Raw genomic sequence first — 288,358 nt, 5'->3', positions numbered from 1 at the left:
CACTACTGACATTTTGGGCTAGGTAATTCTTCGTTATAGGAACTGTGGTGTGCATGGTAAGATTTTTAGCAGCATCCATGGCCTCTATGCACTAGAGACCCCCAGCATCACTCCTCTGCCAGCCAGCTATGGCAACTAAAAATGCCCCCAGGTATTGCCAATGTCCCCTGAGGAGGAAAATTACCCCCTAGGTGAGAAGCTCTGACATAGACCCTGAGCTTCATGCTCACTGTCCTCCAGGCCAGACACAGATAATCCCCAGCTCTTCTCCTCTCCAGGACCCCCAACCAAGCGATGTCTTCTTTCAATGAGGCTAGGCTTTGACGATTTCTTCCTTATTTGCCTGACAAGTGCTGGTGTCTTGAATGCTCCCACTCCTCAATCAATCATTTCCCTCTGACCTTGGGATGACCTCACTCTTTTCCTGTTTCAGCCCATGAATTTCTGGATCAACAAAAATAGTGTACTCCCCCCAAATTTGCAACATTTATTCAATAAATTTTCAATATTATATATTCTGCACTGATGACATTAACATATGCTAGTGATTTTAAGGTTTAACGGTTAAAATTATTCTCAGTTGCTAGAGATAGCAGCTTACCTAAATAAGGCAGAAGTTTATCTCACATAGGAGTCCAGATCAGGGACTTTGCTGGTGGGCCAGTGGTTAAGACTCTGCCTGCCAGTGCAGGGGACACAGGTTCCAGCTCTGGTCTGGGAAGATTCTGCATGCCTCAGGGCAGCTAAACCCGTGCACCATAACTACTGAGCCTGTGCTCTAGAGCCCGTGAACCACAACTAAGAAGCCCCAAGGGCCCTAGAGCCCATGCTTTGCAACAAGGGAAGCAACTACATTGAGAAGCCTGTGCACTGCAACTACGGAATAGCCCCCACTCACTGCAACTAGACAAAGTCCGCATGTAGCAACAAAAACCCAGCACAGCCTAAATTAATTAATAAATTTAAAATTCCAGATCAAAGCAGGCCAGATGGCATGTGATTTTTGCTCCATGAAGTTGCTCTGCCAGGCCTGGCCTCACTTCTTAGATTATTTTATGGTCAAAGCTGCTCCCCTCATGGTTAGCTGCTTTCCCTCTAGCTATCAGATCCACCATCCAGCCAGCAGGATGAAGAGGAGAGTGGGAAAGAAAGTTAAATTAAGGAAGGTTCCTGGAGACTGTTAATACTTATGCTTGCCTATCATTTGTTTGAACTTGGTTACCAGGCCATACCTACTGTTAAGGTAGCCGGAGGAAATGTGGTCTGTATTCTGAGTGACCATGTAACCCACTTAAAAACTGGGGAGTGTAGTGCCATGAATGTTGAAGGACATCTGGAAGCCTGTGCTGCGTGGAAGATTCAAGAACCTTTGAAACACAGGCACACCCTCAGGATGCTTCAGTCTAGAAGTGGAATTGGTTGTATACACAATGACCCCCAGTCTAACTTGACTAAAATAACTTTTTGCCTAAAGGGAAAGATATGATTACAATATTGATAAAATTATAAGGAATGTAAACTAAATATTAATTAGCCAATTGTGGATAAGGACACATGTTTGTATTTATGCAACTGTGACCTTCTATAAATGCTTGGATCCTGAAATTTTATTCTACAACACTTTTGAGTTTAGTTTTTGGAAACACTTGCATCTTAGGAAGTGAATACAGGAAACTTAATTACCCGTATTTTAAATGTTGGAAATAATAATTATGAGTCACTTGTTAGGCTCCACTTCTGTCATCTAGTAGTGGGTGTCAAATTAACTGCTGTTTTATATTTAGCTATGTACACATTCCCTGAAGGTTTGCAACAGCTGAAATGCGGGAAAGATTTATAGTTTCTATATGGTTACCAAATCTTTGTTAAAGACTATCCCAAACTGGTAATTTGTTTCTTGGTACAAATTGGCCTGTCATCCTCCAGCGCCAAAAGTCATTATTATCAAACAGCGTTGGAACTAGTGCAGCTCTTACTCTTTGTTTCCATATCTTTATGGCTTTTTTCCCTAGAGAACTCTATTACAGAACAGTGCTGTTCTGATGGCCAGTAGGGGGTGTTGGCCCCGTCTCCAGCCTTGCCACATAATATAGAGTCAACATAAGGGAGAAAAGTTCAGTTCTGAACTCGCAGTAGGAAGCAGGCAGTCTAAATATAGATCAGCAGATCAGCTTTGACTTTCTTTAGGAAACTTACATGGAGCAGAGTCAAGAGAACATTGACCTCATTTCACTATTTTGTTAAAAGAAGAGTTTGTTGTCCTCTAATTCTGATCCAAGTTCCTATCATTGCTCATTTCTAGAATTGTTTGGGTATAGCATATTAGAGGCAGAAGAAAGTGAGGTGGTCTTGAGACCTGATCCCTGGGTAAGACAGAGGAGGTAGCCAGTTCCATGGAATACAGCAACTGGTAAAGCAGTGTTTTTCTAAAGTTTGGGGGCCTTGAGATGAGGCGCTGGGGTGAGGAAGGCCTGAAAGTGGTAGTGGCAGCTAGACAGCAAAAGTCAGGCTTTCCTTACTCATATCAGACAACATCTCTTCAGTCACCCCACACAGCTGACTAGCGATCACCTTCAATAGTATCTGTTTCCAACAGGAAGAATGATGGAGTCTTGCCATATCTTTGCATGGATGTGTGTTATACCCACAAGTCCAGTTCTGTGAGGGAAAAACATGCATACAGTGCCCAGCACCGTGCCTGGCATGTGGTAGCATGTGCTTGAGAAATGAGATCCATTGTTACTGCTATTATCCAAGTGACACTAGAAGGTGCACTGCAAAGCCCCTTCTTCCCACCCTTAGAAAAGTGCACTTGTTATTATCTGGGACCTGAGGCTGTCTCTCTCACCTTCTTGCAATACTTGTTGGCAGGCTCACTTTAACCAGTCATCTTACTGCTCCCTTCTCACCCTCAAATGCCTACTTTTTCTTCAAGGCCCAAGATGAACGCCAGCTTTTCTCTGTACTACACTGCATCACATTCCTGCATATTAATAGATATCCACTTCCTCCTACAGGTGCCTACAGAGCCTCATTTATACATGTAATATAGCTCTTATCAGGCTATAGTTTAAATATGTGGCACCACCTCCAGTGGCAGAAACCTTCTCCAGGATAAGGATGGCTTTTTCATCTCTGCATTTTAAATTATTAAAACATTGCCTGACTGGATAAATTGTATACTCACTCAATGGGATATTATTCATAGATAAAAAGAAACAAGCTATCAAGCCACAGAAACACATGGAGGCATTGCAAATGAATATTGCCAAGTGAACTAAGCCAGTCTGAAATGATTACACACTGTGTGACTCCAATTATATAACATTCTGGGGAAGGCAAGACTGTAGAGACAATAAAAACAGTGGTTTCCAGAGTTTCAGGGTGGAGGGACGGAGAGGTGAAGCACAGGTGACATTTAGGGAGGCAAAATTATTCTGTATAATATGTAATACTTTAATCATGGGTACATGACAGTCTAAAATTATCAAAACCTATAAAACTGTACAACACAAAGAGTGAACCTTAATGTGTTGAGATTAAAATCATTTAGGAGGTCAGAAAATTCCAGAAAGGAAAGCATATCATGTGTGATAGGAGAATCTACATTTTTAAAAAATAGATGAAACATCACTGAAGAATGTAGGAGGGAAAGGTGATGAACTTAAGCAAAATTGAGAACAAGTGGAATCTGTAGGACTGAAGGCAAAAGAAATTGCATAGAACTCTAGTTGATACAGTTGATTCACTTGGGGGTATGTGTTAGCAGTTCTGATACTGCTACATGTGTATACTGGGACTAAACGTAACTGAGTGAATGGGCAGCAGCTGCAGCTCTTTGTTGACGTGAGAACTTATAGACAAGCAAGCGGAGGGGGGCTAAAATGATCCATGTCATGATGGACTGAGTTGGAGACATCAGAGATATCAGGAAAAACTCATGTTGAGCTTAATACAGATACATATGGTTACAAATAGAAATATCAATAGATGTGTATGTATATGCTGCAGCTAAGTTGCTTCAGTCGTGTCCGACTCTGTGCGACGCCATAGACAGCAGACCACCAGGCTCCCCCATCCCTGGGATTCTCTAGGCAAGAACACTGGAGTGGGTTGCCATTTCCTTCTCCAATGCATGAAAGGGAAAAGTGAAAGTGAAGTCACTCAGTCGTCTCCGACTCTTAGCGACCCTATGGACTGCAGCCTACCAGGCTCCTCGGTCCATGGGATTTTCCAGGCAAGAGTACTGGAGTGGGTTGCCATTGCCTTCTCCGTGTACGTATATACTGATTGTATAAAACATATATTTCTCTGATCTGTTTACTGGTCCTAAAAGAAATGACACCACCTAACACAAATACATGTGGCATTCAGATCTTGGTTTCTACTATTATTTATTCTCCAGCGAAAGGAACTAGGGCTTTTTGGAGAAATGATTCTAGGAGTAGGCCATGAAATATTCAAGATAAGCCTGGAGCATGTTGAAATGACAGAAGTGAACAGAAAGTAAGGATGAGATTTCTTTCTTTCTTTTTTTTAGGGTATGATATCTTTAAAAATCATATTGATGCAGATATGACAAAGGGCAGAAAAGCCAACTGAAAGAGTTCCCAATGGCCAAAGTTGAAACAATTTGGAAAAAAAAAAACAAAATTAAAATTGGATAATAACCCAAAGCATAAAATAATTATCTATGAGTTAATACAGGTATAAATTATTGAATAAACTAATAAACAGAGAAGAGACAAATTACCTATACTGAAGAATTTCAAATACTTTACAAGGATGCTTTGTTCTCAAGGAGAGGGAGCATACATCCCTACTCCCTAGGTGTGGGCTGCATGTAGTAACTAAAGAGAATGGAAAGAGAGGAAACAGAATAACTGCACTGCGGAGAAACCTACAAAAGCTTACTGTGGGCAAAAACTACATCAGTCAGGTGATAAAGGTCAACATCAACAGTCATAAATCACGATAAAGGACTGGACTTCCCTGGTGGTCCAGTGGTTATACATCTGTCTTGCAATTCAGGGGACAAGGGCTTGATCCCTGCTCAGGGAACTAAGATCCCACAAGCTTCGGGACTAATCCTGTACACCACAACCAGAGAGCCCGAGTGCTTGATGAAAATGGCACCTTGCGTCTGACCTTTCTCCCCAACTCCCATAAACCCAATGTAATCTAATCATGGGAAAAACATCAAATCCCAACTGAAGTACATTCCACAAAATACCTGACCCCTTAAAACTGTCAAGGTCATCAAAAAAAGGAAATTCTGAAAAACTGTCACAGTCAAGGGGAGCCTGTGGAGATATAAAATCTAAATGGAATTTGGTATCCTGGATGGAATCCTAGAATAGCAAAAGAACAGTAGGTAGATACTCAGAGAATATGAATTAACTGTGAACTTCAGTTAAGAATAAAGTATCAATATTGGTATATAGATTGTAACAAATGTACCATACTAATGTAAGATGGTAATAATAAGAAAAACTCTGTGTGGGTATATGGTAATTCTATGTACTGTCTTCTCAACTTTTCTGTATATATAAAACTTCTAAAAAATAAATCACACCTGAACAAAGATACACAGTTGTTCCGATGTTTCACATTATATGTCATCAGAGAAATGCAAAGGAAAACAATAGATACAACTACACACCTATTAGAATGGCCAAAATTCAGAATACTGTCAATAACAAATGTTAGCAAGGATGTGGAAGAGGAACTTCTCCTTCCTTGCTAGTGGGAATGCAAAAGGGAAGACAGTGTGATGGCTTCTTACAAATCTAAACATACTCCTCTATGATCCAGCAATCATGGTCCTTATATTTACCCAAAGGAGTTAAAGACATATGTCCACACAGAAACATACACATGGATGGTTATAGCAGCTTTATTCAGAATTGATGCGGAAGCAATCACGATGTCCTTCATAAGGTGGACAGATTAATAAACTGAGGTTCATTCTGACAATGGATATTATTCAGTGCTAAGAGAAAGAGCTATTAAGCCGTGAAAAGACGCGGAACAACCTTAAATTTATATTACCAAGTGAAAGAAGGCAATCTAAAGAGGCTACCTACTGTGGAATTCCAACCATATGATATTCTAGAAAAGGCAAAACTAGGGAGGCCGTAAGAAGATCAGAGGTTGTCAGGGATTTGGGGGGAGGGAGAGATGAATAGGTGGAACACAGAGGATTTTTAGGGCAGTGAAAATACTCTATATGATACCATACTGATGGATATGGGTCATTACACATTTGTCCAAACCCACAGAATGTACACCACCAAGAGTGAACTGTAATGTAAACTATGGACCTTGGGTAATAATGGCATATCAACAGTTTCAATAGTTTTAACAAGTGTTCTATCTGGTGGAGGATGTTGACAGTGGGGGAGGCTATGCATGTTTACTGGTAGGAGGTATATGGGAAAGCTCTGTACATTCCCCTCAATTTTTCTGTGAACCTAGGACTGCTCTAAAAGAGAACTCTTTTTTTCAGGAAGAAAACCAATTTTATTTATTTTTAAAAATTTCTTATTTTGTATTGGGCTATAGCTGATTAGGTCTTCCTACCTGGCACTAGCGGTGAAGAACTTGCCTGCCAATGCAAGTTCGACCCCTGTGTTGGAAGGATCCCCTGGAGGAGGAAATGGCAACCCACCCCTGTATTCTTGCCTGGAGAATCGCATGGACAAAGGATTCTGGCAGACTATAGGGTCCCAAAGAGTTGGACACGACTGAAGTGACTTAACACGTGCTTGCACATAGCTGATTAACAATGTTGTGATAGTTTCAGGTGAACAGTGAAGGGACTCAGGGATATATATACCTGTAGCCATTCTTCCCCAAACTCCCTTCTCTTCCAGGCTGCCATCAAAGAGAACTCTTAATAAAGTCTATTTTTAAAAATTTCCTGACATATAATCATTTATTATTAAAGAAACTTAAGCACAGAAAAGTTAAATAATTTTTACAAGTTTAGAAAAATTATAAATTATTGTCAGTATAACCTAAATATTGGAGAACGCAATGGCACCCCACTCCAGTACTCTTGCCTGGAAAACCCCATGGATGGAGGAGCCTGGTAGGCTACAGTCCATGCGGTCACTAAGAGTCAGACACAACTGAGCGACTTCCCTTTCTCTTTTCACCTTCATGCATTGGAGAAGGAAATGGCAACCCACTCCAGTGTTCTTGCCTGGAGAATCCCAGGGACAGAGGAGCCTGGTGGGCTGCCGTCTATGGGGTCACAGAGTCAGACACGACTGAAGCGACTTAGCAGCAGCAGCAGCAACCTAAATATAAGAATGAACTTTAGGACTACCTTGGTGGTCCAGTGGTTATGACTCTGCTTGCCACTGTGAGGGTCACAGGTTCGATCCCTGGTCTGGGAAGATTCTACGCGTTGAGCCAACTAAGCCCGTGTGCCATAACTACCAAAGCCCGAGTGCTCTAGAGCCTGTGCTCTGCAACACGAGAAGTCACAACAGTGAGAAGCCTGTGTACCCCTACAAGGAGTAGACTCCACTTGCAGCAACTAGAGAAAGTCCATGCACAGCAATGAAGAACTAGCAGAGCCAAAAATAAATAAATAAATAATGTTCCTAAAAGAATCAGTAAATAATAAAATTTTTAAAAGAATTAGATTTGTTGTGATTTTGCTCTAATTTATTTAGCAAATATATATATTATGCTTACTATGTGATAGGAACAATTCTAAATGCTTTAAAAATATTAGCTCAGTTTATTCTTGTAAAAATGTCATAAAGAGGGACTTCCCTTGTAGTCCAGTGGCTAAGACTCCATGCTCCCAATGCAGGGGACCCAGGTTCAATCCCTGGTCAGGGAACTAGATCCCACATGCTGTAACTAAGAGTTCTCGTGCTGCAGCTAAGGATTTCACATGCCACAACGAAGATCTAAGATCCTGGGTGCCACAACTAAGACCCGACGCAGCCAATATATATATATATATATATATATATATATATATATATATATGTATATATGTATATATGTCATGAAGAGGATACTATTATTATTCCCATTTTACAGACAGGGAACTGAGACATGGAATGATTAAACATGACTTACCCAGACTCAAACCGCTAGTAAGTGGCAAGGTTGGCATTTGGACTGAGACAGGCTATCTCTGGAGATTGTGTGTTAGCCGCTACGCTGCCTACTACTGCTAAGTCGCTTCAGTCGTGTCCGACTCTGCGCGACCCCATAGACAGCGGTCCACCAGGCTTCGCCGTCCCTGGGATTCGCCAGGCAAGAACACTGGAGTGGGTTGCCATTTCCTCCTCCAATGCATGAAAGGGAAAAATGAAAGTGAAGAAGCTCAGTCATGTCCGACTCTTAGCGACCCCATGGACTGCAGCCTGCCAGGCTCCTCGGTCCATGGGATTTTTCCAGGCAAGAGTACTGGAGTGGGGTGCCATTGCCTTCTCCGAGCCACTATGCTACGTAGCCTCTATTATTCAAAGAAAACTTTGAAAGTAGTTTTAAATCAGTCTTTCCCATTGCTTTTGGCTTCAAAAGTTGTTGCAGAACTTCAAGTGTGACGGACATACTATTATAGCTGACCACTAGAGGGCGTCAAAACTCTTACAAACCCGCCAAACTATTTTGAAAGGGGTAGAGGAGTTGGTTTTGCCTTTGCTTTGCTTTCAGCCTGTTTTCATTTGCAAATCCAAGAATAAGCAGAAAATCACACAAGTAAAATTAGTACAGAGATGTTTAAGTCTCACAAAGTTTTTCATGTGTCTTTTTTCTTTATTATTCATGTCCTACAAATTTTCCGCATGGTACAATTTAATGCTTCATTATATACTGTTTTATTTTCAAGTCGTTTCATCTGTTTTGTCTAGTGCCCACAACTAAGATGCAAGCTTCTTGTCGATAGGCAACATGACTTATATTGTACTTATTATTTTTAAAAAATTGCATAGTACCTGACGCAGTGTTACGTACAGTTGGCATTCCATATCCTCAGGTTTCACATCTACGGAATCAACCAACCACAGATTGAAAATATTTGGAAAAAAATTCCCTAAAAGCAAAACTTCAATTCACGCAAAGGCAATGATTTTCATATCGTTTACATTGTCTTAGGGCTTTCCGGGTGGCGCTAGCGGTAAGGAATCCGCCTGCCAACGCGGGAGACAACAGGTGCGAATTTGATTCCTAGGTCAGACAGATCCTTGGAGGAGGAAATGTGCAACCGGTTCCAGTATTTTTGCCTGGGAAATCCTACGGACAGGGGAGCCTTGCGGCCCACAGTCCATGGGGTTGCAAAAGAGTGGGACATGATTTAGCGACTAAAGGACAACAAAGATGATTTAAAGTATACAGGAGGATGTGCATAGGTTATAGGCAAATACTACATCATTTTATATAAGTGACTTGATTTTGGTGTCGGTGAATACGAAGGGACAACTATACTTTATAAACACCTGCTAATTGGTTTGGATGCATAAATAGTTTAATTTATATAATAGATGTGTTAGCATAATCAAACTTTAAAATTCAGTAGGGAAGCTGGATATTTACAACAATCCAATAGAGAATCCTTGTAAATTAAGTCAGAAGCACTCTATTTTCATACGCGGTTTGACTTAAAGCAGAAAGCATCTTGGTATCAGTCGTTGAAGATAACCCATTTCTGTATCTTGTGCAAGGTTTAAAACAGGTTAAATCCCTTTCTTCTTGCTGCAGTTGACTGCAACAAACTGGGGGACAAGATAGGTTGGGTGGTCAAATGGCCAAAATGTTGCCCATAGAGGTGATTACTCTGGTCCTGCTCTCCATCACTCATTTATCTGGGCAAATCGCTTAAACTTTATGTCTTAACCCATAAAATAATGACATTGAATGAGACAAGCTCTTCCAAAATCAGCGTTCAATTTCCCAGCTAACGGGGGGAGTAGACAGAAAAGCCTTCAGACACTCCCGCCAGCCAACAATACTTACAGCACCTTATTCTTTACCTTTGTTAGATGCCATTGACATGGGACAGTTTGTAATTATATAGTCATTATTCACAGTGTTTTTAATATTTCCTTGATTCTCCCTGGTCATCTTGGACACTGTATGCCTATAAAGGCAGGTATCATCCTTGTGTTCCAATTTCAAAGGGAAAGGATGTTAATGAACTAGTAGGAGATTTGGCAGTCATTGAACCTAAACTCTCCTCTCTAAAATTAATTTAGAAAAAATGCTCAGATTTTTTTTTCTAATAAATAATTATAAACATTTAGAGAGCATAAGATTATTCAGATATTTCATTTTCCTATCAAGGGACACTATGGTTCACTTACCTTTGAATCTATCATAGGCAAAGAGATTTGAGGGCCATTGGGAGGGGTTTATGAGCTGTAAATCGAGTGCTCTGAGAGCAATTAAGCATTTAAATTAGAGCAGTGTGTAAATTTAACAGCTGGTAAGTGTTGTCAGTCTCAAGCTACAGACCACCTGCTTCACATAATCTGCATACAAACTGAAGAAAATAAATTGAATAGTGGAGAGTAGAATCTGGATTTGGTAATTTGGAGAATAAATTCTGATTACACATACCGCTGGAGTATGTTTAAAATTAATCCAGAAGTACAGCATGTCCTCTGGGAATGTTTGACTGGACAAAGATCTGCTCAGCTATTTAAAATGTGCTTAAATTACAGTTTAATTACTCTCATAGTTAATAGCTTGGGATTGTTTCAAGAGAATCTGACCTTGAAGACTGATGTCTATTTATATTATAATCATTTTTTGGTGTTAAAAAGAATGGTTCTTAATGAAGACCTAGACAGTTCTATTTACACACATGGTATTTATAAAATTTATTGAGACTGGTTCTCACCATCATCCCAGAGTCCTCCCTCAGGACTTGCCAAGGGGAAAGAAAGGGAGTTTCTGAGACATTGGTCTACCTTTCTATCATTGACCAATTTCTCAATTAAATATGTTTTAAATGCTCTGTAATAAAGCATTGTCAACTGTTGAAGAGAAAAACATCATGGGATTTGAATTTATATTTGGTTTAACCTTTATTCACTACTCCTCCTTTTCATGTACAAATCAACTCACCCTAGATGGATGGCTCTCTGAATTTTTTAAGGTGGTAAGTTGGTAATTTCTGGATAAATCAGGAGACATAAATCACAGAAGGAAGCTCTGCTTTTCTAGTAATTGAAAAGGGGACAGTTTTGAAAAGTTTGAGTTGCTGTAGAGTTGCTCTTTAGAGTTGCTGTATTTTTTTGGTTCCTTATCTTTATTTTGGAATAGATGAGTTCCTGAAGCACATGCTCAGTCCTTAGTCCTTCATGCATTCATGAGCTTATTCAACAAATATGCCTCACTACATGCCAGGCACAGTGTCAGAAGTCAAGAATACAAAGGCGAATAAGGCTGTTCCTGGCCCTTTAGGAAACCCCCATATAGGAGAAGACAGAAGTAGGAGAGATAGAAACAGTTATAACCACAACACAATAATATTAATAATATGTCAATAATGAGAGCACTCACTCAATATCAGACACTTTATTAGATGATTTACATAGAATATGTCATTTAATCCTACCATCAACCATAAGAGATAGGGGTATATCTCATTTGCTTATAGAGAGTTATCTTTGCTATTCTCTCACTCTCGTTTGTACATTTAATTCCTCTGCCTGAAACTTTCTACCCGCTTTCATTTATTAATAACAATTCCTGTTTGTCCTTCAGAAAGCCTTCCTTGACCCTGGGAAGTGTCAATGCCCTGCCCAGTGCTCCCTGCATGTATCTCTAGCAGCACACTTGTCTCTCTAAATTTTAATTTACTGTCTGAATCCTCAAGTAGATTGCATTAGGACTGAATTTCTTTCAGGGCGAACACAATTTTGTCATCTTTGTATTCCTGGAACATGGATCAGCATGTTTCATATAATTCATTCTTGTTAAAGCTGCTTGATTGAATGAAACATGGCAGAGTCAGGATTTGAGGCTGTGTCTGCTTAACTCAAAAGCCCTGGCCCCTTTACACTCTGTTAATTTGCTCCCCAATCTCATGAGATAGGTGCAGTTGTAGAGATATATACAAAATATGGGAGCACAGAGGAGAGAAAGTCACAGTGGGGTTCACAGAGAGGGCAATATCTGAGCTGATAATTTGTCAAGTTGAGAAAGCAACAAAAGCATCCCAGCTGGAGAAACAGTTCATATGATGGCATGAGAGAGCAGGGTAAATTTGATTTTGTTTATCAAGAGTGGTGGGTAAATCTGTATTGATAAAGCATAGGCTGAAAGGGGTTGAGTGATAGTAGACAGGACAGGAAAGTGGTCCCTCACACCAGCATGAGAGGGACCTTGTATGCCAGTCTAAGTAAAGACCACCTGGCTACTGATGGTTTTTAGATAGAGCAGGTCCTGGTTGATAAAGGGGCTTCCCTGATGGCTCAGAGGTAAAGAATCTGCTTGCAATTTAAGAGACGCAAGAGACTTGAGTTAGATCCCTGGGTCCGGAAGATCCCCTGGAGGGGGAAATGGCAACCCACTCCAGTATTCATGCCTGGGAAACCCCATGGACAAAGGAGTCTGGCAGGTTGCAGTGCATGGGGTCTCAAAGACTGACGCACACATTTGATAGAAGGAGCTGGAGTCAGAATACTTGGATTCAGGATCTAATTTTGTCCTTCGCTATGTGATCTTAGGGATTTCCATGTCCTCATTCTCCTAACGGAAAATTATAACACCCTATCAACCACCTCACAGAGTTGTTATGAGATTCGATTCAGATGCATAACCAAAGTGCTTTGTAAACTGTAAAGCTAACCTCTACAGATGTTAGTTTTGGTTTTGGCTGCACTGTGTAGCTTGCAGGATCTTGGTTCCTCTGCAGTGAAAGTGTGGAGTCCTAACCACTGGACCACCAGGGAATTCCCTAAATGCTACTTATTATTAATTTAGCATATGTATCTGTTTGTTAGGTCTACCATAATGAATACCACAGACTTTGGAGGCTAGAAGTCTCAGATCAAGGAGCTGGCAGGGTTTACTTCATTCTGAGATCTCTCTCTTGGCTTGTAGATGGCCATCTTCTTCTGTCTTCATAGAGTCTTCTCTCTGTGCATGTCTGTGTCCTAATCTCTTTTCATAAGGACACCAGTCATTTGGACTAGGGCCACCCTAATGACCTCATTTTACCTTATCTTACACTTAACCTCTTTAAAGGCCCTATCTCCAAATGCAATTACATTCTAAGGCACTGGGGGGTTAGGACTTCAACGTCTGAATTTTGCAGGTGACACTATTCAGTCCATAACAGCATATAATAGAAACAAAATGTAATAACTACACAATATCTGCTCGGGTAGTGCCAAATGAAAATTGGAAAACCTAAGTTATTTTCTGAACATACCATTCAGATAAGAAATGGAGTCATGGACCCATTCCCACACCTTCTTCCCTATGATATGGATCCTATGGTCAGACATTGTGTTGAGTGGGATTTCATGCCTGTGGATCAAGCTGCTCATAAGCCCCAGAAAATGGTCCAGGCCGTGGATCTGTGAGCAGGAAAGGGAAACCCACACCTGGAATAGGTATCTATCCTTGTGAAGATGAAACACTGGTTCTTCCATGATAGAAGGGACATTGAACTTGGTTTCTTTGAGGAACAGTTCCATATGAGGACCCCAGTGTTGCTGGACCCATGCTGCTGAAAGTTTGAACATTCAGAGGCAGCAATAGCTAGACTGGCCTTCAGAAGTAGCCTCCCAAGCTGCAGTGCCTCCCTCACTTCCACCCTAGCCAGTCTGTTCAGGTGCCCGTCATGCCTTGACAGTGGCAACGGCTGGCTAACATCAACTAGCTGAGACATTTTGTCGACTTTGTTCAGCACTTCTGTGGTGGATGCTTCTGGCAGGCATTAGTGCTTGATACAAAAATCTTCATACTTAGTGCCTACTTTCTATATCCTTCCACAAGCCTGTGTTCCTGGTCTCTGATCTTCTAGTCCTTTTCTTTCCACACCTCTGACCAGATGCTCAGGCTATTGACCACTGCCAGGAGTCTCCACATATTTGTTCCTCAGGTCATTTCTCCTTCCACATCATGGAAGGCAGTGTTAATTAGCTGATATGTAAATTTTAAAGATGGACATGCCTCTTCCTTGTATTTCTTTGGAATTTACCCTTCTAAAAAGAACACACATTCTGGGATGTTGCTCTAGGCTGTGGATTTTTACAGGGATGGGTCTAGCATTGCCCAGTGCTGCCTGTGAGTGTGTGGGTCTGTCTGTCCAATCTTGTTGCTAAACAACATTCTCTGAACTAGCCTGCCTCAGTAATTAAAGTGATTCTTTGATGTCCAGCTGCCTGACTCTTGCATCTTTCTCAGGATTAGTTCCCAGCTCTGGAAATATTACTGATTATGCAACTGAAACCCCAGTAGAAAGAGCGGTGCTTCCCTATTCTAAAATTTCTCCAGAGAGGCAGGCACTTCCCTGGGCCTGGGGAATTATAGGGATATTTGAGGTTATGGTGGACCTAGGAGCTGAAGCAGCTTGAAAGAACATTATCCCTTGATGGAAAGTTATAGATGATAGTGGGGCCCACATGACACAGAGGCAGGCGCAGTCTTGCCACTTCATCTCCTTGGCACTCTGCAGGGTTTCTTTGTAGAAGGCTGATGTAATGAGACCCAAGGTCAGGGTCCTGCAGCAACCCAAATTCTTTGAACTCATAGATCTTTTGGACTATATCATGGAGACAACTTTGAAAGAATTATAATGAAAATACTTTTTCTAATTCTCTCTTTTTTTGAGATTTTTTTTTACATGGACTATTTTTTTTATATAGCACTTTTTAAAAAAGTTATTTTTAATTGGAGGATAATTGCTGTACAATGTGAATCAGCTGTAAGTATACATATAAGCTGTATATTGTCAACCTGCTTATTTAACTTCTATGCAGAGTACATCATGAGAAACGCTGGGCTGGATGAAGCACAAGCTGTAATTAAGATTGTCAGGAGAATATCAATAACCTCAGATTTGCAGATGACACCACCTTTATGGCAGAAATCGAGAAAGAACTAAAGAGCCTCTTGATGAAAGTGAAAGAGGAAAGTGAAAAAGTTGACTTAAAACTCAACATTCAGAAAACTAAGATCGTGGCATCTGGTCGCATCACTTCATGGCAAATAGACAGTGGAAACAGTGGGAGACTTTATTTTTTTGGACTCCAAAATCTCTGCAGATGGTGACTGCAGCCATGAAATTAAAAGACACTTGCTCCTTGGAAGAAAAGCTATCACCAATCTAGACAGCACGTTAAAAAACAGAGACATATCTTTGCCAACAAAGGTCTGTCTTGTCGAAGCTATGGTTTTTCTAGTAATCATGTATAGATGTGAGCGTTGGACTATAAAGAAAGCTGAGCACTGAAGAACTGATGCTTTTGAACTGTGGTGTTGGAGAAGACTTGGACTCCCTTGGACTTGGACTTGGATGTGCTGCAGTCCATGGGGTCACAAAGAGTCAGACATGACTGAGCAACTGAACTGAACTGAACTGAATATATTGTATGTCAAATATACTTTAATAAAAACTAGAGGAAAAAAAAATACCCTCCCTCTTGAGCCTCCCCACCATCCTAACCCTCTAGGTCATCACAGAGCATGGAGCTGAGCTTCCTGTGTTATACAGCAGGCTCTGTGGACCATTTATAAAGTCTTTATTGAAGTTTTTAAAGTATTGCTTCTGTTTTATGTTTTGGTTTTTTGACTGCAAGGCATGTGGGATCCTAGCTCCCCAACCAGGAATTAAACCCATATCTCCCACATTGGAGGGTGAAGTCTTAACCATTGGACTGTCAGGGAAATCCCTCTAATTCTCTTTCAAAGACTAAATATTTTTATGTGCATTTTTGTTGATCATTACAGTCTTTCTATACATTCAATTCTATACAAATATTAACTTCTTATTGCATTTGTGGTGTTTACTATTTTGTATATTCGTACATATATATTTATAAATGATATGAGAGGGAAAAAAAGCAGTTGAGCTTCTCACATTTCTTACAAGTATTTCTTTAGTGACTACATGACAATATTAACAGCTTTTTCTTTTCAAAACAGTGTTAAAATAGTTTGCCTGAAGCTAGTGGATTATTAGGAACGAACTTCACATATAAATGTGGAATCTAGAGCACTCAATTTCACCTCAAAATGTTTCTTGGGTTTTTTGTGTAAAAAAACAGAATGCATTTGATGTTTATTCTTTTAATTTTCACAGTACCAACAGTTGCCCCTGCATCTGGCATTTTGGTGGCCACACCTGGGTCATCACAAAACTGAAAACAGATGTGTGGGCTCCTAGAAAGCAGAAGTACCTGTCAGATTCAATCAGAGAAGCAATGGGAACATTATAGGGTGAAGCCTGTGTTTAACCACAAGGTGCCAAATTTGATTGGGGTTGACATAAAGAGAAGCCACAGATGAGTAGCTGGGAAAGGAAGAGAGGCAGAAAGAGAAAAGAGATAAAGATAAGACATGGGAAAGCAGATGTGGATCCATCCAGTGTGTGTGTTTTGGGGTTTGGGGTGCTTTGAATGAGCTCAGTACTATTATCATTCATCTCAACTCCCTGCACTGTCCAGCAGTTGGCACCTGTAACATGCACATTTTCACAGAAGGCCAAATAATATGACATTTAAGAGCCTGGGCTTTGGAGTCAGGAAATTTGGTCTCCTGGCCCATTGTTTACCACTGTGTGATCATTAATTAACTAAACAGTGAACAGCTCTGATTTTTTATTTCTTTTTCTGTAAAATGGAGTCAATAAGGGATTCTTCCATATGGAAAGGTGTGGTGATGATTATATGAGGTAATATAGAGTTCGTAACGCAATGTCTGGCACTTAGGGAGTCCTAACAAAAGTTAGCTAGTTTTATTAACCTGGGTCAATAGTACTGAGTTCTGGAAAGACCTAGAGGTGTGTGGACGTCTTTGCTTACTCCCCACTTCACCAAAGCCATACCACTGTTATCTATTTTATATATATGTCTTCTGTGAAGATTAAACTTGAGTGAAGTTTTGCTTTTTAAGGAGGCTTCAAAACCATGATCTAAATCACCAATATAAATCCTGAATTGGCAAGCCCAAGAATGCTGCAGTCTGTGGGGTCACAAAGAGTCAGACACAACTTAGCAACTGAACAACAGCAACAATAAGAACTTACCCAGGACACTTTACTAGAAAGTTCTCTCCAGACTGTTAGGGAATACCCTTTGGCTTACAATGTCCCATCAACTATGAAGACACTTGTAATGCCTTCATCCTGCCTATATGTCAGCATCTTAAACGAGACAATGAAAACTTTTTGCTAACTGACCTGCTTTAATCTGGAAACCTTGCAGCCATAGCATTTCCTCAATCTGTCAGTCTGGTTGATTAAAAAAGAAGCAATATTGTTCCTCTTTGGCTTCACTGTTTCCAGTGCAGCTTCACAGTTCACAGATGATAACTACTGGCAATGATCATTTACAGGTTCTCTGATAAAGCGTTCCCCAGATACAGAGTCCAAAACCATGGGAATTCATTTAAGTCCAATAAAGGGACTGGGAGAGTAGGCATAGGAAAAGCTTTCTATAATTTCATGCCCAGGAACTTTAAATGAGAATGAAGTTTTAAAAATTCCTTTCTGGCATTAGTTATATACTTAGCTTTCTTTAAAAAGTAAACAAAGCTAGATGTATCATCATTTTAAAAAGTTAAGTTGATGCATCTTTTCATGCACTAACTACTCATAACATATTGGGCTGGCCAAGAAATTCATTCAGGGTTTTTTGTAACATTGTATGTTAAAACTCAAGTCAACCCTTTGGCCAGCTCAATAGCAGATGTTCCAGGGTGGTCTCTCTGATTGTTCTATGGCTGAACAATGCTTTGAAAATTAGTCTGGGATTGTATTTCCCATGGCTCCGCCTCCCTTTACCAAAAATGAAGCATATCAACCTGCTGCACAGGGATAAAATTTACACTGGTATCATAAAGTGTTTTTTTTTTAATATCATGAAGTTTTTAAGAGTATATTGTATATCTCTCTGATTGTTCTATGGCTGAACAATGCTTTGAAAATTAGTCTGGGATTGTATTTCCCATGGCTCCGCCTCCCTTTACCAAAAATGAAGCATATCAACCTGCTGCACAAGGATAAAATTTACACTGGTATCATAAAGTGTTTTTTTTTTTTTTAATATCATCAAGTTTTTAAGAGTATATTGTTTTAATAGAAGGGCTATGACACAAGAAGGCAATAAAAGTGTACTTTATAACTTTAAAAGGCAAGGGTCAGGAAAATAAATAAATCATTACATTTGATGATGATGAAAACACTTTTTAAAAAAGGCAGAAATATGTTTTTTGCTGCTATAGAGGATTATAAATCTTAAACAAATAAAATCTTTACTATAAGTAAAGTAGAGTACATTTGGTCAGAGAATAGGATATATTGATAATCAAACACTACATGCACACTATAATGTTCTGGAAAAATTGAATGTAATGTCACCAATTAAAATTTTTGAATTACTACATGGGTTCCAGAGTCATACATTTGTTGTTGTTCAGTCACTCAGTCGTGTCCTATTCTTTGCAACCCCTTGGATTGCAGCACTCAAGGCCTTCACCGGCTCCTGGAGTTTGCTCAAACTCATGTCCATCAAGTCAGTGATGCCATCCAACCATCTCATCTTCTGTCGTCCCCTTCTCCTCTTGCCTTCAATCTTTCCCAATGTCAGGGTCTTTTCCAATGAGTTGGCCCTATACATCAGGTGGCCAGAGTATTAGAGCTTCAGCTTCAGCATTAGTCCTTCCAATGAATATTCAGGATTGATTTCTTTTAAGACTGACTGGTTTGATCTTCTTGCCGTCCAAGGGACTCTCAAGAGTCTCCTCTAGCACCACAGTTCGAAGGCATCATTTCTCTGATGTTCAGCCTTTTTTATTGTCCAGTTCTCACATCCATACATGATTAATGGAAAAGCCATAGCTTTGGCTAGGCGGATCTTTGTAGCCTCTGCTTTTCAATACACTAAGTTTGTCATAGCTTTTCTTCCAAGGAGCAAGTGTCTTCTAATTTCATAGATGCAGTCACCATTCTGCAGTGATTTTGGGGCCCCCAAAAATAAAGTCTGCCACTGTTTCCATTGTTTTTCCATCTATTTGTCATGAAGTGATGGGACCAGATGCCATGATCTCCATGTTTTGAATGCTGAATTTTTAAGCCAGCTTTTTCACCCTCCTCTTTCACTTTCATCAAGAGGCTCTTCAGTTCTTCTTTGCTTTCTGCCATAAGAATGGTGTCACCTACATATCTGAGGTTATTGATATTTCTCCCAGCAATCTTGATTCCAGCTTGTGCTTCATCCAGCCCAGCATTTAGCACGATGTATTCTGCATATAAGTTAAATAAGCAGGGTGACAATATAAAGCCTTGATGTACTCCTTTCCCAATTTTGAACCAGTCCGTTGTTCCATTTCCCAGTATGAAAAGGCAGAGGGTCATACATGAAACCCTGTAATCAATATGTTGTTGTTGTTTAGTTGTTAAGTCGTGTCCAACTCTTTTGCCAACCCATAGACTGTAGCTTGCCACCTCCTCTGCCCATGGAAGTTCCCAAGCAAGAATACTGGAGTGGATTGCCATTTCCTTCTCCAGAGGAGCTTACCAACCCAGGGATGGAACCCGAGTGTTCTGCATTGGCAGGCGAATTCTTTACCACTGAGTCATCAGGGAAGCCCTCATAACCATTATGTAGTACTGGGTTAAAGAGAAGTGTCAGTTAACACTGGTGTTTCTCACTAAGAATAAATGATAGTAAAATTCCTGCATTCAACAGCATCTAGTGGCCCATTGCCTCGGCTTAAAAAGTTTTTTTTTTTAAACTAGATTCTTTCATCTAATTCTACATTCAATAAGGATTTTTGAGCTCATAATATTAGAAGTGTTATGTGCTTTTAGCTACATAAACTGACTATTTCTCTTAAACAATCCACTTAGAAGACCTTTATTTATTAAGGCCATAAATTGTGCTTGTGTGCTCAGTCATGTCCCACTCTTAGTAACACCATGGACTGCAGCCTGTCAGTCTCCTCTGTCCGTGAAATTTTCCAGGCAAGAATGCTAGAGTGGGTTGCCGTTTCCTACTCCAGGGGATCTTACTGACCCTGGGATTGAACTCTTGTTTCCTGCCCTGGCAGGCAGAATCTTCACCACTGTGCCATCTTGGGAAGCCCAAGGCCATAAATTAGTTGCAAGTAAAAAGCTATTAAAAATTATTATTAAGTACCTACAATTTTAATTTTCAAACCACCTTTCTACTCATTTGCTCTGAGGAGGGCTGGGAGGCCGGTAAGCTTTTTCTCAGACCCTTCCTAGCTTATGACCAGATGCATGCCGCAACTAACCACAACCATGCTCCCCACATTATCCAACTGCTCAACCCCTTCCTGTTCCCTCAATCAACCATAGACCCTCTTGGGGTTAAAATCTCTTATACAGGGCATCTGTTCCCTACTTAGACTTATGCTTATATATCCAAGTGGTCATGGCATATATTTTCACTGAACTTTGCTTTGAATCTGAAAGAGTTAAGAAAAATGACTCAATAATTAACTCTTCTAGTTTTTTAGGTCAGGACAGTATAGGATTAAATGCACCAACCAAAAGAGAAAGACTGAGCAAATGAAACATGGGCATGTATGCACTTCCAGTTACCACATCATTCTGCTTGACCCCCCAAATTATATGTAATTATTTTATATTATCTGGGTTTGATCCCTGGGTCAGGAAGATCCCCTGGAGAAGGAAATGGCAACCCACTCCAGTATTCATGCCTAGAAAATCCCATGGACCAAGGAGCCTGGCGGGCTATAGTCCATGGGGTTGCAAAGAGTTGGACACGACTGAGCAACTTCACTTCACTAACCATGTTTCCACTATGTTTGCAATTGTAATTTATTTTTTGTCTGGCTATTGATTGTGAAAATTGATAAACATCTTTTACTATTGTGATTATGTTACTCAGTATATCATATATCATGACTGGTCAATAGAACAGGACAGTATAATGGAGAGATGAAATCATCCAATTAGATTTTAAGAGCCTTCAGAATAAAACATCATTTGCTCAAAGTCACTCAGTTAGAAAAACATTAAACTTAGAAAAATTTATGCCCTCAGATCCATTGATCCAAAACTATATCTAAAATCATTTAGAAATCAAATGTTTTCACTGTGTTGGTTTCATGAGCATGCAACCTATGCAATTCACACAGGATCCTTATTCAAAAGTGCCTGACACTCGGCCTAATGTTCTACTGTTTTCATCTTGAGATTCTTAATAATTAATCTTTGAACTTAAATATTGCAAGTGAAGTCTGATGGGACAATGTGGCCTGTGCAAGAACAGAAGAGATAAAATTGCTGTGGAAATTGCATGTAACTTTTTAGATTTGCCCCATGAATGCAGAATTCTGGTAAAGATTCACAATGCCTGAGTGTTCAGCAAAATTCATAACAAGTTCAAGGTAAGCATGTCATGTCCAAAACTAAGTGGGGTCCTGACAGCCCCTAGAGGCTGTGCTTTCTGTTGAAACCAGAACTTGCTTTCTGATTTCCTAACACAAATGACTGAAAAACAGTCTCATACCCTTTCTTACTTGTGTTGCTTCCCTATATTAACCAACCATTTACACTAAAAATGACGCAGAAGGAAAGGGAAAGATAATGGCATGTAGTTCTTCTCTTTCAGTTCTTCCTTACTCATCAGCAAGCTGAAGATAGTGCTTGTAGGATGTATACGTATCAAGAAGTGAAATAAAAACAGTTGAGTTATTTCTGTGCAGTGTTTCCACTGTTCTGATAAGGACAAAATATATTAATATGTGTGTGTATGAGCTACAATACATGAATTCTGTAATTTTGGTAATTCTGAATGAACCGCATGCTTTTATATTTGCGCTTAAAACTGGCATTGCACAATACAAATAAGAACACTGAAATTCATGGTAATAATTTAAAATTTTACTTTTATCTTAATTTAGAATGACACTAAATATCAAATTAAAAAACGCCATTGAGAGACTTCCTGGGTGGTCCAGCGGTTAAGAATCTGCCTTCTAATGCAGAGGACTTAGGTTTGATCCCTAGTCTGGCAACTAAGATCCCACATGCCACAGGGTAACTAAGCCCATGTGCTGCGACTAAGACCCAATGCCACCAAAAAAAAAACCAGCAAACCCACCTTACAAATCCAGAAACAGACCTCAGAATAAAGAAAAAACTTTATATTTGAGTACCTTTAAAACAAAACAAAACAGCTTTCACTAAGATATAGTTCACAAAAGTGAGCGCTTGCCATTTGTGACAACATGGGTGATTCTGGAGGATATTATAGTAAAGTGAAATAAGACTGAGAAAGATAAAGAGCAACTTTTTGTGACCACATGGACTGGAGCCTGCCAGGCTCCTCTGTTCACGGAATTTTCCAGGCAAGAATACTGGAGTGGATTGCTATTTCCTTCTCCAACTTGGATTATTAACTTGAAATTAATCATAATATTTTAAAATGTGCTTAACATCAAAACATTTCAATACATAGAGTACAGTTAGATCTGGACAGGGACTTCTCTATGGAAGTGTGCTTCAGTTTCTGGGATCAGCATGGTCAATTTCATGAGCATACTGACTCCCTGAGGGCTGTTAAACAGACAGCCTTTTCCCTAAATTAAGCAAGCCAAAGCAGACATGCTGATAAGGACAAGGGAAACCCAGCCTCTGAAGCTGCCAGGTGCCTCTGCCCACTGAAGATAGGAGAGAAGGGATTTGATATTTGGTAAAAGCCAGTATAGTTACTTTATTTGATTTTGTCTTTTTGTTTTGACTAATGTTTGCCATTAAAATAAATCACAGTTGACTGATGAATCATTCAGATGAAAAGAGGGCTAGGACACCAGTCTGAATCAAAAAGTACCTCCATGACTTAAGAGTAGGGAGAAGCCTGAAGGTGCCTTTAATACTCCAGAACTGAATAAACTGGGTAGAGACAGAGGAAGGATAATCTTTAGGACACCCTTGAATAAGATTCCTGGGTTCTCTGCCATATAGAAGTGGGAAGGGAGAAAAATCTTATGAGAAAGAAAAATATAATGCAAACATATGAAACAATCCACATTGGGATTTTGTTTTTACTCTTCCGTGGGTCAGTCAGTCAGTCAGTTCAGTCGCTCAGTCGTGTCCGACTCTTTGCAACCCCATGAATTGCAGCACGCCAGGCCTCCCTGTCCATCACCAACTCCCGGAGTTCACTCAAGCTCACGTCCATTGAGTCAGAGATGACATCCAGCCATCTTATCCTCTGTCGTCCCCTTCTCCTCCTGCCCCCATTCCCTCCCAGCATCAGAGTCTTTTCCAATGAGTCAACTCTTCTCATGAGGTGGCCAAAGTACGGGAGTTTCAGCTTTAGCATCATTCCTTCCAAAGAAATCCCAGGGCTGATCTCCTTCAGAATGGACTGGTTGGATCTCCTTGCAGTCCAAGGGACCCTCAAGAGTCTTCTCCAACACCACGGTTCAAAAGCATCAATTCTTCGGCACTCAGCCTTCTTCACAGTCCGACTCTCACATCCATACATGACCACTGGAAAAACCATAGCCTTGACTAGACGGACCTTAGTCGGCAAAGTAATGTCTCTGCTTTTGAATATGCTATCTAGGTTGGTCATAACTTTTCTTCCAAGCAGTAAGTGTCTTTTAATTTCATGGCTGCAGTCACCATCTGCAGTGATTTTGGAGCCCCCCAAAATAAAGTCTGACACTGTTTCCACTGTTTCCCCATCTATTTGCCATGAAGTGATGGGACCAGATGCCATGATCTTCGTTTTCTGAATGTTGAGCTTTAAGCCAAGTTTTTCACTCTCCTCTTTCACTTTCATCAAGAGGCTTTTTAGTTCTTCTTCACTTTCTGCCATAAGGGTGGTGTCATCTGCATATCTGAGGTTACTGATATTTCTCCCGGCAATCTTGATTCCAGCTTGTGTTTCTTCCAGTCCAGCATTTCTCATGATGTACTCTGCATAGAAGTTAAATAAGCAGGGTGACAATATACAGCCTTGACTTCTATGGGTATATGTAGACTAATTATTTAGCATAGGCAAAAAAGAAAAAAGAAATGCTGTTTTAAAAATGAGAAAAAGGAATGCTATTCACAAAATTGTTGATTCATCACCTATTTATATTGGGAACCTGCTCCATGGTAGAATATATAGGGAAAATACACAGTTCTTTCTTTCAAAGAGCCCAGACTAAAAGGAGGAAACTTTTAGAAATTATTTAGATATAAGTTAATTATTATAAATTATACAGTGAGCAACTGAAACACAGAAATATGAAATATGGAAGGAGCGTTCAATTCTGGCACTAATGGGACTAATATCTAGAACATCTGAATTGGTCTTTGAAGGATGAAGAGGAGCTCACTATGTAAAAAATGTGAAGTTCCTTCTAGCAGGACAGAAGAACCAGAGCTCTGGAGCATATTCTGTTTGGGGAATGTGACTGTACTAATGGGCTAGAGAGCGGGGTGTATATCAGGGAGAGGCAGAAAAGGAAGGTTCTGACCTCAAGCTGGTCACTCCTGTGGAATTAGGAGTATTTTAAGAACAGGAATGATATGATATGATGCATATTTTAGATGGACAAATCTAGGCTTCAAGAGAGGAAGAATCTTTGAAGGGAGAAGAAGAAAATGGAGGCTCAGAGACTGGTTAAGAGACAAAAGGAAGAAATGATGTGTGTGTGGTAGCACTAGCAATGGAAGGGGAAAAAAGAAAAGAAAGATCTACAGAGAATTTCAAGGAAGAATCAAAAAAATTGAGGGACCAGCTGAATGTTTAAGTCAAACGCAAGCTGAAAGCCTACCCAAAAGTCCTCATCCATAAGAAGTTTACAATCAAGTTGAGAATGCAAGACAACTGCATGCACACACACATGTGACCCCCCCACACACACATGTCTACAATTCAGAAACAAACAATAGCCTAAGCAGCAAATGACAAGAGTCATTTGGAATGAATGTGTGAGAAGTATAGTCAATAGTCGCTATGGAAATCAGAGGAGCACAATAGTAGACCATTAGACACAATGTTTATGAGTACAGGCTTTGGAATCAGGCCTTTTTAAAATTTCCATACAACCATTTAGCATAAGGAAAACTTGGGAAAGTTATTTAATCTTTTTAAGCTTCATTTTCCTCATTGGTAAAGTAAGGCATAATCATCACGCGCACAAAGGGTTGATGTGAAAATTAGGTATTGCATGTATAGGGCCTAGCACATGGTATATGATCAGTAAATGATAAAGATCACATTTGTGATGTCTTGGAGATGGTCCAGGAAGATTTCTCCAAGGAGGTGGAATTGTGTAGAACCTAAACTGAATTGTATGGAAAGGGTAGATTTTACGTAGGCAATGAGTGAGCAAGGCAATTGCTACAGTCATAAGAAATGAAATAAGCATTATATGAGTTTCATTCTAAACAAGGCAAAACCACAAACCAGTTCCTTTGTGCTTTTTCTCCATACTCTCATTCTGTACATACAGTGTTTTTAGGTCTGACTCCTTCACTCCTTAAAAGCAAGAAACGTGTCATTTATAACTGTCACTATATTCTCATTACCTAACGTAACGGCTGGTGCACAGTAGGCACTCAAACATGATGTTCAATGAGTGGAGAAATACATAGCTCTCCATGGAGCTGCAAAAGTAACCAGGAATAGATTTTGTGGAACAATGTCACTGATATACATCTTATCTACAGGGTATTTTTTTCTCCTATACCATAGCTATTTTTATTTGAGTCACAATTGGAGGATGGTTTTACAACCTTGGTAGCATAAAGGCAGCAGCTTGCTTCTTTTCTGGCTTAGGATTTTTAAGAATGAAGCACCTTTAAAAGGAAGTTAAAGTCTGTCGGAAAAATATAACTGTACAACTTCCATCACTAGTTATTAATAGATTCTCGAACAAATCTCTAAGCAATTCCTTGTAGTAGCACAATATCCTAAGTTAAAAGCAAGTGCAATCAACCTTCTAACAGTTTCTTTTTATATCTTTTTAAAAACACTTTTTATAAATGAGAAATATTGTTATAATGTATAAGATGATATTTTTCTCTGTAGCCTCACTATTTATCTTGAACACAGTCGATTAAAATTATAGCCTTACTTTTCATGGAAATAACCTTTAAGTTATCCAAAATAAACATTAAAAAAAGCATTATGGATAATGGAGATACATGCTCCCCTCTGTCTCTTCTTAGCACCCTGTAATAATCAAAATAGCAACTTCCTTTTTCCTTTTGTTTCTATTTTTTAAATTATCCAATCAGTTTTCTGTATAGTACATTGAGCTCTCCTCATTATTATTACAGCTACATAGTATTCCATTTATGGATATACCATTGTTTATTTAACCAGTTTTTATAGATCAGTGGTTTTCATCAGGAGAATGGGAAAGATATGTCCCCAGGAGACACATGGCAATGTCTGCAGTCATTTCAGTTTGGAGGGAAGAATGCTACTGGTGTCTAGTGGGTAGAAGGCAGGGATACTGCTAAACATCCTACAGTGCAGAGGACAGTCCCCACAACAAAGAATTTATCTGGTCCAAAAATATCAATTAGTACTGAGGTTGAGAAACCATGATATAGATGGACACTTGGGCTCTTTCCAGTCTTGGCTAGTACAAAATTATTCAACAAACAACTTTGTAAACATCTTGCTTTATATAAATGCAAATATATTTTTAGGATAAACTTCCAGAAGTGAAATTGTTGGGTCAAAGAATAAATGCAGTTGAAATGCCTTCCATGTGCCCTCCATGGGGTCCTGGATTTTATACTCCCAACAGCACTTTATTTATTTCCATAACCTTGTCAGCAAAATGTGTAGTCACCCTTTGCTTTTTAACAGTCTGAAAGGTGAAAGATGTTATTTCAGCTAGTTTTAATTTGCAGTTATGATAGTATCCTTTTATATGTTTAAGAGCCATTTTTTGGTTGTTCATTTATTTTGGCTGTGCTGCACAGCTTGCAGAATCTTAGCTTTCTAACCAGGGACTGAACCCAGGCCCCAGCAGTGAAAATACTGAGTCCTAATCACTGGACTGCTAGAGAATTCCAAGGGTGATTTGAATTTTGTGTTCTGTTGCTTGAGTGTGAGATTCAGACAGTTGTCTATGGGATGGAGTTTTCAGAGGAAGGGACTTGGACAATAACTCCCTCTACACTTCAGAGGTAGCGCTAGTGTTAAAGAACCTGCCTGCCAGTGCAGGAGACATAACAGACGTGGGCTCCATCTCTGGGTTGGGGAAGTTCCCCTGGAGAAGGAAATGGCAACCCACTCCAGTATTCTTGCCTGCGAAATCCCACGGACAGAGGAGCCTGGCGGGCTACAGTCCATGAGGCTGCAAGGAGTTAAACATGACTGAGCACATGCACGTCACACCTTCACAATGTCCTGCAAGAAACCACCACAGATGGAGGGTAGAGCCGGAGACCTTTGCTCTCTCATCTGGGCAAGAGTCTAACTTCTATTTTACTTGATCAAGATGGGACAATCACCAAAGACTGATGACTTAGGACACTTTCAGTTGTTGGGTTATTGCATCTAAAGACCTACTCCTTGATAATAGAATTTCTGGAAAGTCAGTTCCATGAGAATGCAAAATTTCATAAAGATGGTGTCTCCAATGTTTTTGTTCATTAATGTATCTCCAGAATCTAGAATAGTGCTCGGTGAATAGTTGGCTCAATAAATAGTTGCTGGAATGAATGGATACTCTGCAAATTGTATTATAAGGATATTAGAATGGAAAGAAAAGGCTAAGAAAGAGGCCTTACAAAAAAAGAAATTTGTTGATTGGGACTGGGGTGTCAAGGGTAAGGAAGGAGTTAAGAGGACTTAAAGGATTAGCCAGCTGGTGACTTTGGGAATTGCAGCCCCACTGACATGCAGGCCGTTAGAGGAGTTAGTTTGTGGTCATGCTGAGTCAGAGGAAATGATAAGATGTTTGAGTGGAAATACTCAAAAGGCAGAGAAGGGAGAGAGTCAAAGGTATTGATTTGGAAGACATTTGTTAAGAGGGTTGATATTTCAATGGTGCCTGACTTATTTGAAGGACAGAATATTGAAATAAATGTTTTCAAGGAAAACTATTATTTAAAAAACATTTTTGAGAAATAGGTGTACTAAACTAATCAATAAAATAAGCCCATGCTCTTTCAGCTATCCTTCTTTCCTTGTATTTTCAAGTTCTCTCTCTCAAATGGCAACTTTCTCTAATCAATAAATGTGCTCAAATTTCTAAATATCTCTGGTACTAATAATGTTCTCCCTCACTCCTCTGGTGACCTACCTATCTCCTTTTGAAGCCCACAGGGTCTCACCTTTCTAAAGTGATCAAAGGTTTTCCCAGACAAAGAGGAGTTTAGATGCTATTTAACCTTTTAAGCAAAACTGCAAATATTTACAAATGTAGAATAGAATAAAGAATTCCTGTCACCAGATTAAATAATTACCAACTCATGGGCAATGTTGTTCAATCTGTTAGCCCTCTATTGCCCTCATCATTTCATAGGAGCAAATCCCAGGCTTCGTATGGCTTAATCTATAAATATCTCAATGTGTATTTCTAAAAGTTATGGACACTTTTTTGCTGTCCACCTGAAACTATCACAACACTGTTAATCGGCTATGCTGCTGCTAAGTCGCTTCAGTCGTGTCTGACTCTGTGCGACCCCATAGACGGCAGCCCACCAGGCTCCCCCGTCCCTGGGATTCTCCAGGAAAGAACACTGGAGTGGGTTGCCATTTCCTTCTCCAATGCATGAAAGTGAAAAGTGAAAGTGAAGTCGCTCAGTCGTGTCTGACTAGTAGCGACCCCGTGGACTATAGCCTACCAGGCTCCTCCATCCATGGCATTTTCCAGGCAAGAGTACTGGAGTGGGTTGCCATTGCCTTCTCCGTAATCGGCTATACTCAGATACAAAATAAAAAGTTAAAAAAAAAGTTATGGACTGTAAACAATGTAATCACAAAACTGTTGTCATATCTAAAATATGAACAGTTTGTTAATATCATCAAATATCCAATGTTCAAATACCCTTGATTGTCTCACAAGGTTTGTTTTTTACAGTATTCATTTGAATCAGGATACAAATAATGTCCATACATTGTAATTGGTTGTAATGTCTTTTAAATCTTTTTTTTAATCTATAGATTCCCCTGTATGCTGCCCCCCTTAACTTGAAATTTGTTGGAAAAACCATGTTTTTTGTCCTATACTGTTTCCACAGTACAGATATGCTGAATTATCCCCAATGATATTGTTTTAGTATATTTCTCTGTTATTTGTATTTTCTGTAAATTGATAGTTTAGATCTAAACAAGATTTGCTTAGATTTTTGCTAGTTTGGGGGTGCAGGACTACTTCATCTGTAGAATCAGACACTTAACAAAAGGCACACAATGTCTGATTATCTTTTTTTAACGTTAGCTAACATAATTAATCAGAGAAGGCAATGGCACCCCACTCCAATACTCTTGCCTGGAAAACCCCATGGATGGAGGAGCCTGGTAGGCTGCAGTCCATGGGGTCGCTAAGAGTCGGACATGACTGAAGCAACTTATTAGTAGCAGCAGCATAATTAATACATGTATTAATTCAATAGAAGTTGTAAAAAGGAGATATTCTAATTCCATAAGTCCTGCATTTTTAACTAGAATAGTTCTATAATGAGAAATTTTTTCTCATGAACTATTTGGTTATTTGGTAGAGTTCACATAGGAAAGGTAGAATAAAGGTTTGCTTTTTTTTTCCTTTTCTTACTGGTTTTCAAGATACAGTGTTGGTTCCTAGAACCTTCTAAATGTGACTAATTAGTTTCTCCTAATCACTATGAATTCATGGATCTAAATAAGATTTATGTTTTTAAACCCATTGAAATTATTTTCTCTTTTTAATAACTTAATACTCAAGTTATCCTATCTTAGGTCAGTTGCCTTCTGAGTTCTTTGATTTGCCAATGGTTCTTTGATTTGCCTTCTTGCTTTGAGGTATTACAAAATATTCCAACCTTTTGTCTTATATTTTCTGCCCTAGACAGAGTCAGCCATTTCTCCTAGGATCCTTGATTTTATTTTTAGTACAAAATGCTACATACAACCTACAAACTGGGCATCAGGGTTGCTCATTACTTCTGGTTTGTCATTGTTTTTAGACCATTTTTGTGGGCAGAGATAGGAAATGCATACCATATATTTAAAGATAAAAGACACTGCGAGATCATATTGATGTTTTCAGTTTAAATTCAGGTTTTTTCCCCCCGTTATTCTCTTTTGAATTTATATCTCTTTTGTCCCATGGCAAAAATCCAAGTTCTTGATGGTACCAATATTAACTGCTAATTCACTTTATACCACAACACACAGTTATCTCAGGACAGCACCAACACTTCCATCAACAATATGAATACTGCAACTGAAAACAGTTGAACAGTCTTGTTTTTGTTTCCTTTTGTTTTTGCAATTCTTTTTTCCTTAAGGTATATTCCAATAGGAACCTACAGTCAAATTACTGAGTTTTAAAGTCACTTGGAGGACTTCCCTTGTAGTCCAGTGGTTAAGAATCTGCTTGTCAATGCAGGGGACACAGGTTCGATTCCATGGTTAGGAAGATCCTACAAGCCTCGAGGGAGCTTATGCCTGTGTGCTGCAACTACTGAGCCCTTGTTCTAGTGCGTGAGAGCCACAACTATTGAGCCCATGCACCGCAACTACATAAGCTCGAGTAACCTAGAGCCTGTGCTCCACAATAAGAGAACCCACCACAGTGAGAATCCCGTGCATCACAACTAGAGAGTGGCCCACTCTCCTCAACTAGGGAAAGCCCTCTTGCAGCAACAAAGACCAATGCGGCCAATAAATAAATTTTAAAAAGCCATTTGGAATAGTCCCTCTCTGTGTAGTTATGCCACCAGCTGGATACATGGTTAAGTTGAATTAGTTCTTTGCTTTAAATGTTTTTAAATTTAATTTTGTTTTATAACTATATTAAATATTTACATCGTTCCAGGGTCTAAACTAAAAGAAGATGTAATTAAACACATATATTTTCTATCCTTATTCCCTCAAGCCTATCCTTCTTTCTACCATAGGTAACTATTTTTAAAACTGTGTGTTTATCATTCCGCTTAATGATATATATAGGCAAATGTATGTATACATCCAGTTTTCTCTACCTTTGCATAGATAAATGCTAGCATACGAAAACACTTATGCCTACCTTGCTTTTTTCACTTATCCTGATGATCATGCCATTTTGATACATAAAGATGTCTCTCTCTTACAGTTTTATATTTCTATCATGTGTAAATGTGTCACAATTTAGTCAATGTTTCTCTTTTTAATGAACTATTGGGTTTTTCCAGTATTTCAATAATACAAAGAATGTAGTTGTGAATGGTCCCATGCAAACTTTTTTCTTACTTGTGCCAGTAAATGTTTGCGATAGATTCTTGGAAGTAGGATCTCTGGGTAAAATGCACATGTAATTTTGCCAGATACTGCCAAATTTTCTGCCATTAGCAGTTGTCATGTTTTGTACTCTCATAAGCATACAGGAAAGGGTACATGTGCCAAACAGCTTCTCTAAAAGAGTATTGTCAAACTTTGGAATGTTTGCCAATCTTATAGGTGAGAAATGATATTGTAGTACCGATTTGTATAATTTTTCTTATGAATGAGATTGAAATCTTTTCATATAGTTGACAGACAGCATTACTTTTTTGTGATATCTCTAATCCACTTGATATATGAGATTTTGGTCTTTTGTATTTTATAAGCTTTTTATATGCCAGATACAGTAATTTTTTCACTATGATAAATATTGAAAAAATTTTCCCAATTAGGAATTTTTCTATTTTCTTCATTGTAATTTTTAAAATGTTTTTATATGTTTACTTTATTTTGCGGCTATGCTGGATCATTGTTGCTGCATGTGAGGTTTTTTCTAGTTGCAGCAAATGCAGGCTACCCTATAGATGTCATGCTCCGGCTTCTCATTTTGGTGGCTTCTCTTATCAGAGCGGGGTTGTAGGGTGTGTGGGTTTCAGGAGTTGCCACACATGGGCTTAGCAGTTGTGGTTCTTGGGCTCTGGAGCACTGGCTCAATAGTTGTGGTGCAGGGGCTTAATTTCTTCGCTGCATGAGGGATCTTTCTGCAACAGGGTTCAAACCCATGTCTCTTGCATTAGCAGGCAGATTCTTTACCACTGAGCCACCAGGGAAGCCCTTATTGTAATTTTTATCACGTAATTTAAAATTTGTTGTTGTTCAATCACAGTGACTCTCTGTGACCCCCTGGACTATAGCCCACTAGGCTTCTCTGTTCATGAGATTTGCCAGGCAAGAATACTGGAGTGGGTTGCTACCGCCTTCCCCAGGGGATCTCCCTGACCCAGGGATTAAACCAGTGTCTCCTGTATTGGCAGGCAGATTCTTTACCACTGAGCCACCAGAGAAGCCCATTTTGAAATTACTTTGTGAAATATTTATTAATCTTTTTCTTATGTTTCTGAATAGGAAGTTTTCTCTCCTCCCATGAAGAAATTAATTATTTTCCTATTTTTACATTAAAACTGTGATCCCATTAGAATGTCCCTGGTATACCTTGTATATGGTATGAGGGTTGAGTTCAGTTGTGTCTTTTACCATATGATTATCCTCTTCTAGTCTAAATTAATAAATATACATGGCTGATTATCAGTGTAACACCTTCAGTTTCATTCACGTGTGTGTAAATGACCAGAAACTTAAGAGTATGATAAAGTCCTGCTCTTGGAAACAATAAAAACAAAAACTAAGCTATGCTATCCCTCTTTCATGCTTTTTGTGAATATTTGATGTTTCATGTAAGACTATGCTCTCATGCCAAGTGACATACTCATATTGTGGGAACTTCCCTGGTGATCCAGTGGCTGAGACTCTACACTGCCAAGGCAGGCAGCCCAGGTTTATCCCTGGTCAGGGAACTAGATCCCACATGCTACAACTAAGAGATTGGATGCTGCAACTAAATATCCTGTAAGCCACATTTAAGACCCAGTGCAACCAAATAAATAGATAAAAATTTTAAAAAAGAAATACTCATATTGAGTTATCTATGTACCCTTCCCTTGAAAAGTTCTAGAGAAACACTAAGGAAATTATAGTTACCAACTTTACTTTTTCTGGATTATTTGAGATTCAATTTCTTTTGGTAGTATTTAAAAAATTTTTATTACCAGTCTTTCTTCACTTCAATAGACTTTATTAATTCTTTATTCTATAAATTATTTTTATTATATTTTAAATTGAATGCTTGTTAATGACAGCATCAATATTACTCTCACCACTAAATGCCTACAAACACTGAATTGTAGAATTTAATATTTCAGGAATGTTTCAAGAACCAACCCCATCAAAATTTCCACTTAGTTCAAAAGTTATCTTATGAAAGCAGAGTAATAAGTTAGAGTTTTGCCCAAAGACTGATTATCAGGAATTGAAGTACTTGTTATCTTTTATGCTTATAGTACCATATTTGGCAACAGGGCAATGTAAAATGTAGCAATTTATTTTCTACCTCTTGGGATGTCAAAGATTAGTGAAGGAGGTAAGCAAACCATAAAACTAATGACAATATAAATCAGATTGTGTAGGTTTTTTTCTCTTTTTTAAAGCCCCAATTGTGGTTATTGTCGTTGTTCAGTCCCTCAGTTGTGTCTAACTCTTTGCAACCCCATGGACTGCAGCACGCCAGGCTTCCCTGTCCTTTAGCATCTCCCAAAGCTTGCTCAAACTCATGTCCATTGAGTCGGCGATACCATCCAACATGGCTTGCATATATTTGTGGTTATAAGCATTTGCAAAATTAATATAAAGGTTGAGTCAGGAGTGGTTTCACAAAACTAGTAACATTTGTTCTAGGCATTAAAGGACTAATACAATATAAGAAGATGAGATGGAGGGCAAGGGCATTCCAGGCAGGGGGCACAGGATGCAAAAAGGCAGAGAAATAAGTGTAACATAGCACAGATGGAAGTGGGATAGAAAATGGTAGATGTGTAGACAAGAGAGGAACACAGGGAGAGTGGATGTTTTTAGTGGAAGATGGGGGGGAATAAATGATACGTAACAAGTGACAGTTGAATATGGAAGTGGATCAACTGGTTTATGAAATGTAGACTAGAGAATAAAAATGCAAAGGACTGAGGAAGAGGTATCATAGTTATTATTTAAGGGCTAAGCAGAAGAAGAATAATTAACAAACATTTAGTTAGAAAATCCATTGAGAAAGAATTGAGTTTTGAAGACTCACATTATTTTAATTTGCTTATTTCTTTAACTTAAAAATTGCTGGACTTCATTTTTGAGTAATTTTAGGTTTACAGAAAAATTGAGAAGCCAGTACAAAGTTTCCACATTCTCCCTTCCCTAATCCTTCAGTTTCCCCTGTTATGTATTAGAATCTTGCATTGGTGGGGTACATAAGTTAAAATTGATGAACCAGTATCAATACATTATATTTACTAAAGTCCATAGTTTATAATCAGAGAAGGCAATGGCACCCCACTCCAGTACTCTTGCCTGGAAAATCCCATGGACGGAGGAGCCTGGTGGGCTGCAGTCTATGAGGTCGCTAGAGTCAGACATGACTGAGCAACTTCACTTTCACTTTTCACTTTCATGCACTGAGGAAGGAAATGGCAACCCACTCCAGTGTTCTTGCCTGGAGAATCCCAGGGACGGGGAAGCCTGGTGGGCTGCCATTTATGGAGTCGCAGAGTCATACTGAAGCGACTTAGCAGCAGCAGTAGCATAGTTTATAATAAGGTTCAGTCTTTGTGTGTATTACTCTGTGTTTTTTTTTTCAATTTATTTATTTGCATATTTACTTTTTGTGCTGGGTCTTCATTGCTTTGTTCAGCTTCCTCTAGTTGCAGTTGGCAGGGGCTACTCTTTCTTGTGGTGTAGAAGAAATGTGGTGGCTTTCTCAACGTGGTGGCTTCTATTGTTGGGGAACACAGGCTTCAGGTGCTCAGGTTTCAGTAGCTGCAGTGTGTGGACTCTAGGGTGTGGGCTTCAGTAGCTGTGGCGCATGAACTTTAGTTGCTCAAGGCATATGGAATCTTCCCAGACTGGGGATCAAACCTGTGTCCCCTGCATTGACAGGCAGATTCTTATCCACCATACCGGGGATGTCCTCTGTACTCCTTTTTTATTGTATTTTTGATGTTCTTTCTCACTTTAGACATCTATCTTGATAATGAGTTTATTCATCTCTTGCTCTTCCTTATGGTGATATTTTATGTTATATTTTAAAATAAAATTTGAAATTAATATATCTTTTCTTGAGAATGAGAATTACAAATCTGTCTCCTCCGTCTTCACTTCTGGTTTCATGGAGCTATTCATCATGAGTCCTCAGTAGGTATCAGAAAAGGGAATAGTCACAAATATTTCTAATCACACTTCTAGTATTTTCTACTTCCAATTTTTTTTTTCTACTTCCAATTTAAATAAACTATGAGTGTCACTTTTTTTCTTCCTCTGAAAAGAAGTATTTCATACGGAACACAGACACCAAATGTTAATAATGTTTATTTCCATGTAGATTATGAGTAGTTTTTATTTTATGCTTTAAACTTTTCTGTATTTTTCCAGAAATAACATCAATATTTTATAATTGGAAAAATATGTGTTAGAGATAATTATTGGTTCATACAAAAATTTTGTTTGCTTTATTAAAAAAAAATTTTTTTGTGGTAAGAACACTTAACATGAAACCCACTCTAAGATATTTTTGTTTACAATATATTATGTTGACTACAGGTACAATGTGGTACAGTAGAACTGATTCATTTTGTTTAATTGAAAATTTCTGGTCATTCTTTGATTCTTTGAATCTATTTTAGAAACCTCATATTAAGTGTACTCATGGTAATACTTTTCTTTCTGTGACTGACTTATTTCACTTAGCATAATGCTTTCAAGGTTCATTCATGTCGTCAGACATGAGGCAGTTTGTTCCACAGAAGTTTGTGGCAATAGGTTTGCAGGATATAAGAAACATATCTGACACAGATCAAAAAATGTTTTGCTTTTGTGAAAATACAAATGAAAAATCTAATGTTATATTACAATGAAAATACATTATATGTTAACAAAGGAATCTTTTCATGGAAGCCCTTAGAAATAAAAGGAAAATTAAGGCCAAAGCAAAAGTCATGTCATGACTTAAGAGCACTTTACTTCTATAGATACAAAATCTATTAACTTAAACAATGGGACTTCTATCCATAAGAGTATAAAATATTCTGAATGGATAGAAGACTCCAACTGTAAACTGATGGACTTATGTGGTCTAAGAGCAGTTGAGAGTTTCTACCCTTAAGAAAAGAGTTCTCATGTTACAGCAATTGAGGCTGTGAAAAATGTTAGGAACAGATTGTGTTTCACTGTTTTTATGAGTGAAACAGCCTGTATGGTTTGTTGAAGGTGGGTTAATACTGTGGGAATCCTCATTCCATTCACAACCCTGAATATGTACTTATGGTATTTATACATCTAGAGCTTAAGTGTCACCATCTGTACATGGATAATTTTTATCTATGAATTACTGGTTCTTATGTATTGTTTTGACATTATACACTATAATTGACTTAAACAGAAGTAAATACCACAACAGTTGGTGCACCAAAACAAAATTCAGCCCAATAATTTCCATATTATTGTGAAATCTAGTATATTCATCACCCAACTTAGTTTGCTACATAGTCAAAGTAATACCTTGGGAAAGTAAGAATGAAATCTATTTAGACAGTATCATCACTCTTGACAGAAATCCTAAATAAAATCAATCGATACTCTGGAGTTTAAGAAAGCTATATAGACCTAGAATTCCCAAAATTCATCAAGTATGGTTGCTGGATGATATTTATGACCTCCCTTTGCATTTCTATTCTACTCTTTCTTTTTAATCATGGTACAGTATAATTTGTTTAAAATTTTTTCAAGAACTGAAGATTCAAATTAAAAGCAAAACTTCTTGGGATTGTAAACTCAATCTAAAAAATATAAGCATAAGTTATGGGAAATTTTTTATAATTTATAATTTTTTAGACATTTTACTAACAATCAAGACATAATAGGTACCAAACAATCAAATTCCAGCTGCAAAGAACTGTTGGAAAACTCATTTTAAAAGTTTTATAAACAGCTTCTCATAATCATAACACTTTCCACCAGTTAAAAAAAGGAGAGAGGGATATACAAACAGCTCATGCAGCTCAATATCAAAATACAAAAAACCCAATCGAAAAATAGGAGGAAGCTCTAAATAGACATTTCTCCAAAGAAGATACACAGATGGCCAAAAAGTACATTAAAATGATCAACATCAGTAATTATTAGAGAAACGCAAATCAGAATTACAATGAGGTATCACTTCATACCGGTCAGAAGGGCCATCATAAAAAAAAATCTACAAACAATAGATGGATGATGAAGAGGGTGTGGAGAACAGGGAACCCTCATATACTTGGTTGGAGTGTAAGTTTGTGTAGCTATTATGGAGTACATATGGAGGTTCCTTAAAAAATTAAAAATAGAATAACCATGTGACCCAGCAGTCTTACTCCTAGGCAAACACCTGGAGAAAACCATAATTCAAAAAGATATAAGCACCCCAGTGTTCACTGCAACACTGTTTACAATAGCCAGGACATGGAAGCAGGAATGGATAAAGACGATGTGGTACCTATACAATAGAATATTACTCAGCCTTAAAAGAGAGCAAAATAATGCCATTCACAGCAACAAGGATAGACCTAGAGATTGTCATACTGAGTGAAGTTAAGTCAGATGCAGAAAGACAAATATCATATGATATCTCTTACATATTGCATCCAAAAAAAGAGTACAAAAGAACCTACTTACAAAACAGTAGTAGAATCACTGATGTAGAACACAAATTTATGGCTACCAAGGGATAAGGGAGGGGATAATGAAAAAGAGAGATAAGTTGGGAGATTGAAACTGACATATACACAGTACTATATATAAAATAGATAACCAATAAGAACCTACTGTATAGCACAAGGAACTCTACTCAGTACTCTGTAATTCTCTAAATGGGAAAAGAATCTTAAAAAGAGTGGATATGTGTATTTATTGTTGTTGCTTAGTCACTAAATCATGTCTGACTTTTGCGACCCCATGGACTGTAGCCGGCCAGGTTCCTCTGTCCATGGGATTTCTCAAGCAAAAATACTGGAATGGGCTGCCATTTCCTACTCCAGAGGATCTTCTCGACCCAGAGACCAAACCTGCATCTCCTGCTTGTGAGGTGGATTCTTTACTGCTGAGCTACCTGAGGAGCCCCAGATATATGTCTATGTATATGTATAACTGATTCACTTTGTTACACACCTGAAACAAACACAACATTGTAAATCAACTATATTCCAATAAAAATTAAAAAAACAACTTTTCCCCAGTAGTGGAGAGAAAGCAGGTTAGAGTTTGTTTGTAGCTCTTGTTCTCAAAAGGCAAATGCAAGGAGTTCGGTGCCAGAACGAGATGAACATTTGAGGTTTTCTCAGTTTTTATTTTCTGGTCAAGGTGAGGGTCAAGAATTTTGACTTAATAGAATACATCTTCTGTTATCTCTGGAGGGTTTATTTTCCCATGGAGGAGTCTGATCTTTTATGTTGAGAGTTTCTCTTTTTCATCTTCCCCTCTGCCTCCCTGCAATTGTGCTTTAGGATATGCAGCTCCACCTCTTTATAATATGATGAAAGTCATTAAAATATGGTGAAAGTGAAAAAAGGGGTGAGGGAAAGCACATGCATTATATGAGAGGATTATTTTTAGACATAATTGATGTTGTTTATTTACAAGTTGTGTTTATATTTCTAAATATCAGTATAATTGAGTCTGGAGACTTTGGTTGTCTCAACTCCATGTGTGGATATACCTAGTGTGGAGATGCCAAGGATGCTGCTGAACTTCCTATAATGCACAGGACAGCCTCCCACAGCAAAGAATTACCACCTCAAAAAGTCAATAGTGCCGTGGTTGAGAAACACTGCTATCTTTTCTTCACCAAATAGCCAGAGACCTTTTTCAATTATAGTCTTGTCAACACTCAGCTGAAAATCTTTGAAGGTCTTCCTACTGATTTTAGGTTAAGAATGTAAATCTTTTTTTCTGGCCCATAGGGTTCTATGTAGGGTTGCCCCTACCAACCTCTATCTTTAGCCTGTGCACTCACCTCTTTGCTTTCTATGCTCTAGCCACATGGGCCTTCCTTCTGTGCTGTACATACTGTGTCTCACTACAGGACCTTACCCTCCCTCTGTCAGAATGCTCTCCTTCCTAACAACCCCCACCCTGACCCTAATTCTAACAGAAGTACAAGTGTAAGTGTTGGGGGGAGGTGGCAGCTGGGAGAGACCCAGAGTCTCCATATTGACGATTCTGGAGTACTGAGTGAGGCCACTAAATATACCTGTCTGCTCTCCATTCATTATACAGAATCTTTAAAAAAAAAAAAAGGATGATGGGACCAAGTAGGGAGAGGTACAGCTGAACGGAGCAATGAAGTCAGAGCCTGGCTTTGCTGCCCTGAGAGATGCACTGACCACTGAAGGCCCTGGTGTCTCCCAGGTTTCTGGGGCTCCTTGCATGGGAAAATAGTGATCTTGTCAGAAGCAGATTCCTGGGATCTTTGTTAACATTAGCTGGCCTTCCAGCCCTAGGCCTGGCTGCCTAAAGAGGAAGAGTATGACCCTTAACTGGGTTGTTGAGGACTTTACCACAGAGGCGGTGAGAGATGCTCAGTAGAGGCAGTGGCTGTCTGAATCCTCCTGGCTGTAGTAAGCTTGAGTGGCACCTGCTGCTTGGTGCAGTTGGTGGGCATGTTCATGTTCTGAGTCCTGTTTGGTGATAGGGTCCTGATATCTTTAATGTGATCATCAAAACAGCCTGCAAGCAGGGACTTGTCCAGCAATCCAGTGGTTAAGACTGTGCTTCCTCAGCAGAGGACACGGGTTCAATTCCTGGTTAGGGAACTAAGATCCCATGTGTTGTGTAGTGTGGCCAAACAAAAACAAAAACAGCCTGTGACAAAGAGAGAGGTCCGTGTTGTCACATGTGGCTGTGTTTTGTGGCTCCTTTTCAGGAGATATTTTCATTAAAAAAAAGTGGGGGTATGACAGGGCTGGGGAGGGCCAGCCAGCATGCCTAGTGACTCCCCAAACATGTCACTAAAGAAGTCAGACCCCAAACATCAAAAATAATGCAGCAAGTAAAGGGGTGTTGACCAGTTTCTTCAGTAGTCTGTTGAGTAAAAAAAAAAAAACAGGCTGTCCTGGAAATCCTTGGTGCTGGTGGGGTGCAGAGCACAGCCAAGAAGTCAGAACAAAAGACTGTGTTGACAAATATTCAGGAAGAACTGGATAGAATGACTCAAAAGCCAGATTCCATGGTAGCAAACTCTTCAACAGAAAATGAAGCTTAATTCTTCTTAAGAAGTGCATATGTAAAATGACCAAATAACTATGTACAATAATCTTCTCTGAGACCAGAACTTTTCTAAGAAAATAAATAAAAAGGATAAACCCCTGTACTGTAAACAAAAACAAACAAAATCACAAATCTAATTAACTCTTATTAACCCATTTAAAAAATTTTATTTATTTATCTGTTTATTTGGCTGTGCTGTGTCTTAGCTGTGGCACATGGGATCTTTGATCTTTGCTGTGGCATGAGAGATCTTTCTAGTTGTGGCAGGTAAACTCTTAGTTGCAATGTGTGGGATCTAGTTCCCTGACCAGGGATCAAACCCAGGGTACCTGTATTTGGAGTGCTGAATCTTAGCCACTGCACCATCAGGAAGTCCCTCTTATTCATCTTTGAGATCTTAGTTCTAACATCTCTTCCTTAGAGAAGACTTCCCTAGACCTCCAGACTAGGTAAAAAGTTCTCATAGTCCTATGAAACTTTCACTCATAGCAGTGTGTAAGTACATACTAGTGTCAATATTTCAATAATATCTGTCTTCTTATACCCAACATGCCACATTGAAATGCCAAGAAGGTCAATAATCCCAGTTTCTAGTGCAATGGCTGACATATAGTACACATTAGATAATACTTTTAATAATGGACTTCAATTTTTAGAAGTTTTAGGTTTGCAAAAAAAATGAGCAGATAGTACAGAGTTACCCTTTCCGCTGGGCATCCCAGGTGTCACGGTGGTAGAGAATCTGCCTGCCAGTACAGGAGACGTGAGAAGTGTAGGTTCGATCCCTGTGTCAGGAAGATTCCTAGGAGGAGGAATGGCAACCTGTTCCAGAATTCTTGTCTGGAAAATTCCCTGGACAGAGGAGCCTGGTGGGCTACAATCCATGGGGTCACAAAGAGTCAGATATGACTGAGCAACTGAGTGTGCATACACACACACATACGTACACACACACACTCCCTTATCCCAATTTCCCATATTATGTCTTTAGTGTGGTACATTTGTTATAATTAATGAAACAATATTGAACCATTGACTGAAATCCATAGGTGACATTAAGGTTTATTCTTTGTATTGTATAATTCTATGAGTTTTGACAACTCCACAATGTCATGATCCACCATTATAGTATAATACATAGTACTTTCATGACACTAAAGATCCTCTGTGCTCTTCCTATTCATTCCTCTCTCTCTTGCCTCCCTAACCTCTGGCAACTACTGATCTTTTTACTATCTCTATAGTTTTGCCTCTTCCAGAATATCATAGTGTTGAACTCATACTCATAATTTTCAGACTGACTTCTTTCACTTAGCAATATGCATTTGTCCTCCATATCCTTTCTGGCTTCCTAGCTCATTTCTTCTCATCACTGAATAATATTCCATTGTATAGATGCGCCATAGGTTGTTCATTCACCAGTTGAAGGAATGTTGGTTAATTATAGTTTGCAACAAACATCTGTAAACATTCATGTGCAAGTTTTTGTGTGGACATATTTATATTTCTTTGGGTAAATACCTAAGGTTGTGACTCCTAGATCATATGGTAAGACTATATCTAGTTTTGTAAGAAACTGCCAAACTGTCTTCTGAAGTGCCTTTATCATTCTCCAGCAATGAAAAGAGTTCCTGTTGCTCTATATATTCATCAGCATTCAATGTTGAATCTATTCAATACTATCAATTATTTTATCAATACTATTCTGATAGTGGTATCTCATTATTTTAATTCACAATTCCCTACTGCCATATGACACTGAGCATCTTTTCATATGCTTTATTTGTCATCTGTATATTTTCTTTGGTAAGTTGTCTGTTTAGGTGTTTTGCCCATTTTTAATTAGGTTCTTTGTATTTTTTGGATGTGTTTTTTACTGGATATGTGTTTTGCAAATATATTCTCCCAATCCTTAATTTCCTTTTTATTCTCTTAAAGGGTGTCTTTTGCAGAGTGAAACTAATTTTCATAAAGTTAAACTTCTCAATTTTTAAATTCATGGATTATGGTTTTGGTGTCAAACCACATAGATTTTCTCCTATATTATTTTCTTGAAGTTTTATAATTTTGCATTTTACATTTCTGTTACAGTCAAGAGTATTGTTAGACAAATTAAGAAAGGTTAATGGCAACCTAAATGGAAGAGATGAGTTTGTGTGGGAAGAAAGTTACTGGTTTTATAGATTCTGGAGGCATCAGCAAGAAATTAACAGCTAAAACCTGTTGGAAACTGATCCAGAGAACTAAGTTGCCAGTTAAGACATAGTTGAGACAGCCAGTTGATCAGAGAGTAGGATTCAGGGTAGAGCAATGACAAGTAAGTCAGAAGAGACAGAAAGATCTGGCTCACTGATCAGAATTTCAAGGGAGGCAGTCCAGTACCCTGGAGAGCTCCCCAAAGAGCTCCTGTTTTGACAGCCTGGGAGTTTCAAATACTCATAGCTGACTGCATCTACATAGTCTCATGGGTTACAAGACCTGAAACTTATATCACGGCATTGTGTGTGTTTTAAATACACTTTTAGATATTATAAGAGTGGAAAAGTTAGGAAATAGAGAGGAACATAAAGAAGAGAAACAATCTTACTGCAGAGATGATGATTAACTAATAACAATGGTGAAGCAAGATCCACAAATAGACCCTATTTATTCATATTCATGCCTGTTTTCTTTTGTTAGCAACCCTTCAAATACTCCAGTTTAATGTGTACATTTTGTGAAATTAAATTTGAATACCTAAGATTATGTAATTAAATATATTCTGATTCAGTTACTATTTTTGCCAAGCCCTTGTTCCTGTATTAGGAGAGATGGGGAAGAATGCTAGGGAGCAAACTGGATTGGAGTACCAAGGCTTGATTAAGTGTGCACTTTTCCATGTGGTATCAGCCCTCTCCTTTATTGAGCTCCAGATGCACTTCCTGCTGCACACTTGACATCTCATTTTAATATCCCATGGGCACCTTAAACTCAACTTGTTCAAAACTTAATTAGTTTTTCCCTCAAATTATTCCATATCTTTTAGTATCTATCTTTGTTAATTTTAACATCAACACCTTATCCAATCTTCGCAAAAATGAAGATGGGAAAAAGAAAGGGAAGAGGGAAGAGGAAACAAAGAAAAAGTCATCCTCTGTCTTCTCACTCAAGCCACAAACCTCAAAGCTTATCATTAAATCAATTCATTCTTTCACCTGTCTCTTCCAGTGACTGCCAAGTTTTGTTAGTATCTCTTTCTGTCTCTTCTTTCCTCTCTGTTCAGATCTTCAGCCATCACTCACTTATTCAGTTGCAGTGGCCTCTTAATTTGCAGTATTTCCTGCATTGAATCCAATTTCCACACTACTACCAAAGAGATATTTCTAAAGGATCTCTTTATTTAATATCCTCTGATGATCCTCCTATTTCTGTATAGGAGAGTGATGAAACAGATGCAAGAGACTTGGGTTCAATCCCTGGGTGGGGAAGATCCCCTGAAGTAGGAAATGGCAATCCACTCCAACATCCTTGCCTGGAAAATTCCATGGACAGAGGAGCCTGGTGGGCTACAGTCCTTGGGGTTGTAAAGAGTCGGACACAACTGAGCACACACACATACAGACACTCCACCTACAGAGTGTCATACTGAGTGAAGTCAGGCAGAGAAGAAAAATATTGTATGACATCCCGTATATGCGGAATCTAAAAAGAAATGATACAAATGAACTTACTTACAAAACAGAAAGAGACTCACAGAAAATGAACTTACGGCTGCCAGGGGAAAGGGACAGTTAGGAGACACTGGGAAGTTCATGTACACACTGCTATATTTAAAATGGATAACCAACAAGGACTTATAGTATAGCACATGGAACTCTGCTCAATGTTATGTGCCAGCCTGGATGGGAGGGGTTTCTGGGGGAGAATTGATGTATGCATGTATATGGCTGAGTCTCTTTGCTATTTACCTGAAACTACCACAACATTGTTAATTGGCTATACACCAATACAAAATAAAAAATTTAAAGTTTGAAAAAAACAGAAAAAAGTAAAGAGTGGTCTCTGTAGTCAAACAAAATTGGATTCAGGGATTTCCCTGGTGTTTCATTGTGGTGGCCCTGGTTCAATCGCTGGTGTGAGAACTAAGATTCTGCAAATGGTGTAGTGTGGCCACAAGAAAAAAAAAAAGAAAAGAGAATTCGGATCTTCACTTACTATTGTACAACCCCGGACAATTTGCTTATCTTCTCTGTACTTCAGTTGCTTCATCTATAAAATAGGAATTGATAATATCTGCTTCATAGGGTTGTTGAGAATATTAAACAAAATAGCATATGTACTTTTTCACATGTCTTAGCAGAGTGTAAACATTCAATAATTATTATTATTACTATTATTATAATAATGGAAGTTCAAACTCCATTGCATGTTAGTAGATTCAAAATATTTTGATAGCTCAAAATAACAACTTCTCTTTGGGAAAACATCTTATCTCCCAGGCCAATTATCTGCCTCTTGTGATGGCAGCTAATAAGACTCCACTTTTTTGGCTACAGGGATAGGCATTGATCCAATTTATGTTGAATATCTCATCTTTTTGCCTATGACACACCGTTGAGATTGGGCATGTGACCCAAGACTAGTCCAGCAGAATCCTTCCTTGGGATTTTTCTGGCTGGAACTCTAAAGGTGGGGAGTAGGGGTGGGGAAAGGAGGCAGAAGGAGAAAATTCCCTTTTCTTAATTGTTTACTACAGAAAATGTAACCTTCCTAAAAGACCTCTTTCCCACTAAACAGCGAAGGCCAGTTGCAGAAGAAGAAAATGAAACACCATTTAGAGAGGAGAAGAAAGGAGAGAGAGAGATAGCAGAGGTGGGGTGGGGAGATTGAGAGAGATAGTCTGAGAGAGACACTGAGAGAGAGATGGAGGCTCCTTCTATCTTTTTAGTTTCTGTTTCCAGACAATACCAAGGCAAGGGTTTCCACCCTTCCAATTCTGGTTGCAGCTGTGACCCTTGCAATCAAAAAAAGTCTTGACTGATATCACTTGTCATATGAGGTCTCTCACAATAAGACCCAATCATCTTTCAATCTTTCACACGAGGTTTCACTAAATTTGTTCTCATTCCTTTCACACTTCTGTACATTTATATTGTATCTCAATTGCTTATTAATGGCACTACCTCCAGATTCTAAGCCCTCCACCTTTGTAGGTATATATTATCAATGCTTGTACCCTGTCCTGAACACTGTATGGCATAGTTTTTCTATTATTTATTGTTAAATAACCATTTATAATTTTATTTATATAAAGATAGATCTATGGTCCAGATGTATTTCCAGGGATAGGAATATAAAGAATAGTAATGCCTACTTACCCTCGAGAAGCTCGCAGTTGAATCAGGGGAGTCAGACATGTAATAATTGCTGTAAGAGAAAAAAATAAAGTACCTTTACACACACTTTCATTTAATCCAAATGATAAAGCTTTAATGCTGATATTCTTATCCTCCCCATTGAACGTTGTGAGAGTTTAGGTACCTGGCCCAAGATCATTCAGCTAATAAAGTAAAAGGCTAGCCAGTGACTGAGGTCCTTTGTCTTCCAGGGTTCCTGCTTTTGTTCCACCTTTCACATTATGCTTTCTCTCTTACCTTGTCCGCATATTTGGTCACTCAGTGGAAAAATAGCAGAGCAAAGCAGATAAAGACAGATAATTCTTTCTCTCTCTTTCTCTCTTATCCTCTTCCTCCTAGCTTTCAGTGATTTCATTTTCAGAAGCTTGTGTCATAACCAAGGTGTGTCACAAGCATGAATTAGAACCTAGTTCTTATGACTCTTCTTTTGGGGGGCGGGGCAGGATGCTGTGCCATGCAGCATGTATGACCTTAGTTCCTCTAGGAATCCAGTCCATGCCCCCAGCAACAGAAGCATGGAGTCTGAACCACTGGTCTATCTGTGGTTCCCTTATGACTCTGAATTGAGTGATTTGTTTTGACTGCACACACAGTTTTCACTTACCTTAAATTTTGATTGTCAGGACAGCACAAGTATCACTTTAAAGAAGCACAATAAATTCTTCTGGGATTATGGTAGGGGAGTGAATGATTGAAAGTTGGTCAGTTGTGTTTGACTCTTTGCGACCCTATGGACTATACAGTATATGGAATCCTCTAGGCCAGAATATTGGAGTGGGTAGCCTTTCTCTTCTCCAGGGGATCTTCCCAACCCAGGGATCGAACCAAGGTCTCCCACATTGCAGGTGGATTCTTTACCAGCTGAGCCACAAGGGAAGCCCAAGAATACTGGAGTGGGTAGCCTATCCCTTCTCCAGTGGCTCATCCTGACCCAGGAATCGAACTGGGGTCTCCTGCATTGCAGGTGGATTCTTTACCAATTGAGCTATAAGGGTAGGGGAAAGGTAATTTGAAAAGCTTGTGGATGTTGCATGTGCTGTTGGTGAGGGAAAAATATTTAAAGGATCCACACCCATTTTCACAAAGCATGTAATAAAGGGTAAATTTTGAAATGGTAGGCAATAAACTGATAAGGGGCACACTATATTTTAAGATGTATTATGTGAAGGGTCTAAATTTTCTATATATACTGTTACAACAGATAAATGAGTTTAAAAGTAATGTTTATATTATATTCGTTATCGTTTAAGTGTTAGTTGCTCAGTCCTGTCTGACTCTTTGTGATCCCATGGACTATAGCCCATCAGGCTCCTCTGTCCATGGGATTCTCCAGACAAGAATATTGGAGTGAGTTGCCGTGTTTAAGCTTTGGATAAGAAGGAAAGGAATTTTAACAAATCTTTTTTATATGATTATTATGAAAACATTCTTTTTTTATGTATCCAGTATATATAAAGACTTCTTATAACTTAATTAAAGAAGACTAATAGTACAGTTTCAGATCCATTTTGCTTTTCAGACCAGTGAAAGCAAACTCTATAAGGGTACTTTTCTTTGACTTCTCTGGTTATATGCATTTCAATCTCTGCACAATGAACAATGCAAAAGGTCTTCTAGCTTTTCCCCACGAAGAGTAATAGCTAATAATCGACAGTTCTTAAGTTTATACATTCCTTGTGATTTTTCAATTATATATTTTTAGAAAATTTGAGAATTACCTAATATTTTAATTTTTGTATTTTTCATTTTTGGCTTTGAATACAGTAGAGAGCTAAATGCTATTATTGAGTTGTGTTACATATTAAGATATCTGGACTGTTTCAGTCAGAGTAAACTAAAATGTCCTGGGTGGCAAACAATTCCAAATTGCAGTGGCTTCCCTGGTGGCTCAGATGGTAAAGCGTCTACCTGCAATGCGGGAAACCCGGGTTCAATTCCTGGGTCGGGAAGATCCCCTGGAGAAGGAAGGAAATGGCAATCCACTCCAGCACTCTTGCCTGGAAAATCCCGTAGACGGAGGAGCCTGATAGGCTACAGTCCACGGAGTCCCAAAGAGTTGGACACGACCGAGCGACTTCACATCACTTAATATAACAATAGTTTATATCTCTAAATATCTACATGCAAAAAGATGAATACAGCCCTATATCTCACAGTGTGCATAAAAATTAACTCAAATGGATCATAGACTTAAATGTAAGAACTAAACCTATAAAATTTTCAGAAGAAAACATAATAGAAAATCTTTGTGATCTTGGGTCAGGCAAAGAGTTCTTAGAAATAACATCAAAAGCATACGGCATGGAATATTACTCATCCATAAAAAGGAATGCATTTGAGTCAGTTTTAATGAGGTGGATGAATCCAGAGCCTATTATACAGAGTGAGGTAAGTCAGAGAGGGAAAGATAAATATCATATACTATGCATATATATGGAATCCAGAAAGATGGTACTAATGAAATTTTCTGCAGGGCAGCAATAGAGACACAGAGAACAGACTTATGGACATGGGGGCGGGAAGGAGGAAGGAGAAGGTGAGATGTATGGAGAGAATAACATGGAAACTTATATTACCATATGTAAGATAGCCAGTGGGAATTTGCTGTATGATTCAGGGAACTCAAGCAGAGGCTCTGTAACAACCTAAATGGGTGGGATGGAGAGGAAGATGGGAGGGAGTTTCAAGATGGGAGGACATATTTATATCTATGGCTGATTTATGTTGATGTTTGGCAGAAACCAACAAAATTCTGTAAAGCAATTATCCTTCAACTAAAAGAATAAATAAAAATTTTAAAGAAAGCATATGGTATCGAAAAAAGGTACACTGGACTTCATCAAAATTAAGAAACTTTAGTGCTTCAAAAGATACCACTAAGAAAATGAAAAGACAAACCATAGACTGGGAAAAAAATTTGCTAATCATGTATCTGATAAAGGATCTGTATCCAGGATATATATAGACTTCTTATAACTTGAAAAAAGACAAACAATACAGTTAGAAAGTGGGTAAAAGACTTGAATACAAGCTTCACCAAAAAAGATGTAAGAAGGGCTAATACGCACATGAAAAGATGCTCAACATCATCAGCCATTAGGGAAAATCAGATTGAAATCATGAGGAACTACTTCATTCCCACTGGAAGATTAAAATAAAAAAGATAACTAATAACAAATACTGGTTAAGATGTGAAGAAATCAGAACCCTCCCACATACTTTTCCTGCTCACATTTTGGAAAATAGTTTGGCAGTATCTTAAAAGGTTTAATATAAACTGACTATACAATGCAGCAATTCCAGTTGTAGGAATCTATCAAAGAAAAACAAAAACAAGTATCTACACAAGAGTTGTACACAAACATTCATAGCAGATTATTCATAGTAGCCCCAAACTGGTGAATGGATAACAAAATAGAATACATTCATACAGTGGAGTACTATTCAACAATAGAAAGGAAAGAACTAGGGACACATGGTACAATGTGGATGAACCTCAAAAATATTGTGGTGAGTGAAAGAGGTCAGACCAAAAGACTACACATTGTATGAGTCCATTCATATGAAATGGCCAGAAAAGGCAAATCTACAGCAACAGATAACAGATTGCCTGGGGTTAGGAGTCGGAGAAGGCAATGGCACCCCACTCCAGTACTCTTGCCTGGAAAATCCCATGGATGGAGGAACCTGGTGGCTACAGTCCATGGGGTCACAAAGAGTCAGACATGACTGAGCGACTTCGCTTTCACTTTTCACTTTCAGGCAGGGCAGAAGGAAATGGCAACCCACTCCAGTGTTCTTGCCTGGAACAAGAGAATCCCAGGGGTGGCGGAGCCTGGTGGGCTGCCGCCTGATGGGCTGCCGTCTATGGGGTCGCACAGAGTTGAACATGACTGAAGCGACTTAGCAGAAACAGCAGGAGTTGGAACAAGTATTGATTATAAATGGACATAATGACTTTTTTTAGGGTGGTGAAAATCTTCTAAAACTGGATTGTGGTGATGGTTATACAATGTTAGTCTCTCCTGTTTTCATTTAGGGACCCAAAATGAAAGATATTCCATCACAACACAAGCTTCCAGGATCACCACAGCAAGCAGGAGGGGATGTGCAACTGCCTCTTAAAGATTTTCCTAGAGAGTGATTGATTTTCTCTTCCATTTTATAGGTAAAAATGAGTTACATAGCCATACCTAACTCTAGGTAAAATGCAGTTAGTAAAAATGAGCTACACAGCCATACCTAACTCTACCTAAAATGCAATTTTACTCTTTGTCTGGAAGAAAGGAGAACCAGAATTTTTGTGAGCAACCCCTATGACCATCAGAGAAATACATAACAACAAAGAGTACAGTTTACTTGGACTGGAGTTGTTTTGCTTTGTACATCCGAGAGGTTCCACATTTGTTTCTTCTTAAGGTTCTAACCCATGGCACATTGCTTTAGTTCAGTTCAGTCGCTCAGTCGTGTCCGACTCTTTGCGACCCCATGAATCGCAGCACGCCAGGCCTCCCCATCCATCACCAACTCCCGGAGTTCACTCAGATTCACGTCCATTGCTTACTTAGCAGTAATTTCTGAGACCACCGTTACAGAAATTCTGTGCATTTTACTGTGACTCCCTCACTGCCCTCGATTCCCTGAGCACCTGGCTTTCTAAAATGAAACGATTGCACTTTTGTACTCATATGTTTACATAGGGAAAAAGTAAACTTTTTTTTTCCCAAGAAGACAGGCATCGTTGACTTCTCTAATGTATAAACGATCAGAACACTTTTGTGTGGCTAAAGAAGCTAAAAGTTAGACCAGTAAGTGGAAATTACAAGAAGGCAGATTGTACATTTATAAAAGGACGGACTTTCTAATTATTAGCGTTTATGATATCGGCAAGACTGCCTCCGAGGTACTGAACCACTAAAGATGTTGAAGCTGAGACTTGATGACCACTTGAGAGAATTGTTGAGGGGAATTTAGACCAAATGTTCTCTAAAACTGATGTTCTGTGATTAGATTTAGCTGCACAGCACGTATACCTTTTTAAAAATAAGTTAAACTCTATTCAACCAGAAGTGTGAAGGGGATTGAAGACAAATTTATGAGAAAATAGGTTATTATAAAAGTGAAACTTGAAAGGTAGCAGATAGATTGAGGCTGTCTTCTTAGACGGGAAAGCATGGTACTAATTATCCCTGTGAAGTAATGAGACAAAAATTAAAAATTATTTTTAGAGTATTTTGACAGTTATAAACAAAGGTACCATATGTGCCTATTAAGAGGAGTTGGGTTTTATCTAAGTAGAAGTCACAGAGACAAGCCTTCACTCTCTGTCACTTAGAACATCTGCAGCAGAATATTCGTAGGCTAAGGGTCTGCTCTAGCACAAGAAAGTTTTATATTCCCAAAATAAACCACTTAGGACGAAATTATTCTCAGATTTCATCACAATTATTAAAAATCTGCAAAGCAGATAAGCAGAGAAATCTTTCATCGTCAGGGAAAAAAGTGTGAAAATCTTCTCCTGATAGGAAGGAATTTGGAGCTGGACAATAATTGCAGAACAAAATGTGATTCTGACGTCCCGGGCCTCTTCCCCGCTGAATGAAATTCGAACAGGCCTCAGGATGAAGGTAAGAGATTTTCTCCATAGAAAGAAAATTGGCAGGGCAAGACGTAAGGGGTATCGTTCTATTTGTCAGGAACAGAACATGCAACGTGAAAGCTGAACACAAGCTTCCCTCTGTAACAGAAAGAGCCGATGCACCAGAGAACACCGTTCACTATTGTGTTAGCGCCGGCGGCGGAAGGACTTAGTTCACCACAAAGTCAAAGAGTCCTTCTTTGTTCAGGCCTAGCCGCGGACGCAGAGCGCGGTGTTCTTCCGCGCTCGCCCCGCAGTCCCCGCCCCCTCGCGGCTCTGGAGAGCTGCCATTCGGCACCGGAGGCGCTCCGCTCTCCCAGAATGCACCGGCAGTCCGCGGGAAACCAAAATGGCGAAGGGTTGTAGTGAAGTGGGCTGTGTTTGAGGCCGGTGTAAGAACGCTCACTCTACCCCTCCCCAACCCTCGTCCCCAGGACCTCGGTTTGTGCGTGTGTATGTGCGGGGTGCCCGGTGGGGCGGGTGCCTAGTAAGTGCTCGGACTCGCAAGGGAAGCGCCCACGGGGTCGTGATTGGTTGTTTTTTCCTGTATGAAGCGGTTGGCACCACTGAAGTGACCGAATGAGGTGAGAGACCTTGGCCTGGGAACCAGGCTCTTCCGGAGGAGGTGGAGGGGGTGGGGAGGAGGAAGAAAGGAAGCAAAAGGGAAAGATGGAGGCTCAAGGTGGGGGTGGGGGCTGCAGTATGTGTATGGGGGTGCCTTGAAAAGAATGGATGGAAAGGAGTAGTCAGTTGGGTACTGGCGAAAATAGGGTCTAAAGGAGCGAGCAGGGCATTGGGGGAAGTCGGTTGGAGGAACAAGATGAAACGTTGAGACGGGGAAGCTGTGTTTGGAGGGGCAGGAAGGAACCTGGGGGCGGGAGACGGTTGGAGGGGCAGGATGAACCTGGTGATGAGGGGGTGGGGAACCGAGGGGAGGAGCCATTAGGAAATGGGGACTGAGGGAGATGTTGGGGACCAGAGTGAAGGGGTTGTCTGGGACCTTAGAGGGCGCAAAGAGAAGTAGCCGCTTGAAACGGGGTGGGGGGTGAAATTGTATGGAATTGGAGTATGGGGTAGAGTAGAAGGGCAGGATGGAGTGTGAGGTTAAGGGGAACACTAAGTAGAGTCTGAGAGCAAACCCTGCAAACTTAAAGGGAAGAAGTGGAAGAATAATGTGAGATGGGAGAGAGGTACCTTATATTCAGAGCCCACCAAAAATCGGAGGCAATTCTTCTGTTTAATTAAGTCTAACTCTTAATGCCTGCTCGGATGTAGATTTGTATCATTGTATTCACTTTACAACTGAGGTAATTACGGCTTAAGAGATTTTAACTAATTTGCCAAGATTTCTTAACATGTTTTAGTAGTGCCAGAACTCTTAACTGTGTTTTGCAATGTGGCGTCCTTGGTTGTTAGACTTTTTCTTTGGAAGCAACTAGCGGGAACAGATGAGATGGATTTATCGGGGTGATTTGACGAACTGTAAGGGTTCGAGAACAATGGGAAAAGGGGTATGAAATACTGTTCTGTTCTTTAAAACATTTAAGTTTGGTTGAAGATAGAGTCCATTTACTAATTCAAATATATAAACCTAGGTAGGCTTGTGTATAATATAAGAAAGCACCATGTGAGGTCAGTATAGAACTAGAAGTATGTATATAGTTCCTTATTTGACTCCAGATGCTCCGGTAGTAGTAACTTTCTCCTTCACATTGATTCCAGGTGACCCTTCTGTACACCTTGGCTGTAGGTTGGTTTCAGTTTCATGTTTTCATTCTCGAGAATTTCTTTCTTTGGTAGTGGATTGTAAAGACAGTGCATTTAAAAGTATTTAGTGTGGATAAAATAAAGTGTGCATCAATTAATGAGTGACCTTTTCAGTGGTTTGAAATGCTTTAAATAGAATTGATTTGACTAAGCTTCAAGTGCCCAGTAGTTTTAGCAAGGAAAGAGCTGATTTTAAATTTCTGTTATATTCTTGGGCTTCCCTGGGAGCTCAGCTGGTAAAGAATCCGCCTGCAATGCGGTAGCCCCCGGTTCGATCCCTTGATATTTGGAATGTTGTTCACTTTCCAAGCGTTTGTGGTGATAACTTGGGATGGGAATATGAGATGAAGCTTTTTGTGTTTGTTTTTTAAGGTTTCCAAATATAAAAATCTATTTGAATTCACATTTTAAATTTGTTCACCTCCATTTTTTTTAAGTGCTAAAAATATTTTAAAACATTTGAATTAAGAGTGCACCTGTTTCCTGATACTGCACATTCATGTCAGTGGGCATTAACGAAATCTATACCTATCGGGATGAAGCGCTCTCACAGTTTTAGAAGTATAGAAATCATCTGGCTAAACATTATATCTAGGTAAAACAATGTATTTAATTATGCTTTTAATTACGCCTGTTACCTCAGAACTCGAGTAGGAAATTAATTTTATTCTGTGTATTTTGCTATGGGTCATAAACTCTTTGATGTCATGATTATAAATAGACCTTTTCATTAGACCTTTGACTGACAGGATACTTTGCTTTATATTTCAGCATAATCTTTACATCTGACTTTAGGAAACTGGCAGTATAGTGATAATCTAGTTTAACAGACGGGGAAGTTTGCCTCTGAGCAGTTGCCAAGGCCAACATCTGTAGCTTGGTCGTTCTGAAAGTAAAATTTAACTCTAGTTAGTCTAAACTTCCATGAATGGTATTTCTTTGTTGATATATTATGCTTTGTTTTCCCTGTTCTTCAAGATTTGTTTCTTGTAGCACAATACTGTGTGTGTGTGTGTGTGTGTGTGTGTGTGTGTGTGTGTGCAGTTGTTTCAGTCCTGTCTGAATCTTTGCGGCCATATGGACTGGAGCCCGCCAGGCTCCTCTGTCCATGGGATTCTCCAGACAAGAATACTGGAGTGGGTTGCCCTGTTCTCTTCCTGGGGGTCTTCCTGACCCAGGGATCTATCCTGCATCTTGTACATCTTCTGCATTGGCAGGCAGGTTCTTTACCACTAGTGCCACCTGGGAAGCCCAAAATACAGTATAACAACCCGGAACTGGACTATGATGGTTTCTCTGTGGATGTTTTTTAATGTGTTCAAGTAGTGTTCTCTAGTGGAACTTTTCTGCAGTGATGGCAGCTGTCTACATCTGCTGTACCCAGTATGGTAGCCATAGGCCCATGTGGTGTTAAATACTAGAAATGTAACTGGTGAGGCTGATAGTTGAATTTATAATTTAATATACTTCATTTAAACTAAAATTAAAATGGCCATATGTGACTGCTGTATGGGACGGCACAGTATTGCATCCGTTTATTAGGAATTGTCACACCCATTAACCATGGAAACCACACGAACCCGAGGTAAGGAACTATCTTTGAACTGAAGGGATTCACATTCCCTTTGTAACTTTTTAAGGTGAAGTAATCTTCATTTTTGCACACACCATGTCTTCTGTCATATATCTGTTTTCACATAACATTGCAAAAGAATAATGAAGGTAGCAATGTCTCTTGTCTTTTTTAAGATACAAGATTCTTTTTCTTTTGTCAGAAACAACAGAAACGAGTTTTAGGAAAATTAGTTTACTTTGCTATTTAAAATAATTTGTTATTTTTACACATAAACTTTCAAACACATACAAAGTGAACAGAAGTATAATGAGCTTTTCAATGGAAAATTTATACATATTGAAATGCAGACATTAACTCTACACTTCAATAGCTTGAAATATAATGCATGTTTTATACTTATAATGGCAACCCACTCCAGTACTCTTGCCTGGAAAATCCCATGGATGGAGGAGCCTGGTGGGCTGCAGTCCATGAGGTCGCTAACAGTTGGACACAACTGAGCGACTTCACTTTCACTTTTTACTTTCATGCATTGGAGAAGGAAATGGCAACCCACTCCAATGTTCTTGCCTGGAGAATCCCAGGGACAGGGGAGCCTGGTGGGCTGCCGTCTGTGGGGTCGCACAGAGTTGGACACGACTGAAGTGACTTAGTAGTAGTAGTAGTATACATATACCTGGAAGCTTCCCAGGTGGGGTAGCGGTAGAGAACCCGCTTGCTCATGTAGGAGACATAAGAGACATCGGTTCATCCCTGGGTTGGGAAGATTGCCTGGAGGAGGGCATGGCAACAAGAATCCATGGGATTCTTGCCTGGAGAATCCCATGGACAGAGAAACCTGGCGGGCTACAGTCTATAGAGTTGCAGAGTCAGATATGACTGAAGCGTCTTAGCGGGCAGGCACTCAGTCATAAGGGAGAGGCAGCATTTTGGGCTTCTCTGGTGGCTCAGTGGTAAAAAGTCCACCTGCAGTGTAGGAACCTCAGGAGACGCAGGTTCGATACTTGGATTGGAAAGATCCCCTGGAGAAGGAAAAGGCAACCCACTTCATTATTCTTGCCTGGGAAATCCCATGGATAGAGGAGCTTGTGTGGCTATGGTCCACGGGGTTGCAAAGAGTTGGACATAACTGAAATGACTTAGCATGCACGTGTACATAATTCACATACATGTACCCTTAACTTATAAGTCAGTGATTTTTAGTATATTCAGAGTTGTGCAGCCATCACATCATTATCTAATTTCAGAACATTTTCTTTACCCCCAAATGAAAGTCTGTATTCATTAGTAGTCACTCCTTATTCTTCCCTACCCCTACCCTGGACAACCACTAATCTACTTTGTGTGTTTGTATTTTGCCTATCTTGAATGTTTCATACAAGTGGAATCATACATTTTTGAGGCCTTTTGTGTTCGGCTACTTTAACCTATTGTAATGTTTTCAAGGTACATCCATGTTGTAGCACTTGTAGTAAGTACTTCCTTTTTATGGTTAAAATATATTTCATTGTATGGACATACTACAGTTTGTTTATTCATTCATTGGTTCATTGACGTTTTATCCCCACTTTTTGGCTATTAATGAATAATGCTACTGTACACATACATATGCAGGGTTTGTATGGACATTACTTCCATTTCTTTTAGTTACATAGCTATGAGTGGAATTACTGGGTCAGATGATACGTTTGTGTTTAAAGTTTTGAGGAGCTGCCAAACCATTTTCCAAGGGCCCTGGACCCTTATATATCCTCACCAGCAACTACAGGGGTTCCATTTTCTCCATATCCTTGCTTATGCTGCTGCTGCTAAGTCGCTTCAGTCGTGTCTGACTCTGTGACCCCATAGACGGTAGCCAACCAGGCTCCGCCTGGGATTCTCCAGGCAAGAACATTGGAGTGGGTTGCCATTTCCTTTTCCAATGCATGAAAGTGAAAAGTGAAAGTGAAGTCGCTCAGTCGAGTCTGACTCTTAGCGACCCCATGGACTGTAGCCTACCAGGCTCCTCCATCCATGGGATTTTCCAGGCAAGAGTACTGGAGTGGGTTGCCATTGCCTTCTCCAAATCCTTGCTTATACTTGTCTTTTTGATTATAACCATCCTGCTGGGTGTGCAGTGGTATCTCATTGTGGTTTTGATTTGCATTGCCCTGATGGCTAACGCTGTTGCATGTTTTAAACCCTGTAGTTATTTGGGCTGTGGTATATCTTGTTTGAATAACTGCCTATTTAGGTCCTTTGCCTCTTTAAAAAAATTGGATTCTCTTTTTAGTGAGAGTTGTAAGCATTTTTGTGTATTTTGAATCCAAGTCCCTTATCAAATGTATGATGTACAGTTATCTCCTGTGGGTTGTCTTTTCACTTAGTGATGTCCATTGAAACACAGAAGTTTTCGATTTTGAAGATGTTTGATTTATCCTCTTTTTCTCTTTTGCTTGTGTGTTTTTTTTTTGTTTTGTTTTGTTATTATCATTTTTTGGCTGTGGTGCGTCTTCATTGCTGCTGAGGCTTTTCTCTAGATAGGTGTGCCAGTTTCTCATTGTGGTGGCCTCTCTTACGGAGCATAGGCTCTAGGGCTCCTGGGCTTCAGTAGTTGCAGCATATGGGCTAGGTATGTAAGGTTTCTGGCCTCTGGAGTGCTGGCTCAGTAGTTGTGGAGCTTGGGCTTAGTTGCTCCGCAGCATGTGGGATCTTCCTGGATGGGGGATCGAACGCATGCCTCCTGCATTGTATTCTTGACCACTGAGCTATCAGGGAAGTCCCTTGCTTGTGCATTTGATGTCATACCTAAGAAACCATTCCCTAATTCCAGTACAGTTTTGACAAATGGATATAATTATATATATTCTATCATGGTATCATAGAATATTTTTTTCTTCCTAGTAAGCTCACATGTAGCTTTTCTTAGGCTCCTCCATCTCCCTAATTACAGTTCACTTTAATTTATATAATTCACCTAATATAAATACTGGAATCTTGGCAGTATGCATATCTGTTAAAATTTTTGTTTCATAAAACTGTAACTGCTGTCTTAGCTTGAAGAATTCCATTCTGCAAGGAATATTATAGTAGTGGTTTAAGAATCTTAATATTATGTGGTGACAGTCCTAACCAACATTTTAAGGGTGTAACATAAAAGGTTTTTTAATGGCTTGTGAAGTCAGTTCTGTTACTTTGAATGGATAAAACTGAGTAGGGACTTAATGAGTTGTTATTCAGTCACTCAGTCTTTGTGGCCCCTTGAACTCTAGCATGTTTGCTTCCAAATGTTCCCTAAGATGAAGATATAAAAATTAGGGGAACAAGGTAATGTGAGGGATCCTTGTGATGATGGAAATATTAGTATCTTGACTGTATTGATGTTAATATTTTTGCTTGTGATATTATTCTGCAGTTTTCAAAGATGCTACCATTGGATAAGAGTTACACAGAATCTATTATTTCTTACAGCTGTTTATAAAATACAATATCTCAAACTAAAATGTTTGATTAAAAAATAAAAATTAGGGGGACAAAAATGGACCAAATCAGGCATAGCAAGATGAGGTTAAATTTGGTTTGGTTTCAGTTGGTCAGGTTCTAAAAATAGTCAACTTTTGTTTTTCTCTACTCTTACTAGTGACGTTTATATTGCAGATAAAGCTCCCACAATTTTTTTAGGTTGTAGTGGGGGGTTGAGGTGGAAGGACACAGTTGTCTACTGGAAAGTACTGACTGTATACTCAGAAGATTTGGGTTTTTGTTTAATCTACTAACTCTGCAGCAGTTTTAGTTAGTTCCTTTACTTACGAAACAAGGATGTTACCCACATGTGTTATTTACAGGATTGCTGGGAGGGTCAAGAAGGAAAATAAAGGAGAAAGTGCTTTAAAAACTAGATGCAATGTAATTGTTTAGTATTATTTTCCAAAATCCTTTTCCTGAAGAGTTGTATAGAACAAGAGAAGTACCTATGATGAAACCTATACAGTAAAAACACCCTCTGCAACTTTCCTCTCCAGATGACGAGTATGTCAAATAATGAATAATTTATTTTCCCTATTCATAAGTATGACTTCAAACATGTAAGCTAAACTGCCATGTACCCTGTTGAGTATACTATTTTTAGAAGTGTTACTGAACCGAATGTTGAATTTTTAAAAGCCATATTAAAATTTGAAAAATACCAGCTCTTGGTATTTTGGGTTGACCAGTGCTGCTATCCATGGGGTCGCTAAGAGTCGGACTTTCATGCATTGGAGAAGGAAATGGGAACCCACTCCAGTGTTCTTACCTGGAGAATCCCAGGGACGGGGGAGCCTGGTGAGCTGCCGTCTGTAGATGGGGTCGCACAGAGTCGGACACGACTGAAGTGACTTAGCAGTAGCAGCAGCAGTGCTGCTAACTCACCTTAGATAAGCACCCATAGAACTGAAAAACCAAACGAAAACAAAGACCAGTTTCCTAGAACTCACACCCTGGAGATTCTGATTTGAGAAATTTGGTGCAAGCTTTTGTATATTTTTGTGTTTAAAAATTCTTCCTAGTTGATTTTGTTTTGCAGCCAGGGTTAAGAAGTACTGAATTTTGTTCTGGGATCAAGTTTAGGAACTTAGCAGTTCTTATTAAAACATTACTAAGAGCTTACAAAGGGAAGACTAATAATAGACATGTTTTTCATACTTGAAAAATCTTTTAGTACCGTTTACATCATACTCATTTAAAATACTTTAAATAAGAGGTTAATAAAGTAGTTAATGGAACTTTGTAGACTGGGCACTTTGTGAACTGTTAAAGGTTTTGTAAAATTGCATTTAGGTGCTATGAATTAGAGAATTCTCTTTTCAGGGAAACATTTAAACAGAGGCTAGATCATCCACTTATTTAGGGATATTATAAGGAGGGTTTTGGTTTTTTTTTTTTTTTTTTTCCATTAGCTAGGAAGTAAATGACCTGCTAGGAACTTCTTAACTAAAATAAGGTTCTAGCCAGTGGACACTGGCTTTTCTTTAGGTTGATGGGATTTGTCAAAGGGAATTGAATCATTCTTCAAATCAAGTTTTTCCTGAGTGTCCTCTTTTATGTTTTTGTAGGTCTCATAGTATTTTCCACTTTATGTCTAAATCTATCTCTTAGATTTTTCTTTTTCAAAAACAGGCTGCAGGATAGAATCTTTTTCCTTTTTTTTGTTTCAAGAGTTTTTGCTGTTCATTTAGAGAGGAACAAACAAGTGGTCATTTGCAAAGATTAAAATTTAAGAATATTCTTGTATTCACTGGTGCAGTGATTCTCAAAGTTGTTGGTCTCAGGAGCGCTTTACACTCCCTCTGTCCTTTAAAAAATATTTGTTTATTTTTGGCAGTATGGGGTCTTAGTCGAGGCATGGCTCAGGGGCTCTCTAGTTGCAGTGCGAGGGCTTAGTTGCCCTGAGTCATGTGGACTCCTAGCTCCCCAACCGGGGATGGAGCCCGAGTTCCTGCGTGGGAAGGTGGATTCTTGACCATGGAACCACCAGGGAAGTGTCCCCCCCTTTACACTCTTAATTATTGAGAATCACAAAAAGTTTATCAAGAGTCATCTCTTAATGTTTACTGATGATGAATTAAAACTAAGAAAATTTAAAAATGAAAATACTTATGTATATACCCCATTAATCTTAAGAGTGAAATCATCACGTAGCATTTAGCCTCTGGAAAATTCCACGTTACAGTTGTGAGAGAATGAGTGAAAAAGGCAGATATGTCTTAATATTATTTTGAAACTAGCTATTACTTTGTAGACCTTGTAGATCCCTAGGGACCATACCTTGAGACTTTCTACTCCAATCTACTGTTTTCTTTAGGGAGTTAGGGTGGTTTTATGCATTGCATGGTGATTAACATTCCTAACCACCTCTGCTTAGGCAGATTTTTGTCAATTCTTGGAAAAAACTTGAGGCTCTCAAACATGACCTGCTTCAGCTTTGCCTTTCATATTTACCAGCTTAACTGTAGGTGTACCCATCCTCATATCAGAAGAAATGTATCTTTTTTGATTCAAGGTTAGTCTTTCCCTTAAAGATTCAATTTCTCTTACTTGTGTTTTCAGTTATCTTTTGGTATCTTCCTTTCATATTAGAAAAATGGTCAAGACTCTTCATACTTAAAACAGAAAAAGGCATTCACCTTAACGTTGTATCCTCATGCAGATATTTGTAGGCTTCTCTTTTCTATGTAGTCAGGAAAACATACGATCTTTGAAAACATAGTTTCAACTTCAGCTCTCATTTAGTTTTATTATTAGATATTACACATATATATACTTGTAGAAAATTTAAATATGAAAAAACTTTGAAAATTAATCTGTCACTCTGACAGCTACCAAAAATGCTTTTTTAAGTCTCATTGCCTTCAGTTCAGTTCAGTTCAGTCGCTCAGTCGTGTCCGACTCTTTGCGACCCCATGAATTGCAGCACGCCAGGCCTCCTTGTTCATCACCATCTCCCGGAGTTCACTCAGACTCATGTCCATCGAGTCCGTGATGCCATCCAGCCATCTCATCCTCGGTCGTCCCTTTCTCCTCCTGCCCCCAATCCCTCCCAGCATCAGAGTCTTTTCCAGTGAGTCAGCTCTTCTCATGAGGTGGCCAAAGTACTGGAGTTTCAGCTTCAGCATCATTCCCTCCAAAGAAATCCCAGGGTTGATCTCCTTCAGAATGGACTGGTTGGATCTCCTCACAGTCCAAGGGACTCTCAAGAGTCTTCTCCAACACCACAGTTCAAAAGCATCAATTCGTCGGCGCTCAGCCTTCTTCATAGTCCAACTCTCACATCCATACATGACCACAGGGAAAACCATAGCCTTGACTAGATGGACCTTAGTTGGCAAAGTAATGTCTCTGCTTTTGAATATGCTATCTAGGTTGGTCATAACTTTTCTTCCAAGGAGTAAGCATCTTTTTCATGGCTGCAGTAACCATCTACAGTGATTTTGGAGCCCCAAAAAATAAAGTCTGACGCTGTTTCCACTGTTTCCCTGTCTATTTCCCATGAAGTGATGGGACCGGATGCCATGATCTTCGTTTTCTGAATGTTGAGCTTTAAGCCAACTTTTTTGCTCTCCTCTTTCACTTTCATCAAGAGGCTTTTTAGTTCCTCTTCACTTTCTGCCATAAGGGTGGTGTCATCTGCATATCTGAGGTTATTGATATTTCTCCTGGCAATCTCGATTCCAGCTTGTGTTTCTTCCAGTCCAGCGTTTCTCATGATGTACTCTGCATAGAAGTTACATAAGCAGGGTGACAATATACAGCCTTGATGTACACCTTTTCCGATTTGGAACCAGTCTGTTGTTCCATGTCCAGTTCTAACTGTTGCTTCGTGACCTGCATACAGATTTCTCAAGAGTCAGGTCAGGTGGTCTGGTATTCCCATCTCTTCCAGAATTTTCCACAGTTTATTGTGATCCACACAGTCAAAGGCTTTGGCATAGTCAATAAAGCAGAAATATATGTTTTTCTGGAACTCTCTTACTTTTTCCATGATCCTTATTTCTAAGTTTATTTTTCATTTATGCTAAACTTTAAAATTTCCTTTAGTTGGGTAATACATGTAGTTGACTAAGAGTATCAGAGTACAGAAACAGAAGGATTTAAAATCAAAAGCTACAGTCTTCAGGCCTTCTGAGTCCTGTTTTGTGAGGGAATTGCTTTCTTTTTAAGTGTTACATTCCTTTGTTCTGTTGATTATTTCTATAATGCTAAATGATACTTTTTATACTATTTGATTTATTCACTTTAGACATTTTGCTGGATAAAGACATTCCTGTTGCAGTAAAGATTCAGTTCACTTAGGCCCTACATCTCTTTTCTCCTTTCCAGTTTTGGGTTTTTTGTTGGTTAGTTCTTTAAACTTAAACCTTCTTTCATATTCTGTCAGCTTTAGACTTTATTCCTCTACTGTAAGGCAAATTAAAAAGTCCCTTCCTTTGCTTTGATTTCTCTTCCTCCTTCCACTGCTTCATTTTTGTTATCTTTACATTCCTTTTCAGTCTTAATTTTTTTTTTCCTTTTTTGTAATCCAGACTGGTTGCTCTCTAGATTTTTTTCATGGCTGCCATTATGGGGATTCTCTATGTTGCTCTCTTGGGTTGGGTGTTCTATTTCTTGCATTCCATGATTTTTCTTTCTTACAGGATATTTCCTCACTTAACTAGAGCCAAATCCTCAAGTCTTGGTTTAAGATCTTAACATCTATTTTATATACCTTCAGTTTTTCAAATTTAGTTTGGTTGATTGGGATTCTAGTTTGAAAATTATTTTTCTTCACAATTTTGAGGCAATCCATTGTCTTAGAGAATCTAGTGTTTCTCTTAAGTCTAATTCTGATTCTTATTCTTTTGTAAGTAACTTGATTTTTCTCTTTGGAAGTTTATTGTGTCTTCTGTTTTCATTATTATGCAGTTTCATGTGAATTTAGGGTTTTTGAAAATCAGTACCTTGAAAGTCTTATTATTTTGAAGATTTCTGTCGTCTTTCCATCTTGGGAAATTTCCTTTCAGTTCAGTTCAGTTCAGTCTCTCAGTTGTGTTTGACTCTTTGTGACCCCATGGACCGCAGCATGCCAGGCCTCCCTGTCTATCGCCAACTCCCGGAGTTTACCCAAACTCGTGTCCATTGAGTCGATGATGCCATCCAACCATCTCACCCTCTGTTGTCCCCTTCTCCTGCCTTGAATCTTTCCCAGCATCAGGGTCTTTTCAGATTTCCTTTTATTATTATTTAAAAAATAATCCTTCACATCTGTTAGATTGTTTGTTACCAAAAAGACGAATAACAAGTATTGGTGAGGATGTAGAGAAAGGGAATCCTTGTGCACTGTTGGTGGGAATGTAAATTGGTGCAGCCACTACGGAAAACAGTATGAAAGTTCCTCAAAAAATTAAAAACAGAACTACCATATGATCTAGCAATTCCATTTCTGGGTATTTATTTCAAGAAAATGGGAGCAGTAACTGGAAATGGTACACAGTTGACCTAAAAGGACACAGGTTTGAAGTGTGTGGATTCCACCTATTATGTGGATTTTTTTCAATAAAAGAGTACCTGTATTTTCACTTTATAGATCTTTAAATTAAGTAAGTGTTGGGGGAAAGTTTGTTTGATTAGAGATCACAAAATGTGGAATCATATGAGCTAGAATTTGATGGTAATTCTATCCAAGACTATTTCAGCTTACTGACTTTGAGTTATCAGTTCTTTTGTTTTTGAGTCAGAGATAGGAGCACTCAGATTTTTGATTGTGCATTGGTGTGGGGGTTGGTTGGTGCCTCTAACCTCCAACTTGTTCAGCGGTCAACTGTATATACCTCCCACGTTCATTGCAGCATTAAATTTATAATAGCAAAGACTTGGAAACAACCTGAGTGCTTATCAGTAGATGAATGGATAAAGAAAATGAGGTAGGGTTGTATAGGTGTGTGTATAATGAAATATTCAGCCATTAAAAAGAATGAGATCTTGCAGTTTGTGACAACATAATGATTGGATCTTGAGGGCATTATGCTTAGTAAAATGAGTCAGAGAAAGACAGATACTGTATGATCTAAAACAACAATAGCAACCAAAAAACCTAAGCTCATAGATACAGAGAACAGATTGGTGATTGCCAGATTATGGGTGTGGGTTGGACAAAATGGGTGAAGGAGGTCAAAAGGTACAAACTTCCAGTTATAAAATAAAGTTTGGGGATATAATGTACAGCATGGTGACCTATAATTAATATGCTGTATTGCATATTTGAAAGTTGCTAAGAGAGTAGAACTTAAAAGTTCTCATACAAGAAAAAAGATTGTGACTGATGTTAACTAGACTTATGGCTAACTGATGTTAAACTAAACTTTTATTGTCATTTCAAAATATATACAAATATCAAATCATACTGTATACCTGAAACTAGTATAGCATATGTCAGTTGTATCTCAATGAAAGATAAATGTTAAGTAACAAAAATAAATTAAGTGCTGTGGAAATGTATTTCTAGATAGGAAAAGATGTTTCAAACTACTGTTAAAAAGGTTTTTTTTAAAGGCTTATTACAGAGCAGTATATAGAGTAACCTGATTTGGGGGGCGGGGTCGCGGAGCCATGTGGACGTGAGTCTGAGTGAACTCCGGGAGTTGCTGATGGACAGGGAGGCCTGGCTGCGATTCATGGGGTCGCAAAGAGTGGAACACAACTGAGCGACTGACCTGAACTGATGTAATTCTTAAAATTTGTTGACTTTAATTGGAGGATAATTGCTTTATAATATTGTGATGGGTTTTGCTCTATATCGACATGAAAGTAGACCTGGTTTTTAGAGATGATAATACAAATCCACACGAGTCAAAAAAATTTATTTGTCCTATGCATTATCTCTTGATTGATGGCCTCATTTCTTTTATATTGTCCATTTTCTTGATCATTTACCCTACTCCCCACCCTCACTCCCCAATATTCTGGGATATTTTTATTGACTTATTTTTCCTGTTCAATTAAACTTTTTCTTAAATCTTATTTTTAATTTCTAGGAGCTTGTTTGTGGATTCTGATTGTTCCTTTTTTACATCGTCATGTTTTCAGTTTTTGGATGCAACATATTTTAAATTTTTTTCTGTGTGTATTTTTAGACTCTATTTATTTGCTAGCTAGCTGCACTGGGTCTTAGTTGCCACACATGGAATCTTTGATCTTTGTTGCAGCTTGTGGGATCTTTAGTTGTGGCATGCAGACTCTTAGTTGTGGCTACTTTCCTGACTAGGAATCAGTCTGGGGTCCCCTGCATTGGAAGTGCAGAGTCTTAGGCAGTGGACCACCAGGGAAGTCCCTGGACATTGTTTCCCCCCAGCCCCCCGGCCCCCCCCCCCCTTTTTGGCTATTATGAATAATGTTACTGTAAACATACATATGCAGGGTTTGTATGGACACGTGCTTCCATTTCTCTTTTAGGTATGTAGCTATGAGTGGAATTATTGGGTCAGATGATATCTCTGTTTAAAGTTTTGAGGAACTGCCAAACCATTTTCCAAAGGCCCTGCACCCTTTATAGCCTCAGCAGCAACAATGAGGGTTCAGTTTCTCCACATCCTTGCTTGTACTTGTCTGTCTTCTTGACTATAACCATCCTTGTGGGAACTTACCTGTTGGTCCAGTGGTTAAGAATCCTCCTTCCATTGCAGGGGACATGGGTTCAATCCTTGGTCTAGGAATTAAGATCCCACATGTTGTGGGGCAACTAAACCTGCACACCATAACTATAGTCCCCATGTGCTGTGGATACTGAGCCTGTGCTCTGCAGCTGGACAGTCCATGCACCACAACGAGAGAAGCCTGAGCACCACAACTAGAGAGCCTGAGTTCTGCAGCCGCTGAGCCTGCAAGCTCTAGAGCCCTTGCTCTGCAGCTAGAGAAAGTGCACGTGCTGCAGCGAAGACCCAGCACAGCCAAAAAATACAAAATACCAAACCATGCTAGTGGGTGTGCAGTGGTATCTCTTGTGGTTTTGATTTGCATTACCCTGATGGTTGATGTTGTTGAGCATGTTTTAAACCCTATAGTTATTGGCCTGTTTTATACCTTCTTTGAAGAACTGTCTATTTAGGGCCTTTGCCTATTTGAAAAATTGGATTCTTTCTTATTATTTTTTTCACTGAGAGTTGTAAGCATTCTTTGTACATTTTGGGTACAAGTCCCCTATCAGATGTATGATATGTAATTATTTTCTTCTGTGGGTTGTCTTTTCACTTGATGGTGTCCTTTGAAGCACAAAACTTTTGATCAAGTTTAATTTATCCCTTTTTCCTTTTTCACTTGTGCTTTTGATGTCATCTGAGAAACTGTTTTCTAACACAGAGTCACAAAAGATTTACATTCTTTTTTTCTAAGAATAGTTTTAGCTCTTACATTTGATTTATGATCCATTTTGTGTAAATTTTTGCATACAGTGTGAAGTAAGTATCCAGCTTTATTCTTTTTTTTTTAAAATTTTATTATTTGTCAGCTCTGCTGGGTCTTTGTAGCTGTGTGGGCTTTTCTCTAGTTGTGGGAAGCAGAGGCTACTCTACTTGCCATCCACAGGCTTCTTATCACAGTGGCTTCTCTTATTGCTGAGCTTAAGCTCTAGGGATTTGGGCCTCAGTAGTTGTGCACAAGCTCAATAGTTGTGGTGCACAGGCTTAGTTGCTCCGTGGCATATGGGATCTTCCTGAATCAGGGATCAGACTCCTGTTCCCTGCATTGGCACGCGTTTCTTTGTCACTGAGCCACCAGGGAAGCCCCGGCTTTATTCTTTTTACATTTACCAATTCCCTAGAGCCATTTGTTAAAAAAACTCTTCTTTCTCTTCTTTCTGGAATTATTTTGGCAGTGTTTTCAAAGATCAGTTGATCATAAATGTAATGGTTTGTTTCTGGAGTCTTAATTTCATCCCACCCATTTATTTTTGTGTGCTTATGCCTGTATCATAATGTCTTCATTACCATTGTTTTTAAGTTCCGAAATTGGGAAGTCCTTACAGTAGTTTTGTCATTCTTTTTCAAGGTTGCTTGGATATTTGTTCCTTGCTTCATGTGAATTTTAGGATCTGTCAGTTTCTGCAAAAAAAAAGGCAGCTGGGATATTGATAGGTACTGCTTCAAATGTGTAGATCAGTTCGGGAAATATTGCCATCTTAACAGTGTTAACATCTATGAGCTTAAATGAGTTGACTTTCTTTCCATTCATGTAGGTCTTATTTAATTCCTGTCTCTGTTGTTGTGTAGTTGCCATTGTATAAGCTTTCCACTTTTTGGTTAGATTTATTCCATAAATATTTTGTCCTTTATGGTGCTATTGCAAATCAAATTTTTTCTTAATTTCACTTCTGATCGTTCATTGCTAGTTTATAGAAACAGTTGATTTTTGTATGTTAATCTTGTATTCTGCAACCTTGCTGAACTGATTTATTAGTGTTAGTAGTTTGTGTGCGTGTATATGTGTGTGTATTCTGAATCACTACTTGAGTTTTGTAGCATACTTTTCCCTCATAGAATCAATTTTGGTGACATCATGAATATTGATGACATTATTTCTTAAAGCTAATCTATGGAATAATTAAAATAATTATATAAAGGTGTACACACACCCACACCCCCACACCCCCCGAATGGCCTAGTGGTATTTTTCCCTACTTTCTTCAATTTAAGTCTGAATTTGGCAATAAGCAGTTCATGATCTGAGCCACAGTCAGCTCCATGTCTTGTTTTTGCTGACTGTATAGAGCTTCTCTCATCTTTGGCTGCAAAGAAAATAATCAGTCTGATTTTGGTATTAACCATCTGGTGATGTCTGTGTGTTGAGTCGTCTCTTGTGTTGTTGGAAGAGGGTATTTGTTATGACCAGTGCGTTCTTTTGGCAAAACTCTGTTAGCCTTTGCCCTTCTTCATTTTGTACTCCAAGGCCAGACCTGTTATTCCAGGTATCTCTTGCCTTCTGCCTTTTGCATTCCAATCCCCTATGATGAAAAGGACATCTGTTTTTGGTGTTAGTTCTAGAAGGTCTTGTAGGTCTTAATAGAACCGTTCTACTTTAGCTTCTTTGGGATTTGTGGTTGGGCATAGACTTGGATTACTGTGATATTGACTGGTTTACCTTGGAAACAAAGATCATTCTGTCATTTTTGAATTTGCACCCAAGTACTGCATTTAGGACTCTGCTGTTGACTGTGAGGGCTACTTTGTTTCTTCTAAGGGATTCTTGCTAACAGTAGTAGATATAATGGTCATTGGAATTAAATTCACCCATTCCAGTCCATTTTAGTTCACTGATACCAAAATATTGATGTTCAGTCTTGCCATCTCCTGTTTGACCACTCCCAATTCCTGTTTGACCTAACATTCCAGGTTCCGATGCAATATTGTTCTTTACAGCTTTGGCCTTTACTTCCATCACCAGTCACATCCGCTGCTGGGTGTTATTTTTGCTTTGGCTCCGTGTCTTCATTCTTTCTGGAGTTATTTCTCCACTCTTCTTCAGTAGCATATTGGGCACCTCCCGACCTGGGGAGTTCATCTTTCAGTGTCATATCTTTTTGCCTTTTCATACTGTTCATGGGGTTCTCAAGGCAAGAACACTGAAGTGGTTTGCTATTCCCTTCTCCAGTGGACCACGTTTTGTCAGAACTCCCCTCCATGACCTGAAAGTTCTAGGACCCGCAATACGAAAAGTTCTAGGATCCACAACAGATTGCCCAACCTGGGAATCTGGCAAAGGGACTGAAAACCTCCAGGGAATTTGACTTTAAAGTTATTAATAGACATCAAAAAAAGAACTTGAAGCTCTTTGAGGAGTGTCTGGCACAAATACCACTTTACTATTGCTAGGTGAGTTTTTGTTTCTTTTTTAGAATTATAGTTTTATAATATTAAGATGTTTTAAACATAACAGAAACAAAATAAACCAATTTTCAACCACAAGAGAGGTGATAATTTCCTTCCCACAGTTTAAGGTTTCCTTACGGATACTTCAACCTCTCTGTGAGTCCTCAGTGTGAGGACTTTTCTATAGCAGTTCATGAATTGTATTAGAAGAGTGGTTTATGCAGCCCTGGTTAAGTGTTCTTATCTATTACTAAAAATGTATTTATACTGAATTTCAGAGAATTCTCATGTAGTTTTGTGTTCTAACGACATTACCTTTTTTTTCTGTTTTTTTAAAAAGGGATTTGTGAATTTCTTTTATTCTTATTGAAGTGTAGTTGATTTACAGTGTTGTATTTGTTTCAAGTGTACAGCAAAGTGATTGTTACGTATTTTTTTTTCAGGTTCTTTTGCCTTATAGTTACTATCAAATACTGAGTATAGTTCCCTGTAGTTCCCTGTGCTGTACTGTAGGTCCTTGCTGGTTATCTGTTTTTATACATAGTGTGTATCTGTTAGTCCCAACCTCCTCTAATTTATCCCTCTCCCCTCTTTTCCCCCTTGATAACCCACAAGTTTGTTTTCTTGTTCATTTTTATTTTTAAAGATTCCACATAAAGCGATATCTAATATTTATTTTTCTCTATCTGGCTTACTTCACTTAGCAGGATAATCTCTTGGTCCATCCATATTGCTGCAGATGGCATTGTTTCTTTTTTTGTGGCTGAGTTATTTTGCATTTTGGGCTTGTCAGGTGGCTCAGTGGTAAAGAATCTGCCTGTCAGTGCAGGAAACGGGGTTCAATCCCCAGGTCAAGAGAAGGAAATGGAAACCCACTCTAGTATGCTTGCCTGGGAAATCCCATGGACAGAGGACCTGACAGGCTGTTCAGTCCTTGGGGTCACAAAAGAGTTGGACGCGCCTTAGCAGTTAAACAGCATTAGCGTTGTCAGTTTTGTTGTTTTAAATCTGTGGTTACCTGCTATCTATTGTATGCAATATAGCTAATTATTGCATGCAAGATAACTGTTCATCTCATAACTAATATCATGAGGGATATGCACACTGATATTACTAGCTAAATAATAAAATGTCATTGTGGAGACATTCTGTTTTCTATTTGCACAGTTTAGATGACGTGGATATTATGATGAAAAGGCACCGACTATCTTTTAAAAAAAATCCAATATAGTTTTGAAATGTTACACTGTCTCTAAATGTTTGGTATTTCTTTGCCGTTCCAAAAACACTTGATATGTTATATTTAAGTGTTATTTACAATTTTTTAAAAAAGTAATGATCTTTTATTAATAGTTTATAAAAATCTTTATGTGATCACAAAATATACTTGTTGTAAAAGCCTGAACATACGAAAGTGTTCTATAAAACTGATATTTTTTCCTAAATTTGAAGGTTTTAAAGTATATTTTCTGTAATTTCACGAAGAGAGCCAAAGCCACACTCAACTGAAATTGTAAACACCTCTGTCATTGCCTGACCTGTTAGATGGCTAAGCTATTTTTAATTCTAGAGGATATAAGCTGAAACTGAGGTTGGGGTGGAGAATTGCCTCTTCTGCTTTTAGTTTCAGTCTTCAAGTGAGGTGAAATTAAGGCAATTAAAAAGTTTTTGGCTTTTTCTGTAGTAAAATATGTGCATTCATAGGATAGTGATATTTGCTTGATAGGTGGATTTTTTTTTTTTACTTATATATGTGTATTGGTGAATATAAGCTTTGATTAATTTTTTTAAAGAGATAATTATTAAGTACCTGTTGTTTTCTGCCAGACACTATGTAAAGTTTTAGAGAGCAATATATTTCTTTTCACTTGTAATTTGAAATGCAAATTCCATTTGTTAGAAGTTGTTAGGTGATACATTCCTAGAAAATTCTTTGATTCTGTTTTTAATATATGTTTTACACAGTAGATTCAGACTTAATCATCAGTTTATGAAAGAGTAGGTTTGTTAGACTATTAATATTTATGGTTAGTAAATAACCTAGTTTCAACAGTCTCTTCATTCTTTAACCAGTAGCTTATATTAATGGTTAAGTTTGCCCATCCCAAAACATCTTTTGATCTCTGAGGAGCTTAAAAAGTGTAAGCTAAACTCAGCCTGTTTGTAAAGCCCCATGTAATCTGGCATTGGCAACCCACTCCAGTACTCTTGCCTGGAAAATCCTAAGGGCGGAGGAGCCTGGTAGGCTGCAGTCCATGGGGTCGCTAAGAGTTGGGCACGACTGAGTGACTTCACTTTCACTTTTCACTTTCATGCATTGGAGAAGGATATGGCAACCCATTCCAGTGTTCTTGCCTGGAGAATCCCAGGGAAAGAGGAGCCTAGTGGGCTGCCATCTATGGGGTCGCACAGAGTCGGACACGACTGAAGTGACTTAGCAGCAGTAGCAGCAATCTGGCATTTAAGCTCAGTGATCATAGTTGACTTTGGAATGGTTAACTTCAATAAACAGCTTTTATTGCTTATTTTCCCTAACCTACTCTATTAGGTACATCTAATACGTTACTATCTCCTTTTTCTCAGTCGTCTTTTTTTTTTTTAATGCTATTTCTCTCTGTGGGTTATCCTTCCATTTCTGTGGTGACTCTTTTCCTTAGAGGATTGTTTTGATCATCTTTTAAAAGAGTTTTCATAAGATTCCCAGATTGGACTTTCATAAACTTTTCGCTTTTCTTAGTGGGCTGGAGGTAGTGTCCTGACATAAGGTTGTCAGCTTTTTATTTTGGAAAGTAAAAATGTTTAAAAAAACTGCCACTTATCACCATTATTTCGTAAAAGAAGATATAATTCAGCTCCAAGAACGTGAAAAGGATATGCTCTCAAAATACAGAATGGTCTATAATGTGATTAACTTAATTAAAGCTCAATATAATTTTAACTTAATTAAAGCTCAGTATATCCTTGCTTTTCTTACTTTGCTGTAGATTGACCCTGGTCTGTGGACTTAATTACATTTGAGAACTGCTGACTTAAAACAGTAAGATTTTTGAGCTAGTTCAAGGGGAAGGGAGTGTGGGTAGTTCTGTGAAAAAACTGTGAAGTGTATCTTAACATATGAAGGGCTTCAGAATAATCCTTCATGAAAAAGCCCCCTACTTTTTCTTCATATGACTTTTCATAAAGCGGCTGTTAATATTCTGTAGAACTGTTATTCCAGAACTGTTACTTCCTTTGGGAAACACTGCTGTAGATGTTGATGTTACCAAGAGTATTTCTTAACTTTAATAATTTTCTAATATTCATCAAAATATTGCTTGCTGAGAGTATAAAACATCAAATAGTTGTAAAATTAAAAAAATTTTAACAAAAATACAGTTTGTCTGTTCCCGCTACCTTTCTTAGAGGCAACTGTTTTTAACTTTTAGTATTTGTTCTTTTTATTCTTTTCCCCAAAGGTACAGTTTATTAGTTTCAACAGGAGAACAAAAATAAAGTCACAAAGCACACCGGACAGACAGGGTGAGGTAGGTTTTTAAAGTGGATTAGATGGCAGGTTCCTTGCTCTCATCAGGGCACAGGTGTTACAGGTCTCCATTTTTGATGGACGGTTTGAAACAGGATAGACAAATGGTCACATCTGCCTTTGCACAGACAAGTTCAGGAAAACTAGTAAGAGCAGCTAGTTTTAAAGTTCACTAATTATCTGCCAAGGTGGAAGTGTCTAGTTTAACTCAGATTCTTTTCGCACTATATGGTAGACTTTTCGGCAGTGTCGGCTTTCCAGGTGATGCTGGTGGTAGAGAACCTGTCTGCCAGTGCAGGAGACATGGTTTCATCCCTGGGTAGGGAAGATCCCCTGGAATAGGAAATGGCAGCCTGCCCCAGGAGCTACTGAGCACAGACACATCTGCAGTAAAGAGATAAGTTTTTAAATTTTCATCCTAAATTTAACAGTCAACCTCCATGCATTCAAAACTGATAAACAGAGTTTTTTGGTGTGAGGATTATTCAGAAGCTTCATGATGTGAACCTCTTGATGTATTTTCTCCAGATGACTTGAACCTAATCATGTTTTGTCAATTATTTTTATTGCAACCTGTGTTTTGGTGACTCGATGCCCAGCTAGCTTCACCACCAAGAAATTGCCCTTGCCTAGGGTCCGCTTGATGTTGTAGAAACCCACCTGGAAGGGCTTCTGCTGGCCCTGGACCCAAGCCCGTGGGGTCCGTGCCTCACCTCCACTATGGCTCTGGGCATACCAACGGTGGTGGCTGGGACACCTCTCGCCTCATGACGCACCCCCCCACCCCCGGCCCCACCCCCCTCCGCTGCCCGCATGCTGCTTATTAGCTCTCCTGTTTCTTCTTTATATCGCTAAAGAAAACATAGCTGTGTGTTGATTCATCAGTTTGAGACATTTTCTTCCTGTGATGTTAAATGAGAATTTTTTCTCATTTAGTCTCTTCCAACATTCTTTCAGTATGGTTATACAAAAAATTTCAAACTCCATTTTCCTTTGTAGGATTTTATAAAAATAGCTTACATATGAGCCACGTAGAGTATGATGTTACAGAGTAATCATGAGGCTTCGGTGAGTTAATACATGCACAGATATTAGAACAATGTGAGAAATTTGTTAAATATTTTTAGCTTTTATCTCTAGAATTCTTTTCTTATACAACTATATTTCAAAGTTGTCTCACTAAAAATTAAAATTGGCTTAGTTTTCTTTGAACATTGAAATATTCACTCGTCTTGCCACAGTTTGTAAAATGTCTTGAAGTGTACTTTTTGAGATCTGTTGTGTAACTTAATCAATCACGTTTATTTTTCTTGAAATATTCTCCTGGAGCTCTTCTGGAGTTCTGCTCTAATCTGTACTCGTAGCTCTAAAAGATGTCTTGGGGCTTGCCTGCACCATCATTCCTTTGCCTGTCTGCTGTGTTGACTCCCTTGTATCCTATGTCTGCCTTTTATTTGGTTTACTCCCACTCTTTGGTATCTTCTGTAAAGGTCAGAGAAAGTGTGTTTGGGGATAAGTCTTTACAGATTTCATAGGCTTGAAAATGCTCTTGCACTGCCTTCATTCTTTTTTTGGGTTGAAGACAAGAGGCATGTGGGATCTTTGTTCCCCAACCAGGAATTCAGCCCACAGGCCCTGCAGTGGAAGGGCAGAGTCTTAACCACTACGCCACCAGGGAAGTCTGTACCTTCACTCTTGATCGATAATTTGGCTCATTATAAAGTTGATTTTCACCCGATTTATTTTTCACTTAGAATTTTAAATGAGTACTTTCACTGTCTTTTAGTGTTTCATGCTGCTGTAATGATACCCAGGTGGCTCAGTGGTTAAGAATCCAGCTGCCAATGATAGTTTTATTTTTAGTTTTTTAAGAAACCTACATTCTGTTTTCCATAGTAGTTGTATCAGTTTACATTCCCACCAGTAATGCAGGAGGGTTCCCTTTTCTCCATACTCTCTCCAGCATTTATTGTTTGTAGAGTTTTTGATGATGGCCATTCTGACAAGTGTGAGGTAATGTCTCATTGTAGTTTTTATTTGCATTCTGTAATAATGAGTGATGTTGAGTATCTTTTCACATGTTTGTTGGCAGTCTGTATGTCATCTTTGGAAAAACGTTAGGTCTTTCACCCGTTTTTTGCTTGTGTTGTTTGTTTTTTGGTACTGAGCCTGCTTGAGCTGCTTGTGTATTTTGAAAATTGACCCTTTATTATTGCTTCATTTGCATGTATATTCTCCCATTCTGAGTGTTGTCTTTTCGTCTTATTTATGATTTCCTTTGCTGTGTAAAAGCTTTTAAGTTTAATTAGGTCCCATTTGTTTATTTTTATTTTCATTACTCTGAGAAATGGGTCAAAGAGGTTAGCATTTGTCAAATGCTTTTTCTGCATCTGTTGAGGTGATCATGTGGTTTTTATTCTTCATTTTGTTAATGTTGTATATCAGATTGACTGATTCATGAATGTTACACCATCTTTGCATTTCTGGATGATCCCACTCGATTATGGTGTGTGATTGTTTAATATTTTGTTGAATTCAGTTTGCTACTATTTTGTTGAGTATTTTTTTGCATCGGTGCTTATCAGGGATATTGATTTGTGGTTTTCTTTTCTTGTGAATCTTTGGTTTTGGTCTCAGGCTAATGCTGGTCTCATAAAATGAATTTGGAATTGTTCTCTTGCCTTCTATTTTTTGAAGGCATTTGAGATGGATTTGCATTAATTCTTCATCGAATGTTCTGTAGAATTTAGCAATGGAGCCATTTGATTCTGGATTTTTGTTTGTTAGGAGTTTGTTTAAAAATTAATGGTTCCATCTCCACTTCAGTCTGTTCAGATTTTCTCTTCATGATTCATTCTTGGCAGGTTGTATGTTTCTAGGAATTTGTTTTCTTCTGTGTTGTCCTTGTCGGTGTATAATTGTTCATTGTAGTCTCTTATGATTCTTTGTGTTTCTGTTGTATCAGTTGTAACATCTCCACTTTCATTTCTGATCTTATTGATTTCTCTTTTTTCTTGGTAACTAGCTAAAGATTTGTCTATTTTGTTTATCTTTTCCAAGAACCATGTCTTAGGTTTCATCAGTTCAGTTCAGTTCAGTTGCTCAGTCGTGTCCGACTCTTTGCGACCCCATGAATCGCAGCATGCCAGGCCTCCCTGTCCATCACCAACTCCTGGAGTTCACTCAGATTCACGTCCTTCGAGTCAGTGATGCCATCCAGCCATCTCATCCTCTGTTGTCCCCTTCTCCTCCTGCCCCCAATCCCTCACAGCATCAGAGTCTTTTCCGGTGAGTCAACTCTTCACATGAGGTGGCCAAAGTACTGGAGTTTAAGCTTTAGCATCATTCCTTCCAAAGAAATCCCAGGGTTGATCTCCTTCAGAATGGACTGGTTGGATCTCCTTGCAGTCCAAGGGACTCTCAAGAGTCTTCTCCAACACCACAGTTCAAAAGCATCAATTCTTCAGCACTCAGTCTTCTTCACAGTCCAACTCTCACATCCATACATGACTACTGGAAAAACCATAGCCTTGACTAGACAGACCTTAGTTGGCAAAGTAATGTCTCTGCTTTTGAATATGCTGTCTAGGTTGGTCATAACTTTCCTTCCAAGGAGTAACCATCTTTTAATTTCATGGCTGTAATCACCATCTGCAGTGATTTTGGACCCCCAAAAATAAAGTCTGACGCTGTTTCCACTGTTTCCCCATCTATTTCCCATGAAGTGATGGGACCGGATGCCATGATCTTCGTTTTCTGAATGTTGAGCTTTAAGCCAAGTTTTTCACTCTCCTCTTTCACTTTCATCAAGAGGCTCTTTAGTTCCTCTTCACTTTCTGCCATAAGGGTGGTGTCATCTGCATATCTGAGGTTATTGATATTTCTCTTGGCAGTCTTGATTCCAGCTTGTGTTTCTTCCAGTCCAATGTTTCTCATGATGCACTCTGCATAGAAGTTAAATAAGCAGGGTGACAGTATACAGCCTTGACACACTCCTTTTCCGATTTAGAACCAGTCTGTTGTTCCATGTCCAGTTCTCACTGTTGCTTCCTGACCTGCATACAGGTTTCTCAAGAGGCAGGTTAGGTGGTCTGGTATTCCCATCTCTCAGAATTTTCCACAGTTTATTGTGATCCACACAGTCAAAGGCTTTGGCATAGTCAATAAAGCAGAAACAGATGTTTTTCTGGAACTCTCTTGCTTTTTCCATGATCCAGCGGATGTTGGCAGTTTGATATCTATTGTCTTTTTAGTCTCTATTTTATTTATTTCTGCTCTGATCTTTGTTATTTCCTTCTTTCTGCTAACTCTTGCCCTTTTTCTTCTCTTTCTAGTTCCTTGGAGTGTAAAGTTAGGTTGCTTACTATAGATTTTTCTTGTTTCCTGACATAGGCCTGTATTACTGTGGAATTCCTTCTTAGAATTGCTTTTGCTGCATCCCGTATGTTTTGATATGTTCTTTTTCCATCTTCATTTGTCTTAAGATATTTTTTAATATCTCTTTTGATTTTTCTTTGAATTGTTGGTTGTCCAGTAGTATGTTGTTTAATTACGTATTTGTGATTTTTTCGTTTTTTTTTCTTAATATCTATTTGTAGTTTCATACCACTGTAGTGGGAAAAGACTGTAATAAAAGACACAGAAGGGCATTACATAATGGTAAAGGGGTCAATACAACAAGAGGATATAATATTTGTAACTACTTATGCACCCAGATGGGATCCCTTAATGTTTAAACAAATATTAACAGACCCAAGGGAGAAATACACAGCAGTACAGTAATAATAGGGGACTTTAATACTCCCTTTTCATCAGTGGATAGATCATGCTGACAGAACCTCAAAAAGGAAACATTGACCTTAAATGATCCAAGTGGATTTTCACAGATATATACAGAACATTCCATTCAAAAGGAATAGAATATACTTTCTTCTATTCCATCATGTGTTTCATGTGTACATGAAATATTCTCCAAGATACATTATATATTAGGCTACAAAATAAGTCTTAACGTTTTTCTTTTCTATTATAGATATTTTAAAAAGTGACTTATCTAAGTACTGCATTAGCCATATCTGAAAAGTTTTAATATATGATATTTTTATAATTGTTCAACTCAAAATACTTGATAATTTCCATTAAGGTTGCTTCTTTGGCCCGTGGGTTATTTTAGAAGTATATGACTAAGGTTTTAAAATTTTAATTTATATTCTTATTGCTTTTTAGTTTTATACCATTGCAGTCAGAGAACATAAGCCATGTGATTTTTATAGCTTGAAATTTGTTGAGACTTGTTTTATGTCTTAGTATATGGTCAGTGTTTATAAATATTTTGTCTAATAGACATCTGTTCTTTGATGAAGCAGATAATTTAACATGGCTGCTGTTTTCCTCCTAATTTCCCTCGTATTATCCTCCCATTCTCTCAAGTTGAAAACCTGGGAATTATTCTAAATTTCTCGTTTGCTTTTAATACCACATGGAATTAATTCTCGATATCTGTCCAGTATACTTTTAAAATTATTTAATATCATTACTAAAATGAAAACCTTGGAAAGCCTAAAGTATAAAAACTAAGTTACTCAAAGCCCTGCTATACATGACTGTAATTCATGTTGTTATTTTCTTGTTCATAGATTATTGTGGATTTATTACAGTTTCCATCTTTTCTCTCCTTTGATAGCATATATTTATTTGTATGTTTATTTATTCAGCCGGTATTGATAACCTATTATGTGCTAGGTACGGGGTATATGTAGGCTTCCCAAGTGGCTCAGTGGTAAAGAATCCACCTACCAATACAGGAGACACAGGTTCAATCCCTGGGTCAGGAAGATCCTCTGGAGAAGGAAATGGCAACCCACTCCAGTATTCTTGCCTGAAAAATCCCATGGACAGAGGAGCCTGGCAAGTTACTCTCCATGGGGTTGCAAAGAGTCCAACATGACTGAGCACACGCGCGTGCCTTACATGCATTTTTCATTTGGCCAGTGTTATTTTTTGCTACTTTTTCTCTGAAGTTTTGTACCTAGAAAAGTGTGTATTGTTGTGGAACTTTGTGCCTTTGCATATGTTCCCTAGGCTTACAAAGCCCTTTATAAAGTTCATCTGGGAAACTGCTGCTCATGTTTCAGGTTAATCAGCTTAGTGTTGATGAAGTCTTGACTGACCTTGTCTCTTGCTCCTAGATAGATTAGAAATTCTTTCTGAGTGTGTTCATTATAGGAAATGTTTTTTCATGCCCTTTTGTTCCCCCATTTAGTCTGTGGTTCCTTGGTGTTACGTTATATATTTGTTTCTCTTACCACCTAGCATAGTACCTGGGATGTAGCAGATATTTAACAGGTAGAGTCATCATATTTGCCTTAACTTCCATTTGACCTCTTCTTCAAAATTGTTTGGGGAATGGACTGTTTTTGTTGCTTAAATTGTCTGGTTAATTAAAAGTTTATTTGTTCTGAGATACCAGTTTTCAGCTATTAACAGCTTAGGAGACAAAAGTGTATGAGTTAGTTGTTTATAGTAAGGGTGAAATCTGGGACTACACTGGCATTCAAATGGTTAAGACTCTGCTTCCAGTGTAGGAAGTACAGGTTTGATCCTTGGTTGGGGAACTAAGATCTCATGCTGTGCAGTGTGCCTCCCCCCCCAAAGAAAGCCATATACATATTTAATATGTATTATTTTATACATGGTTCACTGTGAATGGGAATTAGGATTCCAAGTCGCCTGGTCTATAATTTGTCATATAACTTATTTGCAGTGTTCCTAATACTTTCTACCCACTGTAATGGTTTCAAAATTTAAACCTGTGCTCTAATTGAGCGTGTTTCTTCTCAGCATTGCCCAGCTGTAGGACTGAGGTATCTGCTGATTCTAAGCCTCTAGTGGTAACCCTGACCAGGTGTTCCAGCAAGGTGACGGTGGAGAGGATAACATCGACAGTTGTGAGAAGTAAGATGTCCATATCTTAAACAGGTGGACACTGCCCACTGACCCACACCCAGTTGTCTAGCTTTTCAGGTAAATAACATGAAGGGGGTTCTGAAGAAAGACCTTCATACTTTGGCTTTTCAACCTAAGTTTTGCCTTCCCAGCTAATAACCCTAAAGCTTATCTCATCACTCTTTAAGTTCTGTATCAGAAGGAAGAATTCACATGCAAATTCTTATAACCTCAGTCTTAAATCGGAGAAGGCAATGGCACCCCACCCCAGTATTCTTGCCTGGAAAATCCCATGGACGGAGGAGCCTCATAGGCTGAAATCCATGGGGTCGCTGAGGGTTGGACATGACTGAGCGACTTCACTTTCGCTTTTCATTATCACGCATTGGAGAAGGAAATGGCAACCCACTCCAGTGTTCTTGCCTGGAGAATCCCAGGGATGGGGGAGCCTGGTTGGCTGCCATCTATGGGGTCGCACAGAGTCGGACACGACTGAAGCGACTTAGCGGCAGCAGCAGCAGCAGTCTTAAATATCAGTGAACAAGGAAAAGTTCACTGAAAGCCTGTTGCATGAAAGGAGAGCCAAGATAAACTGAAGAAATGATTCCTGAATAAGTAGGTAATGGAAAGGGTTTACTGAGAAGTGAGCAAGTACGATGAAAAGAAGAGCCTCCATCTAGACACATCCTTATGAATTTTGAAGATATCAGTGATAAAGGAAGATCCTAAAAACCTCCTGAGGGGAAAAAAGCACTACCTACCAGGGAGGAAAAAGCAGAGTGGCATAACTCTGATTTTCATTGTCAGTGCTAAGTGCTGGATGTAGTTTAGGAGTTCAATCAGACTTCTGAGAGAATTATTTTCAACATAAAACTCTCTAGGACTGAATAGTTTTAGATACATAAAGATTCAGAATATGTACATGCACACATCTTTTTATTGCAAGCCGCTGGTTCAACAAAAGAATATGTGATCCAGAAAATAAAGTGATAAGGGAAGCTTCAAAGATGATGGGGCCTAGAAGATTATTAGTGCAGATTGGTTCAGGAATGAGGAGAATTCTAATAGTAAAACTTATATGTGGGGAAAAAAATTGACAGTCTGACAATTTGAACTAAGGAGACACTAAACTAGTATATTAATAAGCAATTTTAGGAAAAATAAAAAGTGAATAAGAAAGGATATGTAATAAATGTATGCCATTTAGCTGAGTAAAACACTTCATTGATTTCTTGAAAATAGTCCAGTAAGATTTGTAGAGGAAGGGGTTTGGTGATTATTGTTTTTATAATAAATAGTTAAGATCTGAAGTTGATCAATTAAAAAAGAGAAATATAAGCACATTATTTAGAAATATGGTGATACCTCCCAAGAGAAATGGGTGAAAGCATCAGCCTCTGGAGAGTTGGACTGAAATATGGGAAGGGATTGGTGGGGAACTACTGCATTTCATTTTAATCCTTCCTGTAATACTTGATTTTAAAAATGTAATCATTATTTTGTCTTCATTGTTTCTAAAACTAAGCACTTGAGTAGAGCAGCCATAAAGCTGCCTGCTTATGTTGTCTGTCCTCTAGGTCCAACCCTGGTTCCCTTAGATGTTCTACAGTGAAACCATAGCCAGTCAGAAGGCAGCCAACCTCAAACTTCATTTTACTATATTTGCCTCAAAAGAGAATTTCTTCCCTGTTGCTTTAATGCAGGGTGAAGGTTCTGTAGATTGTCTTCTACTTCCCTTATATCTGGGCTCTGCTTTGGCCCTGCTTGACCTCATGAATTTGACTGTATTTTTGTGAAAGGTCCCATCAAAAGTGGCATCATTGTTCGGTTACATTATATTCTTCACTTGTGATTATATCCCAAACACATGGTAGGGAAGGGAAGAAATTGTAGGAAAGAGCCTGGGCAAGATGGCAACTTTTACTCTTTAAGATGAGATGGGATTGATCAGGACCTGAGATGCTTGGGGTTAAGGTAGCAGCAGAATAGGTTTTTTTCCTTCCCTTTCTCCTTTGGCAGTGCTAGTCATTTCTTGCTATTGCATACCCTTTTGAGTTTCTGGATTGAGGTGAGTAAGAGGTGGAATGTGCTCCAGTGGGAGATTGCAGTAGTGAATTGGGACTAGATTTTTCTTCCCTGCTTTCTTTGCTGCCAAGTACTTACGGGTTGAAGGTTAGTGGCAGGGGTACTTGAGACATGGTTGTAGTGAATCTGTCTTGGCTTATTGGGTTTATTATAGAAGAATAAGGAAACCTTAAGCATAATAGAGGGACAGAAGTTCCTATCAGGGAGGTGAGTCATTTGTTTGGCTCTTAGACTGTTTTTAATTAAATTAAGAGTTCCTGCTGATAATTTATTGATTACTGTGTTTCTACTGCATTCTGAGCACTGTGCTGTGTACCTGGGAAGTATTGGTAAACAAAACTGGGACAGTCTTTTCCCCTCTCAGAGAAGGGTTGAGAAGTAAAGACAAATTAGTGCTCCACTGTGCAAGTGGAGCACAGTGTGGAAAGTACAGTGATTGGAGAGCTATATATAGTATAAAAGAAAGCATGTAACCTGAACTTGGTGGCTGGGCTTGAATCAGCCCTAAGAACTTAAGTTTTCATTCCAATCCCAAGGAAGGGCAATGCCAAAGAATGTTCAAACTACTGCACAATTGGACTCATCTCACATGCTAGCCAAGTAATGCTGAAAATTCTCCAAGCCAGTCTTCAACAGTCCATGAACCGTGAACTTCCAGGTGTTCAAGCTGAATTTAGAAAAGGCAGAGGAACCAGAGATCAAATTGGTGACATCCATTGGATCATAGAAAAAGCAAGAGAATTCCAGAAAAACATCAGCTTTATTGATTACATCAAAGCCTTTGACTGTGTAGATCACAACAAACTGTGGAAAATTCTTCAAGAGATGGGAATACCAGACCTGCTTCCTGAGAAATCTGTATGCAGGTCAGGAAGCAACAGTTAGAACTGGACATGGGACAACAGACTGGTTCCAAATTGGGAAAGGAGTATGTCAAGGCTGTATACTGTCACCCTGCTTATTTAACTTATATGCAGAATACATCATGCGAAATGTCAGGCTGGATGAAGCACAAGCTGAAATCAAGATTGCTGGGAGAAACATCAGTAACTTCAGATAGGCAGATGACACTACCCTTATGGCAGAAAGTGAAGAGGAACTGGTGAGCCTCTTGATGAAAATGAAAGAGGAAAGTGAAAAAACTGGCATAAAACTCAACATTGAAAAAAACTAAGATCATGGCATCTCATCCCATCACTTCATGGCACATAGATGGGGAAACAATGGAAATAGTGACAGACTTTCTTTTCTTGGGCTGCAGCATCACTGCAGATGGTGACTGCAGCCATGAAATTAACAGACACTTGGTCCTTGGAAGAACAGCTATGACCAACCTAGACAGCATATTAAAAAGCAGAGACAGCTCGCTTCGGCAGCACATATACTAAAATTGGAACAATACAGAGAAGATTAGCATGGCCCCTGCGCAAGGATGACACACAAATTCGTGAAGTGTTCCATATTTTTTCACAGCAGGATCCTCTATGACCCACCTCCCAGAATACTGGAAATAAAAGCAAAAATAAACAAATGGGATCTGATTAAAATTAAAAGCTTCTGCACAACAAAGGAAAGTACAAGCAAGGTGAAAAGACAGCCTTCTGAATGGGAGAAAATAATAGCAAATGAAGCAACTGACAACTAATCTCAAAAATATACAAGCAACTTATGCAGCTCAACTCCAGAAAAATAAACGACCCAATCAAAAAATGGGCCAAAGAACTAAATAGACATTTCTCCAAAGAAGACATACGGATGGCTAACAAACACATGAAAAGATGCTCAACATCACTCATTATCAGAGAAATGCAAATCAAGACCACAATGAGGTACCATTTCACACCAGTCAGAATGGCTGCGATCCAAAAATCTGCAAGCAATAAATGCTGGAGAGGGTGTGGAGAAAAGGGAACCCTCTTACACTGTTGGTGGGAATGCAAACTAGTACAGCCACTATGGAAAACAGTGTGGAGATTCCTTAAAAAACTGGAAATAGAACTGCCATATGACCCAGCAATCCCACTGCTGGGCATACACACTGAGGAAACCAGAATTGAAAGGGACACATGTACCCCAATGTTCATCGCAGCACTGTTTATAATAGCCAGGACATGGAAACAACCTAGATGTCCATCAGCAGATGAATGGATAAGAAAGCTGTGGTACATATACACAATGGAGTATTACTCAGCCATTAAAAAGAATACATTTGAATCAGTTCTAATGAGATGGATGAAACTGGAGCCGATTATACAGAGTGAAGTAAGCCAGAAAGAAAAACACCAATACAGTATACTAACACATATATATGGAATTTAGAAAGATGGTAATGATAATCCTGTATGCGAGACAGCAAAAGAGACACAGATGTATAGAACGGACTTTTGTACTCTGAGGGAGAGGGAGAGGGTGGGATGATATGGGAGAATGGCACTGAAACATGTATACTATCATGTAAGAAATGAATCGCCAGTCTATGTTTGATACAGGATACAGGATGCTTGGGGCTGGTGCATGGGGATGTTCCAGAGAGATGATATGGGGTGGGAGGTGGAAGGGGGTTTCAGGAATGGGAACTCATGTATACCCGTGGTGGATTCATGTCAATGTATGGCGAAACCAATACAGTATTGTAAAGTAAAATTTAAAAAAAAGCAGAGACATTACTTTGCCTATAAAGGTCCGTTTAGTCAAAGCTATAGTTTTTCCAGTAGTCAAGTATGGATGTGAGAGTTGGACTATAAAGAAAACTGAGTGCTGAAAAATTGATGCTTCTGAGCTGTGGTGTTGGAGAGAACTCTTGAGAGTCCCTTGGACTGCAAGGAGATCCAACCAGTCCATCTTGAAGGAAATCAGTCCTGAATATTCATTGGAAGGACTGATGCTGAAGCTGAAACTCCAAAATTTTGGCTACCTGATGTGAGGAACTGACTCATTTGAAAAGACCCTAATGCTGGGAAAGATTGAAGGCAGGAGGAGAGGGGGATGACAAGAGGATGAGATGCAACTCAATAGGCATGAGTTTAAGTAAGTGCTGGTAGTTGGTGATGCACAAGGAAGCCTGGTGTGCTGCAGTCCACGGGTTTGCAGAGTCGGATGTGACTGAGTGATTGAACTGAACTGAAGAACTAAGAAGAAAGGTCTGTTTGAATCTTTCCTACCAAGATCTTGAGCTTCGAAGATAGGAACCTTGACTGTCTTGTTCACCAGGCCTAGAGTAGGCACTTCAGTTCAGTTCAGTTCAGTCGCTCAGTCGTGTCCAACTCTTTGCGACCCCATGAATCGCAGCACACCAGGCCTCCCTGTTCATCACCATCTCCCGGAGTGCACTCAGACTCACGTTCATCGAGTCCGTGATGCCATCCAGCCATCTCATTCTCGGTCATCCCCTTCTCCTCCTGCCCCCAATCCCTCACAGCATCAGAGTCTTTTCCAATGAGTCAACTCTTCTCATGAGGTGGCCAAAGTACTGGAGTTTCAGCTTTAGCATCATTCCTTCCGAAGAAATCCCAGGGTTGATCTCCTTCAGAATGGACTGGTTGGATCTCCTTGCAGTCCAAGGGACTCTCAAGAGTCTTCTCCAACACCACAGTTCAAAAGCATCAATTCTTCGGTGCTCAGCCTTCTTCACAGTCCAACTCTCACATCCATACATGACCACAGGAAAAACCATAGCCTTGACTAGACGAACCTTAGTCAGCAAAGTAATGTCTCTGCTTTTGAATATACTATCTAGGTTGGTCATAACTTTTCTTCCAAGGAGTAAGCGTCTTTTAATTTCATGGCTGCAGTCACCATCTACAGTGATTTTGGAGCCCCAAAAAATAAAGTCTGACACTGTTTCCACTGTTTCCCTGTCTATTTCCCATGAAGTGATGGGACCGGATACCATGATCTTCGTTTTCTGAGTGTTGAGCTTTAAGCCAACTTTTTTGCTCTCCTCTTTCACTTTCATCAAGAGGATTTTTAGCTCCTCTTCACTTTCTGCCATAAGGGTGGTGTCATCTGCATATCTGAAGTTATTGATATTTCTCCCGGCAATCTTGATTCCAGCTTGTGTTTCTTCCAGTCCAGTGTTTCTCATGATGTACTCTGCATTGAAGTTAAATAAGCAGGGTGACAATATACAGCCTTGACGTACTCCTTTTCCGATTTAGAACCAGTCTATTGTTCCATGTCCAGTACTTATTCAATATTTATTGAAGGAAAAATAATGAACCTGAAAAGACATTGAGTTTCTAATATTTCGTCTACCATTTTTGAGAAATTATACTGTCAAGTGCATAACTCATGTATTTTGTTTTTTTAACTTTATTTTGTTATGGAGTATAGTTGATTGAGGGTTTCCTTAGTGGCTCAGACAGTTAAGAATCTGCCTGTAATGCAGGAGACCTAGGTTGGTTAACAATGTTGTGTTAATTTCATGTGTACAGCAAAGTGATTCAGTTACATATATACAATAATCTTTTTTTTCTTTCTTTTTTTTTTTTTTTTGACAGCGCTGTGCATCATGTGGGATACTAGTTCCTTGATAAGGGCTTGAACTGTGCCCCCTGCTCTAGGAGTATCTTAACCACTGGACTCCCAGGGAAATCCCTCATATATTTTAATATTAGCCTTGTAGTAGTCCGCAGAGATTATTTCAGACAGATGAAATAAGCTGTCTGCGGTGTCACAAGTAATATTCAGATAATTTCCTAGTTAGCTGCAGCATGAATTGGGAAATGGGTTGGGGAGGAAAAAAAAGCCACACTATTTGAATTACGCATCCAGTTCTCAAGTTCTTGAGTCAAGGGTCTTAAGAGTCGAACACTACTGAGCGACTTCACTTTCACTTTTCACATTCATGCATTGGAGAAGGAAATGGCAACCCACTCCAGTGTTCTTGCCTGGAGAATCCCAGGGACAGAGGAGCCTGATGGGCTGCCATCTGTAGGGTCGCAGAGTCGGACACGACTGAAGCGAACAAAGGAGTGGGTAGAATCCTTGGTCTCCCCTTGATTTTTTTTTTTTTTCCCCACTTGATTTCAAGGAAAGAAACTTTTTATCAAGGCAGTTTCTTTCAAGATGGATATCAATACTAGTGATGAAATGCTTCTCTAATAATAATAGCATTATAGGTACAGATATATTCTAGATAGAGTCTTTATGTGTGTGTTGTCAAATAGTAAAATGTGTGTGCGTGCTCATTCATGTCTGACTCTTTTGATGCCATGGACTGAGCCCAGTGGGATCCTCTATCCATGGAATTTTCCAGGCAAGAATACTGGAGCAGATTGTCATTTCCTACTCCAGGGGATCTTCCCGACCCAGGGATTGAACTCATGTCTTTTTCATCTCTTGCCTTGGCAAGTGGATTCTTTACCACTGTGCCAAAGGCAAATAGAAAATAGTGATAGTAGTAATGAATATTTTTGAGATATGATTTGAGTCCTGCTACTCAGTTACCTATAATGTATGTCACTAGTATACAGTGTCATCCCAAGTCTATGGCCAGTATATGTCTAGTTTCCCCAATCCTCAGTCAAATCCCTGCTCTCATTTACCAGTTGTCTTAACATACCCACTGGAATATAATTAATATATTTTAAATATATTCTTATGTATGTATGTGTTCTTATGTATGGTGTTACATGTGCATTTTTAAGTTTGCGTAAGTGATAATTGTGCTATAAATTTTGTTCTGTTTTCATCTGTGCTTTTGCAGAATATTTCCATGTTTTTGAATCTCTTCTTCATTTCCAAGATCAAAACAGTATTCTACATTTTCTGATTAGATTTCATGTTTAGTATTTTACCTTTCATGTCTGGTCCATGTGGAGTTCACCTTTTTTTGTATTGTGAACTAGGGATACAACTTTTTTTCCTTTTAAGTGAAACAGTTTCTATAACACATGTTTAATGAATAATATATCCTGTCTGTATGGATTTGTAGTATCATTTTTATCATTAACAGTTTCCTGTAAATAGATCTGTTTTGGAAATACCTGTTCTGTTGCATTGCTGTTATAGATTCTTACCAGTACAGAACAGTTTTCTCTGGAATATATCACAGTATCTGGTGGGACAAGTCTTCCCCTCTGTTCTTCCTGTTGAAGGTTGATTTAGCAGTTCTATTGGTTTTTTCATTAATTTTCTGAAGTATTTTGCCTCTAAAAATCCTGCTGGGATTTTAATTGGAATTGCATTGAACTTAATATGCTAAAGATTAACTGCCTAATATTGTGAAGTTTAGCCTGCATCAATTCCATGTGGGAGAAGCTGTATTCTCTACACTTTTCACATCCTGTAAAAAGGAAGGTATGGACTGGACGTTTAATGAGTGTTGAGCATTCATTACCCAAGAACAAAGGTAGGGACTACAGAGCTTAAAGAAAGGGTAGGTGGACCAGCTTCTTCTATTTGTTTTGGTTTTCTGTGTAAATTTAACTTAAACATGAGAGTCAACCTAGCATTGATGTAAGATGAGCGATAGAGCTTTGTAGCTATTGACCAGGGTCAGTTGAGCATCCAGAAGTAATATTTCCTGATCAAAAAGTATTTATCAAGGCACTTTTACATGATATGAACTGGGGAAAATATTTCCAACTGTATAATAGCAAAGTATTAGAAATATATAAGGTGCTCTTGAAAATCATTATGGGAAGGATTAACATTTCAGCTTTAAAAACAGGTTGAGAACATCAGCTGGAGTTTCAAGAAAACACAAATTGTTAACAAATTTATGGGGGGAAAAGCTTCTTGGTAATAGAAATGTAAATAGAAACACGCTTGTATGTGTGTGTGTGTTGTCAAATAGCAAAAGAATGATACTCCTTTTCGGAGAAGGTGTGGGCCATCAAGTAACTTCTCTGATCCGGTCAGAGTGTTGATTGGTGCTGTTTTGGAGATTCACTTGACAATAAGTATCACATTAAAATATATACATAATGCGGGTTTTGGGCAAAATGGGGTGTTTAAATGAAATACCCATCACAAGATGATAATTGAAACTGGATGGTGAATATCTGATGGTTCATTGTGCTTGTTTTATTGTTGTTCAGTCACTAAGTTATGTCCAACTGTTTGTGACCCCATGACTGTAGCATGCCAGGCTCCCCTTTCCTCCTCTATCTCCCTGAGTTTGCTCAAACTCATGTCCACTGAGCCAATATTGCTATCTAACCATCTCAGCATCTTTTACCCTCTTCTCTTCCTGCCCTCAATCTTTCCCAGCGTTAATATCTTTTCTAATGAGTTGGCTCTTTGCTTAGGGGCCAAAGTATTGGAGCTTCAGCATCAGTCCTTCCAGTGAATATTCAGGGTTGATATTCTTTAGGATTGACTGGTTTGATCTTCTTGCAGTCCAAGGGACTCTCCAAGAGTCTTTTCCAGCACCACAGTTCAAAAGCATCAATTCTTTGGCGCTCAGCCTTCTTTATGGTCCAGCTCTTATATCCGTACATGACTACTGGAAAAGCCATAGCTTTGACTAGGTGGACCTTTGTCAGCAAAATGATGTCTCTGCTTTTTAATGTGCTTTCTAGGTTTGTCATAGCTTTCCTTCCAAGGAGCAAGCATCTTTTGATTTCATGGCTGCAGTAACCGTCCGCAATGATTTTGGAGCCCAAGATAATAGCATCTGCCACTGTTCCACTTTTTCTGTTTCTGTTTGCCATGAAGTGATGGTACTGGATGCCATGATGTTAGTTTTTAGAATGTTGAATTTCAAGCCAGCTTTTTCAGTCTCCTCTTTCACTCTCATCAAGAGGTTCTTTAGTTTCTCTTCACTTTATGCCATTAGAGTGGTATCGTCTGCATATCTGAGGTTGTTATTTCTCCTGGCAGTCTTTATTCCAGCTTGTGATTCATCCAGCCTGGCATTTTGTATGAGGTATTGTGCATATAAGATAAATAAGCCGAGTGACAAAATAGAGCCTTGTTGCACTCCTTCCCCAATTTTGAACCAATCTGTTGTTCATGTCCATTTCTTTTTTTTTTAATTTTTATTTATTTTTAATGAAAGGATTATTGCTTTATAGAACTTTGTTGGTTTCTGTCAAACCTCAACATGAATCAGCCATAGGTATACATAAATCCCCTCCTTTTTGGACCTCCCTCCCCATCCCATATCTCTAGGTTGATACAGAGCCCCTGTTTGAGTTTCTTGAGTCATACAGCAAATTCCCATTGGCTGTCTATTTTACATATGGTAATGTAAGTTTCCATGTTACTCTTTCCATACATCTCATCCTCTTATCCCCTCTCCCGGTGTCCATAAGTCTATTCTCTGTGTCTGTGTCTCCATTGCTGCGCTGTAAATAAATTCTTCAGTACCATTTTTCTAGATTCTGTATACGTGCGTTAGAATACGATATTTATCTTTCTCTTTCTGACTCACTTCACTCTGTATAATAGGTTCTAGGTTCATCCACTCATCGGAACTGACTCAAATGTGTTCCTTTTTATGGCTGAGTAATATTCCATTGTATATATGTACCACAACTTCTTTATCCATTCATCTGTCGATGGACATCTAGGTTGCTTCCATGTTCTAGCTATTGTAAATAGTGCTGCAGTGAACAGTGGGATACATGTGTCTTTTTCAATTTTGGTTTCCTCAGGGCATATGCCTAGGAATGGGATTGCTGGGTCATATGGTAGTTTTATTCCTAGTTTTTTTAAGGACTCTCCATTTTCCATAATGGCTGTATCAGTTTACATTCCCCCCAACCATGCTGGAGCGTTCCCTTTTCTCCACACCCTCTCCAGCATTTATTGTTTGTAGACTTTTGATGATGGCCATTCTGACCTGTGTGAGGTGATATCTCATTGTTTTGATTTGCATTTCTCTAATAATGAGTGATGTTGAGCATCTTTTCATGTGTTTGTTAGCCATCTGCATGTCTTCTTTGGAGAAATGTCTGTTTAGGTCTTTTTCCCACTTTTTGATTGGGTTATTTGTTTTTCTGTTATTGAGTTGTATGAGCTGCTTGTATATTTTGGAAATTAAACCTTTGTAAGTTGTTTCATTTGGTATTATTTTCTCCCATTCTGAAGGTTGTCATTTCACCTTGCTTATAGTTTTCTTTGCTATGCAAAAGCTTTTTAAGTTTAATCAGGTCCCACTTGTTTACTTTTGTTTTTATTTCCATTACTCTAGGAGGTGGGTCATGGAGATTTTGCTTTGATTCATGTCACCCAGTGTTCTGCCTATGTTTTCCTCTAAGAGTTTTATAGTTTCTAGTCTTACATGTAGGTCTTTAATCCATTTTGAGTTTATCTTTATGTATGGTGTTAAGAAGTGTTCTAATTTCATTTTTTTACATGTAGCTGTCCAGTTTTCCCAGCACCGTTCATTGAAGAGGCTGTCTTTGCCCCATTGTATATTCTTACCTCCTTTGTAAAAAGTAAGGTACCCATAGGTGTATGGGTTTATTTCTGGGCTTTCTATCTTGTTTCATTGGTCTATATTTCTATTTTTCTGCCAGTACCGTACTGTCTTGATGACTGTAGGTTTGTAGTATAGCCTGAAGTCAAGAATCTTGATCCTCCAGCTCCATTCTTCTTTCTCAAGACTGCTTTGGCTATTCGGGGGTCTTTTGTGTTTCCATATGAATTGTGAAATTTCTTTGTTCTAGTTCTGTGAAAAATGCCACTGGTAATTTGATAGGGATCACATTGAATCTGTAGATTGCATTTGGTAGTATAGTCATTTTCACAATACCGATTCTTCCTTACCCAGGAATGTGGAATATCTGTCCATCTGTTTATGTCATTCTTTGATTTCTTTCATCAGTCTTATAATTTTCTATGTAAAGTTCTTTTATCTCCTTAGGTAAGTTTATTCCTAGATATTTTATTCTTTTTGTTGCAGTGGTGAATGGGATTGATTCCTTAATTTCTTCTTCTGATTTTTCATTGGTAGTATATAGAAATGCAAATGATTTCTGTGTATTGATTTTGTATCTGGCTACTTTGCTAAATTCACTGATCAGCTCTAGTAATTTTCTGATACTGTGTTTAGGGTTTTCTATGTACAGTATCATGTCATCTGCAAACAGTGAGAGCTTTCTTCTTTTCTGATCTGGATTCCTTTTATTTCTTTTTCTTCTCTGATTGCTGTAGCTAGGACTTTCCAGAACTATGTTGAGTAATAGTGGTGAAAGTGGACACCCTTGTCTTGTTCCTGATCTTAGGGGGGATGCTTTCAGTTTTTCACCATTGGGAATAATGTTTGCTGTAAGCCTATCATATATGGCCTTTACTATGTTGAGGTTGGTTACTTTTATGCCCATTTTTTTTGAAGAGTTTTAATCATAAATGGTTGCTGGATTTTGTCAAAGGCTTTTTCTGCATCTGTTGAGATGATCATATGATTTTTACCTTTCAGTTTGTTAATATGGTGTATCACACTGATTGATGTGCATATATTGAAGAATCCTTGCATTCCTGCAATATACCCAACGATCATGGTGTATGAGCTTTCTGATGTGTTGCTGAATTCTGTTTGCTAAGATTTTGTTAAGGATTTTTGCATCTATGTTCATCAGTGATATTGGCCTGTAGTTTTCTTTTTTTGTGTTGTCTTGGTCTGGTTTTGGTATCAGGGTGATGGTGGCCTCGTAGAATGAGTTCAGAAGTGTTCCTTCCTCTGCAATATTTTGAAAGAGTTTTAGAAGGATAGGCATTAGCTCTTTTCTAAATGTTTGATAGAATTCTCCTGTGAAGCCATCTGGTCCTGGGCTTTTGTTTTTGGGGAGATTTTTGATCACAGCCTCAATATCAGTGCTTGTAATTGGGTTGTTCATAATTTCTGTTTCTTCCTAGTTCAGTCTTGGAAGATTGAACTTTTCTAAGAATCTGTCCATTTCTTCCAGGTTATCCATTTTATTGCCATATAGTTGTTCATAATAGTCTCTTATAATCCTTTGTATTTCTGCATTGTCTGTTGTAACCTCTCCTTTTTCATTTCTAGTTTTGTTGATTTGATTCTTCTCTTTTTCTCTAGATGAGTCTTGCTAAGGGTTTGTCAATTTTGTTTATCTTTTCAAAGAACCAGTTTTTAGTTTTATTAATCTTTACTAGTATTTCTTTCATTTCTTCTTCATTTATTTCTGCTTGGATCTTTATGATTCTTTCCTTCTGTTAATTTTGGTTTGTTTTTTTGTTGTTCTTCTTTTCCCAGTTTTAGGTGTAAAGTTATTCAATTGTCTATTCGATGTTTTTCTTGTTTCTTGAGGTAGGATTGAATTGCTATAAAATTCCCTCTTAGGACTGCTTTTGCTGCATCCCATAGGTTTTGAGTTGCCCTGTTTTCATGGTCATTTGTTTCTAGAAATTTTTTGATTTCTTCAGTAATCTCTTGGTTATTTAGAAATGTGTTGTTTAATCTCCATGAGTTTGTGTTTCTTAGATTTCTTCTTGTAATTGATATATAGTCTCATAGCTTTGTGGTTGGAGAAGATGCTTGATGCGATTTCAGTTTTCTTAAATTTACTGAGGTTTGAGTTGTGACCCAAGATGTGGTGTAGCCTGGAGAATGTTCCATGTGCACTTGAGAAGAAGGTGTATTCTTCTGCATTTGGATGGAATGTCCTGAAGATAATGAGATCCATGTCATCTAATGTATCATTTAAGACTTGTGTTTTCTTACTAATTTTCTGTTTTGATGGTCTGTCCATTGGTGTGAGTGGGGTGTTAAAGTCTCCTACTATTAGTGTGTTACTGTCAGTTTCTCCTTTTATGTTTGTTAGTGTTTGTCTTATGTATTGAGGTGCTCCTATGTTGGGTGCATAGATATTTACAATTGTTCTGTCCTCCTCTTGGATTGATCCTTTGATCATTATGTAGTGTCCTTCCTTATCTCTCGTAATATTCTTTATTTTAAGGTCTGTTTTGTCTGACATGAGGATTGCTACTCCAGCTTTCTTTTGCTTCTCATTTGTATGGAATATATTTTTCCATCCTCTCGCTTTCAGTCTATATGTGTCTTTAGGTTTCTTGTAGACAGCGTATATACGTGGGTCTTGTTTTTGTATCCATTCAGCCTGTCTGTGTCTTTTGGTTGGAGCTTTTTATCCATTTACATTTAAAGTAATTATTGATACATATGTTCCTGTTGCCCCATGTCCATTTCTTAACTGTTGCCTCTTGACTTGTATACAGGTTTCTCAGGAGACAGGTAAGGTGGTCTGGTACTCCTGTCTCTTAAGAATTTTCTACAGTTATGATCCACACAGTCAAAGGCTTTAGCATAGTCAATGAAACAGAAGCAGATGTTTTTCTGGAACTCCCTTGCTTTTTCATGATCCAGTGGATGTTGGCAATTTGATCTCTGGCTCCTCTGCAGCTTCCAAACCCAGCTTTTACATCTGGAAGTTCTCAGTTTCACATACTGCTGAAGCCTAGCTTGAAGGATTTTCGAGCATTAACTTTCTAGAATGTGATATGAGCACAATTTTATAGTAGTTTGAAAACTCTTTGGCATTGCCCTTTTTTGGGATTGGAATGAAAAGTGACCTTTTCCAGCCCTGTGGCCACTGCTATTTTCCGTATTTGCTGACATAGTGAGTGCAACACTTTAACAGCATTATCTTTTAGGATTCTAAATAGCTCAGCTGGAATTTTATCACTTCCACTAGCTTTGTTCCTAGTGATGCTTCCTAAGGCCCACTTGACTTCACACTTCAGGATGTCTGGCTGTACGTGAGTGATCACACCATCATGGTTATCTGGGTTGTTGAGACTTTTTTGTATAGTTCTTCAGTGTATTCTTGCCACTTCTTAATCTCTTCTTTTTGCATGTATTTATAATGTTTTACAATAAAAGGGGGAAAATGCATATTTTTGATACAGCAGTTCTTTTTGAATTTATGCTATATAGTATTTGGAATGCTTTAAAACTAAAGTGTAAAGGGATGAACTTTGTATTATTACCTGTGATAGTAATACTAAAACATTGGAAAATCCTAAATGTTCCTCAGTTGTGTGGTAGTTGGAAAGGAGCTTAGCAACTGTTGTAAAGATTATCTTACATACTTTTATACTTACACAGATGGACATTACATTGATTTAAGATATATTGTTATGTGAGAAAAATTATAGAGCAGTGTATACAATATTCTAATTTTTGTTATCATATGTATGTAAATTATATTTACATGTAGATTATATACATAAGAAAAATGAGATGAATAGTTTTCTTTTGTGGGAGGAAGTAGCATGGGAAGTTTTTATTTTTATTTTTTTGATTTTATATTTATTTTTTAATACAAAAGACATTTTGTATTGGGGTATAGCCAGTTAACAATGTTGCGATAGTTTCAGATGATCAGTGAAGGGAATTTTATTTTTGAGTGTATATTTTTATATTATTTATTTAACCAGCTCTGTGTTTACCTTTGTAATCAGAAAGGAAGTAATACATTCTAAAATTAGAAAAATGTTTAACTTCTAATAATGGATACATTCTGGACAGGAGGGAAGTAATCAGTGACAGTAACAGGGGAAAAGGGAAGATGTACATTGTTTATCCTAGTTATATTTGAGTTGTGTTCGGTGTTATGGGTCATTTACCCTTTCTTACTTTGTTTTCTCTAAAATTTCTTTGGGAAGAAGAATTTTAAAGTAGGATAGTGCTTTTAGAAAATATCTTTATTAAAGTAGTTTCAGATAATACACGATTTATGTTCTGTGTGTTTGTATTGATAAAATATTGGTGTGCATTTCCCTTAGAATGTAAATTAGAGTCTATTCTTATTCTTAGAGCAAAACTGAGATTATTTTGGCATATATTTTTAGAAAAAAAAAATGTTACTTTACATAGCTTTTTTAAAATTGCGTTTGACCTTTATTAAGTCCATATAACCTTTCTGAGCTTTATGTACCGTACCCTATAACAGAGCAATGAGGCTACAGCTGTCAGAAGAGTAACACACATTTCCTGGTTTTGGTAGAATGTTTGGGTGGGAGAATGGTGGTGTGTGTTGCAGTTAATTTCAGACTAAATGGGGAGATGACTGTAAGAGCAGAGAAGGGAAAAAGGTTATAGTGGAAGTAAGACATAAGGAATCAAGGGCATCTGTTACTGGATTAAGGATTGTTACTATATGATGTGCCAGAAATATTAGTAAAATCAGGGTGGAAACACTAGGAGTGGAAAAAAATTTTTAATGGTTTATTTCTTATGATCTAAGGGCTTATTGTGTAGTAGGAGTAATATAGTGGAGAGTAAGATGGGGACAGACCTTGCCATCAAAGGTTAAAAAGGGAGAGAATTTGGTGAAGCAATGGCAGAGCATACTAGTGTATCTGGAAATGTTTGCAGTTGCAATTTTGTACATATTCCACTCTAGAATTGGAAGGTTCTAGGTCCTTGTAGTCTCCCTGGCATTCTGATGAGGTTATTTCTCACACATAATTAATTATGTTGCTCAGGCTTTAGTTTCTTTAAGGGAAGCAAAGTCTCTCTGTGACCTTTGAATTTATAGCTTTCTAGAAAGTTGCTTGCTAATAGAGTCATTTTCATACTGTGATTTGAAGATTTTGTTTCACTGTCTGGATAGAGAAAACTCTCAGCCTGACATGGGTCTTTCCTGCTGATAAAATTTATTATAGTGACTCATTTTCCATTTTTATTTCTATCACTCATCTTGTCAGGTTTTTAAGTCTTGTAAATCACCTAATTATAGTATTGAAGAGCTTTTTCTTCAGCTGATGCTGACCTGACAACAGTATATGGTGATATATATCTTTAGAGCATGACTCTTAAAATGTGATCCATGGGTTTCTTCAGGTGGTCTGCAAGGTCTTAACTGTTTTCATGATAATACTAATATGTTACTTGCTTTTCCCACTGTATTGACCTTTGTGTGATTATGTAAAAACAGTGTTTGGTCAAACTAGTATATGCCTTAGCATGAAACAAGGCGCCAATGTATACTCGTATTACTTATTTTTGAGCACTCACAGTTAAACAAAAACACTGTACACACGCACAGAAAACCCTATTGCACTTAAGAACATTCTTCTTTAAAATCTTTATTTATTTTTGGGTGTGCTAGGTCTTCGTGGCTGTGTGTGGGCTACTACGGTTGTCATGTACAAGCTTCTCATTGTGGTGGCTTCTCTTGTTGTGAAACATGTACTCTAGGCCTTATGGGTTCAGTAGTTGTGGCAAATGGGATTAGTTGCCCCAAGGCACGTGGAATCTTCCCAGACCAGGGATCGAACCTCTGTCCCCTGCTTTGGTGGGCAGATTCTTAACCACTATACTACCAGAGAACATTCTTGATGAAACATTATTTTCATTTAATATTAATCTTGAGTTTAGATTTTTAATATTATATGTGACAGAATAGGAAATCCATATAAGATATTTGTGCCATTGAGTTGCTGGTTGAACTAGTAACTTTTTCATGAAACATCAGTTTTTACTTGAAATAATGACTTTCTTGGGTTATATGGTAGATACTTTCTTGACATTCTTTTCATTTGTATTTACTCACCATTTTTTATTTTCTTGCTTTGTCCTTATGGGTTGGAGCTACTATATGGTGTCATTACTTAAATACAGTTTTGTTCCCACCATCTTTTGTGCAGTTATTGTCAAATACATTACACTCTTGTATGTCATAGTCCTAACAATACAATTATGTACATATTGTTCCATATGTTTGCTTTAGAGTAAGTATGCATTTATACTGACTTTCATGATTAATTACCTTTCCTAGTGTTCTTTGTTTTTTATTTTGTGTGTGTGTACACATATGTGCATGTTTGAATTTCTACCTTGGTTTACTTAATTTCAACCCTATGAACTTTTTTATTACTTGTAACTCTGCTAGCAACAAATTCTCTTAGTTTTTGTTTATCTGGAAGTATCTTTTTTTCACCTTCATTTTTGAAAGCACAGTTTTGCTGTATATAAAATTCTTGATTGACAGTTTTTTCCTCCCTTTCAGTTCTTTGAATATGCTATTTCACTGCCTTCTGGCCTTCATTGTTTCTGAGGAGAAGTTGGCTTTACTGGGGTTTCTTTGTATGTGAAGAATTATTTTTCTTCCTGCTTTCAAGATTTTCTTTGGGTTTCAACATTTTTACTGTGTTTGGTCTAGATGTAGATCTCTGAATTTATACTGCTTGGAGTTTGTTTAGCTTCTTGGTTACATAGATTAGTGTTTTTTTAGCAAATGTGGAATATCAGTCACTATTCCTTTGGATATTTTTAAAATGTAGTATATCTTTAAAACTGAAACTCTATGCCCTTTATTTATTCATTTAGTTTTTAAATTTTTTATTGGAGGATAATTGTTTTACAGTATTGTGTTGGTTTCTGCCATACATCAACATGAATCAGCCACTGGTATATAGACACTAACTTCTCACACCTCCCTCCTCCACACCCCTGGAACTTAACCATTCTACTTTCTGTTTCTATCAGTTTGACTACTCTAATTACCTCATGTGAGTGGAATTATACATTATTTGTCTTTTTTGTCTCCCTGTTTTTACTTCATCGTAATGTTTTCAGGGTTTATTCATGTTGTGGTTTGTGACAGAATTTCCCAGAATTTGTGTATCCTTAGGTATTGAAAATAGGTATTCCCAATTGGAAACTATTTTTTCTTCCCTACTTACTTCATTTTTACCTAACTTTTATACTGTTTTAGAATGATCACCTACCTAGTTTTACATGTTATTGTACATTTAATTAGTTAAAAGTCTAATTGGGAGGATGAGACCAAACACATATTGCTTGGTTATCTTTATGAAGGCTGATAGTGGTGTGCTGTGCTATTTATGCAGTAATTGATATATGTCACAATGTAATTTTGGAGTATATAATTTTGGGGTCTTATGCTTAAAAAATTTAAGTGATCTTACAATTGGCTTCTCAGTTGAATATGATTTTGTAAAAATTGGTGGCTCTCAGTATTTTTTTACACTGCTAGAAGTTAGTATACTTGAGGGACTGTGATGCATTCCCATCAGTGAACAAGGTTTCATTCAGTAGTGATACCCTGTAGGGAGGTCATGACTACCATTCCAATGAGTTAAATATACCCAACTACCCAGAGTCACTGGTTAGTATATTTTAACTACATGCGGCATAATCTTTTTTCAGTTGAAGTATAGTTGATTTACAGTGTTTCAGGTGTACAGCAAAGTGATTCAGTTATACATGCTGCTGCTACTAAGTTGCATCAGCTGTGTCCGACTCTGTGCAACCTCATAGAGGGCAGCCCACCAGGCTCCTCTGTCCCTGGGATTGTCCAGGCAAGAATAGTGGAGTAGGTTGCCACTTCTTTCTCCAGTGCATGAAAGTGAAAAGTGAAAGTGAAATCGCTTAGTTGTGTCCTACTCTTCGCAACCCCATGGACTATAGCCTACCAGGCTCCTCTGTCCATGGGATTTCCCAGGCAAGAGTACTGGAGTATGCTGCCATTGGCCTTCTCCGTCAGTTATACATATATGTGTGTATATATGTATCCTTTTTTTTTCCTTTCTTTTGGCTGGGCGGCATGTGGGATCTTAGTTCCCTGACAAGGGATCAAACCTGTGCCTCCTGAATTGGGAGTGCTGAGTCTTAACCCCTGGACAGCCAGGGCAATCCCTATATATGTATTCTTGTTAAAATTCTTGCCCATTATTGGTTATTTCAAGATATTAAATATCATTCCCTGTGCTATGTAGTAGGTCCTTGTTGTTTATCGTATATGTAGTAGTGGACGTAATCATTCTTATTCTTTATCGAGTGCTTATGAAATTATGTCATGCAGCTTCTTTTATTTTATCTAAAGAGATATGAGGGACTTCCCTGGTGGTCCAGTGGCTAAGACTCTGCACTCCCAATACAGGGAACTGGGTTCCCTTTCTGTTCAAGGAGCTAGATCCCACATGCCTCAACTAGGAGTTTGCATTCTGCAACTAAAGATCCCAGATCCTGTGTGCGGCAACTAAGACCTGGTGCAGCCAAATAAATAAATACACACGTACTTAAAAAAACCTAAATATGAGATTCAGGGCATCCTTTGCTCATAACCATGGCCTGCCCACTTCAACTTATAGCTGTCATTTTGATTATAGCTTTCCTGAATGTGTTACCTTGGAGTGGTTGCTGAATCCTGGCCTCCCTTGGGTTGACACTGAATGAATATTGACAACTGCTATAATTTTGTTTTAAGCTTCTTTGTTTCTGGAGAGGTACTTGTTAGTATTTTCCCTAATTATAAGGTTTTTAATGGATAAAACATTTTGATAAATACATGATTGGTATAAAATAAGCTTTATAAGTATCAGTCTTATATGTGATTATTTATTTCCTAAACAGAGACTCTACAGGGGCAGGTAATTCACTGGTCCACAAGCGGTCTCCTTTACGTCGAAACCAAAAGACCCCAACATCCTTGACCAAGCTGTCTTTACAGGATGGACATAAAGTCAAAAAGCCAGCATGTAAATTTGAAGAGGGTCAGGATGTCCTAGCTAGATGGTCAGATGGCTTGTTTTATCTTGGAACTATCAAAAAGGCAAGTTACCTTAATACATCTTTTGGTGTTTTTGCAGTGAACTGTTAATAATCTTGGATTTAAATTTAAGATTGTTTTTGATTTTAAAAGAAATCACTGTAAGTTTTCCTCTTTTCCAGATAAACATATTGAAACAGAGCTGCTTCATCATATTTGAAGACAGTTCTAAATCCTGGGTTCTCTGGAAGGACATTCAAACAGGCAGGTGCTACTATTTCCCCTGGACATGATTTACACTAAAATTTTATTTTCTTCAACTTGTCATTTTCTAGTGTTGTCTCTTTAGTGCAGTGTATTAAGATAACTTAAAAAAAAACCAGGGTGGTATTCAGTCTTCAAGGAGTTATCTGTATTATAGATGATAAGAAAATCAAGAATTGCTTTGTTGATAAGAGTAGATTAGAGGACAGATGCACATGTATAAATTACTGTTAGGGCCCTTCTAAGAACTTTGAAGAAAAATTTTAGCTGTTAATATGAGTAATACTTTGGGCTTCACCTTAGCTGTTACTTGCCTGTAGTAGTAAGAAGTTATATAGAGAGCTAATATTTATTGAGAGCATACTATTTGCCAGATGTTTTGGGGGATTAGGATATATTAAATAGCTTTAGAATACTAGAAATACTCATCCTTAAGAATAGTTTAAAATTACTGCTTAGCTATGAGTTTTTATATTTAGATGAGAAAACTATTTGGATGCAAGTAGAAGTGAATACAGGTATGCATTGGTTTGGTTATAGGTATGTTTCTTGTAATGCTTTTTATTGCAAACTATAATTGTTGCATGCCCTTTAAATCTGTTAAATAAAGGCATTTTCCCAGGTATCTGTTTCATGAAAGTGCTATAGTTATGAAAAATTATGAATATTAAAAGTGCAAGTACTTTAGCTGCAAACTAAAGCCCCATTTTTGGTATTCTTGTAATTTGTTAATGGGTCTCCACTTAGATATTTTTATATCTCCTTATGTAGAAAGGAGACGAATTCTTTCAAGTATTTATCAACTGGGTTTTTAATTTGAATCTGAGGTGCGACTTTATGGTAGGTTACTGCTGTGTTCATATTCTTGATTTCACTCTTAATTTTTTTTAAAGAATAAAAAGTTTTGGTAATGGAATTGGAATGTTCTAGTTGCCATTTTTATACATGGTACTTAGGAATTAGATGGAGAGTTCAGTAGCTGTTAACTTTAGTAAAATGTTTTTCTAGAGAAATTTGTTTTCCAGTTTTTAGGACTGATCAATTTAAAGGACTACATGATGTTTTGAATCTGAGCTTGAGGAGTCAGTGAGAAAAGGAATAGGAGGAGCATAGGATGTCTCCAATAGTAGTGATACTGAATAGCTCTTATTAGCCTGCATACAGAATTATCCCCCTTTTCTTAGTTTGTAAATATGGATCCTTCTGGTGGAACTGAAACATGTGATACTGATTCTAGCTATGTGTCCCTTTCAACTTTTCCACCTTTTTGAGGTTCCTGTGAGTTAAATATAAGGTCTTTCTCTTTCTTCCTTCTCTCTCATCTTTCCTTCCATAAAGGAAGGAGAAAACCAATTGTACACAGAGGTAGAAAGTTGTCGTGGAAGTGAGGGGGTTGTGTTCTACATGTGGCATACTCAGTATGTCAGTTCAGTGGCCTCTGATTGTTTTTTCCTTGCTGGCTCCTTTTACTATTCTTAGATAGCTCTTGGGCCACCTAATTCTTTCTAACACCTAGAAACTTGCACACATATAACTTGGAGTTGCTATAGAATGAGTAAGTGAACCTGGAAATTGCGTTATGGCAGATGTCAGTGTGGAGTGTAGCTTTAATAGATTTCTTCCTGTAAGAATCCTGCATATAGTAGTTATGTATCAAAATGACTTAATAAATTATAGTAGTTTCACTCATCTAATAAGATTCTTTTAGAAAATTTACATAAATAAAAGCAATGTATGGTCATATTAGTTAGTAATCAAAGCAATGTGCATTGCAACAGATAACAATTAAAACCATTAAATAATTTTAAAAGGATTTTGATCTTAATAACTATTTGTTATGGTTTCTGTGAATATGGTACACTGCTGGTAGCAATATTAAATTTCTATTTTGGATATTTGCAATAAATGCATAAAAATGCATTAAATGCATAAAAATGTTTTCTTTGCTTTCATGTATACAACAGATTCATTTGTAGCAGTTTACTCAAAAGAAATAATTCAGAAGTAAAAAATCCAGATAAAAAATGTTTCCTGTAGCTTTAACAACAACAAAAAATTGGGCACATCTAAGATGAAATGGCTTTATAGTCATTTGGGCTTAGAGTCAGGGAGACTAAGAAGGCTAATAAGCTACACAGAAAGTTTTTGTAAACTTGATGGTAAAAAAGACATACTGAATATCACAACTAAAGGCAATTCTCTGCTTCCTCAGGATTGTTTTCTTGAGGTGAACACGTACGTCTTTTGGATCAGCACCCTCTTTTCTGAGGAACTGCCTTCCCCCACACCAGTCTACATGGTTATAATGAGAGATCAGGCACCTACTGCAATCTGGGCCTATTGCTCCTTTTCCAGGAAGTTGCAGATTTGGACTGAGAGGTTCTAGGTGCAGTCTGGTTGCTCTCCTGACTGGAGCTATAAACTGAGAAACTGTGGGAAGCCATATCCAGCTATGTGAACAGAGCCTGAGAGGAGAGGAGAGAGGACAAGAGCCAAAACAAAAATGGAAAAATGGAAAAAAACAAGCAAAAAATTTGGTAACCTGCATATCTAAGAATAGTCATAAAAAAGTAAATTTGGTTATTTCTACTGGAAAGAATAGCATACAACTATTAGAAGTTAGACTTTCGAGAGACTTCCCTGGTGGTCCAATGGTTAAAAGTCCATGCTCGCAATGCAAGAATCCTGGGTTCGACCTACTAGAACCCACAACTAAGATCCCGCAGCCAAATTAAAAAGAAAAGTTACACTCTTTGAAACCTACAGTGTGAAAAATTCTTTCGATGGAAGAAACATTGCATATAGTATTAATGAAAAGAAACAGCTCACAGTGGAGAGAATATGGTGTATCTGGGTTTAAATTCTACCCTTGATACTTGATTAAGGGTCCTTGAACTATAGTTCCTTTATCTTTCTGAGTCTTAATTCTTCTCTATAAATAGGGTATTTATCTAATAAATTGTAGAATTAAACAAAATAATATTGTCAAGAGCCTAACAGTGCTGGCTCTTAGCACAAAATTATACATTTTTATTATTGTTAGTATGTGAATAAAATATGTGTGTATTAATATTTTATGTATATTGAAATTGAGATTATTATAATTGTGTTAAAAGTGATGAAATTCTAAATTTTGTGGAATAAAATTGTTTTTAGAATATAAATGTTTAAGGAAGAAATAACTTATTCAGGTAAAAAATTAATGATGGAACCCCTCATTTTTGTTGCAGTGTCATATTGTTTAGGGTACATTGATACCATGTTGCCATATTTCAGAAGCTGGAGATCTGATAATTAATGTTCAGCCTTTCCTTTTTGTAAATTAGTGAATAAAAATAAATGTTCTTTAACTTGAGAGTAACGAGTCATTGATGGATCTTTCTTGCCCCTTTTCTTTAGTCTCATGATGTTAGGCAGTGTAGGGTGAGTGAGTACATGTACATGGGTAGGTGTGTGTTCTGGAGAGTTCTTTTAGTGTTCAAAAACATTGGCTTTTCCCGCCTCCCAGGATGGTGGAAACACTGGAAGTGAATGGTAAGGGATCCTGCCTGAGAGCATTTTAAATTATGCCCTTTGCCAAAAGGCAGATTAAATTGTGAAAGCAGATAGTAAGGCGTCTTCAGTTAAAGGTGAGAACAGAGCTAGGGAGCAGAGAGATAGTGTTTTGTGTATAGTACTTTGCCTTGAGAAAACACCATTATGATCTGGGAAACATGTTGCCAGCATAGGCTGCTCTCTGTGTCAAAAAAGTAGTTTTGTTATATGGAACAATTCTTTATGTATATTTTAAATATTTCAGGAGCCACTGGAAGTGGGGAAATGGTCTGTACAATATGTCAAGAAGAGTATTCAGAAGCTCCCAATGAAATGGTTATATGTGATAAGTGTGGCCAAGGTAAACATTGATTTGTTTTAATCTTGTGGAAACATTTTGTTATATACTTAATGCCCCTGTTGATCATTAATGATTAAAAACTCTTTACATTGGTAATTTGAAGCTCTTACCATAAGTTTAGTCATCACTTTTAAATATATTAATGTAGGAAAGAGAATACTAAAATGCCTTCTTTAAATTGTGTTGCAGTATTTATTAATAAAATAGAATTTGCTTTATGCTTTTTTTGATATTAAGGATATCATCAGTTGTGTCACACACCTCATATTGATTCCAGTGTGATTGATTCAGATGAAAAATGGCTCTGTCGACAGTGTGTTTTTGCAACAACAACAAAGGTATCTTTTAAGTGTTTTGGGCTAATGCCCTAAATGGAAATTTGTAAGGCACTATCAACGTAATGATTGTGTACGCTGAAAGTTTATCTGAATGAAATGAGCAGTCAGTGCTGGGTAGAAAGAGGTACTGCTTATTGTTTGACTAATGATGCTTAAGTGACTTGCAACTATTGCACTTATTTTCTGATAGTGGTCTTGGAGTTGGGGCAATAATTTGAAAGAAAAGACAACAAAATAAATAAAGATTATTATTGGTCAAACAGTTTGTGATGTGGTAAGAAATTTAGAATGCAGATTTCTTTGGAAGTTTCAGAAGCATTTTAAAATTAGAGAATTATATTTAAAATTTTATCCTTCACTCTTTTAAATAACTTTTTCCCTCTAATATAGAGGGGTGGTGCGCTTAAGAAAGGACCAAATGCCAAAGCATTGCAAGTCATGAAGCAGACATTACCCTATAGTGTGGCAGACCTTGAATGGGATGCAGGTCATAAAACCAATGTCCAGCAATGTTACTGCTATTGTGGAGGCCCTGGAGAGTAAGTAAATACAGTTATTTAATGCCCTTAATTTTTAGTTGCTTATATTATCTACTTTATTTTTGTTAATGATTATGGTATCAGAGTGATAGTGAATTGTAAATGCATGAAAGTATCAATGAAGAAAATTGGGGAGGATTAGAGGCCATAGTTTTATTTATCTACCATTAAATGTTTGCTGAATAAGCGAGTCAGCAAACAGTTCTAAGAATGTTTAGAAATTTACCTTTAATTTCTGATCACTGGTTCTAGTTCTGCTCTTTGAAACTAAACCTATCCATCTTATTTTTTGTAGAGGTAGCTCTTTAGTTAAGTCCAGTAATCATATTTCCCACTCTCTGAGTGACATACCAAGTGTTCTCTCATCTAGGCTAAAATCTCCATTCACATCAGACATTCTTTATGAACTCTGTCTTTGTTGCTCTTCAGTTTTTGAAAGTTTACTCTTGAAATATGGTGCCATGATTTCAAAATGGAGTGTTTCCAGGAATAGTCTGACAATATAATGAGGCTGTTAAAAGTTCTAGGTATTATGCTTCGGTTATTGCAAGAAAAGATTGTGTTACCTCTCTTTGGTTGACTATGTCCCATCATATTCTTTTGGCTTATTCTGGGTTTGTTGGTGGTTGACTAAAACTTAAAGTTCTTTTTTTCATATAAATTGATATTAAACCAAATTGTGTACCATGTATTTGTGCTATACGTAAAAAATGTTAGTGAATAACTTTACATTTAACTCTATTTAAATTATAATTATTGGTTTCTTAAATCTTATTGGACTCCGTGTTTCTTAAGACAGAGGTGCTCTCTAGAGGATGCAGGGACATATAAGTTGTTTAGTGCTGAAAACGTGAATAAGTGAACATATAAATTATTTTTATTTCTTCATTTTATCTTGTCTCTGATCTTATGGAATTTTTATTTGTGGTTTAACATTTTTATAATATTTTTCAGTTTTTGTTCTCTTGCAGATTTGAAAAACAGTAGGTCTGGTTTCTTTAAATCATTTATAAAAGAGATACAGTGAAAAGAGATGGATCTTTTTCCTTTAATCATTTACACCTAGTGTTTTGAAAGTGAAAGTGAAGCCGCTCAGTCATGTCTGACTCTTTGCGACCCCATGAACTGTAGCCTACCATGCTTCTCCATCCATGGGATTTTCCAGGCAAGAGTACCCGAGTGGGTTGCCATTTCCTTCTCCAGGGGATCTTCCCGACCCAGGGATCAAACCCAGGTCTTACACATTTCAGGCAGACACTTCACCCTTTGAGCCACCAAGGAAGTTTATATACATTATTTTATGAAGCAGATTATTCATTGTTCTTTAATCTCTTGACTACATGAACTATATTTGATATTGCTAACACTTTTAACACCTAACAGAGTACCTGGAAAATAGTATTCATTAGTCTTTTGCCTTAGTAGTAGTTGTCTTGCCTTTGTGTATGGCTTAAGGTTAATGGTGGGGCTCACTTAGTGAGCAAAAGAATTTGAAGAAAAGGTATTAATTTGGTGGCAAATAAGGATATTTATATATTAAAACCATGTACTAACTAAAAAGAGACTTAGCTTTAGCTGAAGATTCAGTTTTAGTATGTTCAGCTATCTGAAAGGGGACAAAAATCTGTCACAGAGCCTTTATACCGGTGGAGCCTTAGATTAGGTTTGTAATTATGTTAATCAAATTTATTAAATTGCTATACTCCTTTGCATTATAATGAACAAGAATGATGGAAACACAGGAATAAAGTTGCCTGTGGTCATTTGGTATATAGGACAAAATAGCTCTACATATTGGTGACTTCTGAGACTGTTGATGTGAAAAAAAAATTGCAGACTTGTCAAAGATCCTTTACTAATTTAGGACCCACATTTCCCAACTGGTCCAGTGGGAAAGAATCTGCCTGTGAATGCAGGAGACGCAGAGACATGGGTTTGATCCTGGGGTTGGGAAGATCCCTTGGAGTAGGAAATAGTAACCCACTCCAGTATTCTTGCCTGGAAAATTTCCACGGACAGAGGAACCTCGCAGGTTACAGTTCATGGGGTCGCAAAGATTCAGACACTACTGAGTAACTGAGTGTGTGCATGTGTGTGTGCACACACACACTCTTGTTAGCTAGAAATAGTAGACATAGCTTTCAAGAGCTTATAAATTCTCAAGAATAAAACACGAGAAGGGATGATGTAGTCAATAAACTTTTTGGAAAGGAAAAAATTTAACACAATATCAGAACTATGATGCTATAATCACAACTATATTCTGCACGTCACTTTTGTCGTGGTTTTTTTTAACCTTTACATCATGAAAGGTAGTAATTTTAATCTTAAATTTTTTTGTATAGCTGGTATTTAAAGATGCTACAGTGCTGCAAATGTAAACAGTGGTTTCATGAAGCTTGTGTGCAATGCCTTCAAAAGCCAATGCTATTTGGAGACAGGTGAGAGAAGGGCATTTGAGCTTTACTGACTCATTTATGGGCTTTTTTTTTTTAGCTTTTAAAAGTTGTGTTTGCCTTTTCACATTTCTAAAGGTTTTTTTTTTTTTTCCCCCCAAGTTTGATTCGGAAACGGTTCAGCTTAGAGGGAAAATATTGTTTAATATACTTAAATTATACATAATTTTTAAAAAACACAATTTTTGTGCTTTTGGATATTATTACAGAAAGCTTTTAAAGTATTTGACCAGTGATTGTATTGGTACCTATTGCCCCACAATATGTTCTATTATACTTTTTTAAAAGAAGCTCAATTAGGTCTCATGATAGGCAATTGGAAAAGGCCACGGAACCTTGATGCACACAGTTTATATCTTAGATCTAAAGAATGTCAGAAGGCTGACCTAATGTCCTTTTTGATTAAGAGAATGTGAAATAGGCCTCTTATGAAGAAAAGTTATAGATAGAGCACTAAATGTAATATGAAAACCCTATGTTTAAATCTTAGTTTATGCAGTTTATTGTTTTTCTGACCTTAGCAATGTCAGCTTGTCTTCTGGGCTTATTTTACCAGATTGTTTTGGACATGTAAAAGTAACAGTGACTATAGCATATGAGAGCAGCCATCACAATTCACAGTACAAACAAGTCATTAGTAAGCTATACTTATATGAATTTGTATGTGAATTCTGAAGGTCTCTAGTGGTTAAAAAAAAACTGATCCTGCCCCCCTCACCATATACAAACTGTTTCATTACTTGTCATTACTAGAGAAGAAATTCTTTACAGTGTCACGATTCAGATTATAATTTGCTTTGTTTATCAGTCCTTATGTCAATTGTAGGATATGTACTTGCTGAATATTAATTGTAATTGGTGAATAATTTGTACACACTCTTGCTTGCTCAGTTATAACTTTCTTTTTCTTTAGGTTTTATACATTTATTTGCTCTGTCTGCAGTTCTGGACCAGAATACCTCAAACGTCTACCATTACAATGGTAAGTATGGACCTTTCTATTAAGGAGCAAAAGAACAGTTGTGTTTTAAATCTACAGGATGAAACTTTTCTATATACATTTACTTAGCTTAAAGAAAAATTTGTTCTTTATGCCTGGCTTTCTTTCTTTTCCTTTATTTATGCTCAAGCCTGATGTTATCTTTCCCAAAGGTTATCTAGTTTTATTGCTAAGGTAATAAGGCCATTCAGTTTCTAATGGTATAAAAAGTAACTTTGAAATATCTTTTAGATCTTCAAAATTCTTATTCATGTTTCTAGTTCTTTTGGGCCTTCAGAATACAGTAGAAGAGAGAAAGGTCTTATAATATGCCAGTTTCTGCCTCAGTTAAGTAATCCTTGGGCATGGGAAGTATGATGAATTTTGGAGATTTACTGAAAATGCTTATAGTAAGTACTTAGATATTTTTGTTAAATGTTTTACATATTTTAGGAAAAGATAGGATTTAATTAATGAATCAGATAAAATAAAATCTGTTAAAGTATGATCCATTTTATAGCTTATGTAGTAGTGAAAACGTGAAATTTTAGATCATAAATTAACTTTTAAACATCAGATTCTCTTTTAAGAAATCGAGTATCTTAAATTTTAGTTATTATTCAGGGTAAATTAATGTTTTTCATTTATTTTCATATATGTGATTTATTGTGAATATGACATGGTATTAACCATCTGTTCATCTAAATACTTTGGATTTTTTAATAGCTGGTTTTATAATAATGATGTGTGATTTAAAAATAATAACCAAAACATTATTTTCATATGATTTGGTTATTTTTGGATTCCAGGGTAGATATAGCACACCTATGCCTTTACAACCTAAGTGTTATTCACAAGAAGAAATACTTTGATTCTGAACTTGAGCTTATGACATACATTAATGAAAACTGGGATAGATTGCACCCTGGAGAGGTAGGTGGTCTCAGAGCTAACATCATTAGCTACTTAATGTCTCTTTTATTTTGTTTTTGTTGAAAGCAGCTAAGGCACATGTGCAAGCCATACGTCTAAAGTAGCATTGTATTTTTAGATAGGGAGAAATAACTTTGGTGAGGCTATCAGGATCAGCCCTCATTCTCCTGTTTGTTGCCTGTTAACTTGAGAAAAAGTATAGGAGGAAATAAATTACTTAATTCTTCCATTTTCTGAAATGAGAATTGCTGTAGCTGAAGATAGAAGAGAGGGAGAAATCCTTATTACTGGGTATCCTGTGGTTCCTCCTCCTTTTCTTCTAAGTGTACTATAAACTTAGAGATGTAATCAACATTCTTCATTTTTCTCTTTTTGGTACTCTCTTTTATATCTTTGACTTTCAGGAATAGTAGGACCTGGTAATAATGTCAGAATAATAAGAGAATGAAGTTACCTGAATTGAGGATTATCCCTCTCATTCTCACATCTCATTTTTCTTTTCATTTGCAAAATGTAACCACTCATGCTGTTTGTGAAGAGGTTTTTTTTTTTTACAAAAAGCAATATAAAAGTTAATGCGTGTTCATTGAAGATTTGGAAAATACTGAACAGCACAAAGAAGAAAGTAACTAGAGTAACTTTTATATTTACCTTTTTAAAGATTTATTTAGAATTATTAAAATACAGATATTAAATGTTAAAATACAGATACTAAATTTTTTGTTCTATAATATGTGGAATAGATGTGTGAATTTTAGTCATGTGTTACTTTTTGAGGCAAAAACTAAACTGATAGGAAATTTAGGAAGAATTTCTGCATTTGTAGCTTTTAGACAGGCAATTTATAAGGTTTACATCAAATAAAGTATCAAGTTTCTGTTGTTGTTCTGGGGGTTTTATGAGGCATCAGGGAGTGCACAGTACACATTTATTAAAAGTAGTAGGTCAGTTGTATAAAATAAACACCTGTGATATACTTAGATTTTAAAATCAATGAAACTAAAATCAATTGAGTTAAGAGTTTTGAGTGTTAGAAATTAGAATATAATATTCTCATTAAGTTTTCTCTTAAAAGCTTCTTTTAGATGACTGGAGAGAAAGTGACTTGTAAATATGATAAATTTTAATAAACTGATTAGTAATTGGAGAAGAAAATGTAAGGCACTATTATTAAGTATATTGTTCTTTATAGTCATCTGAATATTTAATGTTCTCATACATTAATTTCAAATACTTTCTTCCTAGCAGTGATTCTTTTAGCACTTCATATGCAGATACATTTATATTTCTGTTAGTACACTTATGTTTTACGTGGTTGAAGTCTGCATTGGTTACTTCATGTAGATAATGGGCATGCATATAAAAACTCAAGTTGTTTATTTCAAATGCTATCATTTTTTATTACAATAAAAGATAACTTAAGATTTATTGAAGAAGCTGAAAATAGAAAATAATAAAAACTACAGGCTGTTTTTTAAAGAAATGAGTTCAATTTATGAATTCTAGCTGTCTCAGTTCCAGCTGAACTTCTGCTATACATCAGAAAACATTTATTTCAGCAATAGGTACATGTTTTATTTTCTGAACCCTATGAGATAATGTCTTACATGTAAGAAATTTCAATTTCTTATTCTTTGCCCCAAACGGAAAAATATATCTTTATTTAAAAATTAAGAAAAACATGATTACAATCAAATATAACTTTATAACAAATGTTTTACTTTTCTAAGGAATGTTCCCATTTTGGGGAGCCATCAGATTTATTATCAGAAGAAGTGACTTTCTAGTCATTTCTCATTGCTCTTTTTCCACATTAAAAAAAAAAGAAAACATTCAGATTTAGTAGGTTAGTCATCTCATTCTCTGGTTATTTATAGATAGAAGTTCAGGTTTTAATTTTCTGTGTTAATACTTTACATCTTAATATTGTAATTAGTTTTTAGAGTGAAGTTTTAATGATAACGAGACCATAAAATTTGTAAGTAATATTTGTTCATTGATTTTCATTTAGTTTACTTTTAAATGTTTGTGGTAATAGAAGCAAAGATAATACAGACAATGTATTATTCTTAATTATTAAAGTAGTAAATCTTTGGCTAACTGAAATTGAATTGCAAATTGAGTTTTGTTACTAACTCAAAATTAGGTTAATAAAATTTTCTTTTTATGTTTTTATTAAAAATCTTTTTATAAAGTAACATTAATTATAGTTATTCGAAATGATGTAATAGAGTTGGCCCTTCGTATCTGGTTGATTTTCAGTGGTTGGAACCGAGGGATACTGAGGGCCAACTGTACTTTCAAAACATGTGAATTACTACATCTAAGTATATTAAAGGTACACCTCAGAGATGCTGTGGTTTCAATTTCAGGCCACTGCAACAAAACTAATATGCTATAAATCAAATCACAAATATTTGGTTTCCTAGTGCATATAAAAGTCATGCTTGTACCACACTGTAGTCTTTGTGTGCAATAGCATTATGTCTAAGAAAAGCAATGTACATAACCTTAATTTAAAAACTGGGACTTCCCTGGTGGTCCAGTGGTTAAAACTTCACCCTCTAATACAGGGGATGTGGATTTGATCCCTGGTTGGGGAGCTGAGATCCCATATGCCTCCTGGCCAAAAACCCAAAATATAAAGCAGGAGCAGTATTGTGACAAATTCAGTAGAGATATAAAGACTTTAAAAATGTCCACATCAGAAAAATTTTAAAAAAGTAATGCTGTTGCAGGATGGTGCTGATGATAGTCTTGCACGAGGCAGTATTACTACAAACCTTCAATTTGTAAAAATTGTAGGATCTGTGATGTACAGTGAAGTGAGATACAATGAAAGAAGGTATGCTTATATTGGTTATTTAAGTACCTTAGAATATTGAAGTCATTTTGAACATCAGTTCTTATTATATATGCTGTAGACTATATGACAAAGATGTTTACGCTAGAATTTTAGAGAGTCGATTTTAGAGAGTACAGTTGACTGGAGTACATGGAGTTGGGGTATTGACCCTGTCTGCTATCAAAAATCACATACACCTTGAGTTGGCCTGCCCTGTCTGCAGTTCTGCACCTGCAGATCCAACTGTCTGCAGTATAGTACTGTAGTATGTATTTGAAGAAGTGAAGTGAAGTCGCGTCGCTCAGTTGTGTCCGACTCTTTGCGGCCCCATGGACGGTAGCCTACCAGGCTCCTCTGTCCATGGTATTTTCCAGGCAAGAATACTAGAGTGGGTTGCTATTGCCTTCTCCAGGGGATCTTCCCGACCCAGGGATTGAACCCAGGTCTCCTGCATTGCAGGCAGATGCTTTACCCTCCAAGCCACCAAGGAAGTCCTAGATGTATGTATTTAGTGGGGGATAAAAAATCCATACATAAGTTGACCCATGCAGTTCAAACCCAGTTGTTCAGAGGTCAACTGTATATCCTTTCACACTGAAAGGTAAGGTTTAACGTATATATTTTCTTTTTTCTTGATTATTTTCAGGATTGCTATGTCAAGAGAAGCTGAAAGTTTTAGAACATGTTAGAACACAGTGATAATTTCCTTATGTGATCTTGGTAAACATCTTTCAGAGTTGGTACCTTAATGATTATCATATAGACTGAGTCTAGTATTTGAGAAACTACTGTGTTTTGAATTATTTTTTTTTTGAGATAGTAAAAATATTTAGTATAATTTGACACCCCAAATAAAAGTTGCTTAAAATTTTTACATAGAATGAAGTGTTTAGAATGAGGTTATATCAGATTGCTTTGGGAAGTTACAATGAGATATTAATACTTTTTGAAATCTGCCTGTTATCATTTGTCTTTACTTCCTAATGAGATTTGAAATTTCAGTTTCATAAGGACAGCCCGCTTTTCTGTTAGCTGTGGTCTTAAGCTTTAAATACCTAAAAGGTTGATAGAGCAGTGGGTTGAGGATATAGAGAGAAAAGCATAGATAAAATGAAATAATATGGCAGAAACAGTGTTTTGGCTAGAGAAAAATATAGTAGAAAAAATAAAAAATAGTAGAAAAATAGTAGAGGTGGTATAATACTTTTAAGGGAAAATTATAAGAAATCTGATTAAAAGCAGTACTTGGGGCCTTGAGTTGTATTAGCGTACAGAGTATATGTTGGTAAACAAATTACTAAAGCTGTTTGGCATACTTAAGCCTAGGTGGTGTGGAATTCAGTGTGGTAACTGAGGCATGTATTTTATTGAAGGGAAGAATTTTAACTATATGTAATAGCATGTATCGCTGTACAGTAATACATAACCCTGAACGTGAAATCACAGTGTGAGATTAGTGTCAGTATAGGGAGGAACAAAAATGTTTCTTCTATTGAAGATCTGTGTTGTAAACCTCATGGTCAGATGGAAGAACTAGACTCTGATGCTCTTCTAATACAGATTATTTGATTAACAGTATAATACTTGCACACTCTGTTTTCAGAATACAGTGAGGGAACCTTTGACTGCATTATGCGAGTTGAAATAAACAGTCCTATGCAAAATAGTCCTGGAGTGCTGAAAGAACTTACAGATAAAATTTGAATTCTCTAGGCAAGAATATTGGAGTGGGTAGCCATTCCCTTTTCCAGGGGATCTTCCTGACCCAGGGATTGAACCTGTGTCTCCTGCATTGCAGGCAGATTCTTTACCATCTGAGCCACCAGGGAGGCCCAGGAAATCATAGAGAACAGGTACCAAAAGAAAAAAAGAGTTTGTTGTGATTTTCAAAAAGTAAAAAGGAGTAGATTTGAGAAATTCTAAACTTTTGTTGTTGAATGTCAGCAAAATTGTAGAGCAGATTTTTCTTGTGAAGAATTAAAAAGCAATCAGAAAAAATACCACTAGCTTATTAGAATAAATCATGTTAAATACCTTGGTTTCTTTTTTGATACGGTTAGCAGCACTGATATGTCAAGTGCTAATGTGCATAGTATAACTCAGTTTTATATAAGATATTGGAATGTGAACTGGTTAGAATAAAATTTAAATGCATTTGTAACTAATGAGTTAGTAGCAAAAGCAGTCATTGGCTTGGAAATATTCTTGAGGGAGATTCTAATGGTGAGCCACAGGGTTCTGTTTTTGTCTCTATCTTCAGTTCAAGAAGGATGACAGAATCAGGAGAAAAGATCATCTCAAACACTGAGCTGAAAACCTAATCAACAGTAGTTACAAAATTTTTCTTTTAGGCTTAAATATACAAACAACAATATGGAAGAACAATGTATGACGGGGGATACTTGGCTTGATGGCAGTTGATTTAATGAAATTTTAGAGTTAAGATGGGAGTAGGGGACCAGGACTTTGGCCACCTCATGAGAAGAGTTGACTCATTGGAAAAGACTCTGATGCTGGGAGGGACTGGGGGCAGGAGGAGAAGGGGACAGAGGATGAGATGGCTGGATGGCATCACTGACTCGATGGACATGAGTTTGGGTGGACTCCGGGAGTTGGTGATGGACAGGGAGGCCTGGCGTGCTGCGGTTCATGGGGTCGCAAAGAGTTGGATACAACTGAGTGACTGAACTGAACTGAGGGGACCAGGAAGAGGATGGAAGTACTTAGCCAAGCTTAGTGTGAAATAATCATGTGATGGTGCTGCTAAACCTAAACATAATCTTAATACTTAGCCCTCTTACCTACTGTCAAATACTTGAAGAACTGCCTTGTATAAAAGAGAATCCAGGAGGGAATGTTTTGTTCGCCCATGGAATGGGCTTCTTCATTAGGTTTCATCTGTGGTACTAGTTAAACCAAGGTTTCATGACTCTTGAGTACTATTAAAGGGATTACAGTATTAATGAAAACTTGAATTAGGTGGATATCTCATGTCTCTTTTGGATTATAAAGTCTGAGTCCATTATTTCTCCTTTAATAGAAATTTTCTGTCATTGGACACTTCAGAAATTACAATAGGAAGGTGTGGTATGGTTAAGGAGAATGAGCACCAAACTTTCTTACTTTCCTTTTCCTCTTAAAGTACCCAATACAGGCTCACAATGGGCTCTCAGTGAATGTTGAAGGAATGTACTTAATTGTCACTTGGGTTCAAATTCTACCTCTCTAGCTAACCAGCAGTGTGAATTTGGGCAGTTTAGGTTTATAGCTGTTGAATAATTGGTAAAATAAAAGTAGATGACCGTAAAAGTCTCTTCTACCTACCATGTTATATTTGACAGATTTGTTTATTTTTTTTACTTGAAGTTCTGAGCTTTGGGAGTTTCAGCTGCTAAATAAAATCACTGGCAGTCATTTTAAAAGTCAGCGGTGGTATTTTGGAAGATTTTTTTGTTCATTTGTTTTAATTTTTATTGCTTTAACTGAAGATGGTATTTTATAATTTAATTTTTTTCTATTGGGCCCTAGTCTTTAAACTTTGAAGAAAAGGCAGAAATAACTCTGAAAGAAGGCAGAAATAACTCTGGAAGAAACTTTTTTGAAACAAAATAGAGTATTTTCCAGAATTGAATGTTTATATTTTAAAATGGTGTATGATGATAAAAACGTACTGAGTCACTTTGATTTTAGGCTTAACCAAAGTCTGTAATTGGTATGAAAACAAAATCCCTAAATTTGTTATTTTTTCAAAGTTATAGAGGTTGTTGGTTTGTGTTAGAAGTATTGGGAAGTAAAATGGCATGTTTATCATTACTTTTTATTTTCTTTCCTGTTAATATCTATTAGAAGCTTTATAGTTTATATTAAAGTAATTCTAATGTATTATTACTTTCCCAGGTTATAGAATTAAAGTAAATTCAATGATAAATAATAAAATCCCATTTTTATTGTATTTTATAGTTTATGGTTCTTTCAAGCATATCATTTTATCTATACAAGTATTGATAGTAGTAAAGAAACTAGTAAAGGATTTATACTCTCTTTTTTATATGTGAGAAAACAAGATTTGAGAGGCTAAATGGCCTTAAGTCACAAAGCTGGTCAGTGAGGAACTGAAGTTAGAACTTTGGTCTTCTGACAACTAGTCAGTCAGCTTTTCTTTTGTATCACATGGCCTCTATCACCTGTGTATTACTAATCGATGAAATTACAGTGCACTAAATTGTTTTTTTGATACTTCACAGCTGGCAGACACACCAAAATCTGAAAGATATGAGCATGTTCTGGAGGCATTAAATGATTACAAGACCATGTAAGTTATTTTATGTATCCCTATGAGGGGGATATTTGGTAAATATAAGGAATAATGGCATTAAGAATTGTGAGATTGGTGTAGAGTTAATACATACCATTTTAATGTCCTCTCTCAGTCAGAGTAAACCAGTGATTCTCAAAGATTGAAGAGGGGAGGAGCAGTTCTCTGGAAATGTTGGAATGAAGGCATATCAGTATTTCAGGGGAATTTGGTCAGTTTAGTTGAAGAAGCATAATCAGTAATGACTTGTTCTTATAATTTAATCTGCTGAAAGTAAAACAGAATCATATTAGCTGGTAGGAATATGCAGAAGATAGGGGGATATATTAAAGAGAAGATAGGTTTTTAAATGATTGAGGTCTTCTATGATTTTAAGTTTAGTTAGTGCCATCTTTAGGAATGAGTAGTAGTATTAGTGATCTAAGTTTTTGATAATTAAGTGACATTGTTTGATATAGTCTTATATAAATCTTTCCTTTTTTTTTTAAAGGAGCATATCTACATCTCTTAAAAATATTTTAAAAAGGCAATAGAAATAAAATGTATATGCTGGTTTCAACCAGCTATTTAATTATAACATTTTTGTTTGTAACATGTTGCTTTTTTTGAACTTAGCAACATTTCCTCATTAATAAATGTTATAATTACAAGTGGTTAGATCTTTGGGACAACTTAAAGCCATAAAGTTACCTGAGCAGTTACTGTGCTGGTAAAAATACTTTATAGGACAATGAATTCTGTAATCCCAATTTAGTGTGCTAGAAATACCTTTGTTCCTACTATGGTAGAAATGGGAGCTCCTGTTTCTCACACTTATATAAAAGGTGAATGGCAATCCAAGCACTTGGTAGTGGTTCTTAGGCCAGGCATGCTCTAGTAGAGCTAAGAGGTTATTTTAGAATAAGGACTCTAAGGACTTTGGGAAACTATTAAGGAACATATATTTCAGAAACCCAAGCCCACAAGAAATGTCACCTCTGCTCCAGGTTATTTCCAATTCCAGATCTGACATGCTAGACACTGCTTTTATTTTCTGGGCCTCTAGGATTGATGTACTTTTTTCCAGTGCTCTTACCTATTTCTGGCCGGGGTTTCTCTCCTCACCTATTCACTCTGAAATAGAATTCTGTTTTCCCTAAACCTTTTTTGAGGTGTTTGTAACAGATAAGACTAAAAATGTGGAAAAGCACATTGAGACTAAAAGAGATACCACTCTGTACTCTTCTTTCTTTAAAAAGTTAGATGCTACACTTTAAAAAGAAAAGCGGACATGTGTTCCTAGCGGACATGTGTTTTTCCTTCTAACACTATTCCTCTCTCCTACTCCCCTGTCATATCCTACTGTGGACTGGCTCTGGGGCAGATAAGAATCCAATAAAGCAAAGGGAAAAAACAAGAGCAAGGGGGTAGTATTGGGTAGACTTTCATGTGTTTTACGACTGAGGGTCTTCCATGTATATGTGTTCAGTTTTTAAATTTTTAGTTAATTGTTTTTTAAATTTAGGTTTATGTCTGGGAAAGAAATAAAGAAGAAGAAGCATTTGTTTGGGTTGCGAATTCGTGTTCCTCCTGTGCCACCAAATGTGGCTTTCAAAGCAGAGAAAGAACCTGAAGGAACCTCCCATGAATTTAAAATTAAAGGCAGAAAGGCATCCAAACCTATATCTGAATCAAGGTAAAAGTTGATCTGTGGGTTAGTTTTTCTCTTTAGCTCATTTGTAACTAAAAATGTGTGTTACTTAAGCCTCATTAGTATATTTGAAAGTACAAGTGGCAGTGACCCTGATTTGTTATCCTATTTAAAATTTCTCGCTTGAACAAGTTACAAAGAGTTAATGCTAGATGTTTATTTATTTACTATAGATCTAAGGCTTTCCCGGAATAGGCCCTATTGATTTTGTTCAGCATAAGTATCTATTCATTTGTTTGTTCATTTCTCATTCATTTGTTCATTCATTCTGTTTATCAAGCACCTTACTGTCTAAGTGCTGGAGATATAATAAATAAGACCTTCTTTCTGCCCTGGTGGGGTTTACATTATAATGGGGAAGAAAGGTGGTAAACAAAATAATTACAGATCATGTTAATACCATTTAGGAAATAGCAAACAGATTTAGACTGTACTGGGATGGATAGAGATATAGGGGTCTACTTTAAGAAAGAGGCTTAAGAAGGCTTGTTTATGATAATATTGAAGCTGAAACTTTAAAGAATGAGAATGACCTAACAATGTGAAGAATAAAGGGAAGAATACTTCAGGTAGCAGAAATAACAAATGTGAAGCTATGAGGCATGTTCTAGGAACTTTCAGAAGTCTACTAAGGTGTGAACAAGGGCTGGAGAGAGTAGCATTGGGTACTGGAATGGTTGGGTGGGGCTTGGTCATGTGTTTTGTAGACCTCATAAGGAGTTTCGGTTGTTTTCTCAGAATAATGGGAAGCTATTTAAAGATGTATGTACACTGAATTATCTTTTAAAATACTTCTCTGGATCTGTTTGGAAAGCAAATCTATAGAAGTAAGTAGAAACAAGAAAAAATGAAGACTTCCAGTTTTCTAGGTGAGAGATAATGGTGGCTTGTGCAGTTGTAGGTGATAGCAGTCAAGTAGAGAGAAAATAGATTCAAGATTTCCACTGGAGGCATAATTTGTTGGCTTTGCTAATGAATTAAAATTTTAAAGGAAGGGCAAGATAAAGTTATACAATGCCCAGATACCTTGTTTGAGCAACTAGTGGGTGGTCATGTCTGTTACCAAGAACTGGAAGAATAGATTTTGATGACATGAATAAAGCATTTTTCCATTTCAGACTCATTTAGTTCAAGATTCTTATGAGGAATATCTAAGTGATAATGATGTTAGATACAGGCAATTGGGTGTGTTCAGTCAGGAGCTCAGGACACATGATAATAAATTTTGAAGCTGATTTATAAAACCATGAGAATGGATGATATTACCTAGAGAGAGAAAAGAAGAGAATGTGGCCCAGAATAATGTCCTGGTATTATTTAGAGATTTGGAAGAAGTGAAATAAATGTAGGAGATGACTAGAAAACGGTCATTGAAATAGGAGGAAAGTAGGAAAGTTTGATGTCATGAAAACCAAGTGGAGGAGAGTGTTTGAGAAAGATATGGGTCTATTAGTACTGAATGTTGCTGAGAGGCAGGTTAAGATGAGAGAAAAATGTTTATTGGATTAGATAACATTTTGTTATTAGTGATTTTGACAAAAACTATTTTTCTTAAGTGTTAAAGGTAAAAGTCAGATGGCAGTAGGACAATATGATCGAATCCAGCACTGCTCAACTTACTGTCAAAACTGGTCTTTTTCTGCAATTAGGGACATGGGAAGATTCAAAATAATGATGATGACAGTAATACAGGAAAAGGGAAAAAAGGGAAATACTTATTAAGAATTTTGAAAGAGAATGAAGAAAGTGGGAAGGGTATGTGTTGTCAACTCTCAGAAGTAGTTTCACTGTATTGTTAAGGGAGAGAAGTAGACAAATGGAATGGAAGCTGAATCTAGTGATGGTTTTTTAAAAACAGATATAAGACAATTGTAACCTGTTTCTGTATGTCAGTGGAGGAGAATGATACAGAAGAAAGAGAGGTAACTGAAGATATTGTAAAGTCTTTGAGAAGACATAAGAGACAGGATGTGGGAATCTAAATGTGGGATTGACCTTCTAAAGCAGGACTTAACATCTTTCTGTTGAAATGGAGAGAAAAAGAAGTGAAGTGAAGTCGCTCAGTCGTGTCCGACTCTTTGCGACCCCATGGACTACATGTAGCCTACCAGGCTCCTCTGTCCCTGGGATTTTCCAGGCAATTGTACTGGAGTGGATTGCCACTCCAGTGGAGTACAAATACTAATTCTGTGATGACTGAAGTTATTGCCTAGTAGCTTCTGTTTTCTCAATGAAATGATGAGGCAAAGATAGCTGAGAGAGAAATTTAAGGAGCCAATACATAAGGTATGAGTTAATCATCTTGGCGAATAAGAAAAAAATAATTACAGAGGGTTGTCAGTGCTGTGTATCCATTTGAGTTAGTAATAAAGTAGATAGTACTTTAAGGGTTTTTTTTTATGAAGGAAAATAATACTATTCCTGTTACTTTCAGATTTTTATTATTAATCTTTTTCTAGCAGTTGTTTATATTATAAATTAGAAAAAAGATTTCCGCAATCTTTCTTGTTCCTATTTTGATTTTGATAGGACATTCTGTCTGTGGTAGTTATCAGATTTTCATTTGATGTGATCAGATAATGGTTCAACCTTCTCTAAAGGCATTTTCAGTTCATTCTGGGCCCTATGTATGAATTGGACTAAAGGGTACTTTCTTTAGTCCAGGGGTCCTTTGTAAATGTTATGTTGATCATCCTGCCAATAAAATAAATGTACACCCCACCCATCTTATCCTTGGATAAGATTTTGGATTATAGTTCTAGTTACACTTTCTTCCTCTACTTCTCTACTTTCTCTTTCCTTGTACTTCCACCTTTATTTCCCCAAACCAGTTTGGTGAGGAGGGATAGTCATTTCTTGTTTTCTCCATTCACCTCTTTCTAGCGTATTATATAAATCTGTTCCTTTACCTTGTTTTTTAATTCAGTTTTTCCTGGATAATGTTATTATAGCACTTAACCCATTTTATTATTCTGCTTACATACATGTTTATTGTCTTCTATCTATAGTGTGTGTGAAAGTCACTTAGTCACGTCCTACTCTTTGTGACCCCATGGACTATAGCCCCTGTCAGGCTCCTCTGTCCAACGAATTCTCTGGGCCAGAATGCTGGAGTGGTTAGCTGTTGCCTTCTGCAGGGGATCTTCCCAACTTAGGGATGGAACCCAGGTCTCCCACATTGCAGGCACATTCTTTACTATCTGAGCCACCAAGGAAACCCAAGGATACTGGAATGGGTAGCCTATCCCTTCTCCACAGGATCTTTCTGACCCAGGAACAGGGGTCTCCTGCATTGCAGGTAGATTCTTTACCAGCTAAGCTACCAGGGAAGATCTCAAACCCCTTAGTACAGGGAACATTTTTGTATTATAGTATTCCCTTTATATGGAGATGTTTACTGATTAAATGAAATAGATGTTCTGTGTATTGGTATTTGTCATTTTTCCCTTCTGTTAATTAGATATGTTCTTGACCTATTTCTTTTTTTCTCTTCTTATGCTTGATTTTTTCCTTTATGTCTCTAAAATGGTTTTCTAAAACTTTCTAATTTTGTCCTTTGAATGATTCCCCTGCACAATATGAAGGATTCCTCCTTTACATTCTCCAACCTCTTTCTGATTAGCATCATTCAGGAACCCACAGGATATTTCTATTTAGAGCTACTGTATAGGGACTGAACAGTTTTAACATAGATACTTCCTGGCTCCATGAGGTTAACTACTGAATTCATACTACTGAATTTAGTACTAAATTCTTGAAACATCCTCTAAGTACCTACATAGTAACAACCTAAATGAAATAATTGAACTTAAAGAGTTTTGAAATCTTCCATCCAATACAGTAGTACTTGTTTTGTTTGTTTTGTAAAAAATTTTTAGGTGATGTGTATTTTTCAAAATTGTTATTAGGGAACTTTTTTCCTTTAAACCTTTCATATGTAAATATCTCTTTAAGAAATATTTATTCAAATTAAAATATATTATCTGTGAACTTGACTAAACTTGTAGATTCAGCTTAACTTTGTTTTTATAATCTAATTACTACATAAGTAGAGGTTATGACAGTACATATTGTCCACTGTCTTTGTTTTCTTTCTGCAGAGATTAAATACGTAATGGTTTTATGTTTCAGGGAAGTAAGCAATGGCATAGAAAAAAAAGGAAAGAAAAAATCTGTAGGTCGTCCACCTGGCCCATATACAAGAAAAATGATTCAAAAAACTGCTGAGCCACCTTTGGTAAGAGGATATATTGGTCTCTGTTCTCAGAGCAGAAGTCTGCTTGAAATTACTGAGAAACTGATTTCTTTTCGTTACTTTTAGAAACCATTCTTTAAATTTTTGTTTTTCTTTTCCAGGATAAGGAGTCAATTTCAGAGAATCCTAGTTTGGATTTACCTTGTTCTATAGGGTAAATAGAAAGTTATTTTCGCCTATCCTAGGAATTTTCTTCTTGGGGGGGAATTAGTATTTCTATTGTTATGTAATATAGTTGTTATACCGTTTAAATTCTTTTGTCTCAGGAGAACTGAGGGAACTGCACATTCATCCAATACCTCAGATGTGGATTTCACGGGTGCTTCCAGTGCAAAAGAAACTACCTCGTCTAGTATTTCCAGGCATTATGGGTAGATATTTTATGTTCTTATTCTTAACTAATTTTCCTCTAGAGTTTCTTCTTTGTAAAATGATGATTAAATACATTTTTAAGAATTGAAAGTGATACCAGTTTGTCTTGCAGCTTTTGAGATGCTGTCTATATATAGATATTTTAGGTTGTTAATATTCATCTGAGTATTTTTACTTTTCAGAGCACAGATGTTAAAATTTTCAAATTTGTCAGGAATTTTGCTATGTACACAAAGAAGAGGTATCCTGGTGTTTATAGGTGTGCTCTTTTCTTCGAGACCTTTTTATACTTTTAATATACAAGTGTGAATTTTTTTTTTAATAAGTTGGAATCAAGCACACAAACCTTTTTATTAGAAAAAGGATTTTAAACTCAGGGTTTTTTTTTTTAATCAATAGCAGACTTTCCCTCTAGTATTTTTTTTTTAACCTAACTCTTTAGAAAGGCAACTTTTTCCTGAAGTCTGATGTATCAGGTAAGAAAAATTTAGTTTATTTGGGGCCAGAGCCATGAGCTTGCAGATTTTATACTTCCCTTTGTTTAATTTTTGTTTTCACAACCAAGCATTCTGTTAAGCTTGTGCACATTATCTTTTTTTTTTTGTACATTGTCTTGTTTAATTTTTAAAACAGTCTTTTGAGTTGTTTCCATTTTGTAGATAAGAAAACTGAGACTTAGAGGGTTTTTGTAACAAGCCCAAGATGGCATGTGCATTAGCAAATAAATACAAAACTGGGGTTTAACTTGGGCAGTAGAATTTATTGGCTATATTATATTTTGACCTTGTTTTATAATATCATAAAATCTTTTAATCTTTGAACTCAAAGCTTGTTTTGTTTAGTCCCTTCACTTAATCTCTTAAGAAAACACAGAAGATAAAGAGATTTAAATTTGACCGATACCATGTTGAGCTATACCAAGGGTATAGTTTAGGCTTATTTCAATTTATTATATTACTTAACAATAGGCCTAGAATTGATAACCAAGAGAACTTTTGTACTGGTTCTGCCATCAGTTAAAGCACATGTAAAGGTGTCTTTTATGTAATAGGTGCTTATTAAATATTTCTTGCACTGAGTGAATGAATGAATGAACTTTCTTCTTTTTAATGATAAAAATGTTGACAAGATCTGACTTAAAAATCCTCTTGGTAAGTAAGAATTTGCCTTGTTGGCTTCATAAATCAAAATTTCCTCTGATTCTTTTAAGCTTAATAGTACATAGTTAAGGAAGAAAAGCTCTTCAAAGGTCAGCCCCAAGAAGGTGATTGAATTTAATGAAGGCGAGTGATAATCCATTTCATATAGCATTTGTTGTTTTGATTTGGCTGATTTTTATGTCAGCAAGGGTAGACAATTGTGGCCTTTTTTGTTCTGTAGATTATCTGACTCCAGAAAAAGAACTCGTACAGGAAGATCTTGGCCTGCTGCAATACCACATTTACGGAGGAGAAGGGGTCGTCTTCCAAGAAGAGCACTCCAGACTCAGAACTCAGAAATTGTAAAAGATGATGAAGGCAAAGAAGATTACCAATTTGATGAACTCAACACAGAGATTTTGAATAACTTAGCAGATCAGGAGTTACAACTCAATCATCTGAAAAACTCCATTACCAGTTATTTTGGTGCTGCAGGTAGAATAGCATGTGGTGAAAAATACCGAGTATTGGCTCGTCGGGTGACACTTGATGGAAAGGTGCAGTATCTTGTGGAATGGGAAGGAGCAACTGCGTCCTGACTGTAGGACTGAACATTATGTTCACTGCACTCTCATTTTCTGTAGGTACAATTCAGAACCCTAAAGGAGTCTGGCTTTTACTATCTTTAAAAAGGTTAAAAAAAAAAATCACATAAGATGATACTAGCCTTAACATGTACTTGTCAATGTTATGGATATTGTCATAAAAAGATATCTTTTAAAAATCAGAGACTTAATTTTTTAAATCTTAAGATTTGTAGAATGTTTCTAGGATAGGATATTAAAAATGATTCAAACCCATGCATGGTGTTAGATAATTTTTCTAATTATTCCATTGAGTCAGTTTTTGTGGTTAGTGGTTCTCAGAGCAAACTGATCATGTAGATAGATAGCACAAGTATTTGGAGAAACATTGTCTGTTTTGTTACCAAAATGTTGGAAAAAATTTATTTCAATACCTTTTAGAAGTGCAGTGTATATAATGCCTACTAAAAGACTGTAAAATACTGAAATTTTCTTTCAACAAAGTGTAAAAAATATATTGAGCCTGTAAATTGCTCTGTGACTAGACTTCATTGTCGTCTTAATATATTCTTTGCATGTGCATATATATACACACATGTGTATATATATGTGTGTGATTGATTATGTGACCTATGCAATACAAATTATGGGAATGGGCAGCTTTGGAGTATATATCCCATAATTCTTTTTTCAGGAATAGTTGCAGTATTTACACAGCAGCATTTCTTCTCAGGCTTTTATTGGGTGCTGTTGCTTGCTATGTATGAAGAGAAATGTGTCAGACAAGTTTAGTGTGTTCTGAAGAAGGGTGTGAACAACAGTGTTCATGGGCTTTTTCGAATGCTTTTCATTATCAGTCTTTGTAACTCAGCTGTTCAGTACCTAAAACAAATTCAAATAGTATGAACATTATCTCCTACTAGAAGTAACATTTTCGGATTTTCATGGCACATTATGATTGTAAATGTCTCTCAGTTTTAACAGTAAGTCTATAGGAATCCCGTGAAGATTCCTGAAATGTCTGTAGTAACTGTTAGTCATGTTGAATAAGTGTAGTATGAACAAAGTATTTTATTGCACAGGGTTAACAAACAGTGTGTTGCCTGCGAGGCAGCTGCTGTTTTATTACAACATTACCTCTTGTTTTTATGAAATGTACCAAGATTTAAATTGATAACTTTATTTTACATGTGTTTTTTTTTTTTAAAAAGTTTCTTTTATCACCAGTGTTAGAGTTGTCTTCTGTTTCTTTTTGTTTTGTTTATTTGTTTTCTTTTTTAGCCAAAGAGTAAACAGAAGAATATTCTTATTTTGGTGGCTGTTCATTTTACTCTTAAAAGTGATTGGTGGATTTTAGCCTAAAAATTGGAGAGTTTGCCACCAAAATGAAAAATATGTAAAGTGTAGTGATTACAGAGTGGTTAAAAATGTGGGTTAGTGCTTATTTATTCCATTGATTGATTATTTGACTGTTTATAAGAAAGTTGCTTTATTTCTTTAAACATCTTCAAAAGATGACCTTTTCTTGTCACATTATAGCCAAAAGAAGCAGAGAACTTCGTAGTCCTGCATTTGGTTCCTGGTTGGCCAGGTATAAATGAGCTTTACAAAAGTGCAAATTAAGAACTGTCACTTCTGTTTACCTCCACCAAAACTTGATTTTCCCCTAGCTATTAATTTAAAGTTGCCTTTCCTGCAGCTGCAATATTTTGAATAACACACAAGAGTTTGTGTTGATTTTGAATGTTTGTTTATATCTAGGGGTAATGGAAAATGTAAATCCCGTGTAACCTTATTCACTCCACCTGTATCATATTATTTCATTTTCCCCAAAGTCCTTTAATTCTAACTGAACACCAGCAGTATTTTTAGTAATTCTTTCTTTAGCATACTTGGAAGATGATTTATTAAGCTGAACTGTCTTTAGACGTAATTATTGTGAATGTCTGTTTTATTTTATCATGGTGGTTCACATGGCTCTGATGTTCAGTTTGTATTTTTGGAATTGCTTTACTTAGAATTAAAACAGACGAACATTAAATGTGTGTATTTTTTAAAGAGCTAATGAGTTTTGCTTCTGTATTTTGCTGAAAATACACACTAGTGCAGTAGATGGCTGCTTTTATCTAGCCAGGGAGCTAAAGAGTTTCTAGTTCTGTTGTAAATATGTTCACTTGAGTTAATCTTTATAAATCTTTACTTTCATTTTCCTCTTGTCCTCCCAATAAATATTAATAATTATTTCATGCTCATTTTATATGATCCTCTGAAGAAATAAATTATGTTTAGCCAGCTTGTACACTTTATACTTGAAAGGCAAGATATCTCCCTGTCGCCAAACTTCAAAAAAATTCAACTTTTCAACTGTTTTCTTCTTACCTATATAGAAGGTGTTAGGGTTTACATAAAAGGATTTCCTTTTTTCTTTTTCCTGAAAAGCTTTGCCCCAGGCTACAGAAAGAAAAGATGTAAAAATAGTATACCTTATTCATTTTTACTCAAATATATTTTATAAATACCCTGATAGTCATGGATAAATATGGATTCTAAGGCCTTTAGGTGATCAAACAGAATATAAGCTATCAGAGTTATTCTGTCAGTTCTAATGTAAGAGTGATGAAGTCAGATCTTATCTTGTTGGATTTATTTTGTTACTGAATGTTTAATAGAAGTGAATGTTCACTGATAAGTAAGTTTGAGGGTATTTCTTCTTGTTTTATTTGCAAGGTATGTTTAGTTTCTATTGTGTATATATTAAGATTTCTGTTAGTGTTAGGGTAGAAATAATTTGGGGGCTATTTGATTGAGTTTTTATTAGGTGTTACAAAGTTTTGCTTGGAACCTGATCTGATTTGTATAGTTATAGCAAACTTGTACTCCGGTTCTAGGGTTGTTTGAATGAGAATATAATGGCAAAGGAGGATGTCTGTGCTACGTTGGACTACCTTTATGATTATACTTCCAGAAGTCTCCTTCAGTTTCTTCTTTGGCAGTTTCCTCAGGGGAATAAAAATTTGATAGTTAAATGTAAAGTGAGAATTTTATCATGGAATTTGTTTATAATTAGTAGCAGTTAAGAAACTTGATATCTGTCTGATACAGATTTGAAGATGGAGGAACTATGAAAGCAAACTTGTTGGCTCTCTAAATAACAAATAGATGGGAGCAAGTAACTTTGAAGTCATAATGTCAAAATATCTTAGAGCAGTAAATGGATCAAAATGTAATACTGTAGTTATATTTATAGTTAGAAGAAGGTGGCAAATTAAGCAGTTCATTCTTTATTTCTTACCTTGCCTCACTTTTACTCAATAAAATCTCTTTCTGCTTTTTTTTCCTTCTTTTGGCCTGTGGTATGTTGGATCTTAGATCCCCGATTAGTGATCAAACGGGTACCCCCTACATTGGGAGAGCAGAGTATTAACCATTGGACCACGAGCAATGTCCCACTCTGCTTTTTACCCATGTAGTTTCTCTTTGTCGGAGATGATGCTTGGATGCTTAGTAATAGCTCTTCACTTTTGCAGTATCTTCAAGGAATGTGATTTCTCGTTCAAGAAAATTTTCCACTGGATTTAAGCAAGCCAACAAATGAATAAAACCTTCATAGTTGATAAAATGAATAAAACTTTCATAGATGATAAAACTTAATAATACCTAATTAAAACTCAATCAAATAGCCCCAAAATTATTTCTACCCTAACACTAACAGAAATCTTTATGTACTTATTGCATAAAGCAAAACTGTGTCCTGTTTAAAATCATTAATTTCTGTTCCTTATATTTAATGAAAGGTATTCAGTCCTTTTTTCCCTTCTACCTTATGACCTGCTTTCCCAATTAGGGGGCAATATTTGTGCCCTAAATGGGCACAAATTGGTTTAGGAGTAGGGTTGGAGGAGCCAAAAAAATCTTAATGATTTTTAGCCCTCCAGAACTCAACTCTATGTGACAGAAATCTTATTCCTTTTTATTTACTTTTTGTTGAGTTTTCTTAAATATCACAAGAGCAGCACTGACATCGAAGTCATGGAACATATACAAGATAATTTTAAGATCAGTACTGACAAATGTATAGCTATATTCCAGAGAACTTTGTTTAGTCTTGAACTCACTTAGTGAGAGGTGGGTCTACATATGCCCATTGGCTTCCACTGACTCTCTTGTGGGTTTCATTTATGTTTGATCCTAAGTACTTGTATGTGACTTGGGCTTGGAGAATTAAATAACAGTAAAGCTCAAGTTTATTTGACCCATGATTAACTATGCTAGGTGCAGAAAAGAAAAAATACTGAATGGTGAATGAATGTCAAATGAATGAATGGAATATCTAGCAGCTAGTTCAAAGTAATTTTTTCATATTAAGCAAAAATTCAAAATAAGCTCACCAAAAACAGTTTTTTTTAAAGGAATTAAGTTTTTCTAATGTTTTACTTTTCCTGAGAAATACCACCTTTGAATAATTTTAAAATATTTAACTATATTGCTGTTGTTATGTGTTTATAAAAATGGCACATGTAAATTTAGAATCAATTTATAGAAGTAAATAACATTGAAAGTTACTTGTAATGAAACTATAATAGGAGCATCCAGTATTAATAGTATTGTACATGCTTGGTGAGGGGATTAGAATTTTCTATACAGAACTAGTGGAATGTAAGAAAAATTTTCCTGTACAAAATTTGAGACAAAAGATTTTGTGAGAATTTGGATCCCCTTTGAAAACATGTGAAGCTTGGTTAGATGCATCTGAAGTTAAACTTCCTTGAGGAGACCATGAAAGTTTAAGCAGATGAAGCTTTTTAGAGAGAGTTTTGACAGGGAATGCCTATTGATTCATGAAAGATTGAGGCACACTTTTGGTTCCAGCTGTGTTTCCCTATATTGCCAAATCTCTTCTAGAACCAAAAGCATATCTGTAAGTTCCATTGATATTTTTTTCCCCCCTGCGTTTGGTATTATAATTTTGTATAACCACATAGCGACTTTCTGTGTTTTTCTTACCTCTAGATATAAATTATCCAATGAAAAATTATGTCATAATTGATACCTCTTTATAAACCATAGTTTACTCTTTAAGCAACTTTAAACTATTAAAGACCATAAATGTTTAAAAATGCCACTTCATTGAAGATTTTTCTAGTTATTAAGTGCTTCATATTTCTAATAACACCATTCTTAGCATGCTAAGTTTTTCCTAATTACTGAGAAATTGTGAACATTGATTTATTTTATGTTGCTGTAATGTGGTACTTTCAGGGATCTGGATGTGGGTAGGGGACTCTAGTCCTTAATCACTTAGGCTGCGTGATGCTCTTACATTTGTCTACTTTTCACATATCTTTTGTGTTAGTCCCCAAGTTAATAATCCATATTTATTCACAGTGTATTGAGCAGCTTTCTCCCTATTTGTTTCTCTAGCTTCTAAACATTACTAATTTACAGTAGACTGGGAAGAACTTTAATGAGGTTTTCCGGAACAAATAGATAACCATTTCAGTAAAAATTTAAACCTTTTTCTACCCACAGTTCTGATTTGTTTTTAGAGATTTTTTTTGATGTAGACCATTTTTTAAAATGTCTGTTGAATTTGTTACAACTGCTCCTGTTTTATGTTTTGCTTTTTGGCAGCCTGGGATCTTAGATCCCTGACCAGGGATTGAATCCACACTCTGCATTGGAAAGCGAAGCCTTAACCACTGCACTGCCCAGGAGTCTCTAGATTCCTGAGTAATGAATCAAGACTGATTTCCTTGGAGAAAGAGTAAATGCTTTTTTATACTGTTCATTACTCAAAACAAGACTTTTTTTTGTTTTTTCCTATTTGACATTTTATTGATCAGAATGTTTATGATGATAAATTGCATTAGATTTTCTGTTATCAAACACATAAGATAGGTTTTCAACTGTCATTGAATAGTTGAATATAGAAAATAAATATCTTTCATTTGCAGGTACTTAAGAGTTGGAAAAATTTTTTCAACATTCTATATTCCATCTTGTATTATAGAAGGCTCTGTCTCTTCATCTAGGAATTTAAAGCCTTGATTGAGAAGACTAATTGGTTGGCAAAATAGTTTTACAATAAAAGCCATAGAATCCTATGTAGCTGAGGCAGTGCCAGCAACTACCATAAGGACTGAATTTCAAATTTTCTACTATTTCCTAGCTTTTCACTGCAGAAAATGCATTTTTTGAAAGAAATTTAGGCATTGGTTATATAGATTGGATCCATTTTTCTGATGCAAAAATGTAATTGCTTGCTTATACATTACAGTCTTGCATTTTGCATGTGTCTCTTGAAGGTGCAAAGGCAGGTTCAGAATAAAGAGGAAATGCCAAAGAAATGATGAAAATAACTTTGATCTATGATGAGAAGAGAGACATTTTATCATGTCTTTTTCTGTTTAAGACTAAGGAAGTGTCATTGTTCTTGACATGAAGTCTTCCCCTATCATCTTAGTCCTATTCCATTTCCTTGTTTTTGTTATCTGACTTCACAACAGTCCCTTGATTTGAGAGGCTGTATCTCTTTCTTAAGTCCTCAGTAAGTCCATCGAATAAGAATTCTCAGCCTTTAGGTTGTGCACTCTTTTTCAGTTGACATCCTTGTCTTGAGTAATAAACAAGTTTTGTTTTGTTTTTTAATTTTTTATACTTCCCATTTTATAATACATGAGTGGTTGATATTTTTTGAAATCTTGACTTCTGGATAAGTGAGATAAGACTATAATATAAGCCAAAGTAGGTGATTCTTTTGTGCTCTCTAATCAATCCCAAGATAGTAAAAACTGCGTAGCAAAAAAAAAAAATCAGTGGGCTTGTTAGAGAGAAACTCTTGGATTCTGGAAGAGATTTGGTGATAAAGGGTGGCAGGGTTCAAAACCTTTCCTCCATAAAACTAGGTGAATTCAATAGACTTTTCCTTTCCAAAAAGGTGTTAAGCGTTGGCTCATGCTGTCTGTGCATTATGAAATAGTGAAAGTGTTAGTTACTCAGTCATATCTGACTATGACTGTGTGCCCCATGTACTGTATGTAGCCTGCCAGCCTCCTCTGTCCCTGGAATTCTCCAGGCAAGAATACTGGAGTGGGTTGCCATTCCCTTTTCCAGGAGATCCTCCTGACCCAGGGATTGAATCCCCTGGTCTCCCATATTGCAGGCAGATTCTTTACCATATGAGTCACCAGGGAAGCCCATTGCATTATGGGAAAGAGAAATAAGGTTTTGTCCAGTTTGCCCTTGTCATATAATAACAAAGTTATTCTAGAGAATAGCAAATTGACATGGTGTTACTCCATGCATATATTCAGTAGTCAGAAAAGTAGTCTAATGGAATAGACAGGAGGTAGTATTTCAGTCAGAGCAATAATTCCATATTAATTTTCTTGAGTTTACAGGTTATTAAATGAATATAAGAATTGAATAGTAGTAATTTAACTTTTTAGTACTTTAAGTGCTAAAATTATGTGATTGCAGTTGAACTTTAAAATGCCAAGCTTCAGAGGATCATAATTTCTAATGAAATATTTGTTTTACCAAATTCATGTAATTGTATATCAGCTAAATTTGGTTTATTATATTGGCTAAATAAGTCAGGAAAAAGTGTAAAATAGATTACCTATGCTCTTTATTGTCTTTATGTGGAAGGTATAATTTAATATGTCTCAGTAGGGTTAAACTCTTGAGTTTTTGAAAATTTTTTAAATAAGTTTTTAAAATTTGAAAATGTTTTTAAAATAGGGTTTTACTTAAGAGTAGTACTTAAAGACTGATGTTTTAAATTTTAATTTGCATTTATTTGGGGCTCCTTTCTAGAGAAACTGTGTGTATTGTTAAGCTTTGCTATAATAAAATTTTATCTGCTAATTGCAAATGCCACTGTCATAGGGAAGTCAAGAGATACCTGGAGTAACAGGCAGGTTTGGCCTTGGAGTATAGAATGCATCAGGGCAGAGGCTAACAGTTTTGCCAAGAGAATGTGCTGGTCATAGCAAACATTCTCTTCCAACAACACAAGAGGCGACTCTACACATTGACATCACCAGATGGTCAATACCAAAGTCAGACTGATAATCTTCTTTGCAGCCAAAGGTGGAGAAGCTCTATACAGTCAGCAGAAACAAGACTGGGAGTTGACTGTGGCTCAGGACATGAACTCCTTATTGCAAAATTTAGACTGAAATTGAAGAAAATAGGGAAAAACCACTAGGTCATTCAGGTAGGACCTAAGTCAGATCACTTATGATTATACAGTGGAAGTGAAAAAGAGATTGAGGGGAGTTAGATCTGACTGAGTGAAGAACTATGGAACAGAGGTTTGTAACACTGTATAGGAAGCAGTGATCAAAACCATGCCCAAGAAGAAGAAATGCAAAAAGACAAAATGGTTATCTGAGGCCCTACAAATAGCTGAGAGAAGAGAAGCAAAATGCAAAGGAGAAAAGGAAAGATAAACCCATCTGAATGCAGAGTTCCAAAGAATAGCAAGGAGAGTTAAGAAAGCCTTCTTAAATGAACAATGCAAAGAAATAGAGGAAGACAATAGAATGGGAAAGACTAGAGAGATCTCTAAGAAAATTAGAGATACCAAGGGAACATTTCATGCAAAGATGAGCGCAATGAAGGACAGAAGCAGTATATACCTAACAGAAGCAGAAGATATTAAGAGGTGGCAAGAATACACAGAACCGTACAAAAAAGGTCTTAATGACCTGGATAACCACAATGGTGTGATCACTTACCTAGAGCCAGACATCCTAGAGTGTGAAGTCAAGTGAGCCTTAGGAAGCATTACTATGAAAAAAGCTAGTGGATGTGGTGGAATTGCTCCTGAGCCATTTCAAATCCTAAAAGATGATGCTGTGAAAGTGCTGCACTCAGTATGCCAGCAAATTCAGCAGTGGCCACAGGACTAGAAAAGGTCAGTTTTCATTCCAATACCAAAGAAAGGGAATGCCAAAGAATGTTCAGACTACTCCACAATTCCGCTTTTACATGCCAGCAAGGGAATGCTCAAAATCCTTCAAGCTAGGCTTCAACAGTACATGAACTGAGAACTTGCCAGATGTACAAGCTGGATTTAGAAAAGGCAGAGGAAACTGAGATAAAATTGCCAACGTCGGTTGGATTATAGAAAAAGCAAGGGAATTCCTGAAAAACGTCTACTTCTGTTTCATTGATCATGCTAAAGCCTTTGTGTGGATCATAACAAACTGTGGAAAATTCTTAAAGAGATGGGAGTACCAGACCACCTTACCTGTCTCCTGAGAAACCTGAATGCATGTCTAATAAGCAACAGTTAAAACAGGACATGGAACAACAGACTGGTTCACAATTGGGAAAGGACTATGTCAAGGCTGTATGTTGTCACCCTGCTTATTTAACTTAAAAGCAGAGTACATACATCATGCAGAATGCCAGATTAGATGAAGCACAAGCTGGAATCAAGATTGCCAGGAGAAATATCAGTAAGCTCAGATATGCAGATGATACCACCCTTACGGCTAAAAAGCAAAGAGGAACTAAAGAGCCTCTTGATGAAAGTGAAAGAGGAGAGTGAAAAAGCTGGCTTAAAACTCAACATTCCAAAAACTAAGGTCATAGCATTCAGTCCAATCACTTCATGGCAGATAGATGGAGAAAAAATGGAAACAGTGACTGACTGTATTTTCTTGGTCTCCAAAGTCACTGTGGACAGTGACTACAGCAGTGAAATTAAGACCCTTGCTCCTGGGATGAAAACCTATGACAGGCCTGGATAGCATATTAAAAAGCAGAGACAATCACTTTGCCTACTAAGTCCCTATAGACTATGAAGAAGGCTGATTGCCAAAGAATTGATGCTTTGGAACTGTGGTGTTGAAGACTCTTGAGAGTCCTTTGAACTGCAAAGTTTGCAAATCAGTCAATAGCAAAGGAAGTCAACCCTGAAATTTCATTGGGAGGACTGATGCTGAAGCTGAAACTCCAGTACTTTGGCCACCTGATGCAAAGAGCTTACTCACTGGAAAAGACACTGATGCTGGGAAGGATTGAGGGCAGGAGGAGATGTGGGTGACAGAAGATGAGATGGTTGGATGGTATCACCGCCTCAGTGGACATGAGTTTGAGCAAACTCCAGGAGATAGTGAAGGACAGGAATGCCTGACGTGTTGCAGACTGTGGGGTCAGAAAGAGTTGGACGCGACTGAGCGACTGACAACAACAACAGTAGGTAAACAGATTAACAGATTATGCAATTATTTATATTTTTAATTTGAGGAATTTGGTTGTGGTTTAGGATCATTGAACTTATTTTAGTGTTACTTTAAGCACAGTGAGAAAAGCAAAAGTTGGATAACTTGAAGCATAATACAAGGGTTAAAGGGTACTGCTGGGGTAAATTTTCTAAATAGTAAAAATATTGACCTATTCCTAATATTAAGTTACACAGAAAATTTGCACCTTCACCATTCAGAAGATAAAGATTTACATTGTAGTGAAAATAACTTCATGAAACAAAACTTAACATCAAGATCCTTAATTACATCTGCAAAACCATGTTTCCAAATAAGTTCACATTCACTTCACACAGGCACTTGAAGTTAGGGCTTCTGTCTTCTGGTGGGACTCAATTCAAAGGTTTATTATAGGACTTTTACAGTATTATTACAGGATGTTTTTTGTACTCCCAGTTCTTGAAAATGGTTGTTCAAGCCATTTTGTATTATTGTTTATTTAAATGCAGGAATTAGGTTATTAAGAGAAAAATGAAATATTAGGAGTCCTGCTCTGAATTCTTAAATTATGGAGGGCACAGATATAAATAAAACTAAACTTGAGTTGAAATATGTTAGGTACTATGGAATATTGGTAGAGTTCTGTAAGAACTTAGAACAAATCTAAGAAGCATTTAGGAAGGACTTACTGAATGGACGTCCATTTGAGTTTGGCTTTAAGGATGATAGGACTTCAAAAAATTGTTTAAGTATATTTCCAGTGTGTTAATTTCTTCTGTATTGTAAAGTGATTCGGTTATACATATTCTTTTTCATATTCTCCATTATTGTTCATTATAGGATATCAAATATATTATATAGTAGAACCTTGTTTATCCATTATATAAATATGATAGTTTGCATCTGCTAATCCCATAATCCCAACCTATCCCATGGATGATAGGATTTTGATAGGCCAAAATACAGTAGGATAAGAAACAGCATAAATTAATTCAAGGAGATTTTTGGTAGGGGAGGTGAGAGTTCAGTGGGCATACTTTAGAGAATGGTACAGTATTGGACCCAGGGTTCATGTCCCTGTTTGGGCAAAGCTTCGTTTGGGCTTCCCTGGTGGCTTAGAGGGTAAAGCCTCTGCCTGCAATGTGGGAGTCCCGGGTTGGATCCCTGGCTTGGGAAGATCCCCTGGCAAAGGAAATTGCAAGCCACTCAGTATCGCCTAGAAAATTCCTTGGACAGAGGAACCTGGTAAGCTACTGTCCATGGGATTGCAGAGTCATCCATGATTGAGCAACTTCACAGTATTGGAGAGTTTAGGAAATAAAATGTGAGAATTAAGCAACATAACGGAAACAACATATGACTACAGGTATCCAAACGTGCTATATTGCTGGAGAAATGAGATTAGTTTGGATGTAATATTTGTTAGGTTGTACTTTAAAGGATGAATTAAATAGAGGCTTTGGGAGAGAAAAGCCAAGTTCAAAATGAGGGAGCAGGGTCAGAATAGGCCTGGAGTTGAGAATGAGCATCTCAATATTTGAGTGCCTAATATTTTCCAAGATACTTACTGTTCAGTTGCCCAGTCGCGTCTGCCTGTTTGCAACCCCATGGACTGCAGCACGCCAGGCCTCTCTGTCCTTCACCATCTTCTGAAGTTTGCCCAAGTTCATGTCCATTGCATTGGTGATGGTATCCAGCCATCTCATCATCCTCTGATGCCCTCTTCTCCTGCCCTCAGTCTTTGCCAGCATCAGGAACTTTTCTGAGTCAGCTGCTCTCATCAGATGACCAAAATACTGGAGTTTCAGCTTCAACATCAGTCCTTCCAACAAGTATTCAGGATTGATTTCTCTTAAGATTGACTGGTTTGATCTCCTTGCTGTTCAAAGGACTCTCAGGAGTCTTCTGCAGCACCACAGTTTGAAAGCATCAATTCTTCGATGCTCCGCCTACTTTATGGTCTGGCTCATAACCATTCTTGACCATTGTGAAGACCATAGACTTTACAGACCTTGTTGGCAGAGTAATGTCTCTGCTTTTCAACACACTGTCTAGGTTTGTCATCGCTTTCCTACCACAAAGCAAAACGTCTTCTGATTTCATAGCTACAGTCACCGTCCTCAGTGATTTTAGAGCCCAAGAAGAGGAAATTTGTTCTAAGACACTAGCAGGAGAAAAATGTGAAGTAGGTACAGTTACCTCCTCCTCTTACTGGGAAGCTTAGAATGTGTATGTTTACAAGTGTCAGGAATGGCAAGAGCATTTAAGGAGAAAGAGAAAGAGTGATTACTTTTGCCTGGGGCCTGGCTGAGGAGTACATTTGGGAAAAGAGATTATTAGGAAAGACTTCATAAAGGAATTTAAACTGGAGCATGAATAATCGGGATCTGTAGAGAAGGGAACACACTAAGGCATTCTGCAGTGCAGGCAGAATAAGCAAAAGCTTTAAACGCGTATAGAAGAGGATAGTAGAGTTTGGTCAGTGTGTGGCATAGTTTAGGCTGGAAGTTATCTGGATTCTGATGGGAGTGTGGTTCTAAAGTATATTTTACAATTAATTTGGCACTGGGATGTAGGATGAATTAGAGGGAATTGATAAGAGGTACAATTGCATTCATCTCACATGCTAGTAAAGTAATGCTCAAAATTCTCCAAGCTAGGCTTCAGCAATACATGAGCCGTGAACTCCCTGACGTTCAAGCTGGTTTTAGAAAAGGCAGAGGAACCAGAGATCAAATTGCCAACATCCGCTGGATCATGGAAAAGGCAAGAGAGTTCCAGAAGAACATCTATTTCTGCTTTATTGACTATGCCAAAGCCTTTGACTGTGTGGATCACAATAAACTGTGGGAAATTCTGAAAGAGATGGGAATACCAGACCACCTAACCTGCCTCTTGAGAAATCTGTATGCAGGTCACAAAGCAACAGTTCGAACTGGACATGGAACAACAGACTGGTTCCAAATAGGAAAAGGAGTACGTCAAGGCTGTATATTGTCACCCTGCTTATTTAACTTCTATGCAGAGTACATCATGAGAAATACCGGACTAGAAGAAACACAAGCTGGAGTCAAGATTGCCAGGAGAAATATCAATAACCTCAGATATGCAGATGACACCACCCTTATGGCAGAAAGTGAAGAGGAACTAAAAAGCCTCTTGATGAAAGTGAAAGAGGAGAGCGAAAAAGTTGGCCTAAAGCTCAACATTCAGAAAACGAAGATCATGGCATCTGGTCCCATCACTTCATGGGAAATAGATGAGGAAACAGTGGAAACAGTAGCTGGCGTTATTTTTCTGGGCTCCAAAATCACTGCAGATGGTGATTGCTGCCATGAAATTAAAAGACTCTTACTCCTTGGAAGAAAAGTTATGACCAATCTAGATAGCATGTTCAAGAGCAGAGACATTACTTTGCCAGCTAAGGTCCGTCTAGTCAAGGCTATGGTTTTTCCTGTGGTCATGTGTGAATGTGAGAGTTGGACTGTGAAGAAGACTGAGTGCTGAAGAATTGATGCTTTTGTACTGTGGTGTTGGAGAAGACTCTTGAGAGTCCCTTGGACTGTGAGGAGATCCAACCAGTCCATTCTGAAGGAGATCAGCCCTGGGATTTCTTTGGAAGGAATGGTGCTAAAGCTGAAACTCCAGTACTTTGGCCACCTCATGCGAAGAGTTGACTCATTGGAAAAGACTCTGATACAGGGAGGGATTGGGGGCAAGAGGAGAAGGGGACGACCGAGGATGAGATGGCTGGATGGCATCAACGGACTCGATGGATGTGAGTCTGAGTGAACTCCGAGAGTTGGTGATGAACAGGGAGGCCTGGCGTGCTGCGATTCATGGGGTTGCAAAGAGTCGGACACGACTCAGAGACTGAGGGGAACTGAACTGAACAAAGCCAGCTAGGGCTAGGTAAATCTGAGGTAGGAGCAGCGGTGGGGGTTATTAGAGAAGTTGGATTAGCTGACAGTACTTGACTTGAGCAGGTCTTGGGTCTTAAAGTTTTGAGGACCTGGGAGGCTAGTGATGTCATTAAATAGGAGCAGGTGTATTTGGGGAGCAGTGGAGCAGTAAGGAAGACAGGCTTGATTTAAAGAAAAGGTTGCTACTTGGAAGTAGTAGAAGTGGGGTAGGATGAGGTTATGGAACAAAGCTAGTTTTCGATAGCTGCTGATTGCACCAGGCATTGACTAGAAGCTTCTGCTCTTTATTGTTAAGCATTTGCTCCTCACCATTCTTTGAGCAATGACCTAATTTCTTTGCTTCATAGAACATTCAGTATACTAACGCATATTTATGGAATTTAGAAAGATGGTAATGATAACCCTGTATGCGAGACAGCAAAAGAGACACAGATGTATCGAACAGTCTTTTGGACTCCGTGGGAGAGGGAGAGAGTGGGATGATTTGGGAGAAAGGCATTGAGACGTGTATAATATATAAGAAACGAGTCGCCAGTCCAGGTTCGATGCAGAATACAGGATGCTTCGGGCTGGTGCACTGGGATGACCCAGAGGGATGGTATAGGGAGGGAGGTGGGTGGGGGGTTCAAGATGGAGAACATGTGTACACCCGTGGCGGATTCATGTTGATATATGGGAAAACCAATACAATATTGTAATTAGCTTCCAATTAAAATAAATTAAAAAACATTCAGATTTCTTCATAGTGGTACTGTGGCAGGTATGTACAAAATTTTCAATAAAAATGTAAGTCTTACATGTTATCACAGAATAAAAATAATTAGAGCAGATTTTAGGTATTGAACAAAAGAAAGCAAGTAATACATAGTGGGAAACCATTGTGTTGTTTTCTTTTAAAAGCTTATTGTAAAGCAAAAGCACTTGGAAGTGTTTTCAAGAGAAGACTTTCTGGGGCTTTCCAGGTGGATACTCTATGCTGGAGATTCAAAAGTCCATACTTTTGAATAGTGTTGCACAAAAAAACAGGTGGTAATAAAATCAAACCTGAAAATATTTTTTAAAAAGAATTGTTAAACTAATGTGAAAATGTTGATAGTTTGAGTTTTAACAAGAATGAGGTAAAGACTGTTCAAGGAAGAAAACTGTCAATAATACTTTGACTTAATAAGTTATAATAGGTTATTCAGAGTGGTGGAAAAAATGTCAGATGGTTTTGTTGGCTAACTCTGAAAAGCAGCCTTGAAATATTTCAGGTGGTTACTGAAGGTGACCTCTTTAAAGAATTGAACTTGTGTTTTGGTATTGAGAAATATAAATTTAAGTTTAAAAAATGGCAGGCATTTGCTATAGTCTAGTAGTAGAAGTAATTGGGAACTAGTTAAATAGTACATTCAACAGGCAGTTCATTCCCTTCATAAGGAATCTGCAATATTCTGCAGTTATGGATTTTCTTAAAGGCTTTCCTGGTAGCTCAGATGGTAAAGAATCTGCCTGCAATTTAGGAGACCAGGGGCTCGATCCCTGGGTCGGTAAGATCCCCTGGAGAAGGGAATGGCAACCCACTCTGGTATTCTTGTCTGGAGAATTCCATGGACAGAGTCTATGGGGTTGCAAAGAGGTGGACATGATTGAGTGACTGTCACACACACAACATGGATTTTATTGTAATAGAAATTGTATCTGGTGTTAAAAGTGTTCCTTCATCCAAATCTGACTTGGAGGAAATAATGCTAATTTGTTTCTCATGTATTACTTTTCTCCTTACCTTCGTGTTGTTGTGTATTAGCTGGCAACAAAAGGGAGAATTAGTAAAGTGGTTTCAAGAAATTGAAGATGTGGTTTAGATGAAAGGGGCAATGACTGGGAAGAATGGTGGTAGTAGATGAGAAAAACAGAGGAGGAAATCCTTATTTTTTTCCCTAAGTGAAAAAGCTTTACAGTTTTCTAACTATGGTATAAAAACACTTGAGTGAACAATTAAGGTAACATAAAACTTAACATAGTTCTGAAACTCCTTCAGGTTCTATAATCCAGAGCTAATGGTATATAAGCCTTATCCTTCAAGACTTTTTATCTGTTTCTGTTTTTACTGAAAGAGGATTGTGTTTTACACTTCACAAACTTTTTACTTAATCATAGTGTGCCTTGTCTTTCCACTAGCAAATACTGGTTCTAGATACTGTGCTGGGTGCAGTAGATAGAAGAGATGTTCTCTGCCTTTAGAGATTATAGTCTTGTAGAGGGATCTTATAAGTTAATTCTGATATGGTATGAAGAGTGATTTGAAGGGGAAGCGTAGAGGGTTATACCATAGAGGGATACCCAATAAAGGTTACACACATAACAGGGATATACCATAAGCTTAAGGAATTTGGCAAAACTTCTTGGAGCAATGAATGACAAAGCTGACTTGGAAAAATTAGTAGCTGATACCTCCTGAATGCTAAACTACTCTTCCCTCCAGGTGAACCATCAGCTCTTTAAAGGCAGATTCTTTTTTTTTTTTTTTGGTTGCACCAGGTCTTTGGTGCTATGCGCGGGCTTTCTGTAGTTGCGGTGAGTGGGGGCTATTCTTCGTTGTGGTGCGCAGGCTTCTCATTGCAAAGCCTTCTGTTATTGCAGAGCACAGGCTCTAGGCCTGTGGGCTTCAGTAGTTGCTGTGTACAGCTTCAGGGCTTGAGGGCTCCAGTAGTTTTGGCATGTGGGCTTAGTTGCTGTGGGGCATGTGGAGTCTTCCTGGATCAAGGATCAAACCCATGTCCCCTGCATTGACAGGTGGATTCTTATGCCACTGCACCACCAAGGAAGTCCTAAAGACAGATTCTTTGCTTTTCTATTCTCCAAAGTTCTATTTACAGTAATGCTCGAATTTCTCTTATTCTAAGATACTAAACTGTCTTGGGTATATTGTGATGAGTGTAACTTGTATTAGAGGCTTTGGGGCTATGGAAGTATTGTATTCTGTCTTCTGTTGGGTGTCTGAAAGGAAGTATATTATCAAAGGAGAGTATGGGCCATCTCCATAATGTTTTCTAGCCTTTACTGGTTCCTCATACTAAACAAAGTGACCTTTTTCATTCTTTGCTTCTTTGCTGTTTGTCCAAGGGATAATGAAGGAGTAATTGCCAGCATTTTTATTTTTAAATTTATGTCCTTTTGGCATTTAAGAGTTTACAGTGGTTTGTATTACAATTAATAAGTTGCTTCCTAGTTGCATATCCTGTATATGCCTTAATTCTAAGATCCTTTATAGCAAAAAAGGGGTTGTTACCTTTATAGAGGAAGGGATCAGTTATCCACTGTGTTCAGTTATCCACTGTGTTATGCCACAATTGTCCACTGAAAAGTTAGCATTTGAAAAAGTCAAGGATAGCTTCTCTGTTGAAATTCACAGAATGATGGTTTTACAACATTGGGGAATTAGGTGTAATCTTTCCATGGCAGTATTCTAATAACCACTTCATCATGGTATAACTTCTACTGGATGCACAAGCTGGAATTGAGATTGCTGGGAGAAAGATCAATAATCTCAGATATGCAGATGACACCACACTTATGGCAGAAAGCGAAGAGGAATTGAAGAGCCTCTTGATGAGTGTGAAAGAGGAGAGTGAAAAGCTGGCTTAAAACTCAGTGTTCAAAAAATGGAGAACATGCCGTCCAGTCCCATCACTTCATGGCAGATAGATGGGGAAACAATGAAAACAGTGACAGACTTTATTTTCTTGGGCTCCAAAATCACTGCAGATGGTGACTGCAAGCCATGAAATTAAAAGACGCTTGCTTCTTGGAAGAGAAGGTATGACCAATCTAGACAGCATTTAAAAAGGCAGCAAATACTGCTTTACTTTGGCAACAAAGATCTTTCTAGTCAAAGCTATGTTTTTTCAGCAGTCACAACTGAGCAACTTCACTTTCACTTTTCACTTTCATGCACTGGAGAAGGAAATGGCAACCCACTCCAGTATTCTTGCCTGGAGACTCCCAGGGATGGCAGAGCCTAGTGGGCTGCCATCTGTGGGGTCGTACAGAGTCAGACATGACTGACGCGACTTAACAGCAGCAGCATGTCTTGATGTGAGAGTTGAACCATAAAAGAACACTGAGTGCTGAAGAATTGAGGCTTTTGAACTGTGGTGTTGGAGAAGACTCTTGAGTCCCTTGGACAAGATCAAACCAGTCAATCCTAAAAGAAATCAGTCCTGAATATTCATTGGAAGGACTGATGCTAAAGCTGAAGCTGCAGTACTTTGGCCACCTGATGTGAAGAACTGACTCCTTAGATAAGACCCTGATGCTGGGAAAGACTGAAGGCAGGAGGGGAAGGGGATGACAGAATGAGATGATGGATGAAATCACCAACTCGATGGACATGAGTTTGAGCAAGCTTCGGCAGTTGGTGATGAATAGGGAAGCCTGGCATGCTGCAGTTCATGGGGTCTCAGGGAGTCGGATACAACTGAGCGAATGATCTAAACTGAACTGAACATAGTATAACTTCTGGACAGAATTTTAGAAAATGGAATTGCTCAAAAAAGGAAAAAGGTTGACTTTTGACTCTTCTTTCATATTTCATGTCAGAATGTTCAGGCTCAATTCCTTAAGAGCCTTGAAGAATATAGTATTTCACTTTTCTGCTGATAACTAACGGAGAAGGCACTGGCAGCCCATTCCAGTACTCTTGCCTGGAAACTCCCATGGACGGAGGAGTCCGTGGGGTTGCTAAGAGTCGGACACGACTGAGCGACTTCCCTTTCACTTTAAACTTTCATGCATTGGAGAAGGAAATGGCAACCCACTCCAGAGTTCTTGCCTGGAGAATCCCAGGGACGGAGGAGCCTGATGGGCTGCTGTCTATGGGGTCGCACAGAGTCAGACACGACTGAAGCGACTTAGCAGCAGCAGCAGCTAACTAAATTCTTTAAGAAGTGTTCAGTTCAGTCGCTCAGTCATGTCTGACTCTGCGACCCCATGAATCACAGCACGCCAGGCCTCCCTGTCCATCACCAACTCTCGGAGTTCACTCAAACTCATCTCTATTGAGTTGGTGATGCCATCCAGCCATCGCATCCTCTGTCATCCCCTTTTCCTCCTGCCCCCAATCCCTCCCAGCATCAGGGTCTTTTCCAATGAGTCAGTTCTTCGCATGAGGTGGCCAAAGTACTGGAGTTTCAGCTTTAGCATCAGTCCTTCCAATGAACACCCAGGACTGATCTCCTTTAGGATGGACTGGTTGGATCTCCTTGCAGTCCAAGGGACTCTCAAGAGTCTTCTCCAACACCACAGTTCAAAAGCATCAATTCTTCGGCGCTCAGCTTTCTTCACAGTCCAACTCTCGCATCCATACACGACCACTGGAAAAACCATAGCCTTGACTAGATGGACCTTTGTTGGCAAAGTAAGGTCTCTGCTTTTTCATATGCTGTCTAGGTTGGTCATAACTTTGCTCCCAAGGAGTAAGCGTCTTTTAATTTCATGGCTGCAATCACCATCTGCAGTGATTTTGGAGCCCCCAAAAATAAAGTCTGACACTGCTTCCCCCTCTATTTGCCATGAAGTGATGGGACCAGATGCCACGATCTTAGTTTTCTGAACGTTGAGCTTTAAGCCAACTTTTCCACTCTCCTCTTTCACTTTCATCAAGAGGCTTTTTAGTTCCTCTTCACTTTCTGCCATAAGGGTGATGTCATCTGCATATCTGTGGTTATTGCTATTTCTCGCGGCAATCTTAATTCCAGCTTGTGCTTCTTCCAGTCCAGCATTTCTCATGATGTACCTCTGCGTAGAAGTTAAATAAGCAGGGTGACAATATACAGCCTTGACGTACTCCTTTTCCTATTTGGAACCAGTCTGTTGTTCCATGTCCAGTTTTAACTGTTGCTTCCTGACCGAGAACTAAAATGACACTCATATTTTCTTTTTTGTAAAAAAGACAGATTTATTTTTCTTTGCCGGGTCTTAGTTACAGCTTGCAAACTCTTAGTTGTGTCATGTGGGATCTAGTTCCCTGACCAGGGATTGAACCTGGGCCCCCTCACTGGGAGTGTTGAAGCACTAGCTACTGGACCACCAGGAGAGTCATGACAATTTGATTTTCTCAATGAGAATATTTTGGTTTTATTTAGCATGAAGTTAAATTATTTTATTTATTCCTGGGCTCATTTCAGAAATATGTATATTACAGCACAGTAATGTCTCTTGCAATATAAAATTCACCTGCCTCATTTTTAAGTTTTTATTTTGTAATAATTATAGATCCACAAGAAATTCCAAAAAGAAAAAAAAAGAGGGGAGTTCCTGTGTACTTTTCCTATATTCCAATGGTGATATTAGATAATAGTAGAATATTTAGTACAGAAAATTGACTTTGGTACAATCCAGAGTTTATTCAGATTTCACCAGTTTTACAAACACTCATTTGTATGTGTGTATATAGCTCTGTGAATTTTATATTGTTAGATTTGTGTAACTGTCACTATCAAGACTGAATTGTTTCACCACAAAGCTGCCAGTTTTAGCTATCTCTTTCTTTCCTCCATACTGTGTGTGACCCTTTATGAGTTTTCCCCCCAACCATAATTCCTTTTAAGTCTACCCGAATTATTGCATGTATCAACAGTTTATTCTGTTTACTGCTGCTCAGTATTTCATAGTATGGATGTACCAACATTTAACTGTTCACTCTTTAAAAGAAAGTTTGGGTAATTTCCAGTTTGGAACTATTACAAATGAAGTTGCTGTGTATGTGTATACAGGTTTTTTTTGAGCATATGGTTTCATGTATCAGGGGTGTGTCCAGGAGTATAAATGCAGGGTTGCATGGTAAGTGCATGTGTAGTTTTAAAAGAAATGGCCCAAATATTTTTGGAGTGACTCTACCATTTTATATCCCACTTAGCAGTGTAAGAGTGTGAGTTAATGTCTCTTGCATCCTTGCCCAGCATTTGGTGGTGTAACTATTTTTAAAATTTTAGCCTTTCTGGTATAGTGATACCTCATTATGTTTTTAACTGGAATTATCCTAATGGCTAATGATTTTAAAATTATTTTCATGTGCTTATTTGCCATCCATATATTTTCAATGAAATGTCCATTCATGTCATTTGCCCATTTTCTAATTGAACTGTTTTATTTTTTTAACTGTTGGACTTTGAGAATTCTTTAATATTCTAGTCTTTTGGATATGTGATTTGCTCATAGTTTTCCCCTTCAGTAGCTTATTTTTTCATCCCCTTAGTAGGTCATGGAGCAAAAGTTTTACTTCTGATGAGGTCCAATTTTTCCTTTTATGGGTCATATATTAAGTGTCAAGTATGGAACCTCTTTGTCTAGCCCTAAGTCTTAAAGAGTTTTCTCATTTTTTTTCCAAAAAGCTTTATAGTTTTAACATTTAAGTTCATGTTTTCACCTATGTTTGACCCAGTTGCTTCAGCACCTTTTGTTTAAAAGGCTGTCTTTCCCCTATTGAATTACTTTTGTACCTTTGTTAAAAATCAGTTTGACTTGTTTTGGTGTATTCTAGAATGTCTGTTCTGTGATCTATGTGTCTATCCCTCCACCAGTACCACACTGTGTTGCAAATATCAATGTAGGTAGACTTTATTCTTTTTCAAAACTGTCCTTTTCTTTTGCCTTTCCATTCCGCATAAATTTTAGAATATGCTTGTCCTTGTCTACAAAAAAACCTTGCTAGATTTTTATGAGAATTATGTTAAATTTATAGATCAGTTTAGGAAGAATTGACTTTTTTATGTTGAGCCTTCTCACCTTTGAATATGGTATGTTTCCCCATTTATTTCGGTCTTTCTTTTACCAGGCATTTGATAACTTTTATCATACTGATCCTGTACATGTTTTCTTTGGAGTGATTATAAATGGTATTGTGTTTTGAATTTCTTTTCTGTTTTTTAATACCAAGCAAGAATTCAGCAAAATAGAACTCTACAATGTGTCTTTTGAAGCTCTGGTCCTTTCAGCTTACTCCTACCACTAATATTACTTAGTGCTTTAAAAAATTGAAGTAAAAACAGAATATTTAGTTTTATTAGTCCATCTTTCCATTTTACCCCAATGTAGAAATAATCCCTTTTATGTCTAATCATTATTGCCACTTGTAAACTAAGATTGGAGAGTTGTTGCTTGCTTTATTGATAAGGGAGTTCATTTCACTGTTGGATAAAAGATTCTCACTGTTCACTTTGCTGTTGGTTCATGGCCATTGAAGACCTCTTTTTCCCTGCCCTGCATTTTCTCACCTTCTTCTCGATGCAGGAATCTAGTATCCATGATGTGCTCATTCTCAAATGCCATCATCTTAGGTCTGGATTCTTTATTCTGTCATTCTCCCAGATACACATTAAGTGTATGTATATCCAGTGTCCAGTGACACAAACCCAGACACCTGAAAGGGACGGTAGTGCAGAACCAGAAAGGTGCCTAAGGAATTCCACTAGTCTGTGGGGGAAAAGTGACTTGTCTAAATGGTATGAAGGAAATCACCAATAATATATCAACCTTCACTAAGCACTAGATTCTTTTATTTGCTCTTTTAACTGAATTTTAAGATGTAACTTAAAATACTTCTACAAAGGAGGGAAATGGAGTTGTTTTCTTTTTTAAATATTTATTTGACTATGTTGAGTCTTAGTTGTAGCATATGAGATCTCTGATCTTGGTTATGGCATGTGAATGCTTAGTTACAGCATGTGGGATCTCAGTTCCCTGACCAGGCATTGAACCCTGGTCCCTGCACTTGGAGCACAGTCTTAGCCACTGAAGTCCTGAAACTGGAGTTTTGATTTCCCAAGTTCACCCAGTTAGCAAATGGTCCAAGGATAATGTAGACTCCAGAATCCCAAATTGTGTTAATTAAGATTCAGGAACCAAATTCTAATCCTAAACAATCAATTTTTGTAATAGGGTAGAAGAGTGGAACGAGCTTTCTGAGAACTTATTTAGCATTCCAGACTCTCAGAACTGAATCTTTGCCTGGTTTGAGTACCTTTGAGTACCTCTTAGTTACAATACATGTTTTGGCAGCAGCAGAACAAGTACATATACAAACAGAACTCTACTGAAGGGTAGAATGATTCACAGTAAAAAGTGCAGAGAGGTATGGGTTTTCAAACGGAAGAGAGCACACTTTTAAGATGAAATTAATGAAGGCTTTAAAGATTAGACAGTATTTATAATGACTGGTAGATAAATAAGACATTCTTTGATTGTAATTTTTATTATATATACTCAGCACAGTATTCAATGCTCATTTAATATGGCTGTGTCTGTTCATAAGTATAAAGCATTTGAGCAACACTAATTGTGCATTATTAAATTTCAACTGAAAAAACCATTACGTGGTGAATCAATATCTTTGAAAATTTCAGATAAAAGAATTTTCTTTGGGGAAGCATACAATGATAGGTATTCAAGTTTTGTCAATTTTAGGACATAACAATACTTGAGAAGGATAAACATACCTAAAATAAAATGACATTTCAGTTTATACTTTATTTCAATACTATTTCAACCACTTATTATCTTGACATTCACAGAAAACCAATCATTAAGGATCCAAATGCAAATCATAGTGAAATTCTAGGCCTTAGTTAAATGTTTTAGTATTTTAGAAGTTTATATGAGTAAAAAGTAAAGATAAGCTGTCAAGTGACAGTTTACTCACTTTTAGCATAATTTTAATGTCAAAACTTAATACTACACTAAAACCAGATGATGCAGATAAACAATAAGCTTTTAGAAATATTAAAGAATTTAGTTCTTTGCATACAAATTTTACTCTATGGTTAATACAGGTAACATGCTTCTTAAATAATCTGTTTTAACTTTGTCTATAAAAATAAAATTGTCCTCAATATCCCTAAATTCTTTGTTTTCTAAATAAGGCCATTATTATATAATAGGAAGTTACTGAATCAAAGGTTTAAAAAATCAGTGGCACAAATCAAATGCAGATGATGTAACGAATCCATTGTTAGGTAAAGAATCAGAGCACAGCAAGTACAGTGACCAGCCACACAGAAGAGGTAGAATTCTTAGTCACAGTTTTATAGAAAAGGTGCAGTAGTTTTTATCTGTACTGTTTTATCAGCTAAAGTACTTTACGTTCGCTTCTCATTATTAGTTCATCAGAAGAGGAAAAAGCTCTTTCTAAGCAAAAGTCTTCCTGGCCCTTGTTTTGCATATGTTAAAGGGGCTACTCCTGTACACTTAAAAGCATTTGCTTAGCCAATTAAAGGAAATCACCTAAACATGGCATTTATCTCATTTTTAAAAAGCCTCAGAGTTTGAACTAAGTTTCTATTCTCCCAAGAAGAATAGAGGGAAATATATAAGATGGAGGGAAATATCTCTCATTTTGTACCACTTGATTATAAATTATAGATGAAACCATCATTGTCTCTGGATATTATTATTGCTTATTAAGAATTCAGCAGTACTAACCAACTGTACTCAGGTTTATCAGCTGATTGTTTTTAACTCTTATATTACAAGTGGGTATAACCTAAAAATTCTGTTTAATTCATTATACTAGTACTTGATTAAGACATGACGGCAAAGATTATACTATAGGGTTGTTCACATATTGAGTGTTGAAACTTCTGTAGGTTTTCAATTTTTATTTGAATGCCAATAAATAAAGTGATCAGAAAGGTCATTTTATGAAAATTACAATAAAAACTAATAAATATTTATACTAGTAGGGCTTATACCATATTATACCTAAATACTTATAAATGATAATTTAAAACAATTGTTTAAAAATAAAACCTACAGTTTTCTAACAATTAACTGGAAATTAATCTCATGGTTTATATTAGGATTGAGTGATTATGATAAGCCAGATTCCAGATACTTATAGTTTAAGTAAACTTAATTTTGATAAGATAGTCTCGTTTCCCTAAATTCTTTAATATTGACTTTTTTTTTTATGATTTTTGAGAACTCACGATATTTACTTAACATTAGGTCCAAATTCTTTTAGCAATATTTCCATCACACTGCTGGTATTAATATATCATCCAAGTCAGTAAATACATTAAAACTAATGTAACACTGTTGATAATATAAAAATAAAGTGATTTCCTCTCATTTAATTTAAAAATCCTATATCTTAGTTAACTATTAGAGAGAATGTATCCTTCTAGAAATTGGGAACGATCTTTATTCACTTCAAAGAGAAAATCTGTCCTATTTTTGATAAGTATGCTCTTAGTATTTTTAAGAATTATTCAAAAAGTCAGCTTTTGGGAATGTAGGCTAGGTATATAAAACTAATACTTTTTGTTAATATTTTAATATATTTGGTTATAAAAAATCCCACATACCTTTTTTTCACAGCTGTGTTTCTATATACATTTAGGAGATACATATGTAAAAAAGAGAAAAGTTGAGTTTTTGTTTTCTAAGGATATCCATGATTAGATAATTCTCATATGATTTATAACTTGATATACTGAAAAACTTCTACAATTAATTTGTAATTGCCACATTTACAAAGAAACTTCTGGGTAACAATCTTCTAAAAACATTGTTCAGTGTTACATTTAGGCCTAAAAAGTTCATTTGTTTAAATCACCTAATGACATTTGCACAACTTTTGCAAACTTAGGAAACTACTGTTATTAACATGGCTTCATTCATTTATACCTGCACAATATTTGCAATACACTTAAGTACAATTGGAACAATAAGATTACTTGCACAGATGAAAGTTAAGCCTTTCCTTTCATATTAAAATTATACTTATTTCACACTTAATGGTAATGCCTGAAAATGTTTTGGAAAAAACTTAATTGTCTTGACTGTAACAGTTTATTGCATTTTTCTGCCCCTTTTTGTGAATGTTAAGTACTCTGGAATTTTAAGTTCTACTTTTCCTCTTATCTTCAAATAGACTTTTTAGCATATACACTTGAATGGCTGACACTACAACCATTACCACTAAATTAACCATAGACCAGAAATTGACTCTATCAAAGTTGCTTTCTTGTATGTTTCGGTCACGTGCTTCAAATGCTCTAAGCAGAGTTTGGATGTGACCACTTTTGCTTAGTCTGGACTTGATGCTGTTGATAGACTCCTGGAGATAAATAAAATAATTTTATTGTAAAAGAATGTTCAGTAATTTTAAGTTAATTTAAAACTGTGCTTCACTGTACTCTTACTAGTTTAATATCCAAAAACAATTTTAATTAAGGGGTAGGTACTACTTAAGATTTACCTAAAGATCTTTACTACATAAAGTTTATGTAATAGTTATCATGATATATTTAAATTATTGTTTATAATTATTCTAAAAGAGAACAAAGCTACTAGGAATTGAAAATACTTTGAAAATACATTTCAGTACTACAGTGCCAGTAATTTTACATACATTATCTTGTTAGCCCTAACAACCATAAGAAATGTTTTTATTAAAGAAACGTTCCAAGATTACATTCATAAAACAAGCTTACCGAGATGCAGTCTGAGTTGCACATCTGAAAAAAATTTTTTTAGTAGGGTCCTGGTGAGAAGTGATTTAAAAACTATAAAAGGTTTACATGAATATAAGGTAAAATTGAGATCAGAAATTATGTTAAACTATTGATGGCATAAGTAAGAAAATAACAGAAACAGATTTTCCTGTATAGTCACCTTACTTAAAATCCTCATTTAAAAGCAAAAAATATACACAAAATTTCAGAGTGCTCTGCTAAGCCTACGAAACTACAAAGTAGTATATCTGTCACATATGTGTATTTGTAAAGCAATGGTAATCTAGTAATGCAAATATTTTCCAGAAACATGAGATTGAGATCCCCATGTGAAAAGACCATGCATAGTTCTTTTTAATATCAGATGATGACAGTCAAGTATAAAATTGTTTATTCAAGTTTGCTGCTATGATAAAAAATTTTGATGGGGGAGTGTAAATGGAAAAACTCCTGAAAGACACTTTATTTTTCTTTAACAAAGACTAAGTATTTTAAGCCATGTTTAAATCTGAACTTTCTGGTCATTTTGTTTAATTGTGAATGAAGTCAATTTCTTGAGAATTCAGTGAAGTATTAATACTAATACAATTTACAACTACTTGTATTTTGTACTTGTTGGCAATATAAATTTAAAATGGAAGAATATATTAATATGATTGAGATTTTTTAAATTAGTGGGAAAAAGACTGGATTTCTATCCATAGTAGTGAGACTATGGATGCATCATTTCCATTTTAAGCCAGTTCCTTATCTACGAGATCGAATAAAAGGGGAAAGGGAGTTTGGAGCTGGACTAATGATAACTAAGTCTTCTTCTGAATCTCAAATTCAACTGAATTCAGTATACATATGAGATGATGAGATCAAAATTGTCATGGTAAGTATTCCTGGTAATCAAGCTTAATCGTTTCAGTTTGTAGTCACAGTTAACACCAATGGTAAAGGTAAGAAAACTAACACTGTGTGCTAGATGCTGTTTTAAGTGTTTATAGATAGGCCGTATCACCATTCATCCCCACAACTCTAGAGGTGGTACCCCAAGGGGATAGGACACCACGGCTTAGAAGGCTTGGTCACTAAGGAATTACACATACGATATGATCATTTAACTTTCCGACTTAGCTAACTGATCTTACAATATGTCTCTTCTTTTATAATTTGATAGTTTTCTTAAGAAACCTCAACATGATCACACTGTAAAACATGATCACAATATCACACTATTAAAAAAACAGTTCAGGTTATGAGTATGAGAGTTATATATAACAGTTTCAAATTTGGAATAATAACATTATTTTTCCTACAGAAAGTTCTGTAACAGGTATATATGCTGTTTATAAATATTGCTGAATAAATTCTATCATTTGATTACATCTAGTTGTGGCTGAAGGGTAATGACCTTTCTCCCCAACACTGGCAATATAATCATTAGTAAATGGGTTCATATACATGCATATTTCTTTATGCATGTTTATGATAAATAAAGCATAAAGCAATTCAAGCAAAGAAGCTTTTACTCCTGAGGGTAGTGGCAGTTTCTGATAACTACTAGGTTTGGCTGAGTTATGTTAACAGTGTTCCCCAAATTAATCAAGTGATACCAAATCTCACGTTATAAAATCTGTTATGGGGGACAATTCCTGTATATTTTAAGTGTTTAAAAATTGCTCAATTTTGTGTGCAAGCATTCTGCAGATCATTACAATCCTCTGTTTGAACATACTAAGTTCTGTAGTTAGGAGCATGTGTTCAAATTTGAGTTTCCCTCTCTGGTTCTGTGACAATTACCAAATATCCCTAATCCTTAATTTTCCTCATTGGAAAATGGAGTGGATAATCCTCACAGAATTAAGTAAGGATTAGGTAAGAGAATGTAGATAATACCTAACTCAGTGCCTATCACATGGTAAAAGTCTCTAGATGTTGTAACTTTTTATTATTTTATTCTAAAAAAAAAAAAACAAACTATACTGACCAGAATGTCCTCCAGTTTCATATCCAGCATATCTGTGCCAGTAATGTATTTCTTCCAGTCCTCTTGTTCTTGCTCCTGTTCTCCCATATTATCCAGGATTAATTCAAAGAAAATCACCTTCTCAGAAATGGTGCTGAATGTATTGTCAAAGCAGAACATGTAATCACCAACTTCAGTCTCTATCCTGTATTAAAAAAAGAAACTGTCCTCAGTTATCTGTACTTCCATCTGGGATCAAAGAAAAACTATTGTAAAAGAAGAAATAACATGATTTATAATTGGAGAGCTTACTGACAGACCTCCGTAGTATTGAAAGATAACTTCTTTAAAGCAGTAACCTGAAAATAGATATTCACGTACTTGCAATTTAAATGTGCTTAACACTGGAGCAGGATTAAAAACCTAGATAGGATACCTCAGAGTGAACCTTAATATTTATGTATTATTTAAAGTAGTTTATAATGAGTTCAACTCATATGGAAACATCACTACAGACCTCCACTTTTGAGATTAATTTGTAAAGTGAGATTTTTTTTTTTAATTTTCAAAACCAATGGATTTTCCTAAATGCTTCATTCTAGGCCCCTCTGGATTAAGTACATAATTATAATACAGTTTACAAATATTAGGAATGAGTTCAGTGGCAAAGAACAAGAGCATTACTCATAGTGGCATTACCTTTACTGAATAAATGCCACTCGTAACTTAAACGATCTTGATCTTCACATTAAAGATTACTGGCCTAGGCAGAGTTAATTTAGCAAAATCATTTTCTAATAATTTTTTTGTGGAGAAAAGTTTTAACAAACTATTTACACAGGCTAATGACATTTACTACTGCTGGCCACAAAAACAACAAAGTTCAACAAAGGTTTTGTTGTGACTATTCACGAAGGTTGGTCTAAATTGGAAGTTTCCTTATCCAGTATGCTGGATCGCTTAAATTTTGGGGTAGATTACATCATTTTCTATAGCCTTCTGAGCAACATGTGATTCTCATCTTTTAAGCCATCTCCATCTCTCCCCCCATCCCTTATTTCTGACCTAGGTTTGTTTGGCATAACATGTAAATAGCAATGTGATTTGATTTTAGCATATATCACTATTAATAAAAATAGCCAGTACTTAAATACCTCTTCATAATTTACACACTGCTTTCACACATTGTTTTTAATCCTTGTCATCCTATTTGAAAGTAAGCATAATTGACCTTTTCAAGGCAAGTAAAGTAAGGTTCACATAGACACAAGTTTCTTGCCCCCGATCACATAGCCTGTTCTAAGCATAGATGAAGCTTGAACTTTTGACCTTCAGTTAATTGATCTTTCTACAATACTGCTAGAAGCCTTCTGTATTCTTTGCAGTGTCCTTAATTATGACATACCTTCCCTGGTATGACATACCTTCCCTGTACTTCCCTGGTAGTCCATGTTTAGAATCCATCTACTAATGTAGGGCACCTGGGTTCAATCCCTGGTCTGGGCAGATTTCACATGCCACGTAGCACCTAAGCTTGTGCATCACAACTACCGAGCCTGCACGCTCTAGAGCCTGTGCTTTGCAACAAGAGAAGCTACCGCAATGAGAAAGAAGCCCGAGCACAGCAATGAAGAGTAGCCCACAAGTAGCAAAAGCCGGTGCACAGCAATGACGACTCAGCACAGCCAAAAATTAAATAATTTTTTGAAAAGTTAATATAGCTAAAGATGAAATTTCCTTTTAGTTTTTAGAAAGTAGATTTGTAAATTTGGTATAGTGATTAAGAGTGAGTTGCTGACTGGTTTTAAATCCTGGCTTTGCTATTCGTTAGCTGTGTAACCTGCAGCACTTTACTTAACTGCTCTATGCCTCAATTCCTTCATTGTTAAGATGACAGTAAGGACCATTGGGAAGAATAAAAAAAAAAATTAATACATGTAAAGTGCTTAGAACAGTGACCTGACATATCAAAAGAACTCTTATAAACTCATTCTTTTTTCCCAATGGTTTAATGAGAGATAATTCTATGGGGTCACTCACCTAGAGCCAGACATGCTGCAGTGTGAAGTCAAGTGGGCCCTAGGAATCATTACTACAAAGCTAGTGGAGGTGAGGAAATTTCACCTGAGCTGTTTAAAATCCTAAATGATGATGCTGTTAAAGTCCTGCACTCAATAGGTCAGCATATTTGGAAAACTCAACAGGGGCCACATGACTGAAAAAGGTCAGTTTTTTCCAATTTAAAGGGCAATGCCAAACTACTGTACAGCTGCACTCATTTTACATGCTAGTAAGTTTATGCTCAAAATCCTTCATGCTAGGTTTCAGCAGTATATGAACTCAGAAAGTCCAGATGTACAAGCTGGGTTTCAAAGAGGCAGAGGAACCAGAGATCAAATTGCTAATATTGTTGGATCATAGAGATATCAAGAGAATTACAGAAGAACATCTACTTCTGCTTCACTGACTACACTGAAGCCTTTTTTGTAGATGACAACAAACTGGAAATTTCTTAAACAGCTAGGAGTATCAGACCACCTTACCAGTCTCCTGAGAAACCTGTATGTGAGTCAAGAAACAATAGTTAGAACCGGACATGGAACAAGTGGTGGGTTCAATATTGGGAAAGGAGTATGACAAGACTATATATTGTCACCCTGCTTATTTAAGTTTTAAGCAGAGTACATCATGTGAAATGCCAAGCTAGATGAATCACAAAGCTGGAATCAAGATTGCCAAGAGAAGTATAAACCTCAGATATGCAGATGATACCACTCTTCAGATGACAGAAAGTGAAGAGGAACTAAAGAGTCTCTTGATGAAGGAGAAAGAGGAGAGTGAAAAAGCTGGCTTAAAACTCTATTCATAAAACTAAGATCATGGCATCCAGGCCATTACTTCATGGCAAAGAGATGGGGGAAAAGTTGGAAAGAAATAGTGACAGATTTTCACTACTTTGGCTCCAAAAGCACTGGGAATGGTGACTGCAGCCATGAAATTAAAAGACACTCGCTTCTTGGAAGGAAAGCTATGACAAACCTAGACAGCATATTAAAAAGCAGAGACATCAATTTGCTAACAGAGGTTTGTATAGTCAAAGCTATGGTTTTTCCAGTAGTCATGTACGGATGTGAGAGTTGGACCATAATCAAGGCTGAGTGCCGAAGAATTGATGCTTTCAAATTGTGGTGCCGGAGAAGACTCTTGAGAGTCCCCTGGACTGCAAAGAGCTCAAACCAGTCAATCCTAAAGGAAATCAACCCTGAAAATTCATTGGAAGGACTGATACTGAAGCTTCAATACTTTGGCCACCTGATGCAAAGAGCTGACTCACTGGAAAAGACCCTGATGCTCGGAAAGATTGAAGGCAAAAGAAGGGAGCGGCAGAGGATGAGACAGTTAGATGGCATCATTGACTCAATAGCCATGAATATGAGCAAACTCTGGGAGGGAGTAGAGGACAGAGGAGCCTGGTCACAAAGAGTTGGACAACTTAGCGACTGAACAACAATTCTTTCCAAGAAAGCAGTAACATACCTTTCCCCCCCTAATCTCTAAATGAAAGCAGAAAATGGGAGAGTAATTAAAATGGACAGAAATTCTATACATTTTATATATTCTGAAATTTAAAGATGAACTTCATTTTTGGCTCTTGTTCATATACCTATCAAAGAGAAAGCATAGTTAATTCTGGTATAGCCACCTTAACTGACTTAAAATTACCACTTCTGATTTTATTTATCAGTAGTTTATGCAATTTTTTTTTTAGAACTCTGCATAGGTAAAATGGCATTTTTGAAAGCACACTAAAATGAGTATCTTAGAAGACTATAGTTGAGACATTTTCCCACCTCGTTCACTCATACATGTATTCATATTTACTGAGTAACAATTATATGCCAGGTACTTTGGTTAACAAAGACCAGTGATTATAAATAGCTAGTACTTACATAGTGCTATGTGCTAGAGATGTTCTAAGCACTGTATAGTAGAAGCAAGAATTTTGGTTCATTCTGCTTCCTCCTAATAAACGTATATGCCTGCAGTCTTATTTAACTTCTCTAAGCCTCCTCTAAGTCTGTAAAATGGGAATTGGAGAATCAACGAATCTATCTCTCACAGTGGGTTGGAATGATTAGTTTCAGTTCAGTTCAGTTCAGTTCAGTCGCTCAGTCGTGTCCGACTCTTTGTGACCCCATGAATCGCAGCACGCCAGGCCTCCCTGTCCCTCACCAACTCCCGGAGTTCACTCAAACTCACGTCCATCGAGTCCGTGATGCCATCCAGCCATCTCATCCTCTGTTGTCCCCTTCTCCTCCTGCCCCCAATCCCTCCCAGCATCAGAGTCTTTTCCAATGAGTCAACTCTTCGCATGAGGTGGCCAAAGTACTGGAGTTTCAGCTTTAGCATCATTCCTTCCAAAGAAATCCCAGGGCTGATCTTCAGAATGGACTGGTTGGATCTCCTTGCAGTCCAAGGGACTCTCAAGAGTCTTCTCCAACACCACAGTTCAAAAGCATCAATTCTTCGGTGCTCAGCCTTCTTCACAGTCCAACTCTCACATCCATACACGACTACTTGAAAAACCATAGCCTTGACTAGACGGACCTTAGTTGGCAAAGTAATGTCTCTGCTTTTGAATATGCTGTCTAGGTTGGTCATACTTTTTCTTCCAAGGAGTAAGCCTCTTTTAATTTCATGGCTGTAGTCACCATCTGCAGTGATTTTGGAGCCCCAAAAAATAAAGTCTGACACTGTTTCCACTGTTTCCCCATCTATTTCCCATGAAGTGATGGGACCAGATGCCATGATCTTCGTTTTCTCAATGTTGAGCTTTAAGCCAACTTTTTCACTCCTCTTTTACTTTCATCAAGAGGCTTTTTAGTTCCTCTTCACTTTCTGCCATAAGGGTGGTGTCATCTGCATATCTGAGGTAATTGATATTTCTCCCGGCAATCTTGATTCCAGCTTGTGTTTCTTCCAGTCCAGCATTTTTCATGATGTACTCTGCATAGAAGTTAAATAAGCAGGGTGACAATATACAGCCTTGACGTACTCCTGTTCCTATTTGGAACCAGTCTGTTCCATGTCCAGTTCTAACTGTTGCTTCCTGACCTGCATACAGATTTCTCAAGAGGCAGGTCAGGTGGTCTGGTATTCCCATCTCTTTCAGAATTTTCCACAGTTTATTGTGATCCACACAGAAGCATATAAAATGAAAAGTCTAGTTTATGGCAAATATTGGACACTCCATATTTGATTTTCTTATTCCTATACACTCACAGTTTAAACCGAGTAACAATACTGAGTAAACAAAGTGCTACAGTAAAATAATACAATGAAACAGAAACACTGGTGAGATGATAAAAAGAGAAATGAGATACAATATATGGTCTTTTATCAAATTTTAAACTGGGGATTATAAAAAGCATTTTCTATAGGGTTTCCTGTGGTTGGGTCTTTTACTTTCAGGTCTTCTAATTATCTAAAAAGAGTGACATTTGAAGAAAATAAAAATTTACACACACACACATAAACATGTATCACTGTACTATTGTTTTAAGAAAACTACTAGCAAAAATGATATAGCCAGCAGTTCAAGATATATACCTGGAATAGTAATTTATAACAGAAAAAGCCTGTGGTGGCCAGAAAGGCAGGTTTTAAAATGCCTCAGTAGATTGAATGCAGTACCTGTGGTATACTCATCTCATTAATCAAAGCAAAGCAAAAACTCAGTCAAATCAAAAGAAAATACCTAGACAAAAAGATAAAAGATGAATTGATGACACTTTAGTTTAAGACAGATCACCGAAAAGGACTGTTTAAAATGTTCACATGGAATCATTTCATGCTAATATTTAGTATCAAATGTGCTAAATTTCCCTGTTCCCACTGGTATTCAGTTCATGGAACCCAACTAAGAGATTACTTACGTGTGAACTCCATCTGATTTTCTTTGTTCAAAAACTAAGGTTTTTCCTTCTGGAGAAGCAAGATGGAAATCAATATCTAATCCTGCTCCATCTAAAACCTGCAGAAAGGCAAAGAAGAGAAGAGCACATTTTACAAATGCTGAAAATAAAATGTAGATAATATGATGAAAAGATTTCATTTCTAAACCTTAACAAGGGTAAGAAGATCAACACACTCATGTTAGAGCTAGAAAGGAAAGACCATTTTTTTTCATTCCATTCATTTTTGGAACTTGTCCCTTTCTTGCCATTTCCTGCTGCCATCACTTAAATTCAGGTCTTATGAGTATTAATGAAATAATCTCTCTAAAACAGTACCTTCATCGAGAAGCCCTATGGATTAAAAAGAAACACAGAAAGGAGTTCAATTTGTAGACCCTTTTCCTTCAGCAATTTGGGATTTGCTATGTAACTTTTCTGAGTTTGTTTGTAGACCCTTTTCCTTCAGCAATTTGGGATTTGCTATGTAACTTTTCTGAGTTTGTTTCCTCCTCAGTATTAGCAACTTCTCAGCCTGGAACTCAAGACGTTTATGATCTGATTCCAACTGACTTTTTCAACACATCACCTATTATTTCCCAGTATGAATTATGTATTCCAAGTAGGCTGTTTACTTACTGGCCTAATAATAATTCAGCTTGTTCCGTTACAATTTCAAAATGTCCTGATGATGATGATAGCAGCTAACAATTATGGCTTATGACACACATTGTTTGAAGTGCTGTATGTGGATTAATTTATTTCTAACAACAACTCTAAAACGTAGGTTCTATTATTGTTTTCATTTTAGCGAAAACAACCAAAACAAACACCCCTTTCCTCAAGAAAATTTTAAAAACCCTCAAAAAACAGGCACAGAGACGGTTGCCTAAGGTGAGATAGTAAATTAGTGGTATGGTCACAATGTGAATTTAGCAATCTAACTTCAAAGGCTACTGTTTTTCTTATATAACTCCATTTTCTTTTTCTTCATGGCTTTAATGGAATAATAGATTACCTATTCTTGTGCTCTACTTACTGACCAACAGAACTGGTTTCAAGTGGCTAGCTAAATCTGCACAATTCTTTTTCCTCTTTAAATCCCCGTGAAATGAAGAAAAGATAGCAATATAATCCATAACAATACTAGAAATCTAGGAAATCTGTTAACAGATTTGAAGAGTAAGAACTTTCTAGAGATAGTCCACTGAGCAATGAATACATCCAGCTACCAATATCTATTAATCTCAAAATTCTAAAAACAGAAACACCAAATATTTGCTGAAACTGCTGCTGCTGCTGCTAAGTCGCTTCAGTCGTGTCCAACTCTGTGCAACCCCATAGACGGCAGCCCACCAGGCTCCCCCGTCCCTGGGATTCTCCTGGCAAGAAAACGAGTGGGTTGCCATTTCCTTCTCCAGGGTTTCATGTTATACATAGTGTACTAGACAAAAACTGTTCTGCATTTCTTTTTTCTATCTCGTCATCCCACTGCTTTTCTCCCTTTCCTTTTCACTGTGTCCCCAGCATGCAATGAAATCTGTGCATGGGTATTCCATTCTTTGGGGGGCCCAGTGCCGCTCAGCCTGTGGGATCTTAGTTCCCAGTGACTGAACCTAGTTCTTCAGCAGTGAAATCATGGAGTCACAATCACTGGATCACCAGGAAATTCACAGGCGTATTCCAGTTTTAATAAATTCATGTTTTCTCTCAAACTGTTCTCAGAACACATATTCAATCTGCTTGCTTTAATTAAAGCCTAATTCATGGGGTGGCAAAGAGTCGGACATGACTGAGCGACTGAACTGAACTGAACTGAACAGTTAGGTAAGGAAGAGAACCTCCATGCCTGTGAAAGTGAAAATGTTAGTTGCTCAGTTGTGTCCAACTCTTTGCAATCCCATGGAATGTAGCCTGCCAGGCTCTGTCCATTGAATTCTCCAGGATAGAATGCTGGAGTGGGTAGCCATTCCCTTCTCCAGGCGATCTTCCCAATCCAGGGACTGAACCCGGGTTCCTTTGTGGCTCAGATGGTAAAGAATCTGCCTGTAATGCAGGAGACCTAGGTTCAATCCCTGGGTTGGGAAGATCGCTTGGAGAAGGAAATGGCAACCCACTCAAGTATGCTTGCCTGGAGAATTCCATGGACATGTTATTAGCTTTTCTCAGAGGATCAAATTTTGGAAAATAATGTAAACAAATTTAAAAATATGTTTTCTCAGATAAATGTAATAATATATATCCTCAGAAAAATTTAAGAATGTAAAAATCAATAACAGATGAAGATGCTGATATAAAAAATTCTTAGAAAAACCCAAAATGTGATTGCCCAAATAAAGCCCAAATGAATAAAGCCTTAACAACAGCAGAATAACATGGATAGAGTCTAAAAATCAGAGAAAAGGAGCCAAGGAATTCTCAGAACAAAAAAGTATAGATAAGAACAATGCAGGAAATGGTAAGACCTTGTGAAGGACAGAGCTAAAGATTTCAAATAACCACCTAATAAGCATCCTACTGACTTCCAAAGGATTTGAAAAGAACCACCTAGAAACTGAAGTAGTAGTAGAGAACTATAAAATAATAAGAACAGGGATAGCATCAGCATTCTCGCACATACACTAGATGTAAAAATCACATGTAGTCAATGTTCCCAAATAAAATATTATGCAAGAGAAAGCAAAAGATAAAAACCATTTTCTGATATCTAAGGACTCAAAACATTCTAAAATTACTAAAGTTTCTCCTCCAAAACCCCAAAGTCATATCCATTAAATCAAAAAATAAGTGATATGACAAAATTAAGCATAGACTTCGGTAAAGCAAAAGATATTATTGGTAATGACTGGCAGGCTTAAAAGGCATTTAAAAATATACCAGCTAATTTTAAAATACACAAAATACCTATTTAAAATAAACAATACCATAAATCTAAATTAAACTTCCTAATGATTTCAATGGGTCAGGATGAATGAGTCCCATTTTCCCCTGTCTGTCATAGTCTTTCAGTCCCTCAAAGGTATTCTTCAATCTTCTGCCTCAAAGCCTTGGACTGCCACATGCTGTTCTTTTTACCTGTCACCTTGTTCCACCCCCTTATCCCTAGTAAGCTTGATTATTCACAGATCTGAAATCTACTTCTAGGATGCCTTCTTTCAAATCCCAGATAAAATCAAGTCCTTCTATTAAACTTTCTCAAGCTTATACAAGTAGCTTCATAGCAACAGAAATCAGACTGATTATATTCTTCGCAGCCAAAGATGGAGAAGCTCTAACAGTCAGCAAAAACAAGACTGGGAGCTGACTATGGCTCAGACTTAAATTGAAGAAACTGGGGAAAACCACTAGAACATTCAGGTATAACCTAAATCAAATCCCTTATGATTATACAGTGGAAGTGAGAAATAGATTTAAGGGACTAGATCTGATAGACAAAGTGCCTGATGAACTATGGACGGAGGTTCGTGACACTGTACAGGAGACAGGGGTCAAGACCATCCACAAGGAAAAGAAATGAAAAAAAGTAAAATGACTGTCTGAGGAGACCTAACAAATAGCTGTGAAAAGAAGAGAAGCGAAAAGCAAAAGAGAAAAGAAAAGATATACCCATTTGAATGCAGAGTTCCAAAGAATAGCAAGGAGAGATAAGAAAGCCTTCCTCAGGGATCAATGCAAAGAAATAGGAAAACAATAGAATGGGGAAGACTAGAGATCTCTTCAAGAAAATTAGAGATACCAAGGGAACATTTCATGCAAAGATGGGCTCAATAAAGGACAGAAATGGTCTGGACCTAACAGAAGCAGAAAATATTAAGAGGTGGCAAGAATACACAGAAGAACTATACAAAAAAGATCTTCACAACCCAGATAATCACGATGGTGTGATCACTCACCTAGAACCAGACATCCGGGAATGTGAAGTCAAGTGGGCCTTAAAAAGCATCACTTATGAACTAAGCTAGTGGAGGTGATGGAATTCCTATTGAGCTATTTCAAATTCTAAAAGATGATGCTGTGAAAGTGCTGCACTCAATATGCCAGCAAATTTGGAAAACTCAGCAGTGACCACAGGACTGGAAAAGGTCAGTTTCCATTCCAGTCCCAAAGAAAGGCAATGCCAAGCAATGTTCAAACTACCGCAGTTGTACTCATCTCACAAGCTAGTAAAGTAATGCTCAAAATTCTCCAAGCCAGGCTTCAGCAATACGTGAACCGTGAACTTCCAGATGTTCAAGCTGGATTTAGAAAAGGCAGAGGAACCAGAGATCAAATTGCCAACATCTGCTGGATCATGGAAAAAGCAAGAGAGTTCCAGAAAAACATCTACTTCTGCTTTATTGACTATGCCAAAGCCTTTGACTGTGTGAATCACAACAAACTGTGGAAAATTCTGAAAGAGATGGGAATACCAGACCACCTGACCTGCCTCTTGAGAAACCTATATGCAGGTCAGGAAGCAACAGTTAGAACTGGACATGGAACAACAGACTGGTTCCAAATAGAAAAAGGAGTACGTCAAGGCTGTATATTGTCACCCTGCTTATTTAACTTCTATGCAGAGTACATCATGAGAAATGCTGGGCTGGAGGAAGCACAAGCTGGAATCAAGATTGCCGGGAGAAATATCAATAACCTCAGATATGCAGATGACACCACCCTTATGGCAGAAAGTGAAGAGGAACTAAAGAGCCTCTTGATGAAAGTGAAAGAGGAGAGTGAAAAAGTTGGCTTAAAGCTCAACATTCAGAAAACGAAGATCACGGCATCCGGTCCCATCACTTCATGGGAAATAGATGGGAAAACAGTGGAAACAGGGGCTGACTTTATTTTTTGGGGCTCCAAAATCACTGCAGATGGTGACTGCAGCCATGAATTAAAAGACGCTTACTCCTTGGAAGGAAAGTTATCACCAACCTAGATGGCATATTAAAAAGCAGAGACATTACTTTGCCGACTAAAGTCCATCTAGTCAAGGCTATGGTTTTTCAGTAGTCATGTATGGATGTGAGAGTTTGACTATAAAGAAAGCTGAGCACTGAAGAACTGATGCTTTTGAACTGTGGTGTTGGAGAAGACTCTTGCAAGTCTCTTGGACTACAAGGAGATCCCACCAGTCCAGCCTAAAGGAGATCAGTCCTAGGTTTCATTGGAAGGACTGATGTTGAAGCTGAAACTCCAATATTTTGGCTACCTGATGCGAAGAGCTGACTCATTTGAACAGACCCTGATGTTAGGAAAGATTGAAGACAGTAGGAAAAGGGGATGACAGAGGATCAGATGGTTGGATGGCATCACCAACTCAATGGAGAGGACTTTGGGTATACCCTGGGAGTTTGTGATGGTCAGGGAGACCTGGCGTGCTGCAGTTCATGGGGTTGCAAAGAGTCGGACACGACTGAGCAACTGAACTGAACTTGTATTAATTTGATTAACGTCTATCCCCTTACTAGACTGCAAGAGTACACAGAGTATACTATTACTCACCATTGTTTCTACAGTACCTAGCATAAAAGCTTATAGAAACTAAGCACTCAATAATAAAAAATTGAAATGAATGATCTATTTTACTCATAAGATATATATATACTGACATTTAAAAATTTCAAGAACTTAATATATAATGGGACTGGTCAGTTACCCTAAAAGTGTCCTCCCAAACCTGAAAAGTGTGAAATGGTTAAAATTTTTAATATGTCACAGTAAACCAAGGGCAATGTCTAGAAAGTCTGTTACCTGACATTTTAAAAATGAAAACAAAACCGAGTAGCTTGTAGTTATTGGAAAATTAATCACAGAGTTGGAAAATGCAAGGGGTTGAAGATTTCTACCCTCCAAACCCTTGCAACATTGTCTAGGACCACAGACACCAAATGATTTTAATTCTTTCCTTAATCATAACAGTTTAGACAGAATGCTTTAAGGGAACAGTCTTTTTGAGTGCTTAGAGATGCCAAGTACTGATATAAAGCTAACCCACTATATATAAAGCTCAAAAAATGTAAACATAAAAAAGCTAACATATATTGAACTTTTACTCTCTGTCTGGGGTGGTACTGAACACTTATTAACTGTTTCAAATCAACTCTTATTATTATTGTCAATATTTTACAAGTGTGGGGTTAAGTAACTTGCTAAAGGTCACAGAAGTGGTAAGTGCCAGAGTCAAGATTTTGACCTAGGCATTTTTTTCCTGTACAGTTGGAGCTGTTAATCCTAAGAGGTCAGTTGTTTACCTTTATTTATCTATTTTTTTTAGGTCATGCTGGCATCTTAGTTCCATGACCAGGGATCGAACACAAGTCCACTACAGTGGACGCGTGAAGTCATATCCACTGGACTGCCACAGAAGTCCCAATTTTTTTCCTAATACCTGGGTAAATACTGATGAATTGAACAATAAAACTTGTTTCCTTATCTAGACTATTTTTCTAACCCTGTAGTTGGTTTCCTTACCTCTAATTTTGCCGTCCTTAAATCCATATTCCACACTGTAAAACATTTTTGACTGTTACCACATTGCTTAATCTTCAATAGCCCTTATACAGACAAAGGTCAAAGCTACTCAACATAGTACACAAGCTAAGATTCATGATCCAGCCTCCTGATCTCTGCAATCTCTTTTTCTTCTATTCTCACCCTAGACTTTATAGTCTTAAGAGGTCCAGCCCTTAAGATCAGCACTTGTAGTGTCCAGTACATACTGCCCACTGCTAGAACAGTAACACTGTGCATTTTCAGAAATGCCTATTCATTTTGTTCCTTTTCCTAGAATGCCCCTTCTTCCCTGCATTCCTGTTTCACCTAAGCATGTTTCTAGGTTCCTATTTATTTTCTCCAAGAATTCTTTTCTGAAAACCAGAGAAGTCCTTCTCCAACAGCATATAACTGTACTTTATTTTCCAGGCAAGAACACGGGTGGGTTGCCATTTCCTACTCCAGGGGATTTTCCCGACCCAAGGATCCAACTTGCCTCTTCTGAGTCTCCTGCATTGGCAGGCAGATTCTTTACCACTCTTCTACCTGTGAAGCCCCTGTTTATAAGCCAGTAGCCTTTAAATATTAAGATCCCCGAAAGGGGCTCTTTCTTTTGTTTGTTCCCTCCTCTATGTCCTTGCCGCCAGGCATTACTGGCACGTGGTAAAGCTTCAGTAAATTAAGTTTTGAACTGAACTGAAAATCAGGAAATGCTGAGCTCCTGCCTCCGCTTGGCTCACTAACTGTGTAATTTTGGATACTTTATGCTTACCTTATGCATCTATGATGCTGCTGCTTAGTTGCTCAATCGTGTCTGACTCTTTGTGACCCCATGGACTGCAGCCTGCCAGGCTCCTCTGTCCAAGGGGATTCTCCAGGCAAGAATACTAGCATGGGTTGTCACGCCTTCCTCCAGGGGATCTTCCCAACTGAGGGACGGAACCCAGGTCTCTTGCATTGCTGGCAGATTCTTTGTCGTCTGGGCCACCAGGGAAGCCATATTCATCTATAAATAATCTACAGTTTCTGCAGATGAAGATTCTAAATAACTTTATTTTGCTCTAAATGTGACAGTACCTGTTATTGAAGAAGATTCTCTACATCAACTATAAAAAACATCTGATTAAACATTAGGTAACATGAAAAAAATTGAAAGATGAACCACATCGAGGCATTTTTCTTTTTTTGCAGTGCTACCTACAAAAATCGAAATTTGTCCTACTGGAGCTAACGATTTCTTCTAAGAAATTACCCTCTACCAGAGTGACTACATAAATTAAGGCAATTCCCTATAACATCACGCTGTTATTAAAAATAAAATAATGATATGGGAGAAATGCTTAGAATGCTGAAGATTACAAAGCTTTAATATACAATTAGATCTTATTTGGTTTTTAAATAATGAGTATATATATAACTAAGAGGGCTTCCCTGTTGGCTCAGTGGTAAAGAATTCGCCTGCCAAGGCAGGAGATGTTGGTTCAATCCCTGGGTCGGGAAGATCCCCTGGAGAAGGAAATGGCAACCCACTCCAGTACTCTTGCCTAGGAAATCTCATGCACAGAGAAGCCTGGCGGGCTACAGTCCATGGGGTCGTAGGGTCGGAGACAACTTAACCACTGAGCACACGCACAAACACAGACACACACATACAACTGGGAAGGAAATTCACCATTAAACACACCAATAGCCTCTTTCAAAGTATTCCAAAATAGGATTTAGTGATAATCGCATGGTCACAATTCAAAAATCCTTAACTGAAAAAGTAACTATAGATTTATAACACCGAAACTGAGGGTTGGGGGCGGTGATTAAAGCAACTGTCATTTTGTCCAGTGATTAAACAGAACGTGTATTAGGCCTGAATTGTGAAATTTCCGGTACTGGCGCGCGTAGTGGCTAAAAAGACATGGACGAACCTTTAAACAAAGGGAAAACCCACCGACATCACCAGAGCTGGCCTCTTTCCCACCGGAGGAAAAGGGAGAGGGCGGGTAGTCAATTCCAGATCCCGCCTAACTTCTAGTCCCCAATCCCTGGAGAACAGCGCCTCGCGAGCCGGCGCGCAGCTGCCCGGCTTCCGGGCGGCCCTCGCCTCTTTAGCAGCCGGGCGGTCCCCAAAAACTTTCTCAGCGGGTGAGAGGCGACGACGTGCAGTTAGGCTAAAGGAAGGAGGCTGGCTCAACATCTACACTTACTTGGTACTCGATCTCCAGCGAGGCCTTCAGGGGCATGGGCTGGTAGAAACACTCCTTCTGGCCCGCCGGAAGTGTGAACGTGAAGTCGCTGTCTAACGAGGGAGTGAAGCCGGCCGCCCTAGGCAGCAGCAGAGCGGCCAAGAGGACCACGGGGAAGGGTAGCCAGGTCGTATCGCCCATCCCTGCCTGGGCGATCTCGGGCTGGGAAAGGCGTTGAGAGGCGTGGGTTATCGGCGCTTATGCTCCGCTTTTCCTTCCAGGACTCCTCGTGGTTGGCAGGCAAACCTGGAGCCTGAAAAAGCTCCAGGTGAAGGCCTAGGCGGAGGGGTGTTTCTCAGAGAGGGAAACGCCTGTCTACAAAGCGTAGGGACTGAAGGCGGAGCCAGCAGTCCTTTTCCACACCCTCCTAGGTCTTGGTTCCCTCAGGCACCGCGCCAGCGCGGACCGCCTGACACCCAGACCTCCGCAGCTTCGCATGCCGGGCCTCACACCAATGGGCGTCTTGGTGGTAATTGTGGGAAATGTAGTTCTGGGTAGGCAGGCTCGGACTTGCTCTCAGACCACAATCCCCGACAAGCCCCGCGCGTCCGGCGTCGATTCACGCTAACGCTGCGCGGGGGGCGGGGTTGCGGTTGGGGAGGTGCGTTCCCAACGGTTCCCGCGGCGGTTCGAACTCGGCGCAACCGGGATTCCCATAGTGTGTTTGGTGTTCGGCTCTTGGGGCTGGGGAGAGGGTCGTAGGTTTCCGAACGGAGAGGAGAGCGCGGCGTGCGCCGTCGTCGGTGGGTCTCTCTCACAGCTACGACTTGTGGTGAGCGACTGCCCCTGGAGGGTGGAAACTGGCCTGAGGAGGTACAGGTGTTTCCCTCTCGGTTCCCTTGGATGCGCTTAATCTAGTCCTCGCCCTCGCTGCTCACGCTCCTCTGCAGGGTCGCATTTTAGTAGAAGAAAAATCGGGAAGGAAGTTGTTCATGTTTTCCTCCACTGCTTCCAGATGAACGAAGGACCAGTCCTTTCAAACTGAGCATTCTTGATACAGAACAGTACGATATAAAGCCTTGAATGGCTTTCCAAAATGCGGAATCCTTTTCGACTACAGCCCATCTTTTTTACATACAGCGAGTATAATGAACACTTGTTCTTCGGTGTGGTGTGTGTGCCTGTGTATGCCTGCAAACGCATTGTAATTAAGGCCCGAAGATGTCAGGGCCTGTAAGAAACATGATGTGCTTTTTCACGTATGTACAGGCGATGAAGCTAGACTTTTATAACTAAGTTGAAGGGAGGAGAAATGTTTGAGGGTATTAAATGGCCCACTAGGAAAATGAAAATATATTTGCATATCAAACGTTTTCATTGATCCTTTAAAAGGGTGAGAGAATTCTTGGGTTAAAATTTAGATAAACCTGATTCAGTTGAAACAAAATGGCATGTTAGAATTTGCCTAAATTTTCTTTACCCTTCTTCCTTCACCATCCTGTAGGTAACTAGAGTTGCTGGAAAAAAACAGTGGGGACCTGAACCTTTGTTTGGGAGAATCTTCTCATTTAAGCAGAAGCAAATTTTTGGAAACAGAAGAGGGAAGAGGAAAGAAATATTTTCTTTACTAAGATTCCATAGTATATAATTTCGTGCAACAGTTTATTCCAGTAAGATGAAAGTTTTCTTTTTAATCTTCCTCATCTGAGAAATTTTGAGTGTGGAGTAAATTTGTTATTTTAGCTAGGTGAGGGGAAAGAAGGACAGTTTTGTAATCATCGTTTAGTCACTGAAAATATTGGGTTTCTGTAAGTGCCTTAGAGTCCTGACTATAATACACAGGACTCCAAACCTTTTGGAGCTTGAGATGTCGTCAGAATTCTAGAAGGGTGATCAGAAAGAAGCTTCAATGACAAAGGTAAATGGGATCTGGAAGAGGAATGTAATGTAAAGATTATGCAGGAAGATGGAGTAGTAGAGACTGTAAAGCTTTCATTTAAATTATTAATAATATGTCTTAGTACAATGAATAATTATGAATATTAATAATTCATAATTCTGAATGTTAATTATTAGTAATAAAATGTATTATGATTATTTAATGTGCAAAGCTACTTAGTAGAGAATTTCACAACCCTGGAGATACCCATCAGTTGAAGAAACAAAAATTTTTCCTATTTATTTTTGTGAGTTAACCTGCTAAATGTCATTTTGATCTCTGTGGTTGTTATGTGAATGTGAGTATATGGTTTTAAATTTATAGCCATGGTGAATAGAAGGGGATAACCTTTATCTGGTAATAAATTACCTTTAGGAAGATATGAATGTTATGATACCAGTTTTGTCATATGTTCAGAGCTTATAACATGATCAAGTTCAAACACTTCATACTGAAATTAATTTATAATAAATAAGAAAACTGCAGTGTGACATAATTAAAAGATCTTTGTGTCATGATGGCCTAGGTTCAAATCTTGGTTCCACCATTTACAGTTTGTGTGACCTTGAGTAAGTTATTTGGAGAAGGAAATGGCAGCCCACTCCAGTATTTCTTGTTTGGAAAATTACACGAACAGAGGAACCTGGCGGCCTACAGTCCATGGAGTTGGAAAGAGTCAGACGTGATTGAGCACGCGCACAGACGCAAGCAAGTTATTTGGCTCATTCTTAGTTTCTTCATCTTTAACATCAAATAGAAACAGTTTACACACTTCTTAGAAACATTGAAGATGGCTGGAAAAGGGGAATTGTAGTCCCTGGCTTAAATGAAAAATTGATTCATTGAAATTTTGTTGAACTTTCCATTATGGCTTTACCCTGCAGAGAAATTGATTATTGCTGGCTGTTTTGCTTTGTTTAAAATTACCATGAAAGATTTCACAACATTTGAAATAGAAAAATAATAACTTAAGTTTTATTAGTGTGAGAGAATTTTGACTGACATCACAGATTCTTTCAGGCAAGGTACAAGAAATTAATTTCTTTTTTTAAGAAATGGAATCTAGTTCATCAGACTTCTATAATAAAGATAATGAAGAAGAAAGTTTGCTGGCAAATGTTGCTTCCTTAAGACATGAACTGAAGATAACAGAATGGAGTTTGCAGAGTTTAGGGGAAGAGTTATCTAGGTGAGTGAGTAAACTTTATAGAACTCTAACTTAGGACTTTAACTGATGAATGTAAAATTTTTGAATATCATTGTTTGCTGTGTTTCTCGTGTGTCCAGAATAGGGAATAATGCTCCATAATTTAAAAAATAATAATTTTGAATATAGCTTTCAGTTTAGGAAGAAGAACAGAACTATTATAGAAGTATTTACAAATTAAGACCTTTAATATATTAGGACTCAGTATAAAATATATGTGTAGGCTTAACTAATCTTTTATTATCATGACTTTTTTGAATCTTAAGTAACTCTAGCATAGAGGCTCCAGAAACATAGATTGCTAGTTTTAAAACCAATTGTGGTTTATTGAAAATTTAATTGAAATGCCTCAAGTTCCTTTCTGGAATCTGATTTCCAGCAATATTTCAGGTGCTTTTCTATTTTCTTACTTAATATGTAGAAATTTAGAGTAAATACTTAAAAGTATCTAAGAACTAAAATGTACTTTTTCTTTTTTTTTCTAGTGTTAGTCCAAGTGAAAATTCTGATTATGCTCCTAATCTCTCAAGGTCTGAAAGATTCATTTTGGAAGATCTTTCTCATCCTAGCCATCTCGGACTTTTGAATTACTCACCTCATAAAAGAGTTTGTAAAATGCCCAATAGTGGTACTGATTTTCAAAAAAAGCCAAGAGATAAGGTTATCATTTTTAGACCTGCCTACCTAAAAGTAGTTTTAGACCTGCCTATTTAAAATACTTTTTCTCTGAGTTTTTTTTTTCAAATGCCTAATTTATGTTTTCCATAGTCTCTTACTATAGTGCTCAAGACTCTTTGAAGTTAAGTGGTATATAAGACAGTAGCTATTTTGATGTATTACTCTATTTTAAAACTTCTATATTTATTACCTTTTTGCAATTAAATGTCTTGTTTTCTCTGTAACCCCCTTGATTTTATACCATACCATGTACATAATAGGTAATCATGGCTTATTAAGTGATTGAAGTATATTGCTGTTTAGCCTGGGTCATGTGCTCCATTCATTATATCTAAATTTTGTGGATGATGTTAGACATCTGTCCTGGTCTGAAACTCACTCTTTCTTCCTCTTTTTTATTCACTTGTATTCTCTATCTTGCTATGTGTACTCCTCTGTCTTACTCAACCCTTTATCTCCTTTTCCTCTGTCTTCCTCCCATTTTTTATTACCCCACTGCCAGCATGCGTATATGTTGTAGCCATGTGTTCTGGGAAACAAACTCACTCAGAAGGACAATGCAGATAGTGGAGTGCAGTTTATTACACCGGCGGGCCCAAGGCAGAGTCTCCTCTTAGCCAAGGACCCTGACCAGCATTTGTGAAAATCTTTTATACCCAATGTGTACGTGTCTGAACCCACCACTCCAAATTCCTTGAGACTTACATAAACCAAGGAAAATACAATCCCAATAACCCCATCATTCACGTGCTATGTGCTCATGTGCTCAAACAAACAATTAGTCAATAATCAATAAACCCGAGGTTATACTCCTATAGATACAGAAAATTTTATGGCCTGTCTGGAGGAAGGGGTGATTAGTGTATGTTTCTCTGAGGCGATGAGTAACCTAGATACGATCTTCAAGGTTCCCCTGTCTGGAGGGGGTCTTATCCTTCTGTTGTTGTTTTCATAGGCACTAAACAGAGTTCAGAGTCCATTGGAAAGGTGGCTGAGCATGATCAGCATGAACAGGCCTAAAGTGGAGTCCAGACCCTATGAATTCCTTCTTCATATATACATATGGTTACATATGTACATGATAAACTTTTTTGATAGAAATTTGCTCTTCCCACTTAAGAAAGCTAGCAATTGAGAGATTTTCTTTTAGTAAGGAAGCTGCTTGATGAAGCCATCTGAGCCTGCACTTTAGAAAATGAATTCAAATTCCTTGTCTACAAGGATTATGTAATTTTGAGAAATTTGATGTGTATCCTAATTCAAATTGTTGACTTTTTATCGTATATATGCCTTCATTGACATCATTGTGTTTTACCTTAAGCAAAATCAAAAGTTACATGACAAATTGAAAGGGGAAAACTATTGATAATGCCTATTAAAGACAAATGAAAGCTCTTTAGTATATAAAGATCTCCTAGAATTAAGGAAAAATCATCAAACCAGTGGACATATGTGCAAAAGGCATGAATGGGAAAGGAGATGAAAACAAAAAGAGTTCAATCTCAGTCATAAAAAGAGAAATTCACTACCAGATTATTAAACATCCTGAGTTTGGCACTGTATTTTGTGGTTGATATTAGGGGGAAATAGGCATTCTCATGCATTGCTGGTAGAAATGCAAAGTGATATAATCTCAGTGGAGAGACATTTGGTAATATTTACCAAAACCACAAATTCGTTTACCTTCAACTTGAAAATCCTATTCCTGGAAAGCTACCTGCATAAGTATAAAATGAGGCCTTGTTTGTCATAACAAAAGACTAGTAATAGCTCAGTTGTCCAGTAATAAATAAATATTGAATAAATATGCAATGAATACTGCAGCTAAATGGATAAAAAGAAAAAAGGAGTTTTTCACTGAATTGATTGTGGAGAGATTGCCAGGATGTATCGTTGAAGTGAAAAACCATACATACTATTCTGGTTTTGCATAAGAGCTGTTGTCGGGGGTGGGTAATTTGTATTGTTTGTGTATGTATATGGAAGCACCGCTGCTGCTGCTGCTAAGTCGCTTCAGTCGTGTCCGACTCTGTGCGACCCCATAAACAGCCGCCCACCAGGCTCCCCCGTCCCTGGGATTCTCCAGGCAAGAACACTGGAGTGGGTTGCCATTTCCTTCTCCAATGTATGAAAGTGAAATCGCTCAGTTGTTTCCGACTCTTAGCGACCCCATGGACTGCAGCCTCCCAGGCTCCTCCGCCCATGGGATTTTCCAGGCAAGAGTACTGGAGTGGGGTGCCATTGCCTTCTCCGATGGAAGCACTAGAAGACTAGATTTAAGATCCTAACTTAATTAATGACTCTCCTATAGAAGGAGTTTCCGGTTTTTTTGCTGTCTAATTTGTGTTATACAAAAATTTATAAGAAACTTGTAAAAATGGTTACCTATTTACTAAACATGGGAATGATACTTCTGTATGTACTCTTTTATTTATAGTTCTGACTTTTGAATTATAAAAATACTTATTCAAAAAATAAAATTAAATCATGATTTGGAAACCTCAACGAATGAAAATTAAAATACTTTATTATAAAATATATATTCAAAAAAGTGTAATAGAAATATATGTACAGTTAACAGTGGCTCAGTAGTAAAGAATCCGCCTGCAATGCAGAAACCGCAGGAGACATGAGTTCCATCCCTAGGTTGGGAGGATCCCCTGGAGCAGGACATGGCAACCCACTCCAGTATTGTTGCCTGGAGAATCCCATGTACAGAAGAGCCTGGCAGGTTACAGTTCATAGGGTCACAAAGAGTAGGACACAACTGAAGCAACTGAGCACGCAAAGAATAATTTATCCATTTTGTTGTTTATGGGCATTTCAGTTCTTACCATTTTTATATAATCTTCAGGTACAAAAGTTTCTATCAGATTTATACCCAGGAGTAATACTGTTGAGTCTTAACATGTTCAACTTTACTGGATAATACCAAGAACTTTTCCAAAGTGTACCACTGTTTTACAAGCCAAATTTGTTTACTTACTTGTTCACCATCTGCTGAGGAGAGTGCTGATTGTCTCACATATCTTCCCCAACACTAAGTATCTTAACCTATTTTTCTGAGCTACTTAGTCATTTTACTGATAATTGTTCATTGTATTGTATATAATACTTAGTGAAGTAATTCAAAATATATTGTTCTTTTTCATTTTTCAGATGTCGTTTTCATCTTCTACCCCTGTGGATCAGGAAATCAGAAGTCTTCGAGAGAAACTTAATAAACTTAGGCAACAGAATGCTTGTTTAGTTTCACAGAATCATTCTTTAATGACTAAAATAGAATCTGTCCACTTTGAATTGACACAGTCAAGAGCAAAAGTATGTTTCTTGAAATGCTGACTATGCCAACAGAAAAGAATCATCTTAAGATTTGTAATTGGAAAAATATTCCTTGTATTACCTTAATGTGTTATATATAATGATTTTTATTGTAATAATATATCAAGCTATTATAGAATCAATTTTATATGAATTTAATATTTGAAAATTATTTAGAGGAACTTGTATAATCTATGCATTTAGATAAGTCAGAACTTCTTAAAATTCTTAAAGATTACCAATTTGTGTGGTTTTGCTTCTTGTACAAAGAAAATATATAGCTTACTTATCTTCTTCTTTACAATAATACATCCTCATTGTTGTAAACTTCAAAAATAGAAAAAAGGGAGAAAGATAACCCAGTTTCTACCATATAGAAACTTTATTGGTTTATCATATAATTGAATGTTACACGTTTGAATAGTTTTTTTTTCCCCTGTGTTTTATACTTCTTATATAGTCTAAGCATTTTTTGGTGCATTTACCTAGCTTTTCCAACAACGATTTTTTTATGGTAGCATTAATGTTTTCTTATGTGAGTATACCATAACTTAATAACTCTCCTGTTTAAGTTGGTTTCCTTTATTTTTCTATATGATTGATATTGTACAACAAAATTAGAAGAAACGAAAGAGTCCAGTAATAGAGGCTTGGTAAATATATATATATATATTTATATATATATGCACGCATATAATTAATTGCTACCAAGCTTGCTTTTGTTACCTAAGGTGAAAGCATATATCAATGTATCAGTACTACAATATATTAATATATCAGTAGTAAAACATATATCAATATATGAGTACTAAAATGCAAAGTTATTTGACTTTCATGGGACTTTGTAAAGTTTAGATGATATTTGTAGAGGCACTTAGAGTGGTATCTGTACAGTCAGCACTCCAAAACTCACCTGAAGTATTTAGTGGCAGAAACAAATACACAGTAACTAATCTGCTTTGTTTTTTGTAAAATGAGCATATTTGTCTAAATGTTTGTGTTTTTTTACGTGTGTGTGTATATATATATACACACACACATATGATGTGTATAAGGAAAGAAAGGCTGTGCTATAACTCTGGGAACTATTAGAGCGTCATAGTGAGACTTTGACTGTTTTTTAGACATAATTGTTTTAAGTAGTACAGTTATGGGAGGTCTTTATTTTTCTTTTGTTCTTTTCAAACAAAGTACACTATTGTGCTTAAGGAGAAAAATGCTGCAGTGAACATAAAACTTTTTTGGTGTTTGGGATTATTTCTGGGATAGATTTCCAGAATGGTCAAATCACACAGAAAGAGTTTTTTCAGGCATTTACTGCACTCTGTCTACATTCAGTAGTCTACTGATTAAAAAAAAAAAAACAAAAAAAAACACTATACTTTTTAATTTCTTTGAGGCAAAAAATCTTATTTTTCTTGATTTCTCATGAGATTTACCTTCTCAGTGCATTTGTCATTCCTTTTGATGTGTCTGTTTATTATATTTTAACTTTTTAGTCCCCTATAGATTCTTTTAAAGTCATAGAGGCTTAATTATTTGAAGTCTTAGAGATACTAAGAGTTTTACTGTTAACTACTGAATTATTAATATTTTAAATGTTCCTTTCTTTGAGCATATAAATACACCAATGTGTATTTCTAGGCAGTAAGATAGTTGTATTTTATAAGGCTGCAGTCCATGGGGTCACTAAGAGTCAGACATGACTGAGCGACTTCACTTTCACTTTTCACTTTCATGCATTGGAAAAGGAAATGGCAACCCACTCTAGTATTCTTGCCTGGAGAATCTCAGGGATAGAGGAGCCTAGTGGGCTGCCATCCATGGGGTCGCACAGAGTCGGACACGACTGAAGCGACTTAGCAGCAGCAGCAGCATACTTCTCAGTTTTTCTTTTTTTTAAGAACTGGGGTGTTTTGGCTTATTGAATTTTATTTTATTTCATTTTGGCTATGCTGGATCTTCCTTGGGGTGTCCTTCTCTTGTTGAAGAGCATGGGCTCAGTAGTTCTGGCGCTTGGGCTCTCCAGGTGTGGCATGTGGGCTTAGTTCCCTCACAGCATGTGGAACTTAGTTCCCCGATCAGAATTCGAACCTGTGTACCCTGCATTGAAAGGTAGATTCTTAACTACTGGACCACCAGGAAAGTCCCCCATCTCAGCATTTTCTAAATTGCTTAATAAAATATTTTTTAGGGAGATTGCCTTTTCAAGGGGAGGTCTCAGCTTTGATGTTGCATATGTGCCGCTTTTGGAAATCTTTTGCTCCCCTTTGTACTGGACAACATATTCATAATTGACCTTTTAGCAAAGTCTGTATAGTAGTTACAGTTCTGGATCTTGATGTGTTGTCCATTCTGGGCTTATTACCCTTCAGGCCTGCTGGCCTGCTGCCCAGCTGTCATCTGGGACTTCTTTTTGATGTTCTTCCAGGTTGTGTTTACGGTTTCCTGGGTCTCATGTTGACTTTCTTGGTTTACTCTTTCTTTAGTTGAAGCATATTTTACAGTACTTCCTTGCCTGTTTGAGATGTCTTAATTTCTCGCCAACACTTGATTGAATTCTAGAATGAAAATTATTTTACCCCAGAGTTTTTAGGACACTGCTTTCTTGTCTTATATCCTCTAGTGTGTGTCTGGAATGTTTAATTCCATTGTGAATTACATTTCCTAGCATGTAATATATCTTTCCTTTGTTTTTCCATTTATGATAGCTTTCAGTATTTTCCTTCTTTCCATAGTGTTTTAAAATTTCATAGTGATTTATCTTTGAGTAGACCTTTGTTATTTATTGTACTGGTTACATAAAGATCATCTGGTTGAAATCTTGTGTCCTTTGGTCCCTGAAATTTTTCTTATGTAATCTTGATTATTTTCTTCCCTTTGTTTTCTTTCTTCTGTCTTTCCCAACCTGATTGGTCCTTTAAATCTTTCAAGTTTTTCCCTGGTATTTTCCATCTCTTTGTCTTCCTGTGGTACTTTTTCAGAGATTTCCTCAGTGTTGTCATCCTATTGAATCTTCTGTTTTGGCTGTCATAATTTTTCAATTTCTAGGCCTTTTCATGTTCTCTGTTTTGTGTTTGCAATATCCTCTCATTGCTCTCTCAATGATTTGTGTGTGTGTGTGTGTGTGTGTGTGTGTGTGTGTGTGTATGTATTTGCCTTGCTTCTGCCAGTTGCTTTTAACTTTTGTTTTGACCTCTCAGATGTTGGTGTTCTGGTTATTTTTATTTAAGAGAAGGCACTTAAATGCTGTTTGGAAACTCTCTCTGCAAATGTGAGATTTGTTGTCCATTGAGCTTCATTTGTTGGTAATGGTTGAAGAGGTGGCTCTTTTGTAGGGAGCAATCTTCCTTCTCCCATTCAGTATCCATATGTGAGGTCTTTTACTTTGAAGTTCTTGAGTTTCTGCAGCAAAGAATCCTTTGATTTCTTACTTGTGAGATAGCCCCAGATGAGGTGGGATAGGAGGCTAGAAGCTGACTATTCTGTATTAATCTCTTTGTTTTTTAACTCTACGTCATCTCTGCTCATCATTCCACAAAATATTTCAAGAGTCCCAAATGTTTCCTGTTCAGTTTCTCCAGATTAGTAAACTGTCTCTTTCTCTTCTTAAGTGGAAGGCTCTTGGTGACTCTTTTGACTCCTGGTGTTCTGAGCGTGGGAAAAGGAGGGACTTATCAAAGAGATCTTGAACTGTGTTCCAAGTTTTCTCTTCTAGACCTCACCCCTGTCCTGCACTATATACCTCATGCTTCCTTTTTCTGGGAATATTTAGTGTTCTTTTCCAGACACCATTAGGTTGTTGATATCCATCATCTTACACTCTTCATAGTCCAAGTCGTATTTTCTAGGTTTTCTCTAGTAGTCATGTTTTCTAAATTTAGGCTTTAAAAAAGAGTCAATAAGTATTTTTATGTAATTTTAAATGATTTGATCTTTGAAATTTAAATTTCTAATTTATGTGAAATCTTTTTAGTTAGTGTTGGTAGAGATTCTCTTTTATTTTCCCTAAATAGTTAACCAGTTATCTTGTAATACTAAGTTGAGGATAATGGGAGGAGCTTACATGAGACTGGCTTGTGATGATGACATGCCCATGTAAGTTGATAGACAAGATGAGCTTCATAATTGAAGAATGACTGGGGAGTTCTGTTGAATTTCCGTCAGATGATAAGAGAAACTAAGGAGCAAATAGATTAATTTATTTTGTAAAGAAAGTGCTCTGAAAGTTGTTTTTTGTTTTAGGTTTCTATGCTTGAATCTGCTCAAAAACAGGCAGCCAATGTACCAATCTTAGAAGAACAGATTATAAATTTGGAAGCAGAAGTTTCAGCCCAAGATAAAGTTTTGAGGTAAGATTTACAGCGTTTTTTTAAAACATTTCATTGATTAGAATGTAACATCATGTGAGTGTGTGAATCTCATCCATATTTTCACCTGGGAAATTGCTAACAATGTCTGTTTTTATCATATGAAATCTCATGTTGTTTAGTTGCTAAGTTCTGTCTGTTCGTGACGCCATGAACTAATAACCCACCAGGCTTCTCTGTCCATGGGATTTTCCAGGCAAGGGTACTGGAGTGTGTTGCGGTTTCCTTCCCCAAGGGATCTTCCCCAGACAGGGATCAAACCTGTGTCTCTTGCATTGTGGGTGGATTCTTGACCACTGAGCCACCTGAGAAGCCCACTTACGGCTTTCAAATACTTATTTTTTATACGTCTTGTTAAATTTTGATCCCCACCCAGGCTTCCCTGGTGGCTTAGATGGTAAAGAGTCTGCCTGCAATGCAGGAGACCTGGGTTCAATCCCTGGATCAGGAAGATCCCTGGAGAAGGAATTGGCAACCCACTTCAGTATTCATGCCTGGAAAATCCCATGGACGGAGGACCCTGGCAGGCTACACCCCATGGATTTGCAAAGAGTCAGACATGACTGAAGTGACTTAGCATGCACACACAGATAGACTGTCTCAGAACTTGATGAATCTGTGTTCAGTTTATCATAATTCTTGGCTGCAGGATGCATGCAGTTGTATGGCAGCTAAAAAAGACTAAATCTAAGCTGAGATATTTATTTATATGTTTTCATTAATATGAACTAGTTTACTTATTGTCCTATGTAGTTATGCTCGCTACTTTGATGGGAATTCAAAGACGTACAAGGAATCAGGCACTTTGTAATTTGTCTTCCTTTTCTGTTTTGAATACATGAGAAATACATGCATATTAAATAGCATATTGTTCCATTTTAGTGATTCTCAAAGATTAATTCTGGGACCAGCAGTATGAGCATCATCTGGAAACATGTAAGAAATGCAAATCTCAATTCTGGTCTCAGACTTTCTGAATCACAGACGCTGGGAGTTGGGACCCAGCAGTCTATGTTTTAACAAGTCCTACAGATGATTCTGATGCACACTAAAATCATCTCTCATGACCCTCAGAATTTTGTAATTTTCTTAGTAATACATATATTATGTTTATTCCTAGGTATTTTATATTTTTGGTTGTTGTGAATTTGTTCTTGTTCTTTTTTTTTTTTTAGCCATGTGGCATGTGAGATCTTAGTTCCCTGACCTGGAATTGAACTCAGGCCCTTGGGAATGAGAGTGCAGAGTCCTAACCAGTGAACTGCCTGGCAGTTCCCAATTTGTTCTTATTCTGTTCATTGATAGAATATAGGAAGGCTACTGCTTTTTGTATAATACTAGAATTATTTTGTAATTAGACTATTTCTCATACCTTTAATAAATTCTGATTTTCATTTTGATTCTCCAGGGATTTTCCAGGTAACTAATGATATTATCAGCAAAAAAAGAATTTTGTCTTTCTTTTCTGAAATTTATTCTTGTTACTTTTTCATTTTTGCTTTTTGCAGCTGTCAGAAAAATCACTGGATATGGTGGTGATAATAGTCATCCTTATCTAGTTTCTGAAATGTACCTAATGCTTCTAGGTATCATTAAATAGGATATCAGCTTTTGTTTCAGACACATTTATCATTTGATGGCAGCATCCTTTTATTCCTTGTTAAACCTCATAGTATACTAGTGATGTGTAAGCCTTTTCTCTGCCTCATGTTAAATATTTGTTTCTCTTAACTCAGTGATTTAAAATAATAGAATTCCTGATGTTGAACTGTTCTTGCATACCTGAAATAATCTCTTCAACAGCCTTTAAAAGTATCTTTATTTTATAGAGAGGCAGAAGATAAATTAGAGCAGAGTCAGAAAATGGTAATTGAAAAAGAACAGTGTTTGCAGAAGTCCCAAGAGGAATGTATAAGGTTGAAGGTGGACTTACTTGAACAAAGTAAACAAGGAAAGAGGTATGTGTTTTTAAAGGAAATAATTGTATTTCTAGGGAAAAACGAAGAATATATAGTACCTATTTAAAATTCTGCATAGTTTTTTAAGTTAAAGAAATTTCAGAAATTTGTCAGTGGAAAATTTAATGTCTTTCGTCCTGTAATTTTTAAAATTTTTTGATTAAAATTTTCACGAGTAGGCTTTATATGTTATTGGCATTTTGAATTGGGATTAATTCCTTAAAGCCTGATAATGATTATCAATGAAATTACATTTACATATTTCTTAAATAAAATATATAAGAAAGTGTGGTTTAGTCTTCCTTTAGGAATAGATAAGTAATGCGAAAATATCTATTTTGTATAAGCCATGTCTTTTCTTTAAAGCCATATCTTAAGATAAAGTTTCCTAGATAACTGACCAGATAATTATTAACTTTGAATGTTCATTAACTTTTAAACTAATAAAGATAAAAGCTTTTTAGTTTAATGAGATTTCACCATATAATAATGTCAAGGTAACAGTTTTTACACAGGGTAAAATCATAATCTGCATTTTTATCCTCTTTGGCAACAAAAATATGTTTTAAAATTTCATCCTATGACATAAGTAATGTTATGAAGAAAGTATTTTTGAAAAGTTGTCATAAATAGATAAATATTTGTTTGCATGTGCATTTAAACTTCTAAAAACTGCTCAAAACCTGTCTATGTCATTTTTCATTAAAGTGAGTTTGGAAGAATATTTTCTCAGCAGTGTTTGGTTAGTATAGTTCAAGTTATAGTATATATTTGGTAGGCATTATTACTTAGTGGAAATGTATAGTTTTGGAGTCAAACCAGCCAGGTTTTAACGTCTCAGTGACTTTGTTACATTGAAGAAACTATTTAACCTTCTTGAACCTCATTTTGTTCATATTAAGTCAAGATGATATTGATTGTCTTGCTGTGAGGGATAAATGAAAAAATAAATGTAAGATGCTTCATAAATAATAAACACTAACCAGTGTAGCTATTGTAAATATAAACTGTGTGGTCGAATATTCTGAAAATCAGACTTTACTTACTCAGATGAACCTTTTGTACGTAGATATTTAAAATAACAATATAATACATGAAGACTAGCCTTATAGCTAAGGAAAAGTACAGAAAGAGCAACTAGTTCTCTGTAGAACTTAGATAGAGATGATGTTTTATGGAAGGGGATTTTTTTTGTTTTTGATTGTACTGATTCTTCGTTGCTCACATGGGCTTTCTCCTTTTGGAGAGAGAGGGGCTGGCTACTCTCTAGTTGTCATGCGTAAACTTCTCATTGCGGTGCCTTCTCTTATTGTGGAGAACAGGCTTTGTGTGCATGGGCTTCAGTAATTGTGGCTCACAGGCCCAGGTACTCCCCGGCATGTGAAATCTTCCTGGACCAGGGATCAATCAAACCTGTGTCCCCCACGTTACAAGGCGGATTCTTATCCACTGGTCTACCAGGGAAGTCCAGGGGTAGGGTATTGACTTTGCTGTCATAAGGTGGATAAGTAGGGGTGCATGCCTTCTGGACAACATGTGCAAAGGCAGAGAAATACAAAAGAACATCTTTTCTAAAGAACACTAGGAATTTTGTGTACTTATAAATGGATGATATAGTAGGATGTAAGGAAAAAGACAGGCTTGGTCCAGACTGTAAATGGCTTTGTGTTTTATGCCAAAGGATTTGTATTTTAACCTCGGAAGCATAAATCATCAATTCAGATTTTTAGGTAGAAATGTGATATGAAGATTCTTGGAACTTTTTGAAGAACTAGAATGAATATTGACATTCTAAAATTGAAATATGAAAACCTTTACAAAGACTTTTTTGAGGGTAGAGATTAATCAGATGGATTAAAAAGCCATGTAAGGCAGATATTGTTAGCTTTATACAGTTTATAAGAGAGATACTTAAAATATAAAGACACAGAATAAATAACAAGGTCCTGCTGTATAGGACAGGAAACTATATTGAATATCCTGTGATTAAACCATAATGGAAAAGAACATGAAAAAAGAATATATATGTATAACTGTGTCACTTTGCAGTATAGCAGAAATTAAATGCAACATTTTATATTTTTTTAAACACATAAGGACACAGAAAAGATGAATGCAAAGGGATGAAAGTAAATATTTTAGGCAAAAAACAAATTGGTATAGTTATATTAATATCACAGAGTAGATTTAAGTACAAAAAGCATTACTAGAGTTAAAAAGAACTCCTGTATTTATATATATATATATATATATATATGTATATGTATATATCAGAGAAGGCACTGGCGACTCACTCCAGTAGTCTTGCCTGGAAAATCCCATGGACGGAGGAGCCTGATAGGCTGCAGTCCATGGGGTCTCTAAGAGTCGGACACAACTGAGCGACTTCCCTTTCACTTTTCACTTTCATGCATTGGAGAAGGAAATGGCAACCCACTCCAGTGTTCTTGCCTGGAGAATCCCAGGGACGGGGGAGCCTGGTGGGCTGCTGTCTGTGGGGTCGCACAGAGTCGGACATGACTGACGTGACTTAGCCACAGCAGCAGCAGCATATGTATATATATGGAGAGAGAAATGGCAGCCCACTCCAGTACTCTTGCCTGGAGAATCCCATGGACGGAGGAGCCTAGTTGGACATGACCGAAGTGACTAAGCACGCATGCACATGTGTGTATACATATGCATATGTAATGTTTAGGTAACACTTCAGCAGGAAGCTATAAAGATTCTAAACTTATATCTAACAATATAGTCCCAAAGTACATAAAGAAAATAAAATTTCAAGTAGAAATGAACAAATCTGTAATCATACAGGGAATACTTTTGCTGATTTACTAGAATTGTTAGATTAAGCAACAAAAAAGTAAGAAGCTGAAGAGTTGAGTGACTATTAACCTAATGGATGTATATATGGAATCTTGTAGCCAACCATTTGAGAATGTGCATTCTTTTAGACACTCCTAGAATATTTATACTTTGTTACCTTATTCTGCCAGAAAACATGAATTTTAACAAAGATAAAAATATTTATGTCATACATATCATCCTCATGTCATTAAATTATATATGACAGCCCTACACCCCACCATAGTCCTCCCTCCCTGAAAACCATGTAGTTTGAAAATGTAAAATCAGCCTTCTCGCTACTCATGGATCACTGAAAAAATTATGATGAAAATTGGAAGACTTAGAACTGATACAAAAAGTGTTTCATATTGCAGCTTGTGGGCTGTAGCCAAAGATATTCTTAGAAGAAAATTTTTAGTCTCCTGTTCATGTATTAAGATTAGTATATGAGTAAACTAAAACATTAAATTTATATAGTCAGGAAAAGGACATAAAAGAGCATCAGAAGAAAAATAGAAGTATTTAAATAATAAAGGGTGAAACGGATATACAGAAAACAATGAAACAGTAGAGAATCCCAAAAACCCAGATCTGGTTTTTTTTTCCCCCACACTGGCCAAGATAATGGGCATTACATAAGATTAACCCAGGAGAAAATTAATCCACAAAAACCAATATTGGAATTGAAAAGTGTCCCCTAAATTACAGATTTAGCTATGATTTAAGAAATAAGACCAAGTACTGTGAACCATTTTACGATAATACATTTGAAAACTTAAGCTAAATGCTTTTCCAACAAGATAAAGTTTAACAAAACTAACTTAAGAATAAATTGAAAACCTTAGTTTTTTAACCATTAAAGATATTGAATCAATTGTTAGATATTTCCCCACAAGAAATAAAATGATCAAAATGATGATGATGATTCCATATATATGTGTTAGAATACGGTATTTATCTTTCCCTCCCTGACTCACTTCACTCTGTATAATAGGTTCTAAATTCATCCACCTTATTAGAACTGACTCAAATGCATTCCTTTTTATGGCTGAGTAATATTCAACTGCTTTATCCATTCATCTATCGATGGACATCTAGCTTGCTTCCATGTTCTAGCTATTGTAAATAGTGCTGCAGTGAACAATGGTATACATGTGTCTCTTTCAATTTTGGTTTCCTCAGGGTATATGCCTACGAGTGGAATTGCTGGGTTATATCGTAGTTTTATTCCTAGTTTTTTAAGGACTCGCCATACTGTATTCCATAGTGACTGTATCAATTTACATTCCCACCAACAGTGCAAGAGCATTCCCTTTTCTCCACACCCTCTCCAGCATTTATTGTTTGTAGACTTTTTGATGAGGGCCATTCTCACCGGTATGAGGTGATAACTCATTGTAGTTTTGATTTGCATTTCTCTAATAATGAGCAATGTTGAGCATCTTTTCATGTGTTTGGTAGCCATCTATATGTCTTCTTTGGAGAAATGTCTGTTTAGGTCTTTTTCCCACTTTTTGATTGGGTTGTTTGTTTTTCTGTTATTGAGTTGTATGAGCTGCTTATATATTTTGGAAATTAATCCTTTGTCAGCTGTCTCGTTTGCTATTATTTTCTCCCATTCTGAGGGTTTTCTTTTCACCTTGCTTATAGTTTCCTTTGCTGTGCAGCTTTTTTAAGTTTAATCAGGTCCCACTTGTTTACTTTGTTTTTATTTCCATTACTCTAGGAGGTGGGTCATAGAAGATCTTGCTTTGGTTTATGTCATCGAGTGTTCTGCCTATGTTTTCCTCTAAGAGTTTTATAGTTTCTGGTCTTACATGTAGGTCTTTAATCCACTTTGAGTTTATCTTTGTGTGTGGTGTTAGGAAGTGTTTTAATTTCATTCTTTTACATGTAGCTGTCCAGTTTTCCCAGCACCATTTGTTGAAGAGGCTGTCTTTGCCCCATTGTATATTCTTGCCTCCTTTATCCAAAATAAGGTACCCATAGGTGCATGGGTTTATTTCTGGGCTTTCTATCTTGTTTCATTGGTCTATATTTCTGTTTTTGTGCCAGTACCATACTGTCTTGATGACTGTAGCTTTGTAGTATAGCCTGAAGCCAGGAAGCTTGATTCCTCCAGCTCCATTCTTCTTTCTCAAGACTGCTTTGGCTATTTGGGATCTTTTGTGTTTCCATATGAATTGTGAAATTTTTTGTTCTAGTTCTGTGAAAAATGCCATTGGTATTTTGATAGGAATCGCATTGAATCTGTAGATTGTGTTTGGTCATATACTCATTTTCACAATATCAATTCTTCCTACCCAGGAACATGGAATATCTGTCCATCTGTTTATGTCATCTTTGATTTCTTTCATTAGTGTCTTATAGTTTTCTGTGTACAGTTCTTTCATCTAGAAAAATGGTACTGAAGAATTTATTTACAGGACAACAATGGAGAAGCAGACATAGAGAATAGACTTACTGACATGGGGAGAGGGGAGGAGAGGGTGAGATAAATAGAAAGAGTAACATGAAAACTTCTATTACCATATGTAAAATAGATAGCCAATGGGATTTGCTATATGGCTCAGGAAACTAAAACAGGGGCTCTGTATCAACCTAGAGGGGTGGGGTGGGAAGGGAGACAGGAGGGAGTTTCAAAAGGGAGGGGATATATGTATCAGTTCAGTTCAGTAGCTCAGTCGTGTCCGACTCTTTGCGACCCCATGAATCGCAGCACGCCAGGCCTCCCTGTTCATCACCATCTGCTGGAGTTCAGTCAGACTCACGTCCATCGAGTCCGTGATGCCATCCAGCCATTTCATCCTCTGTTGTCCCCTTCTCCTCCTGCCCCCAATCCCTCCCAGCATCAAAGTCTTTTCCGGTGAGTCAACTCTTCACATGAGGTGGCCAAAGTACTGGAGTTTCAGCTTTAGCATCATTCCTTCCAAAGAAATCCCAGGGCTGATCTCCTTCAGAATGGACTACTGGTTGGATCTCCTTGCAGTCCAAGGGACTCTCAAGAGTCTTCTCCAACACCACGGTTCAAAAGCATCAATTCTTCGGCACTCAGCCTTCTTCACAGTCCAACTCTCACATCCGTACATGACCACAGGAAAAACCATAGCCTTGACTAGTTGGCAAAGTAATGTCTCCACTTTTGAATATGCTATCTAGGTTGGTCATAACTTTTCTTCCAAGGAGTAAGCGTCTTTTAATTTCATGGCTGTACTCACCATCTGCAGTGATTTTGGAGCCCAAAAAAATAAAGTCTGACACTGTTTCCACTGTTCCCCCATCTATTTCCCATGAAGTGATGGGACTGGATGCCATGATCTTCATTTTCTGAATGTTGAGCTTTAAGCCAACTTTCTCACTCTCCACTTACACTTTCATCAAGAGGCTTTTTAGTTCCTCTTCACTTTCTGCCATAAGGGTGATGTCATCTGCATATCTGGGGTTATTGATATTTCTCCCGGCAGTCTTGATTCCAGCTTGTGTTTCTTCCAGCCCAGCGTTTCTCATGATGTACTCTGCATATAAGTTAAATAAGCAGGGTGACAATATACAGCCTTGACGTACTCCTTTTCCTATTTGGAACCAGTCTGTTGTTCCATGTCCAGTTCTAACTGTTGCTTCCTGACCTGCATACAGGTTTCTCAAGAGGCACATCAGGTGGTCTGGTATTCCCATCTCAGAATTTCCCACAGTTGATTGTGATCCACACAGTCAAAGGCTTTGGCATAGTCAATAAAGCAGAAATAGATGTTTTTCTGGATCTCTCTTGCTTTTTTGATGATCCAGTGGATGTTGGCAATTTGATCTCTGGTTCCTCTGCCTTTTCTAAAACCAGCTTGAATATATGTATACCTATATCATATAGGCTGATTCATGTTGAGGTTTGACAGAAAACAGCAAAATTTTGTAAAGCAATTATCCTTCAATAAAAAATTAGTTTAAAAAATGATGATGATGAGAGGAAACATTTCCATTATGGCTCACAGTAGCTAAAATGAAAAAGACTCACAGTATCAAGTTTTTAATGTTGTAGAGCAACTGAAAGTTTAATATATTTCTAGCAGGAGTATAAATTGGTAGAACCACTTTGGAAAACTGTTTACCAATGTCTACTAAATTTAAATGTAAGTCACTGTATGATCCAGAATCCATTCCAACAGAAGTGAAGGCCCATGTCTATCAAAAAATATGTGCAAGGGTGCTCAAAGTAGCTGTATTCATAATTACTAAGTCTTCATCAATAGTAGAATGCATAAATATATTCACATTATGAAATATATGCATTAGTGAAAAAGATCAACTGTAGCTATTTAACAGCAGAGATAAATAACACAGATATAATGTTAAGCAAACGAAGCCAGATGCAAAAGAATACTGTGTATTTACTTAAGAAATAAAAAATAGGCAAAATGATGATGATGTTAAAAGTCCAAATAGTGCTTACCATTTTGAATAGAGTATTGACTGAAAAGGTGCACGTGGGAACTTTTTGGGTGCTGGAAATGTTCTGTATTTGATCTGGATAGTAGTTAAGTGGGTACATATGTATATATGAGGAATTGATGCTTTTGAATTGTGAATCAATCCTAAAGAGAATCAACCTGAATATTCACTGAAAGGACTGTAACTGAAGCTGCAATACTTTGGCCACCTAATCCGAAGCACCAGCTCATTGGAGAAGATCCTGATGCTGGGAAAGATTGAAGGCAAAAGAAGAGGGCGGCAGAAGATGAGATGGTTAGATAGCATCACTGACTCATTGGACATGAATTTGAGCAAACTCTGGGAGATAGTGGAAGACAGAGGAGCCTGGCATGCTATAGTCCATGGGTCCCAAAGAGTTGGAGATGACTTAGTGACTGAAAAAACAATATGTATATACAAATTCATTCGCTTAAGATGAGCACTTTTATTTTAATGAAAAATTAAAATAAAACAGAAACTATATGTTAAATGTAAAAAAATCTACAGAAGAATAGCTACAGTCTTAGTGGAGGTTTAAAAATGTGCTCAAGATTTGTTTTAATCAGGTATGGCAAGATACACAGACATGGAAATGGCTGTCATGAAGGAAGTTTTTATACTCACAAATTACTAGAAATAGGAGACATGACATGTCATGTAGAGGGGATCATACAGGGAAGTTTAAGTATGGAGGTTGTTTAGCAGGTAGAGGGAGTAGGGAGAAAAACATGAACAAGAGATTTTACTGTGAGTTCTGTGGGAAGAAATGGTTGAGGTTAGGTATTCAACCTTCAGATTGGCTAGTATGAATAATCTCAGTAGGCTCGCATATAAGACTGTCTTGAGTTGTCTGATACCTGGTCCTGGGGTGTTTAGGACAGGAGACTATTGGCCTGGAGTGTGAGAGCCAGATAGAGGAATGGAGAGCAGGCTCTGGGTTGCTTAGTTTGTATATGAAAGATGCACCTCCATGTGCATAGTTTACTCATCACTGAGAATTGGCTAGTGCTGGGAGGGCCAGTCTTCATAGGGTCAGTAAGACAACAGATGTCAAAACATCAGACTAAGATGATAATACAATGGAGAAAATAATAAAACTTCCTTGAAAGTCTTAAGATCTAACTAATGAGGTATATACCATTTTTCTGTAAGGGAACCCAACATAAAGGTGTCAGTTTTCCCCCAATAATTTATATATTCAGTACAGTACCAACCAGTATCCTAACAAGTTTTGATAAAAGTTAATGAACTGACCCTAAAAATCATGTGGAAGAACCAAATTTCAAGGACAAATAAGGCACTTTTGAAGCTGTAGGCCAAGGCAGAGAACATATCTATAGATAAGCAAACTTCTAAAGTTATACTAATTAAGTCAATATGATATTTGTATGTGTGTGCTTGCTAAGTCACTTCATTCGTGTCCTACTCTTTGTGAACCTATGGACTATAGCCCTCCAGGCTCCATGGCTACTGTCCATGGGATTCTCCAGGCAAGAATACTAGAGTGGGTTGCCATACCCTCCTCCAAAGGATCTTCCCAATCCAGGAATTGAATCCCTATCTCATTATGTTTCCTGCACTGGCAGTCAAATTCTGTACCACTAGTGCCACCTGGGAAACTCGGTATTGGTATAGGTATAAAGAAAAGGTTAGTTGTACAGGACAAAGACCCTTAAGCAAAAACACATATGGTGGAATCTTGTCATGTAATAAGTGGCATTACAAATCAGAGCACAGGATGGATGAATCAATAATTTAGGTACTGGACAAACTGACATCATGTATTTCATTTGTGATACAGTGAGAAGGGTATAGCACCAGTTATGTGGTGTGCCTCTCAAGAACGAATAGCCTGAAATTAGTTATGAGGAAACATCAGACTAGCTCAGCTTAGTCTTCTGTAAAACAACTGTTTATTCTTGAAAAATGTCACAGTCATGAAGGACTAAGTAAAACTGAAGATGTTCCAGATAAGACTAAAGAGACATAATAACTTAAAGCAATAAGTGATCTTGGATCAGAGGAAAGAAAATTCCGTAAAGAAATTATTGGAATAATTAACAACGTTTATATATAGTTGCACCATAAAGAAGGCTGAGCACTGAAGAATTGGTGCTTTCAAATTGTGGTGCTGGAGAAGACTCTTGAGAGTCTCTTGGACAGTAGGGAGATCAAATCAGTCAGATCTAAAGGAAATCAACCCTGAATATTCATTGGAAGGACTGATGGTTAAGCTCCAATACTCTGGCTACTTGATGTGAAGAGATAACTCATTAGAAAAGACCCTGATTCTGGGAAAGCAGGAGGAGAAGGGAGCAACATAATATGAGATGATGGGTGGCATCACTGACTCATTGCATACAAGTTTGAGCAAACTCCGGGAGATAGGGAAGGATAGGGAAGCTAGGCATGCTTCATTTTGTGGGGTTGCAAAGAGTGGGACAGACTTAGTGACTGAGTAACAACATTGTATCAATTTTAGATTTCTTAAATTTGATAGTTACTTATGGTTATATGAAACAGTGTTCATATTCTTAGAAGATATGTGCTGAAGTATTTAGGACTGAAGTTTATTAATTATTCCAGAATATATAGTTCAGTGCAAAAATATCTTTCAAGTGAGAGACATAAAGCAGTGGTAGCAAATTGATAAAAATCCACATTAAGGGGTTACTGATTTAAAATTTTAAACACAAAAATTTCAGAAAATGATGCTGAATGAATTGATTATTGATTAAAAAGCTAAGATAGACTCTTCATACAATACCTGCATTAAAAAAATTCCAGATGTATTAAAGGCCCAATTGTGAAAAGGAGAACTATTAGAAAAAATATAGGGGAATCATTTCTATGTTGTATCATGGTAGGGAAGGATATTTTAAAATGAGAGCCAGAAAACATAAACATTACAGGAAGAGATTGTTGTTGTTCCGTCACTAAGTCATGTCTGAGTCTGCAGCCCTATCGCAGCATGCCAGGCCTCCCTCTCTACTGGAGTTTGCCCAAGTTCATGTGCTTTGAATCAATGATTCTATCCAACCGTCTCATCCTCTGCCACCCTCTTCTTTTGCCTTCTATCTTTCCCAGCATCAGGGTCTTTTCCAGTGAGGTGGGTTCTTCGCATCAGGTGACCAAAGTATTGGAGCTTCAGCTTCAGTCTTTCCAATGAATGTTCAGGGTCGATTTTCTTTAGGATTGACTGGTTTGATCTCCTTGCAGTCCAAGGGATTCTTCAGAGTCTTCTCTAGCACCACAGTTCAAAAGCATAAATTCTTCAGCGCTCAGCCTATTTTATTGTCCAACTGTCACATCCCTGCATGACTATCGGAAAGATCACACCTTTGACTATACGGACCTTTGTCAGCAAAATGATGTCTTTGCTTTTTAAATATGGTGCCTAGGTTTGTCATAGTTTTCCTTTTAAGAAGCAAGCAGCTTATAATTTCATGGCGGCAATCACCATCATCAGTGATTTTGGAGCCCAAGAAGAAGAAATCTGTCACTGCTTCCACTATTTCCCCTTCTGTTTTCCATGAAGTGATTGGGCCAGGTGCCATGATCTTAGTTTTTTAAAAATGTTGAGTCTTCAGTTCAATTCATTCGCTCAGTCATGTCCGACTCTTTGCAACCCCATAAATCGCAGCATGCCAGGCCTCCCTGTCCATCTCCAACTCCCGGAGTTCAGTCAGACTCACGTCCATCGAGTCAGTGATGCCATCTAGCCATCTCATCCTCTGTTGTCCCCTTCTCCTCCTGCCCCCAATCCCTCCCAGCATCAAAGTCTTTTCCAATGAGTCAACTCTTCGCATGAGGTGGCCAAAGTACTGGAGTTTCAGCTTTAGCATCCTTCCAAAGAAATCCCAGGGCTGATCTCCTTCAGAATGGACTACTGGTTGGATCTCCTTGCAGTCCAAGGGACTCTCAAGAGTCTTCTCCAACACCACGGTTCAAAAGCATCAATTCTTCGGCACTCAGCCTTCTTCACAGTCCAACTCTCACATCCATACATGACCACAGGAAAAACCGTAGCCTTGACTAGACGGACCTTAGTCGGCAAAGTAATGTCTCTGCTTTTGAATATGCCATCTAGGTTGGTCATAACTTTCCTTCCAAGGAGTAACCGCCTTTTAATTTCATGGCTGCAGTCACCATCTGCAGTGATTTTGGAGCCAAAAAAAAATAAAGTCTGACACTGTTTCCACCGTTTCCCCATCTATTTCCCATGAAGTGATGGGACTGGATGCCATGATCTTCGTTTTCTGAATGTTGAGCTTTAAGCCAACTTTCTCACTCTCCTCTTTCACTTTCATCAAGAGGCTTTTTAGTTCCTCTTCACTTTCTGCCATAAGGGTGGTGTCATCTGCATATCTGAGGTGATTGATATTTCTCCCAGGAATCTTGATTCCAGCTTGTGTTTCTTCCAGCCCAGCGTTTCTCATGATGTACTCTGCATAGAAGTTTAATAAGCAGGGTGACAATATACAGCCTTGACGTACTCCTTTTCCTATTTGGAACCAGTCTGTTGTTCCATGTCCAGTTCTAACTGTTGCTTTCTGACCTGCATACAGACTTCTCAAGAGGCAGGTTAGGTGGTCTGGTATTCCCATCTCTTTCAGAATTTTCCACAGTTTATTGTGATCCACACAGTCAAAGGCTTTGGCATAGTCAATAAAGCAGAAATAGATGTTTTTCTGGAACTCTCTTACTTTTTCCATGATCCATTGGATGTTGGCAATTTGATCTCCGGTTCCTCTGCCTTTTCTAAAACGAGCTTGAACATCAGGAATTTCACAGTTCACGTATTGCTGAAGCCTTGCTTGAAGAATTTTGAGTATTACTTTACTAGCATGTGAGATGAGTGCAATTGTGTGGTAGTTTGAGCATTCTTTGGCATTGCCTTTCTTTGGGATTGGAATGAAAACTGACCTTTTCCAGTCCTGTGGCCACTGCTGAGTTTTCCAAATGTGCTGGCATATTGAGTGCAGCACTTTCACAGCATCATCTTTAAGGATTTGAAATAGCTCAACTGGAATTCCACCACCTCCACTAGCTTTGTTCATAGTGATGCTTCCTAAGGCCCACTTGACTTCACATTCCAGGATGTCTGGCTCTACATGAGTGATAACACCATCGTGATTATCTGGGTCGTGAAGATCTTTTTTTGAGTCTTAAGCCAGCTTTTTCACTCTTCTCTTTCACCCTCATCAAGAGGCTCTTTAGTTCCTCCTTGCTTTCTGTGTAAGGGTGGTGTCATCTGAATATCTGCGGTTATTGATAGTCCCAGCAGTCTTGACTTCAGCTTGTAACTCATCTAGCCCTGCATTTCTTATGATATACTCTGCATAAGTTTAATAAGCAGGACGACAGTATACAGCCTTGTAGTACTTCTCTCCCAATTTTGAACTGGTCAGTTCCATGTAAGGTTCTAACTGTTGGCTTCTTGACTCACATACAGGTTTCTCAGGAGGGATGGTATGGGGTAAGGGATATACAGTAATAAAAAACAAAGAATCTGAAGAGGTAAAGGACAGGAAGTTCAAAAGGCCAATGAAACATGAAAGTTGCTTTACCTTACTGTCATCAAAAATGTAAATTAAAATTATAGTAAGTTTATAAAGCTATAGTCATTTCACGCTATTATTTGATTGGCAAAAGTTTTAAATTTAATAGTAACTACAGTAACTTACTGAACATTTATTGTGTGTAAATGCTTCTAAGTACTTCTGGTGTGTAACTTACTTATTCCTCATGTCATATGAGATTGATAATACTCCGCTTTTATAGATGAGGAAACCGAATTAGAAGTTAAAGTCACCCCATTAGAAAGTGGTAGAGGGAGAATTTGAACCCAAGCAACTGACTCTAGGCCCCAGGGAATTGAAACCATCCCAGATAAAATAGTGTAAAGTGGCTAGTTAGAAAGATTATGGAAACAGGTTATGTTTCAAGTAATCTGTGAGATCTTGGGCAAGTTACTTAACCTCTCATTTTCTGATTTTGGGCACCTACCTTTTTTTCTTTTAATACTAAGAAGATTTTAAAAATTATTTATATTTTTGGTTGGGCTGGATCTTCGTTGCTGTAAGGCGGCTGTCTCTAGTTTGCGGAGAACAGGGTGGGGGCTATTCTAGTTGCAGTGTGCAGGCTTCTCATTGCAGTGCCTTCTCTTGTTTCTATGCACAGGCTCTAGATGCACAGTCTGTAGGTGCACAGGCTGAGTACTTGCAGACAGAGGAGCCTGACAGGCTACAGTCCATAGGGTGCAAAGAGTCGGACACAACTGAAGTGACTTATCACACGTGTGGGCCTCCAGTGCGCTTAGGTTTCAATAAACTCTCATACCTGTTGCCAAGGAGCTATGCACCAGAGATGTTCATTGCAACGAGGTATTAAACTGGAAGCAACCTTAGTGCTTAGCAAATAAAGAAATGAATGAACAAATTATACTATTTTTATACCACACAATAGTATATACTAGATTTTTTAAAAAATGAACTAGAGTCACAGGGGTGAACATAGATAGATCTTAATGATAATTAATAAAAGTAGTCTGTAGAAGGACATATATATACATTGTGGTGCCATTAATATGAAGTAGAAAAACATGGAAAAAAGCCTAGAAGGGATGGGGTGGTAGGTGGGAGGGAGATTCTGGAGGGAGGGGACATATGTATACCTGTGGCTAATTCAGATTGAAGTTTGGCAGAAACCGACACAATAGTGTAAAGCAGTTATCCTCCAGATAAAAATAAATTTAAAAGAAAGTACAGTCCTTCATTGAATGTAAGATTACACAGATTTTAAGGTGTACCATTATTTTCAGTTCAGTTCAGTTCAGTCGCTCAGTCATGTCCGACTCTTTGCAACCCCATGAATTGCAGCACGCCAGGCCTCCCTGTTCATCACTCCTGGAAATCACTCAAACTCATGTCCGTTGAGTCGGTTATGTTAGTAATCATTAAAAAATACCACCATGAAACTATGATATGCCATCAGAATTAAAATACCCTACCAGTTTAAGAGGTGTTAAAAATGTGAAAACAGTGTGCCTCTTAAAATACATAACCTGTGATGTATTGTTTGTGGGTTTTTTGGTTAACCTATGAATATACAGAATGTATAATAATAAAAAGTTGGACTAGTGTTACCTCTGTGGTAGAAGTCAGGGGAATGGAGTTTGGAGGGGATACACAGGATTGTTAACTCTGTAATGTCTGTGATACTTTCTTTGCTTAAGATAAAGGCTGCGTGAAATAAAAATAGCGAAGAGTTTAAGATTCATAAAAGTTGGGTTGAGAATACATGGGTTTATTTATCCATTCTTTTCTGTGTGGCTGAAAATGTTAAGCCCTTTTTAAAGAAATTGGTGGTAAGGAAGAGTAGTTAAGTGTAAAGTGGATAAGTTTGACTTGAAAGATGACAGAGGAAAGCACAGATCTGTGAAGGTTTTTGTTTGAGAAATGCTGCAGGTATCCTTTGCTCTCTGAATTCTAGCTATATTAATGAAGGAATGGAATATATTCTCTTAGATTTTCAGATAAATCCCCCCTTTTTTTAAAATCTGAAACTTTGATCCAAGTAGATAGCTCAGATAATCTGCAATTGCTCTCCAAATTTAAGAACCTCTTATATTCAAGAAGTAAGAGATACTTTATTTTTTCTCTCTCTTTTAGAAAATACATTTTATCTTTATCTTTTAAAATATATTTTTGGCCGTGCCATGCGGCATGTGAGATCTTAGTTCCTCCAACAAGAGATCAAACTCGTGCCCTCTGGCATTGGAAACCCAGAATCTTAACCATTAGACTGTCGGGAAAGTCCTGTGAGATACTTTGACTTGAATTTGTAAGCCCATAGAGAAGACTCTGAAAATAAAAAAATATAAGTTCCTGAAAGGGAAGAACTAAGATCTAGAGTATAGATAAAGGAATTCACTTTGGATAAGAGAAGAGTTGCTAACTTTAAAATAATGGGATTAAAAATAGGTTTGAATATAGAAGAAATTTTAGATATGGGTGTGCAATTGACCAAATTCCAGCCTGGTACTCTCAGTTCAGTGTGAGAGATATGAGGAAAGATCAGAATCAACTGAGAGGTGAGACAACGTGGTTGGTAGTAGTTGGATTTTGTTGTTAAAATTTTGTATCTTATATCAGTAGAAGTTACTGTCATTTGAAATACATTTTTAAAAATTACTTGGCCTTTGCAAAGATCATAAGATTTACTGAGTATTTTTAATATACTAGACCGTGGACTGTTTCTGTAATACCTGAATTTTGAGATCTATCATATAGCCTCAGGCTACTTCTCTAATCTGTCTTTTCCAGATAGCAAAAAACATTGCCAACACATAAAAATGTTTCAAAGTTTATAAGTATTTTATGTTCTGTTTTGTTTTTCATGTAGATATCTTATATTGAGGAAATTATTGTAGTCTAATCTTCATCTTTCATTTAAAGTCTTATACACATTTTTTTAACACAGAGAAATCTGCTTCTCTCTAATTATTCCTTATAATTAAATACAGGTTACTTTGGAACTTAAGTACACAAGCACAGAGCATTCTTTACTTTTATTAATTATCTGTTTTTTAATTTTAGAGCTGAACGACAAAGGAATGAAGCACTGTATAATGCTGAAGAGCTAAGTAAAGCTTTCCAACATTATAAAGAAAAAGTGGCTGGAAAACTGGAAAAGGTAAGAGGCAATTGTACAAATTCAGTGTTTTGCATTGTCCATATTCTGAAAATAAAGATAGACATAGAATATCTTTATAGTTAAAGCAAGGAGTAATTTTTATGATCTCACTCATAATAATTGAAATAAAGAATGTATAATGATTAGTTAATATAATATTTACAGTCTTATAATGAGCATTAACTTTCTTATCCAAAGAAGGAAAAGAGTGGAGATAAGAGAACAAACAAAATATAGAGAAAGATGAGATGAGTGAATAGTTCGGAGCTATAGAAGTAAAAGCAGGAAATTTGTTCCCATCACATCAGTGAACATGAAGGCAGAGTAGATTATGTAGCCTTTAATTGGTCTCTCTAGATATAACACCCTGAGAGGGGTTCCACTTTGGTCTCAGAGGAAGGTTCCTTGAACAGGTTATATGTAGTAATATAGGGTCTAATTATGTTCATTGAATATATTCAAGTAATACCACAAGACAATAAACCTGTTTGGAGGGAGGCTATGTTGGACATTCAGATAAATTCTTTATATCCTTAACTAATATTTATAAATTCTCTTCAAAGAAAGGTAGGAAGGGAAGAAATATTAACAATTAAAAGAATTAAGATTCCATTAGACGCTGAAGTTTTAAGTGTGAATTAATAAGATCACTGTTTTGAAAGCCTTGGAAAAGGTCTCTGTGGGAAAGAAATACTGTAGAAAGTTTTTGTTTTTTTTTTTTGACCACACCACATGGCTTGTGGGATCTCAGTTCCCCGACCAGGGGTTGAACCCAGGCCTCTTGGCAGTGATATCATGGAGTCCTACCCACAGGACTGCCAGGGAATTTTTAATAAGGTATTCTGGAGGGGGGGGTAGAATCCTTAGTACAGGGAATATCCTCCTGGAGAGGGAGGACTAAAGAGAGGAAAATGGAAGAGATGAGTTTTTACATGTCTCCTCAGGATTGTTGATTTCACAACTGCTCAGCATAGCCCTAGAATCTAACAAAGGAACTGGGGCTGATCTGCCCAGTCCTCTACTCTCACTGCTCAAATCTGGCTGCTTGACTTTTTTATATCTTTTAAGTTTGGGGCTGTGATTCCATTGGGAGTATTCTGTGGCTAAGATGTCAAAAATTGCTTCTCTGGAACATTTGCCTTTGGTAACTTAATGTTACTAAAGTTAGTAACATTAGCTTTTAGTAACAATGTAGCTTGCCTTGTCAAGTTGCTTGCCTTGTCCAGGTAAGACCAGCACAATTCTGCTTATAGGTAATAGTGCTATTGTCCCTCTCTTGAAGTTGTTAACTATTTCTGGATAGGTGTTAATATTCCGCCTCCCCTACCCCTGCCGCCGTTCTTTATTGCTAGAAGTTCACTTTCTTCCTTTCACTACAAGGCTGGGGACTTAAACCTGTGGAGTACTTGCTCCATTCTCCTGTTTATTTCTGAAATCACGGCATTTGAAATACCTAAAACTTATGACCACATTAGTATGTTGACTTAAAACAGATTTTTGTTTTAGGTTCAAGCTGAAGAAGAAATATTAGAGAAAAATCTAATTAATTGTGAAAAAGAAAATAAAAGGCTACATGAAAAGTGTGGTCTGTATAAAAATGAACTTGAAATTCTAAAAGAGAAATTAAGGTACAGTATCCTATTATAGAAAAAGGATTTTTTGTGTGGAAGTAGAAGTAGCAGCAGAGTAAAAACTGAAACATTTAAAAATAGAATATTTTGTATTCTGTAATTATGGCTTTAAATTATATAGAAAGATAGGCATTCATAACTAAGATTGTTTTCTACTTATAAGGTTAAGGTTATCAATGAATAAAACATGTGTTGATGTTAACATACTTAAATAGAGTAGTATGATCAACATATTTGCCTTGCATACATATAGAAAAATTAACATAGACCTGATGTCCTTGGCAGAGAAGGCTATGGCACCCCACACCAGTACTCTTGCCTGGAAAATCCCAAGGAAGGAGGAGCCTGGTAGGCTGCAGTCCATGGGGTCGCGAAGAGTTGGACATGACTGAGCAACTTCCCTTTCACTTTTCACTTTCATGCATTGGAGAAGGAAATGGCAACCCACTCCAGTGTTCTTGCCTGGAGAATCCCAGGGACGGGGGAGCCTGATGGGCTGCTGTCTATGGGGTCGCGCAGAGTCGGACATGGCTGAAGTGACTTAGCAGCAGCAGCAGCAATGTCCTTGGAAGGAAAGTTATGACCAATCTAGATAGCATATTAAAAAGCAGAGACATTACTTTGCCAACAAAGGTCCATCTAGTCAAGGCTATGATGTTTCCAGTGGTCATGTATGGATGTGAGAATTGGACTGTGAAGAAAGCTGAGCGCCGAAGAATTGATGCTTTTGAACTGTGACGTTGGAGAAGACTCTTCAGAGACCCTTGGACTGCAAGGAGATCCAACCAGTCCATCCTAAAGGAGACCAGTCCTGGGTGTTCATTGGAAGGACTGAAGCTAAAGCTGAAACTCCAATACTTTGTCTGCCTCATGCCAAGAGTTGACTCATTGGAAAAGACTCTGATGCTGGGAGGGATTGGGGGCAGGAGGAGAAGGGGATGACAGAGGATGAGATGGCTGGATGGCATCACCGACTCGATGGACATGAGTTTGAGTGAACTCAGGGAGTTGGTGGTGGACAAGGAGGCCTGGCATGGTGATTCATGGGATCGCAGAGAGTCGGGCACAACTGAGTGACTGAACTGAACTGAACGTTCTTGTGAGGTGACCACATCAGCTAGTTAGTAGAATATATATTCTTCAGATTAGGTGGAGTCACCTAGTTTAACCTCATTTCAAGATGTAAAAAATGTGAAAAAGGGAACTGATGAAATTCAGTTACAGTTCTAAAATTAGATTGTTCTATTTGACATGTTTATATATATTAAAAAATAATGCTGATAATAATCTTATTAATAGTTAATTAGATTTTACCTTTTAGAGTTATGGCTAATAGTTCATGATTTTTCCTTATACTTTCTAAAACTTGATGCTGCAAAATATCGTGTTAGGATTTTGGAGTTACTTTCCTGTCGTACACTTTTTAAAAGGGAGCAGAAATGCTTCCAAAATAGTGGAGTTATTCTGTCCAATTACTGTGAAACACTGGGCAAGTTTCATTTTTCTTTGCCTCATTTTCCTTATCTTTAATCAGGGAGTAACAATAGTACCAGCCACATAAAGTTGTGAGTGCCTAACATGCGAAAGATAGGCACTCAGTAAATGTGAGCAGGTTTCAGGATTAAGCTTTAAAATATCTTAAAAGTGACATTGATGAACTAACATGATAATTGAAAGTGAATGTTTAATTTTCATTTTTACACTTTTCTTCATAGGCAGTTAAAAGAAGAAAATAATAATGGGAAAGAAAAATTAAGGATCATGGCAGTGAAAAATTCAGAAGTCATGGCACAACTAACTGAATCTAGACAAAGTATTCTGAAGCTAGAGAGTGACTTAGAGGACAAAGACGAAATACTTAGAGAAAAATTTTCTCTGATGAATGAAAACCGAGAATTAAAAGTTCGTATTGCAACACAGAATGAGAGACTGGATTTGTGTCAGCAGGAAATAGAAAGTTCGAGGGTAGAACTGAGAAGTTTGGAAAAAATTATGTCCCAGTTGCCTGTAAGTATGTGACAAGGAAAATTTTACCTAAGTGCTTTATAAGAGATCATGATTTTGTTGTTGCTTTATTACTTTCCATTGTTTTCCTTATATACCTGCTTTTAGTCATCAGTTCTTTTCTATCTCATCCTTTTTTCTTTTCTGAACTTATCTTTGTACTGTTCTACCCTGTCTCAATCTCTTTTATGTCATGTGTAAGAATACCATCGAATTTTTTAAGACAGTTTTATTAAAGGAACTTTTATATACCACAGTGTTCACCTATTTTAAGTATACTTTTCAATGATTTTTAATAAATCTACAAGTATGGAAACAATCATCACAATCCTGTTTTCATATATTTCTATCCCCCAAAGGCCCCTTATGCCCATTTATTATTAGTCTCTGTACTGTGATACTGTGAAAGATTGAAGGCAGGAGGAGAAAGGGAACACAGAGGATGAGATGATTGGATGGCATCACTGACTCAATGGACAAAAGTTTGAGCAAACTCCAGGAGATGGTACCCTGGAGAAGGAAATGGCAACCCACTCCAGTATTCTTGCCTGAAAAATCCCATGGACAGAGGAGCCTGATGGGCACAGTCCGTGGGATTGCACAGACATGTGGTCGGGTACAACTTAGCATCTGAACAACAATAACCTATCCCCACTCCTAGGGGATCCACTCTTCTGCCTCTAGAGATTTGTCTTTTCTGGACATTTCATATAACTGAATTATACAATATGTGGTCTTTTGCATTCTTAATGTTTTGAGGATCTTTCATTGTGATATGTATCAGTATTTCATTTCTTTATATTGTTTAATACTATTCCTTTGTATGGATCTGCCACATTTATTCATTCACCAATAGGAGGCCATTTGGGTTTTTTCCACTTTTGGACTGTTATAAATGATGCTGTTTTGAATATTTGCTTACAGGTCTTCATCCACAGGTTTCTCTTGAGTAGATACCTAGAAGTAGATTTGCTGAGTCATGTGGTAAATTTATGCCAAATTGTTTTCCAGAGTGGCTGCACCACTTTAATTCTCAACAGCAATATATGAGGATTTCTGTTTCTCTGCATCTTCAGTTCAGTTCAGTTCAGTCGCTCAGTCGTGTCCGACTCTTTGCAACCCCATGAATCGCAGCATGCCAGGCCTCCCTGTCCATCACCAACTCCCGGAGTTCACTCAAACTCATGTCCATTGAGTTGGTGATGCCATCCAGCCATCTCATCCTCTGTCGTCCCCTTCTTCTGCCTCCAACCTCTCCCAGCATCAGGGTCTTTTCCAATGAGTCAACTCTTCTCATGAGGTGGCCAAAGTATTGGAGTTTCAGCTTTAACATCAGTGAACACCCAGGACTGATCTCCTTCAGAATGGCCTGGTTGGACCTCTTTGCAGTCCAAGGGACTCTCAAGAGTCTTCTCCAAACGTCACAGTTCAAAAGCATCAATTCTTTGGCGCTCAGCCTTCTTCACAGTCCAACTCTCACATCCATACATGACTACTGGAAACACCATAGCCGTGACTAGACAGACCTTTGTTGTCAAAGTAATATCTCTGCTTTTGAGTATGCTATCTAGATTGGTCATAACTTTCCTTCCAAGGAGTAAGCGTCTTTTAATTTCATGACTGCAGTCACCATCTGCAGTGATTTTGGAGCCCCCAAAAATAGTCTGACAGTTTCCACTGTTTCCCCATCTATTTCCCATGAAGTGATAGCCAACATATATTCTTGTCTGTCTTTGATTACAGCCATCTTTGAGTATTAACTGATAGCACACTGTGGTTTTAATTTTCATTTCCCTGTTGACTGTTGAACAGCTTTTCGTATACCTTTTAGAATTGTTTTTATGGTAGCATGTGGCCACCTTTTATCTGAGTTATAGATATGACCATATTTATAAATGAGGTTAGGAAGAAAATAAGTATACTTGTATCAGAAATTTGTTATTGATAGGTATAAAATAAAGGTGAGATCGGGAGAAAACGATTAGATAAATGTGTCATGGTTGGTTTTACATATGAATGGATGGTAGATTTTTACCAGTTTTAAACTCTCATGGATTTAGGATGCTGAAAGAGACCTTAGTCTCTTTCAAGAATAATCATTCAATACCATCATTTTATTGGTGAAGAAATGTGCCCAAGGAAATAAATAATTTATCCTGCTAGTGAGTGGCAGAATTAAAACCAGAACATAGAATTCTTGGTTTCCATCCCCCTGCAATATCTACTTTCCTAGGATGCTGATTATTTGCTTAAATTTTTAATTGTACTGACTAATTGTGAAATTTGGTAATAGTAAAATACAGGTAGCATTCATTTTAAATTGATGCTTTTATTTGACTTAATATTAAGAATTACCTGAATTGTGGTTCTGAAAGTCAAGTGGTAATACATGCTTGATCATCCTATATAACATGGTTTGGAAATGTGAATTTAGAAAAATTTTTCTATTTCTAAAATGTGTGATTTGGTTATAGTTTGAAGGTAGTAGTCATTAAGTGCTTACCTTGCCCTTTTAATAACTAATTTTAAAAATTCTCTATTCAAAACATACAGCATACATACAGAGATCAATGTAGTACATTTGCTAAATCTGGGAAATATTTTGATATCTACTGCAGAATAAAATCTTTTAGGGAGATAAAACATCATTATATATTTCGTTAATCCTGATTCACTTCTCTCCTCAGAGGTAGCCACTGTTCTGAAATTCATATGTATCTTTCTTGTCCATAATTTAAATATTGCCCCATACAAATATATCCAGAAAAAAAAATAGTGCATTTTTAAAAATACTATATATGCCTCTCTTGCTCTTCATTCCATGTTATAAAATTTCTCCATAATGATTTATATAATGGAGATTTAACTATTATAGTTTTTCCATTAATATTTTATAATGGATAATAAATTTATACATTCTATTGATGGCTGTTAGATTGTTTGTGTCCACAAAATTTTTCAGACTTGAAGTTCTGCATAAAAAATGATTATGTCATAGGTATTATAAGTTTATATATCTTTGTTTTTAAACTTGCAGTTAAAAAGAGAAATATTTGGTTTTAAATCACCTCTTTCTACGCACCAGATGAGTAGTTTGTCAAATAAGCAAGACAGTTACATTGGCTGCTGTGAGACAAATAAAATGGTGATTTCGGAATTGAGGTATGGTTTTCAGATCCTGAAGTTGTAACAAATACAATGTTTTTTAAAAATTGGTAGTTAAGATCTTTGATTAAATTGAAAAATATGCAGAGAAGTCTAGAAAATGTTTTAACAAATATCTATATTTCCACATGAGTTTGAGCAAGCCTGGGAGTTGGTGGTAGACAGGGATGCCCTATGTGCTGCAGTCCATGGGGTTGCAGAGTCGGACAGGACTGTTCGACTGAACTGAACTGATATTTCCACAATGAAGGCTGATTCTTATGAACATTTTTTGATACTTTTTTCAAATCTGTTTCTTTAAATAAAAAGTAAAACATTACAGGATGGATTAAATTCCTTTAATCCTTAACACTAGTCCCATTCTCCTCCTAATTATCTACTTTCATGAGTTGGGTATCTACTCTTCATTTCGTTTGTGCATGTTTACACTTATATGCATAAATATGCTGTTTTTATATTGTTTGTAATTTTGCTTTTTCACTCAGCATCATTTTAAAATTCTTCCATGTTGGGGTAAGTAGGTGGAATGATTGATCAATGGATGGATTAGTATTGTCAGTTTAGTTTTAATAGAAGTGTAAGAGTCTATCTTATAACTTCATCACAATTTATCTGTTCCTTTGTTTATAGTTACCTTACAGTAAGTCTCCTACATACAGTCAAGTTCCATTCCAAGAGTGTGTTCTTAAGTCCAACAGAGTTAACCTAGGTACCCAACTAATACAATTTGCTATATAATATATATATATAAACTATAATAGGTTTATAATACTTTTCACACAAATAATACATTAAAAAAACAAACACAGAAAAGAAAAAAACTTAAATCTTACAGTACAGTAATTTGAAAAGTACAATAGCACAGTACAGTAGTTGACATACAGGGGTTGGTATCAAGTGAACGGGCAAGACGAGTTACTAACTGAAGGAGGGAGAGGTGGGAGATGGTAGAGTTGAAGGATCATCAGCAATAGAAGTTGGAGGGCAAGCTGCAGTTTCACTCACATCTGACACTGATGGCACAGGTTCTTATTCCTTGCTGGATTCAGTTCTACCTCTTGCAAAAAATGATTCAGTGATGTCTGGCTAGTAGCTCTTTTTTTCTCATCATAAATGACACAGTAGCACTGGATTGCATTCTGAACAGCTGCTGCCATCTGCATGTACTGTTCTACATTTGGGTCCTGTGCCTTAAAAACTACAGTGCCTCCTCAAATACAATTCCCTTGCCATTTCCTGCATTGTGAATCTCTTTAGGTCTTCAGTTACTTCTTCCTCTTGTGTCTCGTTGTCCTTTCTCTGGGCCTCCAATTCCATCAGCTCTTCAGTGAAGTTGTCCTCTTGTAGGTATAGCTGTAGGTTCTTGCTGAGGGTCATTAAGTTGCTGAAGACCTCTTTGGACTCCTCATCCACCTTCTCAAATCCACAAAAATTGTGAACAAACTGTGAGGTTCTTCCAACCCCCATTCATAATAACAGCCATTAAGTCACACCAAGCAAAGTCATTGTTTTTTATGGCCTATCCAGTGACTCCCAGTGTTAGTCACTCAATCGTGTTCAACTCTTTGCAGCCCCATGAACTATAGCCCGCCAGGCTCCTCTGTCCATGGAATTCTCCAAACAAGAATACTGGAGTGGGTACCCATTCCCTTCTCCAGGGGATCTTCCCAACCCAGGGATCGAACCCAGGTCTCCCATAGTGCAGGCAGATTCTCTACTATCTGAGCCTCCAGGGAAACCCTTATGACCTATAGTCAATGTTTTTTTATGTTACAGTCCTTCCAAAATTGTAGCAAGGTTGTTCCTGATTTGTCACTCACCTTTACTGTTCGATGAAAAAAGTCTGACATAAATAATATTTCTTGAAAGTCTCTATAACTCCCTGGTCCTTAGGTTGGATGAGCAATGTAGTGTTTGGTGGCAGATACACTACTTAGATGTTAGGATGATAGTTGCCCATGAATGGGGAATGGCCTGGAGCGTTGTTAAGCAGCAAAAGAATACTGAATGGGACATCCTTCTCCAAGCAAAACCATCCTGGAAAACAGCCTATATAACCCAGGCTTTAGGGTTAGTCTTCCACACAACAGAAAGAGAACCCTTGGCTATGTTTTTAAGGGCTCTTGAGTTCTCTGAATAATGAACTGAGAGACTTCAGGTTCGTATTGCTAAAAGTGTTACCCCTAAATAATAGTTATCCTATCCTTTGCTGCTTTTATAGTCTGCCATCAACTTTTCCTCCTCACTGACGTAACTTCGGTTTGGCATTCTCTTCCCATACAGTCCTGTCTCATCCACATTAAAAACCATCTTGGGTAAATACATGCCTTCATCAATAATTTCTCAGAATCATTTCAGGAAATTCCTGGGTAGCTACCATATCTGCATTCACTGCCTCGCTACTTACTTTTACCTTGTGAAAATTGGCTCTAGCCTTGAATTGGTAAAGTCAGCCATGACTGGCTTTTAAAGATGTGCCCGATAGTGGCTCAGACTGTAAAGCGTCTGCCTACAATGTGGGAAACCTGGGTTTGATCCCTGGGTTGGAAAGATCGTCTGGAGAAGGAAATGGCAACCCAGTCCAGTACTCTTGCCTGGAAAATCTCATGAATGGAGGAGCCTGGTAGGCTACAGCCCATGGGGTAGCAAGAGTCAGACATGACTTAGTGACTTCACTTTCACTGTGTTTTTGCTGTGTTTCTTAAAGTCTTCATAAAGGCTTTTAGTTTTGTTTTGAATCAGCATTAAACTGAGCAGGCCTTGACACTGATGCTTATCTTGCCTCCACACACCAAGAAGTTTCTCTATCTCTTTCATCACTTTTCCATGCTTCTTTCATATTGTTGACACCATCAGCACAGTGGACTTCACGTTCCGTAACTTTGTCCATTTTCTATGGAATTGTGCCAATGGTTGAGCAATTCGTGTTACAAGAACTAGCGATGTCTCCCATCTTTTTGACTCTACTCTCAATTATTTTCACTTTTGTTTCCAACATCATCACTTGAAGCTTCTTAACACCTATATCACCACTGCTTTTATGCTTGTTTCTGGACATCCTGAGCTTGAAATAAAGATAATGTACTACTGTGCTCTATGCAGTACTCTGCAGTAAAGGGTACAAAAGCACAACCCCTTGCAAGAGGCTGCACACACATGACAGTGCACCAGATGTGTCAGTTAACGTGATTGGACATGAGAATGCACATTCGCATCTTGGTAGGTGTGCAACTTGAAGGAGACTTACTGTATATATAGTTTTTGTCTGTTAAAAATAATGCTGTGAAGTATATATACATGTTTCCTGTATAATATGTGAGAGTTTCCCTAGCAGATGTTTCTAAAAGTAGAATTGCTGGTCGTAAGGTACTATCCCATTTCTGAAGTAACTGAACCTGTTTACAATGTATTCAGTGGTTTGTAAGATTTTCTGTTCCTGGCCAATAGTTGACTAATATCAGAGTTTTAATTAAAATTTTTTTAATTTGAAAGGGAAAAATGGGATGTAATATTTTTACAGAATCTTTCTAACGCTTTTGGTTTATTTTCTTTTGTGCCAGGATTAAACTTGCAATAAAAGAGGCAGAAATTCAGAAGCTTCAGGCAAACCTGACTGCAAATCAGTTATCTCACAATCTTACTGCTTGTAGTGACTACCAAGAAGGTCGCAAATTAAATAGTTTAGAAATAGAACCTGTAAAACTAGGTAATCAAGTAGGTATGTTCAATTCTTTTAATAAATTGTAATTAGAGTTCTTTATGATGGTTTTTTTTAATGCCTGTATCACAGTGTCATGTGTACTTTTTGTTGCTTTTGCATGCGGGATCTGTTGGTTTCTATTATCAAACACACCTGATAATCTGTTATTACTACTTAGTGTTGATAAGACAGAAAAAATTGTTCCAAAATTATTAAATGTTGCATCATTGTTTAAAAATACACTTTTTAAAAGTAAGATTTCCTTACATTTTATGATGCGTCCATCTAAAATAAGAAATTCAGTATATTTTGTCAAAGGTTTGTTTTTTTATACGTATATACCCTTGTTACCATCACACAGTTAAGACATACAGTAGTCCCTGCCTATCCTCCCAGGATATGTTCTAAGACCTTCCGAGAATGCCTGAAGCTACAGGTGGTACTGACCCCTATATACTACGAAGTTCTTTCTTGTACATACAAATGATAAAGTTTAATTTGTAAATTAGGCACAGTAAGTGGTTAACAACAATAACTAACAATAAAATAGAATAATTATAACAGTATACTATAATAATAAAAGTTATAGGAATGTGGTCTCTCTGCCTTTCCCTCTATTTACACTTTAAATGGCTTTTTCATCTTCACACGTTGTGGCTGTAACTTTTACAGTTTGACCTATGACAGCAAAATTAGCACAAATTTCTTTTTCACAATTTCGTGGATAGAAGATTCTTATTATAGATCTTAGCACCCTCAGCATATAACCTTTTTCTTTCCTTATTAAATCTAGAACTTTCACCTTTTCACTGAAGCACATTACAGCTTCTTTTTGGAATATTTGAATTTCTAGCATTACTACTCTTGCAGTTCGGGACCATTATTAAGTAAAATAAGTATTACTTGAACACATGCGCCATGATACTGCAACAGTTGATTTGATAACCTAGTTGACCACTAAGTGGCTAAAAGGCACATACCAGGACAAAGGGATTATTTACATCCTTGGCAATTTGGAGCTGGATGACAAGGGACAGTGTAAGACTTTATCACACCACTCAGAATACCACACAGTTTAAAACTCAGGAATTGTTTATTTCTGGAATTTTCAATGTATTGTATTCAAGCCTTAATTGACAGCAGGTAACTGAAACCTCAGAATGTGAAACTGAGCATAAAAGAGGACTACTGTATAATATTTCCTTCAGGTTCCATATATTCCTTCCCAGTTACTTTGGGCTTAATATTCTCTTCTTTTTAAAATTTTCTTAAAGTGAAAGCTTAGATTATTGACTTTAAATCTTCCTTTTCAAAAGTATTTAAGGGTATAAACTTACTTTTAGGTAATACTTCAGCTGCATCTTCAGCTGATTAAAATTAGCTGTATAACCTAATTTTAGGTTATGTTTACATTTTATTCATGTCTTATCTTACATTTTAATATCTCCTATATATCTTTATTTCCAAATATTTAGTCATTTTCCAGATATCTCTGTTATTAGTGGTGAACATTAGTTGTTTTCATTAAACAAATGAATTCATGAAAGAACCTGATTTGAATTTTTTAAATGTTTTTTGAAGCTCAGTTTATTGGTCAGCATATGGTCTCTCTTGATGAATATTCCTGATTCACTTGAAAAAATTCTGTATTCTGTAATTATTCAGTGAAATCTTTTTGCAGTTCTATTGAGATATAGTTGACATACAGCACTGTGTATAGCTGCTGCTGCTGCTGCTGCTAAGTCACTTCAGTCATGTCCGACTCTGTGTGACCCCATAGACAGAAGCCCACCAGGCTCCCCTGTCCCTGGGATTCTCCAGGCAAGAACACTGGAGTGGGTTGCCATTTCCTTCTCCAGTGCATGAAAGTGAAAAGTGAAAGGGAAGTCGCTCAGTTGTGTCCAACTCTTAGCCACTCCATGGATTGCAGCTTACCAGGCTCCTCTGTCCATGGGATTTTTTTTCCAGTCAAGATACTGGAGTGGGGTGCCATTGCCTTCTCCAACTGTGTATAGCATAATGACTTAATTTACATATATCATGAAATGATTTTCACAGTAAATTGGTTAACATAACATCATCTCGTATATATACCAAAAAATAAAAAGGAGAATGTCTTAAGCTACTCTGTTAACAACTTTCTAATATACAACAGTATAATCTATTGTCATTATATTGTACATTTGGACCAGCTTTTTTTTTTTTTGGATGGACCTAGAGATTATATATATATATATATATATATATATATATACACACACATATATTTTTTACTTTACAATACTGTATTGGTTTTGGCATACATTGACATGAATCCACCACGGGTAACATACTTGGTTTTTAACCAGTAATTAACATGAAGAAACCACTGTATAGAAGAAAACTTGCAGTATTTGTAAAACAGTTAAGTGTCCTACATACAAACCTTCAAGCTGCAAACTTTGAAAGATGTGAGCGTGCATTCGCGTGTCCAACCACATAAATTAGTTCACATGTTTGGCATACATTGTCACATGTGTGCATCCTCTACAAGTGGCTGTGCTTTTGTGTCCTTTACATTATAGAGTACAGTATCTTTCTTTCAAGCCCAAGATGTCCAGTTCAGTTCAGTCGCTCATCGTGTCTGACTCTCTGACCCCATGAATTGCAGCACACCAGGCCTCCCTGTCTATCACCAACTCTTGGAGTTCACTCGAACTCACATCCATCGAGTCAGTGATGCCATCGAGCCATCTCCTCTGTTGTCCCCTTCTCCTCCTGCCCCCAATCCCTCCCAGCATCAAGAGTCTTTTTATTTTACTTTATTTATTTATTTTTTTAAATCTTTAATTCTTACATGCGTTCCCAAACATGAACCCCCCTCCCACCTTCCTCCCCATAACATCTCTCTGGGTCATCCCCATGCACCAGCCCCAAGCATGCTGTATCCTGCGTCAGACATAGACTGGCGATTCGATTCTTACATGATAGTATACATGTTTGAATGCCATTCTCCCAAATCATCCCACCCTCTCCCTCTCCCTCTGAGTCCAAAAGTCCACTATACACATCTGTGTCTTTTTTGCTGTCTTGCATACAGGGTCGTCATTGCCATCTTTCTAAATTCCATATATATGTGTTAGTATACTGTATTGGTGTTTTTCTTTCTGGCTTACTTCACTCTGTATAATCGGCTCCAGTTTCATCCATCTCATCAGAACTGATTCAAATGAATTCTTTTTAATGGCTGAGTAATACTCCATTGTGTATATATACCACAGCTTTCTTATCCATTCATCTGCTGATGGGCATCTAGGTTGTTTCCATGTCCTGGCTATTATAAACAGTGCTGCGATGAACATTGGGGTACATGTGTCTCTTTCAATTCTGGTTTCCTCGGTGTGTATGCCCAGCAGTGGGATTGCTGGGTCATAAGGTAGTTCTATTTGCAATTTTTTAAGGAATCTCCACACTGTTCTCCATAGTGGCTGTACTAGTTTGCATTCCCACCAACAGTGTAGGAGGGTTCCCTTTTCTCCACACCCTCTCCAGCATTTATTGCTTGCAGATTTTTGGATCGCAGCCATTCTGACTGGTGTGAAGTGGTACCTCATTGTGGTTTTGATTTGCATTTCTCTAATAATGAGTGATGTTGAGCATCTTTTCATGTGTTTGTTAGCCATCCGTATGTCTTCTTTGGAGAAATGTCTATTTAGTTCTTTGGCCCATTTTTTGATTGGGTCGTTTATTTTTCTGGAATTGAGCTGCATAAGTTGCTTGTATATTTTTGAGATTAGTTGTTTGTCAGTTGCTTCATTTGCTATTATTTTCTCCCATTCAGAAGGCTGTCTTTTCACCTTGCTGATATTTTCCTTTGTTGTGCAGAAGCTTTTAATTTTAATTAGATCCCATTTGTTTATTTTTGCTTTTATTTCCAGAATTCTGGGAGGTGGATCATAGAGGATCCTGCTGTGATTTATGTCTGAGAGTGTTTTGCCTATGTTCTCCTCTAGGAGTTTTATAGTTTCTGGTCTTACATTTAGATCTTTAATCCATTTTGAGTTTATTTTTGTGTGCGGTGTTAGAAAGTGATCTAGTTTCATTCTTTTACAAGTGGTTAACCAGTTTTCCCAGCACCACTTGTTAAAGAGATTGTCTTTACTCCATTGTATATTCTTGCCTCCTTTGTCAAAGATAAGGTGTCCATATGTGTGTGGATTTATCTCTGGGCTTTCTATTTTGTTCCATTGATCTATATGTCTGTCTTTGCCAGCATCAGAGTCTTTTCCAGTGAGTCAACTCTTCTCATGAGGTGGCCAAAGTATTGGAGTTTCAGCTTCAGCATCATTCCTTTCAAAGAACACGCATGACTGATCTCCTTCAGAATGGACTGGTTAGATCTGCTTGCAGTCCAAGGGACCCTCAAGAGTCTTCTCCAACACCACAGTTCAAAAGCATCAATTCTTTGGCGCTCAGCTTTCTTCACAGTCCAACTCTCACATCCATACATAACCACTGGAAAAACCATAGCCTTGACTAGATGGACCTTTGTTGGCAAAGTAATGTCTCTGCTTTTGAATATGCTATCTAGGTTGGTCATAACTTTCCTTCCAAGGAATAAGTGTCTTAATTTCATGGCTGCAGTCACCATCTGCAGTGATTTTGGAGCCCAAAAAATGAGGTCTGACACTGTTTCCACTGTTTTCCCATCTATTTCCCATGAAGTGATGAGACCAGATGCTGTTATCTCAGTTTTCTGAATGTCCAGAAGCAAGCATAAAAGCAATGGTGATGTAGCTGGTACTGCTAACAAGTACCAGCTGTTATACTGTACCACTGTACTTTCCAAGGTACTGTACTGTAAGTTTAAAAATGTTTTTTTTTTTAAGTATTTGTGTGAAAAATAGCTGATTGCAGCTACCTTGGTTGGACTTAACGAATGTGCTCTCAGAATGGAACTCATTTATATGTAGGGGACTTACTGTAATAGCAGATCAGTTGAATTCCTTATATATGATTATCTAGGTTGTTAAGTAGTCTTTTTAAGACTTCATTTTATTTATTTATTTGTTGCTTTTAAAAATTTGAATATTGCCCCTTTCTCCTTTTTTTTTCTGTCTTTATTTTAAAGTAAATGTAATTGACCTACAACACTATGTTAGTTCAAGCTGTACAACATAATGATTGGACATTACAAAATCACCATGATAAGTCTAGTTACCATTTGATGCTATACAATGTTACTAGGATATTATTTACTGTATTGTCCATCCTGTACCTTTTATCTCCATGATTCATTTATTTTATAACCAAGTTTGTGCCTCTTAGTCTCTCTCACCTATTTCACTTATCTCCTTTCCCTTCCCCCTTCCCAACTGCTGCCACCAGGTGGTCCTCTGTATGTTTGAGTGTGTTTCTTTTTTGTTATGTTTGTTCATTTGTTTTGTTTTTTAGACTCCATATGTAAATTTTATATGAATGAAATAATACAATATTTGTTTTTCCTCTGTCTAGCTTATTTTACTTATCATAATACCCTCTAGATCAGTCCATGCTGTTGCAAATAATCAGGATTTCAGTCTGTTTTATGACTGATTAATATTCTATTTTATAAATACATTCTGTATATATACCTTCTTTATCCATTTATCAATTGATGGACACTTAGATTGCTACCATATGTGAGATGGGCTTCCCTGGTGGCTCAGAGGTTAAAGCATCTGCCTGCAGTGTGGGAGACCTGGGTTCAATCTCTGGGTCGGGAAGATCCCCTGGAGAAGGAAATGGCAACCCACTCCAGTATTCTTGCTTGGGAAATCCTGTGGACGCAGGAGCCTGGTGGCCTACAGTCCACAGGGTCGCAAAGAGTCGGACACGACCGAGTGACTTCATTTTCACTTTCACTTTCTATTTAGGCTGTTGTAAAATACGCTGCAATGAATATGGGAGTACAGATATATTTTCTAACTAGTATTTTATTTTCTTCAGAAGCATACCCAAAACTGTAATTACTGGGTCATATGGTAGTTTTAAAGAGAAAAAAAGGCACCGCCATACTGTTTTCAACAGCGTCTCTACCAATTTATGTTCTCTCTAGCAGTGCACTAAAAGTGCACTTCTCTCCACATTCTTGTTAACAGTTGTTATTTGTTGTGTTTTTGATAATGACCGTTCTGATAGGTTTGAGGTAGCTCATTGTGGTTTTGATTTGTATTTCCCTGGTGATAAGAGTTGTTGAGCATCTTTTCATGTGCCTGTTGACATCAGTATGTGTTCTTTGGAAAAATGTCTATTCATGTCCTCTGCCTGTATTTAAAATCAGGTTGTTTTAGTGATATTGAGCTGTGTGAGTTCTTTGTATATTTTGGATATTAACCCCTTATCAAATTATATCATTTGCAAATATTTCCTCCTGGTGGGCTGCTGCCTATGGGGTCGCACAGAGTCGGACATGACTGAAGTGACTTAGCAGCATTCAATAGGGTACCTCATTTTGTTGATAATTTCATTCATTGTGCAAAAGCATTTTAGTTTGATGTAGTCCTACTTGTTTATTATTGCTCTTGTTTTCCTTGCCTGAGGAGACCCCAAAAATATTGCGAAGACTAATGTCAGAGAGCTTACTGCCTGTGTTTTCTTCTAGAAATACGATGATTTCAGATCTTATCTTTGTCTTTACTCCATTGTGAGTTTATTGTTGTATGTGGTTTAAGAAAGTAGCCCATTTAGATTCTTTTGCATATCTCTGTCCATTTATTAGAGGGGCTGTCTTTTTCCCATTGTATATTCTCGCTTCTTTGCCATACATTAATTGAACATAAAATGTGAGTTTATTTCTGGACTGTTTACTTTGTTCCATTGAACTGTGTGTCTAGTTTTGTGCCAGTGCCATACCATTTTGATTACTATAGATCTGTAGAATAGTTTCAAATCATAGAGCATTATACTCTGAGCTTTGTTCTTTCTGTAGACTTTTTTGGCTTTGGGAATTTTTGTGTTTCCATATAGATTTTCTTTCAGATAATATCCAGAAGTGGAATTGCTAGATCTTATGGTAGTTCTGTTTTTAATTTTTTGAGGAACTGCCATACTGTTCTTCATAGTTACTGTGCCAATTTACATTCCCACCAGTAGTATACAGGATTCATTTTTCTCAACATCCTCACCAATAGTTGTTATATCTCATCTTTTATATACAGCCTTTCTAACAGCTGTGAAATAATAGCTCACTGTGAGTTTTTTTCTTAATTTTTTGATTTAATTTAATCTTTTTCCCATTCTTATTCAAATTCTCTTCCTACTTAGGATATTACAGAATATTGAGTAGAGTTCCCTGTGCTATATAGTAGGTCCTTGTTGGCTATTTTTTTAATTGAAACGTAATAGTTAATTTATAATGTATCAATCTCTACTGTAGGCAAAGTGACTCAGTTATACACAAATATACATTATTTTTTCTATTCTTTTTCATTATGGTTTATCACAAGATAAGCTATACTGAATATAGTTTCCTGTGCTATTCAAATTAGAATCTTGTTGTTATGTTATTGTAGTTCTGATTTAGATTTTCATGATGCTTAGTGTTGTTTGTACCTATTGGCCATTGGTGTCTTCTCTGGAAAAATGTCTGTTCAGATTCTCTGCCTTTATTTTTGGTGTTGAGTTGTGATTTTTTAAATATGTTCAGGCTATTAACCCCTTATCAGATAAATGATTTGTAAATATTTTCTCCCATTCCATAAGTTGACTTTTCATTTTGTTGATGGTTTCCTTTGCTGTATAAGAACTTTTTAGTTTGATATAGTCCTGCTCATTTGCTTTTGCTTTTGATGTAAAATGCAAAAAAAAGAAAAATCACCAAAAGACAGTTACTGCTGAGACTGTAACTGTCTCATTGCTGTTACATAACTGTCTAATAGCTGACAGTCTATGATGTTGTTTTTTTTCTAGGAATTTTATACTTCATGTCTTATGTTCACAGTTCATGTCTTTAATCCATTTTTAGGTTAATTTTTGTGTATGGTGTAAGATAATTGTCAAATTTCATTCTTTTATATGTTGCTGTCCAGTTTTCCTGACACTGTTTATTGAAGAGACTATTCTTTCCCTGTGGAATATTCTTCATTCCTTTGTTGTAAATGAATTGACCATTATTTATGATCCTTCTGTTTTTGTCCTGTTGATCTGTGTGTCTGTTTTTATGCCAGTGTTATACTTTTTTGATTGCTATAGATTTGTCACATAGTTTGAAACCAGGTAGTATAATGCCTTCAGTTTTGTTCTTTCTCTTTTGTAGTTCCATATAAATTTTAGGCTTGTTCATTCAATTTCTGTGAAAAATACCTTTGGAATTTTGATAGGGGTTGAATTGAATCGTAGATCACTTACGGTAATATAAATATTTTCACAGTGTTAATTCTTGTAATCCTTGAGGATGAAATGTCTTTCTATTTATTTGTCTTCAGTTTCTTTCATCAGTGTCTTATAGTTTTCAGTATGCAGATCTTTTACCTATTTGGTTATATTTATTCCTAACTATTTAATTCTTTTTGATTCAATTGTAAATGGGATTATTCTCTAATTTCTCTTTCTGGTTGTTGTTGTTGTTCAGTTGCTCAGCCATGTCCAACTCTGTGACCCAGTGGACTGCAGCACACCAGACTGTCCTTCGCTATCTCCTGGAGTTTACTGAAATTCGTGTCTGTTGAGTCAATGATGCCATCCAATCATCTCATCCTCCATCTTCCCCTTCTCCTCCTGCCCTCAGCTTTTCCCAGCATCAGGGTCTTTTCCAATAAGTCAGCTCTTCACATCAGGTGGCCAGAGTATTGGAGCTTCAGCATTAGTCCTTCCAGTTAATATTCAGGGTTGATTTTCTCCAGGATTGACTGGTTTGATCTCCTTGCAGTCCAAGAGACTCTCAAGAGTCTTCTCCAGCACCGCAATGTAAAGCATCAATTCTGTGGTGCTCAGCCTTCAAATAGAAGGGGAAAAGGTGGAAGTAGAGATAGATTTCCTCTTTTGGGGTTCCAAAAGAGCCATGAAATCAGAAGATGATTGCCTCTTCGCAGTAAAGTGATGACAAACCTAGACAGAGCAGAGACTACTCTGCCAACAAAGGTCCATGTAGTCAAGGCTATGGTCTTCCCAGTGGTCATATACGGTCATGAGAGCTGGACCATAAAGAAGGCAGAACACCAAAGAATTGATACCTTTGAACTGTGCTGGAGAAGACTCCTGATGAAAGTCCCTTGGACAGCAAGGAAATCAAACCAGTCAATCTTAAGGGAAATCAACCCTGAATATTCACTGGAAGGACTGATGCTGAAGCTGAAACTCCAATACTTTGGCCACCTGATGTGAAGAACTGACTCATTGGAAAAGACCCTGATGCTGGGAAAGATTGAAGGCAGGAGAACGGGATGACACAGGATGAGATGGTTGGATGGCATCACCGACTTGATGGACATGAGTTTGAGCAAGCCTCAGGAATTGGTGATGGACAGGGATGCCTGGCTTGCTGCAGTCCATGGGGTTGCAAAGAGTCGGACATGACTGAGTGAAGTGAATGGACCAGATGCCGTGATCTTCGTTTTTTGAATGTTGAGTTTTAAGCCAGCTTTTTCACTCTCCTCTATCACCTTCAATAGGCTCCTTAGTTCCTCTTCACTTTCTGCCATTAGAGAGTGGTATCATCGCGTATCTGAGATTATTGATATTTCTCCTGGCAATCTTGATTCCAGCCTGAGCTTCATCCAGCCCGGCTTTTGCATCATGTACTCTGCGTATAAGTTAAATAAGCAGAGTGACAACATAGAGCCTTGACGTATAGTTTCTTATAGTTCATAGTTTATTCAGAATTAAGATTTTTCCATTTGAAATAAAATATAGAAACTTTATAAGACTATAGGTCTCTCTACCATTCCTATTTTATGTTGTAATTATCCAAGGTGTTATAGCAACATATGTTGAAAACCTCACTAGGCAATACTATTTTTTCTTTCCTCTGTTCATAATTTGATAGTTATCACTCTGGCTTTTTCTTGATTAGTGTTTGCCTGGGAAGACTTTTTCCATCCTTTAAAGGATGTATCTTTGTATATGAGTGCATTTCTGATAGATAACATATGATTGATTCTTACTTTTGTAACTAGTCATTCTTTTACCCTTTTATTGGAATGTGTTGGTTACTTACATTTAATGTAATCATTGATCTTTTTGGGTTTAAATCTTCTATCTTGTTATTTGTTTGCTTTTTATTCTGTTGGGTTTTTTTTCAATTTTCTTGCCTTCTTTTGAATGAATTTTAGTATTTCATTTTTTTAATGCCTTCTATTAAGTAATCAATTATACCTTTTTATTTTTTTAGTGGTTGCCCTAGGGGTTAACATATGTATCTTTAACCTGTCATGTGCTACCTTCAAATACAATGCATTGCTAGCAGAAATGATGGTAGAGAAGATTAGATATCTTAAGTGATTAGAAGTAATACAGTCCAGAATGATGGAATCAGCAGAGGGAATTCTAATTAGAGGTTGTGAGAATATATGTTATATATTCTCTAACATCAAAGAAGAACGGAGTCAATAGTAGATTGTTTAGAAAGTGAGTTATTAGGGATATGGAAAATTGATGGGAAATAGTACGTATGCAAACTTTGAAGGCATAGTTTCTCTACGTGTTTACAGATCTATGTATTCTCATGCAGTCATCTACATTGTGCATCTACTTTAAAGCACCCCTGAAAGCTTGTTTACCTTTCAGTCGGCAATAGTGTATACCTTTATAATGGAGAATAGGTGTATTCCAACAACTACCTCTGATAACCCTCAGTAGTTTTAAAGAGCATTACTGAATTCTCATCATTTGGCTTGGAATATGAAGGATTCAGTGTTTTTGGGTTTCAGTGTGCATCTGTATACAATATATCAAAGTGATCAAGTTATCTAAATAAATTTATGATAAATTTTGGTTTAAGGAGATAAGACAGTGTTTTTATGTTTTGTTTTGTTTTCAAATAATGATTTGTATTCAAACAGTGAGGTTTTTAAAGATGGAGAAGGGCTCTTTGTGGTACAAAAAGATAGTCCTTACGTTATGAAGTGATAGTCTAGAAAAGTGAGTTGAGTCAGAACTTATTCCTACTTTATATATTTAATAATAGAAAGTACTTTGCTTACCGTGTTTCTTCATTATATTTTCTTTAATTTATGTTTCATCCACTTTAGTATTCTTTAGATAAGAAAGTAAATATGATTAAATCTTTCAACATTGAAATGAGTTTTTATTCTTTGAGTTTTATAGATAACAGTTTTCCTTTTATGTTTATTAACAGAAAGTTTAAAAGATCAAAATCAGCATACTATGAACAAGCAATATGAAAGAGAAAGGCAAAGACTTGCTTCTGGAATAGAAGAATTACGTGATAAGTTGATGCAAATAGAAGCTGAGAATTCTGATTTGAAGGTTAACATGGCACACAGAACTAGTCAGTTTCAACTCATTCAAGAGGAGCTGCTAGAGAAAGCTTCAAACTCTAGCAAACTTGAAAGTGAAGTAAGCTTAAACTAGCTATATGCACTAAATTTTGAGAGAAGAAAAAAGTGTTGTATGGTTTTGTAAAAATTGTGTGTTAAAGATGAGATTTATACACTTAAAAAAATGGTATCCTATAAGTTATAACTTCTTTTAAAATTATATTTGGAAACTTTTGGGTTTTACTATATGTTAAAAGTAGGAAAACAGTGGCTAAATTTGGTGAGACTTAAACTGTACTCCTTTCTATTATTTCTTCCAAGTATAAGTTAATATGGCTAATACATATTTACAAGTAAAAAATTTGGATTATGTAATTAGAAAAAAAAAAAGTAGTAATAGAGGATTTGGTATTTTAGCAAATAGTAGAGCCACCTGGAAAGCTTGTTAAACATGCAGGTTTTGGGTCCTATTCGAGTGATTCTGATTCAGTAGGTATGGAGTAATGCTAAGGAATCTGCATTTTTAAACTGCTACATGTAAATCTGATGCAGGTATCTTTGGATTATATCCTGAAAAGGGGATACTGTATGTTTTATGAATATCTGATCTTCATTTCCACTGAGAACAGAACAAGGATGCCTTATTAGGTAATTGTGTACTAGGACCACATGTATATATTCTACAGTCACCCTTCAAATCACAGGTTGCCACTCTTTGGAGGGCCCTTTTTAAATGTCTGATTTCTCATCTTAAAGTCTATAGCCAAGACTAGGGATAAGACCTGTGGGATAGGAACTTATGTTAATAACAGAAAAGAGAGTCAGTTGATAATTACAGCCATCAGCTTACTTGGAAATGTGTCAGGTACTAGGGTTAATAACTTTTTTTTAATTAAAATATTAGCACAGTCTTGTTGAAAATACAGAAAGGGACAAAAAAGAAAATAAAACATTGGTAATTCTACCAGTAGAAATACTGCTGTTAACATTTTATTGTACTAATTTCAGTCTTTAACAGCTACTTTTACAAAATGGGTTGGGTGTGGTCCTGTTTGAACATAGGTGTCTGAATTAATGGAATAGGATGTGTCATATTCTGCTCTTCCCTTCACTGTTTTTCTTCTGAATTGTCATTTATTTTTTTAAATAATTTTAAATTTATTTCAATGTGTTTTCAGATGACAAAGAAATGTTCTCAACTTTTAACTTTAGAAAAACAGCTAGAAGAAAAAATAGTTGCTTATTCCTCCATTGCTGCAAAAAATGCAGAACTGGAACAGGAACTTATGGTAAAAATTACCTTTTTTTTGCTACAAATTTACTGTGTCTTTAAGGAACTTAATTTGTAACAACATATTTGTTTTAGTATAATTATTCTAAAGTATACCATGTAGGAAAGTATAAATTATATCAGATTCTTTCAGTTTTTAGTTCTGTATTTTTAAGTTCATATGGAAAGTTGTTATCTAAAGTTTCTTATTTTTATTTTAGTAGAATTGAAGGAACTGGTAGTAGTTCTTTGATGTTTCACGAATTTTTAAATAGTTTGATCTTATCATGTTGATACAGTTTTTAAAATAACTACTTTGTCTTTTTTTATAATTATTGAAATATTCTTAAAGCTTGACATTGACTATTGTGATTCTTTAAAGAATAGAGTATAATAAATTTTATGCTTTACTAATATACTTTTTTTCTAATGTACTTTTATGAAAAATTAGTTCTTAATTATATTCTTTTAAAGTGTTTTTGTATTTCTAGGAAAAGAATGAAAAGATTAGGAGCCTGGAAACCAATATAAATACAGAGCACGAGAAAATTTGTTTAGCTTTTGAAAAGGCAAAGAAAATTCATCTTGACCAGCATAAAGAGATGGAAAAGCAGATTGAAAGAGTAAGATATTAATTATGTTTTTATAAGTAAATGTAATATATATTTAGAATATGAAATCTGAAAATCTTAAACATTACTAACTTAGCTTTTTTTATTTAAATATATTAGGAAACAAGACATAGAAAAGCTAGTAGTAAGTACTATAGTTAGAATCCCATTACTTCTAGATCATTTTACAATGCTTGTCCTTTAGTACTCCTGGCATTTGTTTTAGTCATTATTTTTTGACATTATCAAACTAGAGTGATTCTATAACTCTTTTTCCACTAGAGATATCGTTTGCCTGAATATTGGTTGAGTAGAAGCTCTCTTGATCTTGAGTTAAAAGTGAAGAGCAAAAACAAAAGTAAAGGAGGAAGTGTGAGACCAGAAGCACAAGACTAAATAAAAGAGAGTTTGGATGGGTTTAATAGCAGAATGTATTAATATTTAACACACACAAATATAAGCTTATAATATAGAGCAATAGAAATTAGTCTGAGCAACAGAGAGAAAGAAAATTTGGGAAAAAAAACAAACATAGCCTTAGGGACCTGTTGAATAATATCAGAAGGTCTAACATTTATGTCACCAGAGTACCAAAGAGGAGAAGAATGAGACTGGTACAAAAAATATTTGAAGGAATGATTAAAATTTTGCCGACTTGTGAAGGAAATAAATTTATACATTCAGTAAGCTTAAAGAGGATTTTTGTTGTTGTTCAGTCGTTCAGTCATATCCAACTCTTTATGACCCCGTGGATTGCATCACACCAGGCTTCCCTGTCCTTCTCTAGCTCGTGGTGTTTGCTCAGACTCACATCCATTGACTTAATGATGCCATCCAACCACCTCATCCTCTGTTGTCCCCTTTTCCTCCTGCTCTCAAGCTTTCCCAGCATCAGGGTCTTTTCCAGTGAGTCAGCTCTTTGTATTAGGTGTCCAGAGTATTGGAGCTTCAGCTTCAGTCTTTCCAATGAATATTCAGGATTGGTTTCCTTTAGGATTGACTGGTTTGATTTCCTTGCTGTCCAAAGGACTCTCAAGAGTCTTCTCCAGAACCACAGTTCACCATCAGTTCTTCAGTGCTCAGTCTTCTTTATGTTATGGTCCATCTCACATCCATGCATGAAGACTATAAAAACCATAGCTTTGAGTATATGGACCTTTGTTGGCAAAGTGATGTCTCTGCTTTTTAATATGCTGTCCAGGTTTGTCATAGCTTTTCCTCCAAGGAGCAAGCATCTTTTAATTTCATGGCTGTAGTCACTGTCTGCAGTGATTTTGGAGCCCAGGAAAATAAAAGTCTGTTACTGTTTTCACTTTTTCCCCCATATGTTTACCATGAAGTGATGGGACCAGAAGCAAAGAAAATAACTTCAAGACACATCAAAATGGTTGCTGAAAATCTTGAAAGCAGTCAGAGATAAATAACACATTGCATATAGAGGAATAAAGATTAATATTACTGTAGACTTCTCATCAAAAATAAAAAACTGTGAAGGTTAGAAGACTGAAGAACCTATTTTTTTGACTGCTTAGAGAAAAATTGTCAACCTAAAATTTTATGTCCAGGAATAATATTCTTTAGGAGATTGAACCAGTCAATCCTAAAGGCAGTCAACCCTTAATATTCATTGGTAGGATTGATGCTGAAGCTGAAGCTCCAATACTTTGGCTGTCTGATTCAAAGAGCCAACTCCTTGGAAAAGACTCTGATTCTGGGAAAGATTGAAGGCAAAAGGAGAAGTGGGTGGCAGAGGATCAGATGGTTAGATAGCATCACTAACTCAATGGACATGAATTTGAGCAAACTCTGGGAGATAGTGGAGGATTGAGAAGCCTGGCTTGGTGCAATCCATGGCATCACAAAGAGTTGGATACAATTTAGCAACTAGGAAACAACAATCCTGATGAGTGTGAGGTGGCATTTGACTGTAATTTTGATTTGCATTTCCCTAATGATCAGTGATATTGAGAATCTTTTCATGTCTTTGTTAGCCAGTCCCTATCTTTAGAGAAATGTGTATTCAGTTCCTATGCCCATTTTTAAAATTGGGTTGCTTTTATACTGTTAGTGAGTTTCAGGACTTCTCTATATATTCTTGATATTGATCCCTTATCAGGTATTCAGTTCAGTTCAGTTCAGTCACTCAGTTGTGTCCGACTCTTTGCGACCCCATGAATCGCAGCACGCCAGGCCTCCCTGTCCATCACCAGCTCCCGGAATTCACTCAGACTCACGTCCATCGAGTGAGTGATGCCATCCAGCCATCTCATCCTCTGTTGTCCCCTTTTCCTCCTGCCCCCAATCCCTCCCAGCATCAGAGTCTTTTCCAATGAGTCAACTCTTCGCATGAGGTGGCCAAAGTCCTGGAGTTTCAGCTTTAGCATCATTCCTTCCAAAGAAATCCCAGGGTTGATCTCCTTCAGAATGGATTGGTTGGATCTCCTTGCAGTCCAAGGGACTCTCAAGAGTCTTCTCCAACACCACAGTTCAATCGCATCAATTCTTTGGTGCTCAGCCTTCTTCACAGTCCAACTCTCACATCCAAACGTGACCACGGGAAAAACCATAGCCTTGACTAGACGGACCTTAGTCGGCAAAGTAATCTCTCTGCTTTTGAACATGCTATCTAGGTTGGTCATAACTTTTCTTCCAAGGAGTAAGCGTCTTTTAATTTCATGGCTGCAGTCACCATCTGCAGTGATTTTGGAGCCCCAGAAAATAAAGTCTGCCACTGTTTCCACTGTTTTCCCATCTTTTTCCCATGAAGTGATGGGACCGGATATATGATTTGCAAATAGTCTGCCATTCTGTCAGTTTCCTTTTTACTCTATTGAGAGTCTTTGGGTACACAGAATATTAGAATTTTCATAAATTCTAATTTGTCTATTTTTTCTTTTGTTGCCTGCATCTTTGGTGTCATATTTAAGAAATTTTTACTAAATCAAATGTCATGAAACTTTTGTTACAAGATTTCTTCCAAGACTTCTTGTTTTTAATGTCTGACATTTATGTCTTTTGTCCAGTTTGTGTTAATTTTTATGTGTGGTGTTAGGTAAGGGTCTCACTTCATTCTTTTGCATGTGGATGTCCAGTTTTATCTGCACCGTTTGTTGGAAGAGCTGTCATTTCCCCATACTGAATGATCTTGGCTCCCTTGTCAAAATCATTTGACCATACGTGTGAGTATTTATTTCTGGGCTCTTGATTCTATTCCATTGGTGTATATATTTGTCTTATCCCACTTCACACTGGTTTTGTTACTGTAGCTTTGTAATATTGATAGGTTTGAAGTCAGGAAGTGAGGATACTCCAGTTTTGTTCGTTTTCAAGTTTGTTTTAGCTGTTCATGGTCCCCTGAGATTTCATAAGAATTTTAAGATGGGTTTTTCTGTTTCAGAAAAAAGGTCTTTGGGATTTTAAAAGAGATTATATTATATTGAGTAATACTGACATTTTAACAGTATTAAGTCTTCTAATCTGTGAACATGGAATATGTTTCTATTTATGTTTTCTTTGGGGCTTCCCTGGTGGCTCAAGTGGTTAAGAATCTGCCTGCATTGTGGGAGACTCAGGTTTGATCCCTGGGGTGGGAAGATCCCATGAAGAAGGGAATAGCAACCCACTCCAATATTCTTGCCTGGGAAATTCCATGGACAGAGGAGCCTGGCTACAGTCCATGGAGTCACAAAGAGTCAGACACGGCCGAGCAGCTAACACTTTGACTTATGTTTTCTTTAATTCCTTTCATCAGTGTTTTGTAATTTTCATTGTACAACTCTTTTACCTCCTTGGTTAATTCTTAAGTATTTTTTTCTTTTTGATACTACTATAACAGAAATTGTTTTTGTAATTTTCTTTTCAGATTGTTCATTGTTCATGTATAGAAATGCCCCTGATTTCTCTGTGTTCAATTATATCCTCTGCTTTTCTGATTTCATTTATCAGTTCTAGTAGATTTATTGTGTGAAATCTTTAAGTTTTGTTTTTTTACAGTATATATAAGATTATATCATCTGCCAGCAGATAGTTTTACTTCTTCCTTTCCAATTTGTATGCCTTTTTTTTTCTTGCTTAATTCCTGTGGCTGGTACTTCCAGGACTGTTAAACAGAAGTGGTGAGAGGGGCATCCCTTTTTGTTCCTGAGCACAGAAGAAAAGCTTTCAGTCTTTTGTCATTGACTGTGTTAGCTGTAGGTTTTTCATCTAAGGGTTTTATTTTGTGAAGGTAGTTTCCTTCTGTTCCTAATTTGTTAAGTGTTTCTATCATGAGAGGTTATTGAATTTTGTCCTTCCTTCTGGGACTTCTGTGATGTGCACCTTGGTCTGCTTGACAGTGTCCAATAGGTCCCTTATGTTCTGTTCACTTCAGTCTTTTTTCTTCCTGTTCCTCTAATTTATGATGTGTTATTTATTTTCATTTGAGTGTTTCCATTTCACAGTTCTTTGGTTTTAATAATTTTTAGCTAACTTGTTGCTGCTCTGTTTTTATAGTGTATATGTATGCATGTATCACATAGGAATGATTTTTATACATTTTATATAATATATACAAATATTCATATAAACATCAGTTTATTAATATTTTGTCTTCACGAAACTTTTGGATATTTGATAACAACAGTCTGTTAGTGGTGAAGTTGTAAAGACAAACATTTCTAATGAAAGTATTAATTTTGATACCCTGTGTAAAGAAATAACTAGTGAAGTTAGAAATGTGCATATCCTACAACCAGGAAGTCCACTTATAGGTGGTATGGTCTAAAGAAACTCTAATACATGTACATAAAGAGATACATACAGAGATTGTTACTGTAACATTATCATTGTAGTGAAAAAGAATACTAACTATTCCCAAGTAGAGGAGTGAACAAGCTGTAGTTTGTTGTTATAATGGAATATTCTGTTATTTGAACGAGGTCCGTATATAGATACACGGATAAATATTTAAAACAATATTATGCCTCCTGCATTGACAGGTGGGTTCTTTACCACTGAGCCACCAGGGAAGCCCTAAAAGAATATTAAGTGAAAGAAACTAGTTGCCGAAAATTGGAACAAGTGTTGATATTGTCTATGTGAATTTTCAAAACGGAAAATTACATTATGTTCATGGGTCTACGTATGTAGTTAAAAGCACGGAAAACATGCATGAAGCTGAAACACAGTAGAGAATGATACAAAACAATTTCAGTATAGTATTGGTGAGGGAGGAAAAGAGTAAGACCTGGATTTGTGATTTTATTTCTTCTCTAAAAGGAGGGAAACTAAAGGAAATTTGGCAAAATGCAATCATCTATGTAATTTCAATAGTAATATAACATGTGAGTATTATATTTTGTGTGTACATTTGACTTTTGAACAATGCGAAAGTTAGGGTTGCCAACTCTTGCACAGTTGAAAATCCACGTATAACTTTATAGTCAGCCCTCTTATCCATGATTCCTATCTGTGGATTCAAACAACCTCTGGTGGTATAGTACTGTAGTACACATTTATTGAAAAGAATCCATGTATAAGTGGACTCAGGCAGCTTAAACCTACTTTGTTGAAGAACAGACTGTATTTAAAATGTTTTAGATTTTAAAAAAGTTAACATGAAAATTAATAAACCCTGTTTGTGTTTTTAGCTTGAATCTCAACTAGACAAAAAAGAACAACAATTTAAAGAACAAGAAAAGACTATGTCTGTGTTGCAGCAAGATATAATATGTAAACAACATCATCTTGAATCACTAGACAGACTCTTGACAGAAAGCAAAGGGGTAAAATCATCTTTATAAAAGTGCTCTTTAAAAGTTGATTGATATTTTAAGCTTATGTATTTTTAACATTCCTTTAATTCTAATTGAATCAATTTTTTAACAACTTGTTACTAATGCTAAAATATTTATACACTTACTTATTTTCTGCTACCAATCTGTATGTTTTTAGGAAATGGAAAAGGAAAATATGAAGAAAGATGAAGCTTTGAAAGCATTACAGAACCAAGTATCTGAAGAAACGATCAAGGCTAGTATACTAATACTTAAATAAAATTTTTTTTCTTTTAATTTTTTTTATTAATAGAAACATTCCTGTGGCTTTTTAGTTTACTCTATAAATTGTAAAAATCTTTTACTTAAAAATGAATAAAGTAGTAAAAATTTTACCTAAATAAATGAACTTAGTTTCTTTAAGTAGTATATTTTTTCATTGAGACTTATGATTTTAATTATTTGATAATTAGTTTATAGTTTATCTATAATATTATCTGTAAGATTATCACAACCTAGTTTATAGATTATCTAACCTCCTTTCTTTTTGCCTTAAGACTTGTTTTTTTGTTTTACCAAAAACTGTTTTTTTTTTAACTGTAGGTATTTACTAAAATTGCCAGTAAAATATTAACAAAGGAAGTGAAGAGAGATGAAATTACAAACAGTAGAGTTTTGCTTCTTTTTACTAGTTGTGCTATATGATTAAATAGGGGATAAATCCAGAATTTCTGAGTAAAATACAGTTTTGTTGCTATTAACAGTATATATATCCTTATGGTTAAAGGCATGGGCTTTGGGGCTAAACTAACTGGGGTTTCATTTCTGGCTTCAGTGTGCTTACTAACTGACTGTAACCTTGGCTTGGTTATTTAAACTCTGTGAACTTTAACTTCTTCATCTTTAAAATAGGAATAACAATGCACTAGAAGAGGGTGGATTTGAGGATTAATTAAAATGAGGATATAAAATACTTAGCACACACTAAGTTACTCAGAGTTTGCTAAGTAATTACTATATATCCAATGTTTTCTCCTCATTATTATTTCTTTTTGACTGTACTGTGCAGCTAATGGGATCTTAGTTCCCCGGCAGAGATCAAACCCTGGCTCTTGGCAATGAAAGCACAGATTCCCACCCACTGGACTTTCAGGGAATTCCCTTGACCGCTTATGTAAAGTTTACTGCCAGATCTCACCATTTTCAGGGCACAATTTTTCCTTTATAATTATTAGGCAGTATGTGGGATGATTCTTGGAGGCCATGTTGAAAGCCGTGTTTCTCAACAAGCTTATAGTCAATAATTTTTAAAATCCAGTGATGAATCTTGCCCGAAGAAGTTTTTGCATTGCTAATTTTTATCAGGTGTGATATTCTGACAGATTTCTTTTTCCTGTGTGTAGAATTTGATACAAGTACCAATGCTCATTCTCATGCTTAAGAAAGAAAACTTGTAAATAGTTACACCTTCATAAAACAATTTAAAAATTATTTTTAGGGCAGCAGTTTATTAACAAAGATAATTATTCAGAATTACACACTTTTAAGCTGTTATATTCACAAGCTATAGGGACAGGCTTTGGCAACTGTGTGTCTTTCAAGATCCTCCTTTTAGAAATAAGAGTTGTAAGGATAATTTCATGATGTAGAATATTATCTGCAAGAGGGAGCAGTTTTCTATTTTTTCTTATTTTGCTGAAATTTCTTTCACACTTTCATGACTGCTTATTAAAAGGCTATTAGCATTGAGGAGAAAAAAATCTCTCCCAAGAAACTCAGAATTACAATAATGAAAAGAAGGAATCAAGAAAAGAATGAATCTCATTAACAGATGGGGGACATGGAGTATATAGGCAGATTCTGAAAGAAATTTACTGAATTTGAGTTGCTCTTTGCTCATTTGCTATTTAAGGTTACAGTAGCATGAAGCATTTACAGCTTTATGAACACTTGAACCAAGTTACATGGCTGCCTTTCTAAACATGTTTTAACTAATTGAAAGGAAAAACAGCCCTCTCCTTATTTTTTTTTCTTAGCTGACAAAAACATTTCATTTTCTTAGTGACTTCAGAATATTCACAGCATAGTATTTTTAGTACAATACACCAGTTTGTACTCTATTATTTTTTTTGATCAAGGGAATTTAAGGAATAGGTCTAAATACTGCTTACCTTTTTAGAAAATGTTTTAGGGTGCCTGGCCTACAGGTCCTTGACAGTTGGCCCCAGTCTATTTTGCCAGTCTCATCTCTCCAATACCCCTCTCTTACAAATTCATGCTTTTAGTACCCTACTGCTGCTGCTGCTGCTGCTGCTGCTGCTGCTGCTGCTGCTGCTGCTGCTGCTGCTGCTGCTAAGTCACTTCAGTCGTGTCCGACTCTGTGCGACCCCAGAGACGGCAGCCCACCGGGCTCCCCCATCCCTGGGATTCTCCAGGCAAGAACACTGGAGTGGGTTGCCATTTCCTTCTCCAAGCCATGAAAGTGAAAAGTGAAAGTGAAGTCACTCAGTTGTGTCCGACTCTTAGCAACCCCATGCACTACAGCCTACAAGGCTCCTCTGTCAATGGGATATTCCAGGCAAGAGTACTGGAGTGGGTTGCCAGTGCCTTCTACATTGGTACCCTAAGCTCCTGCCAACTTCTTACTACTCCTTTTCACAGTGCCTTGTCTCTGAATGTACTTTTGCTCTTCCTAAATGCCCTTCCTCACTTGTTCATGGCTGTTTATTCTTCAGGACTCCAGTCTCTGGCTTCCTGGTTTGCAGTAATAATTAGTTTTCTAAATAAATCTCTTCTTTAATAGTGCTTTATATCTTAAGTTGGACTATATATTCATTGGTTGAGGTAGTGAGGTAACATTAGGAGATAACTGTAAAATATTGAGCATATCATAAGCATTCATTAGTGTTAGTTGATTTTTCTTTTTTCCTTTTTGCTGCTTAGGTCAGACAACTAGATTCAGCATTAGAAATTTGTAAGGAAGAACTTGCCTTGCATTTGAACCAATTGGAAGGAAATAAAGAAAAGTTTGAAAAACAGCTAAAGAAGAAATCTGAAGAGGTAAGTAAATTAACATTTCATCCCATGTAGCTTCCCAGGTGGCAGTGGAAAAGAATCTGCCAATACAGGAGACGAAGTACACCTGGGTTCAGTCCCTTGGTCGGGAATATTCCCTGGAGCAGGAAATGCCAATCCACTCCAGCATTCTTGGCCTGGAAAATTCCATGGACAGAGGAACCTGGTGGGCTATAGTCATTGGGGTCACAAAAGGAAGAGTCAGACATTACTGAGTGACTGAACATATACACATACAGCTAGGTTTTAGAAAATATTATTTGATTCATAGTCCATCCATTCTGTTAGTAATGGGTGATTTTATAAAGATATTTTACCAAATCAGTGGATATTCCCCAATCCATGCTAGCTGAATAAATAAATGGCCCCAGAGCATATTGATAGAAAGCCAGCTGAAAAAAGTACATTTTGATTATCCAGAACACAAAGCTAATAAATACACCTCTGAGTTTTTGCCTCAGGCAAATATTCTTTTACAGATTTTGAAATAAATACATTTATGATTAAAATAGTAGTGACTTTGGGGTCCCAAATTATTTTGAAAATATTTTAATTTTTTATTAGCTTGCTTTAAAAGGTGATAAAGTATGTGTTCATAGGGAATTACATTGTCAACATGATAGAAGAGAATAAACACAAAATAGATGAGAATAAGCCTAAACTATTCCTTCATAAAGCATTTATTCAGTAAAACCTTTTATTAATAAATACCTTTATTCAAATTGATGAACTTAAGTTTTGTGAAGTTTGCATTGTGTCAGTAACTTTGCTGGCTTTTATTTTTTAGTAATTGCTTTTAAGGTAAAGTGGAAGTTAAAGGGTGGTAGAGTGATATGCCAATATAAATCTGATAGATATAGGTTCATTTTTGTGAATTAATATTTGGGTTTCAACTAAATATTTTCGGTACTTCAGTTCAGTTCAGTTGCTCAGTCATGTCCGACTCTTTGTGACCCCATGAACCACAGCACGCCAGGCCTCCAAGACCATCACCAGCCCCCGGAGTGCACCCAAACCCGTGTTCATCGAGTCGGTGAGGCCATCCAACCATCTCATCCTCTGTTGTCCCCTTCTCATCCTGCCCTCAATCTTTCCCAGAATCAGGGTCTTTTCCAGTGAGTCAACTCTTCACATGAGGTGGCCAAAGTATTGGAGTTTCAGCTTCAACATCAGTCCTTCCAATGAACACCCAGAACTCATCTCCTTTAGGATGGACTGGTTGGATCTCCTTGTAATCCAAGGGACTCTCAAGAGTCTTCTCCAACACCACAGTTCAAAAGCATCAATTCTTCGGTGCTCAGCTTTCTTTATAGTCCAACTCTCACATCCATACATGACCACTGGAAAAACCATAGCCTTGACTAGACAGACCTTTGTTGGCAAAGTAATGTCTCTGCTTTTTAATATGGTGTCTAGGTTGGTCATAACTTTCCTTCCAAGGAGTAAGCATTTTTTAATTTCATGGCTGCAATCACCATCTGCAGTGATTTTGGAGCCCAGAAAAATAAAGCCAGCTACTGTTTCCACTGTTTCCCCATCTACTTGCCATGAAGTGATGAGACCAGATGCCATGATCTTAGTTTTCTGAATGTTGAGCTTTAAGCCAACTTTTTCACTCTCCTCTTTCACTTTCATCAAGAGGCTCTTTAGTTCTTCTTCACTTTCTGCCATAAGGGTGGTGTCATCTGCATATCTGAGGTTATTGATATTTCTCCCAGCAATCTTGATTCCAGCTTGTGCTTCCTCCAGCTCAGTGTTTCTCATGATGTACTCTGCATATAAGTTAAATAAGCAGGGTGACAATATACAGCCTTGACGTACTCCTTTCCTGATTGGGAACCAGTTTGTTGTTCCATGTCCACTTGTAACTGTTACTTCCTGACCTGCATATAGGTTTCTCAAGAGGCAGGTAAGGTGGTCCGATATTCCCATCTCTTTCAGAATTTTCCACAGTTTCTTGTGATCCACAGAGTCAAAGGCTTTGGCATAGTTAATAAAGCAGAAATAGATGTTTTTTTGGAACTCTCTTGCTTTTTCCGTGATCCAGCAGATGTTGGCAATTTGATCTCTGGTTCCTCTGCCTTTTCGAAAACCAGCTTGAACATCAGGAAGTTCACAGTTCACGTATTGCTGAAGTCTGGCTTGGGGAATTTTGAGCATTAGTTTACTAGCATGTGAGATGAGTGCAATTGTGCGGTAGTTTGAGCATTCTTTGACATTGCCTTTCTTTGCGATTGGAATGAAAACTGACCTTTTCCAGTCCTGTGGTCACTGCTAAGTTTTCCAAATGTGCTGACATATTGAGTGCAACACTTTCACAGCGTCATCTTTCAGGATTTGAAATAGCTCAACTGGAATTCCATCACATCCACTAGCTTTGTTCATAGTGATGCTTCCTAAGGCCCACTTGACTTCACATTCCAGGATGTCTGGCTCTAGGTGAGTGATCACACCATTGTGGTTATCTGGGTCATGAAGATCTTTTTTGTACAGTTCTTCTGTGTATTCTTGCCACCTCTTCTTAATATCTTCTGCTTCTGTTAGGTCCATCCCATTTTTGTCCTTTATTTTGCCCATCTTTGCATGAAATGTTCCCTTGGTATCTCTAATTTTCTTGAAGAGATCTCTAGTCTTTCCCATTCTGTTCTTTTCCTCTATTTGTTTGCAGTGATCACTGAGGAAGGCTTTCTTATCTCTCCTGGCTATTCTTTGGAACTCTGCATTCAAATGCTTATATCTTTCCTTTTCTCCTTTGCTTTTGGCTTCTCTTCTTTTCACAGCTATTTGTAAGGCCTCCTCAGACAGCTGTTTTTCTTTTTTGCATTTCGTTTTCTTGGGGGTGGTCTTGATTCCTGTCTCCTGTACAGTGTTACGAGCCTCCATTCATAGTTCATCAGGTACTCTGTCTATCAGATCTAGTCCCTTAAATCTATTTTTCACTTCCACTATATAGTCATAAGGGATTTGATTTAGGTCATACCTGAATGGTCTAGTGGTTTTCCCAACTTTCTTCAATTTCAGTCTGAATTTGGCAATAAGGAGTTTATGATCTGAGCCATAGTCAGCTCCTGGTCTTGTTTTTGCTGACTGTATAGAGCATCTCCATCTTTGGCTGCAAAGAATATAATCAGTCTGATTTCAGTGTCAACCATCTGGTGATGTCCATGTGTAGAGTCTTCTCCTGTGTTGTTGGAAGTGGATGTTAGCTATGACCAGTGCGTTCTCTTGGCAGAACTCTATTAGCTTTTGCCCCACTTCATTCTGTAGTCCAAGGCCAAATTTGCCTGTTACTCCAGGTGTTTCTTGACTTCCTACTTTTGCATTCCAGTTCCTTATAATGAGAAGGACATCTTTTTTGTGTGTTAGTTCTGGTAGGTATTGTAGGTCTTCATAGAACTGTTCAATTTCAGCTTCTTCAGCGTTACTAGTCGGGGCATAGACTTGGATTACCGTGATGTTGAATGGTTTACCTTGGAAACGAACAGAGATCATTCTGTCATTTTTGAGATTGCATCCAGGTACTGCATTTCAGACTCTTGTTGACTATGACGGCTACTACATTTCTTCTAAGGGATTCCTGCCCACAGTAGTAGATACAATGGTCATCTGAATTAAATTCACCCATTCCAGTCCATTGTAGTTCACTGATTCCTAGAATGTTGATGTTCACTCTTGTCATCTCCTGTTTGACCACTTCGAATTTACCTTGATTCATGGACCTAACATTCCAGGTTCTTATGCAATATTGGTCTTTACAGCATTAAACCCTGCTTCCATCAGCAGTCCCTCTCACAGCTGGGTGGTGTTTTTGCTTCACCTCCATCCCTTCATTCTTTCTGGAGTTATTTCTCCACTGGGCACCTACCCACCTGGGGAGTTCCTCTTTCAGTATCCCGTCGTTTTGCCTTTTCATACTGTTCATGGGGTTCTCAAGGCAAGAATACTGAAGTGGTTTGCCGTTCCCTTCTCCAGTAGACCACATTCTGTCAGACCTCTCCACCATAACCCAGCTGTCTTGGGTGGCCCAACATGGCATGGCTTAGTTTCATTGAGTTAGACAAGGCTGTGATCCATGTGATCAGATAGGTTAGTTGTCTGTGATTGTAGTTTCAGTCTGTCTGCCCTCTGATCCCCTTTCTCAGTGCCTACTGTCTTCCTTGGGTTTCTGTTACCTTGGATGTGGGGTCTCTCTTCACGGCTGCTCCAGTACTTTGGTACTTCAGTATTTTTAATTAAAATTATTTTGCTAGTGGCTATGTTACTGAAATAAAATTTTTATTTGTCCTTATGTGGTATTAGTTTCTTAGTGTTTTGGTAGGCCTTATCTTTTTTCTAGTATTTTGTCTTCCTGTATTAACTGGTCCATTTTTTTCTTTGCATAAGAAAGTAAAACAGGATGTTACACTAAAGCAAAAAATAGTGTTTAAACTTATCTTGCAGGCAAGTCAGTTCTATATAAAATAAACTACAGCAGAGGTGTGATCTGTAGTTCTGTCAGGAGCTAACAGGAAAAGCAAAACAGATGTTAATGATACATATTTATGCTAATTAATTATTTTCATATGACAAAATTAAGATAGTTTAGCATTAAAAAGAATTATCATAATAATATTAGAAATTGTATAGTTGCCTGTTAGATCTAAAGTTCTCCAATTTTAGTAAAGAGTCATCATATAATGAAGTAGTTTGAAATTTAAGAGCTTCTTGTTATAAACAAAGAATATTTGAGTCAAGCTTTTAATGCTGCTGTTGAATGTTTGGCTGCCAGATAATTAGAAAAAAGAACCAAATCAGAATTCTTCTCCACTATTTCTTAGGAGTTTAAAACTGCTTTCTTCTGGATTGATATTGATTAGAAAGATTGTTTGCCTCAAAGGAATGGGTTTATTTTCCTTCATTTAAAAAGTTATTACATAGGCAACAATAAGAAATCTGTTAAAGAAGATTTACCTACAGTTCACTCTAATACTAATACTTTTCACTTTTCTATTTGCCTGAGTGTTTTTCATGTTAATGAAATGGGGTTCTTTTTTTTCTCATCTTATTTTGTAAAATTTTTTTTTGGTGTTGTCCTTTAAATTAGGATTTTAAATGGTTGCATCTTTCAAAATCTGATTTATATATCATTTATTTAAACTTTCCCCTTACTTTAGGGAACAGGTGAAAAATATTATAAAATACATACTAAGTTATGCTGTATTATTTATACAATTTTAAAATGGTTTCATTTGGCACTTTGTAGGATTTAGATTATTGGACAAAGGGCCTTTCCCCCCCCCCCCCTTCTTAATGGGTTCTTCCAGATAACTCTAAAGGTGTCAGATGTTAATGATACCTTTTTGCTTTAAAGCAATTTTTGGGACCAGCATATTAAAGTCGTAAGTATTTGGAATGAATGAGTTTAGTTTCTTAGATGGTTATTCCTTTATGTTTTTTGGAGCAAGAATATTCAAGAGTGCTTTGCTGGAGTATTATTTTACAAACAGTGCCAATGATAGCAACAATAATATACTAAACAGTACCTATCATTTATGCAGTGTTTTCATGGCTATGGCCTGTTATCAGTAGGGATAAAAGATAACATCAGATGCAGTGTGAAGGAATCTATAGCTTCCTATGTTCTCTTCCTCATTCTGAGAGAAGTCACATAGAATATGCTTCTTTCTATAGAAGTGAAATGCAGTAACATGTATGCAGTATGTCTGCCCAAGGAAGCCTGCTTATGACTCTTTATTAGGGAGCTGGTCACATAAGAACAGCCATAGGTATCAAAATTCCCAGTTCCCAGAAGGAAAGCATGAGTTGGTGTCCTAGCTAGGGAAAACAATCTTATCACTTAGGGAATGTTTCAAAAGCCACATTCTCAAACATCAGCCAAGAATCAACCCTATTAATAGGTTGATGAAGAAGTAATTGCAGTTTCAGACTGTGAATTTTACATCATTATAACTAGGCTCAAACACATCCTTAATAATCAAAATAGATACCATTACAATCAACAGATTTTTGCCAACAAGAAATAAGTTTGTTTATTCCTGTAGCATAAAAATCTGCTTCAGGATTCTGAAAACTCGAAGAAAGCTTTTCCTGCCTCTTGCTGTTTATGGAAGTATTTTCCCTGCAAAAAGTTGTTGAGATGCTTGAAGTAGTAGTCGGTTGATGAGAGATTAGGTGAATATGGCAGCTGAGGCAAAAGTTCATATCCCAGTTCATTGGGTGTTGTCTTGCAAAAGAATTGGGCCCATTCTGTTGACCAGTGCCTGGTGCAGCTGTTGCAGTTTTTGGTGCATCTCTTTGATTTGCTGAGCATAATTCTCAGATGTAATAGTTTTGCCATGATTCATAAAGCTGTAATAAATCAAAGGGCAGCAGACCACCAAACAGTGATCATGACTTTTTTTGATGCATGTTTGGCTTTGGGATATGTTTTGTCTTTTTCTTGGTCCAGTCACTGAACTGGTCATTGCCAGTTGTGGTATAAAGTCCACTTTTGGTCACATGTCACGATTCATTTGAGAAATGGTTCATTGTTGTTGTGCAGAATAAAAGAAGATGACACTGCAAAATGCCAATTTTTTTGGGGGGGGGGGTCAGCTCATGAGGCACCAATTATAGAGATTTTTCACCTTTCCAGTTTGCTTCAAATGCCAAATGACTATAGAATGGTAGATGAGTTCTTGGGCAGCTTCACATATAGTTGTAAGAGGTTTAGCTTCAATGATCCTCTCAGTTGGTCTTTGTCAACTTCTGATGGCCAGCCACTGCATTCCTCATCTTCTTGCAAAACTTCTTGAAACATCACTGCGCTGTATGTTCATTAGCAAAATGTGTTTTGATGTTGTGAGTTGTCTCTGCTGCTTTACGACCCATTTTGAACTCAAATAAGAAAATCGCTCAAATTTGCTTTTTTGTCTAACATCATTTCTAGTCTAAAATAAATATAAATACATGGCAACTAATAAGTCATTAGCAAAAATCATAAACCAAGAAATGTACATTAAAATGGTGTATAACATAACCACATTTATTTAAGAATGTATTCCAATATCAAACAGCAAAGTTCAACAATGCAAAACTGCAGTTACTTTTGCACCAACCCAATAACATATCTTCATCAGAAACATGAGTCCTGCCCTTCCACATAATAAATTATAGCAACGAATACAATTGTCCCATATGACAAATGAGGATAATTATCTAATGAGGTAGACACCATTGACATTTTATTGCTTTTATTTGAAATTTTAATGAGAAATTTATATATTTGTTAGGTATATTGTTTACAGAAAGAGCTGAAGATTAAAAATCACAGTCTTCAGGAAACTGCTGAGCAAAATGTTATTCTGCAGCATACTCTTCAACAACAACAGCAGATGTTACAACAAGAGACAATTAGAAATGGAGAGCTAGAAGACATTCAAACTAAACTTGAAAAACAGGTATATTTTATTGGTCAAAATGGAGTTATGATATAGAAAGGTTTTAAATTGATAATAGATTTATTTTGCTAGTTATATAAATTGCTGTTTAAACCTCACAGATACCATATTGAGTTATTACTCCAAAGAAAGAGTTCTGGGACATTTTATGGTAGAATCTAATCTTCTTTCATTCATTCCCAAGTTCATCTGAATTATTCTGACAGATATTTAACATTTTTTGATTCATTTTTCTCTTATCAAACTTACAGAAGAGTATAAATTAAAAAAGGATAGTTCTCTGTAATCTCACTACACCTCACCTTTTTATCCTTTATATGACTTTTTAATCTATATATTCTAAACTTATCCTCAGCCTCTCCAGTAGCACTAAGGAATTTCCTCTCTGTATATTCATAGAGATCAGGCAGGTATTCTATATTTTCTTCTTTAGAGACATCTGTCCTGTGGCTCTCCATCCTTTTTGCTCAAGTCTAGACCTACTGTTGCTATGCCTGATGCACAGCTTCATCCTGAAGCATTTCTTCATCTCATCGGTGTTTGATTTCTACTTTATAAATTCCTTGTTGTTGACTCTAGTATTTATAAGATTGATTTGTAATTCTTGTTCTTTCTGAAATTCATTTTATTTCTGTAAATGTCTTATGATTTTCTTCTGGTTGTTTTTTTTTTTTCCTTAAGTCTATCAGTACATTTGTATTTTTGGTTGACGATTTTCTTTGTGCTATTTAAGAAATTTTTTTGTCTTTTCTGATTTCTTTGAGGGTCTAAAGAAGTTTATGTCTAAAAATTCCTTCAGAACTTGGGATAAATTTTCTAGTATATATTTTTTCTACTTTTTATTCATGTTCCACTATGTACAGGTTTTGTGTTGGATTTATTCAGATTTTTACTTACCTTTAGATTTTTTCTGCAAATCAGTATGCCATTTAATCAAGCACAGAGTGGGTAGAATTTTCCATGGTTCCCTTCCCTTTTTACCTGGTTACTATTTTAATTTTATACTTGAAACTTGAGTTGGGAGGTGTGGTTATTAATGACTTATAGTCTGTTCTGAGTTCTTCAGTGAGAGGTTTTTAAAGAGCAGGGAGGATATTACAGTCATTAGCAAGATACTAATTTTTGAAATCACAATCATGTAAATATTCATTGAAAACAAAGTGGCTGAGGTTAACTAGGGAGAGAATATAGAATGAGGGGTGAGATGATTGACTTCAACAGAACTCTGAAGGATGCAGTCATGGAAGCCAAAGTATTTCATGAAATAAGAGATAATTGGTGTCATGGGCTGTTGCAATCAGTGTCAAGTAGTGTCAAGTAAATTGAGGGTTGAGTAATGTCCATTGGAATTAGTTGCATGGAAGCCTTTGACATAGTGTAGTTTCTGTAGAGTGGCCAGATTTCTATGGGTTGAGGAATGAATGAGAAGAAAGAAAAATACTGCAAAAAGCTTAGGAAAATATCTGAGAAGTTGAGCTACAGAGAGAAGAAAAGAAGTGGTAGTTGGAGGTGGTATGGAGGAAAGGTTTTTATGATGGGAAGGTCTTAGACATGTGTAAATGCTAATGTAAAGAAACCAGAAGAAAGATATTGAAGATACAGCAGAGAGTAGAGATGGTCAGTAGTTTGAAGTTCCTGAGAGAGTGGACAGGAATTGAATCCAGAACACCTGTGAAGTAGTTTGACTCATATAGGGGGAAGAATGCTTCCTTCAGTGTAGTGAAACAGAAGGAAGAATGAGTAGGAGCAAATACAAGTGGTGTTTGAGGGCCGATGGGAATCTAGGAATCCTTCACTGTATGAGCCAATTCATGAAGAAGGAGAGGAACATAGTTTGACAATAAAGAATATTTCACATGAGGATGATGAAAAGAGGAACATTTATCATTATTTTGTCCAGTTATTTTAAGTCCTATTTTAGTGTTATGACGTGGTCATGTCTATAAATATGCATAATATATAAATGAAATATCTTATTAAAAATTAAGTTTTGCTCTCATATTTCCAACAGTTTTTTGGTCTTTACTTTGAAATTGAATGACAAGCCAGGATACAAATTTATATAAATATTTTTCTTCTGAGGAATATTGGGCTGTGTTTGAATTTAAAATATATACTAAAAATTGCTTTCCAAGGTATCAAAACTGGAACAAGAGCTTCAGAAACAAAGGGAAAGTTCAGCTGAAAAGTTGAGGAAAATGGAGGAGAAATGTGAAGCAGCTACATATGAAGCAGATTTGAAAAGACAAAAAATTATTGAGCTTACTGGTACTACCAGGTAAAATGAACATGTTAGTTTTTGTCTCCCTTTTTTTTACCATCAGTCATATTTGAGTTTCAAAATAAGATAATGTTGAGTGAAGCGTTTGCTTGAGAAATTAATTTCTACACGATCTGTATTCCTATAGTATTCCTATACCTCCCTTTTATCCTTCATTATGCCTTTTTTATTATAGTTTAATATACTTTACCCTCCTTACTTACTATATTGTAAGTTCCTTAAGGCCAAGATAATATCTGGTTTATTTTAAGGGTCCTCCCACAACAATTAGCATGGTTCCTTGTACCTCATATCTTAATCCTAATGGGGATGCTAGAAAAAAACCTGAAGGTTAAAACAGAACCCAGGGCTTTATCTGAAGCCTTTGAGGTGAAATGCATCTGAGTTCAGTTTTTCAGATTTCAGAGGGAAAGTGAGGTATCAATATACATACTATGTGCGCTAAGTCGCTTTAGTGTGTCCGACTGTGACCCCATGGACTGTAGGCCACCAGGCTCCTCTGTCCGTGTGATTCTCCAGGCAAGAAGCCTGGATTGGGCTGCCATTTCCTTCTGCAGGGGATCTTCCTGATCAGAGATTGAACCGACGTCTCTTATGTCTCCTGCATTGGCAGGCAGGTTCTTTACCACTAACTCAGCAACTGTTGTATTAAATCAAATTGTGAATAATGTTAAAAGTGACAGGGAAAGATGATAGAAAATTTTCATGGATTCTAATTGTTTATAGGGAGGAAATAATAAAAGAAAGCTGACTTCTATTGATTGAACATTAAAATCACCTGAAGAGCTTTAAAAAGTACTGATGCTTAGGTCCCACCTCCAAAGATCCTGATTTAATATGGCTGCACTGGGCTAAGACATCAAAAAAAAAAAAAAGGGAATTAAGAGCTGAAAGCTATATCTAGCTTCCCCAGATTGCTTCTGTTTTGTCGACAAGAGTTGACAAAGTATTTTACTCTTACTTAGCCCACCATTCTACCAACAGGAGTAGGAGTTAACTTATACATTTGAACCACAGCATCCTCAGACTCCCTCTCCCCCTCTGACAAAAATAAAGATAAGACCTTTGTGCTTTGAGTAGCGACTTGCTTCCCCAGATGTCCTCAACTCTCTCAAGGGGGTCGAGAAGATATCCTGAGTTTAAGGCCACAGTTCTTCAAACTTTTCTTCCATCAATAGTTATGTATCCACTAATGCAGCCTTACCACCATTGTGTATCTTAATTCCACAGAGAGTATTCAGCCTTGTAACTTTACTTTTGCTTGTTTCAGACACCACAAGAAGCAACAGATTGGCATTAGAATTACCCTCATCTCTCTTACTAAGTCCCCAAAACCTCATGTGTTTTCTCTCCTTTTCTCACCCTATCTGAACTTCTGACAGATTTTCACTTCATCCTCTGGAATTCACAGTCCATACTGAGAGATATCCCTTATATTCTCTATCTCTTCTTTTTCTCTTGCTATAACAGAAGTATGACTCTCCACTGAGGGCACTGCTTCTTCCCCTGCAGCCCTCTAAAGTAAGAACTTTCCCCCATAGTTCTTGTACCAAAGAAGTGAGATCTGGAATAGTATAACATAACCATGAACCTCATGTTATCAGATCATATTCTTCACTGTTGCTGACACCAGCAGACCACCTGACTTACTAAAGTTGAATCCAACACTAGTTCTGTCTTTATTCTGGGGATTTCAATATACGTCTATCTAGCTGATCCTCATCCACTCACGCACATGGTTTACAGTAGATTTTATCATTTCCAATACCTCCGTTATTTCAACATAATATGAATACTGTTCATCTACATGTATGTTATTACCTCTTTCCCTTTAATACCCCAAATTCAACAATTCTTTGATGAAACTAGGACCTCTGAGCCTTCAAATCTACCACTTTCTCATTCTCTAATGCCCTTTCTCCTCTCTTTACCTAGCTTAAATTCTGCTCATTAAAAGCACTGATTGGCATATGGCTGTTCCCTTAACTTTGTCTTACTTTGTGGTACTCAGAACTAAAAATCCAACTCAGAATAATTCATGCTTGCATCTTTACAGAGGCTGGAGAAACATATAACTACAGTGACCAGTCTTACTTTAAATCCATAATTTCAAAACCTTAAGCATTTTCTTAATGCTGTCTGACAGTCACAGTATTACTCACTCTTGTAAGGGGGACTCTCTTACACCTTTGCGTTTTCTTTCATAACTCCAACAACCTCTCCCCAGTCCTTCCTCTCGCTTATGATCTTGCTTTTGTTTCACTAAGAAAATCGAAATAATTGCTGCTTTGTTTTCTTATACCCATCCTTTGATTTCTAGACAAAAACTTTTCATAATTATAGCTGAAAGGTGCATTCAAATCCTATAAGTTCTAATTACTGGTAGGAAACTTATGAACTAAATGAATAAATTTCACAAGAAAGATATATTCTAGTTCCAAGACCTTCTCTTCAGGAAGCAGGATTTTTCTCTCTTCCAACTATTGGCTTCTTTCATTTCTGAAACTATAATTTATAAAACTGTTTTTCTCTCCCCAGAGCTATTAGTGTCAAAATACATCTGTTATATAGCTCCTTGGATCTGTTTTAAAATTAAAATATCTCTAGATAGAAAACTAATTCATTGAGTACCTTCTGTGTGCCAGGCAATGTACTAAGTAAACACATCATTTAGTTGTGTTTCAGTTCAGTTCAGTTACACAGTCGTGTCCGACTCTTTGCGACCCCATGTGTTTAGTGGTTTGTAATTGGTGCATAATTACAGTCTATTAATTATTTGTTTTATTTTTTTTGTTTCTAATTAGGCAAGTAAAACTCGAGATGGATCAATACAGAGAAGAGCTATCTAAAATGGAAAAAGAAATAATGCACCTAAAAAGAGATGGAGAAAATAAAGCAATGCATCTCTCTCAGTTAGACATGATTTTAGAACAGACAAAGACAGAACTAGATAAGAAAACAAATGCTGGTAAGCAACAGGGTAGCTCAGCTTAGCTGCCTGCAATTATATATTTAAAGAAATGGAATAAAGTGAGAATCTGAGATGGGGGAAAAGGATAATCATTGGTATCCTGTCTCTTACTCTGATAGATGAATAAAATTGGATATTCTTAGTTATAATTTACAAAGTTCTGAGTAACAAGTAACTTATATATAATTCTAAAATTATCCTCTGCTTTTAACAGTGAAGGATTTAGAAAAGTTACAGCACCACACTGAAACTGAGCTAACAGAAGCCTTGCAGAAACGGGAAGCACTAGAGACTGAACTGCAAAATGCTCATGGAGAATTAAAAAGTACTCTAAGACAACTCCAGGAATTGAGAGATGTTCTGCAGAAGGCTCAATTATCATTAGAGGAAAAATATACTACAATAAAGGATCTCACAGCTGAACTTAGGTGAGTTAAATTCTAAGAAAGGATATCACAATAATAGGTATTTCTCTTTATTACCTTTAGTCCTTGGGTCATATTATAGACTTTGTTGTTGAATTCTGGATGTCCAAACTTCTCAACTGCCTTTAGCTCACTGTGGTTCATTCTAGACATTACATCCAATGCTCCATCTCACTAATTCAGCTATTGCTGTTGACTAATACTTGCATCCCTGGTCTTTGGATCATTTTACTTTGGCCCTCTTCTGTATCCCATGGTGGTAAAAAATGATTGGGCCAGCATACAGCAGTGGTTAATAGCAAAGTAATATTAACATGTGCCATGGCTATGCCAAGTACTTCATATATGATCTCATTTCTTTACAACAAGCAAATATAAGTTCCACATTATCACCTTTTTACATGTGGGAAAACTGAGAAAATTAAGTAAAATGCCAAAAGTCAGATAGTGAAACACAAGTCTAAGTCTGAAATCATGGTTCTTAGATTAGCAGCAATAGCATAAAGTACTGTTCCAGTACACATCTATGGTGAGTACGGGTGGAGAGCCAGACTAGAGCCCAGTTGTGGGAAATAAATTCCGAAAAGGAAAACAGATCAGGGTGTGAAATGTGTATTGAAAAAACAGGATAGAGAGCAGCAAGGTGATCCAGAAACTTAGATGTTGTATCCTTTGATTCAGTGCAGCACCCATTCCCTTTTCTACTCACAAACTCATTCTTAGTAAGTTTCATGTAGCTTTAAATATCAGTACAATGTGCCAGAGACTTCTAAACACATATGTCTAGTAATGACCTCATCTCCAAACTCCAGACTCCTATCTGATGTCTTACTTGCTATCTCCACTTAAGTATTTTACAGAGGCATCTTAAACTTGACTAAAACAATTCATTTTAAAAATTCATAACCCTGTACTTCCTCCAACTCATTATGCATTGGCATAATGAAATCTATATATAAGATTACTTTTATCTCTTTCCCTCCCCTTTTTCATCCAGTCTATTAGCAACTTGCCTGCGAAGTCACTTCAGTTGTGTCTGACTCTTTGCAACCCCATGGACTATAGCCCACCAGGCTTCTCTATCCATGGAATTTCCCAGCAAGAATACTGGAGTGAGTTGCCAGACTCTCCTCCCAGGGATCTTCCCTACCCAGGGATCAAACCCATGTGTCTTATGTCTCCAGCATTGGCAGTCAGGTTCTTTACCACTAGTGCCACCTAGGAAGCCCAATCAGCAAGTTATGTTGACTTTATTTCCAAAACATATTCTGAAATCTGTTGATTTCTTGGCCTTTTTTCTGCTACTTAGCCCAGGCCATCATCATCTCCCACCTGGTCTGTTGCTGAGGCTTCCTAACTGGTCTGCCAGCTTAAATTCTTGACCTTCCTCACAATTCATTCTCCACAGAATGGATTTAAGCTTATGATTTAAAACATAAGTCAGATCATATTGCTTTCCTACTTGAACTTTCTCATGACTTCCCAAAAGATTCAGAGTAATACCCAAGCTCCTTCAGAAATATAAATCAAAACCGCGATGAGATACCACTTCACACCCACTAAGGTGGCTGTAATAAAAACAAAACGAAACACCCGAATAGAAAATAACAGATGAGAAATTTTAAAAGTTCCAGCCTCTGTGGAAAACAGTTTGGCAGTTCGTCAGTGAGTTAAACATAGTATTAACCTTGTAAATCAGTAATTCCACTGTTAGGTTTAAGTACCCAAAAGAATTGAAAAGAGGTATTCAAACAAAAATTGTGGTCAAATGTTTGTAGCACCTCTATTCCCAGTAGCCACCAAGTGGAAATGACCCAGATGGATACTGATAGGTGTGAATGGATAAACCAGTGTGGTATATCCATACAAATCAGCCTTGAAAAGGAATAGAGTACTGACACATGCTGCAACATGGATAAACCTTACAAATATGCTAAATGAAAGAAAACACATACATGTTGCATAATTCCATTTATATGAAATATCCAGAATTGGCAAATCTGCAGAGATAGAAAGCAGATTAATTGTTGTCTGGGACTGGGGGAAGGGAGAATGGAAGAAAACTGCCAATGAGTATGGGGTTTCTATTCAGAGTGATGAAAAAGTACTGGAAATAGTAATGATGGTTACACAACATTGTGAATGTATTCAGTGTAACTGCACTGTACGCTTTAAAGTAGTTAAAGTGGTAAATCTTATGTATATTTTACCACAGTTGAAAAGAAGAAATCCAAGCTCCTTTTCCTAGAATACAAAGTCCTGCATAACAACGTTTCTGCCTATTTCTCTGGCCTCATTCTATATTGTTCTCCTTGCTGCTGACCTTTTTATTCTACTTAGAGCTTACAAAGTTTTTTTCCACTTTAGGACTTTTGCCATAGCTGTTTCTTTGGCCTGAAATAGCCTGAAACAATTGTTGTGTGGCCAGTTTCTTCATACCCTTCACATTACCTCATAGGGCCCCCCTTCCATGACCACCTATTCTAGAATAGTCTCCCAGTCACTGTCTCATCGTTGTATTTAATGCTCTGACATAGCACTTTATATTTTTCTTATTATTTATAGTCTATCTCTTCTGGAGCTAGTAGAATGTAAACTCCATGTGATGAAGGACAAATACCTGTTGACTATTAAATCCATAGTCATAGAACCTTGACATTTAGGAAACATCCAGTAAATTTTTACTAAATAAATAAGAGAATGGATGGATGTGAGAAGTAAAAACACAATCTTAAAATTCTAGCTAGTAGCTGAATTTTAGAAGCACAGCTATTATAGACAGCAATTAGAGTTATCTTTAGAATTCATTTAATATTACTTTTAAAATATTAGTCTTGTATTAACTCTTCAGGCTTTTAGGGGAACAGTAAACAGCTCATTAAAGAAGTTCAGAACCTGCTTTTTAAATTCAGTACCTTTATTATGTTGTTTCATATTTAAGACTAGAAAATCATATGACAATTCAAGATCAACAACATTTTCATTCTTTGTCATATCAGAACTTAGAGTTCAGAATTAAAATTCTCTGATTACAAGCTTCAAAGTGGTATAAATCTTGAAGTTATGTCATTTTAAGTTTCTTTATAATATAAAATTATTCTTAGTGTTTTAGGAGGGCTAGAATTTTTTTTAAAACATTTAAAATATTTCTGTAGTAGATTTCACTACTTCACTAAATATAAGGTGTCATTTTGAGTAAAATTCCTGTAAGAAATACAGCGGTCATTTACTAAACTGTGGATATCAAGGACATCAGCCATGAGATAAATGCCTCGTTCAATTATAGCGAACTCATAGCTGTTATATATAAAAGACTTTCAAACACTCCTTTGATCTATAGATTAAAATATAGATATATTTTAAAAATTCTTATACTGATTCAATCCTATTTCTTGGGAGTGCTTTTAGCATTTAGCTTAAATTGTCTGCAGAAGTAGAATTTAAGTTAACTTGTGCCTTTTTACAACACGATATTAAAGTAATTGTATTGATATCAGTCACTTTCTTTATGCATTATTCCTTTAATTTGAAGTCTCTCAATCTGAAATAATTGAATGTATCCTGTCACTTAACTTACAGGAAGGGTAACCCAATTGATTTGATTTTTTAAAACTATAATATTCCTACTTAGTTGCTTAGGTCTTTTTCACTTTGATAAATTGCAGGGAATGCAAGATGGAGATTGAAGACAAAAAGCAAGAACTTCTTGAAATGGATCAGGCACTTAAGGAGAGAAATTGGGAGCTAAAGCAAAGAGCAGCTCAAGTTGGTTTTCTTAACTATATTTTAATGAAATTTTCTGTTTAAATACAATCACTTGAGGTTTCAGAGGTCCCCTCATTTTAGTAAAATAGTAGTTTTTATAGCTATTTCTTTTTTGTGTGCACATAGTTTTTTTTAAATTAGAAATATGTCATCTCTCTCTCTCTCTTTTTTTTTTTTTGCTATTTTTACAGCAGGTGGATTTTGGGGAGTGAAGGTTAGCTTAGTGTCCGAACCTTTTGATCTCTTACAATACTGTATATCAGAAGAAAATGTGATTAAAGGAGTTACTTGCTCAGCTAGTATTTACTGAAGGAATGGAAATATCCAGAAGGCATTTTTAGCAGCATCTTTTTAAATATAATTTTATTTATTTATTTTCGGCTGCACTGGTTCTTCATTGCTTTGCATGGGTTTTCTCTAGTTATGGTGAACGGGGGCTACTCTTTAGTTGTGGTACACAGGTTTTCTCATTTCAGTGGCTTCTCTTGTTGCGGAGCACAGGCTCTAAGGTGTGTGGGCTTGAGTAGTTGTGGCTCATGGGCTCGAGAGCTCTGGCTCAGTAATTGTGGCACATGGGCTTAGCTGTCCTGCAGCATGTGGAATCGGATTGAACCCGTGTCGCCTGCGTTGGTAGACTGATTCTTAACCACTGGACTACCAGGGAAGCTCTGCAGCATCTTTTTAGTAAGACTTTAGTTTTTTAGAGCAGATTTAAGTTCACAGCAAAATTGAACAATAGGTACAGATATTTCCTACATACCCACCCTGCCCCAAAGAAGGCACAACCTTCCCCCATTATCAACATTTCCTTCCAGAATGGTGTATTTGTTAAAGCTGATGAACCTACATTGACATTTCATAATCACCCAAAATCCATAGTTTATATTATCATTCACTCTTGTGTTACTCATTCTATGAGGTTGGACAGGAATCCATTATTATGGTATCATTCAGAATATCTTCAGTGCCTTAAAAATCCTCTGTACTCCACTTACTCATCCCTCTCTCTCTTCCCCCAACCATGGTAACCAGTGATCTTTTTGCTGTCTCTAGTTTTGCCTTTCCAGAATGTTAGACAGTTGTTGTTGATTGTGTTCGGTCATTAAGTAGTGTCCAATTCCTTGTGACTCAATATACTACAGCACGCCAGGCTTCCCTGTCCTTCACTATCTCCCAGAGGTTGTTCAAACTCATGTGCATTGAGTCAGTGATGCCATCCAGCCATCTTATCCTCTGTCACTCACTTTTTCTCCTGCCCTCCATCTTTCCCAGCATCAGGGTCTTTTCCAATGAGTGGACTCTTCTCATCAGGTGGCCAAAGTATTGGAGCTTCAGCATCAGTCCTTCCAATAAATATTCAGGGTTGATTGCCTTTAGGATTGACTGGTTTGATCTCCTTGCTGTCCAAGGGACTCTCAAGAGCCTTCTCCAGCACCACATTTTGAAAGCATCAGTTCAGCACTCAGCCTTCTTTATTGTCCAACACCCTCCATACATGACTACTGGAAATATAACAACTTTAACTGTACACACCTTTGTCAGCAAAGTGATGTCTCTCCTTTTTAACATGCTGTCTAGGTTTGTCATAGCTTTTCCTCTAAGGAGCAAACGTCTTTTAATTTTGTGGCTGCAGTCACCGTCCACAGTGATTTTGGAGCCTCAAAAAATAAAATCTGTCACTCTTTCCACTTTTTCCCCATCTTTTTGCCCTGAAGTGATGGGACCAGATACCATGATCTTAGTTTTATGATTGTTGAGTTGTAAGCCAGCTTTGTCACTCTCTTCTTTCACTTTCATCAAGAGGCTGTTTAGTTTCTCTTGGCTTTTCTGCCATAAGGGTAGTGTCATCTGCATATCTGAGGTTATTGATATTTCTCCCAGCAATCTTTGATTCCAGCTTGTGCTTCATCCAGCCCAGCATTTCTCATGATGTACTATGCATATAAGTTAAATAAACAGGGTGACAATATACACCTTGATATACTCCTTTGCCAGTTTGAAACCAGTCCATTGTTTCATGTCCAGTTCTAACTATTGCTTCTTGACTGGCATACAGGTTTCTCAGGAAATAGGTAAAGTGGTCTGGTATTCCCATCTCTTGAAGAATTTTCCACAGTTTGTGGTGATCCACACAGTCAAAGGCTTTAGTGTAGTCATTGAAGCAGAAGTAGATGTTTTTTGGAATTCCCTTGCTTTCTCTATGATCCAGTGGATGTTAGGAATTTGATCTCTGGTTCCTCTGTGATTTTTTTTTCCTTAATGTGATTAGTTATATTAATTAACTTTCAAATGTGGAGTATAGTTCTTTTTATACATTTTTGAGTATGATTCACTAATATTTTGTTGAGAATTTTTATATCTATGTTCATGAAAGATACTGGTCTATAGTTTTCTTTCTTTATAATGTCTCTGGTGTTGGTATTAGGGTTATGCTAACCATAGAGAATGAGTTAGTACTTCCTCTGTTTCTATGAGAGTATAAAGAATTGGCATAATTTCTTCCTTAAATATTTAGTAGAATTTACCAATGAACCCATCTGAACCTGGGGCTTTCCGTTTTGGAAAGTTATTAATCATTGATGCAGTTTCTTTAGTGGATATAGGCTTATTCAGATTGTCCATTTCTTCTTGTATGAGTTTTGGCAGATTGTGCCTTTTGAGTAACTGGCCAATTATATCTAATTTTATTTAAATTCATGGGCTAAGAGCTGTTTATAATATTCCTGTATTATCCTATTAATGTCCTTGATATTTGTAGTAAAATCTCCTTTTTCATTTCTCGTATTAGCAGTTTATATCTTCTCTCTCTTTTTTTGTTAGTCTGGCTAGAGGCTTATTGCTATTAGTAATCTTCTTTTGGCTTTGTTGATTTTCTCTATTGATTCCCTAATTTTAATTGCTAGTCTGGTTTTTAGCATTTTTTTTCTTCTGCTTAGTTTGGATTTGATTTGCTCTTCCTTTTCTAGTTTGTAAGATGGAAGCTCAACTGATTAATTTTAGATCTTTCTTCTTTTCTCATATATGCATTCAGTGCATAGATGTTCCTAAGCAGTGCTTTTGCTGCATCCAATATTTAGCATAAAATGAAGTTTGAATCATTTTGTCACTTATGTGAATATATAATTATATATTGGGTTCAAGATCCAGTATTATTAAGCAATGACTATTTTTCTCATTCTTTTTAATAATTTATTTGAGGTGCATTTATTCTTCAGTTATACCCACTGTAAACAAATCTAAATAACATTCCAAGCATACAGTTTTTCACATTAGAATAAGATTGAACAATAGCTTAATGTTGCTTTTGTGTTTAGGTTACACATTTGGATATGACTATTCGTGGGCACAGGGGAGAAATGGAACAGAAAATAATTAAACTAGAGGGTACTGTGGAGAAATCAGAATTGGAACTTAAAGAAAGCAGCAGACAGGTAAATTATTAAAAATTATGTCTTTAATTATTTTAAAAATGACTCCTTAACTATAAACATATACTATTCACATAAAATGGCTTTTGACTAGAATACATACAATAAAAATACTGCATCTGAACTGTGCCACACAACTTGTGGGATTTTAGGTTCCCAGTCAGGGATTGAATCTGATCCCTTGGCAATGAGAGTGTGGAGTCCTAACCAGTGGACTGCCAGGGAATTCCCAATGATACATTGCCGGGAGCCAGTGTCAGGAATCCCGCCCGTGACAAGGTCATGAGGAAGGAAGCTGACATACGCAAGGCATGCTCAGACTTCAGGGGCCCCTCTGGAAATTCCTAAGCATGTACCCCAACAAAAATCTGCTGGTTTTTGTGCTCTGCTTTTCCACTCTTCTGACATTCTCTGGAAAAAGTCAATTCAGGGCTTTAGTCTTCTGCATTTGAAAGAGTGTTTCAATCCAAAAACCCCTCTGATGGCTTTCTAGCCTGCCTGCAGGACTCCTACAGCTGCGCGTGTGATTGTTTGAGGCCTCCTGACCGCAGGAGGCACAGGAAGCTTAAAACATCCTGGGAATGTAGGGGCTTCCGAGGAGTCAAAATCTTTAGAATAGGACTGATTAAAGGTTTCATTTGTTGAGTCAATGCTTGCTGCTGAATTTTCATATCCTTTATTTTTAGATATAATTGGTATATAGAAAAACAAGTAGTAGACCTTATATTAGCAACATTAGATCTTTGAGTTAAGTACCTTCTTTGTTATAACCCACTGCGCCTTTGTTCTATAGAGATGTAACTTTAGCGCTTTAAGGAGATATAGATTAAAGAAAAACACTTCAGGGGAAACAAAATTAACATTCATTAAGGAAGAGAGCCAAAAAGTGTTAGCAAGCCTCTTGGCCAGAAGATAATGTAAATCACCTGAGACCTTTTGTATACAAAATGATACACGGAAAGAATCTGGGTTGCGAACGCTACATAATTTTGTGTTACCCATTGATCTCCATGTTTTATCAAAAGTATAAAAGGCCTTCTGAACAATAAAGGATGGGACCAGTTTCTCGGACCAGTTTCTCGAACTAGTCTCTCGGCCTGGTTTCTTGGGAATCTGGCTCCCCCCGTGTCTCTCTCTCTTTTTCTCTCCCTTTCCCTCCCTCTGCTCTTTACTTTAATTTCAGGCTGAATTTCCATCTGGGGCGCGGAGGCTCGCCAGGTCTACTTACTTGCCCTGGCTGTTAAGACCTGCGTGAAAGGGAGCTTAAGGCGAGGCACCCTTAGATATTCAAGCGAGCGCCGGTGGCCCAATGTAGATGGTGCAAATTCCTTGTCTGGAATTTTATTGGTCTTCCGCATAAACCAAGCTATTCAGCCCTCTTCCTCCACTTAATCTTCTTACTACACTATAGTTTCTTAATCTAATCTTATATCAATCAATAAACAAGTCTTTCCACGCCAACGCCGTCCACCCTTCGATTTCCCTGGATCCACCGGGGCTGGACCCCGACAATACATAATTTTAATGATCTTGTACTTGCTATGTTATATTCATTTTCTTCTCTTAAAATTTTCCCCAGCTTTATTGACAATAAAAAGTGGCATGTATTTTAGGTGTACAATGTGATGTTATAATGGACATATACATTTTGAAGTAATTATCAGAATCAAACTAATTAGTATATCTACCACCTCATATAGTTACTTTTTTTTTTTTTAATGAAGACACCAAGTGTACAACATAGTATATTTTAGGTATACATATAAGCATCTTATTAGGCACAAAATTCTGATATTTATGTCAAAGTTATGTTTGTCTCAAGAAAAACACATGTAAAAATTTTGTCATTTTAGATATACAAGTTTAAAGCGTGACTTACATGGATTGCAGTTATGATGGAAGAATTAGTTTTCTTTCTTTACATTAACATTGCTCTGTTTAAAATTCAGATAGAAAGTTTGAATGAAAAATTGCAAAATGCCAAAGAACAACTTCGAGAAAAAGAGTTTATAACGCTACAAAATGAACAAGAGATAAGTCAACTGAAGAAAGAAACTGAACGGACACAACAAAAGATGAAAGAAATGGAGAGTGTAAGCAAATTATTTTCCTCCTAAGGAACAAGGTTGATACAGATCTTTGTTTTAAACTGATTGGTTTTATATGTGGTTGGTATTTAATATGCACAGAAAGTGGCTAATTATTTGTGCCAGATATCTATTAATTTCCTTAACTTCTTAATTACTTTTTATTGGTGAGTTATCACATTATTTGTCTTTACATTCCCTGTAGGCATTGGCATGATAGCTGTTACATAGTAAATCCATGATATGTGCTCACTTGGTCAATAAATAAATATTTTAATCGAGAACCTACTATGTGATAGAACTGGAGATCAGATATTAATAGGATGTACTACTTTGTCCTTGAAGAACTCTATTCAGAGAATGAATTAACAGATAACAGTATATTATTGATGTCAAGTACTTTGAGTTGCCAGATGAAGTTTGATAACTTCATATTATCAGTTTGCATGTGTGTTGACTTCTGAACCCATTCTACCCACTTGCCTTTTTAAAAAGTGAATTTGCTTCTAAGAGCTCTAGTAGATGTAATTTTTTCTTGTTTTTAAATACTGTGCTCAGTTTTAAAACGTATTGTATAGCTCCTTCTGGTGTTTGATTAACTAATTTTCTGTCTGTTCCAGTTATATTTAAACTCCACAAGGGTAACTAATTTATCTCCTGTTTTCTCCTTTATCTATGTGTACCTAAAATAGTGCCTATCACATAGTAAGCATGAATAGATATTAGTTGAATTTTATATATATATATGTAAATTAAGCAGAGTCTCTGAGAGCAAGTTTGGGTTCTAGTGAGAAAAAGAAAAAGATTGTTGACAGTTGTTTCCTGTTCTCAAACAAGGGCTGGCTAAAAGTATTTACATGAGATTTATACTGATACACAACAGAGTGGGACCTTGGGCCCCCATTCTAGACATCAGGGTCCTTGTGATTTGTACTGATTTCTTTCTTTTTTATCAGTCTTAAAGTTAAGTGTCATCACCTACCATCTTATCTATGTCATCAAGCTGATTTAGAACTAACTGACTTTTTACTGAATTTTTTTTCCTCCAGAAATAGTACTTTACTAGGGATTTAACTGAGGAATGTAAAATATTTCAGAGGATAGCAGCAGTCCCAGTAACAAATTTCACTTTTGCAGAGAATAAGGTCATCCTAAACCCAGCTATGTGGATTAATGGTGGGCTTTATTTATACCAGTATTTTCTCCATCTTTGACATGGATAATCAAATATTAACTTCTTTCTTCTGTTTATATTATTATGTGTTTTGTCATGTTACTTCATACTGTTAAAAGATTATTCAGCTTGCATGTTGAAGGCATGCAAAATATACCAGTGAGTCCTAGATTTATTACAGTATTTTTGTCATTTTCTTACTATTAAAAAAGTTTTTTTTTTTTCTGAATATCAGTTTCACAGTGGTTTATATTCATTGTATGTTAAAATATATAGACATTTAGTTTGGAGGGAGTAGGTCACTTATTAAAAGAGAAATCAGAGTAAGAAATAGGTTATCTGGGTCATTTTATTTTGAAACCTACAAATGTCTTGTGCACTTCAGGTTATGAAAGAGCAGGAACAGTACATTGCAACTCAATACAAGGAGGCCATAGATTTGGAGCAAGAATTGAGACTAACTCGGGAGCAGATGCAGAACTCTCATACAGAATTGGTGGAGGCTCGTCATCAACAAGTCCAAGCACAGAGAGAAATAGAAAGGCTCTCAAATGAACTTGAGGAAATAAAGCAACTCTCTAAAGAGAAAGTAATTCCTATTCTAATTTTACCTTATTGAAAATCTTAAAGTTTTTAACATTTGCTTGTTTTGACAGTAGAATATTGTTCTTATAAAAGTTGTGTTCCACAGCAGTGTAAATGTACTTAAAAATAGTTAAGGTGATAAATTTTGTTTTATGTATATATTACTCAAAAAAAAAACACAAAACCTGTGTTATATTTAGCCTAGCATTGTAGTGTAATCAGGATCTCTCAGAACTGAATTTTAGTCAAACTGGTTAGTTTTCAATAACATAAGTTATAAAGCACTTTCAGACTTTGAACTGAATTTGAGCTACCCCTGAGACAGAAAAAAATCTAATGCATCTTTTTTTAAGTAAAAAGTTTTAAATTTGTAGCCATTTATAGGTGAAAACTATCTAGATTTATAACTGTTAGAAACCTGCAGTCTAGAACCTTGGGGAGGAAACATGCTTTTAAACAGCAAGACTACTAATATAAATTGTATTTTCCTAGTATTATATAGAAAATTAACAGCTTGCCTTAAAAATATTTAGATTAACATGCTTGGCTTAATTACTTAGACTTTGAGAAAAATATATTTATTGATATTCTACAAAAGTTCTTGTGATTTTTCTGCTTTCTACTATAGTTCTAATTCAGTACAGATTTTGAATGAAAGTGTATTTACATTTAGTTTTGGTTAACCTGATGGCATTTTTATTCACATTTCTGGATGGTTAGACTAATAAAAAAATATATAGGGAATTTTTATTAGATTATGTCAGGTACTTGGGAGTCTACTAGGAGAAGGGAAGCTATCATTTCTGTCCTTATCAGTGATATCTAAATGTAGTATAATTGATTTTATCTGATAAACCAAGCTCAGTTAATCAAATAACTAATTGAAAGTAGAGAATTATTAAGAATGATAGTTTAAATATTACATTTTAACCCCAAACTCTAAATTTACAGTCATTTGTTAACCTTTTAATGTGGGACCAAATCTTGGCTCTTTGTATATGGGTAGGGTCACTTGATTGCATTCCGCCTAGTTTTTCTTGAATAAACCACACTCAAATGCCATCATCTATAGCTTCCAGTTTGGTTTTTTAAGAGTTAAGAGACATTCATAAATCAGTCAGAGGACAGCATCTCTTATAAAGAGACTTCCCACAATATTTTACAGCTAATTAGGTAGCAAACATTTGTGACTCACTTGTTGAATTGTCTCAAAGCATATAACTTAGTCTTCATATAAAAACATTCCTTTTGCATGTGCATTTCATCTGTATTCATAATGTATAATAAAATTACATAATTATAGTCGCAAACACAGCTGTCATAGATACGTTTGATAAATGCATAACTGTGGATAAGCAAACAGCACATATGGTGAGCAAAAATACCTAGGCATGTCTAAAGAGGAGACTGCTATCTGCTAAAGTTCAGTGTTCTGTGGTTATTACTTCATTTTACAAAAAGCATTGATTAGTGAACTTATATAATATATATAATAATATATACTGATAATAATATACTGATACTTTCCCATTAGTACTCTCTTAAATATCTAGATTAAATTCTAGATTATTACACTTTTTAAAGTGTATACATTTAATAAGGTAACTGTGTATGAGTGTTCATACAGTATTACAAAAGATTGAAGTACTTCCATAAATGTGTTGGTTTAGTGACAATAACCAAATAAACAAGTAGTGTAACCTTTACTTAATATTTCATTTTCAAGGAAGCTCATGGAAAATATTTAGCTGAAGAATTGGGGGCTTCTCAAGTACGTGAAACTCAGCTAGAAGCAAGAATGCAAGCAGAAATCAAGAAATTGTCAACAGAAGTAGAATCTCTCAAAGAAGCATATCATCTAGAGGTAAAGAAAAATTTAATTTGTTCCATTACTCCCTGCTAAAGTGTGTTGATCTATCTGAACAAAGTATAAATCTAGCTTTTAAATGTTTATTATAGAGAAATATATTAGTCTTTTCATTTCTGGTAGGCTGAACATATTATTTTCGCTTCATACTCCAGTATACTAATTCTCTATGGGTTAAGAGCTTGAATTCTTTAGCCAGGCATACTGGTTCTAAATCTCAGTTCATTACTTGGTACTTATGTAACCTTAGGCAACTAACTTAACATCTCTGACTAAAATGGATATAATAATGCTATCTATTTCATAGAACTGTGTGGAGGATTAAATGAATTAATGTAGTTAATGTTCTTACACCAGAGCCTGGCACATCATTATCATTGTCATAACTTTTTATAAAGTAACACTTGCCAAAACTACCTGGAGGTATTTAATAACCAACGTAAACAGTTTCATGTGATGTCAGTCTATTAATGTGTGGTAATTTTCAAGGTTTGCTCTGATCATAAGTTAGAGCAGCAATACGATAATTTGCTCTTCATCAGTATGTCCTGAGCCTTTACGGAGATGGATAGTGTTATCAATTAGAATAGCATTTCTTGTCTTTTTTAAAACTGTATTTGAAGATATTCAAATTTAAGTTTCCTTATGAAGTGTTCTAATAAAGCATTTTTCTGGATGTTGCTTGTTGCAAATGTTGTTGTTTAGTCACTAAGTCACGTCCGAAGCTTTGTGACCCCATGGATTGCCTCACACCGGGCTCCTCTGTCCTCCACTATCTCCCGGAATTTGCTCAGATTCATGTCCATTGAGTCAGTGATGCTGTCTAACCATCTCAAAGACATTTATATTAAACTCGTTTTGAGAGTTTGGTTAACATCTTTTTGAGGAATTGCGTTTTTGGTCAACATGTCTTGCTTAAATGCATTTAAAGTCACATCTCTTTGAAAACATTGTGTCTGCCAAACAAAACACATTTGCATGCTCAATCCAGTCCTAAGGCCAAGAGATTACAACCTTTAGTCTTTGGAGACAAATGTGAATGCTGATGAGTTCAGCATAATTATTTGATATTAGCTGGTCAACTTGGTGACCTTCGGTAATAATTGGTCCATCTCAAGTATTTGCCAGCAGCAACTCAATAAACTTTTTTTACATGGTCTATATTTCTACTTTTATTTTAATTATCCAATTTTTTACTTTTAGTTTTATAAGCCTCTTAAAATTATTTATAAGCAGATAGTACAAAAAATGAATTGTAAAACTTGGTTCTAGTATTGCTGTTTAATATCTGGTATTAATATTTTATATGCAGCATATGAAAATACCTAATATGGACACTTTCACAGGGGCTGCCACTGGTGGCTTTGAGGCTGCTGGGGATGAAGGCACCCAGCACAATGCTTTTCTGATTAGACCCCAGACATGTAGGTCCAGTTAACTCTCATGGTGGTACAGAAGGTTGAAAGCTCTACATAGGAACATGATGTGAATGAAAGAGACCTGTCATTATGCAAACAGTATGGCACTCATAAGCAGACAGTAAAAACAGCACTCAAAGAGACCAGCACTTGTGTCACAGTGTAAATTAGATGCTTGTGGAACAGCTTTTGATAAATGAGATCTTCCAGCCAGACAGTGAGTCCTTTGGACCCATTACCTTATATTCATGATCGGATTGGATCACCTCCCATCCTGAGGCTTCCCAAGACTTTTGAATAGTTTTTCAATGATCCTTATAGAAAGACCCCCTCCCAGAGAAATGCAGTATTTATATACAGTGCATTGGATCTCTAGGAAACACCAAAGTTATCAGTGAAGAATATGGCAAATGACTTAGAGGCTACTGTGAAGTATTTCTGTATGGCTTGATAGTGAAGCTCCTAGAACCAGTTTCTGTCTCTGCAAGGTTCCAAAACATTTGGAAGAAGCTGACCAGTTTCCCGGAAACCCTTTTCCCTGTCCATTTACACAAATTACAGCATGCTATTGGTTGCAACATTATTGAGGGTTACAGAGCTCTTGTGAAATAGATTGAGAATGAATCTGCTAACATACCTAGAGTCGCTCGAAAACATAGTCCTGAGGATAATATGAATTTGCCCAAACCTATGGGAACCTTTAAGGAATGAAAAGAGTGGATAATAAAATGGATAATAAAATTTTCCAGAAAAAGAACCTTCAAATAGGAGTAATTAAAATAAATACTTGCAGGTTAAAAATATATATATAGGTTTGTTGTGGTTGTTCTTAAGAAAGATGTTTTTAAAGTGTGTATATTGTTTGAATATAAAATGAAAGTATGTTATTAAATTGGAAAAGGGATTGATAATTTTTAACTAATTTTTAAAATACAGGTTTAGAATTGTCAAGAAACTCAATTGCAAAGCTGATTTTCTCAATAAAATGAGATTTTTAAAAACTTTATTATGGAAACTTTTTAACATATTCAGAAGTAGAATGGTATAAATTTTCGTACATATTGTTATTGTGTCAGTCACTCAGTCATGTCCTACTCTGCTACCCCACGGACGGTAGCACACCACGCTTCCCTGTCCTTCACCATCTCCCGGAGTTTGCTCAAACTCATGTCTATTGAGTCAATGATGCCATCCAACCATCTCATCCTCTGTCGTCCCCTTCTCCTCCTGCCTTCAATCTTTCCCAGCATCAGGGTCATTTCCAATGAATGGGCTCTTTGCATCAGGTGGCCAAAGTATTGGAGTTTCAGTTTCAGCATCAGTCCTTCCAGTGTATATACAGGGTTGATTTCCTCCAGGATTGACTCGTTTGATCTCCTTGTTGTCCAAGGGACTCTTGAGAGTTTTTTCCAGCATCACAGTTCAAGGATATCAATTCTTTGCTGCTCAAACCTTTTTTATTGTCCAGCTCTCACATCCATACATAACTACTGGAAAAACCAAGCTCTGACTATGCAGACCTTTGTAGGCAAAGTAATGTCTCTGCTTTTTAATACTGTATCTAGATTTGTCATAGCTTTTCTTCCAAAGAGCAAGTGTCTTTTATTTTTATTTTATTTTTTTAAATTTTTATTTTTACTTTATTTTACTTTATAGTACTGTATGGGTTTAGCCATACATTAACATGAATCCACCACGGGTGTACATGAGTTCCCAAACATGAACCCCCCTCCCACCTCTCACCCCATATCATCTCTCTGGATCTTCCCCGTGCACCAGCCCCAAGCATCCTGCATCCTGCATCGAACATAGACTGGCAATTCGTTTCTTACATGATAGTATACATGTTTCAATGCCATTCTCCCAAATCATCCCACCCTCTCCCTCTCCCTCAGAGTCCAAAAGTCTGCTCTATATATCTGTGTCTCTTTTGCTGTCTCGCATACGGGGTCATCATTACCATCTTTCTAAATTCCATATCTATGTGTTAGTATACTGTATTGGTGTATTTCTTTCTGGCTTACTTCACTCTGTATAATCGGCTCCAGTTTCATCCATCTCATTAGAATTGATTCAAATGTATTCTCTTTAATGGCTGAGTAATACTCCATTGTGTACATGTACCACAGCTTTCTTATCCATTCATCTGCTGATGGGCATCTAGGTTGTTTCCATGTCCTGGCTATTATAAACAGTGCTGCGATGAACATTGGGGTACACGTGTCTCTTTCAATTCTGGTTTCCTCGGTGTGCTTAATTTAATGGCTGCAGTCACCATCGACAATGATTTTGGAGCCCAAGAAAATAAAGTTTGTCACTCTTTCCATTGTTTCCCCATCTACTTTCCATGAAGTGATGCAACCAGATGCCACGATTTTCATTTTCTGAATGTTGAGTTTTAAGCTAGCTTTCATCAAGAGGCTCTTCAATTCCTCTTTGCTTTCTGCCATAAGGGTGGTGTCATCTGCATATCTAAGGTTATTGATATTTCTCCCAGCATTCTTGATTCCAACTTATGATTCATCCAGCCCGGCATTTTGCATGATGTATTCTGCTAAGTTGCTTCAGTTGTGTCCGACTCTGTGCGACCCCATAGACAGCAGCCCACCAGGCTCCGCCGTCCCTGGGATTCTCCAAGCAAGAACACTGGAATGGGTTGCCATTTCCTTCTCCAGTGCATGAAAATGAAAAGTGAAAGTGAAGTCACTGAGTCGTGTCCAACTCCCAGCGACCCCATGGACTGCAGCCTACCAGGCTCGTCCATCCATGGGATTTTCCAGGCAAGAGTAAGTTAAATAAGCAGGGTGACAGAATGCAGCCTTGACATACTCCTTTCCTGATTTGGAACCAGTCCATTGTTCCATGTCTGGTTCTAACAGTTGCTTCTTGACCTGCATACCGGTTTCATAGGAGGCAGGTAAAGTGGTCTGGTATTCCCATCTCTAAGAATTTTCCACAGTCTGTTGTAATCTACATAGTCAAAGGCTTTTTCATAGTCAGTGAAGCAGAAGGAAATGTTTTTTTGGCATTCCCTTGCTTTTTCTATGATCCAATGGATGTTGGCAATTTGATCTCTGATTGCCTTTTCTAAATCCAGCTTGTACATCTGGAAGTTCTTGGTGCATGTACTGTTGAAGCCTAGCTTGAAGGATTTTGAACATTACCTTGCTCGCAGGTGAAATGAGCGTAATTGTACTGTAGTTTGAACATTCTCGGCATTGCCTTTCTTTTGGATTGAAATGGAAAATGACTTTATTCAATATTATGGCCACTGCTGAGTTTTCCAAATTTGCTGGCATATTGAGTTCGGCGCTTTCACAGCATCATCTTTTAGGTTTTGAAATAGTTAAGCTGGAATTTCATCACCTCCACTAGCTTTGTTTGTCTTGATGCTTCCTGCTGCTGCTGCTGCTAAGTTGCTTCAGTTGTGTCGAACTCTGTGCAACCCCATAGATGGCCTCCTACCAGGCTCCTCTGTACCTGGGATTCTCCAGGCAAGAACACTGGAGTGGGTTGCCATTTCCTTCTCCAATGCATGAAAGTGAAAAGTGAAAGTGAAGTCGCTCAGTCGTGTCCAACTCTTAGCGACCTCATGAAAGCCCACTTAACTTCATTCTCCAGGATGTCTGGCTCTAGGTGAGTGATCACACTGTCATGGTTATCTGGATCATTAAGTTCCTTTTTGTATTTGTTGTTGTTCAGTCTCTCAGTCATGTCTGACTCTGTAACCCCATAGACTGCAGCATTCCAGGCTTCCCTGTCTTCACCATCTCCCAGAGCTTGCTCAAACTCATGTCCATTGAGTCAGTGATGCCATCCAACCATCTCATCATCTCATCATCATTTTTGTATAGTGCTTCTGTATTCTTGTGTCTCTTAATATCTTCTGCTTCTGTTTAGTCCATACTGTTTCTGTCCTTTATTGTGCCCATACTGTTTCTGTCCTTTATTGTGCCTATCTTTACGTGAAATGTTCCCTTGGTATCTCAGATTTTCTTGAAGAGATCTCTAGTCTTTCCCATTCTGTTGTTTTCACTTATTTCTTTCCTATATATTGCTCAGCTTCAATAATTTTCAACTCATGTCTGAGTCTTGCGACCCCATGGACTGTATGTAGCATGCCAGGTTCCTCTGTCCATGGGATTCTCCAGGCAAAAACACTGGGGTGGGTTGCCATTTCCTTCTCCAGGGGATCTTCCTGACCCAGGAATTGAACCAGGGTCTCCTGCATTGCAGGCAGATTCTTTACCAAGAAGCCCACTCGTGGCCAATTTTACTTAATCTGTAAGTATGTTGACTATTTATTTTATATAAAAGGAAATACTTTTGAGAATGAAGAAGAGTGCTGTTATTAATTACACCAGAACACTAAGCATAAAACCTAGACGATTGTAGGTAAACTGGGAAGTATGATCATCATATCTTTACCCTCATTTCTCTTTTTTCCCTCTCTCACATACCCTGTAATTTTCAGGGAAGGAAATCTAAAACATGATTGTTTCATCAATAAGCATTTCAATAAATATATCTGAAAGACAAGAACTATTTAAAAAATATAACCACAATGCCATTTTCATACTTATAATTTGACTGTAATTCCTTGATATCATCAAACATGTAGTCATTGTTCAGATTTCCTCAATTATGTCTTCCTCAAAAATGTCTTTATAGCTGATTTCTTCAAATCAGTATCCGAAAGTAGTCCATTGTACTTAGTTAACTGTTCTTAAGTAAATTTAAGACTTTTTTCCCTCTAACATGTTGTTTGTTGAGAAATCATGTTTGTAACTATAAACAATTTGCTTTATTAGAATGTTATTGAAACCAACTTCATCCTATTTTCTTTCTTCCATTCCTTTTCAATTTGGGGGCTGTGTAGATGATTTCACATCAGGAAAACCATGCAAAGTGGAAGATTTCTGTTGATTCTCAAAAGACTTCTGTTCAGCAATTAAATGAACAATTAGAGAAAGCAAAACTAGAATTAGAAGAAGCTCAGGACACTGTAAGCAGTTTGCATCAGCAAGTCCAAGATAGGAATGAAGTAATTGAAGCTACAAATGAAGCATTACTTATTAAGGTAAGTGAACATATAAAATACATAAAGCAGAACTATAATGAAGTAAATTTATGACTGATTTCCCCATAATCAGAATTCCTGGAGTTTGTAGAACACTTAATAACCAAAAATTGACCTTTTGAATAAAAGGCCCTTTATTTAGAAGATACTGAATTTGGAGATTATTAATAAGAAATGTATCATATTGGCTTAAGAGACATAATTATGTTCAAACACGAACTTTAAAAAAACTTTTTTTTGGTGAGAACATTTAAGTTCTACTTTTTTAGTAAGTTTCATTTATACACTGGTTTTATCAACTATAGTCATCATATTATACATTAAACCCTCAGTTATCTTATACCTGAAAAGCTGTACCCTTTGAGCAACCTATTTTGCTCACCTCCCAGTTTCCTAGTCTCTGGCAACCACTCTCTGCTATTTCTATGAGTTTGGCTTTTTTTTTTTTTTTTAAGATTCCACATTCAAGTAATATCATGCAGTATTTGTCTTTCTCTGTTTTATTTCACCTAAAGGTCCATTGATGTTGTTCCAAAAGCCATATTGTATATTCCATTGTATATGTATTTACTGCACCTTCTTTATCCATTCATCAGTGGGTACTTTTTTCCTTATCTGAGCTAATTGTGAATAATGTTGAAATGAACACAAGAGTGCATTTGATAACCTATTTTCATTCCCTTTGAATATATACCCAGAAGTAGTGTTGCTGGGTCATATGACACTTCTATTTTTCATTTTTGGAAGAAACTCCATGCTGTTTCCCTTAGTGCTTGTACTAGGTAGCTTACCTACCAACATTAAACACGGCCTCCCTTTTCTCCATACCCTTGCCAACACTCATTTCTTGTCTTTTTAATGATAGCCATTCTGGTGGGTGTAAGGTGATATCTCATTTGATTTTGATATGCATTTCCCAGATGAGTAGTGATATTGAGTACCTTTTCATGTACTTATTGGCCCTTTGTATATCTTCTTTGAAAAAATATATATTCAATTCCTCTACCTTTTAAAAACTGAATGGTTTGTTTCTTTGCTATTAAATTATATGAGTTCTTTATGTAGTTCAGCTGTTAACTCTTTATCAGATAAATGATTTTCAGACATTTTCTCCCATTTTGTATGTTGCCTTTTTACTGGTTTTCATTGCTGTGCAAGAACTTTTTAGTTTGTATAGTCCCTCTTTTCTGTTTTTGCTTTTGTTGCCTTTACTTTTGTTATCAAATCCAAAAAATCATTGCCATGCCCAATATCAAGATGCTTACTCTCTATTTTTTCTTCACTCTCAGTTTGAATTGATTTTTGTGTATGGTGTAGGACTAGGGTCCAGCCTTGCATCTGGCTGTCTGGTGTTCCCAGCATGATTCATTGAAGAGAATTATTCTTTCCCAATTGTATGTTCTTAGTTCCTTGGTCATAAGTTAACTGGCTATACATGCATAGGTTTATTTCTAGGCTATCTATTCTGTTCCATTTATCTGTGTGTCCATTTCTATACTACTGTATACCATAGTGTTTTTATTTTAGTTACTATAGCTTTGTAATATGGTTTGAAATCAGGAAATATGATGTTTGCAACTTTGTTATTTCTTAAAATTGCTTTAATTATTTAGGGTCTTTTGTGGTTCCATTCAAATTTTAGGATAGCTTGTTCTATAGCTGTGAAAAATACTGTTGAAATTTTGATAGGGGTTGAATTGAATCTACATTACTTAGGATAGTAAGGACATTTTCACAACATTTTTTCTTCCAGCTAGTTCATGAGCACAACATATCTTTCCATTTATTTGTATCTTCACTTTCTTTCATCAGTATCTTACAGTTTTCAGTGTACAGGTCTTTCACCTCCTTGGTTAAATGTATTCCTGGGCATTTTATTCTTTTTGATAAAATCGTAAATGGAATTATTTTACTAATTTATCTTTCCTTTTTTTTTCTTTTTTTTTAAATTTATCTTTCTGATAGTTCATTATTAATATATAGAAATACAACAGATTTTTATATACTAATTTTGTATCCTTCTGTTTGCCAAATTCATTTACTAGTTCAAAAACAGTTTTAACAGTTTTTTGGTGGAGTCTTTAGGGTTTTCTATATATAATATCATGTCATTTGCAAACAGTTACAGTTTTACATCTTCCTTTCGAATTTGGATTCCTTTTATTCCTTTTTTTCCTCCTGATTTCTCTGGCTCCTACTCCCAATATTATGTTGAATAGAAATGGTGAGTGAGCCTCCTTGTCTTGTTCCTGATGTTAAAGGAAACGCTTTCAGTTTTTCACTGTTTAGGGTTATGTTAACTGTGGACTTGTTATATATAACCTTTATTATTTTGGTGTACATTCCCCCTGTATCCACTTGTTGTGTTGTGCATTTTCATCATGAATGAATATTGAATTTTTTCAAATGCTTTTTCTCCATCTATTGGGATGATCGTATAATTTTTATCTTCTTTTTATTAATGTGGTATCACATTAATTTGCAGATAATGAACCATCCTTACGTCCCTGGAACTAATCTCTCACTTGATCATGGTATATGATTCTTTTAATGTATTATTCAATTCAACTTGCTGTTATTTCTTTTAAATATTTAATTTAAAATACTTTTTATTGATACTGGAATATATTGTTTTACAGTGTTTTAGTTTCTGATGTACAGCAAAGTGAATCAATTTTGGGAGGTTTTTTAAAACTATTATTACTGATCAAGCCTCCTTACTGGTAATTGGTCTATTGAGATCTCACTTTATATTTCTTTATTATTTGGTCTTGGTGGGTTGTAAGACTTATCTATTTTTTTCTTGGCTGAGCAATTTGTTAGTGTATAATTGTTCATAGTAGTCCCTTAAGATCCCTTATCTCTTTGGTATCAAGTTGTAATATCTCTTTCATTTCTGATTTTATTTAAGTTCTCTCTCTCTTTTTCTCTTATTAAGCCTTGCTAATGGTTTGTCTATTGTGTTTATCTTTTTTAAGAACTCAGCTGTTAGTTTCATTAATATTTTATATATATTTTTTAGTCTATCTTTACTTTATTTCCACTCTGACCTTTATTTCATTCATTTACCTAACTTTGGGCTTAGTTTGTTCTTCCTTTTCTGTTTCTTTAAGGTAGAAATTTAGGTTGTTTTATTGGTGTCTTTCTTGTTTCTTACTATATAAATACAGTGTTTATCACTATAAATTTCCCACTTGCCTCTGCTTTTGCTATGTCCCATAAGTTTTGGTTTACTATATTTCAGTTTAATTTGTTTGAAGATAATTTTTTATTTTTCTGTTGATTTATTCTTTGACACGTTGGTAGTTACGTCGCATGTTGTTTAATCTCCACATAATTGTGGGTTTTCCAGTTTTATTCTTGTAATCGATTTCTGGTTTTATACCATTATGGTTGGAAGGTGCTTGATATAATTTTAATCTTCCTAAATTTGTTTTTGTTTTGTTAATCTTCCAAAATTTATTAAGACTTGTTTTATGACTTAACATATGATCCATCCTGGAGAATGTTCCATATTCAGTTGAGAAGAATATATACACTCCTGCCCTGTGTTGGATGAAATGTTCTGTAACTGTTAAGTCCATTTGGTCTAACTTACAGTTCAAGTCCAGTGTTTTCATAATGATTTTTTGTATAGATGATCTATCTATTGATGAAACTAGGGTACTGAAGTCCCTTATGTTTATATATGCTTATCTCTTTCTCCCTCTGGTCTGTCAATGCTTACTTTATATATTTGGGTATTCCTGTGTTTTTTAGATGCAAAATATATACAAATGTTATATTCTTTTGTTAGATTGACTCCTTGAGCATTATATAATGACCTTCTTTGTCCCTTGTTACACTTCTGGCATAAAGTCCAGGGAGACACCTGTAATTTGGAACAGGCTTGAGGGAGAAGGTAGAGAAAGTGTCTTCTGGCCTCCCTGGTCTTTCGGGTGCCCCTTGTTGTTTGTTGTTTGGTAACCAAGTCGTGTCTGTTTGTGACCCCATGGACTGCAGCACACCAGGCTTCCCTGTCCCCCATCATCTCCCAGAGTTTGCCCAAGTTCATGTCCATTGAATCAGTGATGCCATCCAACTATCTCATCTTGTGTCACCCTCTTCTTCTGCCTTCACTCTTTCCTAGCTTCAGGGTCTTTTTCAGTGAGTCAGCTGTTCACATCAGGTGACCAAGGTTTTGGAGCTTCAGCGTCAGTCCTTCCAGAGAGTATTCAAGGTTGATTTCCTTTAAGATTGACTGATTTGATCTCCTTGCTTTCCAAGGGACTCTCAAGAGTCTTCACCAGCACCACAGTTACCCCAGATGCATGCTAAAATAGAAGCCTGACTTTTAACGTATGAAAATAGACCTATTTTGGAGAAAGTCTGGGAGATGGGCATATCTTGCTTGCTTCTTCTGTACTGAATTCTAAGATGTTAGCCATGGTACGTCCTTGCAAGCCTGTTAAGAACTGCTTCTTTGTTTGCTATAATCTTGTGGGTCTCAGGGATGCAGGCCCCATTGGCTTTCACAGCTAAGTGTTTTGAAAACCCATTGCTCACATGGAAGTCTTAAAAGTTGGAACACTACATGTGGGATCTAAGCCCTTTACTCTTAAGGAAGAAACTGGAAGCCAGGTGTTCCTTCCCATTGTATAGCCTGTGCTTGGCATGGCCTTTATGGCAAAAGTGAAGCTCAGCTTTCCTATTAGTTTTGGTGTGGGCTTTTCTCATTCACCCAATGTGTAGATGTTTCTCAGCTAGTTTTTTCAAAGGGAATTGTTCCTTGTACAGTTGTAGATTTCATCATTTGTACATGGAAGGAGATATGAAAGGAGCCTATATTGCCATCTTGGCCTGGCCAGTTGAATCATGATGTTTACTTTAGAGGGTTTTAAAATTTTTTTTTTGAATTATAAAGTATGATAACTCATTTACAGGAGATTTGGAAAATACAGAACAAGATTACATATAGTTATACTGTATATTACAATTTTTTAAGTAGATAAATTAAGATTTTTAGTTGGAGTTTCAATATCAAACTCTCAAAAATTAATATAATGAGTATACAGAGAAGAAGGATGTAGTAGACCTGAAAAGCTCTGTGAACCAATTCAACATAATTAAGATTTATACATTTTCACACATCAGAAGGATACAAGTTATATGCAAGTTCCCATAGATTGTAAACTAGGAGACACTGAAACATACCCAAAGACATAAAACAAGGTTCAAAAATTTCATGGTTTAAAGGTATTGAAATCATAGCATCAGTTTTGTTATCACTGTGGTATTATGTTAGAATTCAATATCAAGAGATATTTGAAAATAACCCATATATTTTCAAGTGCAATGTGACATTTACCAAGAGAGAGCTTCAACTTAGACATCAAAAGCCTCAATTAAAAAAAAAAAAGCCTCAATAAAGTTAGACTGAAGAAAACAGAGGGTAATTGCAGAGGAGAAGGCATTTAATGAGAAATTAATATAAAAGTGAGAAATTAATGTTAAAGATACTTTAAAAAATCCCATGTATTTGGAAGTTTAATGTCAACTTTTAAATGATGGATGTATCTAAGAAGCCATAACAAGGAAAATTAGAAAATATTTGTAACTGAATGAAAATGAAAAGAGAATTTAGCAGCATTTGTTGCATGTAGCTGAAGCGGCTCAATGCAGTTAAATACAGTGTGGAGTCTTGAATGAGGTATGAAAACAAATAATTTTGTGAGATTTGAACATCATCTGTACTTTAGTTAATAATACTGTATCACTTGTTAATTTCCTGTGTTTTTTTAAATAACATAGTATATCTTTATATTCTCAGAATTGGATTAGAAGTTTCAAGCCTTATTCAAATTTTCTTTTTAAATCACTAAGATAATTGGAGAAGGAAATGGCAGCCCACTCCAATGTTCTTGCCTGGAGAATTCCAGGGACAGAGGAGCCTGGTGGGCTGCCGTCTATGGGGTCGCACAGAGTTGGACACGACTGAAGCGACTTAGCAGCAGTGAATTTTGGCTGATATTTCTTTTTTTATGAATAGCTAAGAAGACAATAAAAGAAATGTGTTAGAACTTGAAAATAAATAAATAAATAAATCACTAAGATAATACATTTTCTGGACTTTTACCAGTAATACTAGATGCCAAAATATATGACACTGTATCAAAATTTGAGTGAATATAAATTAGAACTCTAGCATTCTGTTCATACTAAGCCAAACAAGTAGAATCAAAGTGTCATAAATTTAGCTAGGCAAAAATTCACAATTTTTCTAAAATATATATATTATACATACTATATATATGTTACAAAAGCTTTTCTACTACACTTGATAATGGCTTGAGAAACAACAACAAAAAAGAGAGAAATTGGAAAACATAAGCTAAATGAAATGGGAGCATTGACTATGAAATAGAAAACATGAATCAAACTAGATAAAAGTAAAAGACCATCATCATGTAGTTTAGTTGCTTTTAAACATGGCTGTTGGTTAGGAATACATCTGGCACTTTGGAGAAGAGTAGCAATACCTGGGCATTTTTATTTTTCAAAAAATTCCAAGATAATTCTGTTGTGCATCTGGATTTTAAAAAGTAAATACAAGTTTTTCTGTTTAATGGTAATTTTAGTGATACATAATTCTGTTATTTTCTGTTGACCAATCATGATACAATGATATTAAGCAAATAACAATTACATAATCATAATACTGAAAGATGTTTATCAGTTTTCATAGTCAATAGCCAGACAAAAAATGATTACAGTTGCAAGCCATAATGGAAACATAATGAACCTCACAATATGAAATAATTACATACAGTTTTGGGCGTAGAGTAATATGGTAAGTGGAAGTGCATATGTGTGCATGTTCTCATCTGCCCATCCAGTCTATGTCTTTTGATTGGTGCATTTAATCCATTTATAGTTTAGGTAATTATCACTATGTATGATCCTATGAGTCTTTTCCAACACCACAGTTCAAAAGCATCAATTCTTCGGCGCTCAGCTTTCTTCACAGTTGGAAAAGACTCTTGAGAGTCCCTTGGACTGCAAGGAGATCCAACCAGTCCATTCTAAAGGAGATCAGTCCTAGGTGTTCTTTGGAAGGAATGATGCTAAAGCTGAAACTCCAGGACTTTGGCCACCTCATGTGAAGAGTTGACTCAATGGAAAAGACTCTGATGCTGGGAGGGATTGAGGGCAGGAGAAGGGGCCGGCAGAGGATGAGATGGCTGGATGGCATCACCGACTTAATGGACGTGAGTGTGAGTGAACTCCGGGAGTTGGTGATGGACAGGGAGCCCTGGCGTGCTGCAATTCATGGGGTCGCGTGGATTCGGACACGACTGAGCAACTGAACTGAACTGAAGGGAGTAAAAGTAAACACAGCCAGTTATAGAACTGCTGTGACTTAAGTTACATAGTCATGTTAATGTATGTACTGAATCTTGATGTGACCAAAAGTATGTTTTAATTAGGTAGGAGTGGTGAAATATAAGAGATATGTGCATATTATGCTAGGCAAGGCATGGATGGTGTGGGTGATGGGGAAGAGAACTAAATTGTCCTGTTTCATAGTTAGAGGTCAGTAGATAAATTATTTAAAACTTTCTTTTTGGTCATAGGCCTCATATAGCTGATAAACATAGTGTGAGTAAGGGAAAGTAACAGTGATAAATCAGGCATTAGCTGAAGGAAAGCCTGGTTTTCTCATTCCTGTGTTTGTGTATTATGTGAACCTTTGAAAGCTATTTGCAAAATTTTGTTTATATGTTCCCGAAGTTTTCAGAGTGACCTTAAAAAATGTCCAGACTTCTGTCTTTAGGAGAGGTTGTAAGGGGTGGTATGATGATAGTGATGGTGGTTTTCAGCATGCTTGACAGCTGAGGTTGTTTGGTGTTGATTCTTTTTTTTTTGTATAATTTATTTTTTTAAAGTTTTTGGCTCCATGGCATGTAGGATTTTAGATTCCTGACCAGGGATTGAACTCTGCCCCCTGCATTGGAAGTACAGAGTCTTAACCACTGGACTGCCAGGCAAGTCCCCTGGTGTTGATTCTTGATTCATGTTTTTCTTCATGTATTATTTAATCACCTTATATGAAAAAAAAAAATCAGAGAAGGCGATGGCAACCCACTCCAGTACTCTTGCCTGGAAAATCCCATGGATGGAGGAGCCTGGTGGGCTGCAGTCCATGGGATTGCTAAGAGTCGAACACGACTGAGCAACTTCACTTTCACGTTTCAGTTTCGTGCATTGGAGAAGGACATGGCAACCCACTCCAGTGTTCATGCCTGGAGAACCCCAGGGACAGGGGAGCCTGGTGGGCTGCCGTCTCTGGGGTCGCACAGAGTCGGACACGACTGGAGCGACTTAGCAGCAGCAGCAGCAGGATCCTATGATCCTGTTGGGCTTCTCTGGTGGCTCTGACGGTAAAGGATCCACCTGTAATGTGGGAGACCCAGGTTTGATCCCTGGATTGGGAAGATCCCCTGGAGGAGAGCATGACAACCCACTCGAGTATTCTTGTCTGGAGAATCCTCTTGGACAAAGGAGCCTGGCGGGCTACAGTCCGTGGGGTCACAAAGTATCTGACATGACTGAACAACTAAGCACAGCACAGCACATGATCCTATTACCGTTTTCTTTTTTTCAATTAATTTTTTTATTGAAGGATAGTTGCTTTACAGAATTTTGTTGTTTTCTGTCAAACCTCAACATGAATCAGCCGTAGGTATAAATATATCCCCTCCCTTTTGAACCTCCCTCCCATCTCCCTCCCCATCCCACCCCTCTAGGTTGATACAGAGTCCCTGTTTGAGTTTCTTGAGCCATACAGCAAATTCCCATTGGCTACCTATTTTATGTAGGGCCTGTTAACCATTTTCTTAATTGTTTTGGGTTTATTTTTTGTAGATCCTTTCTTTTGTGTTTCCTGCCTAGAGAAGTTCCTTTAGTATTTGTTGTAAAGTTGTTTTGGTGATGCTGAATTCTCTTAATTTTGCTTCTCTGGAAAACTTTGGATTTCTCAATCAAATCTGAATGAGAGTCTTGCTGGATAGATTATTCTTGGTTGTAGGTTCTTCCCTCTCATCGCTTTTAATGTATCATGCCATTCCCTTCTGGCTTGGAGAGTTCCTGTTGAGAAATCAGCTGATAACCTGATGGGAGTTCCCTTGAGTATTATTTATCATTTTTCCCTTATTGCTTTTAATATTTTATCTTTGTCTTTAGTTTTTATCAGTTTAATTATTGTGTGTCTCGGTGTGTTTCTCCTTGAGTTTATTTTGCCTGGGACTCTGCATTTCCCGGACTTGGTTGACGATTTCCTTTTCCATATTGAGGAAGTTTCCAGCTGATATCTCCAGATATTTTCTTGGGTCCCTTCTCTCTCTTTTTGTGGGACTGGTATAATGCAGATGTTGGTGCATTAACTTAGACTGTCTTTATTTTTTTTTTCATTCTTTGTTTTATATTCTGTTTTGTGGCAGTGATTTCCACCATTCTGTCTTCCAGGTCACTTACCTGTTCTTCTGCCTCTGTTACTGATTCCCTCTAGTGCATTGTTCATCTCTGCTTGTTTGTCCTTAGTTCTTCTAGACCTTTGGTAAACATTTCTTACATCTTCATTGTTTTCCTGAGATCCTGGATCATCATCACTATCATTAGAAAATGCAAGATTATATTAAAAAATATTTTTTACTGCTTTTGAGTACATATGTGATTTTTCAGATAGACTCTTGGTAGTTATTCACCCCTATTGATCATGGCAGTTTATTCTTGAATTTGGAATTAATATCAGTATTGATGCATAGAAATAATTTAATATTAGTTCAAATTGCCATATGTATGATTAACATTGTCAGCTAAGACCTTAAAAAAGACCAACCCCACTGATAGTTGTGAAGCAATAAATGATTTTATAGTAAAATGGAAGTTATTGAAAAGCAAAGAAACTCAATTATTACTATAGAAATACTTGTAATTATTATGCTGAGCAGTTAAATCCCTTTTATAAAATGCTTGATATTGACTTACCTGGTGGTCCAGTTGCTAAGACTCTGCACTCCCACCGCTCAGGGCCTCAGTTCTATCCCTGGTCAGGAAACTAGATCTCACATACCACAAGTGAGTTCTCAATTTGCAACTAAAGATCCCATGTGTGGCAACGAAGACCCAGCACAGCCAAGTACATGATTTTTTTTTTAAATGCTTGATATTCATAGTACTATAGGAAAGTTGAATAAACAGAATCCAAAATTATGTTTCAGGTGAACCCTCTATACTTTTATTGAAATAGTAATATGCTTAGTGTTCTGGGGATTTATATAGCATTTATACAAAATTATAAAACCTCATTGCAAAAAATTGAATCTAAAAATTGTAAAGATTCTGCATAGTATATCTCTGTCACTTAGTAGTAGTAATCTTTGCTCACTTGTTATATATTACCAATGAGATAAATACAGTGGTATTGCACTTATCAGTTATTCAGAAGTGTGTAAATTCAGCTACTTAGAAAGTTATCAGAATATTCTCAGAATAGCTGCAATTCTTAAATGAACTATAGATACATAGATCTTAGAACGTGTACCATGATTAGCCAGGATAGCAGGCAGAAGGTAGAATTTCTTTGTTTTCTGACACTAGCTCTCCAAGTCAATTTTAACTGGCTCTAAGATCTAGTTTGGAGAGAGAAAGAAGAAAAACTTAAGAGAAGAGCAGAAGCTGGCATAAATGTAACAATTAGAAGTAACTATAAATCGGAGAAGGCAATGGCACCCCACTCCAGTACTCTTGCCTGGAAAATCCCATAGATGGAGGAGCCTGGTAGGCTGCAGTCCATGGGGTCAGGAAGACTCTGACTGGACTGAGCAACTTCACTTTCAAATGTAACGATTAGAAGTAACTATAAATAGTGGAAAGCTGTTCACTGAAAGCAGCAGTAAATGACAGAGAACAGAAACAGAAGTGAGGGAGAAGAGAAGAAAGAACACTGAGGCATCTGATCTTTTCAGTTTAATAGCCTAAAAAGTACCCTAGTATTTGAGTGTGTCTGGAGTAAGGGCAAAGGTAAATCCATTTCTGAAGGCCATAAAATATCAGTGTATTATGGCCTACTACAGTCAGGATCACAACAGTGAGCTGCTTTGAGTTTTAAGAAAAAGTTGAATTATGTTTAATATATTTGGTTTACTACAATTTCTTCATGAAAGTTAGGTGTTGAACTCTAAGTTAAATGGAATCCTGCTTATCTGAGATACCACATTTCTTAGTGTGACTGGGTAACACACAGACGTTTAAAAGAAACTTAAACTGCACATGACCTTATATATGTGAACTTTATAGTTATTTCATTAAATAATTGTGGTTATAACAATGTGAATACAAAATTTGCTTGAAAAAATTGGCACTTCTGCCACTTACAAATCAAGTTTGCCTAAAATAAAGTGGTATAAAGACAACAGAAGTGAAATATGCATTTTGTAATGCACACTGTTGTTATGACAGTTTTAGCTATAAGCACAGTATTTTTAGAAAGAATGGAAACTATCAGTTTAAAAGTGACTGGTTTAGAAATTTGCATCTTATGGACACCTGTAAGAAAAGGAGAATGTGTTTGAACAGGGGACTACTATACATATTATATAACTTTTAAAATTAAAATGTCCTCCCTTTATTTTTTTGACTTGAGCGCTTTTCAGTATATACAGTCTCAATTCTTGGGATCCCTGAGTTGGGTCACAGGACACAAATAAAGGACATGGAGAAACAGAAATGAAAAGTTTATTTAATAAGGATTGATTTATTAAACATTATTAATTATTTAAAGGCTTTAAAATTTTTCTAGTAAAGATTTTTTGTGATGATGATATATACAGCAGAGAAGCTAATATACATTTATTTCCTATTACAAATTCTGAAGGACATTATTTTTTGTGTGTATATATGTTAGATTGACAAATGATTATGTACCTTTTTATACTTTTGCAAAAAATTTTATACGTAAGTTTTCAGTCTTTAATAGAAATTTATATTGTCATAAATATTAAGAAAAATTCTATAAGGAACATACAGTTTTCATGGAATTCCTTATATAGTTTAAATATAATGCTAATGACTATAGTTAATTGTCCCAAAATGAAGGGTTTTAACGTAGTTTTAACTATATAGTTTTAACATAGTTAACAACCCTCATGAGTTGTTATAAAAGAATTTCTGTACTGTACTAGAACCAAGTTTAACTTAGATGACTTCTAAGTCTATGATTTTCTAAGTAATTCATTTATTTAACAGATATGTAATCAGCACCTACTATGTACCAATTTTTCTATAGGAATCAGAATTAACCAGATTACAAGCCAAAATTTCTGGACATGAAAGGGCAGAAGACATCAAATTTCTACCAGCCCCATTTACATCTCCAGTAGAAATCACGCCTGATATTCAAGATTCAAAATTAGCTAAGCATTCTCACACAGCTTTTTTCAAGTGTAGAAAACTACGTCGCTCTATTAGTGCCAGTGATCTTAGTTTCAGAACTCATGGTGATGAAGATCTTTCTGAAGAATTACTACAAGACTTAAAAAAAATGCAATTGGAACAACCTTCAACGTTAGAAGAAAGCCAGAGAGATCTAACTTATGCCCAGTCAGACTCATTTAAACCTCTCACATATGATGATAATTCTGAGAATAATGACTTCAGTACTCTGAGTGGAATGCTAAGATACATAAACAAAGAAGTGCGACTATTAAAAAAATCTTCTATGCAAACAGGTGCTGGTTCAACTCAGGTATGTATTTCATACATTAGAAGTTACAATGATTTGTCTCCAATGAGGATCATTTTCTTTTTTAAAGAAAAAAATGCATACATTTAAATAAAATACTCATGTCATTAGGTGATGTGCTCAATTATTCAAAGTATGAAAAAACTCCTTGTAAGTTCAAAATACTTTTACCTAGACAAGTAGAGTTGAAAATTTAGCTTTGAAAATTAATTTTTGTTAAAATAGACTAATATTTGATTAAGTATAATCTCTATACTTGATTAAAGACTAACTCTACCTCATATTAGGAAAGTATTTTGAACTCCAGAGTACTGGAAAATGTTCTTTGGAGTGCTAAAATTAGTTGTGTTCCTAGACTTCCTGGAAACCATTCTAGTAAAAATTATTCAGGTAGCCTTTTGTTTTGGTCATAGGCTTCCATAGTGACTCAGAATATCACATTCACATGATTTTTCTACTTCCGTTATTTTTTAAACATAGCGTCCTGAAGAGGCAACTTTATCGCTGCTACACATATATTACAGACAACTTGTAATTGTTTGTAAGCAGTTAATCTATAGTTTGCACACAGAAATAAAGATTTCTTTCAGGTAATTTCACCTTTTTTGAAATGTCCATTTTCCTCGTTTCAAACATATCAAAGTAGATTTGGTGGCCTAAAATGTTTAAAAAGTGTTTTTGGAATGGATTCAGGACAGACTCAGTTCAGTTCAGTTCAGTTGCTCAGTCGTGTCTGACTCTTTGCAACCCCATGGACCGCAGCACGCCAGGCCTCCCTGTCCATCACCAACTCCTGGAGTCCACCCAAACCCATCTCGATCGAGTTGGTGATGCCATCCAACCATCTCATCCTCTGTCGTGCCCTTCTCTTCCTGCCCTCAATCTTTCCCAGCATCAGGGTCTTTTCAAATGAGTCAGCTCTTCACATCAGGTGGCCAAAGTATTGGAGTTTCAGCTTCAGCATCAGTCCTTCCAGTGAATAGTCAGAACTGATCTCCTTTAGGATGGACTGGTTGGATCTCCTTGCAGTCCAAGGGACTCTCAAGAGTCTTCTGCAACACCACAGTTCAAAAGCATCAATTCTTCAGCACTCAGCTTTCTTTATAGTCCAACTCTCACATCCAAAAATGACCACAGGAAAAACCATGGCCTTGACTAGACGGCCATTTGTTGGCAGAGTAATGTCTCTGCTTTTGAATATGCTATCTAGGTTGGTCATAACTTTCTTTCCAAGGAGTAAGCGTCTTTTAATTTCATGGCTGCAGTCACCATTTGCAGTGATTTTGGAGCCAAAAAAAATAAAGTCTGACACTGTTTCCACTGTTTCCCCATTTATTTCCCATGAAGTGATGGGACCGGATGCCATGATCTTCGTTTTCTGAATGTTGAGCTTTAAGCCAACTTTTTCACTCTCCTCTTTCACTTTCATCAAGAGGCTCTTTAGTTCTTCTTCACTTTCTGCCATAAGGGTGGTGTCATCTGCATATCTGAGGTTATTGATATTTCTCTTGGCAATCTTGATTCCAGCTTGTGCTTAATCCAGCCCAGTGTTTCTCATGATGTACTCTGCATAGGAGTTAAATAAGCAGGGTGACAATATACAGCCTTGACGTACTCCTTTTCCCATTTGGAACCAATCTGTTGTTCCATGTCCATTTCTAACTGTTGCTTCCTGACCTGCATACAGGTTTCTCAAGAGGCAGGTCAGGTGGTCTGGTATGCCCATCTCTTTCAGAATTTTCCACAGTTTCTTGTGATCCACACAGTCCAAGCCTTTGGCATAGTCAATAAAGCAGAAATAGATGTTTTTCTGGAACTCTCTTGCTTTTTCGATGATCCAGCAGATGTTGGCAATTTGATCTCTGGTTCCTCTGCCTTTTCTAAAACCAGCTTGAACATCTGGAAGTTCACTGTTCACGTATAGCTGAATCCTGGCTTGGAGAATTTTAAGCATTATTTAACTGGCGTGTGTGATGAGTGCAATTGTGTGGTAGTTTGCGGTAGTTTGCCTTTCTTTGGGATTGGAATGAAAACTGACTTTTTCCAGTCCTGTGGCCACTGCTGAGTTTTCCAAATTTGTTGGCGTATTGAGTGCAGCACTTTCACAGCATCGTCTTTCAGGATTTGAAATAGCTCAACTAGAATTCCATCACCTCTACTAGCTTTGTCGCAGTGTTGGAGCTTTTTTTCATTTCTCCACATCCTTCCTTACATGATTAAAAAGAGCTTAATTTGGAACTCCCTGTTGGCCTGTAGGGCTTCCCTGATGGCTCAGATGGTAAAGAATTTGCCTGCGATGAGGGAGACCTAGGTTCAATCCCTGGGTTGGGAAGATCCCCTAGAGGAGGAAATGGCAATCCCACTCCAGGATTGTTGCCTGGAGAATCCCCATGGGCAGAGGAGCCTGGCAGGTTACAGTCCATGGGGTCGCAGAGTCAGACATGACTGAGCGACTAAGCACAGCGGCTAGCCTAGTGGTTAGGACTCCAGGCTTTTACTGGATTCATCCCCTGGTCGAGGAACTGAGATCCCACGTTGTTAGTTTCCTTTCTTGGATTTTCTTAATGGTTTATTTTGTCAGTTCCATTCACAATAAAGCCTCTAGCAGAGTAGTAGTTTGCTTTCAGTTTTGACAAAAGCTTCAAAAACTCTAAAAAGTTACACACACATACAATTTTGAACACAATTTCAAGAGTTCACACAAATGTCAAGTTAAAAACTCCTGCTTTAAAGCAGTTGTGAGTTAATTAGCTGATTTACAGTTTATTAGGAATTTGAAAGAAGTATTGTTTATCCATTTTGTTTTCAGAAAAAGCAGTTTTCAAAATATGGTCTGTATACCATGCAGTAAGATGAAAAATAAGAATTGAGAAAATCAGTGATTAGGTAACAATTAAAAGTGAAAGGAGAAAAAGGATGAAGTAGGAGTACAGATAAATACTTAGAGACATGATAACATTTTCAAATTCCTAGCCCAGGTAAAGATCAAGATATGACAAGAATATTTGACCTGTAGTTTTAGAATCTCCTGAGACGGTTCCCTCTATTTTTCTACGTCTCTATATTGTGCTACCTCTTTGTACAAGCATTTCTGTCCTATCTTTTTTTTTCTGCTCTGTTTTTCTCTCTTCTCTCTTTTTTCTCTCTTCTGTTTTTCATTGACTTTATCAATTTAATTTAATCCTTCATTCCCTCCTGACCCCCCCCAACCAGAATTATTTGCTTTTTCCATCCATGCAATCCATTACTGACTTTCTGATTCTTGTTTTTCAACTGACTAAATATTCTCCACTCTTGTTTTAAATTATGCCCCTGATTATTATAGTGGATTTTTAATGTTAAATCATGATTTCAAATAATAATCTATTACTTTGCATTTTTCCAGGGAGAAAATTTATAGTTAAAAGAAGATGCTGATGTGATGAAAAGTGGAATTTTTGGTACTGTGTAGTGTTTACTTATTATATGTAGTTCCTACTTCATATAAACTGGTATTTTATTGCTTTTAAATAAATTATATTTTAAGATTTTTAAAGAAAGTTCTTTCTTTTAAAGCTTCCTTATACGTTTTGTGATAATTAATTCAATTTATTCATTATTCTGGTTTGAACTTGCTACTTTCCTTTTATCTTTTACTTAGAAATCATTATTAAAATGCATAAGTACTTTGAATAACTTATATTTTCAATCAGACTCCCATATTATTTGCTTATTTTTCTAGTGATACTTTATTTTTAAAAGAAGTAATATGAATTTAGAGCTCATTCTGCCACAGGTTCATAATTGTACTAATAATGGCTAACTTTTGTTAAATGTTTACCACTTACCAGGCACTATTTTAGGCTCTTCATATTTGTTGACTCATTTAATCCACATAACAATCTTGTAAAGTAGATATTATAGGCATACCTCAGAGATATTGCAGCTTCAGTTCCAGACCATTGCAATAAAGCAGTAAACAAATTAAATCACAGTAAGGAAACATAATTTGTTATGTTTACATAACTATGTATGTTAGTCTCTGTAGCATTATATCTAAAAAAATCAATATACATGCCTTAATTTTAAAATGCTTTTATTACTAAAAAATGCTAACTATTACCTGAGCCTTCAGCAAGTCATAATCTTTTTTCTGCTGAAGGATATTGCCTCTCTCTTGGTGGTTGCTGAATGTTGGGGGTGGCTGTGGCAATTTCTTGAAATAAGACAACAGTGAAGATTGTCACATTGATTGACTCGCTCTTTAACAAACAATTCTCTGTAACATACAGTGCTGTTTGATAACATTACCAACAGTAGGACTTCTTTCAGAACTGGACTCAATTCTCTCACATCCCGCTTTATCAGCTAAGTTTATGTAATATTATAAGTCCTTTGTTGTCATTTCAACAAGCTTTACAGCATCTTCACCAGGAGTAGGTTCTATTCCAAGAAACTACTCTCTTTGCTCATCCATAAGAAGTAACCATTCTTTCATCTTGAGATTGTGGCAGTTTCATCAAAACTTCATTTTGGTTAGGTTGCTCAATCGTGTCCAACTCTTTGTGACCCCATGGACTACAGCACATCAGGCTTCCGTGTCTATCACTAGCTCCTGGAGCTTGCTCAAACTCACGTCCATTGAGTTGGTGATACCATCCAACCGTCTCATCTTCTGTCGTCCCCTTCTCCTCCCACCTTCAATCTTTCTCAGCATCAGGGTCATTTCCAAGGAGCCAGTTCTTCGCATCAGGTGGCCAAAGTATTGGAGCTTCAGCTTCAGCATTAGTCCTTCCAATAAATATTCAAGACTGATTTCCTTGAGGGTTGACTGGTTGGATCTCCTTGCAGTCCCAGGAACTCTCAAGAGTCTTCTCCAACACCACAGTTCAAAAGCATCAATTCTTCAGCACTCAATGCTCTTTATAGTCCAATTCTCACATCCATACACGGAGAAGGCAGTGGCACCCCACTCCAGTACTCTTGCCTGGAGAATCCCAGGGATGGAAGAGCCTGGTGGGCTGCTGTCTGTGAGGTCGCACAGAGTTGCACATGACTGAAGTGATTTAGCAGCAGCAGCACATCCATACATGACTACTGGAAAAACCATAGCTTTGACTAGACCGACCTTTGATGGCAAAGTAATGTCTCTGCTTTTTAATATGCTGTCTAGGTCGGTTATAGCTTTTCTTCCAAGGAGCAAACATCTTTTAATTTCATGGCTTCAGTCTCCATCTGCAGTGATTTTGGAGCCCAAGAAAATAAAGTCTGTCATTGTTTCCATTGTTTCCCCATCTATTTGCCATGAAGTGATGGGACTGGATGCCATGATCTTCGTTTTTTGAATGTTGAGTTTTAAGCCAGCTTTTTCACTCTCCTCTCACTTTCATCAAGAGGCTCTTTAGTTCTTTGCTTTCTGCCATAAGGATGGTGTCATCTGCGTATCTGAGGTTATTGATATTTCTCCCGGCAATCTTAATTCCAACTTGTGCTTCATCCAGCCTGGCATTTCACATGATGTACTCTGCATAAGTTAAATAAGCAGGGTGACTATATACAGCCTTGACACACTTCAGGCTCCACTTCTAATTCTAGTTCTCCTGCTGCTTCCCCCACTAAAGCCTAAACACCTCCAAGTCATCCAAGAGGGTTGGGATTAACTTCTTCCAAATTCCTGTGAATGTTGATATTTTGACTCAGTAATGATATTTTGAATCAGTAATGTTCTTAATGTTATTTAGCATAGTGAATCCTTTCTGTAAGATTTTCAGTTTCCTTTGCTTAGATTCATCAGAGGAATCACTCAGCTATAGCCTTAGAAAACTTTATTTCTCAAGTAATAACTCTTTGAAAGTAGAAATTGCTCCTTGATCTCTTGGGCTACCGAATGGATGTTGTGTTAAACAGCCATAAAGACAACATTAATCTGATTGTACATCTCCATCCAAGCTCTTAGTGGCCAAGTCCTTTGTAAATGAGCAGTAGTACAGATTTTTTGAAAGAAATCTTTTTTCTGAGCAGTAGGTCACAACGGTTGGATTCAGATATTCAGTAAACCATGTTGTAGACAGATGTATTGCCATCCAGGATTTATTGTTGCATTTACAGGGCACAGGCAGAGTAAATTTAGCATAATTTTTAAGGGCTGTGGGATTTTCAGAATGGAAAATGAGCATTGGCTTCAAGTCACCATCTGCGTTAGCCCCTAACAGAAGGTGAGCCAGTCTTTGCAGCTTTGAAGCCAGGTACTGACTTCTATCTATCTATGAACGACCTGCATGGTATCTTCTTTCAATCAAAGGCTATTTGGTCTACTTTCAAAGTCTGTTGTTTAGTGTGCCACTTTCATTATCTTAACTAGATCTTCTTAACTAAGTGACTTGCTGCAGCTTCTGTTATACATCAGTACTTGCTGCTTCACCTTGTAATGTGGGGAGGTGGCATCTTCCGTTAACCTCATGAACCAGCCTCTGCTGGCTTCAAACTTTTTTTCTGCAGCTTCCTCACCTCTCAACCTCTACAGAATTGAAGAGCATTCGGGCCTTGATTAAGACTTGGACGTGACTGAGCGACTAAGCACAGCACAGCACAGGGCCTTGATGAGGCTTTGGCTTAAGGGAATGCTGTGTCTGGTTTTATTTTCTATTCAAGTCACTAAAACTTTTTTCATATCAACAATTAGTAACATAAAGTACTGAGGAAAAAATTTAATGTGAGACATGAAACTTGTATATTAAAAAGTTCAAAACATTGCTAAGACAAGGATTTAAAGAAATAGAGAATATATATCACATGCTTGGTGTTCATTATTGCTAAGATGTCAGTTCTCTCCCAAACTGATTAATGTATAGATTCAGTGCAGACCCAAACAGAATTCCAGTAGGTTTTTTTTCGTTTTCTTTAAAGAAGTCAGCAAGCTGATTCTAACAGTTAATTGGAAATGTTAAGGACTTAGAGTAGACAAATAATCTTGAAAAAGAACAGGGTTGGAAGACTTACACTGTGCTACCTAATTTCAAGAGTTATTATAAAATTACAATTCAGTAGATCAAAAAATGAGCTCATAAATGTGTCAGTGGAACAGAACAGATTATATATTTATATGATTTAATATATATTTGCATATACAATATGTAAAAGTATATTTTTAATTGATTTTCAGCAAGGCACCGAAGTAATTCAATTTTGCAAGGAAAGTCCTCAACCAATAATGATGGAATTTTTGGAGAAACCGAAGGGCAAAAAATAGTCTCAACTTCTACCTCATATTTTTAAAATTAAGTTCGGGTGGCTCATAGACCTAAATGTAGAAGCTAAAACTAAAAAAATTCTAGAAGAAACAGAATAACCTCATGACTCTGAAGTATGTAGAAATTTCTTAGGACCCAAAAAGCACTAGTTATAAAAATTAATAACTTAGTTGATCAAAATTAAAAACTTCTTTCAAATCTCTCACCATTAAGAAAATGAGAGCTTCATTGGTGACTCAGTGCCAAAGAATCTGCCTGCCAATGCAGGAGACACGGATATGATCCTTAATCTAGGAAGATCCCACATGCTGCGAAGCAACTACGCCCATGTGCCACAACTATTGAGCCTGTGCTCTAGAGCCTGGGAGCTGCAACTACTGAGCCCATGTGTCGCAACTACTGAAGCGCATGCTCCCTATAGCCCGTGCTTGCAAGAGAAGCCACCACAATGAGAATCCCCACTCAGTGCTGCTAGAAAGTAACCTCCACTTGACACAACTAGAGAAAAGCCTGCACAGCTAAAGCCCGCTTTAATAAAATAAATTATTTTTAAAAAGGAAGATGCATACTACAGAGCAAGAACTATAAATATGTGAGACGTAAAACTTGTACTCAAAAAAATTTTTTTTAAGAAACAATATAAATTAAAAAAATTTAATCCCAATTTAAAAATAAGTAAGACTTAGATACGTCACAGAATAATATATGTGAGTGGTCATGTGAACATTTAAAAGTATTCAACATCTGCAGTCATTAAGAAAATGAAAATAGAACCACAACAGGCTACCCATTAGAATAGCTAATATTAACAAATGAACAAAAACGAATAGCTAATATCAAAGTGACTGGTAACACAAAGTGAGGTAGAATATCTAGAATCACTTCGGAAAATTCTTTGGCAGTTCGTTTTAATTTCTGCTTACATCTGTTATATGATCCAGCAGCTAAGACTTGTACATTAATGTTCATAGTATCTTTTCTCATTTGTAGCCAAAAACTGGAAAAACTATAGTCCATGAATAGAAGAATGAATAGGCAACTTGATACCTTCATACATTTAAATACTATTAGGAGAATAAACTCTTGTTATACAGAAAAACATAGAAAAGTTTCAAAAACATATTGAATGAAAAAAGCTATACATAAAACTAAATACTATATGACTCTCTTTATATGACTTAACAAACAAAACCAATGTATAATAAAAATCAAAATAGTGCTTATCTCTCAGGGGCAGGAAACTGAATAGAAAAGGGATAGAAGAAATTTCCTAGGATAATAGAAATGTTCTGTCTTGATTAGGTTGTTTGTTACACAGCACAGGTATATACATTTGATAAAGTTCATTGACTTACATGCTTACAATATCTGGCTTAATTGTTCATGAGTTCTATATCATTAATAAAAATTTAAATATTTAGAATAAGGAGAAATGGGCTTTGAGATCGTATAGATCTGGATTTGATCCTGGTTTCTTCACTTTTAAAAGCAGATGACCTTGAGCTAGTTATTGACTAACTGAACTTTAGTCTCCTTAAACGTAAAATAGAGGCAATAGCTACCTTAGAAGCTTATGGTGAGGATAAATTTAGATAACACACATGAAATACTAGTATACTACCTGACTAGAAAGTACCCAATAGACAATAACTGCTATCATTGAGGCAGTACAATGATGAGGTCAAGAGTATGGGCTCTGGAACCAGATTACTTCTGAACCAGTGGCTTTGCCACCAGTTTACTGTATCACATTGGGCAAGTTATTCAATCTTTCTGTGCCTTTGTTTCCTCAGTAATAAAATAGGAAAATGGCACATGCCTTAAATGGTTATTATCAGTATTAAGTCAATTTTGCTTAGAGCACTTAGAATAATGGCAATAGTAAATGATCAGTAAATCCTATTACCTACTGTTGTTATTCATTTTCTCATTTAACCTAGGTATTATGATGGTCTATCACTTCAAATCACTTCCTTGCCATTATCCTCAAATTTTTAGTTTTTTAGTTACGTGGAAAAGCTTTGCTCAATTCATTAACTGTTCTTTTTGCCCCCTATATTTAAGTTGTTATATATTGTTTGAGAAAAGCATGCAACCATACTGTGGAGAAGACTGCTAATATTTCACCAAAATTGGTCCTTTTTGTTTTTTTGTAATTACAGAGTTTTAGCTGGGCCCAGTGGCCAGACACTATATTTCCCAGCCTCTTCAGTGACTAAGTTCTTATCAGAAGGCTACAAGCAGAAATGTGTATAATTTCAGGCCTGGGCATTAAAATATTATATATGTGCTCCTCCAAGGTCTTTTCCGTTCTCTTAAGCTGGAATTGCCTGCAACCCAACGTCAATCATGTAGATGAGGAAAACACCATAGGAGATGGCAGAAAAACGAAATAGAAAGAACCTGGATGCCTGTGTGACCTCAAGCATTCTCCTTGGATGAATAAGAGAAAAATAAAATTCTGTCTTTTTGAAACCACTGAATATTGAGGATCTGTTTGTAAAGTAGCTTAACCTTACCCTAATTTTACGCCATTGCCTAAAGATTCTTTATATTAATCTTTATCTCCACATGGATCAAATCTTCACTACTCCTAAGGCTATTCTGACACCCACACACAGATACATATTTTGCAGGTGACTTTACCTCCTCCTCCAGAGAAAGAATGGCAGCCATCAGAGAATTTCTACAGTTTCCTGCCCCTTCATTTACAAACTTAATCTGCACTTGGTTTACCTCTTGTTCACCTGAGTGAAGTTTAGGTTTCCCTCTAGGTAATCTGTTTACCTTTATTTTGAATCCCTCTCTGTATCCTCAGGGACTTATCCCCTTCATCAATAATTTCCTCTCATCTCTCTTGTCAACTGTTAATTTTTTTTCCCAACAACATTAAACATATCCTAGTCCCACCTAACCTAAAAAAGAAAAATCTTTTCCTCAATCTCACATCCTCAGTCTAGCTACCATTCCATCATGTACTTACATGGCCCATATTCTTGAAAGCGTTGATTAAATTAGCTGTTTCTGTTTCATTTCCCCTCCTTTCTCATGTGCCTGCAAGAGATCCAGCTTTTTTGGTTATTTCCCAGACATATCTCAGAACCTTTATATCCTTTAAATTCATTCTAGTTGTCAGATGTCACCTTAGCCAGAGAGGCAAAGCTAACAGGATAAGTATCCTGGTTGGCCATAGCAAACATTTGATTTATTTTAGAACTGTTCAAAAGATGCATGCATAATAGATGAGATGATATTATTTTGTTTTCAGTAGATGTCCAATTAATTCCACTTTGTTCGGATTCCATTATCATGTAATCTTATAAGTATACATTTGCTTCACACAAGCTTTTTATTAGTAAGATGAGGCTATGATAATGTGCCAGTATGACTGTCTAGTAAATTTCATTTATAAATTATTTGGGTTAAGTATCAATCTTCTATGAATGATTGCCATGTATCAGTTTTTCTAAATGAATATTTTGTTATCTACAGAGCTGAGTATCAAGCTATAAGCCACAGTAGCTTTATGACAGAATACCATAACATGGCTCTCTTTTGAGGGGTCAGTTTGCTCTCTGAAGATAAAGCCTTACAGCTTGCTATACATATATATATATATTTTTAATGTGTATTAGGCAGGGTGAACACAGTGTAGACTTAGGACAAATAAAACAACTTTTTGTTGACAGTGAAGAGGGGTATTGTTCTTAAATCTGGCCTTTCTCAAGGGGAGATTTTTAAGAGCAAGGGGAGAAACAAATATTGTACTTAATGGATTGGCAAAACAACTATAGGATAAAAGCGAAGTATTATTTAAAGGTGAGGAAGTACTGGAAAATCTTGGCATTAGGGCAATGTAAATTGTGCTGTGCTTAGTCACTCAGTCATGTCTGACTCTGTGACCCCATGGACTGTAGCCTGCGAGGCTCCTCTGTCAATGGGAATTCTCCAAGCAAGAACACTGGAGTGGGTTGCCATGCCCTCCTCCAGGGGATCTTCCCAACCCAGGGATTGAACCCAGGTCTCCCACATTGCAGACAGATTCTTTACCATCTGAGCCACCAGGGAAGCAAGCCCAAGTAAACTGGAGTGGCTAGCCTGTGTAAATTAGGTCAAGCTATTAGAGCTGACCTACTCTACTACATTATTTCAAACACTCCTATCATAAGTGGCTCCAGTTATTTAACCAAGTAATGAAAGTTGGTGATGGACAGGGAGGCCGGGTGTACTGCGGTTCATGGGGTCTCTTAGTCAGACACGACTGAGCGACTGAACTGAACTGACTAAATGAAAATCAACATGGACACAAGCTCACATCTAAAAGAAACTAGGGCCTGCTTAAAAGAAAACAAACATTAGCTATAAGGAAGATACTTTATCAAAGTAAAGTATAGATAAGCAGTAATGAAAATATTTAAAAGTTTCATTTTATTATGCTTGTCATATAAAGTATACCATTGCTTCTACCAAAGCTCGAAATTTACTTAGCAGATTAATAAAATTGGTAAACAAAATGTGATAAGTTTACTGAAATGTGTAATTCAATAAATGTCTGCTTTTGTTCTTGTATCTACTGATACATTGTAGGGCTGTAGAGAATTAGGAAGATGAGAGAAATTGGGTATGAGGCATTCTGAGAGCCTAAGATTCTGGGAACCTGTTTTTGTTACTCATGATTAAACTTCTAAGGAAATTTTTGAAATGTTTAAGAGAACAGTTTGTACTGAGAAATTTCACTGAGGATTGCTGGGCTAAGACTCATCTGTGAAATACACCAATGGGTGATTATTGAATCCCTTGTTCAGGTATAGTTGTACAGAAATAAATGTTGCTTTAGAAGTTATACTGAATGAAACCTGAGAGGAAGCACGAGGGCACACAATTAAGTGAGGATTAAAGAAAACATAAACAAGTGATTTAACTGTAGAAGATATTATAGGCCATACCAACTATTTGTGGACTGCTGATCAGGAAGTTGGCACAAAGATATGGTGCTGTAGTGAAGGATGATTTCAGCTCTCCCGTCAGCTACTGGACGTATTCTGCTAAAAACAGAGCAGTTGACCAAAAAGTCAACTGAATATCAGGCTAATGCTGTAAACAATGTAGGGAACTGTTCCTTTTATTTTGATTGACAATGGATTTGAAAAATGATGAAAGAATTGGGCATATCAGCTTGGAGTTAGTAAAATCTAGGCCTGCTAGGCATGGTCAGAAATGTACCCTCAGGGAATTCCCTGGTGGTCCAGTGGTTAGGATGCAGGCTTTTCACTGCCATGGGCCAGGGTTTGATTCCTGATTGGGGAACTAAGATCCCACAAGCCATGTGTCATGGCCTCAAAAAAAAAATTTTTTTTTAAATGCACCTTCAAATTTATGAAAAACATTTCAAAAATTAGGAGAAAAATGTGGCATCATCTTATGAGTCCACAAAATGGTATAACCCAAGAGGCATGGAAAGCTCTGAAAA

The 288,358-nt window shown here is 37.0% G+C and overlaps 3 protein-coding genes and 1 non-coding gene across 6 annotated transcripts; 3 read left to right on the top strand and 1 right to left on the bottom strand.

The window, feature by feature from the left end:
• The first annotated feature begins 52,087 nt into the window (after positions 1-52,087).
• MTF2 (metal response element binding transcription factor 2) lies at positions 52,088-125,066 on the top strand. Its single transcript, XM_052636524.1, has 15 exons — positions 52,088-52,300; positions 100,277-100,475; positions 100,595-100,676; positions 104,476-104,571; positions 104,809-104,909; positions 105,300-105,448; positions 107,794-107,889; positions 108,818-108,886; positions 109,693-109,816; positions 116,906-116,973; positions 118,481-118,651; positions 122,798-122,903; positions 123,023-123,075; positions 123,188-123,292; positions 124,674-125,066. Exons 1-15 carry the CDS (start codon positions 52,296-52,298, stop codon positions 125,029-125,031), a joined length of 1,782 nt encoding a protein of 593 aa, XP_052492484.1. The 5' UTR covers positions 52,088-52,295; the 3' UTR covers positions 125,032-125,066.
• LOC128045926 (U6 spliceosomal RNA) lies at positions 83,326-83,430 on the top strand. Its single transcript, XR_008199248.1, has one exon. It is a non-coding gene; the product is annotated as a U6 spliceosomal RNA (small nuclear RNA).
• TMED5 (transmembrane p24 trafficking protein 5) lies at positions 86,000-168,577 on the bottom strand. 3 transcript variants are annotated; one of them, XM_052636527.1, is made up of 6 exons: positions 168,234-168,577; positions 159,544-159,641; positions 153,629-153,812; positions 150,502-150,522; positions 117,071-117,141; positions 86,000-86,055 (listed from the first exon to the last, which is right to left on the bottom strand). In XM_052636527.1, exons 1-5 carry the CDS (start codon positions 168,411-168,413, stop codon positions 117,112-117,114), a joined length of 513 nt encoding a protein of 170 aa, XP_052492487.1. In that variant the 5' UTR covers positions 168,414-168,577; the 3' UTR covers positions 86,000-86,055; positions 117,071-117,111. The 3 variants fall into 3 exon arrangements, with proteins under 3 accessions (XP_052492487.1, XP_052492485.1, XP_052492486.1); XM_052636525.1 differs by lacking the exons at positions 86,000-86,055; positions 117,071-117,141; positions 150,502-150,522 and adding exons at positions 151,010-151,256; positions 151,633-151,656; XM_052636526.1 differs by lacking the exons at positions 86,000-86,055; positions 117,071-117,141; positions 150,502-150,522 and adding an exon at positions 151,010-151,256.
• Positions 168,578-171,206: 2,629 nt separating this feature from the next.
• On the top strand, positions 171,207-282,189 carry CCDC18 (coiled-coil domain containing 18). The gene is made up of 29 exons (XM_052638044.1): positions 171,207-171,340; positions 171,844-172,018; positions 175,196-175,357; positions 179,603-179,709; positions 181,557-181,685; positions 197,597-197,693; positions 199,200-199,321; positions 201,040-201,331; positions 204,366-204,490; positions 208,054-208,211; positions 219,508-219,728; positions 220,828-220,938; positions 221,411-221,542; positions 227,158-227,292; positions 227,462-227,539; positions 230,227-230,343; positions 237,630-237,797; positions 239,933-240,075; positions 242,883-243,046; positions 243,264-243,477; positions 247,140-247,239; positions 250,554-250,670; positions 252,617-252,760; positions 254,314-254,517; positions 256,240-256,377; positions 262,678-262,878; positions 275,204-275,662; positions 276,140-276,200; positions 282,137-282,189. The coding sequence occupies exons 1-29, from the start codon at positions 171,207-171,209 to the stop codon at positions 282,187-282,189; spliced, it is 4,461 nt and encodes a 1,486-aa protein (XP_052494004.1).
• The last annotated feature ends 6,169 nt before the right edge of the window (positions 282,190-288,358 follow it).

Source organism: Budorcas taxicolor, chromosome 3 (genome assembly GCF_023091745.1).
Source record: "Budorcas taxicolor isolate Tak-1 chromosome 3, Takin1.1, whole genome shotgun sequence".
Lineage (NCBI taxonomy): Eukaryota > Metazoa > Chordata > Mammalia > Artiodactyla > Bovidae > Budorcas > Budorcas taxicolor.
The sequence above is the reverse complement of the archived record's forward strand: the minus strand, read 5'-3'. Positions and strand labels throughout refer to the sequence as shown.

Excerpts from the sequence above, each read along its gene's own strand:
- TMED5 (XM_052636525.1), bottom strand. The coding sequence starts at position 168,413 with ATGGGCGATACGACCTGGCTACCCTTCCCCGTGGTCCTCTTGGCCGCT. Across the intron at positions 153,813-159,543 it reads AAATCAGATGGAGTTCACAC|GATAGAGACTGAAGTTGGTG; the intron begins GTAAGTAATCTC and ends TTTTTAATACAG. Across the intron at positions 151,657-153,628 it reads TGAAACTGGAGGACATTCTG|ATGTGCAACTCAGACTGCAT; the intron begins GTCAGTATAGTT and ends AATTTTTTTCAG.
- MTF2 (XM_052636524.1), top strand. Across the intron at positions 107,890-108,817 it reads CCAATGCTATTTGGAGACAG|GTTTTATACATTTATTTGCT; the intron begins GTGAGAGAAGGG and ends CTTTTTCTTTAG. Across the intron at positions 123,293-124,673 it reads AGTATTTCCAGGCATTATGG|ATTATCTGACTCCAGAAAAA; the intron begins GTAGATATTTTA and ends TTTGTTCTGTAG.
- CCDC18 (XM_052638044.1), top strand. The coding sequence starts at position 171,207 with ATGGAATCTAGTTCATCAGACTTCTATAATAAAGATAATGAAGAAGAA. Across the intron at positions 175,358-179,602 it reads TGACACAGTCAAGAGCAAAA|GTTTCTATGCTTGAATCTGC; the intron begins GTATGTTTCTTG and ends TTTTTGTTTTAG. Across the intron at positions 221,543-227,157 it reads TGGAAAAGCAGATTGAAAGA|CTTGAATCTCAACTAGACAA; the intron begins GTAAGATATTAA and ends TTGTGTTTTTAG.